General features: G+C 41.2%; 1 protein-coding gene and 2 pseudogenes across 1 annotated transcript; 2 read left to right on the top strand and 1 right to left on the bottom strand.

Annotated features, from left to right (window-relative positions):
* Positions 1–31,507: 31,507 nt before the first annotated feature.
* LOC124722965 (metal cation symporter ZIP14-like) lies at positions 31,508–245,544 on the bottom strand. Its single transcript, XM_047248134.1, has 9 exons — positions 245,494–245,544; positions 127,244–127,380; positions 111,532–111,703; positions 83,611–83,780; positions 67,048–67,170; positions 60,028–60,189; positions 52,825–53,047; positions 38,574–38,758; positions 31,508–31,949 (listed from the first exon to the last, which is right to left on the bottom strand). Exons 2-9 carry the CDS (start codon positions 127,367–127,369, stop codon positions 31,797–31,799), a joined length of 1,314 nt encoding a protein of 437 aa, XP_047104090.1. The 5' UTR covers positions 127,370–127,380; positions 245,494–245,544; the 3' UTR covers positions 31,508–31,796.
* LOC124723520 lies at positions 156,891–157,008 on the top strand (annotated as a pseudogene).
* LOC124723524 lies at positions 182,398–182,515 on the top strand (annotated as a pseudogene).
* Positions 245,545–262,798: the final 17,254 nt, after the last annotated feature.

Below are 262,798 nucleotides of genomic sequence, written 5' to 3'. Positions count from 1 at the left end.
AAGTGAGCTAGAAATATGGTTTAGTGTCTTTTGTAAAGGTGCATTACACCTGAGCTAATGGGGACCTGTGAGGCTTATTTATAGTAAGAGATATATCTGACGCTCCTCTGAAACAGCGCAAGCTAACTCAAGTCCATATCCCAAAACAAAAAAGTTCAGTTTGTACCATGTCAAAGTTTTTCCAATGACAAATAGCGTCCATGATATTAGCATCCAAGACAGACCAGTAGCACACTTGCCACGCATTCCACAGGTCACATCACAACTGACTCTGACTGGCCTTCGGCCTGCTTATATGTCGGATCATGGTATGGTCCCATCAGAGTCACAGTTTGGGCTTCAAAAGGAAGCTTTTTATACTTTCACTGAGCACATAATAACTATCATCAGTTGGGATGTTCTGTGACTTATTACATTTGATTATGTCAGTCATAATATTCTATTAGAGAAATTAAATTTTTATGGGATTTAGTGTCCAGCACATGCCTGGTATAGTTCCTGTTGAAGTGGGATGCAGAAACTTACACTAGGATGTTTGAGTAATATGAACAGAGATGCCATCTCACCAACGTGGGAAGAAATCACAATGGGCAATCTGCAGGGTTTGATCTTGGGATCTGTTACTGTCCTTGCTCTTTGTTAATTATCTACCATTTTATTTGAATCAGGAGGCAAAATTAGTCATTTAGGAAGATGATAAAAGCATTATTTTCAAGCATTCAAATAAGCATAGGAAAAATAGTAATTGATGGTTTTGTTAAAGTCATTAACTGGTTTTGCCCTAATGGACTAGCATTAAACTTTGAATAAAACACAACTCATCCAAATGTGTACTGTAAAGAAAAACCCCTCTACTGTAAATGTAGACAACAAAAAAGTAAGAAACAGAACAAAAAGTTCCAAGTTCTTGGGTGTGCATAATGATGAATGCTTAAATGGGAAAAAAAACATATAAAAGATCCGCTAAACACTTTTGCCATAAGAATAAGTACTAAATTTATGGGCATAGAAATCAGTAACTTAACATATTTTGCATATTTTCATTCACTGATGTCCTATGGGTTAATATTTTGGCTTAACTCCTCACCCAGACAAAAATAAAGCACTTAGAATTGTGTTTTAGTTCGTACACCTACATCTTCCAGGCTTCTGTTTAAACAATTACAGATATTAAACCACACTCTCATGGTGCATTTATCCATTCTCGAAATTTGTAGTCAACTGTTCATTGCAGTCTGAGAGTAATAGAGGTAAAAGCTCATGGAAATATAACCCTTTGACTCGGCTAGAAGTTTCTAACCATCTTCTCTTTGGTAACTGCACAACATTACTATATCACTTCCATGCTATGGTATACACACTCTTGACCTTCAGAACACATGCAATGCCTATGTGCATTTTAATTGTGCTACTGTTGGTGAAGGAACTCTTAATCGGTAAACGAGAACCTACTCTTTGCCTAACTGTGTGAGTAGTGTAGTATTTGATAAAGGCTGACAGCCTCATATTGCATCATGAGAGAAGTTAAAAAGTCACAACTGTCATTACTAACCACCGACCTTTAGCAGTCCAAGTGCCCTTTAATAAATTTGAAGAACCAACTGCTGGACTGGACATATGCAGTTCTGTCAATCTCTGATCAATTGGCTCTTTGCAGTATCTCAGTACAGAAAAATCTCAAGAGAATAGTTCAAATATATGAAGTCAGAAAGTCACTAAAGAAACAATAATGTTTACTCACACTTCAATAAACCTTTCTAAGTATATTTATTTGACCAATGTCTCCTCCAGATAACCATTAACTCCCTGATTTTACTCAAGGCTGCCACCAATAGCAACATGTAATAGGGTCAGATCACTACACCCTAACTTTGATGGTCATATCTGTCAATTAGTTATACCTACAACAAACCTGTCTCCATAAAGTATGATATGCCCAGCCAAAAATAATAAAGTATGTCTATCAAAGCCAAAAATTTCTGATAACTCTCCTTGTCATTGTCTTGCTAAACTTGTTTTCTTCCCTTCTTGAAAACCCATTACTGATTGTCCAGTTTAATGATTTCTAAGCAGCTCTCCAAATTAAGCATTTAGGCCTCGTAGCTAATCAACACTGTGACTGCAACGTGATTGGCTTTTTTCTCATCCACAGACATTCTTCTGCGCAGCTAGTAGTAGATACCCCGTAGTTGGTATTCTCATCTGACAGAATAATTCATAAACGAGTTTTGCAATATTAGTGACCAGAAAACATTGACATTGCGGGTAACCCTAAGAATACTGGTCTAGTGAAAGCTTACCCAAGTACCACACTGTGCTCAGACTTGAGCATCACCCATCCCCATAATGCTACTAAACAAGAGAATATTCCAGCCTATCATGCAGTTTGGAATATCTGAAAATACCTCCATGGTTCACGCCTGCATCATTTACAACATCTGTTTCCTCCATTGCAATGAAGCATGTGAACTAACTCTTTGTATTGAAATCCAGATGAGATGATTATTCTTCCTAAAACCATCCTTGCCAGCTTGGAAAAGGGATATTTTAAGCTCAAGATGATTTTATTATTTCATATGTCCATGACAGTAAGCATTCATAAAGTAATGATAGTGTAGTTTGTTTTATTTATCCTCAGTGTAGCAGCATTGTGCATACAATACTGAGTACTGGCAACTGGTTGATACCAGGAAGGAACATAATTTGGAATTTGTAACTAGACCTAGTAACAATGCAGTGGCATAAAAAATATATTTCTTTAAAGTAATTAAAGTCAGCAATAGGGTAGTAAAATATATAGAAATTGACATATAAGTGTATTGCTACAATAACAGTGTTCTACAAAATTACCACATGCAAATCAGTATCATTGCTATCTGCTTGCACCAGTAGTGTGTAGCAGACTATATATTTGAGAGTGGGATGGCTGTTCATTGTATGAGAGTAAGAGAAGACAAATGGTATAACAGACTTAGTTGAATGATATGAGGGCCTCATTTACCAGCTGAACTACAGTGGGCAGCCACTTGCAGATTAGAGGCAAACAGAGCTAGCCAAATGGTTAAATGTCCATTTTTCTGTTGTTCAGAGACTGTAGCAGTAATGTCTAATCGCAGGCATCAAGAAAACTCGATCAAGAATGGGCCAGCTTCACAGCGACCACCAATAACTAATATCTGCTGTTAAAAACTCTAAGGAATAAGACTATGACCCTGTAACATTTACAGTCTGTCCTTGGTGCGCCCATTAAAAGGGTGATATGATCAGGTACTGTGTCTAGAATTCTTTATGAAGGTGATGCTTATGTTAGGCAGGTAAGTATATGTATACCATTCACAGTTCTTCATTTAGGAGATTTTAAGCAGTGGCTGTACTGTATGCAATCTGGGCTGCCGATCAATAAGGACCATTCACTTCATGGATAAGTCTGACTGTCATCTCTGTAAGGGTTAGTGTGGTTAAGCAGTGTCTGTATTTAGACTGGTGTATTTTTGTGTGGACACACAAACCCACTCATCATTGTCATGGAATTGTGATGGCGAAGGCACGTGAGAGGCATAGCTATGCAGTGGTGGTGGTGGTGGTGGTGGTGGTGGTCTTTGGTGCTTACCGGGACACTGACAAGATTGTATCAGCACTGTAACATCATTTAGCTGTCATTGCCAGAGTTGATTGCAGTGTTGCTTGAGGTGTTCTTATTTGGCTGCTACTTCAAATATTTGATGCCCCCTGTGTTTGACTATGGCTCCAAAGGCCTTGCTTTTGATCATTGGTTTGGCTGTCTGTCACTTGAAGGGTCTGATAAAGGAAAGGGCAACATACGATCTTCCACAGCAGTGTGCTTAGTAAAAAGACAGTTGTGTTCAAACCAACCTTTGGATTGATGACAGATTTACTTATGACCAATGATGACCTCTCAAGTTCAACATTTTGGTAAAGGTCACGGCCAGCACTAGCAAGTTTACGCCCACATTTGTTATGAGAAAAACATAAAGCATTGTGCTGTGGCTTATTGCATCAGCTCTGACCACAGAAACACTCAGTGTCAGGTGTCCTTAATTTGCTCCACCGAGTCAGTAGTTACAAGCACAACTACTTCTTGAATTAAAGATTTGACATAATGACATTTTGCAACTTCCTGCGGGCCCAGGGGTTAGAATAGGCCCGAGGTATTCCTGCCTGTCGTAAGAGCTGACTAAAAGGAGTCACACCTTTCGGCCTTTATGTGATGGTCCCCTGTAGGGTTTGACCTCCATTTTTCAAAATTTTCCTGAAGAGTGAGCCAATTGGCGAAGGGCGCCTTACACGGTGCATCGTGTCCATCGTACATTGAGATCATTACCCCACTTTCTCATTGTGGCATTGCAGTCCCGCTCATCCTCCATCTCTTCAGTGAGGACACCTTCCTGGGGACATTTACTCTACCCACTGTGCAGTGTCATTTTCTGTGCTGACGAGGACCATGGAATTCCTTGCATCTCATATCCAGCACAATAGCCAGTCCTTCCTGGGGACATTTACTCTACCCACTGTGCAGTGTCATTTTCTGTGCTGACGAGGACCATGGAATTCCTTGCATCTCATATCCAGCACAATAGCCAGTCCGTTGTGGTGGGGCTGCCATGTACCCTGTTGGTTGCAGCCCCCTGACTACACAGGCATCAGTCTGCTGATGCCTGCGCTGTTAACCCCCCATGTATGCCAAGGAGTAGATGCCCATCACCCTGGGGCATCGGGACTCCCGGCAGTGGCCATACTGCTAGGTGTCCTTTGCTGTGGCTGGATGGCACCCGCGGGGAGGGCCCCTGGTTGGAGTGGGTGGCATCAGGGCGGATGACGCGCGATGAAGCATACCACATTGTCACTTGCTGGTGATCAAACACCAGCAGTCTCTAAGCGTTCAAAGTCTCAGTACAATGTAAGGAAGTATGATCCTAAATCATTCCCCTCCCTGGCCACACCATGGGAGGAATGCCAGGCTAAGGATGACAGCGAACCTTATTTGCCTCAGTACCTTGCATGTACGAGAGCTGATGGGGACTCCTTTGTCTCGATGAAGCCTCAGTTTTTTGTAGTGCATTTAGAGGACAAGTTTGGGGAGTTGGAGGGCTTGTCCAAAATGTGATCAGGGTCAGTCTTGATAAAAACACCATCCTCTGCCCAGTCACGGGCATTACTCACTAGCAACAAGCTGGGGGATGTTTCTGTTACCATCATGCTTCATAAGAGCTTAAATATGGTCCAGGGTATTATATTCCACAGGGACCTTGTTTTGCAGTCTGACGACGAGTTGCGTGCCAACTTAGAGCGATGAGGAGTTCATTTTGTCTGGCTTGTCCATTGGGGTCCGAGGCATAATCAGATTGCCACCAGTGCCTTCATCTTGGCCTTCGAAGGTGACACATTACCTGAGAAGGTCAAGGTAATGGTCTACCACTGTAATGTCAAGCCATCTGTCCATCCCCTTTGCTCACCAGACTGCAGGATTTTACAGTGATAAAGGAAAATCATGGAATACAAGACCCTCGACCGACTGACCTACACTAACGCCAAGAGTAAATTTGAGCACCTACATCCTGTGGCCATGACCTCCTCTTATGCCACCACTACAAGAATAGTTGTAGGTCCATCAGTTCTGCGAGTTCCAGTCGGCTCTCAGAGCCGGAAGACTACATCTGCCTCTTTGATGGGGGAGGGCAGCACTTCCCTCCCTGTTGCTCCCACACCACCTACCTCAGGAGCGCTGTGTCCCCCCCCCCCCCCCCCCCCTCACCCCAACCATCAGGTACACCAGTCGACACTTCTCAGCCAGAGAAGAAGCATAAGTCTTCTTCAGCTCCTGTCGCTAGGAAGGGGTCCCTTCGGTCACTCCCTTCCCAGGTTTCTGCTAGTGGGAAAGATGACACCCACCAGTGGCTGAAGTGCCCAAAAGCAGCTGGTTGTAGGGTTTCCCAATCATCCTCAGTCACAGAGACTGAATGAGTGAAGCCCTCCCAGCCAGAGAAACCCAAGGGTCAGTGAGAGAAATCAAGAAAGAAGACCCCGAAGACAAAGGGAATTGCGGTGGCACCCACACCACTGCTGCCTACAAGCTGTGCGTCTGAGGATGAGGTGAAGTTTCTGGCATCTGCTGAGGACGTAGATCTCACCAGACCCTCAGACACAATGGATATAGCCTGTTCAGGAAATAAGTCGGTGGCAACAGGTGACGCTGAGGTGTAGACTACCTCATTGAGTGTTTCATGCCTTCCCAGTCTGATGAGCACATCATCCTCCAGTGGAATTATGGTAGTTTTTTCCACCACCTGTATGAGCTGTGGCAACTGTTAAGCTTTACACCTGCTTTCTGCATTACCCTCCAGGAAACCTGGTTCATGACGACACGGACCCCTACCCTTTGCCGCTACAGGGGATATTACAAGAACTGTAGCGAATATAATAGTGTGTCTGGTGGAGTTTGCATTAATGTCCTGAACTCGGTATGTAGTGAACCTGTGCCCCTTCAAACTCCTCTTGAAGCTGTGGCTGTCAGGATATGGATGACGCAGAAAATAACTATCTGCAATGTGTATCTCCTTCCAGATGGTGTGGTACCCCTGAAGGTATTGGCTGCACTGATTGATCAACTCCCTAAACCTTTCCTACTTCTGGGAGATTTTAACGCCCATAACCCCTTGTGGGGTAGTGCCATGATTACTGGCCATGGCAGAGATGTAAAAAATTTACTGTCTCAACTCAACCTCTGCCTCTTAAATACTGGGGCCACCACACATTTCAGTGTGGCTCATGGTAGTTACTCGGCCATTGATTTATCAATTTGCAGCTTAGGACTCCTTCCATCTATCCACTGGAGAGCACATGACGACCTGTGTGGTATTGACCACTTCCCCATCTTCCTATCACTCCCCGGCATCATGCCCATGGACACCTACCAGATGGTCTTTGAACAAGGAAGACTGGGTAGCCTTCACCTCTGCTGTTACTGTTGAATCTCCGCCATGTGGTGCCATCGATGTTGTGATTGAACAGGTCACTACAACGATAATTTCTGTGGCAGAAATTGTGATCCCTCATTCTCTAGGGTGCCCCGGCAAAAGTCCCTTGGTGGTCGCCGGAAGTCACTGAGGCAATTAAAGAGCATGGGCGTGCTCTACAGCAACATAAGCGGCACCAATCCATAGAGCACCTAATAGCCTTTAAGTGGCTCTGTCCCCGCATTTGCCTGCTTATAAAATGACGGAAACAGGAGTGTTGGGAGAGGTACGTGTCAACCATTGGGTGCCATATGTCACCTTCCCAAGTCTTTTTGGGTACCACACCCTAATGTGTCCCTGGCATTAACATCAATGGCGTGCTCTCTACCGACACAAACGCGATTGGCAAGCACTTTGCTGAGCACTATGCTCGAGCCTCTACCTCGGAGAATTACCCCCCATCCTTTCGCACCCTCAAACGGTGGATGGAAAGGCTAGTCCTCTTGTTCACTACACACCACAGGGAACCCTATATCGCCCCATTTACAGAGTGGGAGCTCCTCAGTGCCCTTGCACAATGGCCTGACACAGCTCATGGGCCAGATCGGATCCACAGTCAGATGATTAAACATCTCTCTTCTGACTACAAGCGATATCTCCTCATCATCTTCAACCAGATCTCGTGGGATGGCATATTTCCATCGCAACGGTAGGAGAGCACCATCTTTCCGGTGCTAAAACCCAGTAAAAATCCGCTTGATGTGGATAGGTATTGGCCCATCAGCCTAACCAACATTCTCTGTAAGCTGCTGGAAAGTGTGGTGTGTCGGCAGTTGGTTTGGGTCCTGGAGTCACGTGGCCTACTGGCTCCATGTCAGGGCGTCTTCTGCCAGGGTCCCTTGAGTCTGCCATCTGAAGGGCCTTCTCTAGGTGCCAGCATCTGGTTGACATCTTTTTTGACTTACGGAAAGCATAAGATATGACCTGGCAACATCATATCCTTGCCACATTGTATGAGTGAGGTCTCTGGGGCCCGCTCTTGATTTTTATCCAAAACTTTCTGTCACTCTGTACTTTCTGTGTCCAAGTTGGTGCCTGCCATACTCCCCCCCCCCCCCCCCCCCCCCCCCGTATTCAGGAGAATGGCATTCCACAGGGTTCCGTATTGAGTGTATCTCTATTTTTAGTGACCATCAATGGCCTAGCAGCAGCTGTAGGGCCGTCGGTTTCCCCTTCTCTGTTTGTGGGATGACTTTCGCATTTCATATTGCCCCTCCAGTACTGGTGTTGCTGAGCGGCACCTACAGGGAGCCATTCACAAGGCGCAGTCATGGGCTCTATCCCACGGCTTCCAGTTTCCAGTCATGAAGTTGTGTGTCATGCACTTCTGTCGGCATTGTACCATTCATCCGGAACCTGAACTTTATCTTAATGACAATCCACTCACCGTAGTGGAGACATATCGATTCATAGGACTGGTTTTCAATGCCCAATTGACTTGGCTACTTCACCTCCATCAGCGTAAGCGAGAGTACTGGCAGCACCTCAATGCTCTCCGGTGCATGAACAACGCCAATTGGGGTGCAGATCGCTCTACGCTGGTTCAATCCCGCCTTGACTAGGGGAGTCTGGTTTATGGTTCTGCGGCACCCTCAGCATTGCATTCCTTGACCCAGTGCACCACTGTGGTGTTCACCTAGCAAGGGGAGCTTTTAGAATGAGTCTGGTGGCAAGTGTCCTGGTGGAGGCCAGAGTCCCTCCATTGCAGATCTGATGTGCACGACTGCTCACCAGTTATGTAGTACACATTCATAGTTCTCCTGAGCATCTGAATTACCGTCTCCTTTTCCCACCCGCTGCAGTTCATCTCCTGCATCGGTGGCCCAGGTCAGGGCTCACAACTGCAGTTCACATGCGATCCCTTCTCTCCGAACTGGAGTGCTTCCCTTTACCACCTCTACTTGAGGTCCATTCATGTACACCTCTATGGTGTACACCTCGGCCGAAGCTTCGTCTGGTCTCTGTTAACCCTGCCGCTCTCCTCTGTCACTTCCTCTCGATTCTTGACGTGTTCCGGGGCTCTGAAGTTGTTTACTCCAATGGTTCAATGGCTGATGGTAATGTTGGCTTCACCTATGTCCGCAGAGGCCATATTGAACAGCATTCCTTGCCCACTGGCTGCAGCATATTCCCTGCAGAGCTTGTGGCCATATCTCGTGCACTTCAGTACATCCATTCCTGTTCTGGTGAGTCATTTCTTCTCTGTTCTGACTCCCTGAGCAGCTTACAAACTATTGAGCAGTGCTACCCTCGCCATCATTTGGTAGCGAACACTCAGGAGTCCCTCTCTGCCATAGAATTGTCCAGTCGCTCAGTGGTGTTTCTATGGACCCCAGGACATGTCGGAATCCCAGGCAACGAACTTGCTGACAGGCTGGCCAGACAGGCTACGAGGAAACTGCTCTTGAAGATGGGCATCTCTAAAACTGACCTGCATTCTGTCTTAGGCCGCAAGGTTTTTTGTCTTTGGGTGACGGACTGGCATAACAGTATGCGCAACAAACTGTGTGTCATTAAGGAGACTGCAAATGTGTGGAAGTCTTCCCTGCGGGCTTCTCGCAGGGAATCAGTTGTCCTTTATCGACTCTGCATTGGCCATACATGGCTCACACATGGTTAGCTCCTCTGTTACAAGGACTCACCTCGGTGTCACTGTGACTCCCAAATGACAGTCGTCCACCTCTTGCTGGATTGCCCACTTTTAACCACTTCGCCGCGAATTTTTAACTTTCCCAGTACCCTAGCTTTGGTGCTGGGTGACAATTCCTCAACAGTAGCCTTAGTTTTACGTTTTATTCATGAGGGTTGGTTTTATCATTTGATCTGAGTTTTAGCACATATCCTTTTTACCTCTGTCCCCCTCCATCCTAGGGCTTTTAGTGTGGAGGTTTTAATGTGTTGCAGAATGGTTGGCTTCTCCTTTTTTACTCTCATGGTCAGCCAGCCATAGTAATCTCCTTTCTTGTTTTTGATCTCCGCTCCCTGTTCCTTGCATGTCTCTGTGGCTTTCTTGTCCTGTTTTGTTCATTGTAGTGTTTGTTGTCCTTCTGTCATTCTTTGGGTTCTTCCTTTCTCCTGTTATTGTGCTGCATCTTCCTTGTTTTCTTCTTTCCCTTGGGTAATTGTTCTACTGGGAACAAGGGACCAATGACATTGCAGTTTGATCGCTTCCCTTCCCCTCCCCCCCCCACCCCCCACCCCCCCGGTCCCGCTTTTAAACCACCCAACATTTTGCGTTGTGAACACAGAATGTTACACTTACGATGAGGACCCTATAGATTAGCCAACTGGGATTTGTACAACTGTTTCACATTCTTCTGACACCGGTTTCAACTTAGTTTAGCAGTGTGTGTGTGTGTGTGTGTGTGTGTGTGTGTGTGTGTGTGAAAATGATTGAAGAGAAAACTACACAAGATGTTGAGCAAGACGTACTAGGTTCTAGGAGTGGTTGTAATTTGTGAACCAGCTAAAAAATATAGCTTCTAGAAGATAATAAAAAAGCAGACTGAACTGTTAGTAGCGTTACAAAACAATGCTCTGGCATGCTCTTCAGCAGGTCACTCTGCTGGTGATACTGTGTATCAGACTCTTTCTGAATTTGCTGTTGCACTTGTTATGGCTGTTCCCACCATTCAATAAACTATGCATCTCTGATGAACTAAGAATATGTGATGGTTTGAGTTCTCCATCACCACTTAAATGTGACAACCTGACATTACCAAGACTGGTCTCTTTCACAGACCAATACCATGCAGTGACCAGTGCTATGTCAGTAGAGTGAACATTATGACTACAAGTAACATAAGCCTGAATCAGTACCTATGAATTGAAGCAAGCATCATTCTATGCAATAACACTCATTCCAACAGAATTCCAAATCAAAGGCCAGGTCCAGAAACCAAAGTAATAGCTGTATTCAAGGACTGGCTTCAGTAATGAAATACAAACTGCTCAATCCTCCCACTGTGTCAGGTAACTGTTTCTGGTAGAGGGCTAACAGTTATCTCCATGTAACATGTTTGTCGTGATCCCTACATGGCTGCTGAGGACAGAACTATCAGCTGTACAAATAATATCACAGCTAATCTTTAAGTTCGTCTCCATATTGCTGGACTGGCAGTACATTAGAGCTATCATCTCACAAGATCACAACACTCAGTGCAAGTGGGCTTGACTCATGAGCAGATATCTTCAACAGCAGAAAATTTAGTGCTTGCAGTAGAAAATTTCCTGGCCGGAATCCCATGTAGCATGTTTCACATGCTCTCAGGTATGTACGTATGCTTGAATTGTACTGTCCCAGACCCTTTCATTACGAGGAGCAGCTCTGCGAGAAGTGTGACATTCACTTTCTGTTGAAATTATTGACACTACTTTGACTGCATCACACACCACTTTCTGTAGTGTATTGCTGCTTCGTGGATTTGTGCTTCATGTTGACATTGTGTATGCTGTACCAAATGAACATATATCTCTACATGTCAAACAGGACCTCAGGTGGAAGAGAAATAATTTGTATGGAACTGTGTTTGCATATTTGATGTATTCCATGGCATGTGTTCTACAGATTCATCATTTTGTGCTCATATTTTTCAGCTAAGAATATTTTTGATATTGTTTCTCTTGATTTATGGAAACCAGTCATCTACTAACAGATGAATAAATGCCCTTATTGTTGCAATACATCAATAGACATTGCTGCATTGTACAAACTACTGGTTTTTAACAATACTTAAGACATTCTTTAATGGCAGAAATATAAGAAAGTGCCAGATCCTTTAGTAGATATAGTAATAGTACCCACAGATCAGCCAGAAAAGTATGATCATCCCCTTAGTATCTTGGTGGTCTCCCTTGGCTGTTGGACAGTAGAATAAATAAAATGAATTGTTGCAGCATTATCTGCATTCTCTGTAACTGTTCATTTGCACTTTGTTATATGTGTATGTTTGTTATCTTGACATGGTTCTTATATTTTGGGAAATACTATATTGACCATCTGGATGATATCAAAATGAATCCTGACCCGAAACAACTCATCAAGTAAGTAAAATTGAAGTTAGCAACTTTGACTGTTTTTCTGTTGTATTAAGTAGTGATCTACCTTAATACATATTGCTATTCCATCCAAGATTTTCTGTTGTTTCAGTCATCTTGTAGTGTTCTTATCCCATGTTTCACTCAATCATTGCCTAGTTCTGCATTAGAAACCCTCAACAACTAGTGGTTCTTTCATTTTACTCATGTCACATCACCTTAATTTATTAAATTTCTGCAACTTCTTCAGTTTTAATCTGCAGTTCATATCTTTCTGTGACAGTTGTTACAAAACTCCTGTACCACATGTAGTATATTGTCCACAGATGCTGTTATATTGGGAGGGGTTATCGGAATAGGGTGGTGGGATGCAGAATTTCTTGTTCTTAAAAAAACTGTTCATTGGTTATTTGTTATAACCCTTTAATATGTTGACTGCCACAACACCACCATCAGCCATAGCAAAGCCTCAACCCTTCAAGCGTGGCCTGGCTATGAAATATCTGTCACTATCCTTGTGGAAGTCAACGTGTTAAAGAACTTCACATTTACGTTTATGACAGTGCTTTTCCTGATCTTCCAAGCTCTTCTGGAGCGCTGTTTGCTCTATGATGGTTAGTTCTTTCAGTGGTTCTGTCTTAATTTGTTCCATACTAGCAGAATGTCATCTTGTCATAATAGTTTTTCAGTTTTGGTAATAGTAAGAAATCACAAGGGGTGGTGTCAGGAAAGGCTAAAGTATCATAATGATGTAGTTTCTGGCCAAAATGTCACAAACAGTGAGTGAAGATTGATCAGATGCATAACCATGTAGTTGTCATGAATTGTTTCTTCAAAGTCTTCCATTCAAACTGTGGAGAACTTCTTGAAAGTACTCCTTATGGATCATATAACCTGACAGCAAGAATTCATGACACACTACACCACTGAAATGGGAGAAACAGTGTATAGAACCTTCTCATTCAATCACACTTGATTAGTGGTTTTTTTTCCCTTCATTTTTCCTGATGCTTCCAGTGGAAACAATAGGCCTTAGTTTTAATATCATACTCTCAGTGCTGTCACCAATTATGACCCATTTGAGCAGTTCTGAATAATCGAGAACTCTGTTCGAAAACTCTGGGAAGTGTTCATTCAGCAATGCTTTTGATTGGAATTCAACAGTTACAGAACAAATTTTGCTGCTACATATTTCGTGCCCAAAATGTCTCACAAATTGATTAGAATGAGTCAAATAGTGCACCAACATCAGCAACCACTCTAACCATAATTTGGTAATTTTCAGCTATCATTTTCTGCACTTTTTCAATACTGTAAGTAATCATTGACATATTGAAGTGTTCATGGTGTTTGTCATTTTTACTCGCCTTCCAGTATTTTTCATATAAATGACTTCATTGAAGTTTTTAGTGGAGTCAAGTTTTATACAACAATCAGTTAGATACTGGGTCACAGAAAATAGCTAGCTTATTTAAGATCTAAAACTTAGGAAATATGTATATTATAATTATTAGTTTCTAGGAGTTCTTCAGCTGAATAGAATTCTTTATCTTTTAGCCAACTTTGTAATATGCTCTTATATTTATTTACTGATATTGTACGACCTGAGTGTAGTAAATTATTGAAAAAAAATTTAAGCTGTAAGTGTTATAACATAAATGGTTTTGGCTACAAATGACAGATGAACTGAAACATGACAGCCACAATGTGAGTTGTACATTAAATCAACCATACTGTGCAATTTGCCTGATTCCACAAGTTTGAGAGAAATTTGCTTTTAATTGTCATGAGGCCAAAAATGGAATAAAAATCAGCAATTAAATCTGTTTGTGATTGTCCTGAGACTGGTGCAAGACATGTTCAGTATACTGGCCACCATTTTCTGCCACTAGCGGAAATCTGAAATCGAGAAACAGCATTTTCCACGAGAGATCGGAGTGTGTCAGGGCTCATGTTCTGAATGTGGTGCACAGTGTGTGCCTACAGTTCAGCTACAATTGTAACTGGAGCACTAAACACAGCATCTTTCAGGTAATCCCACTGCCAGAAGCCACACAGATTAAGATCAGGTGATCTGGACAGCCAGTCTGTAGGGTAATGATGGCTGATAATTCTAGCATTTCCAAAATACCTCTTCAGCAGCTGTTTTACTGACTGTGCAATGTGCACCATCTTGCATACGTCCACACTCTTTAAGGGTTGGAATAATGTTGGTGCGCAAAAGACTATAATACTGTTTACCAGTGATGGCACAGCTAACAGGACCCACAGGACACATCTCCTCAAAAATATATGGCCCCATGATAAACAGTATCGTTCCACCCACACCACACAGTTACCTTTGTAGAATGAAGTGGTACTGGTTGATGTGTGAGCAGATTTTTACATTGCCATATTCTGCAGTTCTGCATATTTGCATGTCTCTTGGAGATGGACATGGGCTGTGTCTGTACACAGAATGTTCCATGGCCACTCATTGTTCACTTCCATGACTGACACTTGTTAAAATGAAAAAAATTTTAAAAATGTTTGAAAAAGAATTAATTGCACTAATTACATTATAACTTTTTAAAAATATTACGGAATAGTCCTAGATTATGAAGCATGAAATTTCATGAATCAGTTTCTTTCTGAAGTAAAGTGCAAGAACTCTTACATTCAGAACACCTCACATTGTTGGTTTTTTAACAACCCAGCCCCTTAAGCCATGATCTGTTCTTTCCTTTCATAGTTATTTCTGCCATTTGCAAAGCACCTTTATATCCTTTGGCCATTGGCAGTATTGGCTGAACTAATCTTCTCTTCCTTTCATTCTCCCCTTCCCTTTTTTCAGCTTCTTCTCCATTAACATCCAGAAAGTTTATGATTGTCTTTCTTCGAGTGGTGTTCTACATCACATTTTCACCAATGTACATCTTGAAGGAAAAGTATTATATTATTTTTTTTCTTTTGTCATTTCAATTACAGCATTCTTGTATTCAACATGTGATGCAACAATTGAAAAATAAAAAGAAAAAGCTATGTAGTATCCTTGTTGTTCACTTCGTTGTTCTCCTCCCATGGTGTATTTCCTAATGACTCTGTCCAAAAGATCCACACCTCTCATGTGAGAATTGAATATTTTTACTGCAAATGGACAAGAAATCTCTCTGTATTGACCTTGCTACTCAGTCCACCTTTGACAACCAGTATTCACTTCACAGTAGGAAGAGGCCAGATGAAGAGCCTGATTGTCATGGCATTTTATGTTTGCAATAACATGATCATCTCTCACTACTTGACTGAAACTTCCTCTTCCTTCACATTTGTGTAGTCTATCCTTTTTTAGGCCAATACTTCTTGGACCCTTGAGTCATTATTGTCCCACACCATTGTATTGATTTCTGATTGAGGAGATAACTCAGAAGTGGCAAAGAAGTTAAATATCGGTCCATGAAAATTGTTTTTTCTACAGGCAAAGTACTGGAGAGCTTCATTGCTGCTTTGCCTCCAATATTCAACTTTCAAGTATAGGCATTATCCCTGTCTAGCCTCATACATATAAAAATGTAAAGGTGGTGTGCTTGATGATATATCAGCTCAACCACTTGTTTATAGTGTAAAACACTAAGATTGATGCATTTTGAAAGTCAAGCTTCCATCATCAAAATAATATAAAGTAAAAGAATCTGTTAAAACTTGCTAAAATGGAACATGCACCAGGCACAATAAAATTGATAATAAAATTAAAACATGGTGGTTACTTCCCTTGTTGCAGCGTGTCTTCCAAGTTGCATTTCCACATAGTTGTCAAAATATTAAAAAAAACTCTAAAATGGTGTCGCCTATGGTGTTCAACATCTAACCACATGGCTCTCTCCTCTACTGTCGTAAACTGCCCGTGCGTCTTCGTTGATGCCACACACCACGTAGCCAAACACGACACTGAAATGCGAGTGAGCTCACGCACAAGTAAACAAGGAAGTCACAGAGATGTCTATACAAACAGATAATGTATACATGTTCCAATGACCTCATGAAATGATCGTATCCTGCCAACTGCTAAAAATGTAGTTACTGAAGGAAACCAGTGAAATGTTTGAAAAAGTTATTGTATCACCAGTTAGCTGTTCATTCAGTGTGTAGCTATGTAGGCCAAACTGGTAGGTCCTTTAAAGTATGTTACAAAGAACATAGCGATGCTTTACAACTTAATAATTTCGAAAAGTCAGCTGTAACCATGCATATTTGGAAAATGGGACACTCCATGTTGGGAATAGATCAAGATCTCGTTATTTTACACAGACAGGACAAAGGCAAAAAGCTGGATCTACTAGAACAGCTGGAAATTATGATACATAGCGTGGATCATCAGAACATACTGAATGAACAGCTAACTGGTGATACAAATAACTTTTTCAAATGTTTCACTGGTTTCTTTCAGTGACTACATTCTTAGCAATTGGCAGGATACTATTATTTCATGAGGTCCTTGGAACATGTATACATTATCTGTTTGTATAGACATCTCTGTGACTTCGTTGTTTACTTGCGCGTGAGCTCACTCGCGTTCCAGTGTCGTGTTTGGCTACGTCGTGTGTGGTATCAACGAAGACGCACAGGCGGTTTACTACAGTAGAGGAGAGAGCCATGTGGTTAGATGTTTTTTTAAAATATTTTGACGACTATGTGGAGATGCACCTTGAAAGACACGGCTGCAACAAGGGAAGTAGCCACGATGTTTTAATTTTATCATCAGTTTTATTGTGCCTGGTGCATGTTCCATTTTAGTGAGTTTTAACAGGTTCTTTTACTTTTTATTATTCTGATGATGGAAGCTTGACTTCTGAAACGTGTCAATCTTAGTGTTTTACACTATAAACAAGTGGTTGAGCCGATATATTTTTTAACATTGACATTCACAACCACGACCTCTCATCTAGTATGGATAAAATAAATTTTCTATTATGTTCGATATGATTTGTACTATCGAAATGGGTCTGTTGTTATTTGGGTGTCGCCCATTTTTATACATAAGCATCATAACAGTGAGCTTAAGACTTTTTATAGAAATTCCTTTATCTGTTATTCTATTTGACAGGGAGAAAAGTGGCACTTTGACTTTGTTTGCTGTACTCTTTATGATGAATTCATTGGGTCCAAAATAGTCTTCTGTTTTGCAATTGCTTAGTTTGTTTATCAATTTGTTAATTTTATTTAAAGTGATTAGCATGTAAGTAAATTTGGCACTTCTGACTTCAGGTCACAGCTGGTAGTGATTGAGGGAACTGTCAGCAATATGGCACGCCACAAACATCTTGTGTCCTCATGTATTACCTCTCATGTAACATTATTGTGGTACCATATTTCAACAGGTCGATGCTTGTCCATACATGGCACATGTCTTTGTTCACTATTTGCATGATATTGAGGTACCCCTGGCCAACCAGATCCCCAAATCTGACCCTGATAGAACATGTGTGGGACCATCTCGAATATTAACTCCATCCCTGTGCCAGTGTCCAGGATAAGGGACTAATTAAAGAGTTGTGGGTCAAACTTGCCTCAGGAGAGGATACAACAGTTTTATGACTCCCCTACAGAATCAATGCATGCATCCAGGCCAGAGGAGGTATGATGTCATACTGATTAGTAGGCTCATACTGCCACAGGCTTTGTAAATTTGACTTGATTTTGTAATCACATAAATAACATCATATATCCTCTCAAACTGTGAAGTTTCCTTTCATTTTCTATGGCCCTTTCTTGGTACTTCACTTTTTTGTTAGGTAGTGTATTTAGAAAAATTCCTGGCTGGCAACTGTATTATTGTATAAACCTTGGAAAAAGTGAAATTTTGGTTACTTATTATTACACAGTCATGATGAGTTTTGGCCCACAATGGCCCTCTTCAGCTGCTACAACAGAGAAAAGAAAAGCTTATATTAAGACAAGAAACACCATGTCTACTTGTGAATTAGGTGCTATTACCATCACTTGTAGGTGACATCTGGTGAATAAATGTTCATACATTTGTCAACTAAACATAATATCGGAAATCAGGTAATTATATACACACAACTAAGTGTACTTTTCCTTCCCTATGGTTTACTAGATGCGTACATTGTCTATGAGATAATCTTCACTCATGAAACCCATAAAATATGACAAATATTAAAATAATATTTAGGTGCAAAATATGAAAGTAGAATACAGGTTGAACAGAGTGAGGTCTTTACAATATAAGAGACTGAATAGCAGTTCTTATGGTACATATTTCCAGTGGCTGGTGGTGCTGCTCCTCAGGCTGCAGGATGTTTGTGCCACTGCACATAAATTTAGAAGAGAGATGACACGGAATGGATGACCGGGGTAGTTCCCTGTTGCAGCTCACTGACACCCTTCTTCTGGCTGTGAGATGTTTATGTTAGATGGGCAGATGTTAGGAAGTGCAGGCATGGCCTGGATGGTGGTGTGCAGCATGTGTGTGCAGGGAGGTCTCATCATCAGCTGGAGCATGTATGTAGTATCAATGTACATCGATTAAATGGGTTGTTAGGAATATTAAAACATGCATTAGTTGTGTTTCATAATATTTGTCACCAGTTATGCTAAAAAGTCTAACCATTCACTTTTTTCAGCATCATGTAAAACTTAAAGTTGTTCATCATTGCTACCAATACTATGTCTCTCCTTTTGTATATGCAAGCTTAGTACTGTTTTATTGCTGGTGTAGATGTGTTCTTTAAATCACAAGTCAAAGGCCCTGCATGTCTGGCCAATATAGCTTTTATCTCAGTCATAGAATGATATTTTATAGACCCCAGATTTCCCATATTCATTATTGCTATGTTGCAAGCTCTGACACACTCGTGTTTTTATATTATGATATCGTAGAGTCAAAGTATGTCTGTTTCGAACATAGAGAATGATTAGAGTGGGCATTGATAATTACATCAGAACGTGTCGGTTTTCTGTATATTTGGAATGCATGTCTGCCATTTTTGTGATATATTGTTAAATCTAAATCCACCATATGTAGAATAATATGGCTTCCACTATGCCAAGTAGAAGTGCAGAAAGAATTAGGCGTATTAAGATGGGTCACCCTTGCAAATGAATATGACTCAGATGCAATGAACATCATATATGACAAAATTAAAAAGTATATAAGGAAGTGAAATAAACTACATGTACAGAAGTCTTTCAGTGAGGTCAAGTACACCACCATGGAATACGTAGGCAAAACACCAGACAGAACTGAGAACGTATTCTAGAGAAAGGGAGATACAATGTACCATAGTCAGGGCATCTGATAATATAAAAACGTGATTGTGATATAACTCGCAACACAGGACTAATAAATATGGAAAATCTGTAATAAAACCTATAGCAGCCAGACAAGCAGGTCCTTTGACTTGAAATTTAAGATCACATTTATGCCAGCAATAAAATATCATTAGGCTTACATATAAGAAAAAGGAGGGACATATTATTGGTAACATTGGTGAACAACTTCAAATTTTACATAACTTTGAAAAAAAAAAATAACGGTCAGACACCTTAGATGAACTGGAGATATGTTATGAAATGCAAAGAACTCCTCAATCGGCACAATAAGTTTACAACTAACACATATTTAAATATTTATGATGATCCATTTAACTGAGGTGGTTGCTGAATTTCAACAGGACTATGCTTGTCCACACATGGCACATGTCTCTGTTCACTATTTGCATCATATTGAGGAACCCTTGCCAACCAGATCCCCAGATCTGTCCCTGATAGAATGTGTGGGGCCATCTCAAATATCAACTCCGTCCCTGTGCGAGTATCCATAATAAGGGACTAATTACAAGAGTTGTGGGCCAGCTTGCCTCAGGAGAGGATACAACAGTTTTATGACTCCCGTCCCAACAGAATCAGTGCATGCATCCAGGCCAGAGGGGGTATGATGTCATACTGATTAGCAGGCTCGTACTGCCACATTCATTATAAATTTGACTTGATTTTGTAATCACATGTTCGAGCTTATTATGAGTCCTCCCTATGAATGAGTGCTGTGTGATACCATCTCAGTCATGCCTACACTTCTTAATATCTACCCCGCTAATGCAAAAACCTTCAAGTGAACTGCAACAGGGAACTGCCCCAGTCATCCATTCCATGTCTTCTCTTCCAAGTTTATGTGCGGTGGCGTAAACATCCTGCAGCCTGAAGTGCAGCTCTGTCAGCATTGGAAATACATACCATATGGACTGCTACTCTGCTTCTTTTATTGTTAATACCTCATTCTGTTTTAAAAAGGCTTTGCTGTTTTAACAACCTGTATTCTACTTCCATATTTTATGAATAAGTGATAGAAATATTATTACAATATTTATCATATTTTATGGTTTTCATGGGTGAAGGTTGGCTTGTAGAGGATGTGTACATCTAGTACAGAGTAGGGAAGGAAAAGTACACTTAGTTGTATGTATATAAGTCCATGATTTCTGATATTATGTTTAGTTGACAACACATGAACATTTGTTCAGCAAAGGTCACCCATAGGTCTGAACCATATGTATGTTAATAGCACTTAGCTCACAAGTATACATGGTGAAAATATTTGTACTTGTGTCAGGGCTCAATATAACCTTTTCTTTCCTCTGTTGTAGTGTCTGAAGATGCCATTATAGACCAAAACTGGCCATAACTGTGTCATAAATAAGTGACTGTGTCAAAAATAAATAAATAACCTTATTGTATAAATTGTTATGGCTAGTTTTGATCATAGACCACTATCACTTGCTCACTGTGATAATGGTCCAATATCAAACCTGATCATAACAAAGTTCATCATACAGTCGTGTCATGATTTACTACTATAACTTTTCTCATAGGAGACTATGATAACAGTTACAGCATGCAAGTAATCTGACAGATATGCAGTGACAGTATTACAGACAATAAACTATATATTTCACAACATGTTGTTGATACAGAGACTTGTATCAAAATGAGTTTTCACAGCATCTGTGTCATACATAATTACTTGCAGCTACTGCACCATGTAAAATACATTCTCAACATTTGCTATGACAGACATGCTATATTCAGAAAATCCAGAAGCTTCAAACCAGAAGAAACCTTATATTCAGTCTTAAAGCCATGAAGCCATGATCCATAGTGACAAAAGATTGTAGTATCATGGTTTGCCCAACTAAAATCTCAGTAGACAAAAAATACACCTACGTAGTCACTTCTCACTACAAAACATGGCCACAGAGGTTCAGTAAACTCTAGCTTAATTTTCACTTATGATCAAATACAATGCTGTTAAGCATGTGTTGGTCAACTGGTCATGACAATAAGGTACAAAAAAGACTCAAGGAATTATTAAGAATATGCGTGTAGTAACCAAATAATATATAAAACCAATCCAAGTAACAAAATATGACTTCATTGATAAACTTCTGAACAATAACGGAAATAAGCCTCTCGTAACTCCACATGTAACAAGACAAAAGGATCATACAGATGATGCAACATAAACAATACACAAAACAACTGATGTGAGCAGTGCAAACTAAGAGAACATAGTAAGAGTGAGTCAGGGCTGCTCTGTTCGAATATAGGTACAAGTTGGCAGTAGATGGCACAGCGGAGAGCACGCCACATGCACTCTTCCTCTAGGTGGCCTCTAGTGGCTGGCCTGCACTGATACAGCTGGTAGTTGATTTAAGTACACATGCTCGGTGACATTGCACTTGGTGCATTCACACTCACGTGCATTAGTAGCAGGCTACAGCACACTTCTCCCTCATGCGAAGAAGGCACACAGAAAATGGAGGAGATGCTTGCTGCCTGTGAAAGACACAGCTATCAGAACTGGAGTGGCAACAGCCAGCACTGACGGTGGGACGGGACAATGTGCCAGGTGGGCACTGGAGCGTAGGACTAGTAGGTGTGGAGGTGGCGGGCCTGTGCGTTTCCCAATTACAGCACCGGAAAGGAGGGTGCTAATGCCATCTCTGTGTCATCTTCAGCAGAAATTTCCCAGTGCACAGGAGATGGGCTCGATCCACCAGTGACAAGGGATGAAGAGATGATGACGAAGGGGCGGGTAGAGGTGGCCTGACTCGAACAGCAGGCTGCAGCGACGGACACAAGGCAAGAGATGAACCAGCGCCCTGTGGCAGGGAGCTGGAACTCCAGGGTGTTGCATGTGGAGGAGCAGCCAATGGGACTGGGGCACCTCCACAGCAGGTGACAAAGTGCTCAAGGCAGAGGGTCATGGGATAGGCTGCAGTGACAGGGCTGCACCTACAAACCAGTAGCTTCCGGGGTGAGTGGGGATGCGACTGATCAAAGTGGCCCGCCACCAGGCTGGTGGCTGTAGGACACCATGAAGACAATGTCCCTGGCAACAGATGCAGAGGCCAGTATCCTTTTGGGCTAGCGACCAAACACTTGCGCCCATGCTGGCAATCCTGATGCAAAGTGGCCAGATGAACCTGACCGTGGCAGGTGCAGGCCACAGAAGGTGGAGGAGTGTGTGTGGGTACTGGCTGTAAAGCATTTCAGGTGGGCTTTGCTTCCCCCAAAGGCGTGAGGTGATAGGTGCTCAGAAAACGGAGAAGGGGTCATCTGATGAAGTATCCACAACAAACCTTTTCATTTGGGACTTGAACATACACACTAGTCATTCCTCCTTGCAATTTAGTTTCCATGGCTGGCAGGGAGTGGGCCAGAGGGACAGAGACACCCTGGGAGCTGCCTGTTGTCAGGCACACTGCTCACAGTCCACGACAAAACAGACAATTTAGCCAAAAAACGTGTGTCCTAGATAACAGTTTAGTGCTTGAAAATCCTCAATGGCTGTGGTGGAGAAGATGTAGAACTAAGCTCTGTAACATGGTGTTCATCTGCAGAAACCAGCACGGTTTTAGGAAACAGCGGTCATGCGAGACACAGCTGGCCCTCTTTGTGCACGATATACAACAGGCTCTAGATACCGGCTCCCAGGGTGATGCCATATTTCTCGACTTTCGAAAAGCATTCGACTCAGTTCCGCTCTGTTGCTTGCTACAAAAAGTGCGCGCTTACGGTCTATCCAATGACATATGTGGTTGGATAGAAAGTTTTCTAACAGACAGGGAGCAGTATGTCGTCCTGAATGGGGTAAGTTCAACAGAAACAAGAGTAACTTCAGGTGTGCCCCAGGGCAACGTAATAGGTCCTCTGCTATTTATGATTTACATAAACGATCTGGTTGACGGTATTGAAAGCGGCCTTAGACTGTTTGTCGATGATGCTGTTGTCTACAGGAAAGTAGTATCACACAAATGTTGTGAACAAATCAATGAGGATTTGCAGAAAATAAATGCATGGTGTAATGACTGGCAGTTATCTCTCAATATTAGTAAGTGCAACCTACTGCATATAACAAGGCAAAAATCCCCATTAATGTATGAGTACAAAATAAATGATCAGTCTTTGGAAGTGGTAACATCAGTCAAGTATCTGGGTGTGACTGTCCGAAATGATCTCAAATGGAATGATCAGATTACACAAGTAACAGGTAAGGCGAACTCTAGATTGCGGTTTATTGGTAGAATCCTGAAGCGATGCAGTCCTTCAGCAAAGGAAATAGCTTACAATACGTTAGTTCGTCCAGTCTTAGAGTACTGTTCGTCTGTATGGGACCCTTACCAGTTGGGTCTGATTCAAGAGATTGAGAAGGTCCAAAGAAGAGCGGCAAGATTCGTGACTGGTACATTTAGCCATTGCGAGAGCGTTTCAAATCTCATAGAAAGTTTGAAGTGGGACACACTTGCAGATAGACGACGCGCTAAACAGAAGGAGCTGCTCACTAAATTCCAAAATCCAATCTTTGCCGAGGATGTAGGGTATATAGTATTATCACCAACTTTCAAATCACGTAATGATCATCGTTCAAAGATAAGGGAAATAAGAGCTCGTACTGAGGCATTCAGACAGTCATTTTTCCCTCGCGCGATCCACGAGTGGAACAGAGGGGCGGAATAATGACTTTGGCGCGAAATGTGCCCTCCGTCACACACCGCTTTGTGGCTAGCAGAGTATATATGTAGATATAGATGTAGATGTGTGAATGACTAATCTGGGACAGACATCTTCTATGGACAACAGCAAAACACTGTCAAAAACAGAGAGGCAATACCGTAAGGAAAAACAGTTGCACAGGGGGTCCAAAGCCTGATCTGGTGGTTTATATGGCCAACCCTGTTGAACAAGCAGAACCACCTGGTGAAGAACTGGGTTGGCAGCAATGGCAGCTGCTATGTGAGAGTTCATGATTGAGAAGTCCTCAACTAGAGCGTGCATTTCAATATCAAGATGAAAGCAAAGAAATTCTTCAGGATCAAAGTCAGGGTTAGGACCCACAGGAAGGCAGGACAAGACACCCACATTGGCATGTTTAGACGTAGGTTGAAAATGGATGTTAGTGAGACCAGAACAGTGCTCAGTGCTGTAGGCAGTGTACTACCCAGTCAGGCGAGGAAGTGTGAGGATTAAACAAGGAAACCAACGGTTTATGGTCAGCAATAAAGTGAAACTTGCAGCCATACAAAAAAAAAAATCCCGGAGCACATTGAGTATGGCAAGAACCTCTTTTTCCACCTGAGAATAATGCTGCTGCGCTGGAGTGGGAGATTTAGAGGTGGAAGCAATAGGTCATTCAGAGTCATGGCATGTCAGTGTGCTAGGTGTCAGTCACCAAAACAATGTGCTGGTCCGGAGAGTATGGAGCTAAGCAAGCTGCTGAGAGTAGTTTCGATTTCAACATTTGAGAAGCATGTTAGCAGTTCAGGCTCCAGTGAAAAGGTATGTTCTTGCATAACATTGTATGCAATGGGCATGTCAATGTGGCCACCCCTGGCAGGAATTTATGTTTGAAGGCTATCTTCCCTAGGAAGGCCTGAAGCCTCTTCAGGGGAAAGGGGTGAGGCAGAGATGTAACAGACCTCGAACCCCAAATAAACAACAGAAGGTTGAAAACTGAGATTTCACGAGGTTTTATGATAAGCCTGCAGACAGTAAGACAGAACACAAAGTGCATAAATTTCTCAAGTGATCAGCTGTGGAGGAGCCTGTGGCAACATCATCATCCAGATAATGACTGCAACCTGGGACAGGCATAGTCATTTGCTCTAAAAATCATTTGAAAATAGCAGGGTCACTAGTCACACCAAAACAAAGGTGCAAATATTGAAAGAGACCAAAACTAGTATTCAAAACCAATATTTGTCAAAGTTCTTTATCCACAGAACCTGCAGATATGCTTCAGACAAATCAAATTTAGAAAAGTATTGGCAACCCGATATTTTTGCCAACAGTTCCTTCTGGCATGGGAGAGGATACGTATCCATGATCGCCTGCACGTTGACAGTAGTACTGAAGTTGCCACATAGACAAAATTTCCTCCATAGCTTCTGAACTACATACAACAGAGACAACCATTGACCAGCCATAACAGGTTGCACCATCCCCAGAGATTAAGTCTGTCCAATTTTGCTTTCACTTGATCTTTCAGGATGACAGGAGTAAGATGCAAATGACAAAAACAAGGGCAAGCTGTGGATTTTCACAGAAATATGAGCAGGAAAATTTGTAGCACACCCTATATCTTCTGAAAACATCTCCAGAAACTCCTTACACAACATTTCCAATTGATAACATGTTACCTGATCAGGCACTAGGTGAACTGCATCAGTGACAGAAAATCCAACTGCCTGAAATGCACCCTCCCAACCAAGTTCTCAACACCAGCATCAGCAACCACCAAAAATGTAATAGAATGAACCCCTGACTTGTCATAATTTGTCCCAACAGTGCAATGTTCTGTTTGTTACAACTGACCAGCTTCGATGTCACAGTGTTAACAGCAGCCGGCCTAAACTCACATAGGTTTGAGAATTCAATAACATCACTGCAGCACCTGTGTCAACCTGTGGCCTCAGCAATTGGCAAAAACCACTTAACTTGATAAACAACTTGAGAGAGGTCACAAGCCTTGGAGTCATACAGTTTATATCCATGTCCATATCCTGAGCAACCTTCGGCAATGAGACATGGAAGTAATGTGACCTTTCTTCTGGCAAGTATTACAAGTATTCCAGCACTTAGGGCACACCAATAATTCGTGCTGGACAATACAGAAACAGAGAATGCTGACACTGACACTGTGGTGGTCATGGCTACTTGGGCCACCCTTAGTCTGCTCGGCATTGGGCCCGCACGTTTACCACTGCCATTGCCGCTTCCTTGGCAAGTTATCTGTTGTCCTATTGGGCACATCTTGTGATAGTACTGCCACATCACCTTATGCTTATGCTTCAATCTGATTACCCACTGCCCAAGAAACCTCAAAAGATAGTACTATTTGTAAAATTTCTTCCAATGGGGGGTTTTCACAGAGTAATGCCTTCTGGTACTCTTCCTTGTTTGGAGCTAACCAGATAACTGCATCGTGCACCATAGAGTCTGGATAAACATCATTATGGGCATCAGTAACGGATTGAGACCTATGACTAAGTTTGTGTAACGAAACTGCCCAGGCCCTGTATGACCAGTTTAGCTTCTTGCAGCATTGGTAGAATTCAATTCACGCCACTATGACAGGCATTTGTTTGCAATGGAAGTTGGACAATAAACTGCACATGTGATCAAAATTAAGAGCTGACATTTCTTGTAAAGGGGTGAGCTGAAATAGTAACTGATACAACTTAGGTGGAAGCCACAAGAGGCACAAGGCTTTGTACAAATTTGACTCTCTTGCATTGAAAGCCAAAAAATGCAGTCTGAGTCTTTTTTCATAAGCTTTCCAATCCTCTGCTGAATCATCAAACAGAGTAAAAGTTGATGGGTAGACCAGTGAATGGTACTCTGTTAATGAAGCCAACAAAGTGGTCACTGCCAAAGTAAGCTGTTCAATCTAGGCCAGTATCACAGTGTCTGTAATGACTAAAGCTGATGAAACTGTACTTAAACACTGCACATGCAGAAACCATTACAGACTTGTTGTCAGTCATGTAGTAATCAAGTAATACACAAGACCAATCCAAGCAACACACATATGGCTTTATCAATAAACCTCTGAACAATAACAGAAATAAGCCTCTTGTGACTCAACACATAACAAGAAAAAGGAATCATATAGAGGGTGCAACATAAGCAATACACAGAACAACTGACGTGAGAAATACAAACTAAGAGAACATAGTGAGTGTGAGCCAGCACTGCTCTGCTCGTATAGAGGCACAGTCTGCTGGTATAGACTCATGACCTCAGATGTTAAATCCCATGGTGCTCAGAGCCATTCTGCTGGTACACAGCTCGGCTGAGACCATGCCGTGTCCACACTTCCTACAGGTGGCCTCTATAGGCTGGCCCATGCTAATACAGTTTGTGGTTGATTTAAGTACACATGTATAGTGACACTACACTCACTGCGCTCTCACTCACATGTACTATAGTCCAATCCAAGAATGATGTCAGTTTGTGCATGCATTGTTGATGATTCCAAACAACAGTTGTGGTACATGCATTCGCACACTTTACGCTTGGAGAAAGTGTATATCCTATGTCTCTCGCTTACTTATGCAGAATTTATCAATTACCATCACTACCAGTGATGACAACTCACAGCAAATGGAATCGGAAGTCACTAAACGACTCGTTACAATAATGTTCAATGGTCGCATTAGTTAGGGCATTCACAGCAGAGCCCTCAGAACATACTGAACACTCATTGGCTGTTAGAGTAATGTGGCATAGGTGCACAGAACAAGCTTAAACTTGACCGCCATTGTTCATGACTTCAACTGTAGTATCATGATACAGTGATGGGAGTTTAGAGATTGTATGCTATCTGAATTGCTCCACTGTCTGGAAGCATTAGCAAGAACTGCAGTAACTGATGGCACCCTGCATAATGTAATGATATCAAATTTACTGGCAGATTGTATAAAATATGATACTTTTTAGGTTTACCAAGTTTTTATTGACATGTCATCTACAATTGTGATTTGGTGACACCACTTCACACATTTCTCAGAGGCACTCATAAGCTGTAAGACAATTACAATAGACAGAAGAAAATACAGAGTGTTTTTAGTAACTATATCATGGCAGAGCTTGCACTCTAGACACAACTGTTACCATATGCACCTATATCATGGGTGGCAGATGCACCTGCAATGGCTTTGCGAGCAGTGGTATAAGAATGCATCAGTTGCACTAACAGTTATCAGAATTTACTAATCAAGAGTTGTCACCAGCAAAAATATGCTGGTCCAGTTACCACCATGAGCTGTATGCTGCATATGTTGTGGTGAAAAAGTTCTGGTATATGTTGGAAGGATGCCACATCACACTCCTCACAAATTACGGACCAACAAAATCTGGATCAGGCATTCTACATCTATATCTACATCTATACTCTGCAAGCCACCTGACGGTGTGTGGCGGAGTGTACATTGAGTACCTCTATCGGTTCTCCCTTCTATTCCAGTCTCGTATTGTTCGTGGAAAGAAAGATTGTTGGTATGCCTCTGTGTGGGCTCTAATCTCTCTGATTTTATCCTCATGGCCTCTTCGTGAGATGTATGTAGAAGGGAGCAATATACTGCTTGACTCCTCGGTGAAGGTATGTTCTTTAAACTTCAACAAAAGCCTGTACCGAGCTACTGAGTGTCTCTCCTGCAGAATCTTCCACTGGAGTTTATCTATCATCTCCATAACGCTTTCGCAATTACTAAATGATCCTGTAATGAAGTGTGCTGCTCTCCATTGGATCTTCTCTATCTCTTCTATCAACCCTATCTGGTACGGATCCCACACTGGTGAGCAGTATTCAAGCAGTGGGTGAATAAGTGTACTGTAACCTACTTCCTTTGTTTTCGGATTGCATTTCCTTAGGATTTCTCCAATGAATCTCAGTCTGGCATCTGCTTTACCAATGATCAACTCTATATGATCATTCCATTTTAAATCACTTCTAATGCGTACTCCCAGATAATTTATGGAATTAACTGCTCCCAGTTGCTGACCTGCTATATTGTAGCTAAATGATAAGGGATCTTTCTTTCTATGTATTCGCAGCACATTACACTTGTCTACATTGAGATGCGATTGCTATTCCCTGCACCATTCGTCAATTCGCCGCAGATCCTCCTGCATTTCAGTACAGTTTTCCATTGTTACAACCTCTCGGTATACCACAGCATCATCTGCAAAAAGTTTCAGTGAACTTCCGATGTTATCCACAAGGTCAATTACGTATATTGTGAATAGCAATGGTCCTACAACACTCCCCTGCCACATCCGTTGCATTACTTGAATATTCTATTGAAATTTTCTACAGATATTAGGCACATTCACAGATAACAAACTCCATTTCAAGATGGGATACCGGATTTAGAGGCACTCGCTCACTCTCTCAGTCACATATGACAGACAATGGAAGCTCCAAAGAAGAGTTTTAATTTGACATTACCATATCTTTGATGCAATCATTCATGACAAAAGAATTTCATTGGACTGTCATCTCCTTGCTCCATTGTCAGTCATATCCAGTACTGAAGTTGTCTATGCATCTAGTAAAGGAACAGTCAACTGGACAGGTATCAACAAGAACTCCAAAATGTTTGTCTGACAACGTAACAAAATGACATGATACATCAAAACATCACCAGGTATTTTTGTGCTGCCAAATCAGTGAATTGATCACTTACCCATCAATATTATGTTTATTACTGCCTTCGCAAGAATATTGCTACTGGTTGATGGTAAACTGATAGCTTTTCTTGCTGAATGGAAGTGTTTCTGGTGGAAGATGCAACGGCAACAACCATCACTAAGAACTTTCTTTGGGGTTGGATCATGCAGTTCAGAGTACCAGTCCACATTATAAATGATCAGTTGTGGCAGTATGAATCTCATCTTTTCAAAGCATTAGTAACATTGTTGGAAATGAGCTGTATACAAACAATCGATTTCCGTCCCACTGCACATGGCTTGTGGTAGAACATTTACACTGCCACTTGAAGACTGTCTTCACACATCATGCCACAAGTTTGGACTGAATATCTGCTGTAGTTTTGCTCAGTCTGTAGACAACCTTCAAGGAAGATCTTAACACAACAGCAGTCAGTACGGTACATGGAAAAAGCTCTACAATTACTTGACAATTTTTTTACTGATACAACAAACCCTGTCACTGATGTTTCTGACTATCCACCACCTACACAGATCCACTGACTATGTGTGGGCTGAAAACCAATTATTTTCCATTTCTGTGCTTGGCACAACTTTTTCAGCTGTCCTGTAACAGATCTTATATGGGGACAGTTTGTAATGGAAAAAAATTTGACATTAATAAGAATGGCTCATCACATTTGACTACTACAGCTGAATGGCATTTGACCAATCTCCTTGATTTTTATATGAAAAATTTGTTGAAACTCTGGTTTATTTCTGTAATGTACATTTTTCCTAGTAAAGTCTTCATAGATGAAGGCAAACACTACAGTAAATCAATGAAAGTTTACCTCGTAATTTCTGAGTCTCTGAAAGAGTGAGATGATTTTTAAAAAGTGGTGACTTATATGAGTGAGCGCCATTGATTCTGAAACACTACCCTGTCTTTTGTCATGGGAATAAAGCTGACATTAGAAGATCCTCACTGCATGCAATGATGGTATCATGAATAACAAAGTGAAATATTACCATATCTGCCTGGGAGATATAAGGTGTGTACCATCTTACATCTGTTGATTGTAAACTAGGAAGTTTCAGGTATATTACAGAATATTAAGAGAACTTGTGAAAAATGGGTTAAGAAAGATACACCAATGACACTTTGTAAAATGATAGATTGTCTGTAGGCAAGTAAACTTTGGGTATTAAAAAAGAAAGAAAAGGTGCAATCCAGACTAAGGAATTCACTTTTTGAGACCTGTTTAACATCTGACAAGAAGAGAGTGCATGAAAAATATGAACATATTACAGCAACAGAATATGTATTATTTAGAATACAGGATTTTAGATTAAAGCAGATGGTGCAGTCATATAAGATAATATTTGATGGTACATTTCCTAAAATGATTCTCCATCACCAGGCAGTGCAAAGAAGAAATATTGACCACCATAACACAAGTTAAATTTAACAGGTCCACAGTTGAATGTAGAAACTTACTATCTGGTATACTACTTGACAGAGTAAAAAGGAGGGGAAGAAGAATTTAATATTAAGGACAGAAATAAAATGTGAGGAATGAAACAAGTATCAGCTTATATTGTGCTGTTGCTAAGATCACAGATATAGTGCTACATTTTTATTCAAAGTAAAATTTAGAAATAACAACATTTATATACAGAAATTTCTTCATGCTACAATATTAGCACTTAAGTAATGCATCTTTAGGAACATTTTAACCTCAGAAAACTTCAGCTTATTTCATGTGCAATAACTTTTTAAGTGCTGTTATTTATTGAGCAAAAATATTACCTTATCACTTGCTTACAATTAAATATGGACATGAAAAAGACAATCTTTGGCTTCAAAAAATACACATCATAAAAATATGAGTTGACAATACACAATATTTTATACAACATGAGTAATTACACGTACAATGAGTTTTGAGGAATGATCTCTCCAGAAGATCATTTACTGCGTACAATGAGTTTTGAGGAATGATCTCCCCAGAAGATCATTTACTGCACATTGATATGTTCTTGATAATGTGCAAGAACATATAGTATTACAACACCAATCCCAATACCTATATTTTGCTGCAATAACACTAAACATCCTGACTTCCAGCCACGATCCATTGCTTCTGTTGCCACATGATTCATTTCTGGAATCTAAAACAAATTAAAAAAAGTTATGCTTGTATGTTTGTTGAAGAGATGTGCATTAGTTTGCTAAAAATTATAAGGACACTAAGTAACTATACCTTTACAGAAGGGAGCTTATTACAAAAGTAATCTGAAGACAAAGTATAGAAGTTAATTTTACAGACTTAATAACCATTTCTACTGTTAAGACAAGAGTTGTATGTTCCAGATGTAACATGTTGCCTGCAGTTGCAAATGAGGAGTTTTCAAGAAACCACATAAACTGTTAACCAAGATCTTGACCTGGTGTTCGATGGAACGTTATGTTGACTCATGAATCTTTTTCAGAGATTTGATCTGAGAATCATTTAAGAGATTTGCAGCACAGAAGCTACTAGAATGACATTCTTGATGTCAAATTTAGCTTGTGGCATGGTTTTCTGGGATAAAATTAATAGTCAATTAAATATTAATGCAAAATTTTACATAGCTGGAAAGGGCTACTTAAATGACATAAGACAACCCTACATAAGAGCATCTACATCTACATGTACATTTACATCTATACCCATACTTTGAAAACAACTGCAAAGCACATGGCAGAGGGTACATCCCATTGTACCATATATTAGGGTTTCTTCCCATTCCATTCATGTATGGAGCACAGGAAGAATGAGTGTATGAATGCATCTGTGTGTGCTGTAATTATTCTAATCTTAATCTCATGAATGCTATGTGAGCAATATGTAGGGGGTTGTAGTATATTCCTATGGCCATCATTTAAAGCCAGTTCTTGCAAACTGTCTTAGTAAACTTTCTCGGGATAGTTTATGTCTATCTTCAAGAGCTTGCCAGTTCAATTTCTTCAGCGTCATTGTAACACTCTCGTGTAAGTCAAATCAACCTATGAGCATTAGTGCTGCTCTTCTCTGTGTACATTCAATGTCACCTGTTAGTCCTATTTGGTATGGGTCCCACACACTTCAGCAACATTCTAGAATGGATTGCACAAGTGATTTGTAAGCAATCTCCTTTGTAGACTGATTGCACTTACCCAGAATTCTACCAATAAACTAAAATATACAACCTGCTTTACCCACAACTGAGCCTATTTGATCATTTCATTTCATATCCCTACAAAATGTAGGTACTCATATGAGTTCAATAGTGTATGAGTTCCAACTGACTCATTGATATTACAGTCATAGGATACTATAGTTTTTCATTTTGCGAAGTGGACGGTTTTACATTTCTGAACATTTAATGCAAGTTGACAATCTTTGTACAACTTCGAAATCTTACCCAGACCTGACTGAATATTTATGCAGCCTCTTTCAGACAGGACTTCATTATAGATAACTGCATCATCTGTAAAAGTTATGAGGTTAATATGAATATTGTCTGCAAGGTCATTAATATACAATGTGAACAGTAAGAGTCCCAACACATCTCACTAGGGTGCACCCAAAGTTACCTCTACATCTGACTATGACATTCCATCCAACATAACATTCTGTGTTCTTCCTGCCAAAAAGTCATCAGTCCAGTCACAAATTTCACTTGGTACCCCATATGATCACACTTTTAACAATAAGTACAAGTGTAGTACTGAGTCAAATGCTTTTTGGAAATCAAGAAATACTGCATCTACCTGACTGCCTTGATCCAAAGCTTTCAGTATGTGAAATGAGAAAAGTGTGAGTTGGATTTCACATGATTGACGTTTTTAGAATCCATGCTGACTGGGATTGAGAAGGTCATTCTGTTCAAGATACCTCATTATGTTTTGAGCTCAGAATATGTTCTAAAATTCTACAACAAATTGGTGTCAGAGATATTGGATGGCAGTTTTGTGGATCACTTCCACTACCCTTCTTGTAGATGGGTGTGACCTGTACTTTCTTCCAACTACTGGTCATAGATTTTTGTTCAAAGGATCTACAATAGATTATAGTTACAAGAGGGCCTAACTCAGCCTCAAATTCATTATAGAATCTGATAGGGATTCCATCACACCCTAGAGCTTTGTTCAGTTTTAACAATTTCAGATGTTTCTCAATGCAACTGACACAAATGCTGATCTCACTCATCTTTTCAGTGGTATGAGCATTAAGTTGAGGCAATTCTCCTTGGTTTCCCTTTCTAAAGGAAAATATGAAAACATTAAAGCATCTCAGTTTTTGCTTTGCTACCTTCAGTTTCAGTTCCTGTCTCATTTACTAGGAGCTAGACACTAACTCTGGTGCCACTAACAGCCTTTAAGTATTACCAGAATTTCTTCGAGTTTTGTGAAAGATCATTTGCCAGTATTCTGCTATGGTAGTCATTGAAGGGTTCACACATTGCTCTCTTGACAGCCAAATGTGTTTCATTCGGCATCTTTTTATCTATAGCCCTACACTTTGTTTTGCATCTATTATGCAGTAGTCTCTATTTCTTTAGAAGTTTCTTTACAATGACTGTATACCATGGAATCCCACTCACCCCATTATGAACTGCTCTACTGGGTATGTATCTAACCAGTGCATGATCAACTATTCTTTTAAAATTGAGCTATAGTTCCACTACATGCTCTTATGGATTTTTTATCTATTTTACTGAACATATATATCTTTTTGATTTTCTTAGTTGTCCCTTGTACTCTAGTACAACTGTAAACTCCTATTCAGTAGGTTACAGTTCCTCCCCTATATATTTAAAAGTGCGTGCTGATGATGAGAGAAACTCTGGAGTTCTTCAAACTAACAGTGACTATCATAGTCACCATAAATACAGCTGTAGAGCTCTCCATTGAGAAACAAGTAGAAAGAAATGCATACTGTTGTAATAATATTCCTGTACAGCTGCTTTTTCTATGTGTTATTTACTGCTACCAGTTTCAGGTGATTGTTCATTTTCAAGCAATTCCTAGATAGAATCGGCATATATATCTATGTATGTACATATACGTGTATAATTTCTGATTTTATTTTAAGTTTTACTTACTTTATAAGATCTAAAATGTTATTTTTCATATCTGATCTACTTTTTTGTTATATTTGTGCATGGCTGTTACATTATATATTATATCTTTGATGGAAATTAATTTGTATCATATGTGAACTTTTGGATTGTCTTTTGTTCTGTTTTATCTGTCACTGATAAGTTTTTTGTTGAAGTTCTTAATTTTTTTTATTTATATGTTCTGTTTGTCCATTCAAGATCTTATTTGAACTTTTTACCAAATGCATGTAGTTTCCTATTTCCTCCAATATGTTTATGTTAGCTTCCTTTTTTGGCTCTATTGAGAATGGAGAGATTAGTGCTTATGATAAGTTATGTATTAAATGTCACCCACTAGCACATAAAGCAGCATCTTTTCACACTTCGATGGGGTGCGTGATTAGAGTTTCCCTTACTAAAGAAAATATGAAAACAAAGTTGGGTAAACATAAACTGTAACTGCAATTAATGGCTACAATCCTGACATAATCCATAAAATAAATGGAAAGGAAATTAGGGCCAAATATGCAAATGAAAATGATGTAATAATATTAGCAAAAGTGAAAAAAAAGGAAGAAAGAAAATTTTGTTGTACTATCACACAGAGGAAATATTTCTCAAAAAATAAGTAACACATTTCAGAATACAAATGTTAAAATTAGATTCATCATTAGATGAATTTTTGGATATACTAAGTGGGTAATTTCCCAACCCCACAAAAATAAATAAATAAAATTAAAAATATTGAATGTCATGTAATATTTTGTCTAATGTAATATCTTGTATAGACACCTTTTATTAACTTGACACGTTCCACATCATTACGAAATGTCGTATTCATGATCTATGGAACAAGTACTAATCTAATCTAATCTAGCTTCTGCACAGAGAACAAGCTAAGAATGAATATAATACACAGAACAGACAAAGCTTAAAAATATGACCAATCAGGAAAATATAAAATTAAACATAGTGACTGTGACATGTTCTACATCAGACAAACAGAACAAAAATTTACTGCAAAATACAAACATTTAAGCAAATGCTATAACAACCACCCCACATTTCATATGCATCTTCAAGAAAATCAACACTTTACAGTGGATGTAAGCAATAATATCTCCATTCTTTATAGAGCCAAAAGGGGAAGCTATGTGAACAACTCGGAGGAAATGGAAATCTACACACATTTGGCAAAAATCCTGAATACCATCTTAAACAAACAAACAGAATTTAGAAATAAATAATATATTGAGTACTTCTGTATATAAAATTATAATGCAACAGAAATTATATGAATATGCTAACAATAGCTTGACTGTACCTATGTGCTGCTTGAGAATGAGCTGCTGCTTGGATCCAGTAGCAGCAAGCAAAATATAAAAAAGCAGCTGTAGTGGATTATTATTTGAACAGTAAACATTTCATACAAGTTGTTCAGGCTGCATAACAGCAAACACAAGAAATATTCAAGTAAAAGGAACTCTTATTCAAACACAGTGTGAGCTGCACTGAAATAAGACCTTATAATCCCTTCGCAGTATACATTGAGGGGTTGAAAGAGAAAAGGAATTTTTGAATGGAATTGAAGGGAAAAAACTATTTAAAAATGTTTTTACAATTTAAGTGAACATATTAGCATCCAGAAGTACTATTTACCTCTGAAGTTTGCTGAATACTTTTATATACCAGTAGTATCTGTACTGTTTTTACTTTACATCATTTACAGAAGAATGTTTTGCTGCAGGTATTTTTTTTCAAAGAGATTCTGATAAAATCAGAAATTACAAAATGAAGAAATAATTTTATTCAATAATAAGTTATGAATTCACCTTTTGTGAGAGTCAACTTACAATAATAACATCCTTTAATATACAGAAGTGTGTTATAAGAATTACACTGATGTAATAAGAGTCATAGCAGAGCAGTATGCCCATTTGTGGAGCTGTCACTTCTACTCCTGTGATTCATGTAAAACGATTTATGATATGATTATGGCCGCATGATAGGAATGGTAGCTGCAGCTGGATGCACGGGACATTCCGTTCTGAAAATCATTAGGAAATTCAACATTCTGAGATCCACAGCGTCAAGTGTGCTGAGAATACCATATTTCAGGCATTACCTCTCACCGTGGACAACTCAATGACTGACAGCCTTCAATCAATGACCAGGAGCAGTGGCATTTGCATAAAGTTGTCAGTGCTAACAGACAAGCAACACTGCATGATATAACCACAGAAATCAATGTAGGACATATTACAAATGTATCCATTAGGACAGTGTGGTGAAATCTGCCATTAATGGGCTATGACAGCAGATGACACATGTGAGTGCCTTTGCTAACAGCACAACATCGCCTGCAGCACCTCACCTGGGCTCATGACCATATTGGTTGGACCCTAGAAGACTGGAAAACTGAGGGTTGATAAGATGAGTCACAATTTTGGGTTGGTAAGAGGTGATGTTAGGGTTTGAGTGTGGTACAGACTCCATGAAGCCATGGACCCCAGTTGTCACCAAGGGACTGTGCCAGCTGGTGGTGGCTCCATAATGGTGTGAGCTCTGTTTACATGGAATTGACTGGATACTCTGGTCCACCTGAACTGATTACTGACTGGAAATGGATATGTTCAGCTACTTGGAGACCATTTGCAGTCATTCATGGACTTCATGTTCCCAAACAATGGCAGAATTTTTATGGATGACAATGTGCCACATCACTGAGCCACAATTGTTCGCGATGTCAGTTCATGCACAAAATCCTGTAAGAGGCAACAATTTTGCAATTATGGATGGCTATAGAGTCAACATGGCTCAATATTTCTGAAGGGGGCTTCCAAGGGCTTGTTGAATCTGTGCCACATTGAGTTGTTGCACTACACTGGGCAAAAGGAGGTCTGACACGATATTAGGAGGTACCCCACGAATTCTGTGTCCTCAGTATATACCTTGTGCTAGTCCTAGAACATACCATACAGGTCTTCAAAAAAACTGATTCTGATCACTGTTTTACAATAAATGTAAGTTATTGATATCCTTTCCTGTTAGCAATATTTCTCTTTTTTCAAAACAATAGTCACATGTTGATGACATAAAAATCCCTTAAAAAAGTTAGCGAATAATGAAAAAATTGTTGTGGAGCGTGAAGTAAGTAACTCCTCTTTGTAATTAATAATGTTCTGCAAAACACCAATGGAAAATTTTACAAGTGCCATGAGACAATGGAAAAGTCAATCCATGTTATTAATAGTACAAAGCATGCTTGTAACAGCACAGAGAACTTTGATAAAGACTTGAAAATTAAAACATTAGTACAGAAAGAGGTCTGATACATGTGTACAGTATACCATAGCATATTAAACATGTTGTGATTAATAGAGTTGAATTTAAGAATGAATTAATCAACTTTCTATCAGATAGCTCCTTCCACACCACTGAAGAGTATCTTCACAGGGACTCTTAAAATTATTGTATTAGATTATAATTTAATTAACATTACTACTGTAATAATACTGTATAATATTTCATAAAGTTAAGCCATTCCATTGCACTGTACTCCAATAAAATGAATGTCTTTGACTTCTTTTCATCTCATAGATAAATTTTTTCCCATGATTAATATAAGAAAAGCAATAAAGGAAATTGCAAATGTGCATAGACACAAACCATGTCCACAAGACTGATGTAGAGGAACATCCCAGCGGCAAAGCCAAATATGTATTTGCTCGCATAAATTTCACCAAGAAGAACTCCAACGGCAAATCCCACAAAGCATGTGCAGGCAGAAAGGAAATTGCAGCAGACTGCCAATTTTACTGACATTCCCGAATTCAACAAGACAGCAAAATCACCTGTAGATTATAGAAAAAGGAACTGATACTAAGTTTGCATAAAAAACAATATACATTTATTTGAATGCCACAAATGTTAATATTTGGGAATAGCACATTTGTGAATTAATAGTTTTCTTAGCACCTTCACCAGAGGATTAAGAAGTTATGTATTACATTATATAATAATCCGTGTATGTATCATGTTGCAGTTACCAACTTGTCCTAGAAGCTCACTCCGCATCCAGTATTTTCGTATAATACCATGCTGATGCAATAAAAGATTAGATCAAATACAGTTGTGAACCATATTTATTTAAAATAATTACTTCCATAGTCCAGTTACACAAATATAAAACTGTGCAGTTGTGGGAATGGCAAATCGAAATGATAATTCATGACTCACCTAAAATATCTACATAACTGACAGTCTCATCACGACTGAAGCACATCCTGCATTTGGGTTAATCATACAATTAAAAAGTTACTGAAATGTATTCAGAATGCTCTAATAATGGCAAGTTCAGATCATGAATTCACATTGATCTATGATTTTGATTGAGTTTGAAAGTGGTCAGTGTGTTTACACTTCACAATGTTCCAAAAGCAGCTCAGCTTCTTAGCTTTGATGAAAGTATTATTGACATAGTTATATAGTCAGTACCTGTTAATAGAGGCATTTGAAATCTTAGTTTCAGTATTGCTGCTTAACTTAATAGTGATTTTTGTAATATGAAATATGCCCATGTTCAGAAAAAGCACAACACTTTGAACGACTAGAGATAGGATGTTCATATTCACAGGACATTTACATTAATATGTTCTGCAGAAATGATTAGCATTTGAACCAAGTTGTCTCGCAGGTTCAAAGTCAACATCAATATTGTGCACAACACTATTTACTGCTAAAATGTGCCTGTGGCTCTCATTATCACTATAAACCAAAGGTAATGAATGGATCAGTGTGACCTGAACAGATGTGCAGGATACCTCACAGATGTAAATGCAAACTGTACCATCAAATCATTAAGTTTGAAAGAGGATGCATTATTGGCATGAGAGAATGTGATGACCCATCTGGGAAATTGCTGTTCGTGTGGGATAAAGTGTTTTGGCAGTGAAATGGGTGTGTGCAGAATGGTTCATGGAAGGCCATAGAACATGATGAGATCAGTCAGGTCACACCAACCAGACCTCCCGCCGAGAAGGTCGACACCTCATCCAAATGGCACTGCAGGACAGATCGGCATCCTTCTCAGCTCTATCGTAACAGTGGAACAGTGTAACACATTGTACACTATTAGGGCTGACAGTCCATTGCTGTTTATTCAGCAAGGGTTAGACACACATCGTCCATTTCTCCCTCTACCTTTGACAAATGTGCAGAAACATCATAGACAGCAATGGATATGGAGCAACATCACTGGGGACTGGAATGGTATCAGATAGTGTTTCTGGACGAATACAGGTTCTCTTTGTTTGAAAATGATGGCCGCATTTTGGTTCACCACATACAGGAGGAGCAACATCACAGTGACTACATTTGCACAAGATACACAGTGCCAACTCAATGCTTTATGGTGTGGAAAGCTATTGGGTACAACCATAAATCACAGTTGGTGTGTGTCCAGGGAACTGTGACCAGTGTGCCGGCCGGTGTGGCCAAGCGGTTAAAGGCGCTACAGTCTGGAACCGCATGACCGCTACGGTCGCAGGTTCGAATCCTGCCTTGGGCATGGATGTGTGTGATGTCCTTAGGTTAGTTAGGTTTAAGTAGTTCTAAGTTCTAGGGGACTGATGACCTTAGACGTTAAGTTCCATAGTGCTCAGAGCCATTTGAACCATTTTTTTGTGACCAGTGTGACCTACGTGAATGACATCCTGTGAACTGTAGCCATACCCTTTCTGCACAACACTCCAGATGCCACTTTTCAGCAAGACAATGCATGACCACATATTGCTGTACAAACAGAAGCCATATTGGTGTCACAGGATTTCAGCCTTTTGCATGAGTCCACAAGATCACCAGACTTGTTGCCAATCAAAAATGTGTGGCATATGGTGACAAGACAGGTGTACCACTGTGACCTGAAGCCAGCCATCACAGATGAACTTTGGGGTGAATGCAGTATGGATGGCTATCTCACAGGACACCATTTGTGCATTACATGATGCGATGCAGTCACATACGGAACGAGTTATCAGGGCCCATGGCGGACCCTGTGCCTAGTAGGCAACAGGACACATGCTGAACCGAGGTGATTGAAATGATAATCATTTCTGCAGAACATACTAATGTACATATCCTGTGACTATGGTCGTCCTGTCTCTAGTCATTTAAGGTGTTCTGTTTTTTCTGAACATGAGTGTATCATTATTACTGGGCCAGTACCACAAAATTGTCCAATTTTCTGTAGATTCATTTTCATACTACATTTAACTTTCATCTATGATTAAACTCTTCTAATAAATCAGCATGTTCCAACTTCAGTTTGTAAGTTGGTTTTCATAAATCAAGGGAAAAAATCATAAAAATATTTATAATACAGTAGCATATGTTTCAAATATGGTGAAACAAGTGTACAACACATTTCACAGTGTAAATACATATGTAGCACAATTCTACACACAAAATTATCTCCAAAATATAAATCGCTTAAAAATGTGCAAAATGCATACATCAGTTTAAAACTCTGTAAATAATACTACTACAGTGTGCCAAGTGATTATGATGAGCACAGCAATACAGTACATAAACTGATGTGTGATACTGTTAATTAGGATGTTTCTGATGTCTGTTAGTATTGAATTCCAATCTTTTTGCATAGCAGCTCTAAATCCAGCAAAGTTTAGGACTAGCAAGCAACACACCTCCTGGGAGCACTACAAACATGCTCTGTGACATTAAGATTTAAAAATCAAGTTGGCCATCATATGCTCTGAATCAACCAGCACTGAAGACATTCATTCTTCAGAGGAGTCAACTGTGATTTCACATAGACATTTTGTTACACTGCTTGACAACTGCTAAGGAACAACTTACACTTGCTAAGTAACAACTGCCTTTTGCTATGGAACAATTGATAATTGCTGTGGAACACCTGACTGATGAATGTAGAGGATGGGACATGTTACCTGCAGCAGACCCTTATGCATGAACACATTGCATCCATTAGGTATTTCATGTAGTATGGTGTTTCATGAAGGTTGTTGTGGAACTGATTAGTGCAACATTCCGTGTGGTACAGCAATATGTCTGCAAGACACCATTTGAGTGCTTATGATCAAGGACGAGCAGCTAGATAGCTTGAAGCCAGTCAAAATGTCAATCACAGCTCCATATGGAAAGTAATGGATGTCTGTATGTCCACCTGATGATATACAATCCCACACAGAGACACTCACTATTCCAATGATTTCCTTTTCATAAATATTTGATTGAAACCTTACCAAACTGTAGGCCCTGACTGATCTCCATTCCATTGCACATGATGGCCGCCTCACTGCAAATACTTTCATCCCAGGTGAGTGAACATCAGTACACACATGGCAGGTGGCATCACATAAATGTGCCTTCATGAAACTTTCTAATCACAATAGTCAATGATATTACTGTTTTACTGCCTGCAGTGCTGAGTATAGCTGAGCTTAGATTTTGAGCCTGTTCATATGAGAAAATAACAGCATAATGTTCATTGCCAGATGAACAGTTGTGTTTCACAGTCTTTTACTTTCACTTTTCACAACTCCCCCAATAATACACAGTTATATATGGCCAGTGCACTATCATTTAACTTTCCATAAGCCTCATTAATAATTAGCAGGCAAACATCCACACACTGCAACAATAGTTTACTGTTGAATATCTGTGAGCAGTAAAAACATAACCACATAATTCACAGTTCTTTCAGAATAATCAGGTACATATGGAACAGACACTGTCATTGCTTTAACACACAGCTTATTGGTGTAACACTTATTTCACCATTAAGTTGAGGCATTGTTGACATTCTACCCAACACAGGTTCTTCATCTGAAACTCGGCCATGGACTGTCTTGTGACCAAAATTCAGGCCTTTATATATCATCACAATAATAGGTGAAACTACATAGTGTTCGAAGTTCAATTTAAACTTAACTCATTAAATTAACTGAATACATCGAAAAATTTGTTCCTTTTAACAGTTTCTTCTACTACAAGGTTTAGGCCAAATTATTTGTTTAAATGATGAAATTAATGTATATCATTATTTAAACAATACTTTTGACAAAACTGTTAATTACTTTCTAATCAATGAAGGGCTGGTTTTGCTAACATGTTTGAATAGAGCCAAATAGATTCTTTAAGATTACTAGTATTTCATCTTCCAAATGTTTGTAATTAGTACAGAATTTATACTTATTTAGACATCAGCAATAGAATTTAAGTTACAAAACAATTACTGATTTCACCCTATAATGAAAGATACTAACTAGGAATAGTGGACATAAATTAGAAAATCAATTACATACATAAGACTAAGCACAAAATTAGATCTAGTGTTATATTCTTTAAAACTGAGGGCCAACCTTTCTCTTTTATGAAGATGCAGATTCTATTCACATATGTTAATGGAAATTAGTTAAAAGTGAAAAAAACATATTTAATGAGGCAGATGGCAAAACAAGAGGGGAATTAAAATTATCCCAGCTTGCTTCATCAACATGAAATATGTTTACAAATGTATGTAACTATGGCAATACATGTGACATGGGTGGACACCAGTAAATCCATGGATAAAAAAGCTCCTCATAAACCCCTCAATTGATTTCAATCAAACTTGGTACACATATCGGGAAAAAATACTGCAGGGGTAAGAACAAGCAACCTCCTATTGGGGCGGGGCAGATAAAGTTGAGAGAGAAGGGAGGAAAGGAGATAGCCAGAGAGAGAAGGGGACAGAGGAGGACACAGATAGCAGGGGGGGGGGGGGGGTCATAGAGAAGGAGAAAATTGACAGAGAAAGGGAAGAGAAGAGAGATGGGAGAAGGAGATGGGCAGAGACAGGGGGGGGGGGGGGAGGTGGAGGTGGAAGTGGATACAAAGAGTGGGAGAGTAGTAGATTGACTGAGAGAGGAGGGAGGAGGAGATGGACTTTGAGGAGTGAGACAGAGATAGAGGGGGTGGGGAGGAAGAGATGGGCAGAGGAGGAAGGAGCTGATAGACAGAGAGGGGAGGAGCAGATAGAGAGAGAAAGGAAAGAGGAGGAGATAGACTGGGATAGGGGGAGGGAGATATGGTCAGACAGAGGAGGGGGAGGGAGGAGGAGGCATGGGCAGAAAGAGGGGGAAGGAGAAGATGGAAAGAGATAGAGGGAAGAAAGGGATGAACTAATAGAAGATGAGAATAAATAAATATCCAGGCAGCATCAGGTACTCAGCTAGTTGTCATATAACATATGTCAACATGATTTACGGAGTTTGGAAAATAAGTAGGGCTTTTTTTTCTAATTTGTCACCCTTGAACATGAAAATGATATCAGTTTTTTCCATCATCTTTAATTTTCACTTCTCCCAACCTACTGCAGGCTATTTACTACTTACTACTGGCTGTGAAATCTGCATTGTATGGTGTGATTTATTTAAATATGGTAACATTGCTCTTTTGTATGATGGTTAAGTAGAGGGGGAGGATGAAGGCTGACATTCCATAATCACTACACAAACCAACAGTTGAGTGAGTGAGAGAGTCAGAACAAGATGCTTATATGGGTTGCTGTGAGTGGCGTTACCTTATTGAAGCCATGTTCAAAACATCAGGAAAGTAGTGTGTGAATAGCCCAGATATACTTTGTTACATATATGGAACTTATGTGATAAGTACAGGAGTTCAACAAATAGTGGAATTTGCATGGAAATCATATTTTGCTTATTTTGGCATGAAGCTCAGAGATCAGAACAAGTCAACTGCTCAACACCCTGTGCGTCATACATGCTCAGAGCAATTAAAGAAATGGATTGAAGGTAAAATGAAGTGTCTGAACTTTGCTGTTCCCATTATATGACATGAATAGAAGAATCACATCAATGATTGTTACTTCTGTATGATGAAAGTAGTGATAGACAACAAAAGAAACATGAACAAAATCTCGTATGCAAACTTATACAGGTGATTATATGTGACCTTCATGATCCAGGGCTGCCAATCCCCTCTCCACAACATCAGTGCATACATCTGAATTCACTGAACTAGACATAAGTCATGAAAGAGGTGTATCTGAATATTCCAAATGTAGTACTGGTAACAACCCAAAACCTCTTACTTGAACAGACCTTAACAATTTGCTGAAAGACTTTTGGCTCTCAAAAGGCACAACAAAACTTCATGGATCATACTGCCATTGAAGGATAATTTACTTGCACACATTACATCTTACTCAATGTACATAAATTGTGATAAAAACTTTAGGAAAATTTTTGTTGGAGCTGGTTTAATGGTGTTCTGCAGAGACATTGCCTGATTGGTGACGCAAGTGGGAGTTGAGGAGTATAACTGTAAGCAATAAAGATTATTTATAGATTGTTCAAAGCAAAGTTTGAAAGCAGTGTTACTACATGTTGGATATGAGCTAGCATCAGTACACTCAAAAGAGTCGTACAGTACCATGAATGTATAAAAAACACGACGCTTGTATTTGGTGTTTGTAGAGTGAATGGCATTCTTCTTAGCCAGCAGACAGGGCACATAAATATGTCTTGCTATATATGTTAAATGGGATGGTAGAGTGTATCATGAGCGTTGGAGTAGGAGAGAGTGGGATCAAAGAACATTGTGAATGAATGCTTGGTTAATCCAGATCGCAATTTATTGGCTCCATTGTGTATTAAATTAGGACTGATGAAGCAGTATGTGAAAGTATTGGACAAAACAGGAAACTCTTCTCAATATCTGTGTAGCCAGTTTCCAAATCTATCTGCTGTAGATTTAAAAGAAGGAATATTTGTTGGACTCGATACATGTAACTTGATGTCTGATGAACACTTTGCAAGTACCATGATGGAAAGAGAACAGCAAGCTTGGAGAAGTTTAAAAAATGTTGTACATCAATTCATTAGCCAGAATAAGCACCCTGATTACAAGGATATAGTGGAAGGTACGCTACAGTCATTTAAACAGTTAGAATGGTAGATTTCCCAAAAAAACACATTCTCTAATGTCAGCTGCTCGGGGTAGCCGTGCGGTCTAGAGTGCCTTGCCATGGTTCGCGCAGCTCTCCCCATTGGAGGTTCGAGTCCTCCCTCGGGCTTGGGTGTGTGTGTTGTCCTTAGTGTAAGTTAGGTTAAGTAGTGTGTAAGCCTAGGAACTGATGACCTCAGCAGTTTGGTCCCATAGGAACTTACCACAAATTTTAATTTTTCTAACGTCACTCCTAGACAATTCTCAGGACAGTTTGGTTGACACATTAGAGGGACTTGATTAATGGTTCCATCAGGAACTTAAAAATCTGGAACATCATTATCAGGGTCATTGGGGAATAAACATGGTGTCTGACTACTGCTGGTGTATCACATGTGTAGGAGAGGTGACACACAAAAGGAAGGACATCAGGCATTTATTCATGGGCAAATGTAAAGGAAAGTAGTACCCCCATGAGAGGTGAGTGTCCAAATAATTGTATTTGCTTCTTCAATTTTGTATCTATCACTTTACTTTTTTTACCATTTTATTGTTCCATTTCTTCTCCACCTTCATGTAATTGGTTTCTGTTTTCATTGATTACAGATTTTGACAATGGTGATGGTGCAAAACCCTGACATACTGTAGGGAAACAGCTTCAGATTCATGATCATCACAATGGATTTAGTCAACAATTCATATTTTTGTGCTAACACTAGACAAAAAGTCAAAATTTGTCAATGTGTGTAATTGCATTGTCTTTTGTTAAATCTCCTGCATGCCAAACTTATGATCAGAAATTATTGCCAAGCTCTATGAACAACACAAAGATGAGCATTTAGTGATCTGGTGGCCTCTACCTGAGTGTGGCCTGCCTTTAGCCTGCAAATAGCACAGTATTGCCTTCCCAGCAGTCTCCTCTCACTATTACATTAGCTTTGTGCAGAAATGATGAAATGAGATCACTCCACTGCTAATACACTCCTATTACGTTGCTAGACATTAAAATTGCAACACCATGAAGACAACATCAACAAGCACACAACTAGCATGAAGTGTACCACAGTCTTTTATAGAAAATGATTAACATTACAGCAGAACTGCACAAAATAGGTAAGGTAGGTAGATGGACAGGTAAGGCAAACCTGTCACAAAGCACAGTTTGGTTTGAGCATCTGAGTGCTTTACTAAGCATAAGCATATTGGAGGTGTTACAGTCTTGCATTCATCTTTCCTTTCAGCTGACATACAAGGTGAGATATAAGGAGACCTACAGTTTAATATGGACTTGGAACCATGGTGCAGCTTGGCATTTTTCACATATAAAAATATGTGCTCAGTGGTGAAAGAAGTGACAAGTGACAGATAGATAACAGATGATGACCTTTGGATCTATATATGTGAATTATCTACACTGCTGGCCAATAAAATTGCAACACCACAAAGATGACATCCAAGCATGAAGTAAACTACATGCTTGGATATGAAAATGATTAATATTTTGGAGTAATCACACAATGTAAATAGGATAAACACCAAGTACACTCTATACTCAAGGAAACATTATGTATTTCTCATAGAGAAATCATATGTGAATGTTATTTGTTTGTGAGAAGATTGTGTCATGTCTCTTGCAAGAAGGAGAAATGTCTACCAGAACATGTCAGAATTCAACAGTGACAGAATTCTGCCCTATTGAGACTATGGTTTATTGTTCCAACATATTGCTGCTCACATTGGTTTGGATCTCATGACTGTCATGTGAATTGGATTCAATAGATTCACAAGGCCCATACTCAATGCCATGTAGGATCTCACCCAGCCCCACGTGACTAGCACCTGAGAGGAAGACATATTTTTCACTCAGTTGGGAATGATCTCACAGTTGTGTCACATATCTCGAGTCAGGAAATGGACTTGTTTGCAGCAATATAGGTGTCCACAAAGAGAGAGCAATGACATCAGGGGCCTCACAGACTCTCAGCACAGAGAACTTTATTATGGCATCCCTTAATGTGGCAGCAGTGAGAGGCATGCCAACAGTAGTGTTCCTAACAACAACATGGGACACAGGAGTGGCAACATGTTGTCTTTTCAGACAATTTTCAATTCTGTATATAGCATCATAATGGACATATCCATGTGTGGAGGCTCTGAGGAGACTGAACATTGCCAAACTACATTGTTATCATCACATGGGTCCAGCACCTAGTGCGATGGTATGGGGTGCCATTGGATACACAGCATGATCATCTTGGTTCACAGAGCAAGTGATTTTGACACCAAGTTAGGCATTTATGACACATTAAGGCCAGTGGTTTTGCCCTATCTGTTAGGTCTCCATAATGTCATCTTTCAAGAAGACAACACAAGACTGTACATTGCTCATACTGTCCTGAAATATCACAGTACAGAAGTAGTTCCACTGATTTGGTCATGGGTTACCAAGAAACTGAGTGCCACCACTCGCCAGCCACTATGATTTATGAATTCTGGCATAGGCCTGAAGCAGCATGGAATGAATACTGATATCTGCCCATATCTCTAACCCATTTACCCAGCCTCAGGCTGTATTGGACCATTTATGGTACTTCTCGACTTTCCCCTGTCTTCACACAATTCTTCTTCTTGTTTTGTTCCAGGCCAGATTTTGTCTTCTTAAATTGATCTTCATTGATTCAATCCATTTTTCTCTGGGTCTCCCTCTTGCCCTGTCATTTGTTTTGGTATTCCTCTGTCTTTCATTTCTTTCCATGCCCAAACCATTTAACCTACTCCTTTCAATCCTATCACTGAACTTTTCTACTCCAGTTTCCTTGCCAAAATCTTTATTTCTCACTCTGCCCTCCTCATTTTCCCTAACATTCTTTTTGGGAATTTCATTTCACTGGCTTGCAGTCTCCCTCCTCCCTTCCTGTCACTGAAAAGATCTGCACTGCATACGTCATTATGGGCATAGAGTACATTTTTTATAGAACTTCCTTACATTTCATGAGTACCTTGATGACAGAATGATTGACAATGTGTGTTATTGTTATACTGTATATGCCCAGTAAGTGAAGTTCTGTTATTTTCTATTCTTTCTTTAAATATGAAAAAATTAATGTATGATTTTTACACCTTTTTATATCTCATCCTCTAACTTTAGCTGATAATCTCAGCAATCATTTAATAATGCTGTCATGACAAAGAGTCTATGTCTCTTAATAACAGTTGGAATATTGCTCTCAAAGTACAATACTTTGTAGAATTTAGCCAATTTAATTGTATATTAAAATAATCAGAAATCAAAATATCAAATATACTCATAAGAGGATGAGATTACACGTTATTTTATGGAAATGATGACAGAGTATCTGAATTGGAGAGTGGATGATTACATGATTACTTTATACTGCACTTTGTGAAAAAAAAGTAGAAAAGGAGAAAAAGCTTAGAACAGGAAAAGGTGGTGGGGGGGGGGGGGGGGGGGGGGAGGGGGGACACGTGCCCGTCCTGACTGAAATCTGAGGTGGACTTTTTATTAATTTCAGAAGTCTCATGCATTAGTAGAAATTATTATCTCTGTGTCTATTCAACTACAGATTTAGCATTTCTGAAAGCAAGGGAAAACACCAGCTTTAATACACAGTACATTATTTATTTGACTGTCAGGTTTTTCACAGGAAATAATAAAATTTTCTTGTCATGTTGATGGTTTTGGCATTGTTTTTCTACCTTGGCTGATGTGAACCTTTACAGAACATTGCCAAAATAGATTCCCCATCTTTTCTGTGTCGCTTACTTGTACAGCCATTAACGATCTCCAAAATGGGACAGCTCTGACACATAGCACAGTATAAACATGGGTGCAGTGCACCTGTATGACACCCACCCAAATTCCTGCAAGAACAACCCCTTTGCCTGCTGTACATCTTCATCTCGACAGTAGGTTCATATATGACCCACCAAGGCTTGTTGGAACTGCATTGTCTTAAATGGTAGGGCAACTGTAGCAGATTATGTGGAAAACAATCATGCCAAATTATAGGTGTATTCAACTACAATGCATTTGTGGCTCCAAATGCAGAAGAAATGCCAATTTATGTGCTGTAAGAGAGGTAAAAATGATGAACTATACAGGTCAGTAAGGTGTTTGGACCTCCTTAAAATAAATGGTTCTTAAACTACATGGGATGCAACCCAGTGCAACAGCCAGCCTTAGAGTTATGAGGTCTGTAGCCCAGCTGCCATGGTCACTCAATATCATGTCAAACAAAGGAGATGAGGACCATTTTGATTAAGTCCTGTTAAGAGTTGGTTCAACAGACTGATGCCAATAATATAAAAAGATGTACTTAGAATATGCTAATGAAATACACTTACCTTTAGGGTAAAAGTAATCTACCTTCAAAAAATATTGACTGGACAACTATCAAACTCTGAAGATACAGTGAGCTTTGTGTACTTCCTGTAAAATTTATTTCTTCGGTAACAACTTGCCCCTTCTTGGATACATTTCTGTAGACGCCCATACATACATGACTGCTTAAGCACTTTATGACATTTTAATCTGCAGTAATTTTCTTAAAAGCCAAATGCCTGATAGGAAATCTGCGAATTATTTTCTGGATAAATGGTCCCATTAACAAAATAAACAGTATGCCTTGTCGCAATCTAAGCAACTCAATTCTTCCTCTTTCTTCACGGTTGCCTATTTTCTTGGTATTCCATCGTCATCTGTCAGTGTTGTTTTTTCATTTCCTTTGCTGGTGTAACTGATTTCTTCTGCCTTCAAAGCTTTCTAAATTTATTACTGTACTCTTAAAGAAGTGTCTTTCTGTTATTTTAGATTCTTTGATGTCATTTCTTCCTAGTTGTTTTCTTATTTCTGTAATCCATGCTAATGTTTACTTCTTTTTCCAGAAATACAGGAATATTTGTTTTGTTAGCCTGTTCTCGTTCATGTGGTAGAGGCATTCAAAGAAACTTACCTTTCGTTTTACCATTACTTCTCATATTTTCTGTATTCTTTGGAAGATTTTCTCATTACTTCTCATTTTCCAACCATCTGTAGTTTGTACAGCACCCATTTTTTCTAATAAGTCAGCTTTCAAGTATCTCTATTTTCTCCAACTTACAGTTAATTGTTAAGCATTCAAAAGCATTTTCAAAAAATCTGGTCTTACTACTGTGGTACAGTATTTCAATTTTTTTATTTACAGATAAGCTCGTCCCATCCTTGATGTTTTTATTCAAACCCTAAGCTCTTTCCACTTAATTAACTTTTCCATTTACTACAAATTCTTTTAGTCCATTCTGCTGTGCAGTTTCTCCAAGATATTTAAATTTAATAACTCACTCCTTTTTATGCATTTATGTTTCCATGTATTTTGCAGCATTTTTCTACATTTTTCATGAATTTTGTTTCTTGAGCTGATATTCTGAGACCAATTCTATCGGCTATCCTGGAAGTGAAAAAATAGCATGGTGAGTCATTGGGTGAAGCATCGCCTCATTGCAACGAAGTTGTACAGACCTGTCCAATCACCCGCGTGCTGGCTAGCTACATACAGCTGTGACACCTGCAATGTTTGAATATGCAGACACTCTTATTCAAACTTCTCCTTCTCTATGACAACACAAGGCCTCACATAAGTCTGTGCACCCGAAAGGATCTCACAAAACTTCACTGGACTGTTCTTTCTCATCAACACTACAGCCCAGGTCTTGCACCACATCTGACTTCCATGTGTTCGGCCCAACGAATGATGCACTCCACATGAAGCAGTATGTGGATGATGGGTAGGTTATTGATGTGACAGGGCATTGGCTCCAGTGTTGATCAGTAGAGTGGTATCATGTAGGCATACAGGCTCTCCTAGTAAGGGGATGTAAGGTTGTTGCATTGAACAGGGGTTACGTTGAAAAGTAGGGTTTTGTAGCCAAAAGAGTGGAGAATAATATGATGCATTGGAATCCTGAATAAAACCAACCTGCTTTCAGAAAAAAAGTGTTGTATTACTTATTGAATGCTGTTTGTATATGCTAATATTGGTAAATGAATCGCAAACTGAAAAACAGTAATGCAAGACCTTTTGTGAAGCAACTGTAAACAACAGAGGAAAATAAAATGGACATCTGAACTTGCTGGGACAAATAAGAAATTCATGTGAGGGCAAGAATGTAAGAATCATGACATAACTATAAGATAATCATAGCTTTACTTGATAAGCATATACATTAAACTATGATACAGTGCATTTGAATCCAAGATTTCATAGCTGTTCACTAATCATATTAACCCTTTCAGACTCTCTGGCTACAATTGTGTACATTATCTTTTAATGTGGCTTAGCTGCTACAGAAACATTTTCTCCCAATGGAAACCTCATGTAAACATTTGTGAATATTCAGTCTTTCCATTATGTGCAAACAGTGATACCAGCTTTTGGGCATCACTTTAAAAATATAAACAAACCAATGTAGCAGTGTGCAGCAGCTTGTGATCTCCAGAATACATGGAAGTGTTTGTTTCATTACAGTTTGATGTATGACTAAATATTGTTTTTGTTATTTTGCATGATAGTTTAGTGAATGATCAGTTTATTTATTACAACAGTGAATATTCCAAAATGAGTTATTTTGGCCCATAAAAAGAAGTCAAGTGTAAAAAGTATAACTTTGAAAATAGGTACATATTTTTGTATAAATCTAGCATCTAAAATCATTAAAAACGTCACCTAAGAGCATTACAGCACAAAGAAAAAATTTCCTTCCTACAGAAAAAATTTGAGTCTGAGAGGGTTAAGTTCTTCTGACTGTCCTTACCATTATATTGTAAAATGTATGTTTTTGTATGAAACTGTGTGTGCATTACAGCATGAAGTGACACAAAAACTTTGCTCTTTCATTGTGATGTATTATTACTCTTAATCAAAATCTTTATTACCTAATTCATGAGGCAGTTCCTCACAGAAGACAGCAATGCTGAGACTAATGCCTGTCCAGATGCTGTCAGTGAATGCAGCTCCAATAGATACTCCATCAATAAAATTGTGAATGGCATCTCCAAAAACAACCATATAGGCCACTGGTGCAATTGTTTGTTTCTTAGCTTTCGCAGAATGAGGAACATCTAGAGAAGGCTGGTAGCCATTTTTCCAAGCTGAAATCTGAAACCAAATATTGTTTTAGTACATGTAATACATAGTTCAGTCAGTTTTTAAAACTGTTGCATTTTTCTCTGAGTGTTTACAACACTTTATGCATATTATGGAATTGCAACCAACAAGAATTTTAAATTAGATTTCAGTGGCAATACTGGTAAAACTGACAAGGATAAACAGTACAGAGAATGTTGTGTGTGGAGAACAGATACTGTAAAGTACAACTGATCACTTTCCACATTACCTAGGTACATGTTGCAACAGATGGTTGAGATTTTATTTGGTCCCTTCATTATGTGCAGAGAGCATACTTGTAACATAGCGAAAATCAGTTTAATCTGATGCCTTAAACCTAGCAAAACCAATAATGCAGGTGTAAATATTGTAATCTAGACATGTACTTTAAGTTTTAAAATTTTGAAAAATTATTTATTGTTTTTAACGAATACATCTATGCTTCTATCAGATTATGTAATTATTTTAATTTTTTCACTTAAATTTGATTAAAAAATTAAGTAATAGTAGTAGATGTGGAATATCCCAGCAAATGTCATATTCAGTTGTTTCAAGTTCTAGACGCTACTTACACCTCAGTCTTGTTGTAAGTGAAAGTCAACAACAATTACAGAAATTTGTAATTTTTTGTGGTGGTCATAAAGTACACCCTCCCCCTTTTGTTGTTAGTATACACATATATTCTAAAGGCTAACATCTTGTCAGTGCAACCACTCTCTTCTGTCACTGGCTACTCATTTCAGTTCCATGAAACTGACACATCCTACCCTCTTTTTGATGTCTCCCATATACTCCACTTTCCATTCAAGAATATTAATGATGATAGTGTTGTGTCTAATGGCATGTCCAATAAATTTTATTTTTCACTTTTCCATTCCCTTTAATAATTTTATCTCTTCACTGATTTTCCTCAAGACTTCCAGGTAAGTTTTTCTTTCCATCCAGCTAGCTCTTGTAATTTTCCACAATATCCACATTTCAGAAACTTCAAGCTGATTCCTTTCCAATTTACCCTGAGTCCAGCTCTAACTTCCATAGAGCAGTGTACTCCATGCAAATGAGTTTGCAAAGGATTTTCTGACATAAATATTCATATGTATGGTGGTTAAAATATTTTTCTTAGTGATAAATGTCTGCTTTTTTCCAATGGAATCCTTCTCTTCACTAGAATTAAGCCTCAATTGTCCTCTGTGATTACTCTACTGAGTTAACAAAATAGTTTCACCTGATCAATTCTGATATCATCAATTTTCATATTGGTTTTAATTTCTCCCATATTTTCCTGTACTCCTACCATTACTTTTATTTTCCATTTGTTCACTTCTGATTTCCAGAGTTTAAGAGTGTCTTATATGACTTGCAACATTCTATTCATTTCTTTTTTGGAGTCTACAACTGTAATGATGTTATCAGCAAGTCTAATACAATGTATCCTTTCATCACTGGTTTTTGTTCCCTTGTATATGTAGTTTACGTTATTGAAAATGAATTGGTATTGCTAAGAGAGTGCTAAAAGATTTTATCAGGTTCTGGAACCTACTTACCCTACTAACAAATTAAAACTCTGCACTGGGTGCCAAACTGCCTAGCTATGCCACTGTAGGGATTTGTTTTTTGAAATGGCTTTTGCTTCTCTTATTAATTGCCTGTACTTCTTCCAGTTCTGTCTATTCAGTCTAGTCTGAAGTTCAATTATTTCTTCGGTGATCCATTTCCTAAGGTGACTCTGCTTTTTCTGACAGATTATTTTGAGAAAGACTGCATAATAATGGTAAATTATTGTGTTAAGAAATGCATCACACTTCTCATTTGCATGTTGTGTTTGCATTGCTTCAGTCCAAACTTCTTTTCTCTAAGTGTTATTTTAAAAAAGTTTGTTTTTGTAGATTGATAGTTCTGACTTCTCTCTTGTCTTATTAAGGCTCAGGACTTGCAGGTGTCAAGTCAGCTGTTCATCACTCTGTATGGCCATCCAAATTCAGCTTTCTCATTATTTCCCTGAATTTCTTAAGGAAAGTAGTGACACAGTTTCTTTAAAATGGATGTGCCTGATTTCCTTTCTCATTTTTCCCAAATCTGAACTTGTCTTCAGTCCTTAGTGTCCTTGTCATTGACAGGATCTTGAACTCCAATACTGCTTCCTTACTTTTCACTTCTCATATCTCTTGTGAGCATATCAACTACAAAATTTGACGCAAAAAAATTGCCATTTTGCAGTTGCATATTCAACAGTGTGGCTCATCATTCCTAAGAGGTCATTCAACAGCCTACATGACTGCTTAAGTTGCCAGTGACTGGATATATTTAGAGTATATAGAAACAACTGCTTCTCCAGCATCAGTGACAATCTATGCACGTGGTTGTGAAGGACTAGTGGAATCTTACTCACCACATTTAGAAACTGTATAATGGATTGCCACTGTACACCACAGCCTGTATTATATCAAGAGAGAACGGCCTCTCAGTACTTTATCTAGCAGTTTCACTGCAAGATTTTCTGATAATTTACATTTACTCATTGGTGTAATATATAATTTTACCTAATGACATATAACTTCTTGTGAATGTATAAATGAAAGTGCAAACCACTTGGTAGCTGCATGTGGCAACAGTTATATCATGATTTGTTTTTGCAACAGAAACATTTTCGTGTATATTGACCCCCAGAAATGAATGCCACTTGAAATGATAGAATTAACCAAAGAAAAGTAAACAATTGTAACAGTGCTCAAGTCACACCTTCGAGCATTCTACAGGCACATTGGATGCTACTCAATTAGTACAGCAGTTTATCTCTGTGTACATTCCATTGTAGTGTGTTATCTACCTACAATCATTGGCCTTTTCAATAACTTTATTGTCTGTGGTAATTGGTTTTATATATATTGTAAGATTCTTAAATGGACAGATGACAGTATGAGCTTTTTTATCCACATAAAGTAAGTGATTCTCATCATAGAGCCAGTGCAGCAGCCTTCCACTGCTGTCAACTAAGTCAGCTCTCATCTTCTATGGAGACATGTTGCAAGGGAGTAGGTTTGTATCTTCAGCAAATAATACAAGTACTGTTGACGGTATGTCTTCTGGGAGATCATTAATAAAAATAAGGAAGAGAAGGGGGTATAAAGCTGAGACCTCTGGGGCTCATGAGGTGACTCTTAGTATATCTGAATGAATTGTTCTTCCATCATGTGACATTATTTTTACCAGTTGCCCTCTACTTGATAGGTATGATGATAAGTCCAGGGAGGGGGGACTACAACTCTCCAGCTGATAATTTGCTTCAAAGAATCATGTATTAGCCTACACTTGATCAGTGCCATTCATCTTGACATTAGCTAAGATTTGTACCTGACTGTCCCCAGTGCTTTCAATAGATGGCAGCAGAGCCTTTATACATCTTTGACCTTTTACCTATATGTAGACAAACCCTCCTTTGCCTTGCATTCAGTCTTAAGTGAGGATAAAACAGCCAGGTCATGCACATCAGAAGGCAAAGTGACATCAGGATTTCCTTGAAATGCTAGAAGCACGAGAGGTGCTACAGTCTATGCCACAAGTGCTCCAGTGTCAGCGTAGACCACAGCAGCAGTCTGAAGCCATGCCTAATTGTGCTTCTAGCTGTTTCTAAATAGAGGGCAATTCCTTCTGCTTTAACACACAACAAGCACAGCCCCTATTCATGTCCCACTATGTAGAACTATATACTAACAATAAAGATTGGATTAATCAGTGAGGATTATGGCAAAACTGCTGCAACAAGAAATCAAACTACACAACTGTGGCACTTCATGCAGCTCAAAGCTATACTACAAAAATTATGAATTGCCAATAATGATGCCTAGGAAATTTAGTTATGCCCTTCTGTCTTTTAGATAAAGATAACATTAAACTCTTCCACAAAAACAAGAATGCAAGCTACTGGATAAGTAATGAGCACTAAGAATTGATGTGTGTACAGAACTTCTAAGAGAGTAGCAATAAATTATTGGTATTAGATTAGGTGAGGTAAACTTTTTCTTCCATAGACCCACAGTGAGAAGATCATCAAGGATGTTTGATATTCCATGAAACAAGATATTAGTATCTCATGTACATGTTCATTAATGAGTTACTTTTCAGTGACTTAACAAACCAGTGCAGTATATGCAGCAATGTACCAGACATCAGTACCTCAAATTATGTGACTCTAACACAAGCAACAGACATCTGAGGTATAGAACAAATTAGTTATTTGTAAACTATATTGTTTCATTATTGTAACACAAACAAAATTAATATTAAATTTTGGTAATAGTTGGCCCATTGGGGCTTGAGGACTACAGTGTGCAGAAACAATGTCAGTGTCCTACCCCTTCACTGGTTCATTAAACACACAAATGGCAGTGGTGACAGAGGTGGTGCCACTGGGTAGCAATCCATGAAAAACTGTATCTGCTTCTAATGTTTTTACAATGGAACTGACTGCTGTTGATCCCACTATTCCATAGTTTGGAAATACTTCAAATTTCTACTGTGTTGCCTTGAGTATGAAGAAATGCCACTGTTGAGGCATGGTCATAAAAATATTCCTTTATAGTTTCTGTAAAATGGGAATAGATACAAAAGGTCCAAGATATGCTAGGTTATAATTAGCTAGGCCAAATGCTTCAGTAAATGAAACCAAAATAAATCTATGCTCTAAACCACATATAATCAGTAGTCAGAGAAACAATAGTCTAAAGGGCACACAAAAATCACATATAATCAGAAGGCAGAGAAACAGTAGTCTAAAGGGAACACAAAAATCAACTTGAGAAAGTTGTAAGCAACAGTTCAATGAAAAATAAACATGGCAAAATCACAAGCTGTTCAGCAATTGCAATGGAGAGCAGATCACTCCCTCCGTCTATTATGTGTCCAACTCCTCAGCTAAGTGGTCAGCATAGCTGAACACCATGTGGGGCCTGGGTTTGATTCCTGGTAACGCCAGGGACTTTTCCTTGGTGGGAGGTCTGGTATGGATTGCACTCAGCCCCATGAGGCCAACTGAGGAGCTGTTCGAGTGATTAATAGCTGAGAAAGCAATTAGCTGATCATTTGCCCCTCCCTACTGTATTCAATGACACTATCAGTAGGGGATGACATTGAGGTCGTCAGGCCTGTTTGGTCCAGCTAGGGCCAGAATGTGGAACCTTACCAATTCTATTATGTGAAGTCATTAATCATGGGTTTCTTCTGGGTGAACTACCACTACTGCAACAATAGTGTGTCACACTGTGGTCGCACCAGTGTCAGTACTCCCTGTAGCTGGTAGATATCATCATTCCTGGCAATTACCTGATTTTTATCATTAAGTGTTTGATCAGAATACATTAAGTCCACTTTTATACAACATATCATTGAGTGAATTGAAGACATTGTTAATGCAATATGATGGCTCCTTTATTTTGTTGCTTTGTGGCACTGTCAATGACAAACGAGTCACTGATGCAGGAAATTGGTACACAAGCTGTCGACCTAGAGGAACAATATCAAAAAATATCCTGCACTTTAAACTTATCAACATTCAAAATTAGAATCTGTTATACAAAGGGGAGTCAAACAAAAACCTTGAATATCATTTGTAATTTCTTTCACTGAACAAAAGTGGAAATCAAATGTATCATTTTTTGACATAGTCTTTCTGTCATTTAACACACTTCCTCCAGCATGTAGGAAGTGCATGGGTTCCTCTGAATAAATATTCTTTTGTCATGCATGTAGCTACTTGTGCACTGCCTGCTGCACCTGTGCATTGGAACAAAATATTTATTCCTCCTATCGCCCCTTTGGGTTGTCCAAACATGTGGTAACCACTCAGAACAAGATCTGGTGAGTGTGGCAGATGTGGCACAGTATCAAAGTGCAGATCACTGATGGTTGCAGGAGTTGCATATGTATTATGAAACTGAGCATTGTCATGATGCAAAACAACACATGTAGTTAGAAGTCCACATCATTTACAGCAGGCGGGAGATGATTTTTTAACACATTGGTATATGAGGCACTGGTGATGGTGTTTCCCCTAGTCATGTACTGTTCCAAGACAATGCCTCATTCATCCAGATAGAGAGTCAGCAAAGCCTTTCTTGTAGATGACTGTATGGAACTTGTTGGGTTTTGGTGATAAGGAATGGCACCATTCTTTGCTTGCTTTCTTTGTTTCCAGTTGGTAGTAGTGTACACAGATTTCAGCTCCTGTAATGAGTATTTTGAAGAAGCCATCACTTTCTGCTATAAAGCACTATAGAAGTTCTTCACAGACATCAACGAACCACTCTTTCAGTTATGGAGTGAGCTGCCATGGCATCCATTTTGTAGACCTTTTGCCAAAACTTAACCACTTCATGATTAATGTGATGTGCTGAGCCATGCCTAATGTTCACATCTGTGGTTATTTCATCTACAGTCACATGGTGATTTTCCATTACAATGGCTTCAACTGTTGCAGCAGACTCTGCTGTCACGGTGTGGTGTGCCTGAAACAGGTGCTGAGTATCTGTCACAGAAGTCACACCATTTCCAAACTTTCTGCTCCTCTCATACACATCCTGCAATGATAGACATGCATCACCATACTAGACCTTCTTTCGCCAATGGATTTCGAGAGGTTTTGTACCTTCACTGCTCAAAAAATTTATGACAGAATGCTGTTCTTCCTTGGTGCACGTCACAACCAATGAAGCCATTTTGAACTGGTATTGTGTCCATGTTTCACATGTCTGTAGCATACTGCCACTTACAGAGTATTCCTTACATCATTGGTAACAATAATGCCAACTTACAGAAGAACGGCACAAAATGCCGATTTTTATTTGCACTCTTAAGGTTTTCATTTGATTCCCTCTTGTACTTATTTTAATAGAAGACTAGGTATCAAAGTAATGAATTACAATAAAATAAATCATCAATAATATTATTCTTAAATAAGTCCTTATTTAATGATATACCTCATGTCCATCAGTTGCCTCCTGGTGTACATTATTGGTAATAGCTTTTAATTGTAGTTCTGGTTGTGCTGGAAAAATTTCTCCTTTGTGATTGATGAAAGCTGTCATTTCTGATGGCATAGTTCCCTCAGATGCATGGTTATGTGAGTGATGTGGAATGTTCTACAAAAACAGCAATCAGAATGGTATTAAAAACATAGGTGTTAAATGACACTATAAAAGAGATATATGCAATTAATTTATTTATTAAAGTTTGAAAACAGGTATCTAAATCTGCATATTAACTTTAGAAACTATTGTACAGTACTTATTGTAGGCTGCTTTACATCACAACAAATATTAATGAAAAACAAAGAAGTGTGCTTCATAACTGAAATACCAGCAGTGTTTAAAGGGAGATGAAGAGAAAAAATATATATCAACTTATGTGCTTCTCATTGACTGGGCAGATCATTTTGTCACAATCATTGAGTCCAAAGAAATTTCAACCAGCTTTTTTCATAGGCAGCTGAAGGGGAAAAGAAATAAGAAGATGTTCACAGGAAGGAAATCAGATGCAATTATTTGGATTTCACATCCCATCCATCATACTTGTTCACATGCCGTCAAATATCTTCTGTAGAGGTTATGTCATTTAAACTGTCCCTTTGATTAATATGTTTTACTCATCAAATTCTTATGACTTTCAGTTTTTCTTCTCAACTTTGAACAACAATTGCCCTTTCTTTTTTAAACATAAGGTTATGTATTTATTTTACATGTTTATATTAATCCAAAAGTGTGTTTGACCAGGTTTTAGGATCTCTTAAATTTGCCTGTGTGAATGTACGATTTTCATCAACTTAGTGCAAAAACCAAGTGCAAAATCATGTACAACAGCACATAGCAGTGTCACTGCTATGTGAGAACTAAAAGACATCATTCCAGCAATAATAATAAATGTGGTGGACCCAAGTGATAGATAAGGAAACTGATTAAGTGTGAAAATTAAAAATATATTGTACCATATCTAAAAACATACATAGAACTAAACTCAGATTTAGAGCTTTAGTCTGAACAAAACATGTTTCTTGTTAGTAATAAAAAAGGAAAATTAGTGTTAAATGCCGCATCAACATTGATGTCCTTAGATATGGTGGACAATCTCAGAATGTTTCAAGGATGTGGGAGGACATCAGCCGTGCCATTTCGAAGTGTGTAGTCCTAAAGCATCAACTGCACACTGACCAGTGCAGTGCGGCACCACAAAATGGCAGCAAGAATGTGCTTACCCACATGCCAATGGATAGAGCAGGCAGTGCCACACCTCCAAGACGACAAAGTTCTGCAGTGTGGCCGTGCGGTTCTAGGTGCTTCAGTCTGGAACTGTGTGACTGCTACGGTCACAGGTTCGAATCTTGCCTCGGGCATGGATGTGTGTGATGTCCTTAGGTTAGTTAAGTCCCATAGTGCTCAGAGCCATTTGAACCATTTTTGACAGAGTTCTGTGCCCCTTGTCAATGGTGATTTAACCAGTCACCCATCGCTAGTTGGCCCAGTTTGGTCACAGACTTTAAGAGTATCAGCACTGAGTAATAAGAAGACGATACTTAGCCTGCATTCTGTGTGTAGTAATAGTTTGTATAAGTAACTGAATGTAAGAGGCACCCAAGCACAAGTTAAGTAATAGATCTCCTCTCTATAGAAATAAAGTGTTATATTAATCTTCAAGTTCTGCACAGATTGTTTTGGTTTCCTGCTACCGGCCATTGCAACTTCTCTCCTTCCTTGTTTTGAGTCAACACTGACTCCCACAGTAGGCAACACAACACAAAGGAACCCAGCGCATTTGTCTGGAGCAATGTAAGGAAATCATGGAAAATCAATACTTGGATGACCAGACACAGATTTGAACTGTCGTCATCCCAAATGCCATTCCAGTTCGTTAACTACTGCACCATGTTACTCGGTGCTTCTTTTTGATTCACACACAGTTTTACTCATGTTACAGGTTCCTAAACACATTTAGTATGCTGTGTGGTTTGAGAAATTAACTGAAGTTCTAGGTAAAGTGTCAACTACAAAAGTTAATATAATTTTATATGGAGATACAAATATAAATACAAATATCACAGATCAACTAGTAGTGCCTTCAAACAAATTCCTCACTTTTTCAGCAACAAATACAACTACCTGTAAATAATTATGCACTAAGTGCAGTGTTATCAGTCCCATATTTTGGTAATGTTACACTCATGGGCCCAACAACTTTCTTCTGCCCTGCAAAAACAAACTTAGGCAATTCGGAAAAACATTTAGCAGAACAATTGTAAACAGGTTATTTAAAATAGTTATACAGTATATTACTTAAAAAAGAAATATTCAAAGAAGGAAAGAATTGAGTTCAGAGTAGAAAGACAGGTTGTAGTGTGTCCAGAAATCAGGATGGAGATGCCAAACATATACTACTATTTAACAACACACCCATATACACAAAGAATAACTCAGTAGAAGCACAAAAATCAATTAATATATCAACAAAGAATGCTGACAACAAGGCAAGAAGAATGTCATTGAACTACTGCCAAACACATTCATTACATTCTCAAAGTCCAGTTCCTCAGTCAGATCAATTTCTATTGCACTGAAACCTACCAGAACACTACCAGACATTGTAGCCATGAATGCAATATCTTTAGAGCTAAGTTTCTGCAGTATCCCTGTGGCTTCTGATTTAATCATAGCTTTCTTGCTTTTCTCTTCAGAAATTCACTTAAGAGCATTCACGCTTTCGCATCCATCTTCTGGAACTGACCATCTGATGAGTAGCCTGCTGCATACCCTGTCCAATGAATCATTTATGTATATAGAGAATAACAGCAGTCGTATCACACTTCTCTTGGACACTCCTCATGATACCCTTGTCTTTGATGAACACTTGCTATCAAGGACAACATACTATGTTCTATAACTTAAGAAGTCTTCAGGCCACTCACATATCTGTGAACCTCTTCCATATGCTCATATCTTCTTTAACAGCCTGCAGTGGGGCACCATGTCAAATGCTTTCTTGAAATCTAGAAATATGGAATCTGCCTGTTGTTGTTCATCCATATTTCACAGTATATCATGGGAGAAAAGGGCAAGTTGAGTATTGCATGAGCGATGCTTTATAAAACCATGGTGATTCATGAATGTAAGCTTCTCAGTCTCAAGAACATTTGCTGTATTCAAACTGAGAATATATTCACAGATACCGCAGCAAACTGATGTTAGGGATATTGGTCTGCAATATTGTGGGTCCATTCTTTTGCCCTTCTTATATACTGGAATCCCCTGCACCTTTTTCCAGTTGCTTGGGACTTTGTGGTGAGTGAGAGATTTGTGATAAATGCAAGATAGGTAAGGGGCCAACACTGTAGAGTACTCTTTGAGAAACCAAATTTGGATTCCATCCAGACCTGGTGACATACTTGTTTTCAACTCTTCCAGTTGTTTCTCTATGCCAGGGATGCTTATTACTATGCTGTCGATGCAGGAGTCTGTTTGATGGTCAAATTACAGTATGTTTGTACAACTCTCCTGCATGAATGATTTCTTGAACATGAAATTCGAAACTTGGGCTTTTGTTTTGATATTTTCAACTGGCACACCAGACTGGTCAACAAGTGACTAGATAGAAGCCTTAGACCCACTTAACGATTTCACATAGGATCAGAATTTTCATGAGCTCTCTGCCAGATCTTTTGCTAAAATATGATGGTGGCGGTTGTTGTATGCTTTGCACATGGATCTTTTCACAGATTATGAACATTTACTAACCTTTGCTTGCCATCATTTCCACATTTTCTTTTGAATCAAGAGTGCAACAGCCTCTGTTTCCTCAGAGTTTTCCAAATTTTGTTATTAAATCATTGTGGGTCTTTTCCATCCATAATTCACCTACTGGCACATGTTTCTCCAGACCATGATTTACAATCTGCTTAAACTTTGTCCATAATTCCTCCATATCCATCTTACTAGATCTACATGATGTCAGTTCACTGTCTAAGTGAGATACTAACAACTGCTTATCTGCTCTTTCTAGCAGAAACACTCTCCTAGCTTTCTTAACTGATTTAATAACTTTTGTAATCATCATTGCTATAATGACATCACGAACACTACACCCATTTCTATAATGACTTTGTTGATAAGGTCTGGCCTATTTGTAGCTACAAAGTCTAACATAATTGTGTGTGGGCTGCTGAACTAGCTGCTGAAGACAGTTTAATGGTAACTGTCTATCTGTATCCCTGCAATCAATTCATAGACAATCCAGTCTATACTCGGTAGGTTAAAGTTGCCTCCAACTAGTACTGCATGATCTGGTTATTTATGTGCCGCTGACTATAGACTTTCTTTGAATGACTACAAAACTGTCACAGAAGAATTGGATGACTGGTAAAAACACCCAACAATTAACTTGGTTTCACCTACTCCTATTATACATGACCAAATAACTTCACTGTCACATTCGAGTTTGACCTCAATAGGGACAATATTTTTGTCAACTACAATGAACACACCCTCTACTAGGGCCGCTAATCAGTCTTTCCAATACATGTTCCATGGCTTGCTAAATATCTCAGCCCGAGAATAATCTGAAGTTGAAAACTTTCCTGGAGGGCAGTAAATTCAGGAATTTATTTACAAATACTTTGACAATTTACTGATAAAACTTTGACAGTTGAAGGGTCTTTACTCTGAATGTGGTCTGACTTCCCTTCCAGCATATCAACTGGCGAGTGTTCATCAGAGTACCTCAAACTACCACCTAGCCTAAAAAACTCTCATGTGCACTCCACAAGTACTCTACTACATGAGTATCTGCTTCCTTTGCGTAGTGCACTCCTGATCTATCAAGGGAGTCCTATAAATCCCCAACTGATAATGAAGCTCTATAAATCTGCAGCCAAGACCATTGCAGGGTCAACAAATCATTTGACTGAGACCTTCCACTTGGCTCTAAACCAAAGGACCCTAATCAACTCTTGGAACAATACTGCAAATTGTGAGTTCTGCTTGCATCCCATGCATGAGGCCAGCAGCCTTTTCCACTTCAGCCAACTACCTGTATAAACTGTGGATGGCCTCAGAACCCATACGACAGAAATCGTTGGTGGCAAGCTGAGCCACAACTTGCAGATCACTGAACTCTGCATGCTCAATAGCCGCTGGCAAGGCTGCCTCCACATCTCACATGAGGCCCCTTGGCAGGAATACTGATTGCACATTGGCTTTCTTTCGAGCCCTCGCTGCTATCTGCCTAAGGGGCTCCATAATGCACCTAATGGTGGAGATTCCAGTAACAAATAAACCCCTTTGCCCCTGCCCCCCCCCCCCAACCCCCTGTGCCTGCTCAGACCCTGCCATCAATCCACTCCACATTGGACCTCTGCCTCCAGTGACACTGGATAAACATTTATATCACTGATTAACAGTTCATCTACAAAAATTTTAGAGTATTGGTTGCCTGTGCAACTGGTTGGAAAATTTGCTACAGAATTCAGGCTAGAAATGTTGGGGAACATTTTCAGTTACTTTTACTATCTGAATCTATCAGGAAACTAGTATTGAAACTTTCACAGATTGCCTTTTGCTTTTTTTTTTTTTTTGCCTGCTAGGTGGCATAAATGACTAAAATTTTTATAAGAATAAGAAGAACACGTGAGGCAATACTAACCTTACAACTTATCTTAGAAGAAAGATTAAGAAAAGGCAAACCTACGTTTCTAGCATTTGTAGACTTAGAGAAAGTTTTTGACAATGTTAACTGGAATACTCGCTTTCAAATTCTGAAGGTGGCAGGGGTAAAATACAGGGAGCGAAAGGCTATTTACAATTTGTACAGAAATCAGATGGCAGTTATAAGAGTCGAGGGGCATGAAAGGGAAGCAGTGGTTGGGAAAGGAGTGAGACAGGGTTGTAGCCTCTCCCCGATGTTATTCAATCTGTATATTGAGCAAGCAGTAAAGGAAACAAAAGAAAAATTCGGAGTAGGTATTAAAATTCATGGAGAAGAAGTAAAAACTTTGAGGTTCGCCGATGACATTGTAATTCTGTCAGACACAGCAAAGGACTTGGAAGAGCAGTTGAACGGAATGGAGAGTGTCTTGAAAGGAGGATATAAGATGAACATCAACAAAAGCAAAACGAGGATAATGGAATGTAGTCAAATTAAATCGGGTGATGCTGAGGGAATTAGATTAGGAAATGAGACACTTAAAGTAGTAAAGGAGTTTTGCTATTTAGGGAGTAAAATAACTAATGATGGTCGAAGTAGAGAGGATATAAAATGTAGACTGGCAATGGCAAGGAAATCGTTTCTGAAGAAGAGAAATTTGTTAACATCGAGTATAGATTTAAGTGTCAGGAAGTCATTTCTGAAAGTATTTGTATGGAGTGTAGCCATGTATGGAAGTGAAACATGGACGATAACTAGTTTGGACAAGAAGAGAATAGAAACTTTCGAAATGTGGTGCTACAGAAGAATGCTGAAGATAAGGTGGGTAGATCACGTAACTAATGAGGAGGTATTGAATAGGATTGGGGAGAAGAGAAGTTTGTGGCACAACTTGACTAGAAGAAGGGATCGGTTGGTAGGACATGTTCTGAGGCATCAAGGGATCACCAATTTAGTATTGGAGGGCAGCGTGGAGGGTAAAAATCGTAGAGGGAGACCGAGAGATGAATACACTAAACAGATTCAGAAGGATGTAGGTTGCAGTAGGTACTGGGAGATGAAGAAGCTTGCACAGGATAGAGTAGCATGGAGAGCTGCATCAAACCAGTCTCAGGACTGAAGACCACAACAACAACAAGAATATTTGAAGGTATTGCTTTTAGGATCTAAATACCATAATGATAACTGCCTTCTAAAGCACATTTGTCTTGGAGTCTTGAGTCTTACATTAAGACTTTAATAGTTTGTTTGTTCAAGGAGGCTGTATAATAAATCACAGGCCCTTGTAATAAACCTGCATCTAATAGAAAACTAACCTTGTGCTTTTCTATAATTTTGAGTATTACTTCAACCTGGAAGAATACCCATATTCCCAACCACACTGTTAATGCAATGTGTAAGTACTGGGGATGATCCTCTGATCCCATAACTTCAAAAGCCTGAAAAAAGGAGATACATTATTATGTAGCAATGAAGTACTATTAATGTGTACAAACATGGATCATAATTAATCCTATGACAAATTAGGCTATTTGCTATTTTAAAATTTGTGCATAGTCTTTGATATGATATACCAGTACCAAAATTTGTTAGTAAAGGAATTATGGTGTTTGCGGATTTGTCATAAACTTGTTTAACATTTATCTTTGTGGTTATCAACTGTGTGCAGAAATAAATTATACCACAAAGATAGAAAATATTTCTTAGTAAATAAGAGTGGTAAATATCGAGTAACACAGGGTTCATTTTAGAGTATTTATTATACTTAATATTTAAAAATGATACTACCATCTCACTTGTCAGCAGCAGACAGATATTTATATAAAAAAAAACACAGTGAAGTTACTTTACAGAAAGAAGTCTCTGTGTTAACAGAAGATCTAAAAATAAGGTTTGATCATAAGTTTTTGACTGTAAATGATGAGCCAGCAGTATAGTGTTACATATTATGGATATGCACCATAGTGTCACATCTTATATTAGCACTTCAGGAAATGAGAAAAATGTGTAACTGATGAATTAAGTATTTAGTAAATTCTGTTATGTATTCAGAATATGTAAGAGCTGTAACAGCTTTCAAAACACATGATGTATTTCATATTTAATTATACATAGTTTGCTAAAATATGGCAGATTGATCTGGAGAAATACAGTTTAGCATGAAACACATGAAAAAAGCAGTAAGGAATATAAAAATTTACTTGGAAGGTATGATGTAGGAATTTAAAACTGTGATGTTTCTATGATATATGCAATGTCTGCTTGCTAAGTCATAATTCAATCACTACTGGAAAAACTGAGTATTCTTGGCATTTTACTGTTGCTGACAATAAACATCCTACAATCGAATATCACACTAGAATGGTTTGCAGTTGGCCTACCAATTGGGCATACAAAATTAAAATTTAAGCAATATTTTGTTTGTAAAATCATGTTTCCTTTGATGCTGCACATCATAGGTGACATCCCAAGAGTAGATTTTGTTTTGAATGATTTCATTTACATATCACAAAAAGAAAACTGAACATGCACACACACACATTTTTACGTGCTGAGCACTTACAGATGTGAAATTATTAGATGTACAATTCTTAAAATTACTCCAACAAATTCACCTACAGAGCAGAAAGGGTTCTCTTATCCAATTTAAAATTTGGTTATAATTAGAACCTAATTTACTTTCAAAATTAATGATGATAATTTATGTTTGTAATTCAGCTGTGAGACAGTCCATTCATAACTTCACCAGACAGGGAGATTATCTACTAGATGAATTCTTTACTACCAATTTGTGTGTTACTTTTGTTAAACATTGTCCTATATTTTCATTCCACACAACCTCAGTTTTCTAGCAAAAATTTCATGATTTAGCAATCAAATGGCATGGAAGAGTCATATAAAATACAAATTCTTTATATTTTTATTTAAACCCTGTTGTGCTTGGTGAATAAATGTGTAACTGGCAGTCTCAGTTGAGTAACATTTATGAGAGCCAAACTTTAATTGCTAAGTGTACTTTTATTATCAAGGTGGCACACTATCTGAGAGTACATTATCTTCACAATTATTTGACAATATGATTTCAGAACTATAAAAGACAGTAATTAGTAGTATATTATATTTATTGTCAAAGATGTCAATAACAGCATTTTGACAATAATGGTACATGGGTAGTGGGAAAGACTTCCAACTGATTGTTTTTCTTGGCAACTATTTCAACATCCTGTCTTATTTTTCCATCTAGTGTACTTGGTTCTGTTTTCTCCATTGCACTTCAGAACTGATTACTGAAAACATATTTTTTTTATGTGAATTAGCATCCATGATATTTTCATTGAGATTCATGGTGGTAACACATGTCCGGTGGCCAGTTGTCTGTAACTCTTCTACATTTGCAAAATATTTTGTTTCCTCCAGATACCAATAAATTTTTACTTGACCATTTTTGTTATTTATTTTTAGGTTATTAGGAATGCCATTCTCTATTTATTTTCAAAAATTTTATATCATGTTCCATGAATAAAAAGTGGATGTACATTGGTAGGATGCACACTGTATCAGTTAATTACACTAACAATATACATTATGAATTATAATGTTTCCAACCTGATCAAACATAAACAGTTCCTATTTTAAATATGATGTGGAAAATTCTTGCAGAATGCATATAATTTAGGAGTGAAGGGAATAACCCACTGAATAGAGGAAGTCTTGACTTGTTGAAAGACATGGAAGAAAGAATGAAAACTTCACTAACACACACACACACACACACACACACACACACATGTACAGCTACAATGTGTCATCTGAATATAAAATGTCAGAACTGCACTTCAGTAGGTAGACTGGGGTGAGGCATTGTGTCAGGTGGAGTCAGTAGGGTAGAAAAGAGGCAGGGAGCAGAAGGGAGGGCTGGGGAGGGTGGCTGAGACTGAAGGGAGGCAGCAGGTGTAAAAGACAGGAATGTGGGAGAGAGAAGCAGCAGGTGCAAGGGATAGCAATGCAGCACACAGGCACCATAGCTGGTGAGTTAATGCAGCATGTTGATGATGATGATGATATGGGGAAGTGGATTGGGAAGAGGTGTCAAAGCAGATGAAGGGGAGACTTTTGAGGAGAAGGTGTAGGTACTGGGGGTTAGTGGAGACTGAGGCCAGGAGGATTATGGGAACAAAGAATGTGTTGCAAGGATAACTCCCATTACATAGTTTACAAAAGTTGGTGATGGGATGAAAGAATCCAAATGGCACTGGTTGTGAAGCAGCCATTGAAATTAAGCATATTGTGTTCAGCAGCATGTTCCACCACTAGGTGGTCAACGCTGCTCTTGGACTCAGTTTGGATGTGGCCCTTCAGTGGGTGGACGGATGGTTGGTTTAATGCCCACATAAAATGCTGTGCAGAAATTGCAGAAGAACTATTATATTACATGGTTGCTGTCACTGATGGGATGGGATAGGCCTAATAGGAATGGAGTAGGTTTTCTGGGTAGGTTAATCAGGTAGGTATTGCTTGAGGGTCTTCTGCAGGGATGTGACTGATGTGACAAGGGGTTAGGAGTGGGAGAGGCCTAGGGATGGGCCAGGATATTGTGTAGGTTGTTTAAGCAAAATAATATCACTTTAGGAGGTGTAGGAAGGATTGTGGGTAGTATGTCCCTCATTTCTGAGAATGATGATAGTCCAGGATGGTATTATGTGATGAAGGGCTGCTCCTTTGCAGCAGGTTCTTGGGGATGGTAGGAGGGTTAGGGGTGTGTGAGGATGCAGCACAGGAAAGCTGTCTGTAGACTAGATTTTGTGAGAATACCTGTCTGTGAAGGCCTTTGTGAGGCCTTGGCAAAGGGATTCTGATCACTGCAGATATGCCATTCAAAGATGACCAGCCTACACAAGAGCAATTTTTTTGGCATGTAAGGGAAGACAGCTGCCAGGTATTGTTGATGGTTAGTGGGCTTTATATAAATAGAAGTATGAATGGAGCCATCAGAGAGATGGAAGGTGGCACATTGAGCTGAGGAGTTATCCTTGCAATGGGTCCTTCTTTCTGTATTCCTGGTGGGGGGGGGGGATCTCGGCAATATCCTGTACCTGTACACCTGTACCCTCTTCTCAACACTCTCCCCTTTCTCTGTTCTATCTCCCCTTCCCAATCCACTTCTCCGTATTATCATCACTGTGTGCTGCACAAACTCGTCAGCTCTGGTTGCATCCTTGTCCTGTGCACCTACTGCTTCCTCTCCCCTCCCCCCCTCAGCATTCCTATCTAGCACACCTGATGCCCTGTCAGCCACCCGTCTCCAACCCCCATCCCTCCCCCCACCTCTTTTCTACTCTCACTCACTATCATATGACAGAATTGCTCCAATAAAAATGCTGAGGGAAGATAAGGTACACCCAAGCAATAGTTTTAGACATAAATATGCAAATTAGGTAATTTAATACAATATGATGTAGAAAACATAACTAGATACAGAGTGCTTCAGTAACTGGTTTAGGGGGTTCAGTTAGTGCATAAAGGTACAAGAATAATCTTGGATTGTGTAATTTGCCTTGCAGCCAAGTTTCCCAGTGCAGTGGAAATTAACTTTCTCCATTCTGGAATATTACAGTGATAAATGAATTACTGTTAATGCACAGTACACAGTCACCTATAACATGCTGTACATAAAAAAGATGACTGCACTATAAAAGAAACTGTATTTTTAACAACAAATAAAGAAACTGAAGGAATTACTAGATAACATTAATGTCAAGAAGTAAGAGTACCAGAGATAATAACAAAGGTTTTAACCAAACTGAAGGTCAGACAACTAACAAGACATAGTTGGTTAATTATCTGCAGTCAGATATCCAAACCAATTGGTCTTCTCAATGAATGAATATATGGTAAACAGAAAACTGTAGGGTCAGATTTCTTTGTTATTGTATCTTGTATTTTGATGCATTATACAGGATTGTAATATTATAAAAGAACCAAAAGCATTATGTAACTTTTTTAACAAACATTTCATGTCATCAACAGGAAATCCAACACACACTTTAGAAATGTACCGAGAGACACTGAATCACACCCCTCAAGCAGTGAGTTTTGAATTTGATGAGGTGAAAGAAATAATATAAGCTAGATCATCCTCAAATTAAAGAACAAATATTCAGCTGAATGGGATGGTATGTCGGGTGCAGTAGTTAAAAAATGCATAAAAGAAATAGTTGATCCACTAACATACCTCATAAATTGTAGTACTAGAGAAAGCACTTATCCTAGTAATCTAAAAATAAGCATTGTTAAACCAGTGCATGAGAAGGGGAGTACAAAGGAGGTTTCAAACTACCATGCAATATCACTGATCCCTACCTTTAGTAAGGTTTCTGAAATGGTTATCCTTTCTCAGCTCTCTGCTGATTTTACAAAGAACATCACTGCACAACTACTGCAGTTGCTGTATTTCTCCATAAAGTGTAAACCCTCCTAGATACCGAGCGAGGTGGCGCAGTGGTTAGACACTGGACTCGCATTCGGGAGGACGACGGTTCAATCCCGCGTCCGGCCATCCTGATTTAGGTTTTCCGTGATTTCCCTAAATCGCTCCAGGCAAATGCCGGGATGGTTCCTTTCAAAGGGCACGGCCGACTTCCTTCCCCGTCCTTCCCTAATCCGATGAGACCGATGACCTCGCTGTCTGGTCTCCTTCCCCAAACCAACCAACCAACCAACCAACCAACCCTCCTAGATCAAGGTATGAAGACAGCAGGCATATTCTTAGATCTTTCCAAAGCCTTCAACTCAGTCAACCATGGGTTGCTCATTAAGAAATTAAAGGCTTACAACATCATCTATACAACTACTGACCACATACTTGACAAATCATAAACAGTGTACTAAACTTTCATGTAAAATAGATAATAAAGTAATAGATTTCCAGTCTTCTAGAGGTATAATAATGCAGGGGGTATTGCAGGAATTGATCCTTGGTTCCTTTCTCTTCTTGGTTTATGTCAACGAAATGACACAACTCTTCAACTCACATCCAGTAACCTACGCTGATGACATCTCCCTCTTATTTTATGAAAAAAACTTGGAGACATTACACTCAGCTGCAACTAAGGGTGTGACAGAAGTAACCACACATTTTCTACACGGGGCTCTAAACACCAACATCAGTAAATCTCAGCTATTAACATATAAAACAACTGATTTTCATGAGGCTGAAATAAACAATATTTGTGGTATTACATCAGAAGAAACAGATAACATTAAATTTCTTGGTGTCCACCTGGACAAAAATCTCCATTGGGTAAACTGCACTACTTCTGCACATGAGAAAAGCAGCAGTAGCTTGTATCTGATAAGTCAGTTGGAAAAAATAGCCTCAAGTCAAACACTAAAAATTGTTTTCTATGGAATAGTTTATCTATTTCTTAATTATGGTATTGAACTGTGGGGTTCTGCAGCAGACCTGCATTTGAACAGAATATTAGTATTACAGAAAACAACCATTATGTTAATGCACGGACTTAAGTCCAGAGAATCCTGTTGTGAAACCTTTGTCCTACATAAACACCATATCTAACAGTATATTCCTTGTATTTGTATAAACTTATTATACTTATTCTGAATAGAAAAAACAAAGTAAATAAGTGCAGTGATACAGATAATTATGATACTAGAAGTAAGGGTAACTACTTCAGGCAAAAATAACTGACAATAGTCCTTGTATTAATGGGCAGATATGGTTCAACAAGCTGCCACATGCTTTGAAAACTTGTGAACCAAACCTATTCCACAGGGAGTTAAAAGACTTCCTAGAAAATGAATGGTTATATTTACTCAGTGAATTCTAATCTACATGCTCCTTGTTGGAACACATAATAGAATATTAAGATGAATGTATGTACCACCACTGTAAGTAAGTGTTATCTATATTAATCTATGTTTGATGTTTGCTAGTCATCAGCTTGAGGGCCTACATGCAAAAAATGTAAATAAATAAATCATCTGACAGATGTAATTTATGATTATTGAAAGAATTAGGAAGTAACAAGAAATCTACTGGGATCTTTCTACGTGCAGCAAAAATTTGTGAATCCTACATCTATCCAAGATTCCATTCACTGGCTGAAACACTTCCATTATACTGAAGAATAACTTTTTAACATTTATGCATGAATGTTATTTCCATTGATATTAGTATTGTGATTTATATATACAATTATTAAGAATTCAGTGTGCTACACAGCACTCAAAACTGATAGGGTAAATCAGTCTGAAAGTTGGAGGAAGGGAGGGGAATTTCACCTCTAATAGGTTGCTTGGTTGGTTTGAGGGGAGGGGACCAAACAGTGAGGTCATTGGTCCCATCGGAATAGGAAAGGATGGGAAAGGAAGCCAGCCATGCCCTTTCAATAGGACCAACCTAGTAAAGAACTGTAGTGTTCAAACCAAACTTAAGAGTTGAAGATAGCTTTAGTTTTGTATAGTTTATGAAGTATTTGAACACTGGATGATAACTAACATACACAATTGAGACAGTGATGCAACAGTGATATTTATCTGGAGGTGCATCACAGGCCCTACTTCTCTTTGTAGCAGTTCTTGAGTTATGAGAATTTAACAATTACTGCACATTGTGCTAATTGCTTATGAAATCACTTACCAGGTGAAACAGTAATCATTTTATTTCTAAGTTTGATATTTTGTTTAATATGTTACAGTTGAAGAAAAATATATAACACTAAAACTGCAATCTCTATTCATAGAAATTCTCTGCAATTCATTCAGTAAAATACTCGGTGAAGACTTGCACTGACTGTGATGTGGGATTGACTGCTGGCTAGTGTATATGTTAGTAGCTGATCAAACAGCTCACTGTTTACAGTAGCCAGCTTTAGACTTGGCTGCTGATTAGTGAGTATGGGATAGGAAAAGTAACATGTGTAATAGCAATGAATGAAATGCAACCATCGATGTGTGATAGAAATTAGTTACAGAACACATTGTTGACAATTTTCTCACATCAGTTGTAACAGCCTCCTTTACACCCAGCAACGTGAAACAGTATCCACAGCTGTATTAAGTATACAACTCCTACACACATACAAGTTTGCTACTAGGTGCTGGTAATTTATTTTTACACTCTATCTGTCTGACAGTGTCACATGTTTGTTCAAAGACTTGTGTTGTTCTGATGTCTGGAACTACATAAGAGAGTTGAGATCTGAAATATTTCACACTCAGGAACACTATACAGCAATGGAAATAAACAAAGCTATCAAATTGATACACAATTTGGTTTGGCATTAAATTTAGACATTATGCTCATAAACTGTGAGCATCACAATCTGTTGTTTCTGTCACTGAGAGCATCAATCAGTAAATATGAACTGTACTGTTCTTATGCTGATGCAGAGTAAGACAGTAAAGCCAGCCACAAGTGTTGCTGGGGATAAGGTACAAGCATAGAGTAAAAACACCATCTATTAAAGACATCTGGCTACAAGATTTGAACATAACATTTAAAATTTTATAAATTTGTGTACTACAGTGAAGTCAGCCATCTCTTACCACAACAACCAGACAGTAAAGTTATTGCAGAAATATAAAATAGATTTAACAGGAAATTTTTGGGTCTGGTGGTCTTTTGCCAACCTCAAAGATGCACACTATTCATTCTAAGAAACTGGCATAAGGCATACTTACCTCTGAACCATGTGAACTGTTGTGTGGTGTATGTGGTAAGTCATGGCTTCCTTCACCAACCACTATGTTAAAGTAATGCAACAAAATCTGAAAATTCTAAGAATGCCTTTTATAGTGACAGTCACAGGTGCTGGTGTCCTCACATTTTGTACTCACATCCCTGGAAAGGAACAATGTGGCTCTGCCTTATTGGTTTTAATTTTCCTCAATATTCAAAACATACTGAATTGTTTTTTACTTTCTAAAAAAAGGAAAATTTTACTCAGAGGAATTCAGAAAATACCATATGTTAAATGTATTGATTTTAATGGTTCAAACAGCTAGCTGTACATGATTCAAAATATCACCACAACATTAAGTAATATATTTGGGGAATTTCAATAAGAGATATTTGTACACCTTGTAATGAAATGTAATTTTTTTATTATACTGAGTTTTTGGCCATTAAAAATGCAACACCAGGAAGGATTGTGAACAAAAAATTTTTCTTGTGTTGTGTATAAAGTGTACTAGGGAAGAACAAACAATTCATTTTGTCAGTGGTTTGGGGTATACAGGCTATGGAATTTAGTACATAGAGCTGTACCCTTTGACAATGGCTCAAATTCAGCTAGTCATCCAGCTGAATTGAGTTTGTATGAAAGAGGTTTCACACTGTTCCAACTCTATGTCAGAGTTCATCAACTGCAGAGGCTGTTGAGAGGTGGTGTGACTGTCTCTCGACAATCCGTGACTAAATGTTTTTGTTGGATGATGTTTCAGCTAGGCAGCAGCTGAACACTCTCTCTATCAAGGTAGACCAGGATAGTATGGGTAATGAGCAGTAACGCATTACCTTTTTGAAAAATAAGATTGTGGAGACACCAAACACAGGGTACATCCACCAGCCCTAACATACCAGAAATGTAACAGATACAGTCCAAATGCCCAAATATGCGAACTAGAGGAGATCACACTGTGTAGCCAGCGGCACTCCAATTACTGTGCCAGGTAAACTATAACTGATAAACTCTGGCAAAGAATTGGAGCATCATGGAATTATGTACCAATTTCATATAAGCTCAGTACAACCTGCTGGCTATTCGGGTTAGAGCTTTTGTTACTGTTAGAGGGTTCAGCTCTATAAACAAAATGCTACACCCTGTATAGCTCCAAAATCACCTAAAAATTTAATCATGTATTCTTTCTACCATACTGTATATGCACAATACCTGTTTCCTGTAATGAAGATGAATGTGGTCTAGTAACATTTTTTCTCTTTAAAGCCTCCACCCATGGATACAGCCATTGTGATGCTGTACACAGAACTGTGATTTACCTGAAAAGATGGCATGGTGCCACTTCTGTGTCCAACTTTGTTATTGCACACATCACTGTCAGCATGTCTGTCTCTACTGTCACATGAAGGGAACCGTCAACAATGGACATCATGCTGAGAATCCTCAGTGCACTAGGCACCATCACATTGTTGATGTGGATACGTTTCTTGCTACAAATAAGCCTGTTTTCTGACTTGAGGTATATGATGCGCCTGCATGATCCTATGTGGCTGAGCAAACAATACATCTGTTCTCCTGGGCAATAATCATAAGGGTGACTGCAATCTTGTGTAGCATTGAGTTAAGTCCTCCTGAACCTGTTCAATCCATATTCACATGACAGTCAGAGGATCCTGACCAATGTGAGCATCAGGGTAGTGAAATGATAAACCACAGTTTTGACAGGACATCATTCTGTCAGTGTTGATTTTTAAGATGTGCTGGTAGACATTTCTCCTTCTTACATCAAACATGACACAATCTTCTCATAAACAACAGACATTTAAATTTTATTCCAGAATGAGAAATATGCTGCATAATCTTCCCTTATATACAACATGTATATTACTTCAAATCACTGGTACAGTTGCACTAAATTGCAAATCATTGTCACAACTAAGCACATAGTATACTTCAATCCAAATTGACATTTGTTGTGTGCCACATTCATGGTGTTGCAATTTTATGGCCAGCAGTGTATTTTCATTGTCACAGCAAAAGGCTGTGTTTTCTGACACAGGAATACATGGACATATGGAACAGAACCTTTAAATACAGTGGCAAAGAAATGTGTTGTGTTCCCACCGCCGGACTCAGTCAGAGCTGGCACACTGAGACAGTTTCTGAGTAGTGTCATGGGTGGAACTTTGAAGTTTGCTGCCAACCACAAACATGGCCCGATCAGCAATCTCTATGCCACCACCAATGCAATGGACTTCTGCATTGTGATAAGTGGCAGCCATAGGAACATAGGAAACAACTGGTGGGGAGTGTGGGGGGTGGGGGGAGGGGGGCTGTTATGTTCAGTGTTGGCATATGACAGTCAACAGTTCTTGTCCGGAGTTCCAGGGATGCTGGTTGTAGCTACAGTTCATAGTGGAGATCGGCCTGCAAGACTTAGTGTACAAGTGGACATGTGGAGTCACCTATAGCCTTCACATAGGGACAAGTGTTTACTACAGTGATTGGTAGTGTGGCGCTGAAGACAGACATAGTCTTGTTGACATTGTATTCAGTAATGCATGCCTTAACAGGCCACTGCTTAGTTGTATCTGTCCACAAGCACATCCAACGAGTTACTGTACTACATTAGCTAAGTATCACAGCACAATAACAATAAAGTGTTTATTTGTATGTCACTAATTTTGTTTCCACTGTCACAGTTCATCCATCCACCTTGGAGCACCTAAACCCGATACAATGTGTGTGGGCCACTCTACACAAATGTACACTTCAAAATGACTCAGAAACAATTAAAGTCATATCATGTGTGGGACATTAAAATGGGCATGCAATATTGCATTTCCCTTACACAGGAAATTTCTGTGAAATTTGTAAATTAAAGAAATAAAAAAAATTGTCTGTGCTTTGTAACATTTTTTGGAGGTTGTAATACTAAGATAAATGTTTTTGAGTAATTGATTACAACAAAATAAAATAAGATGTATCTCTCATGTTTCGGGATATACTGTGTCATGTATGGTATGCTCTTCTTCATCTTCACAGTGAGTATGCTGTGGATACTCCTGTCTTCTCAGGTGACAACAACTGTGTTCACATGGTTGCAAGCATACGTTCTTTTTTGATGAACACTCAGGCACACTGGAACACTAAATTATTTGATTGTACCCCATGTCTGATGCAATATGGAAGAGAAGGTGAAACTAAGTAATCGTAATCCCCACAATTTGGTACTTATATGGGATCTAATAATCAATGAGTGACTTCACTTTGTTATGGCATACTTATCGTGCATAGAAATGGTATAACATGGTATTAGTGTAATGTCTTCTGGAGGTGACTAAATTTTTTTCAAGTGTTTTCATGGCTGTTTTTTAACAAAAAATTTAGTTCTTCATTACTGGTTCTCCATTTTGCTCTATTACACAATTGAGCAAATCATAATAGAAATTAAACAGAGGTAAGCATAATTCTCATCCAGTTAAAGCACCTTGTCTATATTTGTGTCATACTATTTTTAAATATAATTTCTGCCATTGATGTCGTTTATTACTTCTGTAATTATTGTAGGAAAGTGTATGGCCCTCAAGAAGAGTTTACAACATTGCATATTACAGTGCAACTAATTCAGTTTCATTTAAACTGCTAGATCCACAACTGGAATGTATATATTAACATCGGCAGTTACATATGGTGTTTACATCGTCTGCATAAATTAGTGACATAACTCTCTTTGGAGCTGAAAAGAAAATGGTGATAAGATCTGAATGAAAGGCAGATATCTCAAATTATGTTATGAGAAAAAGAATGTTTTAATCCAATCTTGACTTTACTTTAGTAACCATGTGAATTCTTGCTTAAAAATGAGTTTAGTTAACGGTGGTATTTTTAGAATATTTATGGCATCAAGAATTTTTAAAAGTATGTCCACAAGAGCAGGGTATAATTCTTAAAAAAAATTATTTATTTACTAATCATTCATAAATTTTGCTGTGTTCATACATTAGACAATCATAAAATATTTGTCTCTTTGTCATTTCATTTAACAATGCCTCATAATTATTTTTCTATGAGTGATATGTGGTAGTTCTTTTACTTTTGGGTAATTAATAATACCAACTGTATCCTTTTACTCCCTTTTGTGAAAGCTATTACTGTTATTTTCTGTTCATTGTGCATAAAGATATATACACTTCCTAGGTATGGATAAGAGATTCAATGTCAAATTATATTACTTATGAACATTAAAATACTGTTTGTGCCATGTGCCATGTATATTACATTCAGTTTTCAAACAAATCTGGTAATCTCAAAAGGTATTGAACATTTTAAATAACAATACCTTTTATGCTGTAAGCAAAACTTTATATTTTCTTAACGTTAATTTTATTTTCAGATTTCTGTGATGGTAATGATTTGGTGATTGAAGGTACAGTATTTACACACAAAAATTGTCATAACATTACATGGGCATCCCTGGACCACAGAATGGCAAATAAAACTGATCATGCAGCACTGAGCAAAAACATTAGCTCACTGATGGATGTTGGTAGTGGTCATCACCTCATTTTTGCAAATTTTAGACTGGAAATCATGGCCGTAAACAGAACAAAAATTATGATGTGAGAAAACTTAAAATAACAGCAAAAGAAGAAGAATTCTGTATTAAGGCAAGGAACCAAAGTGAGACACTCCAAGAAACATAGGAAAATGATGAAAATAATGTTTACAATACAATGTCCAAGATGAAGAACATCTTTTGTAGTGTGAATGAACAGGTCCTTTTCTTTAAAAACCATGCCAAAAAAGACTTGGTGTTTGAGAGTAGGCAGAATTTGATCATTTATAGAAAAGAGGTTAAGGAAAAATGGAATGTGAGTAAAACAAGGTGACAGATAGCTTGAATACAAGCCAAGTACACAGTACCAACTTGCTAATAAAGAGAAGTGTGAAGTATGGTAAGAAAAAGTGGATCAATGAAGAAACTCTGAGAGCAGAGACCGGTTCAGTGAGATGTGATGCTAAGGAACTATACAGCATCAATAGAATGTTGTGGGGAAAAAAGAAGCTTCAACTCTAACAGACCAGTGAAATGTTAGGACGGTGGATTGTTGATGACTGAAGACCAACTTAGAAGATGGGGAAAACATTTTTCCTGTGTTCTTAATAGAGAGCAACCTGAAGAGGGGTGAGACAATGGAATGCACCATATGCCAATGACAGAACCAATGTAAATTTATCAGCTAAGGCTGAAATCAAAATAATCCTCAGACAGATAAAGAATGGTAAGGCTCCAGGAATGGATAATATTGCACCTGAAGTGCTTAAAGCAGACATTGAGACCACCATAAACCTCTTGCATCCATGGTTTGAGAAGATATGGACAGAAAAGAAACTACCAAAGGATTGGAAAGAGGAACTGATTATTAAGTTACCCAAGAAAAGGGATACCACCAACTGTAATAAATGGTGAGGCATCACTCTCACATCTGTACCAAGTAAATTACTCTGTAGATTAATGGTAAATGGTATTTAGGATTCTGAGAAGACATGACTACGAAAAAGCAAGCTGGGTTCAGAGGACACCAAAGGTGTCAACACCTTATATATAATATCTGAGCAGAGCACAGAATGGCAGAATACACTCTATCTTATGTATATTGATTTTGAGAAGGCATTTGACTCTCTTAACAGGAAAATCATGTTGCATACCTTGAAAGAATATGGAATACCTACAAAGATTATCAATATTATTAAAGCAAAATATGTGGTATATGAATGCAGGGTGCTGCAAACAGGATATTTACTGAACCTATCCAAACAAACGAACACTGAGTTTACTTTGTTAGTGTATATGGATTTTTCATTGTGTATAAAAAGGTTAATGACATTGCTATGCTGTTTTTTTTTTAGTTTTTATTTATAGTCTTCAATAGGAAAAACAAATTTATTAAGTTTGCTTTACGATTTGTGTGCTTACTCATTACATTTTGATTTTTTTTTAATAAAAATGCCTAGAAAATTGATGAGACTTTCTGAATACACCACAATGGCTAAAAACTGAGAACTTCGTGGTCTCAAGACTCCAATGAAGATCATGAGATCAGACTTGCTGGGGCTCGAGAAAACAGTCTTTAACTCATTCTTTAGTAATTCCTTTCAAAAGTGAGGTGTGAAATAACTTTGATTGAGAGCATCATGCATTATCTTACTACTCAGAACCCTTCACTGACAGAGGCTTAAAGTTACTTCTTTCCAACAAAAGACCATAGAAGTGGAAATTCTGATGGGAAGAGATGCAGGCAATCAAGTTTTTCGACCCCAAATTTCTCTCATTCCTAACAGTTTACCATTTCTCTTTAAATATGTATTTTTCCCAGTCAGCTTATATTATGCCATGGCGATAAGCAAAGCACAAGGCCAGATGCTGTGTGTTGCAGGCATGGACCTTAGAGTTAGTTGCTTTTCACAAGGCCAGCTCTATGTGGCCCTCATTCATGTTAATGAAGCAAACAAGATCTTTTTTCATGTCACCAAATAAACTGCTTCAAATGTTATATACAAACAAACTTTATAAGTCAAAAATAAATTCCACACATATAAAGAATAAGGTACAGTTGTAATTAAATACTAATATAATGTTGGATATAGTATTATACAGATCATATAAGATTTTATAAGCATAATATAACACTTTAATTGATATCAGCTGTTAATAATTGTTTATCTGCCTACAGGGTGTTTGTTTTAACATGAGACAACTGAATATCTTGAAAATGATGCACTGTACAAAAACATATTCGAGGTGCAAAATCAATATTAGATAAGAGGGCACCTATATGTGCTACAGCTGGCCACCTCCTAACAGTCCCTCCTGTCTGGGCAGGGTCAACTTTGTATTTTGAAATGGGAACCCCAATTTTTATTACATACTTGGATTCTATGCCAAAAAATATTTATGGTTTACTCAAACTATTGTTTTACATTTTTGGTAGATGAAACTTCAATCAATGGATATCAAGTGTGCCTGATTTTGCAATTAAGATACAACTCATTTGAGTTACTTATTATGTAAATGTAAAACTTTGTGTTGTAATGGTTGATACTGATGTTCAAATGTTACCTGAGAGTTGAAAATGTTACTGTACAGTACAAATAATATGGGTAGACATTGACATTTCTGGCAGATAAACTACTTGTATTGTAACATAGTTCCCTGTTTCTTATTGTGACGAGTCACCAAACCATCAGAATGCTTATTTTGGTGGCTGCCCTTGTACCCCACCATTAGGATGACTGATTTCAGTGTGTGTTTCCATCCAATGTAACTCTCACACTGGCCACTAGATAGATACTGGTGGAATACAACCACAACCACCATAATGAGATAAAATGTCCATGAAGTGACAGTGACAGGTGCTCCCTGCCATGGATATTCATTGAAATCTATCACCTCAATGGTGAGAAGCAAAGGGACCCACCAATATCAAGCATCCCAATGGGAACACAAAACTATTACATCCATGTCAGTGCTCTTGGGTCATGCTAAATGTAGTTTCTAACCACATATTGACACAGCTAACCATACTGTACTGTACAATCAAATTTGCAACACTAAAGTAAATTTTGAACATAAATATCAACTGCTAGAACACAAAGGTTTACATTTACATAATAAGTGAAATTGGTCCTTAATTGCAAAAACAGGCACACTTGATATCTGCTGATTACAGCACCATCTACCATGAATGGAAAACAATGGTTTGAGTAAATCTCACAGATTTTTTTGTGTAGAATGTGAATACACAAAAAAGGGGGATACCATTCGAAAATACAATGTTGATTCCACCCACTCAGGTGGGGGGGGGGGGGGGGGGGTTAGGAGGTGGCAGTTGTATCACAGATAAATGTACCCTTTATTCATATTAACTTTTCACCTAGAACATTTTTTCATGCTATGCCTTATTTTGAAGATATTTAGCTCTCTCAAGTTAAAACAAACACCCTGTATATACTTAATACATTAGCTATTACTTGCCAATAGCTCATAAATCCTCTTTTTTAAGAGAACTCATAAGATTGTAACATAGTAACATTTTCTTAAAGTTTTTAACTCTTTCACAGATCAGTTCTGGAGATATGTGTACATCATCACAAATATAATTTTTATTTAAGTACCTGTGGTATCAGATGGAAAGCTGAACTTCCTGAAAGTGATCCAACAGCAAGACCAATAAGAATTGTAAGTGCAGTATTGTAGAGTTTGGTTTCCTGAAGTGGTGCCAGCAATGATCCAAATAGAGAACAGATGCTTATGCACAAGACACACAAATTTCCATACACCCAAACTGCAAAAGAGTTGTAAAACATGTGTTGACAAATTATAAACCACTTTTTTAAAGAAATATTAATTGTAATGGCAGTGGATGTAGGCCAGAAAGGGAAAAATTGATGCTGATTACAAGTAGCATTAATATTTAGTAATGAATAACTTGACTCAAGGTTCTAGAATGTTTGTCATGATGTAATTTTAGTTGAAAAATGTGTGTGTTGCTTCATGGTACTAAAATACTTGGTACTTTCCCAATTCAGAGGTTGTAGAGAAGTAGTTAAGAGAGTATTTACTTTAGAATGTTTTATTCTCAGGTGGATGTATATCAGCATATGCAAACATAGGTTGACAATGTAATGAAATTGTTGCTAAGTTTTATGATGACATTCTTCTACAGTGTATACATTGTCACAGCACTGTGATTAATGGGTTTCATTGGTGAAATGGGCGAGAGAAACAATGATGGGCTGGGGGAAGGGGGTCATGGAGTGGGTTTGAAAGGATGGGAGTGTGAAAGCTAAGCAACAGAGCAAACTAGGGAATGGGATAGAAATTTGACAACAGTGAAGCTCCCTGGTACATGTGAGAGAATTCGCATGTGGTTCACAATGAAATGGAAGAGTGGTTTGGAGAGGCTGTGGGGTGGGGATACGGAGTAGAGGAATAGGAAGCCAGTAGAGAGAAGACTGTCAGTGTACAGAAATGGAAGGAGGGATAGGGGAGGAAGTGGTTATGGTACAGGAGATACTGAAGACTGAGTTCAGAAGTATTGTGAGGTCAAGGAATGCATTGTATGGGCATTTCCTGTCTATGCAAATCAGAGAAGCTGGGAGGGAGGGGGGGGGGGGGGGGGTGGCATTGGATGGGTGAGGGAGAGTGTTGGTTCCGTACTCCAGATGGCATGGATTTTGAAGCCTCTGATTAAGTAGAAGTTATCTGTGACAGAACTGGAATAGAATGTGGTGGGTGGTTGCATATGGCAGGTCTTGTGTCGCAAGGAACTGCGAGTATGCAAAATATAAGGATACACTGGGTGCCAGGATATTCTCTATGTTGAGTGTGCTGTGGATTACCATTTTGGGAGAGTTGGAAAGGATTTTGGGAAGATTGTTTCTCAAACCAGGGTACAATGAAAGGTAGTCAAAGCCCTGAGGGAGAGTGTGGTTAATGTGCTCCAGAGGCGGATTTGGCATGGGAGATTTTTTGTGTTGTGCTTTAGCTAAAACACTAACAATACACTATATCACTCTCGTCTAGACACTGTGAAAATTATTGCATGAAGAATGTCATTTCCTTCAGGCTTCCACATACTCTGAAACATTAAAGAAACAGTTTACCAGAAGTTTCTTATGTCATATCTCAAGTAGCTTCGTTTGCTGATGGGTTTTACTTTATTCTGCAGAATCAACTTGTCTGAATTCAACATTTTAGTTTTCCTAATAAATTGACACGTTGTCTTTCATATATATCAGTGTAAAATTTGCTTTTAACTGCCTAATATCAACCTTCATATCCAGAATATATTTTAAGATACACACACTCAGTATGAAAAATATCCTCATATCCTCATAAAGAGTCTATCTTATTTTGTCATTATATGTACTCCACAGTTTTGTTTTCTAATCACACCTTAAAGGTCTGACTTGTGGACATCACAATGATATATTCCATAAAATATAACAAAATGATTGTATGCAGACCAGGTAATTTTTACATACTCTTCACCACAGCTAGTGGTTAAGGTCCTTGGGTCAAAGCAAACACATTTAAAATTTTACCTAATGATGGACATGTGTTGCTTCCAGGACAGTCTGTATCTATGGTTATTCATGGAAAAATATACTTGCTACAAGTTCTATTCTTTATCCATTTAAAAGTATATTGTAATCTTAAATGGTTTAATAATTGCTGCTGACATATTCAAATTTTATATTTTTTCCTAGGGTTAACTTTTACATTATTTGTATGAAACTAATATTGGTGAGCTTGAAAGGCATTGTTTGCTGTTCTTTCAGTCATTTTTTGTTTGGGAATCATCATCATCATCATCATCATCATCATCATCATCATTAGTATCATAATCATTAGCATCATCGGCCCATCTGACATCCACTGCTGGATAAAGCCTTCCCCTAGACTTTTCTTTGTATTATGTACTTTACCTATACACATCCAAATCACCTCCACATGTTTTTTAAGGTTGTCACCCCACTGTCAATTAGGTCAATGTCTCATTATTTAATTGGACAGATAAATCTATCCAATTAAATAATTTTATCAATAACTGATTGTTTTCGAGGTCATTGTTTCAGTTGCTTATCATATTTTGGAATCCAGTTAGAACTTCCTTAGCCCAACTACCATCCATTTGTAGGCCACATTTCCTGCTTCCCTCCATTTCATTTTCATAAACAGCTTTAGAATCTGCAATGACAAATCCTGTATCGACTTTACTATGAACCACAATGGCATGCTCAAACAAGATCAACTGGAAATTGTAAATATTTTTAATGAATATTTTTCTTCCGTAGAGGAAGCCATCAATGACAAACATAAAAACATGCACTGCAGTTTTAAAGGTAATGCATGTGCCATAGTATAGATCTAGCCCCCACAAACTTTGCAGAAATAATGGACATTATTAGCTCTCTAAAATCCTCCAATTCAGCTGGGCATGATGGCCTAAATATTAATGTTTTAAAAGCCTGTAGCCAAAATGTCTCTGCACCTCTGTCTGTATCAGTCAACAATATAATAGAATCAGGCACCTTTCCAGACAGACTAAAAATAGCACACATAACACCCATTTTTTTAAAAAAAAGGTGACAATAACAAAAGAGAAAACTACAACCCAGTCTTGATCCTTCCTGTCTTTTCCAAAATAGCTGAGAAAGTTATACACAACAGGATTATAAACTTTCTTAACAAACACAACCTGATGTTTGAAAATCAAAATGGATTCCTAAAAGGTAAATCAACTAGCACTGCAGCTGCTCAACTAATTGAAGAGGTGTTAGAAGGTATCAAAATCAAGGAACATGTGGCGGGTGTATACCTAGACCTGGAAAAAGCCTTTGACTATAAGAATGTTGACATCCTATTAGACAAGCTACGGAACATGGGCATTAGAGGCTCTGCTTATGATCTAATAAAGTGTTATATGAGCAACAGAAAACAGTTTGTTCTGCTTAAAACAGAAAGTGGTGTCTACAAATCAGAGATCATTTACATAAAATATGGCATGCCCCAGGGATTGGTGTTGGGCCTCCTTCTGTTCTTGATCTATGTAAATGATATTAAGTACTGTATTATAAATTCCAAAATTGTTCTGTATGCTGATGACACATCCATTGTGTGTAAAAAGGAATCATGTAATGAACTAGAGGCTGAGTGTAATAATGTGACAAAAGAAATTGTTCAGTTTTTTAATGAAAGCCAGTTAAATGTAAGCACCAGTAAAATGTGTTTGATGGAGTTTAACAAAAGAAGTTAGAATAATGAAATTAAATTATACACTGGCAATGAATTGTTAAAGAAAGTGTCTAGTGTAAAATTCCTTGGCCTAACAATCCAAAGCAACCTGAAATGGGACACACATATTGACTCCCTAGCAACTAAGTTGTCAAAAAATATGTGTGCAATCAGTACTATTAGCAAGTTCTGTAAAGACACTGTAGTTCTAAAGGCTGCATACTGTGCTCTTTTACCCTCTCACTTGAACTACGATATTGAAATTTGGGAGGCAACAACCAAAGCTAATCTAGATAAGTTACTCATTCTTCAAAAAAGGGGTGTGAGAATAATCTGTGGAGCAAAAATAGGGAATCTTGTTGCAACTTGTTTCCAAAAAACAGGGGTGTTAACTTTTATAAACACATACATTCTAAAATCCATATTGCTTGCGAAAAAACTGTGCCCAAACACTTATTTGGATTTCCACCAGTACAATACTAGAAATAAAGAAAGATTTTACATTGTCAGCCACAGAACAGCACTTTCAGAAAAGGGGCCTCAGTACACAGGTATAAAGTTAGCTAATGCACTGCATAGTGCAGTCATGGCTCTTCCTACAATTAAACTGAAACATCAGCTTAAGAAATTTTTAGTAAAACATCCTTTAGTAAAACATCTTTTCTACACATTAGAAGAGTACCATACTAATATAAAGAACAAGAAATGCTTTGTGAAGTTATGTAAATAGAAATCAGTAAACATCTTATAGTAATTTTGTTGTAAATTAATGACGTATTCAGAAGAATGTGTCTTGTGTATTGTACAAATAACTGTAATCACTACTGTTTATGTTACATGTGCAGTGTACCATTTGATATTGAATAAAGCTATTATTATTATTATTATTTTCATTATGAACATAATCATGCCTCTCACTTCAGCTGTTCTCTGATTCATTTGTTGGTTTTTCTGTAGGTCTTAGTAATTTCCAAGAGACATCTTAATTTCACACTGGACATGCTTTAAGTTTCTGAACTGGTTTTTGCATTGCCTTGTCTCATAGCCACAAGTCAAAACATCAATTACACAATTGTAAACTTGATTTTCAGACACATCAGAAGCTTAGTTTTATAAATCTCATCTAGTTTACCAAAACCACCTCAGACCATATTTACTCTTCAGTTTATTTCTTTCCTGCACATCCAGACATTGTATTCAACTGTCCTAAGTACTGAGAATTAACTACGGACAAAACAACCTGCAGTTATTTTGTGCAGGACAATGTACACACTGACATTGTGTGTATACCAATGTGTGTTGTGGTCCCAGAGACCTAACTATACTTGGTGATCTGAATGTTGAGGCAAAATCTTCCAGTTTGTGTAATATGAGGTTGATAGATACTCTTAACCCATATAATCTCGTAAATGTAGTAAATAGTGATACCAGGGTAACAAAGTCCACATCTAGCAGAATTGATTACGTTATACTATGTAAACATATTAAAGACAGTGTTAGGTGCTGGAATATGGATTTTCACTACTCTGACAAATGCCACCTTGTAGAGTATGTAAACACAAGCATCCCAAAAATGACAAAAGTTACCGAAAATAAAAGAATCCTAAAAGAGGGTAACATCCTTGCCCTAAGAAATAAATTAGCTGTGGAGGCCTGGGATCTGGTTTACCAGACTGAAGGATCTGAAAACAAATGGGCCAAATTCTATGATACTATGCTAAGACACTTTGACAGATGCTGCCCTGTTAAAAAAATACAAAGAGTGTTCACCCATAACCAAAGTGCAAAAACCAACAGACTGATACTTCCAGCAAATATGATAAAACTCAGGCAAAACATCCAGGACCTGGATGTGTTACACAAGCCAACAAACCTGCAGGTTTTTAAGGCCAAGCACAATGAAGCAAAGAAAATCTTTAAGAAAGAGCTTTCAAATCTAAGAAAACAGATATACAGCAGTGAAATAGCTCAGTCAGACAATATAGCCAAGACCTCATGGAGAATTGTAAATCAATTTCGCAAAGCCACACCGAAGCCAGAAACTGAAATTGTAAATATAAGACATGAAGGAAACACAATTAAAGATCCTAATAAAGTCTGCAATGTTTTCAATAAATACTTTATATCTGCAGCTGTTGGTCCAGTTAATAACACAATTGTGAGTAGTGAGGTAAAGCTCTGCCCGTTTGAAGAGCCACCTTTTGAATTCAAACAAGTAAGTGAAAAAGAAATAGGCAGGATAATAAATAACCTAAAGAATAAGTACTCATCTGGATGGGATGGTTTGAGTAGTATCGTGATTAAAAAATGTAATAAGGAATTAGTTAAAATAATCACCCACCTGGTAAACTGCTGTATTAGAGAACATACATTTCCAAATGTATTGAAATGGAGCACAGTTAAACCAGTGCATAAAAAAGGATCCAAGGAAGAGGTTTCAAATTTCAGGCCCATATCATTAATACCTGTCTTCAGCAAAGCATTTGAAGTTGTGCTGCTGACACAACTTAGTGACTATTTCTTGAAAAATATGTTCCTAACAGACACACAACATGGATTCCGAAAAGATCATAGTACTATCACAGCAATTACGGAATTTCTTCACAAAACTTATGGTGCCCTTGATCAAGGAATGCAAACAGCTGGCATATTTCTAGACCTCACTAAAGCCTTTGACTCAGTAAACCATGAGTTACTTTTAAGTAAGCTTGAGTCATACAATGTAAATGCTGCATCCATGCAATTGCTGGCTACATATTTATTTAACTGCAAGCAGTGTACAAAGCTGACTTGCAAAATCAATAATCAGATCATTAATTTCCAGTCCAAATATGAGACAGTCACGCAAGGTGTACCCCAGGGCTCAATTTTGGGCCCTTTCCTTTTCCTAGTGTACATAAATGATATAGAGCAACCTATGCAGACGATACCTCACTGTTATTTCTTGGTAAAAAAAATGATGAGTTAACGTTGGTAGCAACTGAGGGCCTACGTCAAATAACTACTTATTTCCAAGCTCAATGTTTGAAAGTTAATATCAGTAAATCTCAGTTATTGCCATTTAAACTTACAAACTCACACCAAACCTCTATCAGTAACATAGGTGGAATTGAAGTAGTGGACACAGAAGGCTGCAGATTTCTAGGTATTCACCTAGATGAAAATCTAAGATGGGTAAACCATATCAAATTTTTATGCAATAAAATCAGCAGTTCATTACATCTAATCAGCCAGTTATCAAAAGTAGTCCCACATCAGACATTAAAAACAATTTATTATGGAACCATTTTTGCACAGATTAATTACAGGATAGAGATATGGGGTTGTGCTGCCGACATACATATGAACAGAATATTAACCCTACAGAAAAGAGCAATCAGAATTATCCATGGATTAGGGTATAGAGATTCATGCAGGGAAATCTTTGTTCATCATAAATACCTCACAGTCTACTCACTGTATCTTTACAAATTAATTATATTTTTTGTGACACATCAAAACAAAGCAACAAAGTGCTCTGATACGCATGCCTATAATACAAGAAATAAAGACTGCTACTACAGACAAAGAACAAAATAAAAAACAACAGACCATAGTCCATGCATTAGTGGTCAAATATGGTACAACAGATTACCGAGCTCTATAAGGTGCCACAAAGGGAACTTATTCAAAGTGAAACTGAAATATTTCTTGATTGACAAGTGTTTATATTCTTTAAGTGAATATTAATATTAAACTAAAATAAACTATTGTGTATATATATATATATATATATATATATATATATATATATATATATATATATATATATATATATATATATATATATATATATATATAAAAAAAATAGAGAGAAACATTCCACGTGGGAAAAATATATCTAAAAAGAAAGATGATGAAACTTACCAGACAAAAGCGCTGGCAGGTCGATAGACACACAAACAAACACAAACATACACACAAAATTCTAGCTTTCGCAACCAATGGTTGCCTCGTCAGGAAAGAGGGAAGGAGAAGGAAAGACAAAAGGATATGGGTTTTAAGGGAGAGGGTAAGGAGTCATTCCAATCCCGGGAGCGGAAAGACTTACCTTAGGGGGAAAAAAGGACAGGTATACACTCGCACACACACACACATATCCATCCACACATACACAGACATAAGCAGACATGTCTGCTTATGTCTGTGTATGTGTGGATGGATATGTGTGTGTGTGCGAGTGTATACCTGTCCTTTTTTCCCCCTAAGGTAAGTCTTTCCGCTCCCGGGATTGGAATGACTCCTTACCCTCTCCCTTAAAACCCATATCCTTTTGTCTTTCCTTCTCCTTCCCTCTTTCCTGACGAGGCAACCATTGGTTGCGAAAGCTAGAATTTTGTGTGTATGTTTGTGTTTGTTTGTGTGTCTATCGACCTGCCAGCGCTTTTGTCTGGTAAGTTTCATCATCTTTCTTTTTATATATATATATATATATATATATATATATATATATATATATATATATATATATATATATATATATATATATATAAAAAACACACACACTCCTGGAAATGGAAAAAAGAACACATTGACACCGGTGTGTCAGACCCACCATACTTGCTCCGGACACTGCGAGAGGGCTGTACAAGCAATGATCACACGCACGGCACAGCGGACACACCAGGAACCGCGGTGTTGGCCGTCGAATGGCGCTAGCTGCACAGCATTTGTGCACCGCTGCCGTCAGTGTCAGCCAGTTTGCCGTGGCATATGGAGCTCCATCGCAGTCTTTAACACTGGTAGCATGCCGCGACAGCGTGGACGTGAACCGTATGTGCAGTTGACGGACTTTGAGCGAGGGCATATAGTGGGCATGCGGGAGGCCGGGTGGACGTACCGCCGAATTGCTCAATACGTGGGACGTGAGGTCTCCACAGTACATCGATGTTGTTGCCAGTGGTCGGCGGAAGGTGCACGTGCCCGTCGACCTGGGACCGGACCGCAGCGATGCACGGATGCACGCCAAGAACGTAGGATCCTACGCAGTGCCGTAGGGGACCGCACCGCCACTTCCCAGCAAATTAGGGACACTGTTGCTCCTGGGGTATCGGCGAAGACCATTCGCAACCGTCTCCATGAAGCTGGGCTACGGTTCCGCACACCGTTAGGCCGTCTTCCGCTCACGCCCCAACATCGTGCAGCCCGCCTCCAGTGGTGTCGCGACAGGCGTGAATGGAGGAACGAATGGAGACGTGTCGTCGTCAGCGATGTGAGTCGCTTCTGCCTTGGTGCCAATGATGGTCGTATGCGTGTTTGGCGCCGTGCAGGTGAGCGCCACAATCAGGACTGTATATGACTGAGGCACACAGGGCCAACACCCGGCATCATGGTGTGGGGAGCGATCTCCTACACTGGCCGTACACCACTGGTGATCACCGAGGGGACACTGAATAGTGCACGGTACATCCAAACCGTCATCGAACCCATCGTTCTACCATTCCTAGACCGGCAAGGGAACTTGCTGTTCCAACAGGACAATGCACGTCCGCATGTATCCCGTGCCACCCAACGTGCTCTAGAAGGTGTAAGTCAACTACCCTGGCCAGCAAGATCTCCGGATCTGTCCCCCATTGAGCATGTTTGGGACTGGATGAAGCGGCGTCTCACGCGGTCTGCACATCCAGCACGAACGCTGGTCCAACTGAGGCACCAGGTGGAAATGGCATGGCAAGCCGTTCCACAGGACTACATCCAGCATCTCAACGATCGTCTCCATGGGAGAATAGCAGCCTGCATTGCTGCGAAAGGTGGATATACACTGTACTAGTGCCGACATTGTGCATGCTCTGTTGCCTGTGTCTATGTGCCTGTGGTTCTGTCAGTGTGATCATGTGATGTATCTGACCCCAGGAATGTGTCAATAAAGTTTCCCCTTCCTGGGACCATGAATTCACGGTGTTCTTATTTCAATTTCCAGGAGTATATATATATATGTGTGTTTGCTCTTGCACTGTCCTGCATGAAATAACCATATGATAGGTCTTAATGTTAGTTGTTAGTTCAGTGAAAACCCTTACAGTATGCTGTTCATATACCTATCAGAAGTTATGGTTTGTTGGAAAAAAGATTAGTTCAATAATCTGTGTTGCATTAATTGAACACCACACTCCTGTTTTCACATCCAAGATAAATTGTTTTGGGAGTTCACATACACCAGTAAATGAAGCCATGTTTAGACAAAAAAAGTAATGTTTCAGAATCAACTTCTCCTTTGTGCATAGACTGCAATAGCCAGTTGCACTATTAAAACAGAGCATCAGTGTCTCAGCTTGTCCATTGATGCACTACCATGCCTTTGTAAGGTTTCAGTTTGAGTTTGTGCACAGCTGTGTGAGCAGATGTTACAGATATATGAGTCCGAAGTTTTTAATGACACAACAGTTTTCTCAGACCTCTTTCCAAGGACACCCTCTAACTCATTTAGTTTATTCTTGGCTCAAACTGAAACACCCCCTGTCACATTATCTGAGCAATGGGTTGGAACATGGCAATTGTAGCCTGCCTGTTGGTTCCCATGCAATGCTGGAGATAGTGTTTGTATAACAAGTGAAACATCCTGAAAAATCTGATAATTGACATTTCTGACTTCCTTTCTTTCTAGCCTTGTATGTAATTTTACTCTGTATTTTTAAAGTCTGTGATCACTTGAAATTTGAAGAAAAGTTTTGGGACAGTTACATCCTATGTTATTTCTTTACTGTTTGAACTCATATTATCTGCATAAAACACTAAATTTCTTATTGCTGAACTATGGCCATAAAATGCAGGCAGTCAGTGACAAATACTGATTACATTGTGTCAAGTTAGCTTATTAAGCAGAAAAGTCAGTGCAAAATTTTGATTTGATTAAAGACTGATTGCATTGCATAATAGCTTGCCTTTCAAATCAGGATTTACCAATATCCTTACCTGGTAACCTTGCTTTTTAACAGAATAGATGGGTTTACCAGTGACAGTGACTTACATTTTCACTACTGAAAATGACAAGTGTTGATAAGAGGGCTGCCAGCAAGGAAAACACTGCATCTCTGGCTGACCAGTCATGTGAGACCAGCTAGCAAGGTGACTGAAGCCCAATAGACCATGAACTCCCTCTTATTCTCTTATTCTATGTGAGTCAGCTTTAAATGATGTTTCCCTAAACACCAATACTATATCTATAGACTCTGCCAGATAACAATTCAGACTGCTTTTACTGTTGTGCAAACTGATTATGCCTGTGTGAGGGATTGCTTGAGTGAAGTTACACTTCACTTCCTATGGACTGGTGTACTTATTTAGCCAAGTGAACTAACTAACTGTTGCAGTGATTTCCATCACCATTTACCAATATTGCCACACTTGCTTTACCATCTGGAAATTTCAGTTTAACCTGCACACACTTTGAATTAGTTTGCATGAATTCTATGAATTTTCTTGTGGCTCAGGGAAATTAATTTGTTTTATTGTGAACTTACTGACTTTCATGTTGCAGTGTAATAAATAACTGTTACCACAGAAGAACAAGCCACAAAATTATGGACACAAACTGTTTTCATTTACAATATTCCAAATACACAATGAGTTCATGAGCTATTGCTCTCATGCTGTAAGCTATTGTTTTGTAGTTCTGAAGTACTTCATTAAACTGCACATTCTTACTGCTTTTTTGCCATTCTGCATTAACTTTTATGGCTGCAATCATACCTGTTTTTCTAAAGTGCTTTAAATGTACTGGGTGAAGGTAGCCTTCTGTTTGGGAAATCTTCAGAATCACACATTCTTGCCATTGCAATGATGCAACCCACTGCTCTGTGAAGCAAGCAAGGTAATTGTGTGTATCAGTATACTTGTTTGTGTTGCCACTAGGACAATACAGCATATGAAAACAACTGTGTTACACACAAAGTTGTTGATGCTTTTGTGGCCGCTAGCTGATGTATTGTCTGATTGATTTTGTCCTGGGTTCATTGGCCATCATTTGTTTAACGATTTTTCTATTGTTTCATGAACATGATTGGATGGCATTCTCAAAGATTCAGCAACCAATTCTGGTGGCAGCCATAAATTATATGTACAAGTGGTGTTCAATAATTAATGCAACATATTTTTTTCTCTGCCAGTTTCGGTTGAAAAAATGTGGAATTTGTTGTGTTACATCATGAAATATTCCTGCTTCAGCCTCTATAGTTTCATGAAGTTCTGATAGGCAGTGGCACTATACATAGCCTTCAAAATGGCTTCTGTGATGGAGGTGCAGTCCAACCAGACAGCTGTCATTGAGTTCCTTTTGGCAGAAAACCAGAGCATCACAGATATTCATAGGCACTTGCAGAAAGTCCACAGAGGCCTGACAGTGAAGAAAAGCATGATAAGTTATTGGGCAAGGCATCTATCATCATCACAATAAGGTCAGGCAGACCTGTCCAGTCTCTCACGTGCTGGCAGGGAGCACACAGCTATAACTCCTGCAATGTTCAAACGTGCAGACACTCTAATTTGAGGTGATTGGTGAATCATGATAAAGTCATGTTGATGGTCTTCTGAGACTCTGAAGGGGTTCTTCCGTTTGATGTCCTCCCTCATGGTGTTATGATCAACTTTGAATTGTATTGTACTACCCTCAGGAAATTGAAGTAATGACTTCTGCATATTTGTCACCACAAATTGCAAATGAACTTCTCCTTCTCCATGCCAATGCAATGCCTCACAAAAGTCTGTGCACCAGAGAGGAGCTTGTGAAACTTCAGGGCGACTATTTGGCCTCACCCACCCTACAGCCCAGATCTCGCACCTTCTGACTTCCATCTGTTTGACCCAATGAAGGATGCACTCTGTGGGAAACAGTATGTGGATAATGGGCAAGTTATTGGTGCAGTAAGACTTTGACTGCAATGTGAACCATTAGAGTGGTAGCATGTGGGCATGCAGGGCCTCCAAATAAGGTGGTGTAAGGCTGTCTCAATGAGCAGAGATTGTGTACAAAAATAGGGTTTTGTAGTCAAAAGATTGGGGGAATAATATAGTGTATTGGAACAATGAATAAAACCAATCTGCTTTCAGAAAAAATGTGTTGTATTACTTATTGAAACCCCCTTGTACACTCAACAGCAAAAAACCTGGGCTACTGCAAAAAACAGCTGAAAAATCAAACCATTTGGCAATGACAGCAGAAAAACCAGACCAGAGTGTGACGCTTACTCTGTATTCACCTATTTCCTGTGTGCTAAGGATTGCATACTTTACAACAAAGATTACTGACCTGATTGAATGTTTGAATCACAGTGTCAGTACCTGGATGCAAATAAATATGCAGCACAGAGACTATAAAACTTCTAAGAATATGCTTATGATGGCTCCCTGTCTACCATCCAGGTTTGACTAAGAATAAAAGGGCAATTTACCAACAAAATTTTCTTCTAAAATCACTTATCTTTGTCTTTTGCAACTTGTAAAGATAAGTGCACACCTTTTCAAATGAACATTAAAGCCACAAAATTACATTCCACAAGCATATTGGCTCATGTGTTCAAGAAGACTAATATTATGAATGATTTTTGCAGCATTATTGTTTGAAGAGTGGAGTGATAGCCTGTGGGTGCAGAGTTCAAAGCTACATAGTTCCATTTTTTAAATTGTTTGTATGAATTCACCAGAAAAAAGACAATTATTTACAGAGGAATCTGACCTCAGATTTTTGCATTTTGGGTAATGACAAAAGTGCAATTAATGGATTTTTTCTTTTTTGATGTAATTCATTAAATAGAAACCAAATATCATGGTAAAAGGATAAAAACAGTATAAATCATGATTCACAAAACTTTTCAATTTCTTAACGGGGTTATAATTATAGTACTCAGGTATTTGTCACATACAGTTTATGTTTTGGATGTGAATTCTGGACACTGTACATATCATTTAGATACACCTGCAGTTATTTAAGTCAAACTGACAACAATCTAACAATCCCAAAAAGGAAAAATGAGCAGGGGAAAATGAGGAAGAAAATAGGGAGATGAGCTGCAGTCATGTGGTGCACCATTATGGCTACAACTCTACAGGCCACACAGCTGTGGAGAAGTCTAAAAAAGCCTTTAAACAATAGTGGGGCACTAATTACTAATAACAGACATAACAAATAAATGTAGACAGACAAACAAATGCACCACTGGATATCACTGCTCATGCCCTGGGTTAAACTCCTCCAGTTAACTGTAATACACTCATGGTGCTGATTGTTGGTGGATGAACTTCACAGAGCTTTTGTGAAAGGAATTTGTCACTTATGTCAGGTATAGCATATTGATTTGATGTTGATTTATCTTTCTTGTCAAACTGATGATGTCGAAGCTCACCACATGACTTATCCTCCAATGTGAGCCTAGCTGCAGCTGTGCAGGTTTCAGCAAATACTTGCAGTGTGCATATAGAATGACTTGCTATCTGCATGCATCACATATCTAGCACATTTATGAGTTTTCAGATATTCTGTAGAGAGACAACAGTCATTAAGTGGCAGTATTACTATTACTCAAGCTCTGGTCCCAATAAACGCATAGTATTCAGGACCAAACAACAACAGCCTGGCATACATTAACATTTGTCTCTAGTAGGTATTTCCAATACACATAATTTTTGTTCCCTGTCTTTAAGAATTCAACATTAGACACATATGTTTTACAGTGGTTTATATTCTTCAAATTGACATTTGACAATTAGGTCAAACAGCCAGTCACTGTATTTTATTGTCATCATTATTACTCACCAAATACGCGAAGGGACAATATGAACACTGTCCAAAAATTGCCATTCTTTATACTGGATTCAAACCACTGATCTGCAAAAGGAGGTCAGCCAAACAAACTTTCCTCTTTATTTGGATATATATGCTTTAAAGAAGTTGGCCTTGGAAAATGCCTGCTGCAGATACTGTTTGCATTTAGCAACTTTATAGTGCAGCTATCAATTGGTTTTTTTTTTTTTAATTCAAACATGTTTCTTAACAACTACTCCAGAAATGTTTATTCAGAGACACACATAAGCACATGTGGATGAACTAATACACAAGACAAAGTGATTCATATCGAGGGTGGGATTCCACCAAAAAAGTGTCTTAGTGCCTTGATCCACAAGCCTGAGCCACATATGCTTAAGGACAGACTTTAAAGTGGCAAGAAGTTTTGAATAGTTCTTCCTTCAGGCTGTCACCATTACTACTCTTTTTGATGGAAATATGTTTCCTTCTTCCCCAGGCATCAGTACAGGTGCAGCAAGCTGGAATCACTTTGTAGTAAGTCAGTTACAATGGGAGCATTCAGTTTGAGATGAAATCATCACTGTGATTGAAGAACACAGTTTTCAATTAGAGATGCTGGCAATAGGTATGGTATTACACCTACTACTGCAAAGAGGTGATGCAGGAATTATGCTGACTGAGGTACTATCAGCAGAGATCCTGAGTCAGGCAGGGAGATACTTGACAAACATCATGGCAATGCAGAGCTTATGAGTAAGAACAGACACCTTCCATCCCTAAACGTGAAGCAGTTGCAATGAAAGAGCAACTTCCTCATTTACAGAGAAACACCCCACTGGAGGCTGAGGGAACCCAGACTCCACACACAAGGATCCACTGTGAAACAGGAACTCAGTGAGGAAAATGTCTTACACTGGCCAGCATTCACAGCACTCCATCTCAATGTAGCATGGGAAAATGTAATTTTCACTGATAAGAAGGTGTTTTCCTCAAGCAACAGTGGTTTACAGGCCCTGAGGGGCCATACAACAAGAGAATATGTATTAATGATAAGAAGTGGGCAGATATTGGTTTCTTATTGGGGCTGGATTTTTGTGAAGAGCAGGACTCAGCAGTACTTGACAGGATTGAGGGAACTCTTGATAGCAGGCAATATGCCGCAATAATGAAGTATGTGATGCTGCCTTCAGTATGAATGCTAAGTGTTGAAGGAAAATTCATGTGACAGGAAAGTAATTCCTCTGTGCATGAGTCCCCATCTGCTCAGCAGCAGCTGTCACATGTGGGCATTAAAAGATTTTGATCACCATGGGCCACTGACAGTAATCCAACAGAAATCATGGGGTATTCTGGACAAGATATTATAACACAAAAATATTCTATTTTATTCACTTGTTCTTTCGCTCAGCTTTTGCCAGTGCATTGGAAGATCACTTAAAGTATTGGACCTGAGACAATAGAATATGAGTTAGTTTTCCTTTAAGTTTCTTTTAAATATATTTTTGAGATTTTACATTTCTCTTTTATTCGCACTCTGCCTACATACTTGAAAAGTAATGAATTAAGGGGGACCTTTGTAGGGGTATTTTTTGTTATTTAAAATTCGTCTCTCACTTCTCCTCTACTGCCACACCTTGTACCCTCCCAAAAAATTTGTAAAATATTTCGTCTAACATTTATTCACCTTTCATTTTCTGTCCCACCTTATTTTCTCTTAGACTCTTTTCTCATTTGCCTGTCACTCCATCCTGCCATGATTAGTAACAAAATTAAGAACTTATTCTTGCAATGTCTCCTTCTTCCTCAGCCATTTTTTTACTTTTCTCCTCTATCTTTCCTCCTAAAATGTATGAAACAGTTTTTTTTAAATCTCTTGATTTATTGCCCATTCTTCATTCTGAAAACACCATTTTGTTATCCCTTTTCTCTTCCCTCAAATATAAAAGAAACTGTGGCAATCTTTTCTGTAAGCTCATAAGCTCTACTTTCCTTACTCCCATCCTCCTCCCCCCTCCCTCCTTCCCCGCACCCACTGTCCTCTCACACACACACACACACACACACACACACACACACACACACACACACACACACACGATCAATTTCTCCAGACAGCTATTTGGGACCTATGTAGATTAGATGAGCTACATTTGAGTACTAAAGGGCTGAAAGAACTATGCATTATGTCCCTGTGCCTGAATATGTATGTTCGTCAGCAGCTTCTGATACCTGAAGTTGTGTAGTGATTAAAAGCAGAGGTTTGACAGTTGATGATGGTAGCTCCCAGTAGTTACAGCTGCCAAATAAACTGTAGCTACAGCACCAATTGGTGAGAATGCAAGGATTTTAAAATATTCTGGGGGACGCTGGAACTTGTGGAATTGTGAAGCCTCCTGTCATTGCCCCTTGTTGGGGACAGAAGAGAGACTGTAGCAGCCAAATGGATGCAGATGTATTTTGGTAGTACATATCAATTTTTTAGAACTGACAATTGGGATCTCTAGGTACTGGCCAAACTCATTTCAAATACAGCAGAAAGATTACAAGAACAAGTAAGTTCTGTTTCTATGTTTGAGCATTGAGTTTCATCAACAGTATTAAGAATCTGAATGCACAAGCTCTTACTAAGCGCACAACCATTTGGTTTGATGGTGGGAGATTCCGGTGTTGATAGGTGACCAGCGGCTTTGTTCTTTAAAGCATAGTGTATGGAGACAGTAGAAGTATGTGTAGCTAACCAAAGGCAACCTTACAGAGCAAATAACTGGTGATGGGAATTAACGGTCATTATGAGGCTCATAAAACTATGAATAAGCCATGTTTTTTACTTGACTTGCCTTTTTAGTTTTTTGAAATATCCAGTGACATTACAGGATCCTTGTTGGTGATTAAACAGTGTATGTTTCTGTTTGATTTTTCGGTCAATTTATAACTTCTCATGTCTGTTAATGGTGGTTTTATTTGGGAGACCAGTAGATTTCATGTCTAGTGGTTGTACTGGTATTGCACTAGTTGTCTACCCAATTTCTTTCACTTAAAAAAGAATTGGTGAGCAGTAATATCTGCAGGTTAGTAAATGTGCTAAAGAGATATCTTGAAGTCATTATTAAACCCATACAGTAGTTTATGGGCTTTATGACCGTTTTGAGGCATGCTGAATGCTTCAAGGACTGAGATCATAGAGTGAGTACTAGTTTTGCCACATATCATATCAGTCTGTTCTATCAACTGCTCCTCACTTTTTCTCATATAGCTATTGTGATGGCCTAGATAAGCTATTAATGTGAAAAAACTATCAGGCAGTAAATTAAGAAAAAACTGCACTGGCAGAGAGGCATTGCTTTGCAAATGTGTCCCTTACTCCAGTATTGCTATTTCCATCTCTCTCCTTCATAAGCATATTGCAAACTGAACAACTTATTCATCAGAAGATTTTAGCTTTTATGAACAAAACACCAGCAATGATGGTTTTGCACACATTGTGCATAGAAGTTACTCTTTGTTCTTCTGTTATTATAGAGTGAGTGACAGTTTTACTTTAGAATGAAATATTAAAGACTGTACTGTTAATATACTGTGTTCATTTTTATGCACCCTGCTTGAATTTCTTTATGTCTTTGTTGTGTGATTTTGGTTATGGCACAGTGTTCCTTTGCACAGTTAAATTCAGTAATTCCAGGCTTTATATTACTTGTTGCTTACGGAATTGATTTGTGGGTGTTCATGTTTTGCAACCAGTGCCCTTCTGTTGTCTTCTTATTTGCTTTTGCATCCCTCTGTTTTTGGGTTAGTTCCAATGGCAGTGTTCTCAAGAAATACATGTTTTAAGTCTATAATGATCAGAAGATGTGATAAGTAAGCGTAATGCTTACACTAGAACCACCACAGACACTCCAAACAAGTGAATCACATCTGGCAAATGAAATTTTTTAAGTTTGTAGTATGCTTAAGAGAGAAAAACAATAATAATTGTGACAGCTACTGAGTTATGATTTCAGCTTGCAGTCTGTACATTTGAATGCTGTTGTATCTATGCTCTAGCCCCCATGCCTAGTTACAGAAATGAGAGTAAAATCAATGGATGAATATTTTTGATATTTCAGTCCTGGGTCAACTCAGCAACGCATCTTTGAGATGTGAGATACACTCCTCACTTCTAAGCCCACTCAGGGAAACGACCAGCTGTCCAATCATATTATTCCTGTGGATAGTACAATTTTCAACATTGCGTAACATGTTTGGCAACTCCATGATCATCAAGTTACCTCAAAGAGTGGCACAGAATTATCCTATTACATTCACTTGCTGTTTCCTGGTCAGATGCATTAAATATACTGCATGATTTTCACATTCAGTGTGACATCAGGTTATTAAATCTATGATTTGAGTCCAGGGACTTTGCTTCCCTGGGAAAATACAATTTGCTACTCTCACATTTCATAAATTATCTATATTCATCACCACTATGGCAATGACAGATCAGAGATCACAGCAGTGGTTCATTAGCTCAGTGGTAATGTGACTGCTGTCTGAAGCAACGACTGTACTAGCTGTGAGTTCCAAGCTGATTGGAAGACTAGAATACTGAATCTACATTTTCCTCTTGTTTAAGATGCCAGACCAAAAATAGGCAATGAAATCTTAATCAACCTCTGCTTTGTAAGTTTTCTCATAATCTTGATTCAATATATTTTAGATCTGAAGGTGAAAAACTTATGAAATTCCTGAATTAGACACATGTTGATATCAGCATTTTTCTACTTCAGCCAACAAAATTTAATGTTTTTTGTGAATACATAATTTGATTAAATACGGAATGGCACTGAATGAGTTGTTAAGAAGGTAGACACCTTAATTTTGTTTGTACCAGACTGAGATTCAGTCATGGAAGCGAGCTGCGTGGGATTAACCAAGTGGTCTAAGGCGCTGCAGTCATGGACTATGCAGCTGGTCCTGGTGGAGGTGCGAGTCCTCCCTCGGGCATGGGTGTGTGTGTTTGTCCTTTGGATAATTTAGGTTAAGTAGTGTGTAAGATTTCACACACATCTGAGCATCTGAACATGGAAGCGATAAGAGTGGTCCCAGACAATCACCCCACCTCGTACCCCGATGTGGTTGGAACATAAATTATATTCCTGGATGTAATCTAATGTTGTGTTACATAAATATCATTAGTTGTTTAGGCTAAACCAAAATCATTTGATTTCACACCATAAAGTGTTTGGCATGCTAAACTGGTAAAAACTCTTGAAGTCTATTGTAAAGCTAGATTACTGCATTCGGGATAGGTACTGGGAACATCAATCTGTGTGCTCATATTATTGTCATCAGCTCTGGTTTAACTGAAAAATTGTGGGTCACATAAATGTAACATAAGTGAATGACAAATAGATACTGGAACTAGCAACCCCACAGTTGCATAGCCATGGAAGAACTTGACAAAAGGAGTTGAAAAATTCTAAAGCAATGGTTTTAAATGATAAAAATTATCAGTGGACCCACATCCACTTCCAGTACTTGAATATTACCAAAATAATTCAAACAATGGTTGCCAGCCTCATCTTGAATCCACAAGATGAGGATAAAAAAATTATCACATATACATACCACTATCAGCCCTGTAGCAACCTGCTTACTTTATGTTAAATTCAAAATTCCTGCCACTGAACTGGAAACATACATCACTACTGGCCTCCAGCTCATTGTCTACACCTAACTCCCAGCTAGAACACTATAAAATCATAAAAATGAGAGCAAAGGAAAATTATCAAGACAAATGCTTAAAGCAAGAAAGATTCGAGAGTCACAGGACACCAAGCACATCAGATATGGAAACAATTTAGTTCATTCTCCTTTTAAAGAGCTTTGGACTGCTAATTATTTTCATTAAGTGCTGCCTTTGATCAATAACAACAGCTTCTTCTACATACCCACATTCCATGTCTCTATCTTGAACTACAAAGTTGCCAAACAGCCATTACTACTGGTCGCTACCACCATAATGTCCACACCTATGTTTTTAATATCTAGAAGACTCCGGAAGTTGAAAACTGCTAATGAACATCCATGCCCAGGCACAGGAACATAACTTATAGTTCTTTCAGTCCCTCTGTACTTGAAATGTAGCATGTCCAATCTCCATAGGCTGCAAATAGCTGTCTGGAGAAAATGATAGAGAGAGAGAGAGAGAGAGAGAGAGAGAGAGAGAGAGAGAGAGAGAGAGAGAGAGGAGGGATGGAGGGAGAGAGGTAACACACAGGAAAGTGGAAGTGAAAAATAAAAAATTATAGAAAACTATGTGATAGTTTGTTTTATCTTAGAGGAGAGAGAAAAGGGACAAGGCAAGAGAGTTTTCAGAGTGATGAATGGGTAATTAATCTGGGAATTTAAAAGAAAACTGTTTCATAAGTTTTAGGAGGAATGATAGACGAGCAAAGTAACAAAAGTGCTGAGAAAGAGAGAGACATTATAAGAAAAAGAATAATTTCAAGAAAAACTGCTTGATTTGTTTATTAATTTGGGACAATGGAATAACAGGCAAGTGGAATGAGAGTGTAAGAGAAAGAGAGGTGAGAGGGCAAATCAAAGGTGAATAAATATTGGAAGAAATATTTCAAACTTTTTGGGAGGTTGCAAGGGATATCAATAGAGGGAAAGAGAGAGATGAATTTGAAATAACAAAGGAAAAAACCCTGGAAAAGTGCCTCACAATTTATTACTTTTCAATTATTTAGGCAGACTGCAAATAAAAGACAAAAATAATATTTAAAAACACATTTTGGAAATAAAATTATTTCAATTAAAAACATAAGTTAAACAAAAACTGACTCATATTCTATTATCTTTGGTTCAATACCTTTCTGAAACCAAATGATCTTCCACTGACTTTCAATGACATAAAACTGGGTGAAAGAACAAGTAAGTAAAATATAATGTTTCAAGTGCTTTAATATCTTGTCCAGAACCCCCAGAACCCCAGAACCCCCCCCCCCCCCTCTCCATTATGTCTAACATCAATCACATGCCTTGGCATCAGACATAACTTCCAAAAGAAGTAACTTCATCTTGTCCTTCAAGAATACAGTCCCAAACGGCGTCAGCTGTAGTTTGTTGGTTTTCTGGCTTTAAAACAACTGTTTAACAGATTTTGGGATGAATGATAAAGGATGAAAGTACAAGATAGGTGAGGAACAGGTAGCCGTTACAAGAGAAAGTGTACTTTCAACAAAAGCTACTTCATTTGTTTAATAATTTTGGAAAGATGGAATGGAAGGCAAGTGAGATGAGTGTTTAAGATAAAGAGAGGGGTGAGGGCAAATTAAAGATGAATAAGTTTTAGAAAAAGTCATCTAACCTTTTAGGGAGTTTGCAAGGGGTAGCACTAGAGGGGAAGTGAGAGATAAATTTGAAGTAATAGAATAATGGTGCTAAAAATGTCCCTCTCAATTAATGTCTTTTGAGTATTTAGGCAGAGAACAAATAAAAGAGAAATAAAATATTAAAAAATATTTCTAAAACAAAATTATTTCAATTAAAATTCTATCTTAAAAGAAAACCAATAAATATTCTATTATCTCAGGTTCAGTCTCCCATTATCTTTCGCTGACATAAAATTGAGCAAAAGAACAAGAAGATAAAATAGACCATTTTAAGTGCTGTGATATCTTGTCCAGAATCTCCCATTACATCTAACTATCATGCATCTTGGCATGGAATCTATGAGGCATCAAACGTAATTCCCAGATGAAGTAACTTCATCCCAGGCTACAAGAATGCAGTCCTGAAAGGCATCAGCTGTAGTCTGTTGGTTTTGTGGCCAAATATCTGACAGAATTCATGCTACCTCAGCCCATATGTCCCATGTTGGATTAATGTCAGCAGCCTGTGGTGGCCAATGTCTATTAATGCCTGCATTTGACAGCTGCTGCTGAATGGATGGGGACATATGCACAGAAGAATGATTTTCCTGTAACATGAACTTTCCTTCAATGCTTAGCATTCACACTGAAGGCAGCAGCACATACTTCATTATTAGGTCATGCTGTCTGCTATCAAGAGTTCCCTCAATTCTGTGAAGTACACCTGAGTCCTGCTCCTCTCACAAAAATCTAGCCCTAAGAACCAATAGCTGCCCATTTCTTATCATTGCTACATATTCTTTTGTTGTATGGTCCCTCGTTGCCTGTAAACCACCCTTAGATCACTGTTGCTTGAGGAAAACATCTTCATATTAGTGAAAATTACATTTTCCCATGCAACATTGAGATGGAGCACTGTGAATGCTGGGCAGTATAAAACATTTTTCCTCCTGAGTTCCTGTTTCACAGTGCATCCTTGTGTGTGCAGTCTGGCTTCCCTAAGTATTCAGTGGAGTATTTCTCTGTAACTGAGGAAGTTGCTCTCTCACTGCAACTGCTTCACATTTAGGGCTGGATGCTGTGCAATCTTACTCATAAGTTTTATGTCACCATGGTGTATGCCAAGTGTCTCCCTGCCTGACTCAGGATCTCTGTTGATAGTACCTCAGTCACTATAATTCCTGTATCATCTCTTTGCAGCAGTAGGTGGAACACCATGCCTATTGCCAGCATCTCTAATTGAAAACTGCATTCTTCAATCACAGTAATGATTTTGTCTCAGACTGAATGCTCCCATTGTAACTGACTTTCTACAATGTGATTTCTGCTTGCTGTTCCTATACTGATGCCCGGGGAAGAAGGAAACATATTTCCATCAAAAAGAGTGGTGGTGGTGACAGCCTGAAGGAAGAACTATTCAAAACTTCTTGCCGCTTTAAGTCTGTCCTTAAGCATAAGTGGCTCTGGCTTGTGGAGGAAAAGTGGATCAAGGCACTAAGACACTTTTTTGGAAGTTGTAGCTTTGAATCCCACCCTCGATATGAATGACTTTGTCTTGCATATGAGTTCATCTATATGTGCTTATGTGTGTCTCTAAATAAACATTTCTGGAGTAGTTGTTAAGAAACATGTTTGAATTCAAAACAACAATTGATAGCTGCACTATAAAGTTGCTAAATGCAAATAGTATCTGCAGCAGGCATGTTCCAAGGCTAACTTCTTTAAAGCATATATATGTAAATAAAGAGAAAAGTTTGTTTGGCTGACCTTCTTTTGCAGATCGAAATAAGATGGTAATATGGAGATCAGTGGTTAGAATTTGGTCTAGAGCATGGCAATTTCGACAGTGTTCATGTTGTCCCTCTGAATATTCAGTGAGTAATAATGATGACGATAAAACACAGTGACTGGCTGTTTGCCCTAATTGTCAAATGTCAATTTGAAGAATATAAACCACTGTAAAACATATGTGTCCAATGTCGAATTCTTGAAGAAGGGGAACAAAAATCATGTGTACCGGAAGTATCTACAACAAGCATGTGACATGTGTAAGACTGTTTCTGGTTGGTCCTAAATACTATGCATTTATTGGACTACAGCTTGAGTAATAGTAACACTATGATTTAATTACTGTCATGTTGCTGCAGGGTATCTAAAAACTCAAAACTGTGCCAGATATGTGAGGCACGTGGATAGCAAGTCATTTTATCTGCACACTGTAGGTGTTTGCTGAAACCTGCACAACTGCAGCTAGGCTCCAAATGGAGGATAAGTCATGTGGTGGACACCTTCGACATCATAAGCTTGATGAGAAAGATAAATCAATGTCAGATAAATACGCTATGAATGATGTAAGTGAAAAATTCCTTTCACAAGACCTCTGTTACAGTCATCCACCAATAATCAGCACCATGAGCATAATGTTAACTGGAGGTATGGTTCAAGTTTAACCTAGGGCATGAGCAATGACCTCCAGTGGTGAGTTTACTTGTTTGTCTATGTTTATTTGTTATGTTTTATACTAGTAATTAGTGTCCCACTGTTGTTTAAAGAGCTCTCTAGACTTCTACCATAGGTGTGTATCCTGCACTGTTGTTGCCATACTGGTCCATCAAATGACTGCAGCTCATCTCATCATTTTCTTCCTCATTTTCCCCTACTTATCTTTCTTTTTAGGAATGGTTAGACTGTTGTCAGTTTGACTGCAAATAACCACAGGTGTATCCACACAATACTTACTGTGTTCCAAATGCATGTCCAAGACATAAAACTTGTATGACAAAAACCTAAATAATATTAGGAATTGGAAACTCTTTCACAAATTGCAGTTTTTACTTTCTTATTCTTTTACCATCATGTTTGGCTGTGTTTAAAGTAATATAACAAACTAAAAATCCATTAATTGCACTTGCTAGAAGTCCATAATAGACTTAATATGTTACAGTTAATATTTTCTCAGAAGTAGGTAATCTAGTAAGATTGTATTACTAATTTTATAATACTATGAACTCATGAGAGATTTAATGGTTGTTTGTAGGCCTACAAGTACTCATTGCATCCTTACTCATTCAGTGTTGCTCAACGTATTCTGTCATTAATTTTCTGAAAAAATGTAATCACTGCTTCTAAGCATTTTGGGTTAGTAACTATTAGGTGTAGCTGTATTAATTTGTAACTTTTCTGATGCTGAATCAGTAATGATTGCAAGTTCATTTATATCTTTTAATAATAGCTCTCCAGAAATTGATTTTGTGGCTAAATGGCTCTGAGCACCATTATTTTGTGGCTAGATAGTTTGTCTAACATAACCTCCAAATTTTTCACAAATTTAGCTACATGAATAAAAAAAATACTTGAATTACAGTGAGGCCGATATTCAGTGAGGCTAGTTATATTATTACTCTCATATTCAGTTTCATAATTTGTGTAAAGATTGTCTGAAATTTTGCTTCTCCTGGTGAATTTGTACAAACAATAAAAGAACAGAAAAATAACCATTCCACTCTTCTAAACGTGAGACTATGAACATCATTTGTAATATCTGCGATACTGCAGTGTCTGTGATGTTCTAAAGTATGATGGAATAATCCCACTGCAGCAACTACAGTCATTATGAAATATAATCACAGCTGCAAAGATGGACAACCGTCAGGTGTATAATGGAATGACAACAATGAAAATTTGTGCTGGAACAGGACTCAATCCTGGATTTTGCGATTATCGTGGTGGTCACCTTACCATTAGGCTATCCAAGCATGACTCAGGGCCACACCCAAACATCCATATGTTGTCAACCATATCCCTTTTGTGTATTCCCATACAGGGAGATACTTTTGGTTGAATGTCTGTTGCCTGGTGTCGGCAAATAAATATGATATTGCAGGCACTGCAGCCACTTTTGTGCCAGTGATCCCTTCCACATCCATTTGGATCAGTGGAATCCCCTGGTGTGTCAGTTGCCAACAATAGCCTGAAGGGTGCCTCTGAACACCCTCCATTCCCACAGTCAGTAATCAGATGGACCGTGTCTTCACCCGTGCCTCTATTCCATCCCCCCCCCCCCCCCCCCCCCTGTCAGTGGCATTTCTGCTCATATGCACTTGTTTAGAAGGGAGGGGGGAGTGGCATAGGATCTGGCTCCATGGAAGTTGAATGCCTGCTGGAGGAAACTGACCTGAATGGCCATTAGAGGGCACCGTCTTGCCACTACACTGCGCTCACAGCATGAGCCACTCTGCTCACCATGTGAATATGCCTGCCAGTAGTGTTCCTCACAGCTGACATAATTATGGCTGCCTATGAAATGGTCAGTCAGTTCCATACTCACACCTGATATTGTTAGTTACTATCAATGCTGTATTTTGGAATGTTCGATAACAACCACTCTTGGTGCTTGGTCTTTCTCTCTGGTCATGATTCTGATTGTGTCTCTCTTCACTCTTGGCCTATTGACATCACTGTGGTGAAGGTTTCCACTTTGTGTCTCATTGTTTACATAAGCTGCTTTGAACTTGTCCTTCTCTGTGTCCCACTCACTGTTAGTCAGCTGTGTTTAGCTCAGCTACCGCTTGGTGTCATGTTCTCTTCCGAAGGCAGCCCTTTCACCTAGTAGCTTAAGGTGTTTCTCTCTAGGTCCTACAGCTACCCTTGGAAACAGGACTTTCTTCTTTCTTGTTAAACCTATGGCCATGATTGTGAACAAGTTAATGAAAAAGATTTCCAGATACTGGTGGTATGTAATTAAATAGCATCTGAGAAAATAAGTGACTGATGGATATCAATCCCTCAGTACTCTGATGGTTATCCTAAATTCAAAGTTAACCATGAGTCACTTATTTGTAATTCTACTTCCTTTTACATGCATAACTTTTTTTAATATTAATAAAGATGATAAACTGAATTCCCTGATGCATTAAGAATGAGTATTTCATTAAATAAGTCTGTATAATGCAATGTTCTTGCATCATATTCAAGTATCCTTCATTAGTGCCACATATATGCAGTCAAGTGCTATTATTTGATGGAGCTTATTATATTTTTGTTGTATTGCGATAACGATGTAGTTTACATATATGCAAGCACTGGCTTACGCAACTATTGTCATTTTCAATTGGCTTGTGCAACTATTGTAATTTTCAATCACATTTATCAGGCTGGTGTACTTTCTGCTGGGCCAATACTATGTTCAGATCTTCCATAGTCTCTTTTCTTCCTGCTTGTAAGATCAGTTTGTCAATAATGTCACTGAAGTCTGTTTTTGCATGGATGACAGGAGTAGGGAGGCAGTAACTGATGCCATATATTGATAGTAGTTTTTATTTGTATTCCTACTGGCTGGTATCAGTGAATGAAGGACAATTAGAGAAATTTCTTATACATTTATATGCATCTTTTGGCCTACTGGGGATGAGTATTGGCTAGCCATTCTGAATTTTTATTTTGATATACACAATTTTAATCCTGTTTATGTGACTGTTGGCCACTCAATGCCCTGATTTATTGTGAATGAAAATAAACTATGTTTGAAAGTATAATGTAATATGGGTAGATGAAAAAAATCACTAGGCAGTGGCACGAGAAAACAGGTGTAAATTGATATTGGAAAGTGCTAGACAGTGGCTCCTTCTTCTGGCAGAAGAGTTAATGGGACAGGACGAGTGATGAAAGAAAAGGACTTGTAAGGGTTAGGAAATGGGGAAGTTATGGAAAAGTCATGACAGAGGAGGAGAGACTTCTCATCCTTTCTATTAAGTCCCCCTGGCCCAGGGTTCTGGCAACTTTTCTACAAATCTCCCAATTTCCAAAACCTCACATGTTCTTTCCCTTCATCCCTTTCCCTTCAACTTTTCTACCAGAAGAAGGATTCACTGGGTCCAAAAGCTTGCATGTTTCCATATCTTTTACATATGTTTTCTCCTGCCGCTGCCTGGTGAGTAGATTTTTTTATCCGTCCATATTATAATATACTGACTACATTATGAGTACTTCAGACCACATGCTGAAAAGGATTTGACATTTTTCTATTGCTTTCTCAATGACTTGAAACTGAAATTATGAATAAAAGATGATATGGATGGGAGAGGAATTGAAGTTTTTATTAGAGAAACAGCTGCACCTAAAAAACTTTTGCATTTATTATTAAGTAATGAATATATACTTACTTTGCAGAGTAGTTGGGCCTGACTCAGGCTGTGGCAGTCCTGTTGGTTTCTGTGGGTTAGCTGAGACATTATTCATAATCCTTTCACATACAGAACTGAGGGATGGATAATACTGTGTAGACCCATATAAGCCTGACAATGAATTTGGTGCTAGTGTATCATCCTGATGAAGCTGTATTTAAGAAAGAAAACAAAGTATCTGAAATGTAAGTGCACTTACACCAATATCATCAGAGGCAGAAAGAAACAAGAAGCAATCCAAAAATTATTTATGTATCATATGGCATACATTTACTAAACTACTAAATATCAACATTTCAACACAGATCTCCAGCATAATATAACAAAATGATAACAGCTATAATTGAATACCCAGGTCTTGTAGTTTATCACATCATTTACCACCATCAGGAAACCTTTGAAGGGACTTTTCTAGGTGTGTGTGGGACATGTTGATAGAACATGAGCAACTAGAATGAAATTTTCACTCTGCAATAAAGTGTGCACTGATATGAAACTTCCTGACAGATTAAAACTGTGCCAGACTGAGACTTAAAATCAGGACCTTTGCCTCTCACAGGCAAGTGCTCTACCATCTGAGATACCCAAGCACGACTCACAAACCATCCTCACAGCTTTAATTACACCAGTAACTCGTACATGAGCAAGTGTCTGTCATTCTGCATCACAGTCACAAGATGGTGCTCAAGATTTTTCCCACTTGTGGAGAGTGTTTGCATATTTTCCATGGCCTCTTAGAATGTGGTTCATGGTAGTCCAAACTGCCTGAGGCTGGTCCAATCCAGGGGGTTTCTCCTGGATGCAGAACAGTTTCAGGTATTGTGGAGGACAATTCTGTTGCCAACTGCATTTCCATTTATTAATAGCACTGAATTCATTTCCAGTAAGAGTCCTGGCTGTGGTAAGAGTGGCATTTGTTGATCTTAATCTTTTTTGCTCCACATCATTCAGTATTGGAAGGTTGGGGTTATCAACTATGTTCTGGTATTCTGGTAGTAGCAAACACTTCTGTCTGACATCAGGAGGTGAAACGTGAGTCAAGAAAGGTAACTAGTATGTGTGTGTAGACTGTATCAATCCACTAACAATACACATGACTTCATTAAGTTGTGTATTTATCTTTTTCACATATGGTCTATTAATATAAATCCTAGTGCTGATATTTGAAATTTGTTTGCTGATAATCCACAGCTAGTGCCACAGAATTTATGGACAATGTTATTTCTGCTTTTGAACTTAGTAGATGTTAGTTATCCAGAAATTAATTGTTAGAGTAAAAATAATTAATGTTCCTTTTTGTTCATATTTTGAGTGCTGTATTTCTCATTACTTGGAAATATCCATTTAAACTTTAATTATTGTATCAGTGCAGAAAGACAGTCTTATCAGAGAGTTACCAGTGTCCGCTCTCTGCTCTTTATGCCTTATAAGTTATTCTGCAGCTAAGGCATGGCATTGCCATCTGTTTGCAGCCTATGTTATTTGACTATGGATCTACATTTACCCTGTAGCTAAGGTTAGGTCTTACCACCATTTTCAAAGCTGTGTTATTTGACTATGTATCTGTGTTTATAGTTGTGTTTGCAATGTTTGTTCAGGTAATTTTCCATGATCTCTGTTATTTACACTAATATTATTCTCATTTTCTGGCATCTACTAATAAACCTTGTGGTGACAGTTGACCACCAGTAACTTCACCGGTGAAGTGCAGAGTAAATGGTCTTTGGAGATGGGAGTTCTTTGATTAGTCCCGTCTACTACTTGACGGAGTGATACACGTGTCGTGAATTTCTGCAATGATTTCCTTGTGTTCTCTGTAATCATACGAACCTTAATAAAAGTGTCTTATTGCAATAAGTTGGAGTTTTCTGTGTGTGGCCCATCACTGCAGCCAAAAAACCCACATTGGTGACTCTGAGTCCCGAAAATACGTTGCCGTCGAGATCTGGGTACCACCGGTTTCGCGCCAATAGACAATGTTACAGCCTCCAGTTTTTCCGGAAGTGCAGGACACTGTGACCGCAGAATGGACATTTGACTGTGAAGTGCAATGCTTTACTCCGTGTGCTACTAATACACCAGGAATGTTTGTATCTCTGGTGTTTGCCTTGCCTGGCCGGACGACTCTAACCTCTGCTGGCATACCACACCGGGCACTGTACACATCGTCGCGGACACCTTCTACAGCATTCTACGCTTGACAGAATGCTCCTCCAGCACAATACCCCGGAAGCCCCGAGTTTCTACCGCATAACATGGACCACGTAGCTGTCCAGTTTCTGGGACCCCCCCCCCTCCTCAGAGCAGCCCACCATTTAACGTGTCCCCCTCTGCACCAGTTGAAGGGACACTTGCGCCAGGCCATTTATATGGCTATCTGTTCTGCCATCCCGTGCACACCACGGGCGACACACCTGTCGTGGTACCGCCGTCACTCAGCGCTCAATCACGATCTCGCGCCTCTGCTCGAGATTTCAGCTGCATCAGCGGTTGATCCTTCCATGCCTGCCACGCCGTGCTTGTCATGTGGCCATACAGATTACATGCCTGCAAGGACTGGATACTATGTCTTGACTACACAGCTACTGGCTGTTCAACGCAACACATCGCCCATCACTGAGGCACAGTTCGCACCAGTGAACACTGTGCAGAATCCCTGTACATTTCATGCCTTTCCTACAGCCCCACAAGCACTGGCCCCTGGTCATTTTCTGAAGCTGCCACTGTTACAACCAGACAACCCATTGACGTAGTTTAGCTTGGTGGACAACATGTTGGACAAACATGGCAATGCGGATGACAACACTCGTTTTGTGTATTTAGTGAACCACCTGCACGACCACCCCGATCTCATCAGTGACTTGTTGCTGAACCCACCCAAGAGCAACAAATATGCCTCTGCTCATGCATTACTCATTGAGCACTTCTCTTGTCTGCCAGCCGATACAATTCACAACACAATTTACGATGAGACTTTAGGCAACAGAACACCCTCACAGCTGTGGCGACGCTTGCGTGCACAGGTCAGTACAGAGATCTTCCCAAACTTAGTGCTCTGGGCATTGTGGTTGGTGAAGCTGCCGCAAGAACTACAGTTACATTTGCTTCCACATACCGCAGCGTCACTTGAGGATAAACTACGGTTGGCAGACCAGGCATACGCCATTATTCGACACAGCCACCTCCCACCACGCAGCACAGTGCCTAATACCACTGAGGTTGGTAATCCTGTGATTATACTTCCACCGTCGGGCGGTAGAAGTCAGGCACGTGTGTATCACAGACAGCACACAGAACAGCAGCCATCTAGCGGTCAAGACCTGGAACCGCCAGCGGTTCGGCAACAGCCTCTCCCAACCCCAACCGGGCTAGCGCCTGCCTGCCCTGCCTTCCCCTCGCCTGACGCTGCGGCTGGTGGGACGAGTACAGCTGACTCACGCATATGCTGATTCCACTCCACTTTCAGGGACACTGCTCGCAACTGCCACCCGCCCTGCACGTTCCCAAACGCCACACGTGGGCCACAGTAGGCGTCACAGCCCGCGGATATATGCAGGGGCGCCCACAGATGTTGCATTCCGTCAGATCCCTCATCTCATGAGGATGTCTGTACCCCTTGGATTTAGGTTCGCGCCGGTATTTTCTCATCGATACCGGAGCAGACGTTAGTGTCATACCTCCCGCATTTTCTGTAAAGGACACGACACAAACCAAACTGTCCCTTTGAGCAGCAAATAAGTCAACACGTCGTGTCGATGGTTTGGCCAAGTTACCTATTGAACTCATAACTGGCAAACAGTTCACTTGGTCCTTCTACATGGCTGACATCGAAGATCCAGTTTTAGGCATTGACTTCCTTTTCCACTTCGGACTGTCTCCAGATCTTTGGTCAGCCACATTATTGCACCACGCCTTGTCCACTCATATTGCATGTTCAGTTGCCTCTTCGGCCCCCCCTCCCCCTCAGCTTCCTGACGACTTCGACACAGCTCCCATCGAGTGCTCTTCACTGGCGGTCAGCCTCACAACTTCCATTGCCCAGCTCCAGCCCGAAGGCCCTGCAGTCGACGATCTCCATGCTCACAACATCGAACTGAACCAGGCCATATTGTCGGCTACACAAGCCCTCACTGAGGCACGATGCCTCGTACAACGCCTGTGAATGCCACCACCATCCGACACTGGAGATGCACCTTGGGGAACTTTGTTGCCACCGACACAGACAGCTTCCCCAGCACATCAGGTTAGTGACTCTCGCGTGCAACCAATTCCCGTTCACAATGGGCCCCGAGCGAGTTCCCCAGCCAAGTTGAACACTATCATCATGAATGGCATGACACACAAAATTGTCACGACAGATGGGCCACCAGTGCATCATAAAGCACGCCGATTGCCACCACATAAACTATGCCTCGCTAAAGCCGCAGTGGAGGAACTTCTACGGGCAGGTATTGTTCGTCCATCGGACAGTAACTGGTCCTTGCCCATACATTTAATCCCCAAAAAGGACGGCACAGTGCACCTCTGCAGCGACTATCATTGCCTCAATGCGCAGACGGTATACTTCACATACAAGACTTTGTGCAAGTACTTAGCGAAGCACGCATCTTCAGTGTCTTGGACTGCCGCACGGCATACTTACAGGTACCAATGGAACAGAGTGACATACCAAAGACAGCAGTGATCACACCTTTCGGCCTGTACAAATTTCGTTACATGCCTTATGGTCTCAAAAACGCGGCCCAAACTTGGCAGTGTTTTATAGACTCACTTCTGTTTAACTGCACATATTGCTACGCATACCTTGACGACATATTAATTTTCTCCCCCTCAGAAAGGGAACATGAACTCCACCTGGCCATGATACAGTACTTATTGACATGTAACGGAGTCGAGATCAATAATGACAAGTCACAACTCCGCTGTCACTTTTCTGGGGTACACCGTCTCCTCGGATGGTATATGCACCCTGCAGGAGCGGGTTGACTGCATTCGCGATCTACTTCTCCCAGTGTCGTTTCGCGAATTACGCTGTTTTTAGGAACTGTCAATTTCTACCATTGTAACCCGCCAATGGCGGCAGCAATTCAAGCCCCTTTGACTGATGCATTGGACGGGAAACAAACATCTGGCAGTCGCCAAGTACAGTGGTCTGATAACATGGTGAGAGTTTCTGAAGACCTTAAATCAGTGTTACCACGTGGTGTCACTCTCGCCCACCCTTTGCCAGATGCCTGCGTCTCTATTACAGCAGATGCAAGTGATTTTGCAATTGGTGCAGTCCTCCAACAGCATGTCAATGACACGACTCAACCACTTCAGTTTTTTTCCAAAAAACTATTTACAGCTCAACGTAAATGGTCAGCATTTGACAGAGAACTGCTCGCAGTTTATGAAGCTGTAAAATATTTCTGCACAGACATCGAAGGAAGGAATATAACAATTTTCACAGACCATCGCCCCCTCGCAGAGGCTATCTGTAACCCCGCTGCTGACCTTCCCCCACGTTGGTTTCAGCAAATGGACTTAATTTGCCAATACACAACAGACATCCGTTACACTCGGGTTTCTGAAAATGTGGTGGCTCCTATCACGTATCACTGCAATTTCGTCCCCCATTAATTTCGACGAATGGGCCCACTTACAGGACAATGACACCGAATTGCACAACCTCCGACAGGATCCAGATACTTCCCTTCAGATCGTTTCGTGCAACCTACCGGGCTCGGCCAGGCCACTGTGGTGTGATGCATCCATGGGCACCACCCGGCCTATTGTTCCCCCCCCCCCCCCCTCCCCTCCTGTGCTGCGTCGCCAAGGGTTCACTACTTTACATAACTTGGCACATCCTGGTGTTAAGGCTACTATGCGCCTGGTTACAGAACACTTTGTGTGGCCAGGTGTGAAGGGGGATTGTCGTACTTGGGCTCGTGCTTGTTTACAGTGCCAGAACAGCACAGTCACCAGGCACACACAACCCAGTCTAGGTAAATTCGACATCCTGAAAGGCCGCTTCCGACATGTACATGTACCTCGTAGGACCGTTACCCATGTCTGATAGTTTCAGGTATATCTTGTCCGTCATTGACCATGTTACCCATTGGGTGGAGGTAATACCCCTGCAGGACATCACAGCAGATTCCGTAGCATGCACATTCGTATCTCCCTGCTGCCGTTGGATAAGCAGCTGCAGCAGCAAGTCGTATACTCCTAGCTCACTCATTTGTTACATAGTTTAATTCTTAATTTCTTTGCGTGTTTTTGGTACTTGCATTGTTTAATTCATAAATTTCGAGCGTATTATAGTATTTGAGAGTTGTAGCATCGCGTTTTAGTACCTGAATAGTGTAAAATAGCGTAGTCTCCTTCCGCCACCGAGCAGTGTGTCAGCAGTGCGCAAGTAGCAGCATTACTGCATTTACTAGGCGGTCTTGTATTTTAATATCCGTTTAAATTTTGTGTCGATTTGTTTGCACTCTCTGTAGATTAGTTCAGACAACAGTTTTTAGTATGGATAGGGACTGCAACTGCTGTGTTCGGATGCAGGCTGAGTTGGCATCCCTTCGCTCCCAGCTTCAGGCAGTGTTGGCTTCGGTCACACAGCTTGAGGCTGTTGCCAATGGGCATCACTGTGGGGGTCCGGATGGGGGTTTGTCGGGGACGGCCAACTCGTACCACGCATCCCCCAATCGAACTACGACTGTAGTTGCCCGGGATACTGCCCACATTGAGCCTGATCCCTCACCTGTGGTAGAGTGGGAGGTCGTCTCAAGGTGCGGCAGGGGGCGAAAGACATTCGGAGGGCTGAATGGAAGGCCTCTCCAGTTTTTCTGACAAATCGGTTTCAGGCTCTGTCTCAGGCTGATACTGATCTTCGGCCTGACATGGCTGCTTGTCCTGTTCCAGAGGTTGCCCCTCAGTCTGCAAGATCCGGGTGGTCGCAGAGGGTGGGCTTACTGGTAGTTGGGAGCTCCAACGTCAGGTGCGTAATGGGGCCCCTTAGGGATATGGCAGCAAGAGAGGGGAAGAAAACCAATGTGCACTTCGTGTGCATACCGAGGGGAGTCATTCCAGATGTGGAAAGGGTCCTTCTGGATGCCATGAAGGGTACAGGGTGCACCCATCTGCAGGTGGTCGCTCATGTTGGCACCAATGATGTGTGTTGCTATGGATCGGAGGAAATCCTCTCTGGCTTCCGGCGGCTATCTGATTTGGTGAAGACTGCCAGTCTCGCTAGCGGGATGACAGCAGAGCTCACCATCTGCAGCATCGTCAACAGGACTGACTGCGGACCTTTGGTACAGAGCCGAGTGGAGGGTCTGAATCAGAGGCTGAGACGGTTCTGTGACCGTGTGGGCTGCAGATTCCTCGACTTGCGCCATAGGGTGGTGAGGTTTTGGGTTCCGCTGGATAGGTCAGGAGTCCACTACACGCAACAAGTGGCTACACGGGTAGCAGGGGTTGTGTGGCGTGGGCTGGGCGGTTTTTTTAGGTTAGATGGCCTTGGGCAAGTACAGAAAGGGCAACAGCCTCAATGGGTGTGGGGCAAAGTCAGGACATACGGGGACCAAGCAGCAATCGGTATTGTAATTTTAAACTGTCGAAGCTGCATTGGTAAAGTACCGGAACTTCAAGCACTTATAGAAAGCACCGAAGCTGAAATCGTTATAGGTACAGAAAGCTGGCTGAAGCCAGAGATAAATTCTGACAAAATTTTTACAAAGGTACAGATGGTGTTTAGAAAGGATAGATTGCATGCAACCGGTGGTGGAGTGTTTGTCGCTGTTAGTAGTAGTTTATCCTGTAGTGAAGTAGAAGTGGATAGTTCCTGTGAATTATTATGGGTGGAAGTTACACTCAACAACCGAGCTAGGTTAATAATTGGCTCCTTTTACTGACCTTCTGACTCAACAGCATTAGTGGCAGAACAACTGAGAGAAAATTTGGAATACATTCCACATAAATTTTCTCAGCATGTTATAGTCTTAGGTGGAGATTTCAATTTACCAGATATAGACTGGGACACTCAGATGTTTAGGACGGGTGGTAGGGACAGAGCATCGAGTGACATTATACTGAGTGCACTATCCGAAAATTACCTCGAGCAATTAAACAGAGAACCGACTTGTGGAGATAACATCTTGGACCTACTGATAACAAACAGACCCGAACTTTTCGACTCTGTATGTGCAGAACAGGGACTCAGTGATCATAAGGCCGTTGCAGCATCCCTGAATATGGAAGTTAATAGGAATATAAAAAAAGGGAGGAAGGTCTATCTGTTTAGCAAGAGTAATAGAAGGCAGATTTCAGACTACCTAACAGATCAAAACGAAAATTTCTGTTCTGACATTGACAATGTTGAGTGTTTACAGAAAAAGTTCAAGGCAATCAGGTACGTGCCGAGTAAAACTGTGAGGTGAGGGATGAGAAAAACCCACCGTGGTTCAACAACAAAGTTAGGAAACTACTGCGAAAGCAAAGAGAGCTTCACTCCAAGTTTAAACGCAGCCAAAACCTCTCAGACAAACAGAAGCTAAACGATGTCAAAGTTAGCGTAAGGAGAGCTATGCGTGAAGCGTTCAGTGAATTAGAAAATAAAATTCTATGTACTGACCTGACAGAAAATCCTACGAAGTTCTGGTCTTACGTTAAATCAGTAAGTGGCTCGAAACAGCATATCCAGACACTCCGGGATAATGAAGGCATTGAAACAGAGGATGACACACGTAAAGCTGAAATACTAAACTCCTTTTTCCAAAGCTGTTTCACAGAGGAAGACCGCACTGCAGTTCCTTCTCTAAATCCTCGCACAAACGAAAAAATGGCTGACATCGGAATAAGTGTCCAAGGAATAGAAAAGCAACTTGAATCACTCAACAGAGGAAAGTCCACTGGACCTGATGGGATACCAATTTGATTCTACACAGAGTACGCGAAAGAACTTGCCCCCCTTCTAACAGCCGTGTACCGCAAGTCTCTAGAGGAACGGAAGGTTCCAAATGATTGGAAAAGAGCACAGGTAGTCCCAGTCTTCAAGAAGGGTCATCGAGCAGATGCGCAAAACTATAGACCTATATCTCTGACGTCAATCTGTTGTAGAATTTTAGAACATGTTTATTGCTCGAGTATCATGTCGTTTTTGGAAACCCAGAATCTACTATGTAGGAATCAACATGGATTCCGGAAACAGCGATCGTGTGAGACCCAACTCGCTTTATTTGTTCATGAGACCCAGAAAATATTAGATACAGGCTCCCAGGTAGATGCTATTTTTCTTGACTTCCGGAAGGCATTCGATACAGTTCTGCACTGTCGCCTGATAAACAAAGTAAGAGCCTACGGAATATCAGACCAGCTGTGTGGCTGGATTGAAGAGTTTTTAGCAAACGGAACACAGCATGTTGTTATCAATGGAGAGATGTCTACAGACGGGTAAGTAACCTCTGGCATGCCACAGGGGAGTGTTATGGGACCATTGCTTTTCACAATATATATAAATGACCTAGTAGATAGTGTCAGAAGTTCCATGCGGCTTTTCGCGGATGATGCTGTAGTATACAGAGAAGTTGCAGCATTAGAAAATTGTAGCGAAATGCAGGAAGATCTGCGGCGGATAGGCACTTGGTGCAGGGAGTGGCAACTGACCCTTAACATAGACAAATGTAATGTATTGCGAATACATAGAAAGAAGGATCCTTTATTGTACGATTATATGATAGCGGAACAAACACTGGTAGCAGTTACTTCTGTAAAATATCTGGGAGTATGCGCGCGGAACAATTTAAAGTGGAATGATCATATAAAATTAATTGTTGGTAAGGCGGGTACCAGGTTGAGATTCATTGGGAGAGTCCTTAGAAAATGTAGTCCATCAACAAAGGAGGTGGCTTACAAAATACTCGTTCGACCTATAGTTGAGTATTGCTCATCAGTGTGGGATCCGTACCAGATCGGGTTGACGGAGGAGATAGAGAAGATCCAAAGAAGAGCGGCGCGTTTTGTCACAGGGTTATTTGGTAACTGTGATAGCATTACGGAGATATTTAACAAACTCAAGTGGCAGACTCTGCAAGAGAGGCGCTCTGCATCGCGGTGTAGCTTGCTCGCCAGGTTTCGAGAGGGTGCGTTTCTGGATGAGGTATCGAATATATTGTTCCCCCCTACTTATACCTCCCGAGGAGATCACATATGTAAAATTAGAGAGATTAGAGTGCGCACGGAGGCTTTCAGACAGTCGTTCTTCCCGCGAACCATACGTGACTGGAACAGGAAAGGGAGGTAATGACAGTGGCACATAAAGTGCCCTCCGCCACACACTGTTGGGTGGCTTGCGGAGTATAAATGTAGATGTACATGTAGATCCTCCTGGATAGCTCGATTTGGCTGCCCTACATCCATCACCACCAACCAAGGAAGACAGTTTGAATCCCTGCTGTTTAACAAACTCTGCGTCCTATGTGGGGTGGATGGATTCTGCACTACGGCTTACCACCCTCAGAGCAATGGACTGGTTGAGCGGTGGCACAGGACCCTTAAAGCAGCACTCATGTGCCACGGTGGTGAATGGCACGACGCCCTTCCCTGGGTTATGCTAGGAATACGCACGGCTTACAAGACAGACCTCCAGGCTTCACTCGCAGAGACCCTAGTTCTCCCTGCAGAGTTCGTCAATGATGGAGCAATCGCCGATCTATCTGACCTCCCCACACTATTTGAGCATGTCCGGACACACATAGCTGCGATCTACATGCCTCCTCCATGACCACATACCCGTCCTCGGGTGTTCCTGCATTCGGCACTGGACTCTTGCGAGTTCGTTATGTTACGGGATGACACAGTCAAATCGGCATTACAGCCACCTTACTCTGGCCTGCATCGAGTAGTGGCTCGCATGGACAATACTATGGACATTCTCGTCAGTGGCTGCCGGCAGACAGTTTCCCTCCAACGCGTGAAACCAGCCTGGATGATCGAGGAATCTGTAACACACACCCCCGAGTTGAGTGTTCTTCCATCAGGTGACAACCCCGATCTCACACAGACTGCCCACTCCCCTGTGCCCCACCATGAATGTATGAGCCTACACCTGTGGGCAACTCAGTGGTTGTGTGTGATGATACTCTACCCTCGTTTCACACAGGCACTGCGTGTGACAATCCACAACCTCAGGCTGAACCACATGTTGCGTGTGACATTACCCCGTCCCAAGTGTTGGTACCCAATACCCCCAACAGAGTGTTCCAGTGTTTCTCCTGAACTACGTTACTTCCCCCCCACCCACCCCCCCCCCCCACCCCCCCCTAGTGCCCCCTACATCCACTGTCGATGAAATTTGCATCACAATCAACGCCTCTGAGTGCCCACACGACGAGCTTTCCTTGCAGCTCCACGAGGGATCCATCTTCGTCCTCCGCATAGGGAACACTTCACGTGGGTCCACACCCACGTCACATATCACCATCCTGTGCACAGTCCCTATCCCAAATGGGGTGGATATGGCTGCCATAGCTGCAACATTCAGCACCGACAAGATGCTCAAGATTCGCATCCCCTCTCCACCGGTACTGCAATGATGACATCTATACGAGCACTAGTCCACCCTGCACAGACAGTATGGACTCGTAGCACACACTGCTATCAACCAGCGAGCATCCCACAATGCCATTACACAGGAAGACACCCATGTCCTGCTCCCAGTGCTCCGCACTCCCGGGGAGGAGGGGGTCTGTTGTGACGACAGTCGACTGCCAGTAACTTCACTGGCGAAGTCCAGAGTAAATGCTCTTTGGAGACGGGAGTTGTTTGATTAGTCCCATCTACTACTTGACGGAGTGATACACGTGTCGTGAATTTCTGCAATGTTTTTATTGTGTTCTCTGTAATCATACGAACCTTAATAAAAGTGTCTTATTGCAATAAGTTGGAGTTTTCTGTGCATGGCCTGTCGCTACAGCCAAAAAACCCACAACCTCAAATATTATATATTTAATCTATAAAATAAGAAAAGCTGTTTTGTTGGAGGTGAAATGCCCTTGCATTCCCTTGACACATAAAATGATTTACCCAATGATTCACAGAGAAAACTCAGCTTACATGGAATACACTACATGCTGCACCTTGACATCTTACCAAATACACAAAACATTGCCATAGGAGAAACTAATGATAACAAAAAACTAAATGAGAGTTAAAACCTTAATTTTTCGATTTTTAGTCAGTCATCAAACTGCTCTCTTTAAACGTATGTCTTTCAGTTGATATAGCTAAAAAAAATGTGTCTTGCCTTTTACTATCACTCTTATCATATAAAACCAGACTATGTGGGTATATATGAGATAATAAACGGTAGGCTCATGATGTTAGTGGTTGGATGAATAGTAAAGAGAATCTGGCTGTTGAAGTGAAAAGTTTTCAGCACTCGTTTGTATCTAGTGCTCTCCTTCTGTGAGTATAATTGTTGCTTTTCAGTACAGATAACTGTTACGAGTACACATAATGTGTGCTGTGCTAATATAAGGGGAAGTAATACAGTGTAACCCACTGTCAACTTATTGCTTATGTTGCAGAGAGCACTTTATATTCTTACTCAAATGATGAATTTTAACTGTCAGAAACTTGCATCCTCATTTTAGCAGATTCAGGTTACATCTGTTATTGTTATATGCTTTGCTTCTGGCTCAGATCTGGTTGAAATTTGCTCCTCAAAGTAAAAACTAAGCAATGGGATGCATGAGACCATTGAAGAAGATTGAAATTGTCATTTAAAAGTGCTGAACTGATTAAATTAAATACATATATTCTGAAAAAGCTCTATGAAAAGAACAATGCCTCATAAATTTTGGCCTTATGTTCTGGGTTGTCATTTAATAGTCTACAGGTGGCTAATCCTGGAATTCTGAAGATTTATTTAAGTGTTTTTCTACTGTCTAGGCAAAATTAGTCCAAAGAAAAATTATGAGCTGTTGTATGCTATGCAGATAGTAAATGGAAAACTTTTTAGTTCCCATTACAAACAAAATGTTGCTTGCAGTGCCATATAATATGTCAAGTTGATAGATGACCCTAAACTGTTCATATATGATTTTTATTTTAACAATATTTATTGACACTGATACCAAAACTTGGGTACCTAATATCTTATTGCACACACCTTATTGAAATTATTAAATAACAATTTTGTAAAAGGCAGGTCACATATTAAATTTGAGACTTAAGTTTAAGCAATTTTTGCAAGTAGTATGAGGAACAAGAATGCAGCATTAACTAAACACTGCATATGGTGACATTGTGAGTGATTTTGTTACTTCTGTCATCTAGCACACATTGGACTGTCTCTTATATTTATTGAAAGCATTTTGATGTAACAGTGGATCATATAGACAGTCCAAGCATGATTTATGACTGTCTAACAGACACTCAGTGATCACAGAAGTGCAATTTCGTCAGATAAAGATATGTTTGGAGACTGTGGATGTAATGTGATGTTAACTATTGATGGTGTGCAGCAGCAAACAACCTCAAATTGGTTTTGGTTTACTTTTGTTGAAAAAGTTCCATTGCTGGTTTATATACAAAAAGTATTGTTACCAGTTTCGAATTGATATAAAACATCATCAGACAGCTTGCATGCTTTCATCAAAACACATTATGTTGGTTTACAGGTTATCTGCTTAGTGCCAACACAAATTCACAGCTACAAAAGTGAAATGACGATAGTTGCTCTATCATATTCACATTGTTTGTATTTTTACACACATATTATAATGAAAACCAATGTATGTGTGTGTGTGTGTGTGTGTGTGTGTGTGTGTGTGTGTGTGTGTTATAGAGAGAGAATACAAACAACAACATAAGTATGATTCATTGGAGAAAAATTGCAAAAAAAATGTTCCAGGTGCACGTTTCATGTAAGTTGCAATGAAAGTTGTAATGCAAACATCACTGTTACACTTTCATAGTTGTGAATTATAGTCTATTCTAGGGCAGCTCATATGTAAAACAACATTAACATATGTTTTGATGAAAGCATGCAAGCTGTATAATGATGATGAATTGTATCAGTTCAAAATTGATAATGATACTTTTTCAGTACAAACTGGTGATAGTAATATTTCAATAAAGTAACCAAAATCGGTTTTGGCTTGTTTCTACTGTGCAACATCAGCAATTTAGGTTTTAGAAGTGTTGTCCCCTCCTAATGGCAGCAGCAACCAGCCAAGACAGAAGCAGCAACAGGGAAGTAACCTATTTTATGACTTTAACGAGTTCCTTACCAGGAACGAATTGTATAATTTCATCTGTGTAGTTTGATAGTTTAGTTTCTTGAGTTTCTAAAAAGTACTCCATTTATTCTGTGCATAGCATACAACAGCTCATAATTTTTCTTTCTGCTTGACACAGGCCCATTGATTAAATACCTAGGTATAACACTGAAAAGCAATAGAAAATGGTATGAGCAAGTAAGGATTGTGGTAGAGGAGGCAAATGATTGACTTCGGTTCATTGGGAGAATTTTCAGAAAATGGGGTTCACCTGTAAAGGATAATGCATTGGGAGAATTTTCAGAAAGTAGGGTTCACCTGTAAGTGATATTGCATATAGGACACTAGTGCGATCCATGCTTGAGTACTACTCAAGTGTTTGCGATCCGCATCAGGTCAAATTAAAGACACATCAAAGCAATTCAGTGGCAGGTTGCTAGATTTGTTACCAGTACATTCAAACAACATACAAGTAAATACAAGTAAGTACATACTGGCAGAAGTAAAGCTGTGAGTACTGGGCGTGTGTCGTGCTTCGGTAGCTCAGATGGTAGAGCACTTGCCCGCGAAAGGCAAAGGTCCCGAGTTCGAGTCTTGGTTGGGCACACAGTTTTAATCTGCCAGGAAGTTTCATATCAGTGCACACTCCGCTGCAGAGTGAAAATCTCATTCTAGAAACATACAAGTATTATGGAGATGCTTTGAGAAATCAAATGAGAATCTCTGGAGAGAAGGTGATTTTCTTTTTGAGGAACGGAACACTATTGAGAAAATTTAGAGAACTGACATATGAAAGTGAGTGCAGAATGTTTCTGCTGCCACCAACATACATTCTGCAGAAGGACCATGTAGATGAGAGAAATTAGGGTTTGTATGGAGACATATAGCCAGTCATTTTTCCCTCAGTCTATTTGTGAGTGGAATAAGAAAGTAAATGACTAGTAGTGGTTTCAGGGTATCATCTGTCATGCACCATATGTTGGCTAGTGATGCATGTATATGGCAGGCAACACATTAGTATTGTCTGAGAATTTGTAAATCTCATGTAGTGTGTCACTGTTTTGTTTCTGGTGAGTCAAGTTATTGAATTAAATTTGAAACTAACCACACCACCTTTCTGGAGAAATATTTTCAGGAGGTTATTATTTTGCATATATTATCATTTACTGCCACTCTTCAATTACATTACTGTGTTATGAAGAATTTCTGTAGCTCAGTTAACATAATTAGTTCAGTTGTTTGTAGAATCAATTGTCATTCAACAAAATAAACACTAAGGACATTGATTAATTTCTAAATGTTTTGAGCTCTATTGTCTTGTATCTCCAATGAAAAATTTTCATCCTACTGTAAATGCATTTATATACTTAAAATAAATTGACATACTTTTTATGTGTTAAATAACTTTTAACCATTTATAGTCTTACCTTTGTACAATTCAGGATCATTTCTAGAGTTTCCATCAGTTCTGAGTTCACATCAGTGCAGTTCATTTCATATCCCATCACAATCTGAACAGCTGTCATTATTAAGATTACTAGTAGTTTCTCCATATTTGTGTTCTCTGCAATGAAAGTTTAAACATTTGTAAGTTATTGTTGTTCACACAGGAGTGGGAGAGCACATTAATATAGAATCATGATAATCTTTCTGATAATCTTACTGTTACGTAATATCAACATGAAGTAATCACAGAATAATTTAAATTTGAGGAAAAATATTCAAAAAATTCAATTTACAGTGCCTCAGAGCACAAGGTACCACTACCTGATAAATATGTAATGTCTTTGATATCATGTAAACTGAAAATCACTTTCAGAGACCCTGTGAAATTGATTTTAATATTCTTATATTGTTACCTACAAAGCAAAACAAGTATTTCAGAAATGTGCTTGACAAAATTGGGATATAAGCATATTAATTTTTTTGCTGAATGTATGTCACATATTTATGGGAAATCTTCAGCAGGTACCATCTAAACAAATAGGATTAATTTTTCTCTTACAAATAAAATGGGATTAAGAACCCAGCTACTGAAATCTAGTTTGTTCTTATTGAGATACTACTTTGTTGCCTCACTTTTCTTTTTGGTGTCATCAGTCAACTGACTGGTTGGATGCAGCCAGCCACGAATTCTCCTCTTTATGCGGTGTTAGTTCAAAGCCTAAGCAATTGTTTGGGATCAAACTGTCAATTTAAATTAAAACGTTATTGGATAGAGGTTGTGTCACAAAGAGGAATAATCAATAATAAGATACTGCATTGAAACTGAAAGCTTTCTACCCATAAATGCCAAAAAAAAGGAAAAAATGTTCAAAAAACTGATTTATATCAAATTACTGGAGGGCAAAAAACTTTTTTGATCCATATTTAATGAAATAAGAGAAATTGTTCTGTCTGAGAAGAAACCACAATTGTAGTTTCAAAAGTCTGATCTTGCCTTCACAACTGTGCATAATTCAAAGATAAGGAAAATCAATGAATTAGTCCCATAACATTTTAGCCATGTTTGCTTTTTTGTGAGAGAGTGTAGTCTTTTGATGGCATATCTAATGTGATGCCCAAAAGAATCCAGCTGGATCCTGTTTTGCAGGATAGAATCCTGGAATGACTTGCAGATCAGGCATAGACTACAATACCAGTAGCATTGGAGCTCATTTCACAGCTTTAACCACAGTTTTGAGACATAGGAAAAAGTATGTGTGTTTTTGAACACTTAAATATTCCATCCACTGAAATTCTAGAGTATTGGAACACATTTTAGGTATTGCAGATCAGTACAAGAGATTTATTTATTTTCCACTCCAGTCAGTTTTTTTCTCACCAACATATTCTCAGCAGTCATTATTTACTTTACATCATTGACAAAACTTGCCTAATAACCATTTGTTGATATACCACCAGCACCAAATGACATAGGCCACTAAGCAAAAAAGCCAGATAACCAGAGTATTGGTGACATGTTTAGATGATAAATTATCTTGGGGTCAATATGTAAAATATATTAGTGGTCAGTTGTAAAGATTAATGTGTTTAAGGTAACAAAATAATAAGCAACCAGTTGCATAAAAGAAATTTAATTTCTTTACTAGTTTCAAGCACTTAGTGTCCTTTTTTTAGAAGTTCATACCTACCACATTAATATGCATATAGCAAAATGCCATGGTCATGTGGTTCATAGTATCTGTACAAAATCAGTATAACATTTTGCTGCATGCATCTTATTGTTGATATTGTTGACACTCACAAGTAATGCAATAGTTATAACCATATGAAGAAAGGCACTATGTGCCCAAAACCAATAAATAACTAAAATTTCTTTTATGCAGCCGGTTTCTTATTGTTTTGTTACATACATCTACAGTTGCTGAGGATGGATAAAATACAAGTAATATTTTTGTTAAGGCAACTTATGGGTTGTGGTCCTGAAATATATATTAGAACATCTTATTTTCATTTTTTCAAAGCATAGTAGCATATGGTATTATTTTATGATGAAACCCTAGCTGTGAGCATGACAAGTAGATTATTAACGGTACAATGGTACCATATATTGACATGAATATAATTGTCATCAGTTGGTTATTGTTATGTTATACAGCATTGCAGTTATGGTTGACAGCAGTGCAGTTATGGTTGAATCTGCGAAATTCTACAAATGTATTAGAGTGGCATGTGGAAACCCCAATTACAACTGTGTCTTCATGGACAGAGGAATGTATGAGTTTTATCACTAAATTCTGGACAAAAGAAAGACAGCTATGACTACTTGTTTTTGAAGAGATATGAACTGCTCAAGGTGAATGGAATAATGAGATTAATACAACCTGTTACTGAAGAAGGCAACATTAAGAACTATATTTATTATGAAGAACTGTGTGATATTCTGCATGGTGCTCAAGTAACATCTGGCCATGGTGGACCTGATGGAATGAAAAACTTTTTTAAGTCAGAGTACCATAATACAACCTACAGTGGCATCCAGATTTATCAGAACTTATGCGAGCCTTGTTTACAAAAACAAAAAGGTCAAAAGAAAGAAATAGTAGTGAAGCCCAAGATGTTCAAAGAATTAAATTCCAGATGTCAAATTGATCTCACGACTCCCAGTCGCAACCAGATGGAGACTATAAATTCTCACTAAATTGGTTGTTCTCAGGCCACTGAAGTCCATAACAGCTGAGGAGGTATGCAATATTGTTATTGACATTTTTACATTGTTAGGTGTTCCTTCAGTGTTCCAGTCAGACATTGGTCAAGAGTTTGTTAGCAAAATAATGAGCCACGTAACTGAAATATGGCCCAATTTTAAGACTGTGCGTAATAAACCTAGACACAGCCAGAGCCAAGGCAGCATAGAGAGAGCAAATCAGGACCTATAAAATATGCGAACTACATGGATGCACAACACAACACATTTTGGAATTAAAAGGTCCACCTACAAAGTGATGTTAGGATGCCCTCCTAAACATGGTTTGTCTTCATCAAGTTTATCTCCAAGCATCAGTGAATGTCCACCCTGAGGACAACAACGAAAATATAATTAATCAAGTGGGTGTTAGCAGAGAGAAAGGGGCTCAAACGCTGCAGGATAGCAAATCTCCAGTGCAAGAGGATAACATACCAACACGAACAGAAGTTGAGTACAGAGAAAAAGAATGTGTTCCAGACAGTAATGAATACTGCCTGATGATTCAGATGAGTGAATTCAAGCTATTGAAAAATGTGGAACTGAGGCATACAAGTGCTTCAAAGAACAGGCACAAAGAATGCAGCAGTGTTCAGATCGTCGTTTGCTACCAGTGGAAAAGGGATGTACGATGAGAGTTATAATTTCCGACTTCAGTCAAAGAAGAAGAGATACAAGGTCGATCCTAGGTGTCATCCTCAAGAGAATGGCTGATGGCTTCTACCAAACTTGGATGAGAGAGGCAGTGCTGGACCACCTTCGCATAATGTAATAAATTGATTGTTTTTAAATACTTCAAAAAGGGACAATATGATATGCAGCTGTGACTGTGACAACATTTTGTTTCAGGTCCCAGTTCAGTACTTGCTCTCTTAGAATAAACTCAGAGAAGGAAGTTCCATCAGAGAAAACTGTTGCCCTGAGGACAGTTGCAACATCTCAGTCAGTGGAAAGCAGCCAGAGATTCTTCAAATGCAACTGCCATCACAAATGTCACACTATCACACTATGATATTTGCATTTGAAAAAAAAAAGTGTTGTGCAACTGTAAATGCCATGGTGCATGGTGCATGTCCTTGCTGCAACAAATGAATTTTATATAAAATGACTGTTTCCAAGTTTCAGCTTACAAAATTCAACTTACGAAGCACAGTGGCAGTATACCTTCATTAGTGATGGTGCACTACTCATAATGAATGTGTATTGTTCAGTAAAACTGGAACCAACAATCCACTTTCACTAAACGGGTCAGTGAAGGTGCACCATCACCAGTGATAGTATACCTTCTCTCAAACTTCCACTTTCATCAGATTTGTTAAAAAAGAGCTTCTGGTACTGTGACCTTCTAGGTTGACAGGGGGGGGGGGGGGTGTTTTTGAAATTTAACTTCTAAAAACATTATTTTAATGCTTTTCTGTGCATTTTAAAGGTGTGAGTACAACATTTGTACTGATAAAAAATAAAGTACCACATCTCTAAACCTTTAGTTATGATTTTTTGTCATCAGAGGTACACATACCACCACAAATCCACTGCTGGGAATAAAATTAGTACACCTGGAAAGACAATGTCGATTTGACCTGATGATGGTATATTCCACCTGGGGTAATTGCAGATGTACTGACAATGGTTTCAACATTGTTCACCAATGGAGATGCACCCATGCTTCCAACAGCCAACTAAGTGAGTTTGAAAGGTGTCAGATTGTGGCCTTCTAAGTGGCAGGACAGTGCTTTTGGAGTATTGCCACACAAGTTATGCAATGATGTTCATATTAGTGTTCACATGAACATTCTCACACCCATAGATGATATCCACGCAATACAAATACCTGCCAGGTCATTATATTGTAAGGGCAGCAATGGCAGATCGTACAGCTACCACAGTACAGATGAGAGGGTTTGGGAGCCCAGATGTGTCAACATTGTTGTGAACCAGTTATTATTAGTGGGTCTATGGGCATGCACATAAAAGGATCACTTGGAAGATGGAATGGTGTGTTGTGGTCTTCAGCAATGAAAGAAGATTCTGTCTGTGTCTGCCTGCAAGTAATGGTTATACGTGCGTACAGTGTAAACCTGGTGATTGCTCTCTCATAGAGTGCATTTTTCCAAGACACACTAGACCCACTTCAGCCCTTCTCATCTGTGAGCATCTGCATTGCTGCCCACGGAGGTTACACCATGTATTAATATAGGTGTTTCAGCATTCGTCAATACCTGGTACCTCAGAACCCATTGTGGTGTCTGTGTATGTGTCTCTGTGTGTCTGTCTCTGTCTCTCTCTCTCTCTCTCTCTCTCTCTCTCTCTCTCTCTCTCTCTCTGTGTGTGTGTGTGTGTGTGTGTGTGTGTGTGTGTGTGTGTGTGGTGTGTGTGTGTGTGTGTGTGTCTGTGTCTCTGTGTGTGTCTGTGTGTGTGTTTTAATTTATACAAGGAAGAAGTTAACAGAAGCCAAACACAAAGAAAATAGAAAATGTACATTGGTACAAAACAAGAAGCAGTTGATACATTCATACTCCATATCAGAGGCTCTCAGAATCACTTAACATTTATGAACTCATGGGGCACAAATTATTTAGTAAGATTCCAAAATCTATACAAGATTTATCAGAACAAGCATTCAAACAAACACTGCATAACTGATTAGTTGCCCACACCTTCTATGATGTAAAAGAATTTATCAACTGTAATATGACATGGTAATGTTGTTTCCTTTAAGTTACCAGTTGTATTGTACTTACAATATAGAGGAGATGTTGAGTTGTGACATGACAAAAAGACTGTTTGTTTTGCCTGTCTGCAACTCAACCTCTCTCCTATATGGTGAGTAGCAATCTATCTTTTTCATAATATTGTCATCATTCTATTTTGGAGTTTCCATTGTTCATTTGTATTTTTGTATTGTAGTATATGTGTGACATTGTCTATTGCTGTAATGGACTAATAACATTAACATTATTACTGTTGTTACTGTTATTACTGCTCCTAAAAATCTGCAACTATTCCTTTGAATTAAGATTAGTGATAATCTAGTTCACTTAGTGCTATTGTTGCAGTTATGTTTTATATTTCTCTCACTAATTTTTGGTTAAACCACAGTGTGCCATTACAGTATGTTTTTCTACCATGTTTCTACACTTTTCTGTAAAATTTTCTTGCATGTTTTTACATTTAACACACTCATATATGCCAGTGTGCGCATTACCACTTTCCAAATGTAATAGGTTTAGGTTAGCAGCTTCTACCACTAAGCATGGCATACACCAGACTATACCAGTGTGTTAGGATGTGTACGGTGGACAATGCTGTGGAGAGTTTAGCGAAATTTGGTAGTATCTGCAAGCCTAAACTTGTAAGTTTATAACATGTGGGTTTTAACTTTTAGAGTGAGTTGCAATAATTTGCAATCAATTTCAAGACAATCAGTACAAGCAAGTGCCTGTAACAATGGGCGACTGTCAGTTCTTTCAACTGGTAATTTGAGTGATGGTAAAAACCTGGAGCAGTGGTTTTCTTACTCTCTCACTAGGTGGAAACAAGAGTAAGAACACAGGGATCAGTTTTGTTGTATACACAGGCTAAGTAGGTAGTATTCTTGAAGTATTTTTTTTTGTAATGGACAATCATTTTTGTAAAAGTCAAGTGCAACACATGTTTTGGATTTGTGACAGTACTACAGTAAATTAATGTGGGTGAAAATTGTGGGTCTCTTAAGTATTTATGAGAACATGTTGCGTCATAAATATTGTACTGAATATTTGCAATTTGATTATACCACGGCCATTTCTTGTACAGATGTTCTGTATGTATTTTGTCTAAACAGGATTAATAACCATTACATCTACAAGTGGATTAGTTGCAGTGGTTAGTTTAATGTTCTATGGGTATTTTGAATGATAAATTGTAATGATGTGGAATGAGTCATTTATACTCACACCACAAATTATTTTGTAAAAATGCTCCCTAGTGTCCTTTTTGTTTTTTTTATTTGTTTATTTTATACAAACAGATGCAAGTTAGTAATTCCTACACACCACCTTTTACACATTACAATGATGGACATTCTTCTACAGAACTGATGAAGGAGTTGTCAGGGAGAAACTTTTTCAGTTTATTTTAAAATGTTAGTTTCCTGTCTTTCGGACATTTTATATCACTGAATATGTGATCAAAAATTTTAACTGCAGCACTGTGTACCAGTTTTTGTGCTAAAGGCAACTTTAAATTGCATAAGTAATATCTTTTTTCTTCTGGTATTTTAATTATGCACATCATTGTGCCTCTTGAATTGCAGTTGGTTAATAACAACAAACTTCACGAAAGAATAAACATAGTGTGAAGCAACCTAACTCCTTAAACAGATGTCTGCAAGATGATCATGGTGAGCACCACATATTATTCTTACAGCACATTTTTGTGCACTGAAGACTTTCTTTCTTAAAAATGTGTTATCCTGAACATTATTCCATATGCCATTATTGAATGAAAATACCCAAAATATGTCAACTTACTGATCTGTCTCTCCGCAAGATTTGCTGTGATTATAAGTGCAAATGTGGTTGAACTAAATTGTTTTACATGTTCCAAAATGGGCTTTTTTCGGTTTGGTACTCATTAATATGGACACAATATGGACAGGCTTATCATTGGTGTAGTACCTCCAGATTTGCAGAACTGAATAGGTTGTGTCTTTTTAAAACTGAGATCATATGCAGAAAACAAGTTAATGACATATTTAGGAACATTGTTTATCATTTCTTCTGTTGTAGTATGTGTGATTAGATTAATTGCAATACTAGTAAACCTGTGAAAAGAACTAATCCTGCTTGTTGTATATTACACGGAAAATTATTTACATATATGAGGAACAACAGCATACCTTAGACTGAGCCTTGGGGAACCCCATATTAGTACGATTTCTCCCCATTTAGAATAATGTCCCCAGATTACAATGTTTGAATTACAAAGTATGGTATAACTGTCTGCTTATTTTGGTTAAATATGATATAATCCATTGGTCGGCTATGCCATCAATCCCATAAAACCTCAGTTTATCTAGGAGAATACTATGATTCACACACTCAAATGCCTTAGATAGGTTGCAGAAAATAGCAGCCAATGATATTTTGTTATTTAATGCTTGTAAAATTTGGTGGGTGAACATGTAAATGACATTCTCAGTAGAGCATCTCTTCTGAAATCCAAATTGTGATTTGCTGAGGATATCATTGTTGCTCAGGTGAGATACTAGTCTAGAATGCATCACCCTGTTGATAATTTTGGAAAATGATGTATGATGGATGAGTGCTGAAATCTATTTGTGTCGTAGTGCAATAATACAGATGTGTTGTTTCATGCCTAGATGAGTGTGAGTATTATCCCCTGGGTAACCACATTGAGGCTGATCAACAGAACCATCTCTCAACAACCTGGGGTTGATGATCTGACAGTTTTGATATCTTACTGGGCAATATCCTCAGTTGGTTTACACTTTACAATTTTGTTACTTGGAATGGATACAAAACATGGGGTGCCACTGAACACATTACTTGGCTAAACAGTGGTTTAGCCTTACTACGTGAATGGAGCTAGTAAAATTCAACTGTGATGGGTAATTTTAATGTCTTGACACAATCTTTATTATGTTAGTCATTCAGATGTCGCAAAATCAGTGTGCTTAGCTTCTCTTAGAGAAATTTTATTTGGCAGTTCCTTTATATAGTATTATATGAAAATAAAATAATGTTTGAAAAAGTTAATAGGGACCTCCACATGTTATCAGTGCTACTGGACCCACACAACCCTAAACTGACCACTACCAAATTATTCTTAGAAGTAAATTAGAATGCTGTAGCGTCACAGGCAATGATACTGATCGGAGTCACATCTTTCTTAACATGAAAAAAAGTGGATCAATAAAGATCCATGAATCAATCAGCCGTTACCTGAATGAGAAGGTGATATACCTCAAGTTTTGATTCTCAGATAGTTGCTGTTACTTGTGTGATTAATAACCTTTCATTGATTACATTTCCAGATGCTGAGATTATTTAGTTTTCACATATGCCAATGTTGTAGTAAATGATAAACTGAGTACAGTTTTAGACAAGGTTGCTTAAGAAATATTAATATGCATTAATATAAAGCTTATAGCCAAATGATTGTCATTAAATTTTGAAAATGCTTCTGATAATAATTAAAATATGATAACGTGGTGACAAATTTTTGGGATTCCTGCTTGATATCAGTGGCATATGTCACTGAAAACCGCCAGACCTACTACCGAAGGTCTGCTACCTGACCAAGGACTTTAAAACAAACCCGGGTATCGCCACATTTCTGCAAAATCACAGGTTCGTCTTCGATTTCCAAGGACAGTGTAGTTGACGGAGACTACAGAAGACTAACCTTCAGCAAGAAAGTCTGTGTGCTCCAGTTATACCCAATATACAATGATGAGCCAAAACATTATGATCACCTGCTTAGTAACATGTTGGCCCACCTTCAGAAGGGAATACAGCAGCAGTTCTGCATGTTATGGATTTGAAAAGCGCTAGATGGGTTTCCAGAGGTATCTAACACCAGACACATACAAACAGGTAAGCAGTTCCCTTAAATTACAGATCAGTGGTGCACAGTTGTGGAGCTCATGTTCCATGAGGTTCAGATCAGGCGAATTTGGTGGCCAAGAAATCAGTGCTTCTCTGGCCTCGTGACACAAACAGTTACCCCGCTGGAAGACGTCATCGGGGAAGACGTCAAGCGTGAAAGGATGCTGGTGGTCTGTGATAATGTGCACATGGTCCATAGTTGTCATGGTTCCTTTGATTACTACAATACTTCCCATGGAAGCCCAGTTGAAAGTCTTCCACATCGTAATATAGCTCCCTATGGCCTGTGCCCACGGCGTGGTGCACGTTTCGAGCAGCCATTCACCCGGATAATGGCATACCTGGACACGATCATCGACCTGATGTAGCAAGGAACGTGATTTATCTAGCCAGGAGAGTCGTTTCCATTGATTCATGGTCCATTCCTGATGCTCCCGTGTCCACGGCAATGGTAATTGATGATGTATTTGAGTGAACATGGGAATATGCACCGAACTGTGTGCTCCGAAACACTTGTGCCTGCAGCAGCACTGCACTTTGTCCTCAGATCGTCACCTATCCTGCTTTACCGAGCAGGCAAGCCTCCGACCTCCACATTCTGTCGCCTTGTCACCTACTCGTGATTTGACTGTCCTTCAGCTACTTCCCACAGACAGCTACGACAGTAGAAGGCGAGCAGTCGACCAGGCACTGAGTCATGCCAACCTGACCTTTGTCGTAGTTGCTTATGTCAGTGGATTTCCTCCTTTCCAATCCATGTTGTCGATGGAGTGATTCCTTATTCTTCTCTGCTCCGTTTGTGACGAAAGCAAAGATGCTTAATCATCTAGTAACCTTGTCTAACACGACATGCATAGAAACTGATAGTGTATAACAAGTCTCGCTTAAAGCTGTCTTTAAGTTTTATGGGGCTGATTCGCATTGTGTTGTCTGAAAGGCCCAGGAAGGTAAGAAACGTCTCTTTACCTCCTATAGATATTTAATTCACGGAAGGTGGCATGCAACTCGTTAAACGTGGGAACCAGGAAGAAGTGGAATGAGGGGTTGAACGGAAGTTGAATCCATAACTATGAAATAAATATATTGTAACTAACCAGAAAAAATTCTCTTTCAGAACATCAATGTTGCAGCTACAACATGTAGTTGTTGCCATTAGAGAGAAGAAGCACTTTGCGAACGCTCGTTTCTACCACAATGCAAATTAATTTTCCAGTTGTGTATTGATTCAACGAACTATATCTATTGCTATTAATTCGACCATATTTAAAAAAAAAATATCTACTGAATAAAAGCAGACACAGCTTGAATAAGGAAGTACTCGAAGGGTATTGCCTTTTAGCCTATCGTCAAAAAATGGCTCTGAGCACTATGGGACTTAACTTCTGTGGTCATCAGTCCCCTAGAACTAAGAACTACTTAAACCTAAGGACATCACATGCATCCATGCCCGAAGTAGGATTCGAACCTGCGACCGCAGCGGTCGCGCGGTTCCAGACTGTAGCGCCTAGAACCGCTCGACCACCCCGGCCGGCGCCTATCGTCATTTTGTACATTACCAATGAATCTATTACTTGAGACACACAAATCCACCGTTATTTAAAAGTACTGCTACTCACCTACATTACAATATATAAGAAAAGTGTTTATTTTCCTAAGGCGATCTAGTAGTATTTACGAGGAATGGATCATGCTGATTTTACATAAAGGATGTACTGCTCCGTGTCACACGAGTGCTGGACTAGGTGTTGGGAAATTGCGTACATGGTTGTCCCGCAGATGACACATCAGTGTAGCCCCTCATTCGCTTCATCCGGGTGAGTGCAAATTGACTCAGCGCTACCAACTAATAACACCACCGGAGGAAGCTCGCTAACCGGGATTTCCGATTTACTCGCCAGCTAACGGCTTCCGCTGACGTCTTCTCCGGGTTTTAAAAACTGAGCAATCCCTTTCGGTGGACGCCTTCACTTTATACTTCTTCCTTACTAGGATTAAATAATAGACGCACAGTCGGCTCGTGTCTGGGAAAGAAGCTATGTTTTGTGGTCTTACAGCACAGACATCAGGAGTACGCAATAACATATAACAATTAGGCGAGGAAATAACGTAGTTATTTTCCTTGGCCGTCACATTGCCTTGCTCGCTTTGGCTGAGCGCGAATGACCAACGCTTTCTGTTCTGTGTGTAAGGGGGAGCCAAATGAAAATGAGACATTTGGAAAAAAAGAAAATAAACTGTTTATTATTTCAAAAGTAATCAAATGGCTCTGAGCACTATGGGACTCAACCGCTGAGGTCATTAGTCCCCTAAAACTTAGAACTAGTTAAACCTAACTAACCTAAGGACATCACAAACATCCATGTCCGAGGCAGGATTCGAATCTGCGACCGTAGCGGTCTGGCGGTTCCAGACTGCAGCGCCTTTAACCGCACGGCCACTTCGGCCGGCCAAAAGTAATCGCCATAAATGTTAACACATTTGTCCCAAAGTGAGACAAGACGATCAAAGCCTTCATGGAAAAACGTTTTCAGTTGACTGTGTAACCACGATTGTACCACTTCGTCCGAAGCAAATCGACAGCCACGAATTCCTGTTTTGTCTTCGGGGCTCCAAAAATATAGAATCCGGGGGTGGAGAGATCGGGTCTGTACGGAGAATATGTAAGGGCTTGGCATCCTAGGCAATGTGTGGACGTGCATTTTGTAGCCTGGTTGTTTCGACGAGGCTGCAGAAGTTTCACTGAGAAGTCTTTACACATCCTCCATACAGTCTCTATCCATCCGCACGTGATTTTAATATTTTTGGAGCACTGAAAAAGACATTCGTGGCTATCGATTCACTTCGGACGGTCGAAGAGGTGCACGCCTGGGCGCAATTATGGTTTCGTAGCCGGCCGCAAACATTTTCCATGATGTCTCACAGGGGGATGAATGTATTAACAGACATTTCCACGGTGTTCCGACGCTTTAATCGTTACAATACGCGTGAATGTGTGACGTGTTGGTCGCTATGTTGGTTGATAGTCTCACAGGTAAAAGCTAACCTATAGTATTCTACACTAAATCCTGGATCATGTATCAGAACGTTTTTTTTTCTTTTCTGAACATCCTTGATGACAAGACTATTATGAAGCTGACTCTAGAATGTTTTACGCATTAACGGAACTTTATGGCCAAAGAAATGGTAGAGCGTTTGCTGATCTGTTGTTGGGACGGGAAAAACTGTCTGGTTAAAACCGATACCGGTATTTTACTTCTGAATAACAGGTGTTTTTCGTTATTTGTTTGGTCTCGGTTATAAGAAGTGTTTTTAATTTTTCATTAATAACCGATAAAAAATCACGATATCGATTGGCCATAGCAGCAGTGCTAAAATTTTTCGTTTTTAAATAATCATTTTAAAAAAAGGAGCTATTTTTATTCGTAAAATTTCCATTGGTCTGAAATATTGCATCATTACACAGAATGAGAAAAGTATATATATAGTGGGCAAGACTTGGCCTCACCTGGTCTGTACGGTGGTTTCTCACTGTCGTCTCAGACATCTGTTGTGCTACAGCGCTACAGAATGGCGTCAACCATAGTCTAGAAGTATTTTTATAGAGTTACGCAGCAGTGAAATACAACTCTTCATTTTCTTTGAAAGATTAAAGATATGTCTGCCGTTTTTATCAAATATTAAAAGGGGGAGGAAATTACGGTAACAGTAACAAATTAAAAACTTAACAACAGTTCATTTATATTATACAATAAAAATGAAGAGCTGATCGGTTACGTGTGTCTACATACGAGGGGTGTTTGAAAGTCCGTGCAAAACTAAAAACTACTTACGTGTTTGGGGTAAACCTTTTTTATTTTCCCCCATAGTCTCCTTTTAGACTTATATGCTTCGCCCAATGCTGATCTAATTTGTTGATCCCTTCCGAATAATAGGAATTGTCCAAGTCTGCAAAACAGCTATTAGTTGCTGCAGTCACCTCCTCGTTTGAATAAAATCTATGTCCCGTCAGCCATTTCTTCAAATTGGGAAACAAATAGTAGTCTGAGGGAGCCAAGTCTGGAGAATAGGGGGGATGTGAAACGAGTTGGAATCCTATTTCCATTAATTCTGCGACCACAACTGTTGAGGTGTGTGCTGGTGCATTGTCGTGATAGAAAAGGACTTTTTGCGGTCCAATCGCCGGCGTTTTTCTTGCAGCTCGGTTTTCAAACGGTCCAATAACGATGAATAATATTCACCTATAATAGTTTTACCCTTTTCCAGATAGTCGATGAGGATTATCCCTTGCGAATCCCAAAAGACAGTCGCCATAACCTTTCCGGCCGATGGAATCGTCTTCGCCTCTTTTGGTGCAGATTCTCCCTTGGTAACCAATTGTGTAGATTGTTGTTTGGTCTCAGGAATATAGTAATGTATTCATTTTTCATCCACAGTGACGAAACGACGCTTAAAGTTCTGCAGATTCTTCCTGAACAGCTGCAAACCATCCTTGCAACACTTCACTCGATTCCGTTTTCGGTCGAGCGTGAGCAATTGTGGAACCCATCTTGCGTATAGCTTTCTCATGCCCAAATGTTTATGCAAAATATTATGTACCCGTTCATTGGAGATGCCCACAGCACTAGCAATCTCATGCACCTTAACTCTTCTGTCAGCCACCACCATATCATGGATTTTATCAATGATTTCTGGAGTCGTAACCTCCACAGGGTGTCCAGAAAGTTCAGACTTGTGTCCATATGGCCACTCCAAAAATTTTGAAACCACTTATAAACTGTTCTAATCGAAGGTGCAGAGTCACCGTAATGTTTATCAAGCTTCTCTTTAGTCTCTTGAGGCGTTTTGCTATTCATAAAGTAATGTTTAATTACCACACGAAATTCTTCTTCGTCCAATTTTTGATAATCACTCGACTTCCTTAATTCACACGAATGCCAAACACAAAGAAATAGACTAATGTACTTGAAACTTAGTGTGCGTTCTTATCACAGATGCAACTCACTAAACATGATCTCGATACGCGCCGATGGTGCCTTCTCTCGGATTTTGCACGGACTTTTCATACGCCCCTCTTAACATGCCTGTATCTGGCTGCAGCCTTGAAAACGGAGAAATTAACACGAAAGACAGAGTTCTTCAACCTTAGTTTTCACCCTTAAGCGCTGACTATTTGTAATTTCCAAACAGTGCTATGATCCCCGATTATAACATGCTTTTTGAACAGAGTTTCAAAAAATTAGAATCGGTAGGACAATACTGGTGATTTTTTTTAAGTATTCAACCACTTATCACTTTTTGGTAAAAAAAAACGAACGGTGGACGTATTAAGTTTTCTTTTGTTTGCCTATTAAATTTACTATTTTGATTCTATGTACACTCCTGGAAATGGAAAAAAGAACACATTGACACCGGTGTGTCAGACCCACCATACTTGCTCCGGACACTGCGAGAGGGCTGTACAAGCAATGATCACACGCACGGCACAGCGGACACACCAGGAACCGCGGTGTTGGCCGTCGAATGCCGCTAGCTGCACAGCATTTGTGCACCGCCGCCGTCAGTGTCAGCCAGTTTGCCGTGGCATACGGAGCTCCATCGCAGTCTTTAACACTGGTAGCATGCCGCGACAGCGTGGACGTGAACCGTATGTGCAGTTGACGGACTTTGAGCGAGGGCGTATAGTGGGCATGCGGGAGGCCGGGTGGACGTACCGCCGAATTGCTCAACACGTGGGGCGTGAGGTCTCCACAGTACATCGATGTTGTCGCCAGTGGTCGGCGGAAGGTGCACGTGCCCGTCGACCTGGGACCGGACCGCAGCGACGTACGGATGCACGCCAAGACCGTAGGATCCTACGCAGTGCCGTAGGGGACCGCACCGCCACTTCCCAGCAAATTAGGGACACTGTTGCTCCTGGGGTATCGGCGAGGACCATTCGCAACCGTCTCCATGAAGCTGGGCTACGGTCCCGCACACCGTTAGGCCGTCTTCCGCTCACGCCCCAACATCGTGCAGCCCGCCTCCAGTGGTGTCGCGACAGGCGTGAATGGAGGGACGAATGGAGACGTGTCGTCTTCAGCGATGAGATTCGCTTCTGCCTTGGTGCCAATGATGGTCGTATGCGTGTTTGGCGCCGTGCAGGTGAGCGCCACAATCAGGACTGCATACGACCGAGGCACACAGGGCCAACACCCGGCATCATGGTGTGGGGAGCGATCTCCTACACTGGCTGTACACCACTGGTGATCGTCGAGGGGACACTGAATAGTGCACGGTACATCCAAACCGTCATCGAACCCATCGTTCTACCATTCCTAGACCGGCAAGGGAAGTTGCTGTTCCAACAGGACAATGCACGTCCGCATGTATCCCGTGCCACCCAACGTGCTCTAGAAGGTGTAAGTCAACTACCCTGGCCAGCAAGATCTCCGGATCTGTCCCCCATTGAGCATGTTTGGGATTGGATGAAGCGTCGTCTCACGCGGTCTGCGCGTCCAGCACGAACGCTGGTCCAACTGAGGCGCCAGGTGGAAATGGCATGGCAAGCCGTTCCACAGGACTACATCCAGCATCTCTACGATCGTCTCCATGGGAGAATAGCAGCCTGCATTGCTGCGAAAGGTGGATATACACTGTACTAGTGCCGACATTGTGCATGCTCTGTTGCCTGTGTCTATGTGCCTGTGGTTCTGTCAGTGTGATCATGTGATGTATCTGACCCCAGGAATGTGTCAATAAAGTTTCCCCTTCCTGGGACAATGAATTCACGGTGTTCTTATTTCAATTTCCAGGAGTGTATATTGTAACTGAGAGAGCCACATGTCTGAGGATCTTTGTGAGATTTCTGTGTTTATCACAGGAAATAACACGAATAGAAAATCGAAAATCGGTTGTTTCAGGAACCAGTTATTTTGAGCGGTTTTAACAGTCAAGTTAAACTGGGTTAAAAAAAAACGATATAACCGAAAACCGGTGGTTTCGGCGATAACTGCCATCCCTAATCTTTTGCTGTAGATTTGACCCAACAATTTCGAATTGGAAAGTGTTGCTTGGTAAATAAGTTACGCTTGCGAGGAAACAGAGGCTTTTAACGGCGAACCGCGAACGAATGAGGATAAAATAAGGAAGTGTTACAGCTACGTTTCCTGGTAGTCCACCCTATTTCTCATCATAACAGTTTTTCGGGAATCAGTCTACGGAAAGCGAGTGCGCCAGGAAGCAGGACATCATCAAGAAACGACGACTGAATGTAGGCCTATTTCTTCATCAGAACATTTTTCATGCTGTCAGTAGGTGATGTACAATTACTTTACTTATTAAATATCGCTCTATGCGTCTACTAAAAAATGTGTGTTTATTTTACGACACACGTTTCGTTTTATTAATTTAAAACATCGGTGAACTGTTTTTGTTTATTTCAAAATAATTTTGTGCTTATTGGGCCATATTCAGAAAAAACTGACTATAGTCTGGAAGGGACACTAGTTGTTTCCTGAAGATAGCCCAATAAGCCGAAAACTAATTTGAAATGAACAAAAATGAGTAGAACAAAATTAGTCTATCTGTCTTTCAACATTAAGTACAGAATTGTTCTACCAAGAAGTAACGAAAGAATCCATAAATAAAATTAAGAAATCGGCATTGATTTGGAAAGAAACACAGTTTTGTTTACAAGTCTGATTTGGTGTTATATCTATAAGAGGCATTAAAAATTTTCCATTTGAGAGTGTTGCTGCAGCGTACATACAACGTAGTGCCACACCATTGTGGGTATATATGCACAGTTATATGGGCAAGGGAATCTCTGGCCAGACCTGGGGGCTGAACCCCTCAACCCCTCTACCATCCTCCACACCTACAAATCCTTAATCCGTCCCATCCTCTGTTATGCCAGTCCCGCCTGGCTATCCGCCCCCCCTCCCCCCAAATTCTATAAGTCCCTCCACATCCTCAAGCACCATGCACTCTGCCTCACCTTCCGTATACGCCTCCTGTCCCTCACGCGGATCCTCTATGGCCTGATTCCCTTCCCCCATCTGCTCCTATTCCTAGAACATATCCGCATACTCTACACCTCCAGCCGCCTTGATCCCCCTCATCCCCTGGTTGTTCCTCTCCTCTCCAGCCCCCGCCGTCTGCCGCGCCTTCACTGTTGTGTCCCCCCTACCCTCCATCTCTACACCCTTCATCTCCTTTCCTAAGGTGGCTTCCGTTAACTCTCCCTCCCGGATGATGCCCTCTCTCCCTCCATTTATCCCTCGTATCAACTCTGATCCTCATCTCCCCCTCCTTCCCACTGTCCGTTCCCCAGCCTCCCTCTCCCCCCCTCTGCCATCCTGTTTTTTCCCCGCCTACCCTTTCTCTGCCTCCTTTCTCTCCCTGAGTCCTTTCTGCTCTCACCTCCACTACCTTTCCCACACCTCGCTTCCGGCCAGCCACCTCTTTTCTATGTCCCCTCCCTCCATCGGCTCCCCCCTTTCTCTTTTCCTCTCCTTGCCTCTTTTCGCCGTCATAGGTCCGGGTCCTCAACCCCCCCCCCCTCCCCCATCTGCCGCCGTGTCACCTGTATATAAGTCACCTGTCACCTGTTATAAGTGAGTGTTCAGTGTTGTGCGTCCCCTGTCAGTGTTGCGAACAGCTGCCATACTGTCACTAGTTGTGTTTTTTATCTCATGCGAACAGAAACCAGACTGTCGCCATGTTTTTTAATTGTACCTGTCTACTTCTTCATCCGCATCGTCACCGCAGTGTTTTTTATATTTTAAATTCCACACCTTACCGCCATTTTACAGCTTTTTTACAATGTCACCATTTTATCGCCTGTTTTTCTTGTTTGTGTCTATTCTCATTATGTTTCTTAACTTTTCTGTAGGCTGTAGAGCAGCATATTACGCTCCTGCCAGCCCGCCACTTCCCCCCCCCCCCCCTCTGGTGGGAGGAATTGAAATCCAATAAAGAAAATAAAAGGCAAAGGATTAGTGTGACATTCGTCCCGACGGGTGCGAAGTAGACTCGGAAACGTGAGCTACGGTGACGTTATTACTAAATACGCCCAAACAGAACCAACATACTGTTATTCTTTTCTCAGCTGCCGAAGAATAAACAGCGCTAGGCATCCATGGGGAAAAGAAGAACGCTATGGGGCAGCATGTCTGTCGAAAACCACCGTTGCGGAACGAAAACTGCGACAATGGCTGCTGCTGCTTCATCACGTTCCCATATCCCAGAAGTGGGAGACACTCGAGCACCTGCCCTATAGTCCCCATCTCTCTCCATGTGGTTATCACACCTTCGATCCCTTAAAAAAGGCCTTGAAGGGTCGACAATCCCTGTCGGACGAGGATGTGCAGCAGGCAGTTATAGGCTTGTTCACACTGCAAGACACGGTGTTTTACCAATCTGGTTTCTTCAGACGCGTCGGTGGGATGATTACCTCAACACTCACGGCCATTTTGTCTGACCAGCATACCGATTCTGGACTGTGCGGCTTTCGAACGGGAACTTTCTGATTGTCCCTTATAGGAAATTTGTGGTAAGGTCTTATGGGACCAAACTGCTAAGGTCATCGGCCCCTAAGCTTACGCACTACTTAATCTAACTTAAACTAACTTACGCTAAGGACAAGTCGTTAAGCTGTTTTAAGCTTATTTTTACTGCATTTGAAAATTCTGTATCTAAAAATGACTTTTCCATAGCTTATGAAATGAAATGTTTCCAGATCTACAACCAAACAAAAATTGTAAACACGTGTCATTTCAGACCACTAGCCAAGTATTAAGGGAGTAAAACGAAACACGTATGATAAAAATTAACGCTCATTTTTAGAAATTAATTGGACATATTTGGTATACTTTAGGTAATAATCCAGCAGAACTATATGAAAGTCTGAATAAGGTTTCAACAATTTGTCGTTAATGGGCATAATAGTATCAAACATGTACAAGGCGTGTCTCGTTACATGCGAATCTGTAAGAGCTGCGCATGTATGTGAAGAGAAGAGACAATGGTTTTCTGCAGCTACATCTATATCTGCAGTATACTCTGAAAGCCACTGTGAAGAGCGTTCCAGAGGGTACGTCCCATTGTACCAGTTATTAGGGTTTTTCCGGTTCCGTTCACGCATGGAGAGAGGGAAGAATGATTCCTTAAATGTCTCTGTGAGCTATGCAATTAATCGTGTCTTCGTGATCCCTATGGGAGCGATATGTAAGGGGTTGTAATATATGCCTAGATTCAATACTTAAAGTAGGCACTAAAAGCTTTCCAATTTGGTTTTCATGGGATAGGTTGTGCCCATCTGCAAGCGTCTGCCAGTTCAGTTTTTCCAACATCAAACAAACCTGTGACCATTCGTGCTGCCCTTCTTTGTACTTGTTGAATATCCACTGTTAGTCCTATTTGGTACGGGTTCCACACACTTACGCAGTATTCTAGGCTGGGTCGTATAACTGTTTTCTGCGCAGTCCCCTTTGGTGACGCATAGCATTTCCCTAGTATTAGCAACATTCTAGGATGGGTCGCGTAAGTGTTTTCTATGCAGTCTCCTCGCCGGACGCTGTGGCCGAGCAGTTCTAAGTGCTTCATTCTAGATCCGCGCTGCTGCTACGGTCGCACGTTCGAATCCTGCCTCGGGCATGGATGTGTGTGATGTCCTTAGGTTAGTTAGGTTTAAGTAGTTCAAAGTCTAGGGGACTGATGACCTCAGATGTTAAGTCCCATAGTGCTTAGAGCCACCTGAACCTTTTTTTTTCAGTCTCCTCTGGCGACGTATTGCATTTTCCTAGTATTCCACCAATAATCCAGAGTCTAGCATCTGTTTTATCTGTGACTGAACCTATGTGATCGTTCCATTTCATATAGGCTACCTACAAACTGTTACACCCAGGTATTTGTATGAATTTACCTATTCCAGTTGTAGCTCATTGATATTATAGTCATAGGACACTACGTATTTTTGTTTTTCGAAGCCCACAGTTTAACATTTCAGACCATTTAAGGCAAGTTACCAATCTTTGCACTACTTTGAAAACATATCAAGGTCTGACAATATTTGCGCAGCTTCCTTCAGATAGTAATTCATTATAGATAACCGCATCGTTTGAAGTGTCTGAGGTTACTATTAATATTGTCTACACGCTCATTGATATACAAAATGAACAGCAAGGGTCCAAATACAATTCCTTGGAGTACATCCTAAGTTACCTCTGCATCTGCAGCTAGGAATGTGGTGCAATGGTTAACACACTGGACTCGTATTGGGTCGGACGACAGTTCAAATACCCGTCCGGCTAACCATAATTAGGTTTTCCGTGATTTCCCTAAATCGCTTAAGGCAAATGCCAGGATGTTTCTTTTGACAAGAGCACAATCGATTTCCCTCCGTATGCGAGCTTGTGCTTCATCTCTAATGACTGCGTTGTCGACGGGGCGTTAAACTTTAATTTTTCTTTTTTTCTACATCTGAATATGACTCTCCATCCAAGACAACTTGATGCGCCCTCCCTACCAAAAAATCCTCAATTCAGTCACAAATTTGACTTGGTACCCTATCCGATCTTACTTATGATATTAAGCGTAGATGTGGTTCTGAGTCAAATTCTTTTCGGAAATCGATAAATACAGCATCTAGCTGATTGCCATGATCCACGTCTTTCAGTATATTGTGTGAGAAAAGTGCAAGTTGCGTTTCATATTATCAATGTTTTCGGAATCCATGCAAAGTAGCATTCTGTTCGACATACCTCATTGCGTTTGAACTCAGAATATGTCGTATGTTCTCAGATGCTACTACAAATGTATGCGAAGAATATTGGACGGTAGTTTTGTGGATCACTTGTGTTACTCACGTTGTAGCTGGTTCTGACCTGCAGCAACTTCCAACTACTGCGCACGGTTTTTTGTTCGAGGTATCTACGGTAGATTATAGTTAAAGGAAGGGCTAACTCAGTTCAAATTCAGTATAGAATTGATAGGGACTCCGTCAGGCCCTGGAGTTTTGTTCAGTTTTAACGATTTCAGTTGGTTCTCAACGTCACTGACACTAATATATGTTTCACTCACTCTTTCACTGGTTCGAGAAATGGGCAATACTCCTGGGTTCTCCTTTGTAAAGGAACCTCTGAAAATGGAGGTAAGCATTTCTGTATTTACTATGCTATCCACAATTTTAGTTCCTGTCTCGTCCATGTGTGCCTGGACACTAATTTTTGTGTCACTAACAGCTTTTACATATGACCAGAAATTCTTTGGGTGTTGTGAAAGATCTTTCGACAGTATTCTGCTACGGTAGTCTCCGAAGGCTTCACACATTGCTCTCTTGACAACTAAAGGTGATTCATTTAGCATCTCTGTATTATAGCTCTGTGCTTTATTTTACACCTATTATCAGCGCTGGATTAACCACGCAACAAGAGTTAGCATATGTTACGGGGCCCGCAAACTAGGATGGTGTCCATATCTACAATAAGTAGTAACAATTTTAACTCTTTTTCTAAAAGCGAGCACTGGCCACTCCATACATTATATGTCATAAGTTGACAACACCGCAAAGCTTACAGGAGAATTCTTTAATATTCTCCGAGCTGACCGTAATAACCCGAGCAGTTGGAATAGTGTTCTATGATTGCTAAAAAGAAAGTAACTAACAAAAATCTTATTTATTTTTGTAAGGTCTATTACAGTTATTCATTCTTTCTACTGTGTATTTACCTTTCTTACAGTACTTTTATACTAGAGTGAATGTTGCTTTCTTGTTGGTGGACTATTGCTGTATGTATTGTCGTTTTGCGGTACCTTCGATTATTTTGTGTCGTTTTTTGGCGATCACTATGGACTAATGAGACACAATACGACTGTTTAAAATCAGTAGAACATATTAAGAGACTGAAGCGTAATTTATCTATTGATTGTGAAGTTTTCCGATAGGGAAACAAGAAGCACTGAAGAATAAGACAAGCTTATTTGTTTTGTTTATGCACCATACTAAGTTAAAAAAATGGGTTCTGAGTGCAACGTATATAACAATGTACGTATCAATGATCGGTGTTTGATCTGATCATAAAATCTCATCGTTATAATTCATTTACTCGTGAATACAGTATGTCGAACATCGTCACAGGTGATGCAACATGGGTTCATCACTTCGAACGGGAAACAAAACTGCAATCCATGGTGTGGGGCCACACCACCTCTCCTCCAAAGAAAAAGTTCAAAGCCGCACCCTCAGAAGGTAAAATAATGACAACTGCTTTCTGGGACCCTGAAGGGGCTATTCTGTTTGATGCCCTCCTCGTGGTGCAACGATCGACTCTAAAGTGCATGTACTACCCTCAGGAAATTGAAGAAACGACTTCAGCGTGTTCGTCGCCACAAAAATACAAGCGATGGAATTAAAAAATAAGTATTTTTGAAACCAAATTGTACGGATACAAAGAAAGACCACATCATTTCCATTAAGATTATTAAAAAATTAGCGTGCCCTGGATTTACACTCACAACGTGCACTTTACGATCCTAGAGCTTCGGTCACTTTTTGATGTGAAAGTTCTTTGGACATGTGTAAAATTTTCAGGTCGTGACGTTTTGCAACACATGCGTTACAAGTTTTTTTTAATCGTCTGCCCCCCGTCGGGCAGACCGTTCGCCGGGTGCCGGTCTTTCAATGTGACGCCACTTACGCGACCTGCCGGGAAAGTGAGGGGGTCACATAAATATCAAGCAGAAAAATGTTGTAGGCGTGAACCGTACGAGACAAATATAGGCTGTCATGGACTATTAGGCAGATCTTTTTTGAGATCTACAGTTTGGTATATAATTCAGTAGCTTAGGCCCTGGAGCTTAGAGAGGACAACGAATAAGCTGTGTCGATGTAAATGAATGAACTCGGAGGAAATTACGCCGCCTGTACACTATTTTACAATATGCTAGCTAAACCCTAACGTTACATCAGGATGACGCAGTGCTAAAATGTAGATCTCAAGAATATGTGTATAAAACACCATGATAGCACACGTTTACCTTATACGGTTCACCCACAATCGTCAGTTTAATGTTTTGTATTCGTTCAACGACTTAAAAAAAAAGAAAATGGTGATTGTGGGTGTACTGTATGGATAAACAGATATTATCATGGTGTTTTATTTACGGTACATGCTTTTGGGGACATGTCAACATATACGTCGCTCTACTAGTACATTCCAAAGAGTGAGTTACTTTTATTTTCACACATAAAAGAAAATAAATAAATTAATTTTTGAAAGATTTTCTTTTTGATTTTTCTGAAAATTATTGACACTTGTTCTCGTAACTTCAAGTACTTTGTTCTCCTGTCGAGAGCTTTGTTGATAGTTGTATCTGTTAGTGATTGGGCATGTCTGTTTTCTCTGTCAGGACGTTATTCAACGAATGTAATTTTCGGGTAGCTTCACCGCAGTACATTGTCGGTTCAGAACGAATGTGTACAGGTGTCTGCGAACGTGTCGCTGTGTCCATGTTAGACTCAGCCTGGCCTTTTCCCTCTGCTGTTTCATAACGTTACTGTCTGTGTATAGAGAGACTAAGGCGGTCCTATGCATTTTAGAGGGTCTACTGTATCCCAAGAAATTATTTTTCGCCATTTTTTTTTTGCAAACGAGGGCCCACCAGGGCGAACAACTGAGGGCTGCGAAACATAGGACCCAATCTTACACCACTGCATAGGTAGTTTCAGAAAGTCGAATTCATCACTTCGGTCTTCCCATACGAGACATGACACAGCCAACTGGCCTTGGACTCTGTACAAAATGGATGTAAATTATAATACCGATGTGTATCGCCATCGGATTAAATAGTAGAATTCCATTTTATTCTGTAATTTATTTTTAGTTCTACGCAGATCGAGGTAGTAGTCAACATGAGCAGTCGGCCTAGAGATGCGGACCGATACTACGGACCTAGAAGTGCAAAGCGCAAAGCAAAAAATGGAATGAAAAAAAACCTGTTGTATCAAAAACTCATAAGTTGCCAGTTTTTTGATGTTCACAATGGTGTTGCTGAATCTAAACACATTGAAGCATAAAATATAGAAGTTGCATTTTATTGTACAGATGATGGCAGTAGGCCCAGTATAAAATATTTATTATAATTTGCAACTCTTTCCGATGTAGCCACATGTTTTACAAGTGATACTGCTGTCGAACGGACAGGAAGTCCTCTCAGTTCAGCCGCATCGTCATCCAAGCCCTCTCGTCCGTGAAGACGTATTCTTCAAGCCAAACAGAGGTGGAAAGTATATCATATGTTATGATGTTATTACCATGTTCTTCGCGCCAAAAACCACACGAAAGTAATTTATATTCTAACCATATTGGAGAATGGTTGAGCAACTTTGAAATTACTGGATTGCGAATGGAAATACGTAAGTGTAAGATATTAACAGTAATTTTTTTACTCCAAAGAAAATGTACGACAAAGAAAATAAACCACGATTATGTCAAAAGTAATTTTTCACATGTAGACATAAGCTACCGAATAAAACTCACGGGGGAGATTGGTTGTGTTATTCAGAATCTAAAGGGAACCTTTTCTGTTTTGTTTGCAAGGATACGCATTCATATGGTTCGTCACGGCTTAAGAATGATGGATTAGATGACTGGAAGAACACAAATATTTTATTGAAAACGCCTGAAGAAAGCACTTCACGTAGACAAGCGATAATTTGAAACTTCCTGGCAGATTAAAACTGTGTGCCGGACCGGGACTCGAACTCGGGATCTTTGCCTTTCGCGGGAAAGTGCTCTCCGCAATATCCTTTCTTTCAGGAGTGCTAGTTCTGCAAGGTTCGCAGGAGAGCTTCTGTAAAGTTTGGAAGGTAGGAGACGAGGTACTGGCAGAAGTAAAGCTGTGAGGACGGGGCGTGAGTCGTGCTTGGGTAGCTCAGTTGGCAGAGCACTTGCCCGCGAAAGGCAAAGGTCCCGAGTTAGAGTCTCGGTCCGGCACACAGTTTTAATCTGCCAGGGAGTTTCATATCAGCGCACACTCCGCTGTAGAGTGAAAATCTCATTCCACAAGCGATAATTTCGTTGCTAGTGCGCAAAGACAAGGCTGCACGTGTCGATTCTCAACTTGTGAGTCAAACTGAGACCGAACAAACGTATTAACAGACATTTAGAACGAATTATTACAGTTATAACTTTTTAGCAGAACGAGGTCATGCGTTTCGGGGTAGTGATGAAATTGTTGGATCACCTCACAATGGAAATCATTTAGGTATATTCATGCAAATAAAGGAAAGAAACTCACGACACATTTGTCAAAAACATTTACCCATTGAATTGCATGAAGCATACGGGATCATATTATTTGTGAAATTAAGAATTGGAAATATTATTGTGTTTCACTGGATTTGGCTTTAAATATATCGCATGTGGACCAGCTGAATCTGATAATGTGCTCTGTCCTGCGATCAGGACCAGTGGAAAGTTTTGTAAGGTTGGACATGGAAGGCCATAATGCCGAGCAACGCGTCCATAGCTTGCTATATTTTTAAAGTGAGAATGACATTGATATCAAGGATGATGATATTTGGTTTGTGGGGCGCTCAACGACGCGGTTATCAGCGCCCACACAAATTCCCAATCGTTACTCTGTCCCGTCTCGCCATTTATCCCGAATGATGATGGAAAGGTGAGGACAACATAAACACTCCCCGGGCCGAGAAAAATCCCCAACACGGCCGGGAATCGAACCAAGGACCACATGACCCAGAGGTAGCAATGCTAACCACTTTTTTTCTGCCCTCATTTTGTTCGTTATTGTTCGCTGCATTTTTTTCGGGGCGGACGTCCCATGACGCTTGTTCATGCTCATCATTGATCCATTCTCTTAGTTTTTTATTGCAGAGGGCAGCTAACCCTCCGACCGAACACGGTGAGGTACCGTGCCGGCATCCATTAGACCACGAGTTGTGGACTTGATTTCAAGCATTATCTTGAGCAAAGCTATGACAATGCCAGCAACATGAGTGTGAAATACAGCGTCTTAGAAACACCAATTAAGAAGATAAATAAATACGAAGAATACATTCTCTGCTTCACACATTCAAAAATGGCTCTGAGCACTATGGGACTTAACATCTTAGGTCATCAGTCCCCTAGAACTTAGAACTACTTAAACTTAACTAACCTAAGGACAGCACACGACACCCAGTCATCACGAGGCAGAGAAAATCCCTGACTCCGCCGGGAATCGAACCCGGGAACCCGGGCGTGGGAAGCGAGAACGCTACAGCACGACCACGAGCTGCGGACTTCCCACATTCATTAATTTTTTTTTTTTTTTTTTGACAGGTGCGCTGCAGAATGCTGTACAGAAACATTCTTTTTTTTTTGACTTCGTTGAAAACCCCTATACACTTTCTTCCGCTTTTGCATAGCGACGGGCTATTTTTTTGAAAGCAATGAAAGAAACTGAACCAATCGACTGCCTTTCTAGGCTGACTGAGGAGCACAGTTTTCCAAAGCTACGTGCTTCGTTAATTACATTCGCACGCAAGAAAGAAGTAGACTACGTTGGCAGTCGATTGCATTACACTGTTGCTAGTTTAAGGATTTTGGAAGACGCTATCCAAGACTTACCTGATGAAGCAGAATACAAAGTCGATGTCTTACTGTGTGAAGATCATACGAACTATGTGAAGCGTACGATGTAGAAGGCAGAACACAGTACTGTGAGGAAGGCTTTCAGGCGCCATGACCGACTGCACGCCTTCTGGGATTTCCACTCAGTCATGCAGTTACAGAGTTCGACTACCACCGATCGAGTTTTCCGCTGACACGGTGCATTGAAATCGTTTCTGGCAACAGTTCGGATCCTCAGTCGATGCAGACCAGAATTTGTCAACTGTCAACAAACGTATGTTTCTTCGAGGACATCTGGAATGGGAATCCAACAATTTGCTTCACGGCATAGCTGTAACTGCAGTTGCTTCTGAACAAAGCAAGAAAATTTTACGTGTATGTTATGGCGATAGAAACAGAATTATCCTGGAGCATTTTGACTATTCAGGAGACATCACACTTGTGACATCCGATTCTCCAGAACCTCTTAATATTTATTGAACGAAACAAGTGCATTCAAACTCTAAAGGTAATAGTGTCCACAGGTGTAAGTATACATTCATGCTGAGTTTTAGATGCTGGCAGACAGCAGCTTCACGAGTATATCACTTATCTACGGTTTATTTGTTGCGAATCACCAATTGGCAGTTGATACTACTGAGTCTTCTTTCACTGTGTCACAGTCACATCAGCTAGTCTGCTTGACGGTGAGAATAACAACAATACTCACTTTCCAGATACCACAATCGAGAGTTTTCACTCCTTTTCAAGACACCTGTAAGTACCTCAAGAGCTCAAAATCTGACACATTAGTATTATAATACTTGTTAGTAGATCAACGATTTAATATAGAGTAATTGTTCACAAGTCAGAATGTGTAGCCAAAGATCGCTTGCAACATCGGGACAGGTTTTATATTCCTACTCGTATTTCATCTACCACAAGAATCGCACCAAAGTATCCAGTCAGTCATCATGAGATGCTCTTAGAGATGCAACTACTAGCCGGCCGAAGTGGCCGAGCGGTTCTAGGCGCTTCAGTCTGGAACCGCGCGACCGCTAAGGTCGCAGGTTCGAATCCTGCCTCGGGCATGGATGTGCGTGATGTCCTTAGGTTAGTTAGGTTTCAGTAGTGCTAAGTTCTAGGGGACTGATGACATCAGATGTTGAGTCCCATAGTGCTCAGAGCCATTTGAAATATTTTTGAACGCAACTACTTCTAGAGATCCGTGATCCATCCACACAGCAAAATCCATTCTATCAACTCCATACTTGCAGAATCATATATATGTTCGTACAGTCCCATATTCCTTGAGACCCTTGGCAGAGCGTGAGTCCATCAAAGATCGAAAGTCAAGGATTGGAATGTACGGCTATGAAACTCTTTTGTATGCTACCTAGTGAAATTAAATGTTTTACAAACGATGAGGAAGGTTTTTAATACCAGTCACAGTTATTTATTCATGGTAACTGCTTCAATACCAAAGACAAATTATTTCTTTCAATACCCTAGCAAAGAAATTCGTTCTGTATTACTAACCAAGACAAGATAAATGTCTTGGAGCATGCAAAGCTACATGATATCATTTTGAGAGTTATTCTTGTAGTCTTCAGCCCGAATGTTAGTTTGATGTAGCTCTCCATGATAATCTACGTAGCGCAAATCTCTTCATCTCTGCACAATCACCCCACCCTACATACTGTATTCAAGCCTTGGTCTTCGTCTACATTTTTTATCAAATTAATTACTCCTTGGTTCCTCGGGATGTATCGTATTAACCTACCTCTTCGTTTTGTAAATATGTTAAGCATTCTTCTGTAACACCAAATTTCAAAAGCTTGTGTTCTTCTCTTCTTGTCTGTACTGTTGTACTAACTACACGGCCCAGCCACATCAATGTGACCACCACCCACGTTCGACACAACGTACAGTAACCACTCACAGACGGCAGGTGGCAGCAACAGCAGTGCAGAGTATATAAAGCGTGTCGGGGTACGCGGAAAATAGTGGAGTCGTTGTCATAATGGGAAAACGGAGAAAATTATCTGACTTCCAAAACGGCATGATCATTGACTTTCGGGCCAAGGGTGGAAGCATTTCCGAAACGGCAAATTCTATAAACTGTTCACGTGCCGCCGCGGTTAAAATATAGTGTGTGTGGCAAAATGGTTCCCTCCAAACGCGATGCAAGGCAACTGGGCGTGGTGTACAGGCGAATAGGCGTGCAATTGGTGAGCAGCTGACAGGCCAGATGAACCACGTGGCTACCGTCAGTGTCTCCTCAACGACCGTTCGGTGAACGTTGCTGCTTACGGGTCTCCACAGTAGGCGCCTGGTTCGTGCACCCATGCTGACCGCTGTTCATAGGCGATGAAGGCTGGATTTGCACGCCAGTGCCGCAAATGGATCTGCACTAAGGGGCTATAGGTGGTCTTCTCAGATGAATCACGTTTTATGCTTTATTGGACAGTTGACTGTTGCCGTTTACGGCTCTGCAACGATCATCGGTAGGGGGGGGGGGGGGGGGGAGCGTTACGGTCTGGGGAATGTTTTCGTGACATTCCCCGGGTGGTTTCGTCATTCTGAAAGACACAACGGATCAACACAAATACGCATCTATCCTTGGGAACGTGTTTACCCATACATGCAATTTAATTTTTCCTCGGCACGATAACTTCTAGCCAACGGCCTTGCTGCAGTGGTAGCACCGGTTCCCGTCAGATCACTGAAGTTAAGCACTGTTGGGCTGGGCTAGCACTTGGATGGGTGATCATCCGGTCTGCCGAGCGCTGTTGGCAAGCGGGGGGCACTCAGCCCTTGTGAGGGAAACTGAGGGGCTACTTTATTGAGAAGTAGCGACTCCGGTCTCGGAAACTGACATACGGCCGGGAGAGCGGTGTGCTAACCACATGCCCCTCCGTATCCACATCCAGTGACGCCTATAAGCTGAGGATGACACGGCGGCCGGTCAGTACCGTTGGGCCTTCACGGCCTGTTCGGGAGGGGAGAGGGAGAGAGAGAGACAGAGATAGAGAGAGAGAGAGAGAGAGACGATAACTTCTACGAAAAGGACAATGCAACCTGTCATACAGCTCGCAGCGAGCGTACGTGCGTGGTTCGAAGAGCACCAAGACGAGATTACCATACTCCCTTTACCACCAAACCCCTCGGATTTAAACCCAATCGAGAATCTGTGAGACACCTCGATCGTGCTGTTTGTGCCATGGATCCTGAACCGCGAAACCTAGCGCAGCTGGCTAGGTCACTGAAGTGAGAACGGCTCCACATACCTGTCGGTACCTTCAAGAACCTCTCTGACTCTCCTGAATGTGCACGCTGCAATAGGTGGTTATTCACGCTGTCGACAGGTGGTCACATTAATGTGTCTGGACCGTGTATAATGCCACACTTCGGACAAATGCTTTCAGAAAAGACATCCTAACACATTTATATTCAGTACTAACTTTTTTTCCTTGGTCAAAGAAGCTTCTGTTACTACTGGCAGTCTACGCTTATATCCTTTTTGTTTCTGCCATCGTTAGTTAATTTGCAGCTCAAATAGAAAATTTCGAATATTACTTTTAGTGTCCCGTTCCGTAATCCAATTCTTCCACTATCTCCCGATTTAATTCGACCATATTCCATTCCCCTTGTTTTACTTTTATTGATCTTCGTCATATAAGCTCTCTTCAAGACAATACCCATTGACCTGATGTTCCAAGTCCTTTGCCGCCTCTAAAATAATTACAATGTTTTTATTTTCATCCCCATGGACTTCAATTCATTTTCCAAATTTTTCTTTAGTTTACTTCACTGGTCCTCAGAGTATAGATTGAATGAGTTGAGGGCTAGGCTGCAAACGTCTTTCATTGCATTTTCTGTTAAATTCCGCCTTTCTCATCCTTCGACTCTTGTAACTGAAGTTTGGTTTCTGTACAGATTTTAGATAAACCTTCACTTCGAAACAGTGTGGTAAAGCTCGAAGACTGGCGGTTGTCCTTTTAATGCAAAACTTCGAAGACGCTTCACATTAAAGGCACATAATTCCATTTGCCACTGCAGGTTAATTTATAAGAAAGCGGTACTAAATCTTGTGGAACATATGTTTCGATAGAAGATATTTGAATCTTATTTATTCGTATATTATGTCCATGTCTCTTAAATAATCATTTACGTAGTTATATATGTGGTGTCTGTTCTTCCGGACATTTTACATAGTTATATATGTGGTGTCTGTTCTTCCGGACATTTTGTTCCAGCAGCCATTATCAATCAAGACACAAAGGAATTGCATGTAGTTGCTAGTGGGCATTATTTACATCAATGGGAAAAGCTGAAAATTTTTATTGGACCGGGATTCAACTTTCCCAGATGTAAATCAATGCACACTAGCAGCTACATGTCGTAATTCCTTTTTGTCTTGATGTACAGAGTTCTTGAGACATTCATGCAGACAGATATTTCTTAGGAAGGAAAATCAGAGTTTTTACGTCTGGTTGACGACGAGGTCTTTAGAGACGAACACAATCTCGGGTAGGGATATGAGATGGAAATGGATTGTGTTCTTATCGAAGGAACCATCTCGGCATTTACCTATTGCAGTTTAGCAAACCCACGAGCGGCGATCGAAACGCCGTCAGCCTGACTGTGGCCCATTGTTGCACTGACAAGCGGACTGTACAAACTTCCCTAGCCGCTTGATTCATGTGTAGGGCACGATTAGGCCTTCATCTTGTGTAAGTAGGGAGATGCAACTCTCAACCGTTTTCGACAAAATCGAGTTTTGAAAATTTTACGCGGGCTCACATACTTCGTATGATGATCGCTAGTATTCAAGGAGTCCACAGTCGAGCGAGTAATTGCTTAGTTTCGACCGGTCTCTGGATCGTATCTCGCTTCCGCTGGTTTTTTTCTTTCATTCCTCGTAATTCTAACAACAGATATGCGTGATACGCGACGACATTGTATGATGACCGAGAACCGTTTATGAATGTAAATCAAGTCTGTTTTGCAATAGTCACACTGAAAATAACCATGCATAGGCAAAAATTCGATTTTCATTACATGTGCTGTATGTCGCAATAATTATTGTTTTTCATGTATCTATGGCCAGTATCATCCTGATTCGTGCAGGTTCAAAAATGGTTCAAATGGCTCTGAGCACTATGGGACTTAACTTCTGAGGTCATCAGTCCCCTAGAACTTAGAACTACTTAAACCTAACTAACCTAAGGACATCACACACATCCATGCCCGAGGCAGGATTCGAACCTGCGACCTTAGCTGTCGCGCGGTTCCAGACTGTAGCGCCTAGAACCGCTCGGCCACTTCGGCCGGCCATTCGTGCAGGCTCCAAAGTTACTCATTATGCTTTCCAGAAATGTAGATACAATAATATAAATAGGATTGCGATGCAGATTTCAATAAAAAGTCTCGTGTATCAGATTTTTACTTCCAAACTCCTTACGAAAAAAACTCCTTTTTTAAGATACACATTATAAAAATAATAAACGAATAATTAATTACTGATAATTTACACAATAATAATAAACCTGTTGTTATAATTACGTGGGAATGGAAAAAAAGAATGAGAGTCGATCCATAGATCTCGCGCTTACGAGCCTAAGCGCTTGCCAGCCGGGGTGGCCGAGTGGTTCTAGGCGCTACAGTCTGGAACCGCGTGACCGCTACGGTCGCAGGTTCGAATCCTGCCTCGGGCATGGATGTGTGTGATGTCCTTAGTTTAATTAGGTTTAAGTAGTTCTAAGTTCTAGGGGAGTGATGACCTCAGATGTTAAGTTCAAAATGGTTCAAATGGCTCTGAGCACTATGGGACTTAACAGCTATGGTCATCAGATGTTAAGTCCCATAGTGCTAAGAGCCATTTGAACCTAAGCGCTTATTCCCTCGGCTGCGGCCTCCTTGACCAGTCGCGACCATACAAAGTATAAAAACACGCTTAAAATGTCCAAAACCGATTTCATGGAATACCGTTGAGAGTTGCGTCTTCCTGTTTGCATATGGGGACCCAACATTTAATGTGCACTCCAAACCACGTTGCAAATTGGCATTTTCTCATATCTAAATCATTGGCAGTCGTTGCCAGAGGTGAAAGAAGCGGTCAGTAAGAGAAAAAAGACCGACTGACGATCGAAACCCAAAACTTTGGGACTGCAGTCTGGTATTTCTGCTACTCCTCCTACCACAAGACCTTTCCTTCACTATCTTTCTCCAATCCGTCCGTGTATTCCGTCTTTACTGATTTCGTCGTCAACAGGACGTTAAATGTCAATCTTCCTCCCTTTCTTCTATACGCGAGCGCTAACTATATGGTCACTTGATGAAACTATACAAGATGCTGAAATCAGTAACCAAAACAATCTGTCCGTAGGTGTATGAGCTATTGACTATGACATCAAATATTATAAATTCTATATACAGGGTGTTTCAAACTCAATATATGGGTTTTAAGGCTTTATCGCATTTATTACATTCAAATTATAGTTATAAATAATTCATCAAATCAAATAGAAACTCAAACAGCTTTTCTTAAAATTATTCACTGTGAGCACCACTCGTCACACATCGAGTCGATAGGTGAGTTCTTCTCAAACCTTGCTCAGTGCGTCTAGTATAATTGTTGCAACACTACTGTTTCTAAAATCAGGTAGGCCCGCTGGTAGCGGAGGCGTACACATATGACCCTTTATGAAATCCCAAAGGTAAAAATTGTATGTGGTCAGATTGTGTGTGAACGTGATGGTCTTGTGAAAGAAGCTCTGTCAACCGGCCACTTGCGCTCAATCCAGCGGTCGGGCACAGCGTCGGTTAACCAATCGCGTACTGGGTTATGAGAATGAGGCGGCGCACTAACTTACTGCCATATAAAGTTCTGTGGTTTCGCTTCTTCCATTTAAGCATAGAGCCATTCTTATAGCGCATCAAGATAAGAAAAACCAGTTACAGTTGCTTCACCGAAAAAGAAAGGCCCATAAACTTTCCGCCGTTATGTGGCTCAAAAGCATTCAATTTAGGGGAGTCTCGTTGCAACCGGACCATCTTGTGGGGATTTCCTGAACCCCCCCCCCCCCCCCTCACGCTCCCACAGATGCGCACATTATGTGTGTTCACATTTCCAGTTAGGTGAAATGTCGATTTATCACTGAAGACGACACGTCCAGAAAATCTTCCTCGTCATGCAACAACATTTCGCTCGCAAAGTTGAAACGTAAATCGTGGTCTGTAAGCTTTAGAACCTGTAGCAGCTACAAACTATAACGCCGTAGTTTTAAGCGTCTCCTTAAAAGTCTCCACACAGACTAACTAAGGACTAGCCTTCCGAACTAATTTCTTGGGCTGCGCGTGAACTCTCACTCGTTCAACAAGTTCTTCAGTCACTCTTTGTCATGTCGTACTCTTCCCCTTACGAACATGTATACAGATGAAACTATTTGATTTGCTCTTTCATTTGATGTACTATTCATGATTATAAGTTGAATGTAATAAATGCTACAAAACCATTAATGTAATATGTAAACAGAATTGGCATTCATATGCGGACTTTACTTCTGTAGAAGTTCCGGACACTGGAGGGTTTGAAAAAAGGCGTCGGTCCGATGACTGCCGTGAGTCTGGAGAAAATGATTCGGAAATTCAAAGAGACGGTTTCTTTTGGTGTGCGACTTTGCATTTTTCTTTACTGTACTATATACGGGTGATTATAATTAAATTTCCAAAACGTTGTAGAAATAACACCACTGGTCAGAATGACGCTAAACTGCAACGTAATATTATCGGAGAAGGGAGAAAACGTGTGGTAGCAGAAAAAAGTTGTGTGAAAATCGATCAATAGATGGCGCTGTATGTGTCAGAATACGTAAATGGAAACACCTGTCATGCGCACGACCCATTGAAGTTGGTACGAACACGCCGGGTACACGGCTTTTCCTCCTTTCGCGTCTGCGACGTTCGCCACGACTGTCTCAATGCAGGATCGCGCTCTGCTTGTAAAGTTGTATTACAAGAATGATGACTGTGCACACGTCGCTCTGCAGAAGTTCCGGACACTGGAGGGTTTGAAAAAAGGCGTCAGTCCGATGACTGCCGTGAGTCTGGAGAAAATGATTCGGAAATTCGAAGAGACGGTTTCTTTTGGTGTGCGACCAGGTAGAGGGGGAAAACGAATTGATTCGACATCAGTGGAAGCAATGACCACAGCAATACAGGAGAAGACGAGTGGTGGTGTGCAAACGTGTAGTGCACGGCGAATTGCCCGAGCGTTGGAAATACCCGTGAGCACGGTGCGTAAAATCCTACAAAACATCCTTATTTGCTGTCCATTCAAAATTACCCATGTGCACGAGTTGCTTCCTGTTGACCTGCCAGCAAGAGAGACCTTTGCTTCAGAATTTCTTGCTCACATGGAAGTGGACAGTGACTGGCCGCGGAAGATTTTGTGGACAGACGAAGCCCACTTCCATCTGACAGGATATGTCAATACACAGAATTGTCGAGTATGGGCAACGGAAAATCCACACGCAAATTAACCAGTACCACTTCATCATGAAAAGGTCACTGTGTAGTGCGGGTTTACAGCATCGTTTATCATAGGGGCACATTTTTTCGAAGAGACAGGTGCTTCCGGTCCTGTTATCTGTACCGCAACTGGTAAGAGCTATGACTGTCTTTAGCGCAACAACGTCATTCCGGCTCTCCAACAGCGCTGATGTGTGAATGGTATCATTTTTATGCAAGATGGCGCACCTCCGCACACTGCAAATCCAATTAAGCAGCTGCTGATGCACTATTTCGGAAATTCTAGAATTATCAGCCGCCATTTCCCTACAGCCTGGCCGTCCCGATCTTAATCCGTGTGACTTCTGGTTTTGGGGCTACCTGAAAGATGCTGTGTTCAGTGTTCCGATTGCGAACTTCGCTACATTGAAGGCATGCATTGCGCAACACGTTCTGAACATTACCCCGGAAACACTTCGAACAGTTGCGGAACATGCTGTTTCTCGATTTCAACTTGCAGAAAACGGTGGACAGCATGTTGAACATATTTTGCACCAGTCACACGGAAATTAGAAATCCGATTTGATTTTGATTGATGCTTTTTATGCGCTTTTTGGCCTCAGGACAGTTAAAAACCGATTTTTCCCATCCGATGTAATACGAACTTGCTGTTGTGGATGGGCTTACGTAACTAACAGTATCACACCTGCACACCCATGCCCACTGGGTATTACAGTCTGTTTAACGTCAAACGTACACCTTGGGCATTTTTGTATGATTCATTTGTCATTTGTAGTCGACCACTATTAAATTATGATGCTTACAGCACCATCTATTGCTACATTTCGTTACTTCCAATGTTTTGTTACAATGTTTTTCTTCTACCATACGTTTTCCCCCCTTCTCCGATAATATTCCGTTGCAATTTGACGTCATTCTGACCAGTGGTGTTATTTCTACGGCGGTTTTAAAGTTTAACTATAATCACCCTATATATTCGGGAAGGCCGCACTTCAAATCCGCGGCCGGCCATCGACATCAATGTTTTCCATGGTTTTCTTAAATATATTTAGGCGAGTGCCGCGACAGTTCCTTTAGAAAGGACACTGCCGATTACCCCATCTTTTCCCCAATCAAAATTTTTGCTCCGTTTCCAATTATCCCGTCTTTGAAGAGATGTTAAACCTTAATCTTCTTCGTAAATGACGAAACGCGATGAGGGATCTGATAACGACATCCTTATATAATCCCGGATTAGGCTGTACCTAAATCATGTAGTGATGGTACAAGGAGAACAGCACACAAAACAACTACTGCCCAAAAACTGAACCATACCTCTTTCATAACAAATTGGATTAAAGTTATTAGAAAGAATTATTTAAGCATGTATGTATGGTCAATAAATATGACAGGTCTACAAATAGGACTGGCAGAAAAATACCATTTTTAAAATGGGAAAAGAGAGGTTAATGTAATGGAGTGGTTCACGGAACTTGATGCACATTAGTTCTGTGCAGACATTGTACACTGGGTGCACCAGTGGGACAAATGAATGGACAAACATGAAGAATATGTTTAATGAAATGAGAACCATTGATACTCGACAAAGTTGCAGCAAAATTTATTTTGACACTTTTTGTTCATGCGAACTCTTTGTTACCACAATTTTTTAATCCCCTTCGTATTTATATGCTGGGAGGCTACCAAGAAATACTAGTAGCTTGTTAAATGTGTCACTGAAGATGTATTGCACTTATAAAACATATTTCTAAGTTTTGGTTTGGTTGATAGATACATTGTTGTACTTACAAAGTATAGAGGTGTCTAATCTATGATTCTCACCTCTAATGAATTTTATAGTTTAAATTAAGAAGTGAAAATCCTATAAGCCGCGAGTTCATGATGAAACTCATAAATTAACGATTACAAATGCGCAAATTTGTGTAGCACAATCCGCAGGTTTTTTACTAGGTTGCAAAGTGATGGACTGGAAGATACCGCTATCTGTGTGGCAAATAACTGTAGCAATTGCTTCGGCCTATGTACGTGGTAGGAGCTGTCTAAAGAATGTGTCAGCTTCTACGTAAATTTAACAGCATTTATTGACAAATAATACAACTTTTTTCGGTCGTATCTTAATTCCATTTCTACAGTAGTTTCCTGCTGGGACACGTCTATGAATAAATTTTCAAGCCAATAGTAGGTTTAGATTCTGTGCGTTATCGAAATGTTTTCAGCACAAGTGGATGTCAAGTGCAAGTGCTGTTGTGTAGAGCAGTTTAATTTTTCACAGTCAAATAAGAACCTAATATCTGACAAGGGAACTTCATCCACTTGACCTCATATTTCCTTGGTAAAAAACACATGAGCTAAATATCAACCCTACCAATCGATCTCACTCGAAAATTCGGGCCATATGCAGATACTACGTAGGTATGGCCCTCACAACGTACAGCTTTTAAACATTCGCGGTCTCGGGTTACTTGTCACGCGTCCCCCTTCACTGCGGCCGCCGTAATGCCCGAACGTGAAGTGCTGTGCAACAGTGAGTCCCCCAAAATCTGAAGTGTGAAAAGCGGAGGAGGGAATAATAGTACGAAATTAAACCCATATAGTGGAACTCTTACAAGAGTACTCCAGTTTGATAGTGTCAGCTTTACATATATAAAAAAAACATGCATCGATTATATTCAAAATTAAATTACGCTACACTACACGTTGAATGCTGAAGATTAGATGGGTAGATCACATAACTAATGAGGAGGTATTGAACAGAATTGGGGAGAAGAGAAATTTGTGGCACAGCTTGACTAGAAGAAGGTATCGGTTGGTAGGACATGTTCTGAAGCATCAAGGGATCACCAATTTAGTACTGGAGGGCAGCGTGGAGAGTAAAAATCGTAGAAGGAGACCAAGAGATGAATACACTAACCACATCCAGAAGGATATAGGATGCAGTAGTTACTTGGAGATGAAGAAGCTTGCACAGGATATAGTAGCATGGAGAGCTGCATCAGACCAGTCCATGGATTGATGACCACAACAACAACAACATGTTGGAAAACCGTCTCTTTCGTTTCCAGTGCAATAATGAATCGCAATATAAAAATGTTCAAAACAAAGGGATCTTTGACACCCGCTACACCTTATAAATTGCGCACTTTACTATCATCGAAACAGTATTTAACTGGATATTCACAGTATTCTGGCCGGTCACTGGTGTAGCCGCTTCGATACCACGCGTACTGGAAGACTAACCTAAACGCTGGTGCTTATAACTGCCTGTAAAGAAGCGACTATATTTGCAGGACGGTGTTCTGATGAGGGAAGTTTACATCGATACTCAGAAGTCGTACCGAGTTGGTAAACCTCCGGATAAACCCCTTGAACACGCGGAAACCAAATATGTCTAGCGGTTGGCAGTGTCTTGTACCTCCTCGTGGCAATATGGAAACGGAGGTGTCTTCTACTTCGTGTCCTTCATGCACTGACAAACTTTTGTGACCAGCAAACGAGTCCACTATTAAAACTGATCTGTTATCATCTCGGATGATTTTATAAAACACCTCTTCATGCCACTTTTATAAGTGTTCCTTGTTCACTTTCCCAGAAGATGAGGTGACAACTACAATACTGTCCGCGTGAAAAAAAAATTGTTTGATACGTGGCACAAACGATCCGATCGACTCTTTTAAAACAATAAACAGAAGTGACTGCAAGTGTCCATCTGCAGATATCGTTGGTATTATTGTGTAGGTATGAGTTGTGTTACTGACGGACTGCACGACTGTGACGACATCTTTTGTCCCTTTTTTCGCAAGAGTTCGACCTGACGTCATTTCTAAATTAAACCCAGTCTGATCCATATTGTAAACATTCTGTTTACCGACCGCTTCCATAACAGCTCTGGTGTCGGCGACGAATTTTTCACAGGCAGTAATTATAGCTGTTTCATCACATAGCTTTTTGGTGTTGTAACAAGGGTTATGTCACGATCTTACCATGAATACAAAAATGTGGCTCCTCAGGAGCTCTCAGTTCTCTTGTATGGTGTGGAAACATGGACCCTTACAAAGGCAACCACTGTCAGACTCCAAGCCTTTGAACTGTGTCTATACGGAAGAATGTTGAGAATATCATGGACTCAGAAAGCGACAAACGTCCATGTTCTACGTCGAGTTAACAAAAGCCCAGAGCAGATCAACATTATCAAGTGTCGCAAACTACAATACCTTGGCCACTTCATGAGGAATCCAAAACGATATGAGCTGCTTCAACGTATCCTGCAAAGTAAAATCGAGTAAAAGATACCTTCGGAACGAAGAAGAAGTTCCTGGCTCGACAAACTTAGATCAAGGTTTAATATTAGCTCTGAAGAACTGTTTCGTATTGCAGCTGATAAAGACAGATTAGCCATGATGATCGCCAACGTCCGAAGCGGACAGGAACGCTAAGAAGAAGAACATGGGTTATCTTTCGAGACACAATACCGTATTTCTTCTTTACCACCCAGCATATGCCACGAAATCATTTAGGCCCCCCTCTACTGCGACTTGAATGCCCTACGATTGTACGTTAACGTCGTGGATCGCGAAATTATCGCTATCTGCATTGTTAAATTTATCTAAACAGATTGTATTTACTATTGCAAGCTTTTGGCGATGCGTGCCACGGTTTTCGACGAATTTATTCCAAAAATACAGATCCCTTTTTTGCTTTAATAATTTAAAGCTCTTCTTGAGAGTCTTGAAAGACAGGTTCCCCTTGTTTCCACTTTTCCAAGACGCAACGATCCGTTGCATATATTCCTCTGTTACGGGCACGGGAAAAGAAGTATTCGACGATTTTATATCGTCAAAGCAATGTCTTTGACTGCACTCCCATGCCCCGTCGAAGCAATTAAAGTGTTCGACGGATGCGACGGTGGTGCAATGATAGCTTCATTATCGCCCTCGTTATCCTCTTGTACACATGCACCCAACGTCAACCCACTGTTTTCTTCTACATTTATTACACCTTCATCTGTGAAGTTGTCTATGATGTCTGCAACGAAGTTGAAAGATATAAGGATAAGAATAAAGAAAGCGTCATGTGCTATCGTTTACCGTGTATAGAAGTTCGTCCAATAACCGCAAATATTGATGGTTACCGGTCACGACTTTCAAGAGTTCTAGTTCTTTGACATTTAATCGCCGCAGTTTAGCCGTCATTCCATACCGCTCCCGGAGGTGTCGCACGACAGCTTGTGGGTTCGCCGGTACCACTAACACTAACTAACCTCTTGCTAAACTCTGCGCACGGTACTTCGCGTTCGAGCATTAGGCAGCTGCGGTAAAGGCCGGTTCCCACTAATGCGCGGCAGTGCAGCGTGCGGCAACGGCAGCGGCAAGCGTTTTCCGCTTTGAAGCGGCGGCTCGCGGAATTGGCGTTCCCACCTGGAAGCGGCAGACGCTAGCGGTAGCCAATGACGGACAGCCACTGAGGTACGGGGTGGGACCCACCGAAACGACCAGTGTGTTTGAATAACTATGTCTTACACCTACACGAAGGAAAGACGAAGTTGGGTGAAGACATACCAATTTTTCATTTTCTGTACAATGTACTCTTTCACATATTTCATTATTCATGTTTTCTCATTTCAACATAAACAGATTTGATGACTACCGTTCACGATTGAAACAACGTACGATAAAAGAGATTATTCAGATAGTTAAGCGAGACAAAAATTTAAAATGTGATACAGTAGCAGGTACACGAAAACAGTAAGAACACAAAGGCTAGGTGGAAGGGATGAAAGTGGAAGCCACCTGATAGAATTTCCCACAGAGCATAATGTAATTATCGCCAGCACCTTGCTTAAGAATCACGAAAGAATAATATAAATTTGGAACAGAGTTTTCGAAACCAGATTTTAAATTGTAAGGCATTTCCTGGTGCAGACGCAAACCTGACTGAAGACTGTCAATAGCAAGAAAAGCATTCTGAAAAAGAAAATTTGTTCACATCGAATATAAATTCTAATGGTTGGATACTATTTTACAAAGGTATTTGTGTGGAGTGCAGCCTTGTATGTAAGTGAAACGTGGACGATGAACACTTCTGTCAAGAAGACAACGGACGCTTTCAAAACGTGGTGATCAATAAGAATGCTGAAGATTAGATACGAGGATCGTGTGACTAAAGAAGAGGTACGGAATTAAATAGAAGAGGAAGAGGAAATTACGGCACAACTTTGACAACAATAGGGGTTAGTTGACAGGACGTATTATGGGGCGTCAAAGAGTGAGGACAAAGGGGTTGGGTGATAGTATTCTGATAATAATCATCTGTTGAAATACTATTCTACTATTTTATCTGTTAATGTAAGCAGTGAATTTACTCTTCCATGCACTCCTCCACAAAACATTTAAACCAAAACTGAAATCAGCTGAACACCAATCTTTCAACCACTGTCTGACAACTACTGGATTCACTTTCAACTTTCTATAACTATCACTGGCTAGCCACACACACATACAGATATAAGGAGAACAAAAATAAACAAACATTAGTTTTCAGCATATAATTCTGCAGGTTGGCAACATGTACATAAACAAACCAGACAGGAAGGGACATGAGGTGAACACACTGTAGTTAAGACTTCAAATCAGAGTTCTCGGTAAAACGTCTACTGCTAGTGACAGAAGAAAAAAGAGCGAACATGAAAAAAAGCGGGGCACGTGACAAACAACCTGAGCGCCCGAATGTTTAAAAGCTGTATGTTGAGAGGGCCATACCTGCGTAGTGACTGCATAATGGCCCGAATTTTCGTGTGAGATCGATTCTGAGGTTGATATCTAGCTCGTGTGGTTTTTTCTCAAGAATATACAAGGTCGAGTTGATGAAGTTCTCTTATGAGAAGTTGTACGGTGCATTCTATGACAATCAGAGTGACTGGATTCTGTTTACTTTTTGCAGACGCAGTAGTAACTGTGGACCACAGAGAACATTTGAGCTGTCGTATTATGTAATACAAAGTCACATATGATCGTAGTAAGTTTCTAGCGATGTTATCTCCTGCATCACAATTGTTACTTAAGCAAACAGTACAATGGAGATAAGTTTGTGTGTAGATTTTGTAGTAACTCTCTGTCTCTTTCATACGTTTCGTGACGAGCTTGTGCATGTGTGCTTGAAGTCGATGGCCACATGTCTTATGACGCCCTCTTTGTCACTAACAAGACCTTAGAGCTCATTGTTCGTATACAGCTGATAGGACTGTAATCAAGAGAGGGCGTTGACAAGATTGTTTGAATACATTTCCGTTGCGATACCTATTTCTCAATCCAGATATACAGCCTGAGTTCTTTCTGACTCATTAGCACCGTGATGGTCATTCTCGCCATGTTCTGAGGTCACTTTACAGAGTTTAAAAGAAATCGCGGATGCAGAATGGTACTTTAACGATAGAGCTTTTCTGGTATGCGAAATACTGATCTACAAAGCTAGTCCAGATAATTTCATAACAAAAAATCTATAAACAGGTATTGCATCCCGATCATCTCTTCAACTTAGAAAATTACGCGCTCCAAGTTAATAACATTCTTTCTCCATAACTATTCCACATATGTCACAATCAACGCCTGCTGCCATATCTTTTACGCCACTGGTGGTGTGCCAAGTGGCTCTGCCATGTCCTCTCTCCTGAATATCCTGTAACATACCGACATCGCAAACCTGCATCACCACGCACCTTATCGACTATGCTGCCGACGTCCCAAACCTCTCTACCAAGCCCACGCTCCAACACTCATATTCGGCGTTCAGCTACACGGTAATTTCCACTGTCAAAATCGAATTTATAAAGTTTATATTGTCTGTGAGTAGCTAGTTAAGACGGAGAGGTTGAAGAGATCATTGCGAATAGCAATTCCCGTAACACAAAAACTTGTCAGCGTCTGGAAACGATCAAAATACGCTGGATGACGTAGTAGAACTCTACTAATATTGCTCTTTTGGACTTGGGGAAAGGCCGGCCGGAGTGGCCGTGCGGTTCTAGGCGCTACAGTCTGGAACCCAGCGACCGCTACGGTCGCAGGTTCGAATCCTGCCTCGGGCATGGATGTGTGTGATGTCCTTAGGTTAGTCAGGTTTAATTCGTTCTAAGTTCTAGGCGACTGATGACCTCAGAAGTTAAGTCACATAGTGCTCAGAGCCATTTGAACCATTTTTGACTTGGGGGAAACAACTGACGCAATAGTTGCACTAAGGCAACTGATGGAGAGGCACAGAGAAGTACAAGCCGAACGGCATATGGCCTTTATCGATCTTGAGAAGGCATATGACAGGGTGCCGAGGCAAGAGGTATGGAGATGTCTGGGAAGTAAATGCCTGCCAGAAAAATATATCTGGGTGGTAGGAGACATGTATGAAGGTGCAATGACACAATTCAGGAGCAGTGCAGGTGCAAAAAAGGCATTTCCAGCGAGAGTGGGACTACATGAGGGATCTGCTCTCAGCCCATATCTCTTTGACCTTGTCAAAGCGCAGAAACTTGGCCAATTACAAAAGCCCAAGAGAAAAAGATGGAAGTGGCAGAAATGAGAATGTTAAGGTGGATGAGTGGGGTGACACGAAAGGATAGACTAACGAATGAGTACATCAGGGGAACAGTGAAAGTGGGGCCCCATCGGGAAGAAGATCCAAGAAAGTAGGCTAAGATGGTATGGACATGTGCAGAGATGAGGGGAGCACCGTGTGGGAAGCAGAGAAATCGAAGGATCAAGGAGAAGAGGAAGACCGAAACTGAGATGGAAAGACAAAGTAGCAGGAGACCTACGGGAGAAAGGATGTCTCAGAGAAGAAGCACTGGATAGGCAGTTATGGAAGAGAAGGATCCAGCAAAGCAACGCCGACCCCACATAACGTGGGAAAAGGCTGAGATGATGATGATGATGATGATGAGACTTGGGGAAAACAACTATACACACATGGCGCTACAGTGACTATCGGAAACTAGTATGAACGGACTTCGTGACCCCCAAATACTTTTAAGTTGGAAATTTTGGGGTAGGGGAGAGTCTTGTACCTTGGTACACTTTACAGAATGTCGACTGTACCAGCCGTGTAATGGAGGTTTAACATATTTCCTTACCCATTTTAAATGATGGCATTCACTTTTAAGTGCTGCAGTCTTTTTATGAAATTACAAAAATTACTCCAGAAAATTAAGGTTTTCCCAAATGTGAAAACAATATTGTCATGTAACTTGTGTAACGTGGCCATTTTTATCTGATACTATCCACTAACACACACTCCTGGAAATGGAAAAAAGAACACATTGACACCGGTGTGTCAAACCCACCATACTTGCTCCGGACACTGCGAGAGGGCTGTACAAGCAATGATCACACGCACGGCAGAGCGGACACACCAGGAACCGCGGTGTTGGCCGTCGAATGGCGCTAGCTGCGCAGCATTTGTGCATCGCCGCCGTCAGTGTCAGCCAGTTTGCCGTGGCATACGGAGCTCCATCGCAGTCTTTAACACTGGTAGCATGCCGCGACAGCGTGGACATGAACCGTATGTGCAGTTGACGGACTTTGAGCGAGGGCGTATAGTGGGCATGCGGGAGGCCGGGTGGACGTACCGCCAAATTGCTCAACACGTGGGGCGTGAGGTCTCCACAGTACATCGATGTTGTCGCCAGTGGTTGGCGGAAGGTGCACGTGCCCGTCGACCTGTGGGACCGGACCGCAGCGACGCACGGATGCACGCCAAGACCGTAGGATCCTACGCAGTGCCGTAGGGGACCGCAACGCCACTTCCCAGCAAATTAGGGACACTGTTGCTCCTGGGGTATCGGCGAGGACCATTCGCAACCGTCTCCATGAAGCTGGGCTACGGTCCCGCACACCGTTAGGCCGTCTTCCGCTCACGCCCCAACATCGTGCAGCCCGCTTCCAGTGGTGTCGCGACAGGCGTGAATGGAGGGACGAATGGAGACGTGTCGTCTTCAGCGATGAGAGTCGCTTCTGCCTTGGTGCCAATGATGGTCGTATGCGTGTTTGGCGCCGTGCAGGTGAGCGCCACAATCAGGACTGCATACGACCGAGGCACACAGGGCCAACACCCGGCATCATGGTGTGGGGAGCGATCTCCTACACTGACCGTACACCACTGGTGATCGTCGAGGGGACACTGAATAGTGCACGGTACATCCAAACCGTCATCGAACGCATCGTTCTACCATTCCCAGACCGGCAAGGGAACTTGCTGTTCCAACAGGACAATGCACGTCCACATGTATCCCGTGCCACCCAACGTGCTCTAGAAGGTGTAAGTCAACTACCCTGGCCAGCAAGATCTCCGGATCTGTCCCCCATTGAGCATGTTTGGGACTGGATGAAGCGTCGTCTCACGCGGTCTGCACGTCCAGCACGAACGCTGGTCCAACTGAGGCGCCAGGTGGAAATGACATGGCAAGCCGTTCCACAGGACTACATCCAGCATCTCTACGATCGTCTCCATGGGAGAATAGCAGCCTGCATTGCTGCGAAAGGTGGATATACACTGTACTAGTGCCGACATTGTGCATGCTCTGTTGCCTGTGTCTATGTGCCTGTGGTTCTGTCAATGTGATCATGTGATGTATCTGACCCCAGGAATGTGTCAATAAAGTTTCCCCTTCCTGGGACAATGAATTCACGGTGTTCTTATTTCAATTTCCAGGAGTGTATTTCAGAGGACGATATGCATATTCCCTTGATCAAATAGTCGTTCAGTTACACTGCTCTGTAACTGCAGATCTGCATTAGGTTGGCCAGTGGCTGTTTTAATTTCACTGTTCCGTGTCTTTACCTTTTCTTTCTATTACAGTGGAGGCTTCCAAGTGTTGAAAGTGTACAAGTTGGCTGCAAGGGTTAACAATCCTTTTAAGAGGAGCTGGCCATCATAAAACCGTTCAGTCCGAGTAGAGTAGCAGTCTCGTGTAGCCAGACCGGCGCTCGCGTCCATTATCGTGGCTTCTCAGAGGCTGTGATGTTCGTTTCGATGCCTCGAAATAATGCCCAGCTTAAATTTTCGGAATCCAACTATCTGCTCGGGTCATATTCGTTCTGGGCAGCACGTGCTTTTTCATTGTGTTTTTGTGCAGAGCATCAGATGGCCCTCTTCAGAATTTCTACCTCCCTGCACACCTAAGAGCACCATTCGTTCAACATAACGAAAATTCACAAGAATAGGAGATTGTTTAACATCCTCACTCGAGTTTTACTGGTCGATGCTCCTGATATTTGCCGCCATAGGCCAGCGAGTTCCTCTGATTTGACGAAAAACAGCTGAGTTTCAGTGCAGCCGGGAGGAAAACACTTCGGATTAGCAGAGTAAAGAATTCATGTTACGCTTTTGCAGAATTTAGGAGAGGAGTGAGACGTCATTAGAGATACTGAAGACACGAGATCCGCTGCTACTAGAAGGATGTCCGTACTTAAGCAATAAGTACAAAGAGAAGGCCGAAATCACATTCTCCAGCCGTCGCACCCGCCGGTGTCGTTCATATGTGAAGTTTAATTCGCCACCTTCAGGAGCTTGTTGCTCTCGATGCATACTTTGGCGGTCTTATGGTGTTCAATCCGACCTTTCGGTTTGCTTTCTACATTTAACTAACGACCCGTAAAGTCACTAGGCATGTCTACGAATTATTATCGAAACACTGTTTCATCCTCTCTAGCACCTGTGCCAAGGTTATACTTTAGAGTTATGATCCCTTGTCCATTTGTCAACGGTCCTTTTTAATGTATCAGTCTCTTGTTTCAGGACAATAAATCTAATTCTTATAGTGATCATTTGTTTCCATTCAGAGCTAGAAGACCTCTCCTTCCATTAATATATCTATGTGGGTGGTGTGTTATCCATTTGTTTCACACATAATTGGACCACCTCTACTAATATTCATTTAAATAAGGCGTTTCCACTGTGTGACGGTATCCTTGTCTTAAATTAATTGTACATGATCATTTGGGGTGGTTCGTCTCTCCGTTGGTGACCAGAGTATGGTCCTGTGCATCATAGGGAATGCACGCAACAACGACACCTCTCACTAGGAACAAAAATTTGACTGAAATTCAAAAGTGCTGCAGTCGGGAAAATCTTGGCGATACTGCGCTTTATAGTCTATCTGTTACATTATCGCTCTGCTAAATAAAAATAATCAGTAAGTGACATCAAATTTAGCAGAAGTGTTATCAAAAACCCGTTACAAATTAAACACATTTTCAAACAGAAGCTATTGGAAACTAACTCAAATTTCCATTTTCAAGACAGGTAAAATCGTTAAGACATTAAAGAAACTCAGTTCATTTGCAAGTGTCACATGTTCCATGATAAAAGATTTTCTTCATTTTTAAGGTACAAGATGGTGCACGACTGATGGAGTAGGCTCACCTGTCCACATGTTATATAAATGGTTCTAAAAATGTATAGCATTTTAATTACCATAAAATCTTGTACCTGAAAAATTAACAATATATTCCAAATAGGTTTACTCCATTATACAGCGCTTAAATGTGTAGAACGCGAATAATTTGCAGTTGCTTCACGAAACACAACCTCATGTCCAACAACAACAAAAACTGAAGAAAATCTCAGAAACTAAATTTTTACCTCCTCGGTTGCTGAAGATTAGATACGTAATTCAGAAACTAATGAACAGGCACTGAGTCGAACTGCAGAGGAAAAAAAGTGCCGTACGACTTGGCTGAAAGAAGGGATCGGTTGGTAGGACAAACCCAGAGACATCCAGAAATAGTCAGTTTCGTAATTGAGTGTTACGTGTTGAGTAAAAGTTATTGAGAGAGACCAAGATTTCACTACTGTAAACAGATTCAAATGGATGTGGTGCAAATGTATATGATCCCACTTCTGGTCACCAGTTGTAAATGTATACAAGGTTTGGGAAAGGGGGGAGGCGGTTGTTCCATGTGCCTCGTGACGACAGGGTGCAGGCGGTCGAGCGGTCAGGATTAGAGAGTGGGCATCCAGGGCTGCCGTTAAATAACAAAACAGGAAATTAGGTACAATAAAGAGGATGTATTTCAATGCACAGTGTACAAGGGGCGCGCCTGGGGTCGGAAGTTACCAGGTTTAGGCCAGTCTAGGAGGTCGAACAATTAATTGAAATGGGCAATGGAAGGAGAAGCGGTTCATGTTAACTTACGTTGGTGGTCGGGCGTGAAAAGCAGAGCCAGAGGCTCTGCCTTCCGAAAAGACGTCTGTTCTGCTCGAGGTCTGGATTACAAGAGAGAGAAGCAAGTGTGTTCTGCACCGCAGACCACTCCGGCGTCCACACACGTGATCGGTATCCCGCGCACGCTATTGGCTAAAACCAATGGCGTGAATTCGCTGGCAGTTTGAGCAGAGGGCTCAATGCGTCTCTTGTCAGCACCTTTAACTGGACAGCACTGCCTCGGTTTTGAAAGACAAGCGACTTATGCCACGTAGGCACAGCGTAAGTTACTCGGGGAGAACACATGTAAAGATTTTACTGGGTCTTTGAAATAAATTTTTTAAACCAATTGCCTAAAATATTCCTTGACTGGCTGCGACCATGTACAGTGGGCTGCACTTATGCAGAGATGAAGAAGTTTGCACAAGATAGACCATCGTGGAGAGCTGCATAAACCAGTGTTCGGAATGAAGACCACAACAACAACAAAGCATCTGAAAACATTTTGTAAAATAGACTTGCACACATATTTGAAGCATTCATTTCTGGTCAGCAGAGACTCGTGAATAACTGTATTAGAGACCCATAAGTAGTGGCCTGTAGCCCATATCCCTTCTGCCAGGATGACGGCGTCACAAACCCCACGAGACACCGAAAGCACTGCGGAGCCATCATGATGCATGACCGTTCAGCTAGCGCCCACACTCAGACTGATTAGTCAGACATGGATCGAAACAATACGCCCTTCGGCCAGTAGACCCCAATATGTGCTCAAAAGCGCTGAGATCTCCCCTAAGATATCGGCAGAAAGGGCCACATTTCATCCCATGTGAAAATTACTGACACGGGAATCCTCCGTCAACTGACTAAAAAGGTGCCCGTTTGTCTTTACTTCGTGTGGTTTTTAAAGTACTCATACGCTGTTATCATCGTATACCAATGTGTTCGGTGACGTTTCTTCATACCTGAAGCGTCCGTCCCATGTGTTACAGCAACCCATGCAAATCGCTGCACACTGTGACAAGTGATAAGCAAAAGCAGAGGTGTGAGGCGATGACTTGTGCACACCATAACAGGAGGAATTTTTGGCCGGGATACCTCATCTAGGGTTGCTCGGCCACCTAGATTAAGTCTTTATATTTGATGCCACTTAGGGGACTTGCGTGCCGATGATTGAATGATGATGAGGGCTACATACACCCAGTCCCCAAGCGGATAAAATCTCCGACCCAGTCGGGAATCTCAACTGGATCCCCCGAGTAGCACTCAGCCTCAGTGAACGATCAGCTGCAGAGGCGGACAGACCCTTATCCTGGACGATATGGCTCTTTTGTCCTGAACTGAGCTTACAAGTCATTTAGTGCAGTGTGACCCGTGGAATCGCTGTTAAAATACGCTGTAGTAGGTGGCCTTCAGCAGCTTGTACCCACGTCAGCTGAGTCTAGCAGCGGAAATTTTCCCCGAATCGTTGTACGGCGCACCCGTTGCATGGACTGAGAGATGCGTGTTACTAGTCGGTCACTCAAAATATTTCCTCGATCAGATGCGCTGATATCGCGTGTAATATATCATTACCGGCGCAGCTGCTTGGCTGTTGTGGACACAGGGCTGGTTGTCAGTATCTGGGGAAAGGGAGCTTTGTCCAACCTTGAGTGATGGGCCCGTAAAGCTTTTGAATGGAATGTGGACAGGCGTACGAGCTAGTGAAGTCCTACAATGGCAGGAGTTCTTCAGCATCTATTTGGACTAAACTTTTGAATTTATTTATCATTCAGCATAAACATTTGGACACGAAAGGTACTTTGTACATTTAAGCTATTCCAGCTGAAGAGCTAAGAAAACAAGTACATAAAATTTTATGTACATTAGTTTTAAAATAGATATAAAACATGCAGTAAAACGAATAGCATAATGTGTCATGAAAAAAATGGGCTGTGAGAGGAGCCAATAAGGGAAACATTAAAGTTTTCGTTAAAATGAGCAGTTGCATGAACATTAAAATCAAAAATGAAAAGAACCTTGAAATGAATAACAAGAAAGTTAATAAAAGGAACGCCGGTTCTAGGCGCTTCAATTTGGAACCGCGCGACCGCTACGGTCGCAGGTTTGAATCCTGCCTCGGGCATGTATGTGTGTGATGTCCTTAGGTTAGTTAGGTTTAAGTAGTTCTAAGTTCCAGGGGACTTATGACCTCAGATGTTAAGTCCCATAGTGCTCAGAGCCATTTGAACCATAAAAGGAACAATGAAATAAATAAAGCTGACTGGATTATGGAACATGGGCAGCAAGCACCAACATTATATATTAAGGTCCAAGCCAACCATCCAGGAAACCTAAGCATCCTTGAGTTCATATTGATCTGTTTTTGGCCCTCGGTACTCTACTCTCTGACGTTGCAGTCACTCACAATAAGATCTACTGTCGGACGCAGAGCACACAGTCATACTGGGGGTTTGGGATTTGCCCCAATTGTACAGAAAGTCCTGGCAGACTCCATGTGATATTCGAATCCTGTTAAGAGCTTTCCTCTGTCGCTGGGGAAGTTCGAAACTAATCGGTCTTTGTCTAGAGTCGAAGGGGATCAGTGAATTGTCAAGTTGTCTTCGCTCCAGTCCGTCCGCCACTGTGCCATGATCTTCAAGTCTGTGTCTAGTAGTTGCTCCGCTAAGACTAGTGGAGGTTTCCTGGGCGTCAGCCTTCTCATTGATAAATGAGGAATGTCCTTACGCTCTGGCAGTTCTGGGTCACTTTGAATCCTGTTCAATTGATGGACCAAGAAGCCCTTTCTGTGCAGTGGAGGTCGGACAGTGTGGGTAACAATTGAGGGGTGTACTTTTGATGGATCTACTGATTATACGTATTTTCCGTTGGAAAAAGGAGCCCTATGCAAAGGAGTATCATTAGCACAATCCGGAAATGACCAATGAACTTTCCTGCATTCTGCTCGTGAACTTAGTTGACGGCAAGCCTGGATGTAAAACAATTTTCGTGGAGCTGCCTAGAGAGGTGGCGAAATCGAGGAGTCGGTGGGCAGCCGTCAAGGCTGTAGGAAGTCAGTTGTAGGTCCTGCGTGAAGTTTTAAGAGTGTCGAATTTGTCACACTGGGAGTAAGTGAGCATCAGTGAGTAATAAAGTTGCTCTCTGAGTACGGAAGCCCTAGAAGAGTGTGCAAGTACGTCGTTGTGCGCGGGTGGGGAATCCAGTCCTCCCGCCGTTCTGGGCGAGTGCGTCTGTTTAGTGAGTGAGCATGTGCTCGATAGGCACAGGCCTCGTATCAGAGCGGATAGCTAGTTACAAGTGGCCCTTGATAAAAATGGCAAACTTAGCGAAATCTGAGTCAATAAATTCCAGTTGTGACCGCTGGAAATTTGAAATGCTGTGTTTTTCTATTTCTCGGATTTTGTCTTTGAACTGTTATACTGCCTGGTTTTTGAAAGAGATTGTCGGCGAGAGTTGTTAGAAACCAGCTGCAGGCGATGTACTCACTGTTTGCAGATAATGTTTTCCCATCTACTTGTGGGCTTAGAGTCTTTATGAAAGTAGTTGCAGTGCTACAGGGCATTTATGCTAGTATACTAGTAGTGACAACTTTCACGCTGTTTCACGTGTCAAGAGATGCTAGCGACCCTTTTTTGATTGATTCAGTAGTGCAACAGTGCACAGAATCCGCCAATAGACGTTTCCGAGTAAATCCGAGGAGCAATGCGCCGCATAATTTGGCTCGCGCCCAGCACATCGGTAGGAGCGCCTGGTTTTTGGCCGCGGCCGCGAGATGGACTGAAGTTCGCCCGCCCTCTGTTCGCGTCACGCCGATAGCCAGTACAAGTGCTAACGACATTCCACCGCTTGACACGCTGACCAATCCTATTCGTCTTGGCGATGGCATCTCTCTCTAATTCAGTTGCTTATGAAAGTATCTTAGATACAGGATGTGACAGGTATAAGTACAGATACTGTTGACTGAGGAAGGTGTACTGAACAACATTACACCAGTATTTACGTAGAGCAGTCGTTGGCGGTGCTGTCATTTATACTCAGGTGATTCATGTGAACAAGTTTCCGACGTGATTACGGCCGCACGACGGGACTTAATAGACTTTGAACGCGAATGGTGGCTGGAGCTAGACGCATGGAATATCCCATTTCGGAAATCGTATGAAATTCAGTATTCTGCGCTCCAGAGTATCAATAGTGTGCCGAGAATACCAAATTTTTGGCATTATCTCTCGCTACGGACAATGCAGTGCTCGACGGCCTTCGCTTAATGACGTCGAGCAGAGGCGCTTGCGTAGAGTTGTCAGTGGTAATAGATAAGCAACGCTGCGCGAAATAACCGCAGAAATCAATGTAGAACGTACGACGAACGTATCCGTTAGGACATTGCGCTTAATTTGGCGTTATTAGGAGGTATCTCACGACTTTTGTCGCCTCGGTGTAGAGACAGTAGTAACGAAGTAATAAATCTGTTGAACAGAACATCAAGATAATATTTTTCTTCTAAATAAAATTATATATATATATATATATATATATATATATATATATATATATACGAAATAAACGAGTGCTTACTTTTTCACGGACTTTAATCACAGCATCATCTCCTGAGTTGAGAACAGTGTGAGGTGGTCTTCTTCTGAATAAACACTGACGATTAATGATTCTAATCAACCCAAAAATTTCGGAAACGCAATCCTACGTTTCAAGTTACCCGAAACAGAAGTCAAATTATAGTGTACTTTGAAACTGAACTTTGGGCTAATGAAAAGGATTGTAAATTTGTGTACTATGTACTTAAATTAAAACAACTCGGTGCTTACAAATAAATTTTGAAGAAAGCAAATTCTGCATCACATCTTATTCTTATAATAGAATGAACAAAACATCAACTGACAGTGGTCGCGTTCGAAAACGGATCCGTCGTATTCGTCCACACGTTGCTAAAAACTGGATCCTGCATCACAATAACACACCATCCCGTACTGCACTGTCTGTCGGGTGTTTTTCAGGTCAAAGTCCATTGCAGTGCTGCCACAACCCCCTTATTCACTGAACACGGCTCCATGTAATTCTTTTTGTATTCTCAAAAGTTAAGTCAGTTGTTAAAGGATACCATTTCGCAACAGTGCAGGACATCCAAACAACTGTAACAAGGGCTTGTGTTGGTATGCCAGAAGATGAGTTCTAGAGACGCTATGAACAATGGAAACACCGATGGAGTGTGTGTGAGCAGGCACAAGGGTGATAATTTGAAGGTGATACCAGAGAAGTTGTTTAAAAATGTGAGAAATGTTGTTTTTTCTAGCCAGTCTCATTACTTTGTTGTCGCATGTCGCATGTCGCATGTTTGTGACGTAAATCAAAGGATCATGTATTATAACCAAAAGCGCGTCTTTAAAATTATCCATTATTCACAGCAGACCACCTGTGGGATTGTGGAGCCTTTTTCCTCTCATTTCATCCGACCTCACGTCTTCTTAAGACGCCGATCACCGCGTTAGACCCTCTGATCACAGGAGAATCGCAGTGAGACTACTGCATACAGTGCTCGACATTACTGGATCAGACTCACGTATACCAATTCATGTATATTTCATTTTCTGTTCATATTGTAAATAACACTGATCATATTTTATTCATTTACTAAATATTTTGAGTGTTCATAGTTAGCCGAACCGTGTCGTGCCAACTATGGACACAACAATATGTTTCATTAAAAATCAATATTAGCCATTTCAGCCCTAATGATACTGTCCATCCGCTGTGGGCAGATATTTCCACATTGGCATATGTATGAAGCTTTTCGCGCTTTTTGTCACTCCATAAGACACTACCTATGATCTCGTCGTTGTTGATAATAGTAACGACTGGCTTTCGATGGAAAACTTGTGCTATGATGCCGCGGCTGCCAGGGGGCAACTCTCATGTTGCTTCAGGCCATTGAGGGTACACTTCTTTGTTACAAATGTGTCAAGGCGGCTGTAGTGTCAAAGCTTCTTGTACCTTCTGACATAAGTAGTGCAGGTAGCAAACAAGTGTTGAAGACTATTGACACAAAGAAATGGTTCAAATGGCTCTGAGCACTATGCGACTTAACTTCTGAGGTCATCAGTCGCCTAGAACTTAGAACTAATTAAACCTAACTAACCTAAGAACATCACACACATCCATGCCCGAGGCCGGATTCGAACCTGCGACCGTAGCGGTCGCTCGGCTCCAGACTGCAGCGCCTAGAACCGCACGGCCACTCCGGCCGGCACTATTGACACAGATCGTTACCACTGACCGCTTCATCGTTAGCAGTTCCCTGACGCAAGAGCATATAACTGTCACCACTCAGCAATTTCTAAATTAGTTTAGTCTTGCTCATCTTCAACTGTGGGGTATATGTCTTTTATAAACTGGTTCAAGCTACTTGTACTGAATCGAGCTGTTGTAGTCGTCTTTTTGAACCATTACAGCTGTAGACAGCAACGGCCTTGCTGCAGTGGATACACCGGTTCCCGTCAGATCACCGAAGTTAAGCGCTGTCGGGCGTGGCCGGCACTTGGCTGGGTGACCATCCGGGCCGCCATGTGCTGTTGCCATTTTTCGGGGTGCACTCAGCCTCGTGATGCCAATTGAGGAGCTCCTCGACCGAATAATAGCGGCTCCGGTCCAAGAAAACCATCATAACGACCGGGAGAGCGGTGTGCTGACCACACGCCCCTCCTATCCGCATCCTCAGCCGAGGATGACACGGCGGTCGGATGGTACCGATGGGCCACTTGTGGCCTGAAGACGGAGCGCACAGCTGTAGACGCTCACAGCCGAAATCTTCTTGTTATTTACCAACTAGCTGGTTGTTGTATCGATTAAGGAACACTAAAATAATAACTCCTTTGTGTGCCGTAAAAATATTGTGTGGCACTGTTTCGCTTTTCCCCCTGAAGTCCTGCCATGACAATTTGCAGCTCTTCTACTGTTGGACCCCTGCCTAGCACGTTGCGCAAATTTTAAGGTGCTCACGTTCGGTATATCAGCATAGAATTATGCGTACAAATGAGGGAAGTAGGAGCTTACTTTCAGGCATTGCCTCGAAATAATTCTTTTATGTGAACACCTGCTTTTGCGTAACTGTTTGATTCACTGCGCTCATCCAGATTTAGGTTTACATGGTTTCCTTAAATCGCCCAGTCAGATTCCTGGGCGGTTTCTGTGAATATGACACAGTCTATTCGCTTTCCTCTCCTTACCCAGTCAGAGCCATGTTCCATACCTAAAGACCTCATCATCGACGGAATCGTTCTTCCATTTCACCCATCTCTGTACATAAGAGAGAAGAGAAATATGTTTCTGAAGTCAACGTGAACGTATGTTTGTAATAGAAGAAAGTGAGGAACTTAGTGAAGATAACACTAGAAAGAAATTCAAAAATACAGAAAATATTTCATGTGAATAATCTTATCACCAAATGTCAAGACCTCTTATCAGCAAGCGCTCAAGTGTGGCAATTGTTTTAAATGCAAGAGAAAGGAATTATAACTTGTTCACTGGCCCGTCCTATGACTATGAAGTATTCTAAGCTAGAGCGTTCCCTATCAAAAAAGAAGCGGAGATGAAGAACGTGTAGAAGAAGGAATTCGTCAGACCTTCAACAGGAATTCTCTTGACTTGGAGATCTTAAGTGCCTCAGATGATGAGAGTTTTCGATGTCTTTAAGTTTCAAATTATGAGTGTGTTTTCTGCAGCGTTCAGATACGGCCAAGTCTTTAACCTTCAGAGTTTGCAGCGGTAGACTCATGATCAAGCTGCCTCGCTTGATAACAGCACGTAGACAGCCTTATATTTCACTTACATTGCTTTGCTTTGTATGCATCAAATGGCAATGAATGCACGGTGAGCTTAGTTTCAGTATGTCGGTGGTAGGTCGAAACCACAAAACATACGTCACACTACGCTTATATGCAGCATTAAAATAATGAGAGGTATCACGTCATCTGAAACGGTTCCTTAAAGTGGAACTATTAAGGCAAATACAAGGGTAGTTTCGTTTAAAGAGGATGGCCGATTTCCTTCCCCAGTCCATGCCCTGTCTCTGTCATCAAGACGGGTTTTAATTATTCCTTACTAGTGCCCCGTCTGTTCACACTTCGTATCTCAAGTTGCCCCACTTCAGTTCCTATCAGTGTCTATGGAAGCGAAAATGTTCTCAATACTCTATTCAAACACTATACTTGAATTAAGTACATATAAAGAGTGGAAATGTCGAAGTCCTAAGTGCCACTTTTTCATAAAACGCGTTTTCAATGGTGCTGTGTTCTCGGTACTCTCTTGCACGTCCCTTGACTTTTGTAAGTGCAAAATCGTGGAGAAAATTTTGAAAACATTCATTACTATGTGGGGCATGGTCTTTGTACCAAGTACTGTTTCCCTCTATAGTTCCAACTGCCATGCGCCGGTGTCCCTTCCGTTTAGTTGACGCGCAGTTTGGGTGGTAAGCAGAGCGCATGTAAGCCTTTTTTCGTACCAACAAAATATTTTTGTAACGGAAGAAGACAATTTGGTTCCTAAAATAGTAAAAGAAGTTTGAGAAGAGAACAGATAAATCAACGTGTGTTGTTTGTTCCTCAACAGTACAGCGTGTTCCATAGTAAACTGTGCAACATGTGGACCCAAGAATGGGATGGTGTAACAAACAGATATCACTACTGAAAGGTTTTTCTCGAATTTAATTTTGTCAGTCTCTTGTAAAAAAATTTAAACAGGGTGAGCTATGGTTTTTGTTGACTACTGTTCTATCAATTATGACATTACTGTCGTATATCCGTACATGTATTATCACAAATAAAACGTGGTGCCTCCGTATTAATGATATTTGGAAAAAGGATAAATTTCTTATTTGCATTTAGACCCTTTCACTTTCCTGGTTATTTGTTTTCTAATTTGTGTCATTATTTTTGCGCTGATGCGGTGAGCAACATAATTTTGTGGTATGAGAATACCTTCTTAATTTTCTGATTATAGATAAGTCATGTGCATTAAAAGATACATTGTTTTCAGATTCTCCTGACAAATGTGAGATTAGGTACTTAGCACGCTTGACAATTCCACTCCTGAAATGATGGCAATGCAGTAGCGGTCAACAAACGAGGGGTGTCACACATTTGAACAACGGTTGTTGCTGACTAAAATAATTTACCAGGGCTGTCAGTAACACCAACCATACATCGTCATCGAGTTTGGCAGCTGTGATCACTTATGTCATTCGTTTTGCAGGTTGATTTTCGCTTCTGATTGCAGAGTCGTTTATCCGAAATACGCCAGGAAACACAAGAGTACTGCGCCTTGACATTCCACCTCGTCTAGGAAACTATGTAACCTTCGTTTGTCTCTGAACCTATACTTGCTGCCACTTATTACAGTCTGCCCCGTCGCCTGTTGCGTCATCAACTTATGAAGTGAAGGGTTGCTAACTACACAAGCATCTGTGCTACAGAGTACTTAGGACTACCAATTAATACTTCTCGTAGTCTAATATAAGCCGAATTTTTATTAATGGATTGCTATCCATGAGCGAAGAGGGAGGAATACTATTTTATAGTATGGTATAATACACACATCAAAAAAAGTTCTGCGTAACCCCGGATCCCAGAACTCCTGAAGATAGACTTTGAATGTGGATACTGTATCACTGACACAGTCCCTCTGACTGTTCAGAGATGTCACTAAACCCGCCCAAAGATGTAAACAACCATGCATGAGAAGCGCCTATTAGACGGAGGGGGTCCGACAGCCGATCAGTTCCAGTCAGTCCACCAGCAAGGAGGTACACGGCTCGTGTTGTCTGTAGTTCAACCATGCCTAGAGGGTCAATACTGCGGTTCAATCGCGTCCACATTGTTACTTTCTGCCAGAAGGGCTCTCAACAAGGGAAGTGTCCAGGTGTCTCGGAGTGAACCAAAGTGATGTTATTCGGACATGGAGGAGATACAGAGAGACAGGGACTGTCGATGACATGCCTCGCTCAGGCCGCCCCAGGGCTACTACTGCAGTTGATGACCGTTACCTACGGATTATGGGTCGGAGGAACCCTGACAGCAGCGTCACCAAGTTGAATAATGCTTTTCGTGCAGCCACAGGACGTCGTTTTACGACTCAAACTGTGCGCAATAGGCTGCATGATGCGGAACTTCACTTCCGACGCCTATGGCGAGGTCCATCTTTGCAACCACGACACCATGCAGCGCGGTACAGATGGGCCCAACAACATGCCGAATGGACCCCTCAGGATTGGCATCACGTTCTCTACACCGATGAGTGTCGCATATGCCTTCAACCAGACAATCGTCGGAGACGTGTTTGGAGGCAACCTGGTGAGGCTGAACGGCCTACACACACTGTCCAGCGAGTGCAACAAGGTGGAGGTTCCCTGCTGATTTGGGGTGGCATTATGTGGGGCCGATGTACACCGCTGGTGGTCATGGAAGGCGCCGTGATGGCTGTACGACACGTGAATGCCATCCTCCGATCGATAGTGCAACCATATCAGCTGCATACTGGCGAGGCATTCGTCTGTATGGACGACAATTCGCGCTCCCATCGTGCACATCTTGTGAATGAATTCCTTCAGGATAACGACATCGCTCGATATAGTGGCCAGCATGTCCTCCAGACATGAACCTATCGAACATGCCTGGGATAGATTGAAAAGGGCTGTTTATTGATGACGTGACCCACCAACCTCTCTGAGGGATCTACGCCGAATCGCCTTAGGTAGCCTTCAACACGACTGCCGGCCGGTGTGGCCGAGCGGTTCAAGGCGCTCCAGTCCGGAACCGCGCTGCTGCTACGGTCGCAGGTTCGAATCCTGCCTCGGGCATGGATGTGTGTGATGTCCTTAGGTTAGTTAGGTTAAGTATTTCTAAGTCTAGGGGACTGAGGACCTCAGATGTTAAGTTCCATAGTGCTCACAGCCATTTGAACCATTTTTGGATTTGGTCACGTCAGTGTACAGGAGGTACATGTCCAGCAAACCTTGATCGTTAAACGTATTCGAACAGCTGTACTTGAGTGTTAATGCACAAGCATCATTGCTGGAGTAATAACCCTGACACAGAACCGAGCAGCACTGAATGCAAACTTGAGAGCGGAGAGCGGGTAAGACAAAGTACCGTGAGTAAATGGATGATTCAAATGGCTCTGAGCACTATGGGACTTAACAACTGTGGTCATCAGTCCCCTAGAACTTAGAATTACTTAAACCTAACTAACCTAAGGACATCACACATATCCATGCCCGAGGCAGGATTCGAACCTGCGACCGTAGCAGTCGCGCGGTTCCGGACTGCGTGCCTAGAACCGCGAGACCACCGCGGCCGGCGAGTAAGTGGAACACGTTTATTAGCAAACATGACACATGGCGCATACCAAAGACATCTTGCACTGTTGTGGACTATTTTCAGTGCAACAGAGATACAAAGTTAACTGGTGAAAGAAACCAAACAAAATACAATAACTTTGTAACGAGCCGACGGAGACTGTGGGTTCACAGACAAAAATACTCAAGAGGTGTCCCTGAACAACCTCGGAATGTTAGTCGGTGGAGTTCTGGTACACTCTACACATCTATTTGGTAATGAAGTTCGATGAAGACAATTCATCGTAATTTCGGAATAGTAATCTCCACTGCTACAGCACTTCTTCTTCATCTTTGCGTTAGCATCTGCCCCGTTTAGTTATTGGCTCCACTGTCCTCATTTTATGGACATTTGTTTAACTTTGTGGCCAGATGCTCTTCCTTTCACCGTTGTCGCCAGTTACGTAAGGCAGGGAACCAGCTGTCTGTCAATTGTGTGAACTTGGTTCTGTTTGCGACCGTATTTTAACTGTTTGCGTATCGTATTTTCTGGAGCGGTAAGTGTGAACCAGCCTAGCACTTTCCTAAAACGAGCGTGGGAAACCGCCTAAAGTCCACACTCAGTCTGGCCGATGCTGCGCCACAGTCTTTATTCCGTCGCGAGAATTCGATCTTAGTCTGGCTCAGCCCCCACGCCGTCTCAGTAACTGGCGCACAGCACATTACACTATACGAGAGTAGGTCCCCAAGCTACAACACTTGATGAAAAAACTATACACATAAACTAATTACAAAAACTGTCAGTGGTTCAGGAAGGAGTTTAATGTACAGTCACAAAAATTCACCCTCAGTTGTCCAATAACGCAACGTATATGACAGATGGCGAAGCAGGCTTTAAATCTCATCCGAAATCATTTGTTAAAGGCAACTTTTTCTGTTCTATAGACTTATAGGGCCTGCACTGTGGTCTTTATTTTGTTCTAAAATTTGTGTTTTAATTTTGTCATTTGTCGTAACAAAGAAAATGTGTATTCATTTTAATTAAACATAATCACTGTGCTATTAGAAATCTATAAATGACCAGTTATATACAGAATCAAATTGTGTACACACGGCTTGTGAAACGACTCGTTAACTGTTACGGCAGAATTCATACAAATTTCCTACGGAACATGTAACTAACAACTAGGCTAGTACTCTGTAATGAATTAACTATAATTTTTACTCTTGCGCAAGCGCTGCTATATATTCACTGTTGATTGGCGGAAATTTAAATATGTGTTCTCTTATGAAAGAAAAAAAAAGAAAGAAAACCAAGTGAGATGACACAGGACACAGTGGGAAGACACTGGACGCATATTTGGGAGGACACAGGTTCAGATCTCCGTCTAGACATACACATTGAGGTTTCCCGTAATTTCAGTAAATCGCTGTCGATGAATGCCGAGATGATTTCTTTGAAAGGATGGGGTCTATTTCCTACCGATTCCTTCCTAAATCCGACCTTGCGCTTCGTCTCTAATGACCTTGTCGTCGACGGGACGTCAAACCCTAATCTTCCTTTCCTCAGAAAAAAAGTGTAAGCATCGTATAAGAGCATGTTATTACTTGCTGAAGAGAACAGGCCCACTATGATGTCAGATTACATTAAATTCGTCTCTGAAGAACTCTGAAGGTGGGAAAGATATACGACCTTAAAAAATGATATTATGAAACGATAAATAAAAGCAGTTTTCACTACGCATTGTGAACAATATGGTAATAAGATACCCCGATGCCCAATATTTTTTATGCGTGGGTCCGTATTAACTTTATTAAGTGAAACAATTTTCCCTAAAAGGCTGTGTTTATTCAACAACATTACTTAGGTGTCAATAATGGCCAGTTTCTAATACTATGTCATTTTCAAGTGGACCATCATTGACATGAGTGTACGATCAGATATGTTTATCTAACGATCGTACACTATGCACAATCGTTAGACCAAATGTTGGAATGACGATTCACATGTAAAGAAAGAACTATTTTAAACTGAGGTATAAATAATTCCTTCGAATACAAAACAGCCTCGCAGGAAACATGTAATATGTTCACGTTGTTCATATTCAATAAACTTAAGGCACCAGCTTAAGAGGATGGCACGGGCACACGTGTAGGTTACCTTGCAGGCCAGCTAGTGGAGGTGCGCAGCTGTCTTCTTCCCAGACGGCGGATTGACTCAGCTGGGAAGTATCGTAAGCCGGCTCAGTCCAGAAGCTGATAGCGCTTATATCTGCTGCGCCGTCAACACTGTCTAATCTCGTAAAAGCGCTTTCTTATTTAAATTAACGCTTCGTACGAAGTTCGCTAACGTCCGTCTTTTTCGAGCCGCTAAAAAATATTTTAATCTACAACATTATAACGCTTCTCAGGTAAAGGAGGCTTTTCTCAAATAATCAGCAGGGTAATCATCAAAAAATCATTTTATTCACACACGATATCTTGCAAATAGTAGACACAAGTAGGTTAGATCTTCCTGTATTTTCGAAAGGCGTTCGAGATTTATCATACTGTCGAATATTCACCAAGATAGTACAAAACAGAGAGTGTCCACAAATTTTTTATCGGCTCGAAGAATTTTTCACTAATAGAACACAGTAATAATGCCAGCGAACGTTTGTTTTTAATTTATTGGCTTTCGAAACACGCTCACATAGCAGTCTCAACACTGGAAATCTTACATAATAAATGGTTTTGACAGTTCGTAGTATATATAAGTTTAAGTAGTACTCTGGTACGAAGTTGCATAGGCTTAACAAAGGACAAATTTCGAGATGAAATAAATTTTACTTTCGCAGTACACTGAAACGAGTAAACTAAACGAAATGTAACATAGGATACGCAGAGGTAGCATACTATAAAAGTTCTACTGGTGACGCAAAAAGAAATGTTAAATCGCCGTTGGTACACATTTGGGATATTCCCTATTCTATCCACATTAATGACTGGTGTAGTTGTGGTCTTCAGTCCAGAGACTGGTTTGATGCAGCTCTCCACGCTAGTCTATCCTGTGCAAGTTTCTTCATCTCCGAGTAACTACTGTAACGTACATCCTTCTGAATCTGCTTAGTGTATTCATCTCTTGGTATCACTCTGCGATTTTTACCCTCCACGCTTCCCTCCAACGTTTTAATGGTGATCCCTTGGTGCCTCAGATCGTGTCCTACCAACCGATTCCTTCTTTTAGTCAGGCTGTGCCACAGATTCCTCTTCTCCCCAATTCTTTTCTGCGCCTCCTCATTAGTTACATGATCTACCCATCTAATCTTCAGCATTCTTCAATATCACCACATTTCGAAAGCTTCTATTCTCTTCTTGTCTAAACTATTTGTTGTCGATCTTTCACTTCCATACATGGCTACACTCCATATAAATACTTTCAGAAAAGACTTCATGACAAATATATACTGTTTGTTAACAAATTTCTCTTCTTCATAAACGCTTTCCTTGTCATAGACAGTCTACATTTTATATCCTCTCTACTTCCACCATCATCAGTTATTTTGCTCCTCAAATAGCAAAACTCATCTATTACTTTAAGTGTCTCATTTCCTAATCTAATTCCCTCAGCGTCACCTGATTTAATTCGACTACATTCCATTATCCTCGTTTTGTTTCTGTTGATGTTTATCTTATATCATCCTTTCAAGACACTGTCCATTCCGTTCAATTGCTCTTCCAGGTTCTTTGCTGTCTCTGACAGAATTGCAATAGCATCGGCAAACCTCAAAGTTTTTGTTTCTTCTCCATGGATTTTAATTCCTACTCCGAATTTTTCTTTTGTTTCCTTTATTGCTTGCTCAATATACAGATTGAATAACATCGGGGAGAGGCTACAACCCTGTCTCACTCCCTTCCCAACCACTGCTTCCCTTTCACGCCCCTCGAGTCTTATAACTGCCATCTGGTTTCTGTACAAATTGTAAACAGCCTTTCGCTCCCTGTATTTTACCGCTGCGACCTTCAGAATTTGAAAGAGAGTATTCCAGTCAACATTGTCAAAAGCTTTTCGTAAGTCTACAACTGCTAGAAACGTAGGTTTGCCTTTCCTTAATCTATCTTCTAAGATAAGTCGTGGGGTCAGTACTGGCTCGCGTGTTCTGACATTTCTACGGAATCCAAATTGATCTTACCCAAGGTCGGCTTCTACCAGCTTTTCCATTCGTCTGTAAGGAATACGTGTTAGTATTTTGCAATCGAGAATTATTAAACTGATAGTTCCGTAATTTTCACACCCTTCGACACATGCTTTCTTTGGGATTAAAATTGTTATATTCTTCTTAAAGTCGCCTGTCTCATACATCTTGAGCACCAGAATGTATCTAAATATACAAAAAAATGTTCTTTTATATGCCTTGTAGGAATTGTTTCAAAAGCTGCGGATACAGAATTGAATATCTCTGCAGACGTAAAAGTACCATCTAAACAGAATATGAGAATAGTTTACAAGACCCCGATCTGGGTTTTATAACCATACGTGTAGATACACCAGTATTCAGAAACATACATACAGGAGATACGTAGTGTCATAAAGTTACAGTCTAAGCGTTCCACATACTTCTAATAAGGAACCCCTTGAGTGCGAGGTCGCAAAAGGCCAATGATATACGTATACGGCGTTCGACACCCCACATGTTGTCTACCATGCATCCACAGAATTAGCTGGTAATGGCAACAGGCGACGGGAGTAAAGTATCCAATGGTGAGCACAGCATGGGACTACGGGGCGTAGTTTAATTGCTTAGTCGACGAGTGACTCACTACAGTGCTACAGTGTTAGCGGCATTGATACACAGCAGAAAAACGACATCGATAAAAAAAGCAAACATTGCGTTATATGTACAATAATAGTGGCCGAAGTTGACATTTCGTGAGAAAGAAACGCAAGAAATTTCGCAGAGTGAGAAAAAAGGGGCAGATGAAATAGTAGCGTTTCTGCAAGATGAATCAGTGGAATGTGTGGTGTCGTACGCTCAACTCTGCGGACAATGTACATGAGGAGTACAATGATGACGATACGTGCTGAAGAAGTGAAAGTGATCATCCTTGTCGGACAGGGGGCAAGAAATCCTGTCTCCAGTGAAACGTAGTAAAGGGAAATCGACATCTAAGGAGTGGGTACTACGCATAATTATGTACATCATCCGAAGCATAGTAAAAAAAACAGTTATGAAAAGATTTCGAATAATTTTTATTTAACAAGGAAATTCGCGAAACAACCGCGCAAATTGAAAAGTTATTCCATTTTATTTTCGCTACCAGTTTCGGCAATGTAATATGCCATCTTCAGGCCCCATTTTGTAATATATATTATTCTCGGAGACTGAATGACGAATAAAATGGCTTGAAGCACACTAAAGTTCCCAAGCGCTAAAGAACCGGAATGTGTTTTCCTCATTCATTCATACGGACAGTGGGACAGTTTCCAAGTTTGACATTCGATTTCCGTTTCTGTAGTAATGGAATTTGTGTTTTATTATTCTCACATGTAACGAGAACATGCAGTGTCACAAACTTCGTCCTTTACTTACTACGAGGCGTGTATTTCAAGTATATATCGTTTTATATTAAACAAACGTCAGTGCATTAAAACAATTTTATTATTATGTGAAAGCTTGTATTTAAATCTTCTTTTCGAAATAATTTCCACCAATATTTAGGCACTTATCATAACGAACATACGACTTATGATTTCCATTCTCATAAAAAATTGCGTCCTGATCTGCCAACCAGAGCGAGCACAAGTTGAACTGCTCTTTAAGAGCTTCATAAAGAACACTCCTGGAACATGAGGAAATTGTTCACATCATGTTGAAAGCGTCTCTTTTCCTAAAGCTTTTTATCAACATTTTACATAAAGTCTTCAGTGATGACGGATGACAACCCAACTTGCACCTCATCATAAAAATTTATTTATTTCATCACTATATTGTAGCCCATAATTTAAACTCTTGCTTTATTCTTGCTTACCCAAATTACTACGACAAACAGACAATTTATTTCCTATATACCGATAACTACTGAGTCAACTCGTGAACATTAGTATAGTCTTCTCTAAACGTTCTACTGTATTTTCTTTATACTACACCACTCACGATCTTTTCTCCGTAAACTTAAAATATCCTCCGATGAGCTACGACTACTTTCGCATTTTTTGCACACAGAAACGAAATTCACAGTCGGTGACCGTTTAGATTACGTAAAGTATCTTAAATGAGCACGGACAATGATAGAGATAGACGAATGCTTCCGTAATGGCGTCTATACACAGCCAATAGATGCAGGTACTCAGCGCGCAAGTGGAGGTTGGCACCTACGTCGCTGCGGAGGCCGTATTTTAAAAGGATTCTTAGGTCAATCAGACACGCCTCGGCCTCGTACAACGTCTATATGTGCTCCTTCACTGTGGTAGTCACTATGACGAAATCGTCCTGCGATTGTAGCTAGCTATACAATGACGACAATTTATGCTATCGGGTGGTTATAATTAAAGAGCAACTACTCACTGAGGTCCAGTGTGGACTGCAATTATCTTATGGCAGCGAAACTTGTTTGATATGCTAACGAGTTAATGCGGAACCGATTAACGTTGGAAAAAAATTAGTTTCACTTTTGGCCACCAGGTGTAAATCTGGCGCTGCGCAGCGACTCATCGACATCTTCAGTGCTCATATTGAACAAATTGTGTGAGCGGCAGTTAATTATAAAATCAGCTTTGCGTCTTTCTCATTTGTTTGACCTTTTCTACCCACATCCTGTTCCTAATCCATTACATATGGAAATATTTCTATACATCTTTCTTGAATTGAGGGCGCCAGATTTGCGCCTGGTGGCCAAAACTGGAACTAATTTTTTCCAGCGGAAACCAGTTCTGCATTAGAGTATCTACCAAGTTTCACTATCATACGATAGTTACAGCCCACACTGGATCTGTGTGAGTAACTGCACTTTAATTATAACCACACTGTATTCGACTCGCTTTACTCAGATATTTGTTAAAGGAGAAATATATACTGAGGTGACAAAAGTCATAGGATAGCGATATGCACATATACAAATGGTGGTATTATCCGCGAACGTAAGCTATAAAAGGGCAGTGCATTGGCGGAACTGTTATTTGTACTCAACTCAGGCGATTCATGTAAAAAGATTTCCGGCGTGATTATGACCGCACGACGGGAATTAACAGGCTTTGAAGTCGGAATGGTGGTTGAAGCAAACAGAATGGGACCTTACATTTCGGAAACTGTTAGGAATTCAATATTCCGAGATCCACAGTGTCAAGAGTGTGCCGAGAATATTAAATTTCAGGCATTACCTCTCACCACAGAAAACACAGTGCCCGAGGGCCTTCCCTTAACGACCGGTAGCAGCGCCGTCTGCGTTGAGTGTCAGTGCTAACAGACAACCGACACTGTGTGAAATAACCGCAGATATCGATGTGGGACGTACGACTAAAGTATTTGTTAGGACAGTGCGGTGAAATTTGGCGTTAATGGGCCATGGCGGCAGACGACCGATACGAGTGCCTTTTCTAACAGCACGACATCGCCTGCAGCGCCTCTCCTGGGCTCGTGACCATATCGGTTGGAACCTCGACGACTGGAAAACCGTGGCCTGGCCATTTGAGTCTTGATACTTATTCGTATGCCTCACACACAGTATAAAAATACAGGTATATAACCTTAGTATATGTATAGAACAAGATTGCTAAAAGACGAAACTACATATAAAACTAAGTAAATGTTAGTATCTAAGTTCCTGTTCCAAATAATGCAATCAATGCATCTTACTGCCAATAAAGGAAAAAGCCTCACAAAACCACGAAAGACAATGGAATTTATTTGTTCGAATAAAACTTCACCTAGTCCGTCTCTTTCACTAAAACATCATCATCATCTTGGCTCCACAACCTGACGTAAGATGCCTGTTGTCTTCGAGCATTTGCACGCTTACTAAAAGGAAACATTCGTGTAGAACAGCCGGAAATTATTGAACCTGAAATCCACGCCAGCGCACGGGAAACGCTCTTCGGGAATCCCCTCAGGTTTCTGCACGACAATAAATAATTTGATTGATCACGAAGGACGACCTTCCACAGGAAGACATCTCAAGGACACGACTTCTACATCCCAATAGTGCTGCCGGCGATCCCTCAATTTGGTGAGCTCCAAACTACCTCTAGAGATTATTTAACATTTAGGCCTTTCGTACAAAAATGGTTCAAATGGCTCTGAGCACTATGGGACTTAACATCTGTGGTCATCAGTCCCCTAGAACTTATAACTACTTAAACCTAACTAACCTAAGGACATCACACACATCCATGCCCGGGGCGGGATTCGAACCTGCGACCGTAGCGGTCACGCGGTTCCTTTCGGACAATAGGAATCAAGAGCAGAATTGAATAATTTTCATTGGCCATTTTCTGTTCCCACTTACAGCGTTTCTGATAAGTGTTGCTTCCTGTGAGGAATTTTAGAAGTTCCTGCAACAGCTGTTGAAGTCATATGTCGTTGCAGTGAGATCTCGCTAGTCGGCACCAACCGCTACGTTTAAGAGTGTGCGCCAAAGACTATCCCACGGAGTTCATGCGTGAGCGTGGCAAATCCAAGGCAACCATTACATCCAACCCGTACGAAAAAGGGCCTTTTATAAATCTCAACAACAACTGTGTCATGTCTGTAGCTTTCCCACCGGTCCCAGTATATTCGTACAGCAACTTCCGCAGAAACACCTGGAGTAAAATAAGAATCCCAGGTTGCCACAGTCATGGTGACAGGAGACATTCTCTGAAAATAAGATATATCTTATCTGCGAGAAAGGAAGGAAGGTACATTTAGAGATAGACAACAGCACAAGATTTACAGGAGAATCGAGGAAAATTCGGCCTCGTTAGCTCCATGCTGTAGAAAGCCTCGAACTTCCAGAAGCCGTCCCTGTCGTAGAAGTAGTCACAGGAAGAGCAAGAAAATGACATATGACACGTTTGGCGTGTGCCGCCACACTGTAGGATGTCCTTATAACTGACCCGTGGGGTTCTTGGGCTGACTAAGTTCGTTGTAAAGAACAGCTATGTGGTCACTGAATTGACACAAATCACCGCAGGTAGCACAAGTACGGACTGGCCCTCGAGTAGTAAGCAACGAATATGAGATGAAATCGGCAAAAGGTAAACAATCAGTTGCTTTAAGGCGGTGGTTTCATTTTGGAACCACTGGGACATCCAGTTTTCAACCAGCCATTATTCATAATTTCATGTGATATATTCGAAAGGGAATGCCAATTTTCCCTAGACAAAATTCCACATCTCGAAACTTTCGTGAGTTCACAACGCCTAAAACAAATTATAGACCTAAATAACAAACAAAGGGGGCCTAAAATTTAATAAATTTTCTATCTCAACTTCAGTCTGTTCCTGTGGTTTCATTTCAAAGTACCTAGTGTACCACGAAGTCTCTGTCTTGCAATAGCATGGGTGATTTCATGCAAAAGGCACTGATACTTAAAATAATTAATAAAATAGTGGTTTCAGGCAGAAACCACAGGAGTTCAAAGGGTTAAGCTGCGTTCAAAGAGACACCGACAACGATAGCTACATGCAATGGCCCGAGATCGCCGATAGCTTGGTCACAGTGCGTCCAGTCTCCTCCGTCAGTTTTTGGCAGGATGGAAGAGGTTAGGTTAGGTCACAATCTATTCTAGAGAGGAGGATATAATCTATTTTAACCTCCTCGGGCGGGATGGATGCAACGACGCCTCTGTGCTTGGAGGCGAGTGCTGCAATCCGCCTTTTGCTCTTAAAAAGACACCGACTGATTGTGAACGAGCTATGCCTATCTCGAAAAGAACGTGGCTATACACTATTTCCTCAGCTACTGAAATAACCAGACAAGTTTTACGGACATATATGAGACGAAGAGGGAATCGTTCCGTTACATACTCGAGCCGATTCGTCGTGACATTGAGAACCAAGATTACAAAAATTCGACACAACTTCAAATACACACACCAAAAAAAGTCTTTCATCACCTCAGCTCCGAGAGTTCCAGAACCTATACAGAAAATTGGAATAGAGATCAATATAAACATCATTTCCGCTCTTTTTATTCTCCATGAAAACCGCACATTGCATGTTGTACAACCTTCAGAGAAGGTGGTCCAGATTTCTGCACATACCGGTACCTCTAATACCGAGTAGCACGTCCTCTTGCTTTGATGCATGCCTGTATTCGTCGTGGCATACTATCCACTAGTTCATCAAGGCACTGGTGGTTCAGATTGTCCCACTCCTCAACAGCGATTCGGCGTAGATCCCTCAGAGTGGTTGGTGGGTCACGTCGTCAATAAACAGACCTTTTTAATCTATCCCAGGCATGTTCGATAGGTTTCATGCCTGGAGAACCTGCTGGCCACTCTATCGAGCGATGTCGTTATCCTGAAGGAATTCATTCACGAGATGTGCACGATGGGAGCACGAATTGTCGTCCATGAAGACGAATGCCTCGCCAGTATGCAGCTGATATGGTTGCACTATCGATCGGAGGATGGCATTCACGTGTCGTACAGCCATCACGGCGCCTTCCATGACCACCAGCGGTGTACATCGGCCCCACATAATGCCACCCCAAATCAGCAGGGAACCTCCACCTTGTTGCACTCGCTGGACAGTGTGTGTAGGCCGTTCAGCCTCACCAGGTTGCCTCCAAACACGTCTCCGACGATTGTCTGGTTGAAGGCATATGCGACACTCATCGGTGTAGAGAACGTGATGCCAATCCTGAGGGGTCCATTCGGCATGTTGTTGGGCCCATCTGTACCGCGCTGCATGGTGTCGTGGTTGCAAAGATGGATCTCGCCATAGACGTCGGAAGTGAAGTTCCGCATCATGCAGCCTATTGCGCACAGTTTGAGTCGTAACACGGCGTCCTGTGGCTGCACGAAAAGCATTATTCAACATGGTGGCGTTGCTGTCAGAATTCCTCCGAGCCATAATCCGTAGGCAGCGGTCATCCACTGCAGTAGTAGCCCATGGGCGGCCTGAGCGAGGCATGTCATCGACAGTTCCTGTTTCTCAGTATCTCCTCCATGTTCGAACAACATCGCTTTGGTTCACTGCGAGGCGCCTGGACACTTCCCTTGTTGAGAGCCTTCCTGGCACAAAGCAACAATGCGGACGCGATCGAACCGTCTAGGCATGGTTGAGCTACAGACAAAACGAGTCGCGTACCTCCTTCCTGGTGGTATGACTGGAACTAATCGGCTGTCGGACCCCCTCCGTCTAATAGGCGCTTCTCATCCATGGTTGTTTACATCCTTGGGCGGGTTTAGTGACATCTCTGAACAGTCGAAGGGACTGTGTCTGTGATACAATATCCACAGTCAACGTCTATCTTCAGAAGTTTCTGTACCAGGGTGATGCAAAACTTTTTTATGTGTGTAAACTAAGCAAAACAGTCAAGTCAATTAACCTTCAGTGTCTGTCATTCGGCGTATGTGTGAATAGGACCACCTAAAGCACTGAAACTGGAAACACATGTACCACATTTGCAGATCACGTCAAATAACAGAATCACCACCCGACTGGAGCAGCAATACTAATTCCTAGAGAACTAAAGCCCATCTACCACAACGCAAAAAAGACCCCCTACTACAATTTTAAGTACCAAAAGTCACATACACCACCTTTCTTACTCGAAAACGTAGTGTTTTGAGGTTGTAATCTAGGTATAAAAGTTCCACTACAGATTTTGTCTGTGTTGCAGATGACATGTCGCAGTAAGTACAGACATGAGTTCTAAGTTCAAAAAATGGCTCTGAGCACTATGGGACTTAACATTTGTGGTCATCAGTCCCCTAGAACTTAGAACTACTTAAACCAAACTAACCTAAGGACATCACACACATCCATGCCCGAGGCAGGATTCGAACCTGCGACCGTAGCGGTCACGCGGTTCCAGACTGAAGCGCCTAGAACCGCACGGCCACACCGGCCGGCTGAATTTTAAGTGCTAGATAGCCATAGAGCATGCATAATGTTATATAAGGTAACGTTCAATTAATTATTATTAAATTTTAAGTTGTTCAAAATTGTGGTTTCCAATGAAGTATTGATTTCTGACCATAGATTTCAATACATATCACTGCTATTATTTTTGTCGTCCTCAGGATGCCACAAACTCCTTCTTTCTTGCAACTAAACATAAACATTTCTCGCAATCTATGTTTTGCGCGTGGGAAACCTGGCCAGTTCGACCGAAGAAAACAAACTGATTTGAATTCTGCCGGAAGTTGTCCGAAATCTGTTCGTTGGGCGTTGAGATCAGTTGCACTGAGACCATGAACGTACTTGTGTACCGATTTTAAAAGATCAAGGTCCTTGGCTGATGTCGGTCGTCTGCAGTACCGCGGATATTGTCGCCACTGTAACTGCAGTCTTAAAAGCACAGCAAGACGAAGACAGTAACGACAAAGATCAAAAACTATTTTCATATTATGGATAGTCCAATGGAATATGAGTTCCAAAATACAGTGGATAAAGAAATGATCATCTCCCACCCTACCCCCATTTTGATTGATCTGAAGATAAGGAATACCTAGTGAACTCCGTCACTTTGTTCCTTTCGTCACTTCTACACATGAGACGTACAAGGCGGTTACATTTAATCTAAATAGGTTGTCACTTGATGTAAAAATCCTTAGCATAAAGTATTACTCGCCAACGGAAGAGTCAGCCTCTAAATTTGCAGATGTTTTTTTGTTATGCAGCCATGAACAACATCGGTCCAGAATAGGGTACGTCTGTCCTACACTAGGAACAAACGAATGGCATCCTCTCATCTGCCTGCAGCAATAAAGTGCAACTTCAAGAATTGTTGCTCGTAAATATATACATCTCCTCCGAATTATAATCCATCACTCCGAAAAGTTTAGAGACTGGATTAAAAAAAAACAGAGAAACGTTGAGATGGTGGTCTCAGTGCTTCAGATGTTCCGCGTAGTCTCCCCCCATTTGAGTAAAAACGGTAGAACGTTCATACAACCATGTTAAACTGTAAGAGTAGTCCTTCTTTGGGATGTTAGTCAACATTGGCTAGAGTGTCACATACGCTTGAATGTCGGTCATGTTGTCAAAGCATTGAACCTTCCTGTGAACTTCTGAACTTTGTGTCGCTTTATCGTAGATTCGTACTGATAACATAAAATCTTGTCACCTGTACTGATTTTTTTTTTTTTCAGAAAAGATACGTCCATATTTTTCATTTCAGTAAAGTCGTGACAGGCGTCCATACGTCATAGTTTTTGTTCAGGAGTCAGCGTGTGGGGGAGATCAAACTTTTTTATTCTTCATAACATTTTGGAGAATGTTTTGAAGACTTGATTCAGACATGTTGCTCAATTGTGACTTGTTACACAACAATGGCAGACTACGGCCACACATTCACTACTTAATATTGCCTGTTCACAACTGGCTGGTCGCATGCACATCTGTTATTCACAGTTGTTAGTTTAAGCTGCTTCCTTAGTTACTGCATTGATGTCGCTTATACACTACTAATAAAATGGATCTCGGAACTTCGTGGACGGATGCTGGCTGTCAAAGCCAAGAGAAGAGACTTTTACTCAAGTGGTACAACCACACTTTTCAGTATTTCACGAGCACATATCATATTTGGTGGGGTGGAACAGTGTGTTACACCAAGACAATAAAATTCTGAGTAGCACAGAACTTCATATCTTAATGGGAAAATTGCAACTTAGAGACTGATGGAGAAAAACTCGCGCCAACTGCTCACATTTACACGTAACAACAGTCGCGAGCAGTCCAAGTAGGCTATGTATACAGACGAAGTCTTGCTCACAATTATCGCTTATCACCATTGGCCAGTTAGATTTTATGACCACGCCCGCGTATGACGAATCCTTATCTACAGAGGGAGAGAGTTATGGAACCTTTGTTACCATCTAAAGAAACAGATTTTTAAAGCCTCGGCTATCCGCGCCGGCTTGTTTCATAAGCGAGCAAGCCTGTCGTTCACCAGTCTTCTGCTGCCTTTCAAAGTACAGTAGTTATGACAGGTTCAATTGCGGCATTTTCCCTGTTCAGCCGCGCATGGGACGCCTTGCACAGCTCAAGAACTTTGGGCTGCAGGAACGAATCAGAGTGCTCGCAACAGGAAGCACTCTGGCGACACTCTAGGGCCGTTTTTCGGATGGATGATGCATATCTGCGGTTTCAGTATGCTGCTTATCGTATCTGAGTGGATCGCTGCACGCTCTTGGCTTTATCTTTACAGATCATAAGTATCACTTTCGTCTCTTGCAGACCGCATTGATTCTGAATCATGTTTATACAGAGTAAATTCTCGCTTTGAGTATTTGTTATAATTTCAATGAGATAGGCATACCTTTGTGATCGTTAGGAACCGTGCGCCCAAGCATATAGCTTTATCCAGCTGTGATTAATACATTCATGAACACCAGTGGCATTCAGAATCTTTTTCTCTCTCCACTGCCGGCCGAAGTGGCCGTGCGGTTAAAGGCGCTGCAGTCTGGAACCGCAAGACCGCTACGGTCGCAGGTTCGAATCCTGCCTCGGGCATGGATGTTTGTGATGTCCTTAGGTTAGTTAGGTTTAACTAGTTCTAAGTTCTAGGGGACTAATGACCTCAGCAGTTGAGTCCCATAGTGCTCAGAGCCATTTGAACCATCTCTCCCAACTAAAAGTGGGAAGAACGCTTTCATTTTGTTACTTTTCGGATCTTGTTAAATAACTGCACCGCTGATGATTATTGTGCGGTATCTGACACAAACTGTTATCACCCATATAGGATTGTCTATCTTGTAAATAATAGTTTTGAACATTAAAACATCTTTCCACCACAGTTTGAATTGTCTTTTCATTGCACTAAAACGTTTCCTTTGTTTGAACATACAACCAAATTTCTTTATATGTTTGCGCCAGTACTGGGTTTCCTCGTGGTATCCGGTTCCTTTTAACGGGTTTGCATCAATAATAAACGCACTTGCTTTTCGACAAGTACACTTCCGCTATCTTTCGACACATTTACCCTGTATAGCTATGAGGTAAGTCGACGGGATGCAATTTGCTGACGTCTTCAGTTCGCAGCGGCAATTCGTCAGATGATCTCTCTGCATAAATTTTGTCATTGTACATTAAGATTTGAAAGTTATTGTCCTGAGTGCTTGTTTTCAGATCGTTCAGATGACATTTACATTTGACTTGCGCGAATTCCGTCTACAAGATGAGGCTCATTATATGTCTATTCATTAATGCACAGCATTACTGATTAAAACTTATATGGCTGTTCCATTCAAAAGCTTTTCAATGAAATTCCTGTTGTGGTTGCGAAAGCAAAAACGTTTTCATTAAAATTTCTGAGTCAGACTGTCTTATCAGGGAATCGAGTCTGAAAATTGGCTGACAATCAGGGCAGAGCGTGTTCCAAAATTTTAGCTGAATATTTAGCACAATTTTTCAAACTGGAATGAAAATTTTCTTTGCAAACCCTACTCGCCCATAAATCAAAATACTCCACCTACATAGACTGGTGGAGCAAGAAATGAAGCGTCGTGATGAGACAACACTAAGTAAAGCTATTTAGAAACTTTCTGCCAGAGTAAAATTGAACGCCAGACCAGAAATCAAACGCCGAACGTTGAACTCTGTGGTCAGTGCTCTTATTGACCGAGCTATCCAGGTACGACTAAGGTTGCGGTCACAGTGACGCTGACATCTGACTGTTCCACTGGACGTCGTCCGGAGATGGCCGACAATTTCACATCAGTACGCCAGACAGTACCTTCACGGTCTCGGTGCGGGCGATCTCAACGCCCGAACGTACAGACTGGGAAATCACGCAAAGCCTAAATCTGGATGACTGGACGGAGATCTGAGCGCTCGTTCTCCCGAATGCGAGTTCTGTGTTAGCCACTGACCCACAGTATGTGCCGGACCGAGTCTCGAACCCAGAACCATGCCTTTAGGCGGCATGCTCTTAGCGACTGAGCTATCGGGGCATCTCACAACTCGGCCTCTGGTTTTACTTCCACTAATACCTCCCTTTTTTTCAAACTACCAGAAGTCGTCCTACACACCAGGAGGTAACCACTTAAGAAAATCAGAAACTTACCTGCTCTTTTACAATCGAAGAACTATTACCTTGTGGTTACAATTAAAGTGCAGCTACTCACAGAGGTCCAGTGTCGGCTGTAATTATCGTACAGCAGCGAAAGTTGGTAGATTTCTAATGCGTTAATGCGAACCGATTTACGCTGGCAAAAAATTTTGGCCACCAGGTGCAAATCTGGCGCTCTCAGTGCAAGAAAGGAGTGTAGAAATGTTTCCATATATAACATATTAGGAACGAGAAGTTGACGGAAAAGGTTAAACAAACGAGAAAAGCGTAACATTGATTTTATTAATAAGTGCCGCTTGTACAGTTTGTTCAATATGAGCACCAGAGACGTCGACGAGATGTTGTACAGCGCCAGATTTGTAGCTGGTAGTCAAAATTGTAATTAATTTTTTTTCCAGCGTAAATCTGTTCTGCATTAACGCATTAGCAATCTACCACGTTTGGCTGCCATACGATAATTACAGCCCACACTAGACTTTCGTGAGTAGTTGCAGTTTGATTATAACCATCCAGATAGGCACTAACAGATAAAATCATCCGAACCTCACGGACTCGTGACAGTCTTGGCATATTTTTAGTGACTATATGACCAGGCCTAACAACCTGTGCGAATGCAACCAGGTGACATCTTCGACAATCACCAATATTTCGACAGGTTGCAAACCTTGCCATTTTCAAGGCACAAATGCAACGAGCAAGCGCTATGTAAGGAAATTTAAAATGTCGGTTTGCTGGTACAGAGCAGGATTTCCAGCAGACGTTATGCAAAATCCTCCTTCTTCATTTATAAACTCACTTGCTAATTTAATCTTAACTGCTTCCTTAATAACAATATAGTAGTTACTGTATGTTCACACCTGAATCTCTGCGTTATTATATCCCATAGGATGATTGGTGCCAATAAATGTTCCGCAATAGCAGATTCACTCAGCTGCTGTAAGCTTATTCTCAATACACCGGTCCTCCGTCGCCATAATCGTCTAATCAATCTATGATATGCCACAACCGCTAGGGATACGGTAGCCGCCCGCATTACACAAACCAAAATCATCCGTCACAGATGCTAAAAGGGCCCAAATCTTATATGGTGGTCGAAAAACACACTTCACACCGTGTTTCGGGAGAATACGACCTATCACGTTGCAAATACTGCTTGCGTAAGGCAAAAAGGCCATACAGTTGGGTGTCACTTTGTTATTTTCATCACTCGTCCGGTTCAGGATTGGTCGACAGCGCAACGCTCGCCTGATCTGTCTTTCACTATAACCTTTCTTGTGAAAAGTGACTTCGAGGTGGGCTAACTCAGCTTTCAATCTTTCAGGGTTTGAGATGACGAGGACCATATGAACCAAGGTACGAAGAATTTATTTACGTTGAGCCGCATAGCGACAACTGTCAGCCTGAAGATACAAATCAGTGTGAGTTGGCTTCCTATAAACGAGATGTCCCAACGTGTACCATCTACTTTCCTGCTGACCAGCACATCAAGGAAGAGAAGGTAGCCATCTTTTTCCATCTCAATCGTGAAGTAACTATTTACGTGGACTGAAATAAGAGGTTCTAAGATGATATTTAAATTTTCACTTATATGAGGCGAAAAAAAGTATCGTCCATATATCTAAACAAGCGAACAGATTTCAATGCCGCCGACCCAAGGGCACATTCCTTGAAATATTTCATAAAAAGATTGGTAATAATAGGCGACAAACCCGACTTCAGTTAACGGTAACGAATCAAACACAGCAGTGCGAGAGAAAAGAGCGACCACTTATTAAAATACCAGGTTCATTCAACTGCAGTACGTATAATCGACGTAAGTGATCCACACAGTTCGTAGCGTGATATATACACCGGCCAGCTAGTGTGGTCAACAGAGAAGCAAGGTGTTTTACTACACGGTATGTTGGAGCACCTGGACGTGTTATTTTACCATAGAGGCATTACGCGATACACAAAACTCCTAATTTGTAACAGTCAAAACAGGGATAATACGGAAAAAACACCATTCGTAGTAAAAATACTGGCAATCGTATTAAGAGCTTGTCAACTATGCATTGTCAACAGTGACATGGAAATAAACAACTACAACACGTGTAAGTTCTACAGTCTTGTCATTCTTTCATAATGGCTTATGCAGACGCACAGGAACACACAAAACTGCCTTCACATTTCTCGATTTCATGAAATTCAGTCGCACCATTCCTTGACATAGAGCATGAGAAAAAAATAACTAAATAAAAACATTTGTGGCTGAGTGTGTGACATCATACACGAAATATTTTCCTCATTTATGACCCACTCTGTAAATGTAAAGTAATCTACAACTAATTACCATAATTATCAACATGAATAGATTAGCGTTAGTTGTAATTATTAGTCTACTTTGCAGTCTCAGCCGTCGTTCCTTATCCCTGAAAGCGCTGCTTCATGATGTAATTGTGGAACATGAGGTGTAAATGAATAAATATCGGGAAGATTAGCACTCTTGTTATGTCACGGTTATGTAACCCACTGAGAGTGATAACAGGTTTTGACTTCGTGCTGCTTGCATCCACATGCTGAGTCACGAACGCTCCTCTCAGTTCAGTGTACTGTACATGTGCAGACAAGCGGATCTGAAGCATCACACAATACATGAAAATCGGTGACATCTTTTGAAAGTCATCATTCGCCTGCCGCAAATTGTATATTCGGATTACAAGTCAGCTTTTACAGAAAAGTTTTGACAATGTTGATTGGAATATGTAAGAGGGCGTTCTGGAAAGTGATGCCTCCCGACTCTTAAAGCTTTTTAAATAAAACAAAAGTTATCAACCTTCTACGTCTTTATTCTTCATTACACGCATATACAGTCGTCTGCCGCTAGAGGGCTCCGAATTGTAGCGTGAAGCATGGCGCTGTGTTATGTAACTATGCTGGTGAGTGGGAAACAGTGTGCAGTAATCGAGGGTGGAGTTCCTAGAGTTCGTCCACACATGGGGCACCCTCGCATTCACCACGAAGATGCCAGACCACAGACGAGCGTTGCGACATCTGCAACAGCTTGGGTTCACTGGCATCGATTATCCTCCATGCGCTTCCGATTTGGCCCCATCCGATTTTCATCTATTTCCAAAACTTAAAGAACGCCTTCGAGGATTTCACTTTGACAGTGACGAAGCGCTGAGGTTGTGGCTCCGTCAAGAGTGTCAAACAATCTACAGTGACGGTATCAACAAAGAGATCTCTCGTTGGGAGACACATGTCCATTACCAGTATGACAATGTTGAGAAATAAATATGTAGCTATTAAGAATAACGATGTATAATGTTAATAGGTTTGTTTCAGATAAAAGCTTTAAGAGTTTTCACGTAAAAAATTCTGGGGCATTACTTTTCAGTGCAGTTTCGTATGTATACGAGGGATGTTCAAAAAAATGTTCAAATGTGTGTGAAATCTTAGGGGACTTAACTGCTAAGGTCATCAGTTCCTAAGCTTACACACTACTTAACCTAAATTATCCTAAGGACAAACACACACATCCATGCCCGAGGGAGGATTCGAACCTCCGCCGGGACCAGCCACGCAGGCCATAACTGCTGCGCCTCAGGCCGCTGGGCTAATCCCGCGCGGCAGGGGTGTTCAATAAATTATGCAACACATTACTTTCTGAAAGCAGGTTGGTTTTATTCAGGAGTCCAGTACACCGTATTATTCCTAATTCTTTTGGATACATAGCAGTATTTTTCAACATAATCTCCGTTCAGTGCGACACCTTACGCCATGTTACTAGGAGAGCCTGTATGCCCGAATTGTACCGCTCTACTGGTTGACGTCGGAACCAAAGTCTTGCTGCATCAATAACCTCCGCACCATCCACATACCGCTTCCCTCGGAGCGCATCATTTATTGGAACAAACAGTCGGAAGTCGAGAGCTGCGAGATCCGGGCTGTAGGGTGGATGAGGAAGAAGAGTCCAGTGAAGTTTTGTGAGCAGCTCTCTGGTGCACAGACTTGTGGGAAGCCTTGCGTTGTCATGGAGAAAAAGAAGTTCGTTTGCACTTTTGTGACGTCGAACACGCTGAAGTCGTTTCTTCAATTTCGTGAGTGTAGCACAATACTTTTTAGAGTTGATGGTTGCGCCGTGAGGTAGGACATCAAGCGGAATAAACCGAAATAAACCCTTCAGAGTCCGAGAAGACGGTCACCAAGATTTTACTGGCTGATGGTGCGGCTTTAAGTTTTTTCTTCGGAGAAGCAATCAGCCTCATATGGTCCTTCGTTGTTCTCCACGGTCTTCTGTTAGGTGGCGACTAATCGAGAGGACACACACCTTTAAGTACCCCAACTGGTGGACGAGTATGTCAGCACTACCATTAGAGACGTCCAGTTGTGCAGCGAGGTGTATGATTGTGATTCGTCGGTCACCTCGAACGAGAGTGTCCACACGTTCCAACATTGTAACAGTCGCGACTGTCTGCAGCAGGCTGGCACGCGGGAGATCGGATACGTTTGCGCGATGTTGTTGCGATGATGACAGAGACCTCACCCAACTACTCACCGAGCTTTTGTTCACTGCCAGGTCTCCGTAGACATTCTGCAAGCACTTATGAATATCAGCGATGCTCTGGTTTTCCGCCAAGAGAAACGTAATAACAGCTCTCAGCTTGGGATGCACCTCCGTTACAGACGCCAATTTGAAGGCTATGTGTAGCGTCGCCACATATCGGAACTATAGCAGCCGAAGCGGGAATATTCCACACTGACCCACAACAAATTCCGCACTTTTTCAACCAAAATTGGCCGAAAAAAGTGTCGCAATACTTATTGAACATCCCTCGTATTTTGAAACTACGAAGGTAGCATGGATAAAATTTAGATAAGAAAGATGATGATGATATTTGGTTTGTGGGGCGTTCAACTGCGTGATTATCAGTGCCCTCACAAATTCCCAACCTTTTCACTGAACAGCCTCGGCACTTTCTCGAATGATGATGAAATGATAAGGACAACACAAACACCCAGTCCCCGGGCGGAGAAAATCCCCGACAACGCCGGGAATCGAAAAAATGGCTCTAAGCATTATGGGACTTAACATCCGAGGTCATCAGTCCCCTAGATTTAGAACTACCTAAAGCTAACTAACCTAAGGACAGGACACACATCCATGCCTGAGGCAGGATTCGAACCTGCGACCGTAGCAGCAGTTCGGCCACAGCAGCCGGCCGTGAATCGAACCCAGGACCTTGTACTCCCTATGCAGTAACGCTCGCCACCAGACCACGAGCTGCGGACTTAGATAAGAAAGGTATTCTACAAGTTGTACAGTAACCACGCTGGACATGACTGGAAAACTGTTACTGAGAAGGAAGTGAGACATGGTTTTAGCCGAAGGTATTCCGTCTGTACACCGAGCAAGTAGCAGATGAAGCCAAAGAGAAATTTTGGATAGGAAATTTTAACTGAAGGAGAAGAAATCCAAACCTTTTACGTTTGTCGCTAACAGTGTAATTCTGTCAGCTACGGCAAAGCACTTGCAAGATCAGCTGAACGGAATGGATGGCATCGTGAACAGATGTTAGAAAATAAATACAAACAAAAGTAATCAAGGGTATTGGAATGTGGTCAAATTAAATCAGGTAATGTTGAGAGAATTGGGTAAGGAGGACACACACTGAAAGTCGTGGAAAAGTGTTTGAATTTTGGGAGTAAAGTAACTGACGATGACAAAAGTAGGAGAGATATAAAAGGCAGAATGGCAATGGGAAGCAAACAATTTCTGAAGAAGAGAAATTTGTTAAGATGCAATGCAAATTTAAGTGTTAGGAAGTCTTTTTCGCGAAAGTCTGGAGTGTGGCCTTAGACGAAAGTAAAACATGGACTATAAACATAACAGACAAGTAGAGAATATAATCTTCTGAATTGTGGTTCTGCAGAATAATGTTGAAGATCAGATGAGTAAATCAAATAACTAATTAGTAGGTACAGAATCGAATGGGGGAGAAAATAGTTTATGGCACAACTTGGCTAATAGAAGGGAACGGATGACAGGACACATCCTGAAACATTCAGTGTAGGTACGGAGGGAAGTGTTTGGGACAAAACTTTTAGAGGAAGATTAAGACTTGACTGCATAAACAGTTTCAAATGCCTGTATGTTGCGACAGTTACGTAGAAATGAAAAGGCTTGCACAATACGGACTAGCGTGGAGAGCTGTACCAAATCAGTTTTCGGATTGAAGCTCACAACAACAGCATGTGATGGCCTCCATAGGCTAGAGGTTAATGTCGCGGATACGGAAGTCTAACGATCCATGTCCGGTGATCATCTTGAATTTGGGATGGAAATTGGGTCCATGCATCCCCGTAGGACCAAATGAAAAACTGATTGACAAAAGCAGGCATCGAAGTGGACACAGAAGCTACGATGGGACCACAGATTCTATATTTTTATTAGCTATGTCCCTTATGGACTATATTGATGACTACCGATAGTAAATAGAATATTTCTCAGATGTTCCAATGAGAAACCGTAATGTTGTAGCTAACTAAAGTTTATTTTTCAGGTTACAGAAAAAGATTCAAATACTAATATACAATAACGGCAAAAAAAGAAAGAAAGAAATCTCACCACCATGAAGGAGCTGTGTGACATGAACTAAGGTTTGTAGGAGTGTTTCTACATCTAAAAGGTGATGTCTGTTCAAATCTCGCGCCAGTCGCATGAGAGTGGCGCTAGTAGCGCCACTATGAAGGTGCAAATCAGGTTTGCTTTAAATACACGCTGTAACGGTCGTGAGACTGGACGTGGTGAGTTAATGTTTGTCGAGAATGCCTTTAAGGCGACAGTGATGCCATTATGAACACATCACTGTGTGTGAACGAGGTCGTGTAATATGGGTACGAGAAGCTGGATGTTCCTTCTGCGATACTGCAGAAAGACTTGCCAGGAGTGTAGCCACTGTACATGACTGGTGGCAGTGGTGGTCACGGGAAGCTACGGTCGCAAGAAGACCGGGTTCCAGACGGCCACGTGGCACTATCGAGAAGGAAGACCATCGTGTTCGGCGTATGGCTCTGGCGCATCGTACTGCGTGTGCTGCAGCAATTTGAGCAGCACTTAGCAACCCAGTGACACAATAAACTGTTACAAATCGGTTATTTCAAGGACATCTCCAAGCCAGACGCCCTGTAGAGTGCATTCGACTGACCCCGAACCTCCGCTATTTGTCCGTGACGGCTATGTGTTGGTTAGCAGGAAGGTAGTCGAGGAACTGTAACAAAACTATCTGCGTGCTAGACACCCTGCACCTACATCTGGCGTTATGGTCTGGGGTGCGATTTCATACGACAGCAGGAACACTCTCATGGTTATCCTACTCACCGTGACAGCAAAATTTGCGCCAGTCTTACGATTCGAGCTGTTGTACTGCCATTCATGAACAGTACTCCAGGAGGTGTTGCCGGCCGGTGTGGTCGAGCGGTTCTAGGCGTGTGGAACCGCGCAACCGCTACGGTCGCAGGTTCCAATCCTGCCTCGGGCACGGATGTGTGTGATGTCCTTAGGTTAGTTAGGTTTAGGTAGTTCTAAGTTCTAGAGGACTGGTGACCTCTGATGTTAAGTCCCATGTTGATCGGAGCCATTTGAACCATTTTTGAACCAGGAGGTGCTGTTCAACAGGATAAAGCTCGCCCACATACCACTCTTGTAACCCAATGTGCTCTACAGAGTGTCGACATGTTGTCTTGGCCTACTCGATCACTAGGTCTGTCTCCAATCGAGCGAACGTGGGACACCATCGGACGACAACTCCAGCGTCATCCACAAACAGCGTCAACCGTCCCTGTATTGACCGACCAAGTACAACAGGCGTGGAACTCCATCCCACAAACTGACATCCATCACCTTTAAAACACAATGCATGCAAGTTTCCATGCTTACACTCAATATTCCTGCTGTTACAACGGTTACTTCATATTGACAATGGCGTATCTCGCGCTTATATTAACCTGTGATCTCGGAATGTTGATCATTTAAATCACTTAAATATGTTACCTAGACAAATGTATTCCCGAAATTTCATTACTCCATATTAATTATTTTTAGTTGTTGCAATAACTCCGCCTGTGTAGGTATGTTTTCACTAAGGGTTGCTTCTGAATTGCAAAATACGCACTGTTTGACTTTTAGGAACTTAGTAGTTACAGTTACATGTGTGAGGGTGGTCGACGGGCGCTCAACGACGAGATTATTAGCGAATTATAATTACAAACGACGAGCTGAGAACAAAGATAGATAAAACATAGAATTATCCAATCACCAGATATTCTAAGCGGAGAAAATGATATATTGTATTGGTTTCTGATGATAATCGAAAGTGGGATGTGTTCTATGTTGTTCATTTTTCTATATAAGAAGATATGTTATATGATGGAAGTAGATGTTCAGCATTTGAAACAAGCAGGTTACACCCCATGGACGATTCGACATTCTCTAACGACGTCGTGGGTCTGCAACCCTACTGAACGTGATGTGACTCCTTTGGAGAGTAGCTCCTTTGGACTGTAGCGCGACCACAGTTTTTGCTCTGGTGCACAGGGTGGAACGACTAGGGACTGTTCAAAACCATCCACCGAAAGTGATCTTGATCTGAAGCAGCGAAGGATGATTATGCTTTCTCAACCCTCATGTTCTCCTGTTTCGCGCCCTCCTGTGGCCTGATCATGGGGAGGGGGGGTAAAACATTGACACGCGCATGAGAAAAACGGCATAGGACCCTCTAAGAACACCCTCCCCCTCCCAATTCGGCAACATCCTCAGTACTGTCCGCACACCTTTGTTGAACAATTTAAAATGTGTCTGTACAGAGGCTTCAACATGCATTCAGCTGAGCGCCTCTCCAGTGCTGCTATAACACGTGCTGGTGCGCATAAGGAATCTAAGGGGTCTCAAAGGGATTACCCGCCCTCAGGCACTAGAGCAGCAGTGAAGCAATGGGTGTCGAAGTCTCTGTACAGGTATATTTTTAAAGAGCTTAGCAAAGGTTGCAACCGTACCACGGAAGGGTTAGAGGGGTGTGACGGCTTTCCCATCGTGTGACGCGATCACGGTGTCGTTAGACAGATTTTTGGTGAATTTGGTACCAGTGTGACATCATTAAACCACCTTGCACCTCACATGAACTTCTGAGCTCTGGCCCTCCTTGCTGTCTGAAGTGTCGCAAAGCCTGAGGGTGACGTCTCGGAGCGCCTCGTTTTTGCGCCGTTACAGAGGAAGGTTGTAGGTACCTTTAAGCCAAATTTAAAACTTTAGTGTCGTAACTGGAAACAGTTACGGAGTTTTAAAAGCGTCCTTTTAATTTTGTTGTGCAGTGTGTTTGCTAACGATTACAAATTTATTGTCACTAGCAGAGTGAAATGAATTTAAAATTGCAGTCTATGCGTGTCCAGTAACATACTACAGCGCAGAATAGATGACCATTTTCCTCTTTCACGTATTCAAATGCCCACAGAATCTTCCGAACGCGTGATGAGCCGAAAAGAGACAATATGGAGAACTGAAAATTCGCGAGTTTTCTGCAATACTGTAAACTGCCGTAAAGATCAATGGCTCTGTTTTGTTCGTCTGTGAAACTTGTGAATACTACAGAAATGAAACTGCCCGCCTAACGAAGGAAGTATGTAAAAGTGGTTTTCGACCCTTCAATTCTGTCCTAACGCTTTGACGAATTTCATCAAAATCGAGCAACACAGTGGTCGTGGACAAGGATTTTACCACAAACATGTTCCGTTCTTGTGCTCTGTCTGAAAAAGTCGTTTATGAAGTCAGTCACAAAAGAAACAACATTAATGATGTATATTTGTTGCCTTAACAAGTAATTTCCAGTAGAAATAAATGGTTTCAAAATGAGACCTATTTTTGTCTGCATACATCTGAATTTGTCGCTTCAACCGCTAAGGATATTGCTGCATGTCCTTCACCGTGAGAAACTTCACCGTTTTTGCCTCCCGGTGATATGAAAGAACACATCTGTTCGATTAGGGTGAAACTTTCCACAGCTTAAGGACACAGCTCGAGGGCGTAAACAGTTACGTATCAATACGCCACGAGTAATAGGTCCTCGGTTACTGGAGTAGACTTGTTTCTTTTGTGTTGAGGCAGTAATACCGTGTTTAGACGCTGAATGGTGACGAGCTGAGTCCTCACAGCGTCAAACCGTTGACCGCCAATAGTTCATTACCTTGTAGACCACACTGATGACTGGTACAACAGCGGGGCTGTAGTTATGGTTAAGGTCTCATACACTGGGCTCTAGAAGACAACATGTGATGTCTTATGGTCGAAAGGACTGTATCTTAAATTGTCTACGGCGAAATTCGTACCCTTGTCCATTTGGTAGCTGGACATCCTTCCCAAACAAACCGAGTGAAGTGTTGCACTGTTTAGTACAGTGGATTCGCATTCGGAAAGAAGATGGTTTTTCAAGTTCCTGACCGGCAATCGACATTTAAGTTTTCCTTTATTTCCCTAAAATCGTTTAAGGCAGAATGGGCTCGACCGATTTCCTTCCTCATCCTCTCCAGATGTGAGTTTGTGCCCCGTCCCTAGAAACTTCGACCTCGACAGGACGTTAACTCTAAGCGTTCGTCCCTCCTTCTCAACAAGTTGTAGTGATGGAATAATATGGAGATGTGTAATGACGATAATTTTCAGTTCTCTGCGTCGGAGGATGGCTTATATCACTCGTACAGCTGCTACGCCTCCATTTAGCACTACTTAATCTGACAAGCTGGTATCACAATCGTGTTACGTTAGGTACTAAGAATCAGCAACCGTTTATCTCCGTTAATGTGTTTTTGTATAGACACTACCCTAGAACACAGTGGAGGTTTAAGCACTATTCGAGACATTAAATAATTTCCATATTTTCTGCTTGTTTTTTGAGACTATTGCATCAGAAGGTAAAGAAGAATTGGATTTTGCCATCTCTCTTCCTCTTGATTGCAAATTTCTGGCTATGATAATTGGTTAAATCAGAAAAGTAAAGACTTCGCATCTTACATCATTGTGCCAATGAAAGTTACTAACCTCGGTTAAGAAAGCAGGTGTTACTTAATGCTAAAGTGGAATAAATTCGAGAAAAGGTACCTCAGTCGAACCCTAACGAAGCCTAGCTTCACAAACTTTTATTGTTTCAGCCAGAACACACTACCTGAATAATAGTTTTTACATTTTCCGTCTTAAAATAGCTAATTTACTTTCTCAACTTGCAAAGATATTCATACTCTTGTTATGACTGAACGCAACGAAGTACAACTACTTGAACCTGTTCATCATATCGTACCAAACAGTTTCTGCGCGAACAAGAACACACAAAGTAAATGTATTGAAACCTCCCCTTAGAAAATTTTATGAATTACTGTGCTGATAAACCTCTTACGTTATTTGATTTTCAAACAGCTGAGCAGAACTGAACGTACTCAGACATTTCTCTCTTTACTTATTCTGATCATCACTAAACTGACACACAATATTTTTAGCGCAACGCACTCTGACTTTCAATAATCCCTACAAAAGAATGGCCCTGACTAACAATAACCTATACCTTTCAAGAATCACTTACCTCACAAAAATCTTCGTTACTCGAACTACTGCAATACAGCGAGCGCCAATACTGCCATCTTAATAGTGTTCAAAAGTTATTTTTTATATATATATATATATATATATATATATATCAGTTCATGACATCCAGTCTTACAAATTTACTCTTTCTAGTGGTCACACGTCCAGATCATCCGCTTTCAAAACTCTGCTATCTCTCTTCCCACATCCACCACTGCTGGCGGCTCACCTCCAACTGCGCAACGGTACGCGCTGTTCACATCCAACTGCCCAACACTAGAATAGCGAATATTCCACCAATGCCAACCAGCCACAGACTGCACACAGCACAGCCAGTGATTTTCATACAGAGCGCTACGTGATGTTACCAACATAAAAACCTAAACAGCCTACTTACAGTATCAAAGGTTGCGCTGATATCGATTACGACTTTTTTTACTGAACACGTGTATTCACTGGAAGCACAGATGAGCTATCTTCGTGAAACTAAATAACTTCTCGTTACTCCAATTTAGCTATTAAGTGCGTGGAACCGGCTGCTGTGGCCGAGCGGCTCTAGGCGCTTTAGTCCGGAACCGCGCTGCTGCTACGGTCGCAGGTTCGAATTCTGCCTCGGGCATAGCTGTGTGTGATGTCCTTAGGTTAGTTAGGTTTAAGTAGTTCTAAGTCTAGGGGACTGATGACAGATGTCAAGTCCCATAGTGCTTAGAGCCATTTGAACCATTTGAAGTGCATGGAGTATACCCCTAATTTACTATTGCAGTATAGATAGCTTTCTGAATACACTTCATTCTTAAACGCTACATGCCAAATACGACATGTTGATTATTTCAACAGAAACTGAAAGATCCACGTATTACTGGAAGCTGAATAAGCAGATCACGTAAACACGACAGTTGTTCTATAGAAAACGGGAGTGCTTTACATGGAAGACAAGTTCATAATACACAACACTTTAAAAACAAAAAAGCTAAAATAAAAAAAAACTCACCAAGAAGGAATTATCCGAAAGAGACGGAAATCGGTAGATGTGATGTACATGTAGTACAGGAAACAAATGATTACAATTTCAGAAAAAATGAATAATTTATTCTAGGCAAAGAGCTTCGCAAACTGAGCATGTCAATAACGCTTTGGTCCACCTCTAGCCCTTATAGAAGCAAAAAAAAAAAAAAAAAAAAAAATTCAAATGTGTGTGAAATCTTATGGGACTTAACTTCTATGGTCATCAGTCCCTAAGCTTACACACTACTTAACCTAAATTATCCTAAGGACAAGCACACACACCCATGCTCGAGGGAGGACTCGAACCTCCGCCGGGACCAGCCGTACAGTCCATGACTGCAGCGCGTGAGACCGCTCGGCTAATCCCGCGCGGCCCTTATACAAGCAGTTATTCTGCTTGACATTGATTGTTGGATATCCTCCTGAGGGATACCGTGCCAAATTCTGTCAGACTGGCACATTAGATCGTCAAAATCCCCAGATGGTTCAAGGGCCCTGGCCATAAGGCTCCAAACGTTCGTAATTGGGGAGAGATCTGGCGACATTGCTGGCCAAGCGGTAGAAACTCTCGCTGGGTGCAGGCGGGAATTATCTCACTGAAATGTAATCCCAGGGTAGCATGCCACGAAGGGCAACAAAGCGGGGCGTAGAATATCGTCGACGTAAGGGTGCCGCGGATGACAACCAAAGGCGTCCTGTTACGAAATGCAATGGCACCCTGGACCATCACTCCTGGCTATCGGGCTGTATGGTGGACGACAATCGGTTTGGTATCCCATCGCTGTCTGGGGCGTCTCAAGATACGTCCTCGGCCTGGAATCGCATTGACTGGAATAGGATTGTATTCAGTGATGAGTCCCGCTTCGAACTGAACCCCGATGACCAGCGAAGACGTGTCTGGAGACGCCCGGGACAGCGGTGGGATACCTATGGGCCGTTTCTTTTCATGGAAGGATCTGTTTGCTTGTCATCTGCGGCACACTTACAGCACGGCGGTACGTCGACGATATCTGCGCCCTGTTTTGTTGTCCTTCATCGTAAGGCACCCTTCTTTTTAAATAAATCATACTATTTTCAGAAACTGTGATAATTTTTGACTGTACATGTACATCGCATGTACCGATTTCCGTCCCATTCGGATAATCATTCGTGGTGCGTCTTTCTTTCTTTTTTTTTTTTTTTTTTTGAGTCCGTAATGTAACTCGTCAGTGTCATTACAGCCGAAGATGGATAACGGCAGGATTGCATGCGAGAAGCAGAATTGAAGACAACATCTGTCTCATTAAACTGGAAAGGGTTACTACTGGCACTACAGTTATCTGTGGCGGCAGCGTAGTGCGAGTCATCACGCGGGAATACACGCATTAATCTCGCGGCGCTCTCCTCATATCGCAGGCGGATATTCTAAAAGTATCCGTAGAGAGATTAGGGTGTTTATCACGAATAGCATATCTGTCAGTAAAGGGCCTTGTCATATTGTTATTAATGAATCGTTGACGCATGTAAATGAGCTACATTTGTAGTAGGTATATATTAACTATTTTTTGGAGGATGTAGACGGAGCCTAGGCGATGAGAGAACCTTAGAAAATGCATGTTGGGAGAAGGTAAACTAATTATTTATTTTGCATTTAGTGCAACTGAAGACAATGGCTTGATGGATAGCAAAAGAAACAAGCAGAGAGGAGGTCATTAGCGACGGAGCAGGAGTTCGGGTTGTGGAAGGACAGGCAACGAAATTTTCCGTGTCGTACTCAAAGTAACCATCGTGGCATTTGCCTCAAGCGACACTGAGAAATCACAGTAAACCTCAATCTCGATTTGAACCTCCGTCCTCCAGGATAGGAGTCCAGTGCTTCACCCGTACTCCACCGCGTGCGATAACTGGCCTCGAGTGAATTCGATAAACTGAATAGAAATTTCAGAAATAAACTTCCGATGTATCCGAAATGGAAAGTTTACAGTCAGAGTGTACTGTTAGTTTCGACTTATGGTTATGAGGCATGCACTTTTAATGCGAAAATCATTTAAATCCCGAGGGTTTCTCAGCGAGGAATGGAAAGATATGTATAGAAAATATCTAAGAGAGAGGAGAAATGGACCAAGAACATTCTTTGCTGGTTTTCAAGAGAGATGAAAAGACCTAGGCGGCACCTTGTGGCAGATGGGCAGATGATGTCAGAAAACATGAAAGGGGAAGATGGATTCGTTTAGCTGAACAACGTAAATCATGGGGAAGTAGCGAGAAGACCATTATTCAGAAATGTGCGTCTAATGACTGATTTACATATATTTCCCATTCTTTGTACACAAAGATACGTGTTTTGTATGACCACCTAAAGCGAAACTCAAATGCTTTTACTGCATACTCACCTACGTTTCGGAGAAAACTTAGACTTTATAGTGTACTTTCACATTCTAAAATATGAAATAGTTAACTGCAGAACTATCAAACAATCAGTTACATGCTTTCACGTAATCTGCAGAATAGATGACTGTTTCCATCAAAGACCATTTGCAAGACTTGATCAATACAACAACATCAGCGACAATTTTTTTGACTTACTGCAGTACTGTTTCGTCTGTGTCCAGACGATTGAAATCACCACTTCTTTAAATATTACACGCGTCATATGGAATCAGTACAATGTAAACCATTTAAAATTTTCATTTTAATGCAAAATAAGTGATAAAAGGCGAATAAAGCAGTTATTATCCGCAGCCATATATCCATTGTAAATTTCACATTTCGCTAAATAGAATTCCACAAATGGTGAAAAAACTATGCCGAATCGTGTTTCATTAATAAACTAAAAGAAAAATCGCGATCTGGATCATGGGAAACAAATGCAACCTATGCACTGCTTGACAAAAAATAAGAACGCAAAGGGCGAAGTAAATCTGTAATGATTATCACGAACACCGACGCTAATAAGGTATTAAGAACTGTGAATAACTCTTAGCAGTTCCGTCGCTTCCAGGTGTGAGAAGTTTCATAGGTCAACGCGATGTTCAGCGTTCACAGAAGACGCTCTCGATATGCTAATAATGCGTGATAATGCAAACGTAACTCTCTGAAGTCTTCAAAACTCATTTGCACTTGCTTTATACAGGGTGATTCAAAAAGAATACCACAACTTTAGGAATTTAAAACTCTGCAACGACAAAAGGCAGAGCTAAGCACTATCTGTCGGCGAATTAAGGGAGCTATAAAGTTTCATTTAGTTGTACATTTGTTCGCTTGAGGCGCTGTTGACTAGGCGTCAGCGTCAGTTGATGCTAAGGTGGCGACCGCTCAACAGAAAGCTTTTTGTGTTATTGAGTACGGCAGAAGTGAATCGACGACAGTTGTTCAGCGTGCATTTCGAACGAAGTATGGTGTTAAACCTCCTGATAGGTGGTGTATTAAACGTTGGTATAAACAGTTTACAGAGAATGGGTGTTTGTGCAAAGGGAAAAGTTCTGGACGGCCGAGAACGAGTGATGAAAATGTAGCTCGCATCCAGCAAGCATTTGTTCCAGCCCAGGAAAATCGACTCGCAGAGCTAGCAGAGAGCTGCAAATTCCACAATAAACTGTATGGAGAGTCCTACGAAAAAGATTAGTTATGAAACCTTACCGTCTGAAATTGGTTCAAGCACTGTCTGTAGCTGATAAGATTAAAAGAATCGATTTCTGTGATTTTATCCTTGCTCAAATGGAAACAGATGAATCTTTCGTTTCAAAGATTGTGTTTAGTGATGAAGCAACTTTCCACACTAACGGGAAAGTCAATCATCACAATGTCTGTATATGGGGCACTGAGAATCCGCGGAAACAACTCAGTATGAACGTGACTCGCCTAAGGTGAACGTTTTCTGTGCCATTTCAGCCAATAAAGTTTTTGGTCCCTTTTTCTTCGAAGGTGCTACTGTAACTCGACTGCATATCTGGAGAAGTTAGAGAATTGGCTGTTCCCTCAGCTCGAACAAGAAGCACAACAATTCATATTTCAGCAGGATGGAGCGCCACCACATTGGCACTTATCTGTCCGTAACTACCTGAACGTCAACTACCCGAGGCGATGGATCGGCCGCCAGGCAGCCCGTGACAGAGCACTTCATCACTGGACTCCAAGAAGCCCTGATCTTACCCCCTGCGATTTTTTCTTATGGGGGTATGTTAAGGATATGGTGTTTCGGCCACCTCTCCCAGCCACCATTGATGATTTGGTTCAAATGGTTCAAATGGCTCTGAGCACTATGGGACTTAACATCTGTGGTCATCAGTCCCCTAGAACTTAGAACTACTTAAACCTAACTAACCTAAGGACATCACACACATCCATGCCCGAGGCAGGATTCGAACCTGCGACCGTAGCAGTCACGCGGTTCCGGACTGAGCGCCTTAACCGCGAGATCACCGCGGCCGGCCATTGATGATTTGAAACGAGAAATAACAGCAGCTATCCAAACTGTTACGCCTGATATGCTACAGAGAGTGTGGAACGAGTTGGAGTATCGGGTTGATATTGCTCGAGTGTCTGGAGGGGGCCATATTGAACATCTCTGAACTTGTTTTTGAGTGAAAAAAAACCTTTTTAAATACTCTTTGTAATGATGTATAACAGAAGGTTATATTATGTTTCTTTCATTAAATACACATTTTTAAAGTTGTGGTATTCTTTTTGAATCACCCTGTATTTAGCGAGCGTTACAAACCGCGTAGCATTCACTTGAGAGAGAACTGGAGTTCAGTCCTTGTCTCACTGCTAGAATGTAAATCAGAAATACCATTATGTTCTTCAAATAATCTGGTAGTTTCGTTTCTTAAGCTTAATTACACTACTTTGAAGAGCTACAATCTATCAAAGAGTTCGGCAGTGTTATGAAATAGCGAGCCCACATAAATTGACAAATACTTTTTCTCTCAACGGTGAATGCATTTCGTTAGCCAATTTCAGTTAAGAAGTAAGGAAATATTTGTAGACAGATGCTATCAAACGTTTAGCAATTTCCTTAACCATTTATTTGCGTGCCGTTATGCGTATAGCAGTGGTACAGGTCAGCCATTGGACTCGTTCATTGAGATTCGAACTATGGGGTCTGCATAGTGACATGAACTTGGAAAATAGCTCAAAAGGAAGGTGATTTCGAAGTAAGCGGAACTATTTTGATTTAGGGGTATTTTTGTAGCCCTAAATTACTACAGAAGATTACCGAGCTAGTAAAAATAATAATAAGAGAAATATGTTTAAAAGAGAGCCAAAATAAGTTTCTGTTGCTGCTGATATTTTATGCGGCATTTCTAATATTTTCGTTATAAAAAAAAAGGTGTGTTAAATCTTATGGGACTTAACTGCTAAGGCCATCAGTCCCTAAGCTTACACACTACTTAACCTAAATTATCCAAAGGACCAACACACACACCTATGCCCGAGGGAGGACTCGAACCTCAGCCGGGACCAGCCGCACAATCCATGACTGCAGCGCCTGAGACCGCTCGGCTAACCCCGCGCGGCATTTCCGTTATCAGTATGAATTATGTAACATTAATTCTAATGTCACTAATTGGAAATATAATCATCTGAAAATATAGGCCTACTCTCCCGGAGTAATGGGAAAAATGAAGGGTAGTTGCGCAATATAGTCAGTGATTCCTGTACCGAACTGACGGCTGTCGAAAGGGATTAAAACATGTGCTTTGTTGTAGGGCTGTTGCGAAACATACGTCTTTGATATCGAACAAAGCGTATTCGACGAGGTTCGAAGTACTGACTCCTACTTACTAGTATTCTTTGTCCTTAGCATGTTTTTTTACCTGCAGGCATTTCCTGCTGGCGTTGACAGTTTCCAAACGAATTCTGTCCATATTGAGTTCTACGCACGAAACCTCACGGACGAGTTTTATGTTTAGAAAATGGTCCACAGAGAACACGTTGTATGATAAACGGGACGAAGTGGATCAGTGGACAGTCGGGATCAGACATGTGACTCTATCGGGCCATGTCGGCGTAAACAAAGCACAGCCGGAGTTCAGTGCGGCTCTTTCTTCTTCACTACACAAACTGTAACGGCAATGTCAACACGCAAACAGAAGCTAGGGAATCCACTGTCAAATTCGGATTCCTGTACGGTGAAGAAGTCCCCGAGTCACTATCGTCAACAGTTGGTCGGTCGATAAGTCGGCCTTTCTTCACTCGAAGTGTACTGCTTATACATGACCCATTCACATTAATGCGATCACCGTCTAAGTTCAGTGTCAACATGTAATAACCACTCATAGACGGCAGATGGCAACACTAGCAGTAGAGGGCATATATATATAGCGTGTCGGAGAGACGCGGCCAGCAGTGCTATCTGTGTCGTTATGTGGAAACTGAGCGATTTATCTGAAGTTCAAAAGGCCATGTTCATGGCTTTCGTGCCGAGGGTACAAGTATTTCCGAAACGGCTACGTTGGTTAACTGTTTTAGTGCCGCCGTGGTTGAAGTAAACTGTGCAGAGCAAATTGGAGCTATCCAGAACAATTCCACACGATTCCCTGTCTCTGGAACCAGCTTTGATGGCATAACACTCCCAATCTATACCTGGCAAGTTGAAGTCATCCCCTATTACAACGGCATGATCAGGAAAATTACTAATGATATTCTGCTAGCTCTGTCTGAAGCGCTCTACAATTACAGATCTTAACCCAGGTGGTCAATAAAAGCATCCGATCACAATTTATGACCGTTCTTTGATACTCAGTTTCACCCAGATTAATTCACATTCAGAATCCATGATAACCTCGCTAGATTTTATCGAATTTTTTTAATGCAATAAACACACCGCCACCATTGGTGAGTAACCCATCCTTACGATAAATATTCCAGTCTGAACTTAGGATTTCGTTGTCATTGACGTCGGGCTTCAACCAGCTTTCTGTTCCCAATACTATCTGTGCATTATACCCTTCAGTAAACGATACTAATTCTGAGACCTTTCCTTGGATGCTCTTGCAGTTTACTAAAATCATATTGATCTTTTATATTTCTGATCTGTGAGGACCTAGACTCTCTGAGGTCGCTGTGGCTGATTTAACAGGCAAATCGTGTTTTCTCCGTAGGGAGGGGTCCTCTAACCTAAAAAAGCCCCATGTGCACACCACACGTACTCCGCTACCCTAGTAGGCGCTTCCTGCGTGTAGTGCACGCCTCACCTATTAAGGGGGACCCTACAACTCTGCACCTGACAGCGGAGGTCGAGAAATTCGCATCCGATACCGTCGCAGAGCCGTTTGAGCCTCTGGTTTAGACTTCCACTCTGCTCCAAACCAGAGGACCGCGATCAACCCTGGGTACGATGCTACAAATAGACAGCTTCGCCTGGATCCCGCGTGAGTTGCTACTTGCCTTCACAAAATCAGCCTCCGAAAGGAGTCGAGGGTGGCCTGAGAAGCCAAGCGGCAGGCGTCATTCGTGCCGACATGTGCCACTACGTGCAGCCGGTTGCACCCAGTGCGTTCGATAGCCGCCGACATGGCCTCCTCCACATCACGGATGAGACCTCTCGCCAAACATACCGAATGCACACTGGAATTCTTTCTCGCCTTGTCTGCTGTCTCCCTGACGTGCTTCATCACCCGCCCAACATTGGAGCTCGACCGCTGGCCCAACAGGAGAAGCATTCCATGCTGGCTCAGAGTTATTATCAACACTGGGAGGCATATCGTACCTGTTTCTAAGACGTAGGGGGCCAGCCTCACGGCCTGCTCCCTCTTTCGCCTTCCGATCAGTGACACGCGAACCCACCACTGTCTGCCACCCATTCTAGAGTGAGGACGGGCCGGTTGGAAGTTGCGTTTCGGAAGCCGCAGTGACGTCCGGGCCACCAGGGGATTCCAGTGACACCAAAAGTGTCGCAGGTCTCGTCACTGGCGCCCCGACGTCACCGCAACTTGGAGCATTAGCTAGAAGCTTGTCGACAGCAGCCAACGCAGCTTCCAGCTGTTTACGGACAGCAGCCAACTCTCCTTGTGTCCGCTCAGAACAAGCACAGTCCCTAACCATATTGTACTGTGTATAAAATAGACATAAGGTATCAAATGGCGCTTCTGAGTTCGAAAATATACCGAAGGAGAATAAAGTAACACTAAAAGATGGTGTGCAGATTTCTCACTGAACTCTGAGGCCGCAAACTATTAAACAGAAATAAATTTCTCTACACGGAAAATTAGCACTAGGATGCCGCCCTGCACAAGGATATTCACAAGACTTACGCAAAAAACAAAAACACTTATTAATTTTCCAACCACTTGTCTACACAGTAAAACACACACCTACAGTTCACTTCTTTACAGGGCGTGAACAAAAAACAAAGACTGAATTAATTTACAAGTTATCATACAAGTACTGCTGCTCCTCTGCTGCCCGTCCTGTCGGCTCGGCGGCTGCCGCTACACGCCAGGAATAAAATCAGTCTCGAATTTTTTGGACGTACGATGTACGGTTGTACGTTAAAAGGTTTTTCGATGGCCTGGAGTGTGCAGCACCAACGAGGGTCAGTTCTAAAGCTGAAACTGCAAGGGAAATTAGCGCATTGCTGCATAGAATAGTGAAGAGTGCCCAGAGTACTCCTGCGTGGCTCGGCACGAAAATTTACATCTTTACGTTGTTGTAACTGTGACGATGGCGAAAAAAACTTCTGTTTTTCCGACTTCCCATTTAGAGCCGTTTCAGCATCAGACGTGTTCCTTTTCTGAATCTGCTGGAGGTGGTGCGATGTGTTCTTTAAATATTTGCTGACCAGGGAGACCAGAAGGCGCTTTTGTACTGCCAGAGAGGTAGAAAACCTCAGAGTTTTTAAGTCTTGACCTTGAACTATAATTCCTTCTCCAAATATTTGTTTGGCTTCCTTCATTGCATGTTCAATATACACATAAAGTAACATCGGGGATAGTCTGCAACTCTTGTTTCACACTTTTCTCAATCACTGCTTCCCTTTCTTGCCTTCGACTCTTTTAACCGTCTGGTTTCTGCACAAGTTGCATATAACGTTTCACTTCCTTTATTTTACCCCACAGACCAATAATTGAGGACGGAAACGGCCAACGCGGCGACGCTAGCAGCGGGTATGCTGCAGTCAGACGCTCGGTCACGCCACAACACACTCGCAGTCACTCACAATTTTCATATGTCAGTTTAAGTGGTACATCTGCATCTATTAGAGTTTAATTGAATTTCAAGAAAAAAATTACAATATCTGAAACTGCAGTTCGTCATCAAATATAAATATACACTACTGGCCATTACAATTGCTACACCACGAAGATGACGAGCTACAGACGTGAAATTTAACCGACAGGAAGAACATGCTCTGATATGCAAATGATTAGCTTTTCAGAGCATTCACACAAGGTTGGCGCCGGTGGCGACACCTACAACGTGCTGACATGAGGAAAGTTTCCAACCGATTTCTCATACACAAACAGCAGTTGACCGGCGTTGCCTGGTGAAACGTTGTTGTGATGCCTCGTGTGAGGAGGAGATACGCGTACCATCATGTTTCCGACTTTGATAGAGGTCGGATTGTAGCCTACCGCGGTTGCGGTTTATCGTATCGCGACATTGCTGCTCGCGTTGTTCGAGATCCAACGACTGTTAGAAGAATATGGAATCGGTGGGTTCAGGAGGGTAATACGGAACGCCGTGCTGGATCCCAACGGCCTCGTATCACTAGCAGTCGAGATGACAGGCATTTATCCGCATGGCTGTAACGGATCGTACAGCCACGTCTCGATCCCTGAGTCAACAGATGGGGACGTTTGCAAGACAACAACCATCTGTACGAACAGTTCGACGACGTTTGCAGCAACATAGACTATCATGGCTGCGGTTACCCTTGATGCTGCATCGCAGACAGGAGCGCCTGCGATGGTGTACTCAACGACGAACCTGGGTGCACGAATGGCAAAACGTCATTTTTTCGGATGAATCCAGGTTCTGTTTACAGCATCATGATGGTCGCATCTGTGTTTGGCGACATGCGGTGAACGAACATTGGAAGCGTGTATTCGTCATCGCCATACTGGCGTATCACCCGGCGTGATGGTATGGGGTGCCATTGGTTACACGTCTCGGTCACCTCTTGTTCACATTGACAGCGCTTTGAACAGTGGACGTTACATTTCAGATGTGTTACGACCCGTGGCTCTACTCTTCATTCGAACCCTGCGAAACCCTACATTTCAGCAGGATAATGCACGACCACATGTTGCAGGTCCTGTACGGGCCTTTCTGGATACAGAAAATGTTGGATTGCTGCCCTGGCCAGCACATTCTCCATATCTCTCACCAACTGAAAAGGTCTGGTCAATGGTGGCCAAGCAACTGGCTCGTCACAATACGCCAGTCACTACTCTTGATGAACTGTAGTATCGTGTTGAACCTGAATAGGCAGCTGTACCTGTACACGCCATCCAAGCTCTGTTTGACTCAATGCCCAGGTGTATCAAGGCCGTTATTACGGCCAGAGGTGGTTGTTCTGGGTACTGATTTCTCAGGGTCTATGCACCCAAATTGCGTGAAAATGTAATCATATGTCAGTTCTAGTATAATATATTTGTCCAATGACTACACGTTTATTATCTGCATTTCTCCTTGGTGTAGCAATTTTAATGGCCAGTAGTGTACTAGTATATCAGGTGAAGACAGGCCTGTGACTAAAATGACAAAGATAGTCGATGTGACTTCTCGTTGTCTTGATTCTCCAACTTGAAAGGAATCTTGAGATGCGCGAGTGTCGGTAAATGGATTAATAATCTATGAGAAGAAATAAATAGGGGGGGGGGGTTGGGTTGTTTCGGGAAGGAGACCAGACAGCGAGGTCATCGGTCTCATCGGATTAGAGAAGGACAGGGAAGGAAGTCGGCCGTGCCCTTTCAAAGGAACCATCCCGGCATTTGCATGTAGCGATTTAGGGAAATCACGGAAAACCTAAACCAGGATGGCAGGACGCCGGATTGAATCGTCGTCCTCCCGAATGCGAGTCCAGTGTGCTAGCCACTGCGCCACCTCGCTCGGTAAATAAATAGTCTATCACATACAAAAGATTGGGTCGATCCTGGGAGCGTGCTCGGATAGCCTAAGTGCTTCGGCGACCCCTCGCGATAAGCGAGAAATCCGGGTTCCAGTCCCGGTCCGGCTCAAGTTTTCGTATGTCGATTTAAATAGTACATCTATACTTATTACAATTAAGTCGACTTTCAAGGATAAATTTCTATAATAAGTCTGATTATTGCAAGTAACAGAGAAGGTCCAACAAAGAGATCTGCTTCATCACAGTATCGTCTAGTAAACACCAGAGCGTTACGGAGGTGCTCAGCAAAGCCTAGTGGCATACACCGAAAGAGAGGCGTTGTGTATCACAGAGAGGTTTACTGTTGTAAGTCTGAGAGCATACGTTCCAAGAAGAGTCGGGCAACATGCTATTGTCATTCATAAAATAACTACGATGAGAAAATCGTAGAAATTAGATCTCATAATGGTTCCAAAAGTACCACGCAGAAAAGATGGAGTATAGATATAGATGTAGAAACGACAATCCTCACATTCGCAATGTTTTTGTAGTATTAACTCTCTAACATAGCGAAACCAGAAGTTGAGATTTTCTACACTTGGAACCAGTGGCAGATTGAAACTGGGATTTCGAAAACAAGTAATAGTTGAACTTAAGGTCCTGTACATGTTGACATGTTTGATGTAGATTACAAGTTCATTTGGATAAACAAGGGGTTAAAAATTGGTCACTGATTTTCTGCAGATATCACGTCTGCAGTCATGTAGAGAGCCACAGAGTCCGATTTTGAACCCACATCTATTCAACATGTATGTGAATAACCCTTCAGTTAATAAGCAGCATTCCTCAATTGGAACTTGTGCTCCGTCTCCAATGACATCCGCAAGTGCCCGATCCACAACCACATTCGTATCCGCATATTCTTGTTCCGTACCCTAATACGCTTGTATTAAAATTTGGCAAACCATTTTAACTCACTCGGAATGCTGGAACTCTCAGTGTAGGTTTACACTTGTTCTGAATTACACCGCCTGACAGAAAAAGTGAAGAACCCAGAAGACATATATGTCAGTGTAACTTCGAACACATACATAGTATCGGCGGGTGTGTGAATGATTAGAGTTAATTCTCTGTGACAGTTAGAAAATCCACCAGAGTGTCGTTCGCGTTTAGGTTTATTAGCGCGACTGGCGGGGTGCATAAGGGGTGTGAAAACCGTCAGATGCTGAGTGATCACCGTGAAGAACACGGAATGCCGCGTACTCGTTGGAGACAGAGTTATCAGCACCTGGTAGAGTTTGTGCTGGCAGGCTGGTCGAATTGTGCAATATCCAGATTTGTGGGGCATTCGTATGTGACAGTGATCCTGTGCTGCACGTTAACGGGAGGACAGGCACATCCATCGTACAGGTTCCGGTCGACCATGTCTGACCACCACAAGGGGGATCGTCGTATTTTGCACCAAGCACATCCTAACCCCTTCATACCTGTAGCTGCTTGCCAGAAGTGAACTCCCTGCAATCTTCTGTGCCATCTCAAACCATTGGTCGGAGAATAGCGCCAGTCTGACTAGGGAATTATCGTCCTATGCATAGGCTGCTGTTAAGATCAACACAAATAGCCGCGCTTTGAGTGGTACTATGACCATGTTGCATGGACTGCTGATGAATGGCGTTGTACTGTGTTCAGCGAAGAATTGCTATTCTTCAGTACCCTGGATGATCGTCATCGGTGACTATGGTGGGGACCTGGGCTGAGGTTCAATTCTTTAAATGTTTTGGAGAGCCACGGAAGTGTTACTCCTGGCGTCATTGTGTGGGGATACATCGGGTATGACTTCAGGTCACCGAGCGAGGTGGCACTGTGGTTAACACAGTGGACTCGCCTTCGAGGGGCGGGGGGACGACAGTTCAAACCCGCGTCCGGCCATCATGATTTAGGTTTTCCGTGATTTTCCCAAATCGTTTCAGGCAAATGCTGGGATAGTTTCTTTGAAAGGGCACGGCCGACTTCCTTCCCTATTCCGAGGGGACCGATGACCTCGCTGTTTGGTCCCCACCCCAAAACCAACCAACTTCACGTCACGGCTGATAGTGATTGAGGGAGATCTGAAGGCACAATGGTACGCCACATATATCCTACGTTGTCGTGAGTTATAACTAATGTGACTGTATTGTGGTGCCATTTTTCAACAGGAAAATGCTCGTCCACACATTGCACACATGCCACGTGTGTGCACTGTCTGCCCGATACTGAAACATTCACATGGCCAAGAAGATCCCCAGATATGTCCTTAAATAGGACGTGTGTGGGACCAGCTCGGACGTCAATTCCGTCCCAGTACTAGTACTCACGATATCAAGGACCAATTACAACAGTTGTGGGACAGCTTTACTCAAGCGATGATACAACGGCTTTATGACATCCTTCCTAACCGAATCAGTGTATACATTGAGGGCAGAGGGAGTGCAACGTCATACTGATATGTGGCCTCTTACTAGTAAGTTCTTTGTAAATTATGCTTGTTTCTGTAGTCACTATAATAGCATCAGATACCTTCTTAATGTGTGAAGTTTCAATTCGTTTCCTTGTTCCCTTCTGGGTGCTTTACTTTTTCGTCAGGCAGTGTAATTTGGCCATCAAAAGTCCATATACCCAGCTTTGAAGCTTATGTGTGAAGAAAGGGCTGTAGGGATATGAATGCCATCACATCAATTTATTTCTCTCTGTACCTAAAAGTGACGCACAAAATTTATTGTTGACCATGTTTAAAGTATACACTTAACGTATTCGCAGTTGCGAATATGGGAACCATCAGATGGAATGACGACAATGAAAGTTTGTGTCGTACCGGGAGTCGAACCCGGATTTCCCGATTATCGCGAGCGGTTGCCTTACGATTTGGCTATCCGAGCACGATTCACGGCGAGACCCAAACTTCCGTATGTCGTCAACCATGCGTCTAGAAGCTGTACTCGTACATCTGTTATGTATATTCCTGTACAGGGGAGACATTTTACTTCAAAGTCGCTTCCCCGGTGTTGGCGGATAAATACGATATTGCAATGGCTGTGTTATTCCGAATTAGATGCAATACTCCTTCGGACATGCATGCAATACCGTATTTATCCGCCGATACCGGGCGAGCGACTTTCAAGTAAAATTTCTCTCCTGTACTGGAATATACATAGTGGCTGTAAGAGTATAGGTTGTACACAAATGGTTGGCGACATGTGGAAGTTTGGGTCTGCCCGTGAGTCGTGCTCGGATAGCCCAATGGTAAGGCGACTGCTCGCGATAAGCGAGAAATCTGGGTTCGAATCCCGGTCCGGCACAAATTTCCATTGTCATTCCATTATACAGCTGATGGTTGCCCATATTCGCAACCGCGAATACATTTCATGTTTCATAACGGCTGTAGTCGCTGCAGCGCCTGTTCCTTCGGAGACGCTTACATGTCCGAAGAACTATTGTACCGTAATTCGGAATAACACAGGCACTGCAGTACTGTATGTTTAAAGTAGGTTAATGAGAGGAAACTTCATACCCAACTTTGCATGTCATGCGGACGGACCTTGGAAATTACATTTATTTCAGCACGAATGTAGAGGCCAATGATGACCAAATTTGAATAAGACATACTGTAGCCTGCCGTTTCTCGCAATCGTGTACAGTGTGCTCTGGGATAGTGTGTCTGCTGCCTCAGTTAACGGCGACCCTTGTCATCGACGTGTTGCGCGCGGCACTATCCTGGCTGCAGCACAACATTGACACGGTGACGCGTGCTTACAGAATCTCAGAGATGGAGTGTCCCACCGTCTGGACGCATTCGAAACAGTTGCTGCTGCATGTCTTACTAACCCTGCACTTCATTCGCAGTAGCGACAGGACGGCTCTCTTTCTGTATCTCTCTGTTTCTGTTTATTCTAGCATCGCTTATTTTATTTTTATTGTGGTAACGTTTCACAATGCGTCGGATGGTACCCATCCTAGAAGCTGTAGAAACAGAGAATTCGTCTGCCCCAAACACGCTGAATGAAATCCATTTTCCTGCATGCGTATATTTCTCGCCCTCATATGCGGTGTAAAGAAAACTTGGTTTTTCCCTTGGCTGTTAGTTTCTCCTAATACCGCGCGTACAGTAACATTGTGTGAAATATTGGTGCTGAGAAGTGGTTATGTGTAGCTGATTACGAACAGCTGATTATGTACGAGTTCGGAGACAGGTACGATGACCGTTTTATACTTTTTCGCAGTAAAATCGATTTTACTTAGAATACGAACTAACTTACGCCACAGTTTTGGTTTATTTGCGAAAGAGTATACCATGTTGCAGGAAGTGCGCCATGAACCCATGTGCGTGAAGAAGAAAAAAAAATTAAGATTTTAAGGCCCCGTCGACAACGAGATCATTAGAGACTCCCCACAAGCTTAGATTGTGGAACGATTGGGAAGGAATCCGGCTGTGGCCTTTCAAAGGAACCAGCGGCGTACTTGCCTTAAGCGATTTACGGATATCTAGAAAAATATGTAACTAGACGTCCGGACGCGGATCTGATTCTGAGCCATCGTCCTCCTGTTTGCGAGTCCTGTGTGCTAACCACTGCGCCACTTCGGGCTTGAAAGTTGACTATAACTGATTCTTCATGGTGACCTTTGACCTAATATTCTTCGGAAACGGAAACATAGCGGCGCAAACCCTTTCACTTATGTTATTTTCAAGTGGTCCCAGACTAACATGCAGCTCGTAGAAATCGCGGGTTCGCAGGATGTGACTTTGTGGTTTTTGCTTCAAGATGGGCATGAATCTCCCAGAAAGTTTTGTAGCCAGTCATTAATCCTTGCTCTGTCTGCATGAAAAGACCGATACGTTTTCGTGTCCCAGTAGATAAACAGATTCCACAATATATAGCTGCTCTTCCGATCTTGTAACTAGGAAAATTGGTTGAAGAAAAATCCCAGAGTACATGGAAGGTGGTTATAGAGTAATTCCACAGCTTAGACGTTTTATTAGAGTGAAATTAGAATTATATTAATAACTTCAGCTGCTGACGGGTGTTGATATATATCAGCAGGGACAGGTGATAATGTGTGCCCCGACCGAGACTCGAACCCGGGATCTTCTGCTTACATGGCGAGACTTGGTAAGAATGTCTTCCACGAGTAATGAGTGTGTTGGGGTGAGACACTACGAATGTAGTATGTGGACATACAAGGTGAGAATGTGGGGTCTCGCGGGAGGCGTGCACGAGATAGTCCCTGCAATCACACTATCCTATGTGTCCTCGGCGGCTCAGATGGATAGAGGGTCTGCCATGTAAGCAGGAAATCCCGGGTTCGAGTCCCGAACGGGACACACATTTTCACCTTTCCCCTTTGATACAGGTTCTAGGCGCTACAGTCTGGAACCGCGCGATCGCTACGGTCGCAGGTTCGAATCCTGCCTCGGGCATGGATGTGTGTGATGTCCGTAGGTTAGTTAGGTTTAAGTAGTTCTAAGTTCTAGGGGACTGATAACCTCAGAAGTTAAGTCCCATAGTGCTCAGAGCCATTTTGAACCCCGTTGATATGTATCAACGCCCGTCAGCAGCTGGAGGTATTAATATAATTCTAATTTCGTTCTAGACGGCTGCAGGTCATATTTTATTATAGTGGTTGTCCATTGTATCCATCCTCCAGTGACGCGTTAAGAGAACTTACAGTAAGTATGGCGTTTCTTTTTTAAAATTTTTGTTTTGTTTTTTTGTTTCTTAAGTGACACACTCAGCTACAAGGTACGATTACTCCGAAATCCGACAACCGATGGCTGTGGCTGGTCGCAGATGGACACTGGAGAATATAAATCATCCTGAAGGTAATTTAATGCGTGTGAGTGACGTTACACTGGACAGACTCTGTGAACCACCTCCAAACACGTCACCATCCTGCGGAATCTGATTCCAAGTCAGGGCCGCCTCGACAGAAAGCGTTGCTATCTAACGGAGGCCCACGCGCCAGTGATGTGACTCAACCCAGGCCACTGACGCTCTGCAGTATGCAACATTTCCGCGTTGTCATTTATACAGGAACGTGTATGACGCTTGCTTCTCCAACGAAAAAGTCCTAGGTGGCTTTCGCGCCAGATTCATAGCTTTGTCTCATCAACTTGTAGCAGGTCCCTACACCGTATACTTAACGTTTAGGGCTCCAAATCCAATAGGTGCTCCACGGATGCTTCGTTTTCGTGAAGGAGTGCCTGGTTCTGATTAGGATTATCGTCGACTGCAGATGATATGTGTTGTAGCCGACTGTGTGCATTTGCACAAGTTTTATAAATTGATGAGGAGCGGTTTAGTTTACTGGATACACATCAATTATTTGTGAACAGGGCTGCGTGCTATTAATTTACAGATTACTAAATATCACAGTGGCTTAATTTGGTAAAAATGAGTATCTTATTCTTTGTCAGTACTCATGTTACACGTGAAACGCAAGTTTAACAACAAAGTAAAACATCTTGTCTATTATACCACGCATGTTACCAAGGTTTCATTAGATATTCGTTTATAGAGTAGAAGAAAATATTAAGCAGAAATGTAGCTAGCTTTCGCAATTGTTTTGTTGCATTAACCGAGTGTTGAGGAAACAGTAACATATCAATCGACCTGAAACAGGTGTGATGAAATCAGATTCAGTTTTGCTAAATTAGTGCGCTGTTTGCATCGCCCAAAAGCTGTACTCGGGCAGAAGCGAGTGTTGTGAAACCACGTGAGGTCAGCCTTCAGTTCGCGCAAGAATGCCATCTGGCTGGAGCCACTCCTTTCCACTCAACGGAACTCGATTTTCAGCTTCTCAACGAACATAACATTGTACCTGAAGGAGAGGCTATCAGCTCTGTCTTTAAATACATTTGCCCCATACGCGAATCTAATTATGGCAAACGGCGGTGTTTTTCTATTTTCTATTGGCTGCAGTCTAAAAATGGTACTTACACATGAACAGAAAATGGAAATTACTGTGTTTAATAGCAAATCCTTCTGATTAGCTGGTTTTGATCACCTTTCAGAGAGTATGACAACAGGTTCAATGATTTTGACACTCGCACATTTTGGTTGGCCCCTACCGAGTGCAGTTATATTTCTTAGAAAGCATTGATCCTCGCTTTGTTCATAAGACTGAACACACAACTCCTTGTGTAATTTAGAAAGAGCGAATAAGTTATACGGTTAATGTTACACTGCAGAGATTTTTCTTAAGTCAGAAGAATTCACATTTATTTTGTAGGACGATTGTGTATGTGGTGGTTTACTTGTAGTCTATACAGTTTATTAACACGTTCTTCATCATTATCCGCCATTTAACATCTACTGACATACGAAGGTTGCCTTCAAACTTCTCCTCGCATTACACTCTTTAGCTACGCGGATACATGTCGTTCTTACACAATTTCTGTCATTTCTCTGATTTCCATTATATCGTTGTCTCGGTCCTTTATTGTCCTTGGTGCAAGTACCTCCCATTCTCAGGGCTACAAGCGTTTCTCTATTTAGAGAACCAAAAGCACTGCACGCCATACCGTTGAAACCGAGAGATTACGGGATCGAACCCTAGTCGGACAACGAAAATTTTCAGCTTGCCTTCAATCTAGCCTTCACATTTCAACGATGTAAGGAGTCTCTAGGAACGACACTTGGTCCGGACTCCACTTTAAAGTGTTGGTCCCCTTTCCCCGGTTAGATAACGGAGGTAGATTAGGGACACCCGCATCCTATTGAAACACTTGCATGTAGCCACTGAGCCATACGGAATTATTATTGTTATTACTCCACGCCATTTTTCCTCGCCAAGAAATTCTATGAAGTCATTCGTAATTGTCCCATTTTGTTTTCAAAAAATGTTCAAATGGCTCTGAACACTATGGGACTTAACTTCTAAGGTCATCAGTCCCCTAGAACTTAGAACTACTTAAACCTAACTAACCTAAGGACACCACAACATCCATGCCCGAGGCAGGATTCGAACCTGCGACCGTAGCGGTCGCGCGGTTCCAGACTGCAGCGCCTAGAACCGCTCGGCCACTCCGGCCGGCTTTTGTTTTCAATCCTCCCCTATTCTTCTTCCTCTTTCTTCCGGTGTTACGCATTTTCCTATTTGCTATTTTCAGTTCCTTTGCTATCTGCGATTAGTTGCTATTTGTTCTCTCCACCTCTTTCTTTGTCTACCTATTCATCTTTACCCTAGTGGTCGACAATTCATTACTATTTTAGGCATTCTATTTTCATTTACTCTTGTGATGTGATCTCTCAATTTCTGCAATCTTTGATTTGTTCATTTATGCTTTTAAGTATTTTCTCTTGTCTGATTGTTGTACATCTAACGATATCATGCCCGCCCGGTCGGCCGTGCGGTCTAACGCACGGCTTTCCGGGCGGGAAGGAGCGCCGGTCCCCGGCACGAATCCGCCCGGCGGATTAGTGTCCGAGGTCCGGTGAGCCGGTCTGTGGATGGTTTTTAGGCGGTTTTCCATTTGCCTCGGCGAATGCGGGCTGGTTCCCCTTATTCCGCCTCAGCTACACTATGTCGGCGATTGCTGCGCAAACACTCTCTCCACGTACGCGTACACCACCATTACTCTACCACGCAAACGTAGGGGTTACACTCGTCTGGTGTGAGACGTTCTCTGGGGGGTCCACCGCACAATAACCCTGGGTTCGGTGTGGGGCGGCGGAGGGGCGAAGTGGACTGCGGTAGTCATCGTGGGGTTGCGGACCTCTGCGGCTGCGGCGGGGACGGTCCCCGGTTAACATAACATAACATAACGATATCATGCAGTCTATAGCGAGTTCTTCTTAAAAACCTCATTTCCGCAGCTTGTATTACTCGTTCGTTCCAGCTGTTATTGTTCAGGCCTCACTGCCACAACTTACAGATGGTATTGCCATTGTATTTCAGAACTTCTTTAAGGTTTCTTTGATCATCTTTTTATTTATTGTTCTGTAGTGACCCTATTAATATAAATGAATCTTTAATTTTTTTCGGTATATCCTTTTTGTTTGTGAAGGATATGGTATTTCCCAAGACGTTGAATTCAGTCATAGTCTGTATTTTCTGGTCATTTACTACAATTTTACTTTGGACCGGGTCTTGGCCTTTGACACTCATGGTTCCAAACTTCATCTTTGGTGGTTGGCATGAGATCACAGAGCTGCACCCATCGTTACACCATATCCCAAACATTTCTGATTGACAAGTCTGGTGATCTGGCAGGATAGGGCAAAAGACTGACATCCTGTGACAAAAAGAAGGCATGTGTTGGTGCAGCAACATGTGGTCATGCATTATCTTGCTGAAAAATGCGCGTGGGGTGTTGTGGAAAAAGGATATGGCTACAAGTCACAGGATGTAATTCACGTAGGTCACACTGGTCACAGTGCCCTGGAAATGCACCAACGGTGATTTATGGTTGTACCTAATAGCGTCCCACACCATAAGGCGTTTAGTTGGCGCTGTATGTCTTGTGCGAATGCAGTCACCTTGATGCCGCTCCCCCTGCCTGCGGCGAACCAAAATGCGCTCATCATTTTCAAACAAGCTCAGAAACTGATTTCGTCTGAAAACACCATCTGATGCCATTCCTGTTCCGAGAGATGTCGTTCTATGCACCATTCCCGTCTAGCATGATTCTGCACATTCATCAAAGGTAGTTAGAAAAGTGAACGACGTGCACGTAACCCATGCCGTAATAAACGGCGATGAACTGTCACCCCTGATAGCGTACGATGTGTTACACTGTTCCACTGTTGCGCCAGAGCCGAGGATGACGAAGATCTGTCCTGGAAATGCCATTCGGATGAGGTGTCGACCTTCGCGGGGGATGGTCTGGGTGGTGCGACATGACTCATCTCGTCGTGTCCTATGGCCTTCCGTGAACTATTCTGGGCACACCCGTTGCACTGCTGAAACACTTCGTCCCACACGAGCAGTAGTTTCCAGGATGTATGCATCACATCCTCTCATTCCAATAATACACCCTCTTTCAGACGCACTGAGTTGACGGTACGGTTCGCGCATACGTCTGCGAGGCATCCTGCACGTCTGCTCAAGTCACACTGATACACCTTGGTTTATGGCGACGACTAGGGCCGCAAGTACATTTTACCGGTAGGTGGTGTTGCGCCGCGATATCGATGTTGACCTTGAACCCGCGGGCCAACATGGTTCAAATGCTAATCATTTCTGCACAACATACGAATATACATGTCCTGTTAATATGAACGTCCTATCTGTAGTCGTTCAAAGTGTTCTGTTTATTTGTTATTTTTTAAACATGAGTGTATTTTGAATATAGGAAACTGAAATAAATATGCTAGAGAATGAGTTGATTAAAAAAAAAAAATCCAGTGGCCGGTGGTAAAATTTCAACCGTTCAAGTCACCAAGCCCACATAGAATCTTTCCAGCTCTACTGCGGGAGAGAGTTTAATTAGATAACTATGTAGGCTGTTTAAGGTTAGCCCAGTAGCAGAAATCATTCGTAATGCTTAGAGGACGGTGAGGGTTGTTTTCATTCCGAAGCCAGGGAAAATTTATCATACCAAGGCCAAGGATAGGAGACTGATCAGTCTGTCCTCCTTCCTTCTTTAGACATTAGGAAAACTGGTTGATGTGTGTCTTAGGGAAAAGAGGTTAACTGACATTCCTCTACAACTCATCCAACACGCATATCAACCAAGCAAATCGTGTGAAACAGCACTTCACCAACTTGTTGGGAAGGTCGTAGAAGCACTACAGTTTCAGGGAATTTGCTCTTTGCATCTTCCTGGTTAGCGAGAGGGGCTTTTAGAAATACGACGTTCGATTCCATGGTTACAGCTGTAGAAGAGCATGACACTGAGACCACCAGATGTGGGTGGATTAAGACCACGTTGAGCAGAAGTAAGGTAGAAGCAACCATGTTGAATGATAAATGAGTGGTCAACACCACCAGAGGGTATCCATAAGATAGGGTTTTATCCCTACTACTGAGAAAGCTTGTTGTGAGTGAACTCATGGAAGAGCTAAATGCTAGAGTCTACTTTTGCCAAGGATACGTGGACGACTTAGTCATACAGTACTTGGCAACTTAGCTAGTACTGTCAGAACAATGGTACAATGTGCACTGAGCATTCTGTAAAAGTGTTGCAGGAAACAGGATCTACGGATCAGCCCCAAGAAAACTGTTGTAGCACCATTACGAGGAAGCATATCCAGCACACGTACTGGAATCTTAAGTTTCTTGATGAAAAGCCACTTTCAGGGGAGGCAGTGAAGTATCTAGGAGTAACCCTGGACGCAAAACACGGATGGACCCTTCACATAAGGAATGTATGTCACAACGTGAAAGGTACTCTTAAGAGCACGAGAAGATCGTATGGAAAGAACTGAGGTCTAAATACCAAGAGTACGTTCTGGTTGTACACTGATGTAATAATACCTATGATAGTAATGGTCTGCAGTATGGTGGAACAAAATAGAATAGGAGGTGGCTACTAAGAAGTTAAGCAAGCTGCATGGCTGCTAAGGAGCTTGGCACGTTGCAGAGGCTGGCTTGCTTAGCTATTATAGGCAAAATTAGCTGCATACTCACTGCTGGAATGGAGAACCTGCTGGACATGCCCACATTAAACCTATAGATAAAATTGAGGCAGCAGCAGAGGCATACAGACTAAAAACTAGAAACAACTGGATGATTTTAGGATATCCAGAATCCCACAGCAAAATAGGGAATGTTGTAAACATAGGAATGGTCAGGGAAATGCCGGCTGTATATACAATAACCTACAGCTGCTTCCATAAACCTTTCATAAATGAACCACCGCACCGTACAGCGTGCAGAGACATAGTCTGATTTATTGACGGGGTCGAAAACAGGGTATGTGAGGTACAACCTAATCCAGAGAGCGCAATCTCTCTATGGAAGGATTGGAAAAGGGCACAGGTCATCCCCGTTTTCAAAAAGGGACGTCTAACAGATGTGCAGAACTATAGACCTATATCTCTAACGTCGATCAGTTGTAGAATTTTGGAACACGTATTATATTCGAGTGTAATGACTTTTCTGGAGACTAGAAATCTACTCTGTAGGAATCAGCATAGGTTTCGAAAAAGGCGATCGTGTGAAACCCAGCTCGCGCTATTCGTCCACGAGACTCAGAGGGCCATAGACACGAGTTCCGAGGTAGATGCCATGTTTCTTGATTTCCGCAAGGCGTTTGATACAGTTCTTCACAGTCGTTTAATGAACAAAGTAAGAGCATATGGACTATCAGACCAATTGTGTGATTGGACTGAAGAGTTCCTAGATAACAGAACGCAGCATGTCATTCTCAATGGAGAGAAGTCTTGTGAAGTAAGAGTGATTTCAGGTGTGCCGCACGAGAGTGTCGTAGGACCGTTGCTATTCATAATATATGTAAATGACCTTGTGGAAAACACCGGAATTTCAATGAGGCTTTTTGCGGATGATACTGTAGTATATCGAAAGGTTGTAACAATGGAAAATTGTAATGACATGCAGGATGATCTGCAACGAATTGACTCATGGTGCAGGGAATGGCAATTGAATCCCAATGTAGACAAGTGTAATGTTCTGCGAATACATAGAAAGAAAGATCCTTTATCATTTAGCTACAATATAGCAGGTCAACAACTGGAAGCAGTTAATTCCATAAATTATCTGGGAGTACGCATTAGGAGTGATTTAAAATGGAATGACCATATAAAATTAATCGCCGGTAAAGCAGATGCCAGACTGAGATTCATTGGAAGAATCCTAAGGAAATGCAATCAGAAATCAAAGGAAGTAGGTTACAGTACATTTGTTCGCACACTGCTTGAATACTGCTCACCGGTGTGGGGTCCGTACCAGATACGATTGATAGAAGAGATAGAGAAGATCCAACGGAGAGCAGCGCGCTTTGTTACAGGATCATTTAGTAATCGCGAAAGCGTTATGGAGATGATAGATAAACTCCAGTGGAAGACTCTGCAGGAGAGACACTCAGTAGCTCGGTACGGGTTTTGTTGAAGTTTCGAGAACATACCTCCACCGAGGAGTCAAGCTGTATATTGCTCCCTCCTACGAATATCTCACGAAGAGACCATGAGGATAAAATCAGAGAGATTTTGAGCCCACACAGAGGCATACCGACAGTCTTTCTTTCCACGAACAATACGAGACTGGAGTTGGAGGGAGAACCGATGGAGGTACTCAAAGTACCCTCCGCCACACACCGTCAGGTGGGTTGCGGAGTATGGAGGTAGATGTAGATGTAGAAGCTGGCTACGTTATTCCGGGAGGAAATATGTGCTGTCATTGTGCTGGCGGATTTGAGTCCGCGTAGGTACTACAAAGGTCGTAGCATCTACGTTTATTCAGACCGCCAAGCAGTTCTGAAATCTCTATCAGCCCCTGCAACGAGATCAAAGATCGTTGCAGAATGCCCCAAAGCCCTTATAACACTAGGGGAGAAGCCGCGCGGGGTAGCCGCGAGGTATAAGGCGTATTGTCACGGTCCGCGCGGCTCACCCCAGTCGGAGGTTCGAGTCCTCCCTCGGGCATAGGTGTGTGTGTCGTCCTTAGCGTAAGTTAGTTTAAGTTAGATTAAATAATGTGTAAGCTTAGGGACCGATGACCTCAGCAGTTTGGTCCCATAAGACATTACCACAAATTTCTAAAAAACGCTAGGGTAAAGCAACAGGTTACAGCTGCTGTGGGTCACTGCTCACTTAGGAATCAGTGGCAATGAACAAGCTGATGGGCTATCTAGGACAGGTGCGACAGCACCATTTATTGGGGCGGAACCAATCCTAACCATCACTAAGGCTAGCTTATTGGAGTATGATCCAAAAGCAAAAACATGGCAAGAGAAGTTCTGCAACACTGGTCTTGAACAAGAGACAGACTAAACCCACGGAAGTACTAATCACAGGTCATGGGAACTTTAGGAAACACCTACACATGATGGGTACAGAGAAAGGACAAATGGTTCAAATGGCTCGAAATTCTGCAACACTGGTCTTGAACAAGAGACAGACTAAACCCACGGGAGTACTAATAACAGGCCATGGGAACTTTAAGAAACACCTACACATGATGGGTACAGAGAAAGGACAAATGGTTCAAATGGCTCGAAATTCAATCGGCACTCGGAAAACCGTCCGAACCCACAAGAATATCGAACGTGTGCGTGACAGTTTACAGGCAAGCCCTCGTCGTTCATTACGAAAACATGCCCAAATGCTGAATATGCCACACTCCCAACAAGACCTTGCAAAGTCTCCGTGATGCGTTTGGTAACCGCGCAATTTCCACACGCGCTTCTGTGTAATGACCGCCTCTCTCGCCTCATCTAACCGTACCAGACTTTTTAGGTACGGGATTATTTGAAGGCGAGAGTGTACACTGGCCGGAGGAGAAGCTTGCAACAGTTAAAAGAATGAATTCACGATGAAATTACCAGACTGCGTCCAGCAGATATGAAAGAAGTGTTCAAAAACTGAGTGAAACGCCTCGAGTATTGTGTAGCCGCGAACGGTTGGCTCCTACTGAGGGTTGCTCACGTATGGTCTGCAAGTTGACATCCCCACACTGCCCAGGTGTAGGACTTTGCGCAGCCCACTGGTCGGCTCGTGAACATCTGCAGATGGTGGGGGCCAGGGCCTAGCCTTCACGACAACCGACGTCCTGCACCACACAGTCGGCTTTCCTTCCCTGTGCATGTGACGGGCTGTCTGTGAGAGTACGGAAGAGTAGGGCCGCACTGTACTGCAGAGCCTCTGGTGCGGGCCGCGCTCGCCTATCTCTACGCTGCCGCCTGCACGAAAACGTACCGGCTACGGCACACTGCCTGCGGTGACTCGCCGACGAGCTGTCAGTGCTTCACGGCGCGCACTCAGGCTCGGCCGCTGTACCACGCACTGAAGCAGCTTTATTACTCTGTATACTCATCCTGGCGAATAAATGTCACTACAGATAGTGCTGTGTTTCTAAAGCTCCTACCAGCATTTCGTAGGACCGTTCTCCAACGCACTGTGCCCGGCCTCTTGCACTCGAAGTGACCGTAGTTCCTAGAGTTGCCAAATGACGTCTTCCCGAATGCAAGTCCAGTGTCTTAGCACTGCGCCACCTCGCTTGATTGTGTTATCCCAGCTGTTTCTGAGGCTGTAATGGCATTGCCCCGATGGGACGTTACAAACTGAGCTTGCTCTTTAAGTTCTTTGATTTATTTTCACGGTAATTTTTAACTATCGCGTACAAAACTTTCCTTCAGGTAATCGTTAGTTTTGATCGTGAAACAAATTGATCGTGAAACAAAGTTGAACATTTTACACGAGGTACAACATTTGTTCAAGTTTACTTACGAAATACTACGACGGGCAATGACAACCATTTGCGGCTACACAATACTCGAGGCGTTTCACTCAGTTTTTGAACACTTCTTTCATATCTGCTGGACGCAGTCTGGTAATTTCATCGTGAATTCATTCTTTTAACTGTTGCAAGCTTCTCCTCCGGCCAGTGTACACTCTCGCCTTCAAAAAATCCCGTACCTAAAAAGTCTGGTACGGTTAGATGAGGCGAGAGAGGCGGTCATTACACAGAAGCGCGTGTGGAAATTGCGCGGTTACCAAACGCATCACGGAGACCTTGCAAGGTCTTGTTGGGCGTGTGGCATATTCAGCATTTAGGCATGTTTTCGTAACGAACGACGAGGGCTTGCCTGTAAACTGTCACGCACACGTTCGATATTCTTGTGGGTTCGGACGGTTTTCCGAGTGCTGGTTGAATTTCGGTTCGATGCAGTGGCTGTTGCACGAAAGTTTCTTACCCAATTCCATATTGCTCCACGAACAGGAATTGGATATCGCGGCTCAATATTGAAATGTTTACGAAAGGCTCGTTGCGTACGTATGACATATTCGCGACAGCGAAAATAGCACACCACCGCGAACGCACGATGTTGCTTCGACCAGTACGACACGATTGCTGACCTTCTATGGCATAAAACTTGACACTCCTCACTACTGATAGACGGCGCCACTGTCACTGTATTTTAATTTTAGTTCGCGTTATTCAAATTTCAAATCGCAAAAATATTGTGAAACACCCTATACAAGTGTAATACGTTTGCGAAGGGCACTTTATAGTTTTCACTTATTCTGCGTCCTACTTACTAAACCAAATTAAGGGGAGGTTTGGCCCGATAAGAGCATGTTCCTTGTGAATTTTTTTCTCGGGATATGTTATAGATATCAATGTCAAATTTAGTCAAAATGTTTATTGATATTTCCTCTACAAACTGGAAGTTTTTCGACCGGAAATGTCTAAGAACAAAGGCGGAAGTGCCGTCGGAACGAAACAAAATTTCGATGTAGACCTCCACGCGCGGTATGTCACAGGTCAGCCGGCTCGTCTGAAATCAAAATTGAGTTGACGTTAGCGAAGTATGTAAGAATCATTAGGAGCTGTACCTCACTTAAGTTATTTGGACCATAGGAAACATAATGGCGGCCATTTAAAAAAAAATAGGGTTTTTTTCATCGATTTTTCGACTTCGTCGGCCAAGTAAAAATATTTATAGTTGATGGATCGGAATAAAAGTGGTCCAACTCCTCGACAATTTAGTTAGCTTCGTCGGAAACAAAGAGTCATGCCAATTTGCTCAGAAGATTTGAAGTTACCATACCGCGCGATATAAAAAATGTTATTTCGAGAAAAACGCGTTTGACGTTTTGACTGCAAATAAATGCAATATTATGCGAGTTACGTTCTATCTGCTATTCCAGGTCCATAAACTAGTCCTTCCTTTTCCTCACAGAGGGCGTTCTGCTCGATCTGGACCATCCTGCGCTGCTCCAGAGCCGCTCGTACGGCCGGTGACAAGCGGTTTTCGGCCGCTTGAATCCGGTGGCGAACTGCGTTGAATAGAGTCGCAGGGTGACGTCCATCGTTGTCATGGTCTTCCGAATTGCTGAATACCCTTCGTTGAAGCTGCTCACTGCCAGGAAAGTCGCAATCTCCACAGTCTTCGCACCCGAATGCAAATGCTTGGGGGCTAATTACCAAACTGGCGCGTTCAGACTTTCATTTGAATTTTGTGTGTTTCTTCCCAAGCACCGGTACAATAACTCGTCCTCCGAAAGAAAAAAATCTGGTGCGTGAAAAAGGCCGATTTCAGGCAGGTGCACTTTTTTTTGTTAAACTGCGAATAACAAACATTTCCGTTCCGTATTCGGAAACACCGTTTCAGGGGTGGATTCTAAACACTTTTATGGATCCAAAAATGCAGTTTTAAAAAATCGATTTTTTAAACCAAAAGATAGTTTTGTTGGAAGTGCAATCTTTGGAATAGCGATTATTCGTCAGCAGCCAATTACCTCCCCGCTTCTTTGCTGTGTTTAAAACTGCCAGAAATTAAACAGCAAATGGGCGTACGAGAATACGACAAGTTGCCTCATCAACTCAGCGAGAAGTTGAAATAAAACCGGCGCTTTAAATAATTTTGTATTGATGAAGGTCGTTCCTTCTTCTTTCCAGTATCTGTACTTGCAGATTTCGACGTGATGGTTGAGCTCAATATTCTCTGAATAAAAAAACCAACGACATCGTCTAATATAGTTGGGTTTCTTCGTTAGGGTCCAAAGGTCCATTAGAGACGAAGAACAAAGCAGAGAAAACAGTAGCATCCTTTTTCATCGACGCGTCCCACCATTTAGCAAAGTGAGTCTTACATCGTCAAATATGTCCTCAAATCTGTCCTTATAATAATCCTTTTACTCTCTTCGAACTGCAGCTTGCGAGGTCCCGACATAAAACAAAGAGCAATATGATGCTTCAATACAACGACACGATTTTTACTATTGATTGTCTCAGTAACGAACGCTAAATTGAAGTACGCTTTGACCATGTTAAGAGTGAAAGAGAAGAATTTGCTAATTTTAGGTGTACAAGGAATCACTTACCACAAAAAATTAAGTTTTAAAAGATGCAATGCATATCACGAAGATGAAGTTTTGTGAAGAAGTGCTGATAATCTAGTTGTTTTTTCAAGTGTTGCAGATTTTAAGAACTGGTAAAATCGACAAAAATCGTGGTACTTTGTCGGTTATTCCATTCAAAAACGCTGAGACTTAAATAAAGGGAAATTGTTCAGTATCAAATACAACTCTGTTGGCCTTAACAGTGCAACTAGCAATAAACGGAAAACGTCGGTGAGGCTAGAAGGTTAGGATACACTAAGCGTAAACGTGTGAGAACAGGTAGTCATAAAAGGTAGTGAAAATATTTCATTTTCATAAAATAGGAGATGTACCTGTTATCACTAAAACTGACGAAAGCCGATGACTAGCGAGTGTCAGACTCACCGGAGCTCCCGTGGCTGCAGCTGGCAGTCGAGTGTCCGGCGCAGTCCGCAGCCCGCAGCGCAACGAGCGGCAATGAGCGACGAGGCGGCGGACGTGCTGCGTCCCCTCCCACTCACCCAGCTGGCCGCCGGCGCAGCCAATGGACGCTGCCCTACCAAATCCCCCACGCTCGCACCGTCACGTCACAGCTGACAGATACTTGGCTCAGTTGTCAGTTTAACTCTGGAGGTGAAACTTCCTGATAAGTTACAAATATTGTCGGTCCGAAACTCCAACCTAGACCCTCCCCTTTAGCGGCTAATGCTCTTACAGAGAAATACTTGTTGTGCAATATGAATGGCTGGAAGAGCCCGAAGGGCAGGTTCAGCGGTCTAAATTGGAAAGGTACACTACTGGCCATTAAAATTGCTACACCAAGAAGAAATGCAGTTGATAAACGAGTATTCATTGGACAAATATATTATACTAGAACTGATATGTGACTACATTTTCACGCAATTTGGGTGCATAGATCTTGAGAAATCAGTACCCAGAATAACCACCTCTGATCGTAATAACGGCATTGATACTCCTGGGCATTGAATCAACAGAGCTGGGATGGCGTGTACAAGTACAGCTGTCCATGCAGCTTCAACACGATACCACTGTTCACCGAGAGTAGTGACTGGCGTATTGTGGCGAGCCAGTTGCTCGGCCACCATTGACCAGACGTTTTCAGTTGGTGAGAAATCTGGAGAATGTGCTCGCCAGGGCAGCAGTCGAACGTTTTCTGTATCCAGAAAGGCCCATACAGGACCTGCAACATGTGGTCGTGCATTATCCTGCTGAAATGTAGGGTTTCGCAGTGATCGAAAGAAGAGTAGAGCTACGGGACGTAACACATCTGAAATGTAACGTCCACTGTTCAAAGTGCCGTCAATGCAAACAAGAGGTGGCCGAGACGTGTAACCAATGGCACCCCATACCATTACGCCGGGTGATATACCAGTATGGCGATGACGAATACACGCTTGCAATGTGCGTTCACCGCGATGTCGCCAAACACGGATGCGACCGTCATGATGCTGTAAACAGAACCTGGATTCTTCTGAAAAAATGACGTTTTGCCATTCGTGCACCCAGGTTCGTCGTTGAGCACAGCATCGCAGGCGCTCCTGTCTGCGATGCAGCGTCAAGGGTAACCGCAGCCATGGTCTCCGAGCTAATAGTCCATGCTGCTGGAAACGTCGTCGAACTGTTCGTGCAGATGGTTGTTGTCTTGCAAACGTCCCCATCTGTTGACTCAGGGATCGAGACGTGGCTGCACGATCCGTTACAGCCATGCGGATAAGATGCCTGTCATCTGGACTGCTAGTGATACGAGGCCGTTGGGATCCAGCACGGCGTTCCGTATTGCCCTCCTGAACCCACCGATTCCATATTCTGCTATCAGTCATTGGATCTCGACCAACGCGAGCAGCAATGTCGCGATACGATAGGGACCGATGACCGTAGCAATCTGGTCCCTTTAATCCCACAAACCAACCAACCCCGATACGATGAACCGCAATCGCGATAGGCTACAATCCGACCTTTCTCAAAGTCGGAAACGTGATGGTACGCATTTCTCCTCCTTACACGAGACATCACAATAACGTTCCACCAGGCAACGCCGGTCAACTGCTGTTTGTGTATGAGAAATCAGTTGGGAACTTTCCTCATGTCAGCACGTTGTAGGTGTCGCCACCGGTTCCAACCTTGTGTGAGTGCTCTGAAAAGCTAATCATTTGCATATCAGAGCATCTTCTTCCTGTCGGTTAAATTTCGCGTCTGTAGCACGTCATCTTCTTGATGTAGCAATTTTAATGGCCAATAGTGTATTTTCTTTTCTTCGCGCCCATAGGCACCTACCTTCACGAAGTGTGTGTGTTGGTTCAGTGTAACTGTAAAGTGTAGGTAACTACTCCTATAATGAGTGTGTGTGCGTAGGGTGGTGCCATGTGCGTGTTGGGTGATGATGAGAGAAGGGAGAGTGCGAAAGCCGGTGCCGACATATAGCTTACTCTTCTCTTACACCAAACAGACCGCCGTGTTTGACGTCCCCATTAGACGGATGGATCACCATTAACAGTATCCCATGCCCTGACTTCACTAGACACTCCGGAGAGGTTTGGTATTTAATCCAGGACGTTGGTGTAAGGACTAACGATCGAGGACTTTACGCCAGCACCCCTCCTACCCCTCTGCCGTAAAGGTAAAGGGAAAATTGTTAACAGCACACGGCGTACGAGGACGTCATCCATTGCGCGACGGTGCTTATCGCCGGTGATCTGACAGTAAACGGTGTACGCACGGCGGCACGGCCGTTCATAGAAAAAGTTATTAAGGCCTTATCTCACGGATCACAAGATTCCGTAACCAAGGTGGCTAACGCACGCTTGTGGCCGGGTCGGATCCCGGCTGTAAAACATTTTTATCTCCAATATTTTGGCGTACGCCACTTGGTAACCAGACTTTATGCCACAGTCCTCTGTTAAATTCTAAACCTTTCCGTAGTGTTTCACTGAGTGAGAGCAAGTGACATTGTTGACCGTAATACGTCCATTGACCGGGGGCATTCGAGAGCGGACGGCTCTTTGCAGGCACCGGATTCCACCCTCTCACTTCTCTCTTATTGGCGTCAATAACACAAACACGATACTAAACTCTACACAAATCCGTCACAGTCACCTATGCCACCTTCGTGTGCAGCAGCGAAGCAGGGCTGTAGGCCGCCTTCAGTCAGTCCAGTAGCCGATCACGGGCTTGAGCAACAGAATTTTAGCTACACACTGTGAGGTGAGGGGCGAGTTGTGGGGCCCTGGAAATATTATATATTTTAAGTTGGCGTGGCCGCACTGGACGCTCGTCAAAGCCGGGGCCCGTCAGCAAACACGTGGTGGCAAACGTTAGCCGCACGAGAGGGGTAGCCCCAGCGCATGGTCCAACCGCGTAGCTGGGAATTCCGCTGTGACGAGGACGGTGCTTTGTGAGAATGAAGGAGACACACCGGGAATGCCAAAGTTGGCGGACTTTGTGAAACGTTAATGGCAGGCATTTCACAGTTCGTATAGAAATTAATAGTAGCATGATGAATCACGATACTTCAAAAAGAAACATATACATTACCATTAATTGCACGACGATTGTGATGGTGTAATCAGATTTTCAATATCTTTATTACTTTAAAGTTTAGTATCTGATGGTAAATTATACAAGTAACACCCAGCAACGAGTTTCCAAAATCTAAACACTTCATCCGATTTTGTCAATCGCTGTGTCTTTAGAATGCTATTACTGTAAACCTAAATTGGTATGAACTACAGGCATGTAACTTAAATAGTACATGAGTTATTGGAGGTCAAAGTGACCGATTATTATCGATCGCGTCAGGCCATAAGTACTCCACAGGTACACGAAAAAACGGTAGCAGCATGCTTATAAATATATTGATTCATCTATTTCTTTGTTAATATCCGATATATGCTATTGATGAAGAAACTGGTTAAATATTTACTGTGTTTTAGAAAGCACAGAGACATTAGGCTCCTGGCCTACCTTTTGCTTCATTTCTTTTGACATGTGTTTATTTAATTGTTTATGTATTTGATAATGTGTGTTAGAGCGTGTTTATGGTCCAGCCGTAGGAATATTTATTTAATTTCATGAATGTGTGTGTGCATTGGCTGTAAGACATTGCGGGAGCGCTCTAGCCAATCACAGCGCTCATTAATGGTGAGACTGTATGGAAGTGGGCAGGAGGGCACAGGACACGGGAAGTGCCGGGACGGTACGGGCGTCAGACGCACGGTCGCGAGAGGCACTTGGAGTGTGCAGCGGTTTGCGCGTGGTCGCGAGAGAGAGAAATACTTTGGACTTGTGCACTTGTGAGATCTCCGTGGCTTCTACAGAGAAGACATAGTGTGCGTTTAGAAGTGAATATCTCGCGAGCTGTGTTGTTGTTCACAACTAATTACGTGCTGTAGGAATCTATTGTTTCCCTGTTATTCAACTTCTAATTTATTTAATTGCTGGACCATCGACACCAATAAGTGTTTTGCAGAAACATACCGCATTCTCAAAAGTACTTCTACTATCATACTCATCATTTAAAGTCGTCAAGATAGTACCTGCAGATTTTATTTAATAGTAATCTTTGATTTATAAATTTATATGTTTCTTTCATAATTCGCAATTGCCGAGTGATAGAAACCTTCGACCATTCGATTCATGTGTGTATTCTTATCGTATACTGTAGACTCAGCAGTATTTGGCTTGTAATGCGGCAACTACGTATCCCAGCCCCTAGACAACGAAACCAGCCAAAACTTTTTAATATTTCAACGTTGAGTCGGAGGGTGCGTAATTGAGGGCCATCACACCACCATCATTACATTCCCTCATTTTATTTTGAAAGCCCACAACATTCACTCGTACACTTGAAGACAGAACCCTCACATTTTGGGAATGAAAGGTACACAGTCTGATCAAAAGGATCTGGACAACCCTCTGTGATGCTGAATATGTAATGCTGAATTGAAACTGACCACTGGACATCATGATAAACGGAACTGCCTGTATAAAACACGGTGGAGGGGGAGGGGGGGCGGGGGCGCTGCCAAAGTGGCCGAGCGGTTCTAGGCGCTATCGGCCGGAGTGGCCGAGCGGTTAAAGGCGCTACAGTCTGCAACCGCACGCCCGCTATGGTCGCAGGTTCGAATCCTGCCTCGGGCATGGATGTGTGTGATGTCCTTAGGTTAGTTAGGTTTAAGTAGTTCTAAGTTCTAGGGGACTTACGACCACAGCAGTTAAGTCCCATAGTGCTCAGAGCCATTTGAACCATTTTTCTAGGCGCTACAGCCTGGAACCGCACGACCGCTACGGTCGCAGGTTCGAATCTTGCCTCGGGCATGGATGTGTGTGATGTCAAATGGTTCAAATGGCTCTGAGCACTATGGGACTTAACTTCTATGGTCATCAGTCCCCTAGAACTTAGAACGACTTAAACCTGACTAAATTAAGGACGTCACACACATCCATGCCTGAGGCAGGATTCGAACCTGCGACCGTAGCGGTCGCGCGGTTCCAGACTATAGCGCCTAGAACCGCTCGGCCACCCCGGCAGGCTGTGTGATGTCCTTAGGTTAGTTAGGTTCAAGTAGTTCTAAGTTCTAGGGGACTGATGACCTCAGCAGTTAAGTCCCATAGTGCTCAGAGCCATTTGAACCATTTTTTTAGGGGGGGGGGGGAGGGGGCGGAGGCGGGAGTGATGTGTTGCCCGCAGCGAAAGAGTAACAGCAGCACAGGCCGGTTAGGAGGGCTCAGCCACTTACAATGTGGAGTAGTCATTGGATTTCACCCGAATAACAAATTCATAAGAGACAGTTCAAATGCTCTTAAGTAGCCCATCTAGATCGTTGGTGATGTGATTCTGATGTGGAAACCCGAAGGAACAACCGCAGTTAAACCATGACCAGGCAGATGCCATGTAGTTACCGGCAAGGACCGTCGAGCATTGCGGATGGTAGTTGTAAAATTCGCACGATTGTGCGGAAGGTATCACTATTGAGTTTCAAGACGCTACCAGCAGTGTTAGTAGCACAATGACTATGCGTATGGAGTTAAAAAGAATGGGGTATAATGATCCGGGCAGCTCCTTGTAAGCCACACATTTCTATAGTCAAAGCTAAGTGACGCTTGAGATGGTGTAAGGAGCGACGCTATTGGACAGTGGATGATTGGAAAGGAGTGATTTGCTGCGATGAGTCACGCTATACCCTGTGGTAATCCGATGGAAAGGAATAAGTTTGTCGAATGCGTGTAGAATGTTACCTGTCGTCATGTATCGTGTCTGAGGAGACATAAGCATGTGTTAGGCAATGGTGGACAATAACGTTCTTGAAATGAACTGGCTTGCCTAGAGTCCTGACCTAAACCCACTGGGACCTCTTTGGGATCCGTTAGAACTCGACTTTGTCCCAGACCCCAGAGACAGAGATCACAACCTTCTCTGGTTCCTATGTAATAATACTGTATCAACACCCGTTAATTTGATATCGTTTCGTTACGCAACCCGTTTCGATGTTCTAATCACGTCATTTTCAGGAGTATCGTGTGAATGACACCAAGTATCACTTGTGCATGTATAAGACGAGGTACCAATACTCGTCTCTCGTTCTGTAGATATCCGAACATCATGAGGGTATGTGATATTCACACGTATGACAGTAACATATGAGAACTATTAGAAGTGCACGACAAACCGGAAAAAATCAGTAACCCTTTGTGACCGACGATCAGCGCTGGTTTAAGAACATTTTTTCACACATGCGACTTATCATTTGGCGCCCTCCATTACCCCATTTCTCTCTTACACTTTCACCCACATCAGTTTTCCCTACTAATTGTGATACACACTGTGTACAAATGTTGCACTCGAACGCCCGCGGCGCCCCTCCCAGATTGGAGCACGAAGTGGGCTATCTTAATTGTGATAAGACGAATAGAGAAATCTTATAGCTGTGGCGCCTTTGGCGCCCTTCTCAGCTTGGTGTCCCAAGTGGTGGCCTGTGTCGCTTGGGCCTTAAACCGGCCTTGCAGAGGAGGAACGCACTATTACTTACCATCTCACCACAAACTGCGTGAATAGATAAGTAGGGAGACAGTAGCGGCCAAACCAGTTAAAACCTGTTTCTTACGTTAAGATCAGTGGTGTCAGGCTACACCTGAGGCAACTGGAGGAGCAATATTCAAGGTAACCCTGGGGATTCCCCAACCTACCCACGAACCTATTCCAATTGTATGTGGAACATTCAAGGTCATAATGTAACCCAATACCATTCACATGGTCGGCAGGCACGCATGTGATATAAAAATGGCGGGAAATACAGGTCATCACCTTAGGACAATAAGATTTAAATTCCCCCCCGCCAAACCTACTCGAAATTTATAAGTAGAACAACTGCATAGACCTCTTTATTTAAGGACTGTGCAACATAAGGAGAGGATCAGATTAATCATATCAAATTGTTATTGATAATAATGTTTTCTCTATAGTTCAGTTATACCCTGTAATCAAAGGGTGAGGTAATAATAACAACGATAAAACAAAGTAATTACGATTTGTTAACAAGAATTTTTTTGTAATACAGTTGTTTTGCAATAATGTTTTGTCATTTATTAATAATAGCTATGGCTTTATTTACAAATGCAATGTTCAATAAATATTTTGATATGAATGATACTTTTTCTGTTTACGATAAATTGTGAAACTGTTTTTTTACAGTAAATTTTTCTGATGACTTATATACATTACTGGTACTATCAGGTACATTAGATCACTAAAAACTAGTAGAGAGAAAAGCCTAAATACTAACTTTCCAGCTTTATTTGTACTTCGGAATTTTTTTCGTTCTGTGTACAGTTTATACAATATTTACATTTTTAATTATTTCTTTGTGATCATTTTTCTTTGTACAATATGTGGGATATGGGGACTACTAGCAGCAGGGGAAGAAGTACCACACACACATATACATACACACACACAAATATATACAGTATATACATATATGCACACATAGTGTGCAATCATGTACAAAATTTCCATACAAACGTAGTTTTCTATTAGGTATGCATACTTGTACACACACCTACGACGACTGGTTCATCCAACTATTCTGCATACACATCCACTATTTACAAATAAATAACCATCTGCATACTCAATCTTTCTCAGGTTAATAGTATAAGTAGAGGAGGGTCCTGATCCGGTACCCGCAGATCAACCCATTGTCATCATGATGTGGCAGGCCGACTTTCAGCTGCAGTGCAGAAGTACCTCACGGCCTCGAAATAAAAAGACTACTTGGTGCACCATATGCGAAGTGGCGCAGATGCCCTAAAGCAGGCAGCACTAGTAATCCTCTATCGTGAAAGCCTTTGAGGCTTCGCAATGCACACCCTAACCCCACCTATGAGTGGCACCTGCATCTATGCGATAAGCATACATTTTCGATCTGAGCCCCAGAAACTTCACAACCATTAAATAATTCACCTCGCCTTTCGCCAGGCAGATGACCTTCTTGTTTTGTGGTGTTACTCCACAAGGTTTATCAGACACACATCAAGAAGTGTCGAATGCTTTGCGATTGTATCTAATTACTTCATACAGGAACAAAACGAAGATTGCTATACTTTCAGGTACCTCATTACAGCTACTTTTCAAGTTCATCTCCTCCCCATCCAAAAGATACATATAGGAGACGTTTTAGGATTTTTGGCAGGTTATCAAATTAAAAAAAATCTGGTATAAAAACGTTTATTAATTATTGGACATACATTTGCACACAGAAAACGGCTTTTTCTTTATTTTTGTTTGGCGTGGTTTTAATAATATACATCTTGATTTTTAACTTAGAATTTAAATCTATATTGGTATCAGATAATTCTCTTTCCAACCATTAATTTAACAAGTACAAGGAAGGTATGTTCTCAAATTCCAACACCTCTCTAACTATCTAACTTTCTCGTCTAACTAACCCTTCTATGGCTTTAACAATTATCTCTGTTCCTCCTTCCAAATCTTCTAACTGATAGAGTTCAAGAAGTTTAATTTTGCTTTGTATTTCGTTTATAATTCCACTGTTAAAACACTGCACATCTTCCTGGATGAACGCTACCAAATCTTTTGCTGCACATTATTGCAGAATTTCCGTATAGAACTCTAAAATTACAATTGTTTAAAACAAATTACAGTTAAGTGTTGTTATTCCATTGCGTTTAAACTCTGAAAATAGTTGTTTTGTTCTAAATGTACAACATCCAGTCCACCACATTTAGATAGAATGTAACCATCCTTTTTAGGTAGTTCCATGCGCGAATGGAGCTTAACAGATTTTTCATACATCCTTTAGTGTAGTAGACGTCCTCTAGTCCACAATTTTCAGCCAATACTCCAACATATGGCCATTTACTATTGCTGGCAACAGTAAATGGTGATATTTTATATTCTCAATTTGTGTATTGATTCTTCCATGCACTGTGTGTAAACTAATTTCCAAGTTTTACTTGGACGTCTGCAATGGATTTTTCTTGCTCGAATAGCAGTTTATTTTCCTTCTTTCTGGCAATTGTCTTCCCATACACTCCAGTTCTCGTTTGTTGACTTCGATCCCTTCCAGTTCCAGTTTTATTTTTCGTACACCATAACTTATTAACTGAATTTGGGGGAGTAATTTCTTTACTAGAAATGGTTTAAGTCTGTGCAATACATTTTCTGTTTTTCTTAAGATTTATGGAATAATGTATTAATATCACTATCAGAAGGTATTGTGGAGAACAATGTCCTGGATAGAGAGAAATATGTTTCTCCTAACTTAATATAGCATTTTGTATAATACCTGTATCGTCTGTAGTGGAGTCAGTGTTAAGAATCTCCATGTAGTTTATGGGTAAAAAGTTAGAACTATTGGCAGACAGAGCACATTTTACAAGTTTTTCATGATCTCGATTGTCTGGAAGTCTTACCTGCTCACTAGTCAGTTTTCAGGTATTCTTTTTGCCTCAGTAATAAAAAACTGCAGAACACTGTTAAAGACCACACAGAAGCTATTTTGTAAGTTATTTGAAAACCTACATCAGATAGAAACAGTTGACACAGAGCAAATTCAAGAACATTTTAAGTACTGTTTGTTAGCGCTTAAAACGCTTATACAGTTTTACCCAGGGTCAAACACACGATCCACCCTGCAGTCGTATATTGTAGCCTCCAGCCTGATAATATCGTGTTCTTTAGCAAAGAACGACGTAGAAGTTTCTTATAGATGCATGTCTGCATACTTTATAAATCCGATAAGGTTTTTATCGATAACTTTGTCCACTCCTGGGATTCCGATTTGACATGCAAATTTGTTTTGTATCTTTACTCTATAGTTGGAGCTCATCCAAACTTAAACAATCAATCCCAACTGTCCTATCCATGCTTACAATCACATTATCATTTCTCTGGCAGCCTCTGTTCATGCAGAAGTCGAGGTTTTATACTAGGTAGTCAAATATCTCCATTGTGTTGAAAATCCCAGCAAAATCTTGTGTTATCTCCAAAACCAAAAGGTAATAGTCGTCCACATAAAGCTCTTGCAATATTCCAGCATCTTTTCCATTAGGACATTCATTTTAACTTTAGCTAATTACACTTTATACGGTGTAGCCACAGGATTTTTATATTTCTTCGAAATGATTTCTAGTGCTTCCCTGCCAATTTTTGGCAATATTCCTCTTGCTGCCACATAGATTTTCCTGTGTAGGAAAAATGGTAGCTTCACCTTGATACCACGACTTGCAATGTTGAACTTGGAGAATTTATCATGTAGGTAACTGTTAAGTGTATCATACATTTCTTTCTTTAACATTACAGACTGTACCTTTTCTAACTGTTCTTGGCAGTCCACTTTATCGCAGATACCATGATGTTATCGAAAAAGAGTTCCGCAATTGACGTAAGCACCTTTAAATCATTCTTAGATCTATAACAGGCGTAAGGACATTTAAATCATTCTTGATAAGGGGCATACCATTTTCGGTGTAATTTATGTTGTCAATGTGAGCAGAAAGATTGTCCAGGTTCTCCAGTAATAACCACTAACCCAAGCGTTCGTCAGTTGGTCACGCCCTCCTCCCTAATAGCTGAGGGATGTTTAGCATATTAGAGGAAGCCATGCTGACACTTTACACTACCACAGCAGACTTGTCAGTAGCAGTAGAGAAAATACAGAAGGGACAGTCCGTAATGTTAAAGAAAGAAATGTGTCGTACGTTTAACAGCTATCCACATGATAAATTCTCCAAGTTTGTCACTGCAAGTGGTGTCAAGGCGAAACTACCATTTCTCCTATACACGAACAACAATGTGGCATTAAGAATAGCATTGGCGAAGAAAACGCCAAGGGAGCGCTGGAAACCACTTCGAAGAATAGTGAAATTAGCCAAGGTTAAAATGGATGTTGTAATGGAAGAGCTGCTTGGAATATTGCAGCAGGTTCGCGCAGACGACAACTGCTTTTTGGGTTCGGACGTAACGCAAGATGTGCCGAAATTTAAAAAAAAAATGGAGATGTTTGACTATCTAATATCAAACCACAACTTCTGCATGGACAGAGACTGCTAGATAAACGGTAATGTGACTGTAAACAACGACAAAATAGTAGGGATTGACACTTTAAAGTGGATGAGCTCCAATTGTAAAGATACAAAACAAATTTATATGTCAAATCACAAGCCTTGCAGTGAACAAAGTTATCGGTTACCACCTTATCGATTTTATTGCGTCCTACCGTGAACTTGTGAGAAACTTGTACATTCTCTTGGCTAAAGAACGTGGTATTACCAGGCTGAAGGCTACAATATACGAGTGCGTGCTGAAAAAACGAACTCAGGATTTCTTCTGTGAAACTCTTCAAGCTTTTTAAATAAAATAAACTTTAACACTCTACAGCTTAATTCTTCGTGTTTACATATTTATTCCTCAACATAGACACTCGTGATGAACACACTTCTCCCAACAAGGGACCGGACAGCCATACGCTCACCTCTACTTACACTGCTTCATCACCATCAAAGTGAAGTCCTAAAAGTTGTTCTCTAAGTTTTAGAAATAGATGAAAGTCGGATGAGGCCAATTCGGGATTGTATGGAGGACGATTCATGAGAGTGAAACCATGGCGACGGACTGTTGCAGATGTCGCAGCGCTCGTGTGTGGTCTGGCAGTGTCGTGCTGAAGGAGAGGGTGCTTCATGTTTGGACGAACTCTTCGAATTCGTGCTGTCAGTTTTCTGGGAGTCTCTCACGCACGAACATGCTTATGTTACACACTGTCACGTTACACAATACAATTCAGAGCCCTCTAGCAGCAGAAAGTTGCAAATTGCGCCAGTAAAGTGGGAAAGTCGACCGAGTAAGATGCATGACATTAAATACCTCAACAGATATTGAGAACAGAGTAAAAAAATCGTAAGAATCACTTTTCAGCATGTCCTCGTTCTATTCAGCATGCCTCCAGAACGGACCCTGTGTAAGAGTGTGTTAGTGTATTAAACACTAACAAAGAGTATTTATCATGTGCTCCGCTGTACTCTGGTTCAGTACCTTCCATGTGGCGTCAGATAACGAATAACTTACAGGATAGTTGCTATGAGGTGTTTAACGGTGTTCTGCAGTTTGTTTACTGGGACAGTAAGAATACCCGAAAATTGACTGGTGTACAAGTAAGCTTTCTAGACAATTAAACAATCAAGAGAGAAAAACGTGTAAACTATCCCCTGTCTGCCTATAATTTTAACTTTTTACGTGTAAACTACATGCAGATTCTTAGCACTAACGCCACCAAATACGATATAAGTATCATGCAGAAGTGCTGTATCAAGTCAATAGAAAACTATTTCTCTCTGTCCAGCTCACTGTTCTCCACAATATCATCTGATAGAGATATTGCCAAATTATTCCGTAAATGCTTGGAAAAAAGAAAATGTATTGCAGAGACTTAAACCATTTCTTAGTAAAGAAATTTATGCTTAAATTTCAGTCAATGCATTATGCGCATAAAAAAGAAAACTGGAAATGCAAGAACACGATTTCAAAAACCGAAACCTGGAGTGTATGGCGAAGACAATTCCCGCAAAGAAGGAAAATAAACTGCTATTAAGAAAAAAAGAAGAAACCATTGCATATGTGCAGGTAAGACTTACATATTAAACACAGTCTATGGAAAAATACAGTTGAGAGTGTAAGATATCAGCATTTACTACTAACAGCAATGGTAAGTGACCATATGTTGGAGTCCTTGCTGAAAATTATGGATTGGAGCATGTTTACTACATTAAAGAACACACAAAATATCTGTTCCTAAAGCTCCGTTCACGCCTGGATCTACTTAAAAGGATAGCTACATTGTATCTAAATGTGGTGGACTGGATGTTGTACACCTAGAACAGAAAAACCATTTTCAGGGTTTACAAACACTGGAATACAAACATTTAACTCCAATTCGTTTGTAAACTTCAGGTTCTATATGGAAATTCTGCAAGAATGTACTGCAGAAGACCTGATAGCGCTAACCCAGGAAGATGTGCAGTATTTTAACAACAGTGTTATAGAAATAAGAAGCAAAATTAAAATTCTGCATGCTCTCAGATAGAATATTTGGAACGGGGAACAGATCTAATTGTTAGAGCCATAAAAGAAAATAATTAGATAGTCAGATATAAATTGGAATTTGAGAGCATACCTTCATTGTACTTGCAGAATTACTGGGTAGAAAAAGAATTATCTGAGTCCAATGTAGAGTTAAATTATGAGGCAGATGTTAAGCCACACGCTATTAAAGCACAACCATACAAACATATAGAAAGAATTGTTTTCTGTGTGTAAATGTATCTGCAACAATTAATAAACATTTTTATACGAGAATATTTTTTTATTTGCTAACCTGACAAAAATCTTGACAAGTCTCCTACATGTTTTTTGGATGGGGACGGGGAGAGGGTGATCTTGAAATGTATTTGAAACTAGGTATCTGAAAGTATAGCAACTGTCATTTCGTTCCTACGTGATGACAATAGTAGGGTTAAATTGATTGATGCAGCTGGTGTGGATGGATATACAGTTGAACGAGTTAATCCAACCGCTGGCTCCGTTCTCCAGTATTAGCTCCTGAGGAATGGCTCCATTTGTCGAAGGACACATGTGTAAGTACTTCACTTTTCTTCCTATCTGTTCACCAATGTTATTTTTGTTACCCACAGTCTTGCAAGTATTAGTTACGTGAGATTTTGTTTGTTTTGTTTCTAGGCCCACTCAGTTATGACAATAATAGATTTGAAAGTGTTGACACATGAGCTGCTGAGATAATACTGAACACGCCAACCCTCGCGATGACCACATTCTCCAATATTAACTCATGGGGGATGACACCAATCATCGTTGGAGAAATAAAGGAGTAGTAGTAGATAACTTCGGTAAAAATTGTATTACCCACACACTTGTATGGATTACTTATAATATAATATCGCAAGGAGCAGGCGGATGTTGATCCGCAGAATGAACTTAAAACAGTGCAAAACGTAATGGTAAATAACGATGTGATGAGTGTCCCGTGGACTTATGTGGACGTCGATAATTTGGAGCGTAGTAAAAGAACTAGAACATTATTATAGACGTCTTGATATATATTTTTTTACATATGCACATGATACTTATCACTATCGGTTTTCCTTTCCTTTCGGATGTGATGAATAAGTGCTGACGTGTACCACTTGACCCGACGCTGATGAGTACGTTGCCTCAACCAAATCCGTCGATGATGCATTCACCATGCCCGCAAACACCGCAGCCCGGTCCATCATCATGGCAAACACTTGCAATTCCTGCTCGTTTGATGTGGTCTGGGCTATGATCTCCACACCCTTGACCATCTAGAAACTGTCATGGACCTCATTTGCATCGCCCATCGCCTCGACATCGTCCTGGTATTAGTAGCAGAAACTCCCTTAATCACTCTGTTATGGGTCACCAGGTAAATCCTGCAGTTGTATTCAATACTCTGTAGTTGCCGACTATTTTGAAGACAGGATCTTACAAGCTCAACTGTTGAGATCCTGCTACTTTCCTTAATGCCTGTCAAGCCATTTTGAGAAGGGATTGCCCTGGAGTCGTTAATGACCCGCAATATCCCGCTGTTAAGTGCAATGCAGTTCTATTCTGTGAACTCAACACCTCCCCCCCATACCCCGAAAGAAAGTAGTGATGCTGGTGGATAAAAGAGCATCGTTAAAATCCGGGGTGGAAATCGTGTGATACTGTCTGGGGGTGGAAATCGTGTGATTCTGCACGGCGAATTAATTGCATAGTGGTTCAGAAATTTTAGTAAGAGCGTCGTACTAGGCTATATTTCGAAAGTGCTAGAAAGGCGGCCTGCTAAGGTGCCCATCTGTGTACTCCGCTTCGATGTCTACTCTCATGTTTTTGATGCATTTAACGGGGAGGGGCAAGTTTTATCCATCTTCCAAAAGAAATTGCCGCTAAAGAAATATTATGAATATCTAGAATACTGCTAAGGGGGTGAATTGTGTTTTAAATGGTCGCTTCTAGATTGCGATAGAAGTTACCCAAAATAGACAGCATATAAGAAAACCTATCAAGCATCTGATGTCTGCGGAAGTTATAATATCAAAGGCATTTCATTCCCCGTTAAACTCCAGGACCAACAAAAATTCGAGAGGCAAAATCTGGATAACTCAATTCGTGTATGTGGCCTGAATGAGAAGAAGATGATAAAGAACACAATGACCAGAAAGACGTAAAGCGTGAAGTAGTTGGAACCCTTTGCATGTCAAAATTACCCAGTCTGCGTCCCAAACACTTAGATTTATTACTATTCTCTGAGGGCGAGAAGGATATGTCTTGGAGGCAGAACTGACATATCCCACCCATTTGCATGATGCGGGCGGCTAATTGCTGCCGTGTCCAGAGCCCCTAGTTCAGCGCAATGGTTCCATCTTCAAGCTGATGACAAATCTGTGGAATAAGTAGAGATATATTCTACCTACAACAATGTCTCACCTACGACGTCTCTTTCAAGCAGAGTTGATGATTGAAGAATTAATTGATGTAAACACCGAACAGAGAGTTCTCGTGATCTGTGACTTCGAAAAAGATTTTTATAAATTAATGAATAATTCAGTTTTCGGGAAAACCACCGAAAATGTAAGAGAATACCACGAAATTCAAACCGTTTACCGTTGGTAGGAGTGTTATGGCCTCAAGAGATTACACCGCCAGGTCAAATTTTAAGCGGACTACTATCTTCAGTGAAGGACTAGTCAATGTGGAAATGGCTAAGATTTTAGTGGAGTTGCCGAAGCCTGTCTATATCGGTATGTGTGTTTTGGACCTCTGCAAACTCCACGTGTACCGATTCCAATATGAGCATGCAAAGCCAAACTTTGCCGATTCCAAATTACTTTATACGGATGCAGACAGTTTCGTCTACTGGGTGGAACGCAACGATCCATATGAAGTAATTATGTATAATCTCGAAGCACCGAATACACCTGAATATGCGGCCGATAATCCTTATAAATAACTCCAGGAAACAAGAATGTTGTAAGCCTGACGAAAGACAAGGCGAAGATCGAAAATGTATGCATACTGTATAGATACAGGTGACACCTAGAGGCTGGCTAAGGTTGTGCTTCGTGTGGCCTCAAAGGCCCACACGATAGAGGATTACGGGAAGTGCCTGCTCGAGGGCGTCACCCCGCGTATGGTTGGTGCACTAATTAACCTTTTATCACGAGACCATGAAGTACATACAGTACTACGGCTGAAAGTTGGACGTCGCGTCATGATTACAAATGTTTCATCTATAGGGACACGATCGGGATCCCCTCGTACTCACACTATTTACCTGAGAGTGATTGAATATGTATATTGTTATTCATTTGTAAAGAGTGGATTTGTGTGCTGATTGGTAGGATGAACCGTTTGTCATAGATGTGTGTGTGAGTACACATCCCTGATTGCACACTATGTGTGTGTCGTGGATATTTTGCATGTGACTGCACACTGTTTGTATGTATACATATATATATGTACCTGATAGTACGTATTAGGAACGTATGAAGTCATGAGAAAAATTTATAGTACAAAATAGCTTTACAATTTATTGTATATTAAGCACTTACTTGTAATGTATATAAGTCATCAGTAAAAAGTGTAAAAATATGTTTGCACTTCACTGTAAATAAACCAAATGTTAGTAATGTGTATAAGTCATCAGAAAAAATGTAAAAATAGTCTTTTAAATAAACAAATAAATTCAACAAAATGATTGTAAAATAATTATTGACGGTCTGAATTTATTGTAAAAATGGTACTGTAGTGCAAAAACATTTGTTTTTAATAAGCCATAAGTAAATTTGTTATATCACTGTACAGTACAACTGAAATATATAGAAAAAAATTGATGATAATAATTTGTGGGCAACAAATCTGATCCTCATCCTATGATGCACAAAAATCGAATGAAGGGGCCTACACAGTTGAACTAGCAGTAAAAGGAGGCGGAGGAGGGGTTTCCCGTCATTTTAACGTGTTCCCATTGGACGAAAGAGACAGAGGCTTGGGAGGCGTTCGGGATGACATTGCATTACAACTCTGTCTATTGAAAGGGCAGTGGGCAGTGAACGAAACACACCTCGCTCACTTTGAATCTGTAGTCACAGTGCTCAT

Source organism: Schistocerca piceifrons, chromosome X (genome assembly GCF_021461385.2).
Source record: "Schistocerca piceifrons isolate TAMUIC-IGC-003096 chromosome X, iqSchPice1.1, whole genome shotgun sequence".
Lineage (NCBI taxonomy): Eukaryota > Metazoa > Arthropoda > Insecta > Orthoptera > Acrididae > Schistocerca > Schistocerca piceifrons.
Note: the sequence above shows the minus strand (reverse complement) of the source record. Positions and strands in the feature narration are given on the sequence as shown.

Coding starts and splice junctions, on each gene's coding strand:
- LOC124722965 (XM_047248134.1), bottom strand. CDS start 127,369: ATGGAGAAACTACTAGTAATCTTAATAATGACAGCTGTTCAGATTGTG. Junction 111,704..127,243: donor TGATCCTGAATTGTACAAAG/GTAAGACTATAA, acceptor TCTTAAATACAG/CTTCATCAGGATGATACACT. Junction 31,950..38,573: donor ACATCAGTCTTGTGGACATG/GTTTGTGTCTAT, acceptor AATTTGTTTTAG/ATTCCAGAAATGAATCATGT.